This window comes from Phragmites australis, chromosome 5, assembly GCF_958298935.1.
Source record: "Phragmites australis chromosome 5, lpPhrAust1.1, whole genome shotgun sequence".
Classification (NCBI taxonomy): Eukaryota; Viridiplantae; Streptophyta; class Magnoliopsida; order Poales; family Poaceae; genus Phragmites; species Phragmites australis.
The window spans coordinates 2,811,020-3,096,134 of NC_084925.1; the positions used below are offsets into that span (position 1 = coordinate 2,811,020).

At 42.9% G+C, this 285,115-nt stretch overlaps 24 protein-coding genes, 1 long non-coding RNA gene and 1 pseudogene across 33 annotated transcripts; 18 read left to right on the forward strand and 8 right to left on the reverse strand.

The window, feature by feature from the left end:
* The first annotated feature begins 13,068 nt into the window (after window positions 1-13,068).
* LOC133917317 (myosin-3-like) lies at window positions 13,069-14,148 on the forward strand. Its single transcript, XM_062361222.1, has 3 exons — window positions 13,069-13,284; window positions 13,420-13,620; window positions 13,753-14,148. Exons 1-3 carry the CDS (start codon window positions 13,069-13,071, stop codon window positions 14,146-14,148), a joined length of 813 nt encoding a protein of 270 aa, XP_062217206.1.
* A 6,135-nt stretch (window positions 14,149-20,283) lies between these two features.
* On the forward strand, window positions 20,284-23,664 carry LOC133918402 (F-box/LRR-repeat protein At3g26922-like). 3 transcript variants are annotated; one of them, XR_009909754.1, is made up of 4 exons: window positions 20,284-21,458; window positions 21,536-21,697; window positions 21,796-22,634; window positions 23,318-23,664. XR_009909754.1 is itself a non-coding variant. In XM_062362269.1 (3 exons), exons 1-3 carry the CDS (start codon window positions 20,529-20,531, stop codon window positions 22,162-22,164), a joined length of 1,461 nt encoding a protein of 486 aa, XP_062218253.1. In that variant the 5' UTR covers window positions 20,284-20,528; the 3' UTR covers window positions 22,165-23,664. The 3 variants fall into 3 exon arrangements, 1 of the variants encoding a protein (XP_062218253.1); XR_009909753.1 differs by having other exon boundaries at window positions 21,796-22,630; XM_062362269.1 differs by having other exon boundaries at window positions 21,796-23,664.
* Window positions 23,665-35,112: 11,448 nt separating this feature from the next.
* On the forward strand, window positions 35,113-38,278 carry LOC133918403 (sugar transport protein MST6-like). Its single transcript, XM_062362270.1, has 4 exons — window positions 35,113-35,648; window positions 35,772-36,094; window positions 36,187-36,819; window positions 36,946-38,278. The coding sequence occupies exons 1-4, from the start codon at window positions 35,513-35,515 to the stop codon at window positions 37,414-37,416; spliced, it is 1,563 nt and encodes a 520-aa protein (XP_062218254.1). The 5' UTR covers window positions 35,113-35,512; the 3' UTR covers window positions 37,417-38,278.
* A 14,734-nt stretch (window positions 38,279-53,012) lies between these two features.
* LOC133917366 (uncharacterized) lies at window positions 53,013-54,008 on the forward strand. Its single transcript, XM_062361269.1, has one exon. It carries the CDS (start codon window positions 53,260-53,262, stop codon window positions 53,530-53,532), a length of 273 nt encoding a protein of 90 aa, XP_062217253.1. The 5' UTR covers window positions 53,013-53,259; the 3' UTR covers window positions 53,533-54,008.
* Window positions 54,009-56,406: 2,398 nt separating this feature from the next.
* On the reverse strand, window positions 56,407-59,356 carry LOC133918404 (CBL-interacting protein kinase 26-like). The gene is made up of 2 exons (XM_062362271.1): window positions 59,194-59,356; window positions 56,407-58,530 (listed from the first exon to the last, which is right to left on the reverse strand). The coding sequence occupies exon 2, from the start codon at window positions 58,223-58,225 to the stop codon at window positions 56,777-56,779; it is 1,449 nt and encodes a 482-aa protein (XP_062218255.1). The 5' UTR covers window positions 58,226-58,530; window positions 59,194-59,356; the 3' UTR covers window positions 56,407-56,776.
* Window positions 59,357-59,868: 512 nt separating this feature from the next.
* Window positions 59,869-65,006, forward strand: LOC133918406 (formin-like protein 10). 2 transcript variants are annotated; one of them, XM_062362273.1, is made up of 8 exons: window positions 59,869-60,155; window positions 60,267-60,419; window positions 60,566-60,908; window positions 61,307-61,994; window positions 62,074-62,536; window positions 62,615-62,814; window positions 63,695-63,930; window positions 64,040-65,006. In XM_062362273.1, exons 3-8 carry the CDS (start codon window positions 60,759-60,761, stop codon window positions 64,853-64,855), a joined length of 2,553 nt encoding a protein of 850 aa, XP_062218257.1. In that variant the 5' UTR covers window positions 59,869-60,155; window positions 60,267-60,419; window positions 60,566-60,758; the 3' UTR covers window positions 64,856-65,006. The 2 variants fall into 2 exon arrangements, with proteins under 2 accessions (XP_062218257.1, XP_062218256.1); XM_062362272.1 differs by lacking the exon at window positions 59,869-60,155 and having other exon boundaries at window positions 60,197-60,908.
* Window positions 65,007-66,455: 1,449 nt separating this feature from the next.
* LOC133918407 (zinc finger CCCH domain-containing protein 13-like) lies at window positions 66,456-72,731 on the forward strand. Of its 2 annotated transcripts, XM_062362274.1 has the most exons (11): window positions 66,456-66,763; window positions 68,313-68,450; window positions 68,676-68,709; window positions 69,438-69,573; window positions 69,659-69,715; window positions 70,490-70,587; window positions 70,697-70,768; window positions 70,896-71,083; window positions 71,588-71,778; window positions 72,134-72,331; window positions 72,509-72,731. In XM_062362274.1, exons 1-11 carry the CDS (start codon window positions 66,607-66,609, stop codon window positions 72,542-72,544), a joined length of 1,305 nt encoding a protein of 434 aa, XP_062218258.1. In that variant the 5' UTR covers window positions 66,456-66,606; the 3' UTR covers window positions 72,545-72,731. The 2 variants fall into 2 exon arrangements, with proteins under 2 accessions (XP_062218258.1, XP_062218259.1); XM_062362275.1 differs by lacking the exon at window positions 72,134-72,331.
* On the forward strand, window positions 66,770-67,965 carry LOC133918408 (uncharacterized). The gene is made up of 2 exons (XR_009909755.1): window positions 66,770-67,398; window positions 67,486-67,965. It is a non-coding gene; the product is annotated as an uncharacterized LOC133918408 (long non-coding RNA).
* Window positions 72,732-76,221: 3,490 nt separating the features above from the next.
* LOC133917318 (peroxidase 30-like) lies at window positions 76,222-78,253 on the reverse strand (annotated as a pseudogene).
* Window positions 78,254-79,630: 1,377 nt separating this feature from the next.
* On the reverse strand, window positions 79,631-82,131 carry LOC133918409 (polyubiquitin). Its single transcript, XM_062362277.1, has 2 exons — window positions 81,977-82,131; window positions 79,631-81,208 (listed from the first exon to the last, which is right to left on the reverse strand). Exon 2 carries the CDS (start codon window positions 81,206-81,208, stop codon window positions 79,835-79,837), a length of 1,374 nt encoding a protein of 457 aa, XP_062218261.1. The 5' UTR covers window positions 81,977-82,131; the 3' UTR covers window positions 79,631-79,834.
* A 12,315-nt stretch (window positions 82,132-94,446) lies between these two features.
* Window positions 94,447-96,220, forward strand: LOC133917367 (CRIB domain-containing protein RIC10-like). The gene is made up of 4 exons (XM_062361270.1): window positions 94,447-94,504; window positions 94,746-94,840; window positions 94,964-95,051; window positions 95,881-96,220. The coding sequence occupies exons 1-4, from the start codon at window positions 94,447-94,449 to the stop codon at window positions 96,111-96,113; spliced, it is 474 nt and encodes a 157-aa protein (XP_062217254.1). The 3' UTR covers window positions 96,114-96,220.
* Window positions 96,221-97,674: 1,454 nt separating this feature from the next.
* Window positions 97,675-99,037, forward strand: LOC133917368 (early nodulin-like protein 18). Its single transcript, XM_062361271.1, has 2 exons — window positions 97,675-98,031; window positions 98,235-99,037. The coding sequence occupies exons 1-2, from the start codon at window positions 97,857-97,859 to the stop codon at window positions 98,870-98,872; spliced, it is 813 nt and encodes a 270-aa protein (XP_062217255.1). The 5' UTR covers window positions 97,675-97,856; the 3' UTR covers window positions 98,873-99,037.
* Window positions 99,038-99,923: 886 nt separating this feature from the next.
* LOC133918410 (uncharacterized) lies at window positions 99,924-100,926 on the forward strand. Its single transcript, XM_062362278.1, has one exon. It carries the CDS (start codon window positions 100,244-100,246, stop codon window positions 100,760-100,762), a length of 519 nt encoding a protein of 172 aa, XP_062218262.1. The 5' UTR covers window positions 99,924-100,243; the 3' UTR covers window positions 100,763-100,926.
* A 6,275-nt stretch (window positions 100,927-107,201) lies between these two features.
* On the reverse strand, window positions 107,202-134,574 carry LOC133918411 (BEACH domain-containing protein B). Its single transcript, XM_062362279.1, has 41 exons — window positions 134,414-134,574; window positions 134,137-134,372; window positions 133,435-133,498; window positions 132,759-132,963; window positions 131,846-132,019; window positions 131,356-131,670; window positions 130,032-130,254; window positions 129,013-129,066; window positions 126,072-126,515; window positions 125,284-125,599; window positions 124,721-125,173; window positions 124,475-124,633; window positions 124,198-124,347; window positions 123,391-123,546; window positions 123,227-123,268; window positions 122,774-123,118; window positions 122,482-122,655; window positions 121,736-121,896; window positions 118,456-118,765; window positions 117,959-118,364; window positions 117,553-117,880; window positions 117,183-117,371; window positions 116,517-116,781; window positions 116,187-116,390; window positions 115,896-116,117; window positions 115,638-115,814; window positions 115,443-115,555; window positions 114,116-114,574; window positions 113,815-114,031; window positions 113,292-113,513; window positions 112,742-113,203; window positions 112,354-112,656; window positions 111,818-112,270; window positions 111,688-111,734; window positions 111,493-111,586; window positions 111,099-111,305; window positions 110,178-110,303; window positions 109,704-110,075; window positions 109,385-109,616; window positions 108,218-108,967; window positions 107,202-107,626 (listed from the first exon to the last, which is right to left on the reverse strand). Exons 2-40 carry the CDS (start codon window positions 134,295-134,297, stop codon window positions 108,270-108,272), a joined length of 9,702 nt encoding a protein of 3,233 aa, XP_062218263.1. The 5' UTR covers window positions 134,298-134,372; window positions 134,414-134,574; the 3' UTR covers window positions 107,202-107,626; window positions 108,218-108,269.
* An 8,802-nt stretch (window positions 134,575-143,376) lies between these two features.
* On the reverse strand, window positions 143,377-145,992 carry LOC133917320 (uncharacterized). Its single transcript, XM_062361223.1, has 3 exons — window positions 145,834-145,992; window positions 145,281-145,767; window positions 143,377-143,588 (listed from the first exon to the last, which is right to left on the reverse strand). Exons 1-3 carry the CDS (start codon window positions 145,990-145,992, stop codon window positions 143,377-143,379), a joined length of 858 nt encoding a protein of 285 aa, XP_062217207.1.
* Window positions 145,993-148,372: 2,380 nt separating this feature from the next.
* On the forward strand, window positions 148,373-150,051 carry LOC133918412 (protein WHAT'S THIS FACTOR 1, chloroplastic). The gene has a single exon (XM_062362280.1). The coding sequence runs from the start codon at window positions 148,412-148,414 to the stop codon at window positions 149,663-149,665; it is 1,254 nt and encodes a 417-aa protein (XP_062218264.1). The 5' UTR covers window positions 148,373-148,411; the 3' UTR covers window positions 149,666-150,051.
* Window positions 150,052-150,403: 352 nt separating this feature from the next.
* On the reverse strand, window positions 150,404-154,023 carry LOC133918413 (probable beta-1,3-galactosyltransferase 2). Its single transcript, XM_062362281.1, has 11 exons — window positions 153,595-154,023; window positions 152,913-153,009; window positions 152,718-152,779; window positions 152,405-152,616; window positions 152,243-152,306; window positions 152,054-152,126; window positions 151,810-151,930; window positions 151,473-151,560; window positions 151,255-151,380; window positions 151,059-151,168; window positions 150,404-150,891 (listed from the first exon to the last, which is right to left on the reverse strand). The coding sequence occupies exons 1-11, from the start codon at window positions 153,696-153,698 to the stop codon at window positions 150,743-150,745; spliced, it is 1,206 nt and encodes a 401-aa protein (XP_062218265.1). The 5' UTR covers window positions 153,699-154,023; the 3' UTR covers window positions 150,404-150,742.
* A 10,538-nt stretch (window positions 154,024-164,561) lies between these two features.
* LOC133917321 (agamous-like MADS-box protein AGL61) lies at window positions 164,562-165,419 on the forward strand. Its single transcript, XM_062361224.1, has one exon. It carries the CDS (start codon window positions 164,562-164,564, stop codon window positions 165,417-165,419), a length of 858 nt encoding a protein of 285 aa, XP_062217208.1.
* Window positions 165,420-167,524: 2,105 nt separating this feature from the next.
* Window positions 167,525-168,200, forward strand: LOC133917322 (putative pentatricopeptide repeat-containing protein At5g59200, chloroplastic). Its single transcript, XM_062361225.1, has 2 exons — window positions 167,525-167,874; window positions 167,966-168,200. The coding sequence occupies exons 1-2, from the start codon at window positions 167,525-167,527 to the stop codon at window positions 168,198-168,200; spliced, it is 585 nt and encodes a 194-aa protein (XP_062217209.1).
* A 1,770-nt stretch (window positions 168,201-169,970) lies between these two features.
* On the forward strand, window positions 169,971-174,280 carry LOC133918414 (OVARIAN TUMOR DOMAIN-containing deubiquitinating enzyme 2). 2 transcript variants are annotated; one of them, XM_062362282.1, is made up of 9 exons: window positions 169,971-170,298; window positions 171,286-171,360; window positions 171,449-171,494; window positions 172,223-172,331; window positions 172,886-172,977; window positions 173,049-173,111; window positions 173,198-173,316; window positions 173,801-173,876; window positions 173,963-174,280. In XM_062362282.1, coding segments are annotated over exons 1-9 (639 nt in total). In that variant the 5' UTR covers window positions 169,971-170,296; the 3' UTR covers window positions 174,020-174,280. The 2 variants fall into 2 exon arrangements, with proteins under 2 accessions (XP_062218266.1, XP_062218267.1); XM_062362283.1 differs by lacking the exon at window positions 169,971-170,298 and adding an exon at window positions 170,481-170,662.
* A 17,701-nt stretch (window positions 174,281-191,981) lies between these two features.
* On the forward strand, window positions 191,982-197,824 carry LOC133918415 (auxin response factor 6-like). 3 transcript variants are annotated; one of them, XM_062362285.1, is made up of 14 exons: window positions 191,982-192,848; window positions 193,438-193,548; window positions 193,739-193,837; window positions 193,932-193,988; window positions 194,081-194,236; window positions 194,343-194,427; window positions 194,594-194,684; window positions 194,808-194,972; window positions 195,045-195,167; window positions 195,359-195,434; window positions 195,595-195,742; window positions 195,851-197,004; window positions 197,102-197,292; window positions 197,385-197,824. In XM_062362285.1, exons 2-14 carry the CDS (start codon window positions 193,477-193,479, stop codon window positions 197,578-197,580), a joined length of 2,613 nt encoding a protein of 870 aa, XP_062218269.1. In that variant the 5' UTR covers window positions 191,982-192,848; window positions 193,438-193,476; the 3' UTR covers window positions 197,581-197,824. The 3 variants fall into 3 exon arrangements, with proteins under 3 accessions (XP_062218269.1, XP_062218268.1, XP_062218270.1); XM_062362284.1 differs by having other exon boundaries at window positions 191,983-192,848; window positions 193,438-193,556; XM_062362286.1 differs by lacking the exons at window positions 191,982-192,848; window positions 193,438-193,548 and having other exon boundaries at window positions 193,909-193,988.
* A 6,194-nt stretch (window positions 197,825-204,018) lies between these two features.
* LOC133918416 (photosystem I reaction center subunit III, chloroplastic-like) lies at window positions 204,019-205,116 on the reverse strand. Its single transcript, XM_062362287.1, has 2 exons — window positions 204,301-205,116; window positions 204,019-204,185 (listed from the first exon to the last, which is right to left on the reverse strand). Exon 1 carries the CDS (start codon window positions 205,013-205,015, stop codon window positions 204,326-204,328), a length of 690 nt encoding a protein of 229 aa, XP_062218271.1. The 5' UTR covers window positions 205,016-205,116; the 3' UTR covers window positions 204,019-204,185; window positions 204,301-204,325.
* Window positions 205,117-217,828: 12,712 nt separating this feature from the next.
* Window positions 217,829-222,528, forward strand: LOC133918417 (cold-responsive protein kinase 1-like). Of its 2 annotated transcripts, none has more exons than XM_062362288.1 (7): window positions 217,829-218,155; window positions 219,635-219,819; window positions 219,925-220,040; window positions 220,126-220,336; window positions 220,883-221,120; window positions 221,372-221,522; window positions 221,909-222,528. In XM_062362288.1, exons 2-7 carry the CDS (start codon window positions 219,750-219,752, stop codon window positions 222,314-222,316), a joined length of 1,194 nt encoding a protein of 397 aa, XP_062218272.1. In that variant the 5' UTR covers window positions 217,829-218,155; window positions 219,635-219,749; the 3' UTR covers window positions 222,317-222,528. The 2 variants fall into 2 exon arrangements, with proteins under 2 accessions (XP_062218272.1, XP_062218273.1); XM_062362289.1 differs by having other exon boundaries at window positions 221,945-222,528.
* A 21,283-nt stretch (window positions 222,529-243,811) lies between these two features.
* Window positions 243,812-245,511, forward strand: LOC133918418 (uncharacterized). Its single transcript, XM_062362290.1, has one exon. It carries the CDS (start codon window positions 243,918-243,920, stop codon window positions 245,175-245,177), a length of 1,260 nt encoding a protein of 419 aa, XP_062218274.1. The 5' UTR covers window positions 243,812-243,917; the 3' UTR covers window positions 245,178-245,511.
* A 1,486-nt stretch (window positions 245,512-246,997) lies between these two features.
* LOC133917323 (uncharacterized) lies at window positions 246,998-251,552 on the reverse strand. The gene is made up of 5 exons (XM_062361227.1): window positions 251,290-251,552; window positions 251,163-251,222; window positions 250,977-251,096; window positions 250,687-250,911; window positions 246,998-247,212 (listed from the first exon to the last, which is right to left on the reverse strand). Exons 1-5 carry the CDS (start codon window positions 251,540-251,542, stop codon window positions 246,998-247,000), a joined length of 873 nt encoding a protein of 290 aa, XP_062217211.1. The 5' UTR covers window positions 251,543-251,552.
* A 27,020-nt stretch (window positions 251,553-278,572) lies between these two features.
* On the forward strand, window positions 278,573-280,133 carry LOC133917324 (uncharacterized). The gene is made up of 3 exons (XM_062361228.1): window positions 278,573-278,593; window positions 279,165-279,466; window positions 279,705-280,133. The coding sequence occupies exons 1-3, from the start codon at window positions 278,573-278,575 to the stop codon at window positions 279,847-279,849; spliced, it is 468 nt and encodes a 155-aa protein (XP_062217212.1). The 3' UTR covers window positions 279,850-280,133.
* The last annotated feature ends 4,982 nt before the right edge of the window (window positions 280,134-285,115 follow it).

Below are 285,115 nucleotides of genomic sequence, written 5' to 3' on the forward strand. Positions count from 1 at the left end.
ATTTACAAGCGAGTTATGTCTTCAGATCTTCGAAGTAGTGAAACCTTCCAAACTAATGGAGGAGAAGATCTAACACCTAGCGAAGTGAAGTTACTGGACCTGTGATACTTCAAGAGTTTGAGAGTCGAATTTGGTGACCGCAGAGTATACTTGTAAATTCACCGCGTTTCAGTCATTTCCTATAGAAACTTTTGTTTTAAAAATCTTGACAAAATGTCAACAGAGCAGCTTTGGTTGTTTGGAACCCAAGAATTTCATACAAGTTTTGCAATACTGATGATTTTAATTTTTGGTTTAAAAATAGTTTCTGGTTTTTGGTTTCTGACTTCTGACTTTTTGCTATTGATTTTTATAATAAATATTTAGCTTCTCAATACATAAAAAATTAGAAAAACTTTTCTCAGCTTGCTTCTTCGTTTTTAATTCATTTTCTCGTGAAACAACTTTTCAGCTTTTCAAAAATTAACTCAAAAGTCAGTCGTTTGGTTGTGTTTCTGCCTTCTAACAAGCAAAAACCCAATCAAACACAACTTTAATATTATGAGTTGTCGTTTTTCTCGTATGGTTAAGACATGTTTTCATTCAACAAATACATACAACCTATTGAAAGTAAATATTCATCTTCCTCTTCAAATAACCTATTTCCCGTAAGAAAACTCATCCCACAGTAAGCCACGTCACCACCAGTGTCGTGAGCCGTTGGATGGAAGGGCGCAGTGTTGTCTCCCGAAGCCTGGAGAAGATGCGCAACACTGCAGCCGATTCGCTCAAATCGCGGGTCCTCCTGCCAAAATTAGTTGATATTTTGATTATTTTCTAAACAATATAGAGTTTACTTGCTTGCCGCAATTTTACAGTTAAGACATAAGTTTGGCCATATGATTTTAGTCTATAGCTCATTGCTTTTTATATCAGTATATAAGAATGTTGTTGCCTCTTTAAAGATAGTGAAGTTCGACCAATTTCCACAATGATTTGTGAGATCGAGATCACTGTAATAGTTTGGAAAATGTAGGTTGAAGCTGAGGTAGAACAGGAGAAGGTTGTTGATACCACTGACCGGCAGGTGAGTAGTTGTAAATGACTAATCATTTTCCAAAGAGAAGCTAAAACTGCTTTTATACAATTGTGATTGGGGCAATTTCTATTTTGGATAAAATGAGTATAAACATTACTGTAACATTATCAATTCTCACTTATTGACATTTTTCTTTTCAGTTCCTTGCTTCTTATCATGTTACATTGATATATGAATTTATCTATGATTTATCTTGGTCATAGGGTTTCATGATCATTGATATGTCACCTGATTGCACTAGCAACAATGCAATCAAAATCAGCGCGTTTAGCTTCAGAGAACAGAGGTATTCAAAGTTTACAGTTACGGTAAAACTTTTCATATATCTCACTCTAGTGCTCAAGTCAAATAACACTTTGCTAAATTTGAAACAAGAAAGGATTGGTGGACTGCGTTATCAACTATTAGCCTGATGCGATGCTCTCTAAATTAATAGCTAATGTTCTAACTCTGTGTAACACTACCTTGCCTGAGAGTGCCTGCCATTTTATATGCTATAATTCAGCGTTTGACTTTGTGACTTTATTACCCATCCTTGTAGGCACTAATGTTTTTTGCTTAGTAGATACTAGATTTTATCCAATCGAATGCTGTTATTATATGTAGTTTCCTCAGTAATGATTAGAAATTATTAATTAATTTTGTGACCTAATTACGCTTTAGTATGATGCAAAGTTCTAAAGTTTAAGAAGAAGATATACTACTAAGGCCATCTCCAGCAGAATCGGTATTTTTTTATCCGTTGCTACAGTACTTTTGCGGTCTACTGTACCTACTATAGAGTCGGTACCGGCACTACAGTACTGCAGAGAGGGAAAACAAGCAGCAAATCTGCGGACCTACTGTAGCAGCTGTAGCAGTATTTGTAGCAACAGTGCTAAAAAGAGACTGCCAGTGGGCACGGAGGGTGAAAACAATATCTGTACTGTAGCAACACTGTAGTAGTACTGTCTACGGAGGCTGACAGCGGGCCGGGAGAGTGAGAAAAAGAAGAGCAGAAAGTAAAAAATAGGGTAGCTGCTGGAGATGAAAAAATAAGGGATGCTATAATAGTGATAGGGGATACGATAATAATATTTCTGAGAATAAAAATTTAAGATAACTACTGGAGATGACCTAAACACCGATTTACCATTCTGTTGCTATGAGTAGAATCAATTTTAGTGCCACTGGCCTCGCTGTGAAGCTGAGTTGCTATGTCAAGAGCAAAGAGAGGAGACCTGCCCATTCAATGCTCGTTGATGGGACTTTGTCCAGATTCAGTAGAATTTTGGCTTTAACTTTTTCTACATGCTTCAGCAGACAAAGAATAACTTCATTTGTGCCTTTTCAATGAAAATCATCTCAGGGCATATGTAGAACCAGTGAAATGGGAAAAATCTTTGGGAACTAAACCCCAAGTTTTAACAGCTAGAAGCAAGGATTCAGAAATGACTTTAAGTCGATTACTACACTTATGCTCCCATCGTTTGTAAATAACTCCTTGTTTATTTAATAACAATCAATCTTTCCACGGCTAACTCCCCCACAGCTGGTCAAAAAAATATAATGAATTTGCAATTGATTCTTGAATCTGGCATAGCACAGTAAAGCTATGTTTGGTTGCAGAGCGAGGTGGAATGGAATGATTCTATTCATGTATTTAGGATGAGATATGATGGTTCGGAATCAAATGCTTGTTTGGTAGGTGGGATGAAACAAGTATATTTTAGTACTCGGGTTCACCGTCAGCGTCATAATCGAAATGGGATGGCTGCGTTTGGCTTTTTTTTTTTAAACGACTCCATCCCGAATCTTTGAAGAATATTCTTCGATTCAGAACCATCACATCCTACTGAATTCCAACAAAACAGCTCAAAACAGAATAAATCCGCTCTGTCCCACCTTATCCCACAAACCAAACACTACCTAAAAAACTTGCTACATCCTAAGTCATGGATGTTACCATTTGCTCCTCCCTACTACATTGCATAATAAGGCCCCTTGAGCAAGGGTGGGTATGATCTAGGGTTAGGATAATATTGAAGAATAAATGAAGCTTCGCTTGGTAAGGATCGCTGCTTGAATCTTCAAATGAGAATCCGGACCCACCCAAGTCAGCAACAACGCCAAACAACAACTCAAAAGGAAGCATTATATAGATGGAGCATCCATACTAGACCTAGACACTGAAATACGAACTCTATTACTGCCACTAAAAAATTGTAAAGAGTATCCTACATATAACAACAACTAAAATGTGACTAGCTATGATAATGATACAACTCAAAGAAATTAACTTTCTTTAATAAAATGAAAGAACAATTGCAGGTCATTGTATAAACAACCCAGTTGGTAAGCAGGATACAATGCTTATAAAGGAATATCTACACAAAAATTCCAGAGCAAATGATATTGTTAGACTATACGTATGCATGCATGCCATGCATACGTATAGACAGTGCTTGCCGTTGGTTGCCTCCCTGGATTGCCAGCTTTCCTATTCTCCTGCGCCATGCACATGCATACAAATAAGGATCCGGCTTGCCTTCCTGGGCTGCCTCCCTTCCTAATCTACCGGTCTCCGGGTCAAGAGATAAGGACGGGATGGCTTATATATGTAACCTTTCATTAACAGATCAATACATCCTGTATTCTTCCAAAATATACAACGCTTTCATGGTATCACGAGTCGCTGATCCTGCAGCCGCTCGATCCTGCTTCCGCTAACCTTGTTCTGCTGCCTCCGTCGGCTCTCCAAGCCCGCCGCCGTAGCATCTTTCTTCCTCGACTCCTTCCCATGGCTCGTCTCCTGACTGAGGCAGAGAAGGACGCCGAGATCGAACGCCTTCTCAAGGCCACCGCCGATCAAGAGGCGGAGCTCCAGCGTCTTCGCCGGGTCGACATCACCCATCAGCAAGCTCCGATCACGCCTGTCGCGCACGCCGTGGCCGATGCTCAGGTCGTGGCTCTCTCTGAAGCCACCACCATCGCCTCTCTCCACGCACAGGCGGTCACCGTCCTCAGCATCAAGTCCCTCGTCCCCGTCGTCCTCGACTTGCACTCGCCTCACTACTCCAAGTGGCGCGGGCTCTTTCTCCTCGCCGTGGGCAAGTATGCCCTCAGCGACCACGTCCTTTCTGATGCTGCTGCCCCTGACAACGCCGCCTGGGCACGGATGGAGTGCACCGTCCTTGGCTGGCTCTATGGCACCATCACCTCTGAGCTCCTCGACATCGTCATGACTCCCACTGCCACGGCTCGGATCATTTGGGTTGCCCTCGAGCAGCAGTTTCTCGGGAACCGAGAGACCCGCGCCTTGCATCTTGATGCAGAATTCCGCAATTTCGCTCAAGGCGATCTCTCCGTCTCCAACTACTATCGCAAGATGAAAGGGATGGCCGATGCTCTCGGTGACCTAGGCGAGGCCATCCAAGATCGCACCCTCGTCCTCGCCGTTTTGCGCGGATTAAACGAGAAATTCTCGTATATGACCGCGCTACTCAAGCGACAATGTCCGTTTCCCTCCTTCCTCGAGGTTCGCTCGGATCTTCTTCTTGAGGAGCTTACCATGGCGTCGAAGCCCGGCTCCACGTCTACCGTCCTTATCGCCTCCTCCGGCAATAGGGGATCAACTACGGGCGCCGGCTCTTCCATCGGTGGTCAGCACGGTGGAGCACCCCAGTCTAGCAGCAGTCGTGCATCCTCCAACTCCTCTGCCACCCGCAACAACCACAAGAACAACAACCGGGGCGGCCGCAACAACAGCAGCTCCTCCGGCAACTCCTTCGGCGGCAACAATGGCACCTCCTCTGGCCAGATGGGCTGGCCCTCCTTCTTCAACCCCTGGACGGGCACTGTCCAGGTCTGGCCGCATGCACGGCCACCGGCGTCCATCCTCGGCCCTCGGTCGAACGCTCCACAGCAGCAGACCCAGCGCGCTCAGGCGTTCACGGTGACCCATCCGTCTGGTTATCCGGCCACCGCGGTCGGTGCGCCAACACCCACGCCCACAATGGTGCCTCTGGGCCTCTGGGGCCCCATGTCTCTTCCCGGCTCCTGGGATCAGCAGGCCCTCACCAACGCCTTCACCACCATGACTCTCATGCCACCGCCGTCATCCACCGAATTCTATATGGATTCAGGTGCAACCTCGCATATGACGTCAGACGCTGGTACTCTCTCCACTTCCTTCCCTGTCTCTCCTTCTAGTCCACCCACCATCATTGTCGGCAATGGGTCATCCTTGCCGGTCTCTGCCACTGGTTCAGTTTCATTTCCTTCTTCCTTAGGTCCACTTGTTCTTAACAATGTCCTAGTCACTCCTCAAATAATCAAAAATTTAATCTCTGTTCGTCAGTTTACAATTGACAATAATTGTTCTGTCGAGTCTGATCCTTATGGTTTTTCTGTAAAGGACCTTCGAACCAAGAGTGTGATCGCCAGGTGCAATAGTTCTGGAGAGCTCTACCCTTTTCACCCTACCAGCGCCTCCTCCACGCCACATGCCCTTGCCACTGACACCTCCTCCACTCTGTGGCATCGTCGTCTCGGCCATCTTGGTCATGAAGCTATGCATAAGCTAGTATCTTCCAATGCTATTTCATGTAATAAAAGTGTGCCTGAACCTTTATGTCATGCTTGTCAATTAGGTCGCCATGTGCGTCTCCCTTTTAGCACTTCTAGCTCCCATGCTTCCCATAATTTTGATTTAATACATTGTGACCTTTGGACATCTCCGGTTGTCAATGTTTCAGGTTACAAATATTACCTCGCAATTCTCGACGACTGCTCCCATTTTTTATGGACTTTTCCTCTTCGCTTAAAGTCCGACACCTTTTCCACCATCTCTAACTTTTTCTCCTTTGTTCGCACTCAGTTTGGCATCACTGTCAAAAGCGTTCAGTGCGACAACGGACATGAGTTTGATAACTCCTCAGCACACACTTTCTTCCTTACTCATGGCGTTGCACTCCGCATGTCGTTTCCACACACCTCTCAACAAAATGGCAAGGCCGAACGTATCCTCCGCACCACTAATAACATTGTGCGCTCTCTCATGTTTCAGGCTAGCCTTCCTTCCTCCTATTGGGTTGAAGCCTTGCACGCTGCAACCTACCTTCTGAACCGCCATCCAACCAAAACTCTAAACTTCTCCACCCCGTACTTTGCTCTTCACGGAGTTCAACCATCATATTCTCATCTTCGTGTTTTTGGATGCAAATGCTACCACAATCTCTCCGCCACCGCTCAACACAAGCTGTCACCTCGCTCTACCCTCCGTGTTTTCCTTGGCTATTCCTCCGAACACAAAGGCTACCGGTGTCTTGATTTAGCTTCCAACCGAATCATCACTTCCCGGCATGTCACCTTCGACGAAACATCCTTTCCCTTCGCCGAAGCATCCAATGCCACTCTCACTAACGATGATTTTAATTTTTTGACCGAGCTCGGTACATTCCCGCTGCCCATTGGTCCTGCAGGTACATCGTCGGTGGGGTCTCCATCACCTGCCGACCCTCTGCCGCCTGCGTCATGTCCCGGTCCGCCCGACTTCTCGCCACATGCGTACGGGCCTGCGTCGCTCCAGCCGAGTGTGCATGCACCCGGGTCCTTGTCGCCCCAGCCGAACGTGCGTGCGCCTGGGCCTTCCTCGGCTGTTCCGAGCGCGCCCTCGGCGGCCTCCACACCAACGGCTTCTTCCCATGGCTCTTCTCCACGCGCCACGCTTGTGGGTCCGAGTTCCACTGCCCCTGCTGGCACCCTGCCGCAGGTTGCTGCCAGTGGAGCATGACCCCTTCCGTCAACTACCGTTCCCATTACCCCTGTTGCCAATAATCACCGCATGGTGACTCGAGGCAAGACCGGCTTTCGCGTCCCGGTTGCCAGGCTCAACCTTCATGCGTCCGCAGTCTCTCCCATGCCACGGACATACCGGGATGCTCTTGCTGATCAGAACTGGCGTGTTGCGATGACTGAGGAATATGATGCTCTGCAGGCTAATGCTACATGGGATTTGGTTCCTCGCCCGTCAGGAGTCAACATTGTGACAGGAAAATGGGTTTTTCGCCACAAGTATCTTCCTGATGGCTCTCTCGATCGATACAAGGCTCGCTGGGTTCTCCGCGGATTCACGCAACGTCCCAGTATTGATTTTGATGAGACATTCAGTCCAGTGGTCAAGCCTGCTACTATTTGCACAGTTCTCACTCTAGCTCTGTCACGTGATTGGCCTATTCATCAGCTGGACGTGAAGAATGCCTTCCTTCATGGTACTCTCACTGAGATTGTGTACTGTGTTCAGCCGTCTGGATTTGTTGACCCTGCCTGCCCAGATCATGTTTGTCGCCTGAACAAGTCTCTCTACGGTCTGAAACAGGCTCTGCGTGCATGGTACAGTCGCTTTGCTACCCATCTCTTGTCACTTGGATTTGTGGAAGCTAAGTCCGACACGTCACTCTTCATATTTCATCGCGATGCCGACACAGTATATTTGCTTCTCTATGTGGATGACATCATTCTGACAGCTTCATCTGATTCTCTCCTTCGGAAGACAATCAATGCTCTTCAGAATGCTTTCTCCATGAAGGACCTCGGCCCTCTTCACCACTTCCTTGGAGTCTCTGTTCGTCGTCAGGATGGCTCTCTCCACCTCTCCCAGCGCCAGTACATCATGGATATTTTGGAGCGTGCTGGTATGACCGAATGTAAGCCCTGCAGCACTCCTGTTGATACTCACTCCAAGCTCTCCGCAGAAGGTGCGCCAGTCGCTGATCCGACACACTACCGCAGTATTGCTGGGGCCTTACAGTACCTGACTTTCACTCGTCCGGATATTGCCTACGCCGTCCAGCAAGTCTGCCTCTTCATGCATGATCCCCGCGAGCCGCACCTTGCCCTCATCAAACGGATCCTACGCTACCTTTAGGGCACTTTGGATCATGGCCTTTTTCTTCATCGCACCAATCCCGGCGACCTTGTTGTATACTCCGACGCTGATTGGGCCGGTTGTCCCGATACACGTAAGTCCACCTCGGGCTACGGTGTTTTCCTTGGTGACAATCTTGTCTCTTGGTCTTCAAAGCGTCAACACACGGTCTCCCGATCAAGCGCTGAGGCAGAGTATCGTGTTGTTGCTAACGGCGTCGCAGAGGCTTGTTGGCTACGCCAATTGTTGCTCGAGCTCCATAGTCCCCTTCGGCGCGCCACTGTGGTCTACTGCGACAACATCAGCGCTGTGTACCTCTCCATCAACCGGTACAACATCAACATACCAAGCACGTGGAGATCGACTTGCACTTTGTTCGTGAGCGCGTTGCGCTTGGCGAAGTGCGCGTTCTACACGTCCCGACGACCTCTCAGTACGCCGACATCTTCACCAAGGGTCTGCCTACGTCCGTCGTTACGGAATTTCGGTCCAGTCTCAACGTTCGTCCTTCTACCGTTGCTACTGCGGGGGAGTGTTAGACTATACGTATGCATGCATGCCATGCATACGTATAGACAGTGCTTGCCGTTGCTTGCCTCCCTGGATTGCCGGCTTTCCTATTCTCCTGCGCCATGCACACGCATACAGATAAGGATCCGGCTTGCCTTCCTGGGCTGCCTCCCTTCCTAATCTACCGGTCTCCGGGTCAAGAGATAAGGACGGGATGGCTTATATATGTAACCTTTCATTAACAGATCAATACATCATGTATTCTTCCAAAATATACAACGCTTTCAGATATATTTCATCCGAAATTGTACTCAATATAACCTACAGTATATTGCATCCGAAATTCGATATGATGGAAGCGAAGATCGAAACATGAGAATAGTACAAACTCAGCCACAATGTATACACCAACAACTCAAATCTATACACAACACAAGGCAACGAGCCACCAAAATAAAATCAGATAAGCAAGGATAAATCACCATAAGATCCGGCCACGATCTAGCAAGCCAAGTAAAGGAATCGATTAGCTCAAGTATGTGATGCATCACTCACATTGTGTACAATAGTGCGGCAATTTCATCATGGAAATAGATCTCCACATGGAAGAAGGACGAAAGAGGACTAGGCTTACCTTTCCGGCGCGGAGATCCCACGGAGATGCAAATGAGATGAATCCAAAGCTTAAGCCCTCCCGAAACCCTTCCAAATTACTCCTCGTGCAAGCTTCGCTATAGTACCGGTTCTCCACCTAGATAGCAGCAATGGCTTATGAATCGTAGAACAACCCTAACCCTAGCCGCCACTACCGCTCTCGTTTTACTTCCATCGAAACCTCATCTACACATACCATCTAGATCGCCAAACTTCAAGTGCCCTTCAGCCCAGGTTATCTCCCCACGCGAGCAAGATACCTTTATACAGACCAAATTTAAAAAATATCTGCTCCTATATATAGTTGTCACCGGATAGCATTGTCAGAAGTATTTCCTCTATTTTTATTATGTCAGATATAACAATAGACCATAAGTAAATATATCAATAGATATAACTTAGAAAGAGGCACTGTAAAACCAACTGGTCATCTACTAAATTTAATCATGCACGTGTGCCAACGACGCGCTTCTTTTCTAGTTTTATTTAAAACCATAAAATTCAAACCATTTTCCTACACACAAATATGATTGATTTCTATGGGAATGCATGCGCATATTGTTTTTTTTTCTCTTTGAAGACTATCTAAAAGAAGTGAACCGTTTGTTTCTTTATGAAGAAATTATTGTGTTTATCGAAATAAAAACGGAGGAGACGCTGATGGCAGCCCACAGCTTCAGAATGATGCACTAGTGAGCCTACTGCATGCAGTGGCCTGAACCTGATGCAACTACCGCACCGGTGTTGTCCCTTACCACACAGCCCCAACCTCCCTTTTTATTTTTCTGGTCGAAAGCTGCATCAACATTCAGCTTGTAAAAATCATCCGTTGGTGCACTCACTCTGTCTCAGGTCCCTGCTTCAGGAACTCCCGTAGATAAATGACATATTTGTATTGCAATTATATTTACCATGGTCAAGCTTAGGCTATCTCCAACGAAGTCTCCAAATTTGCAAATTCCAGTGCTACAGTACTTTACGGTCTACTATAGCACTGAAAATTCATATCCAACAAAATCTCTATCCAGTGATACAATACTGCTACAGTGTTAGTGATAGGGGATGCTGTAATAGTTACAGGGGATGCTGTAATAGTATTTTGACGATGAAAATTTGAGATAGTTGTTGGAGATGATTTTAGTGAGTTTGTAGTGAAAAGTGTGACTAACAAATTCTTAGTTACATGTGTGACGAAGTTAGTTAAAAAAAACTAAATGTATAACGTATAGTCAGGAGATTAACAAAGTATGGCTCATCACAATCGTGATAGTCAATTAAATATCGTGATAGTCAATTAAATAGTTATCTAAAAATATATAGTGTGATTAAGTTTAAGTGTAACAAAATTAGGCTCCAATCAAACATACCCAAAAGTCAACAGAGATGCACACTTCTTTAGATATAACAAAATTAGGCTCCAACTAAACATACCCAAAAGTCAACAGAGATGCACACTTCTTTAGGTGTAACAAAATTAGGCTCCAACCAAACATACCCAAATTCAACAGAGATGCACACTTCTGCTGCGTTGATCTTTCTCTCCCCAAAATTACACTTGCTATTACAAGCCAAACGCCACCGGAACATTTTGACCTTATAGGTTTTCCCAGAAGAACCTGATAGGTCCTGTAGCCTTTTCCAAATTAAAGTGACCATTTTGGCTCAAACCCATTTGGATTTAGATTGGTACTTGGTACTCATTTCTTTACCCCATAGGACAAATTTTCAAGGCGTTACAACTCACAACTTGCATCAAACAATGGCTTCCAAGTCCAGCGTGTTTTAAAAATTCGGCTTATGGCAAGACCCACCGGCAATGCTCAAACCTCTACTTACAAACACTGGTTTCCAATAATTTTTTTGTAATGACTTGCTTGATTCACTCAGCTTATAAACCTACTTACTTTTGAATGTGATAGCTTCAGTTGCACCATTGATAGGGAAACGGTGTTCAGGTCCTATTGCAAGGAAAGATATTCAATGTTTCTAAAAGAATGTACCATAGCATATATAAAACTTTTTTAGGGGTTCATACACACTGTAGTTCAAATCCTGGAGTGCTTTCAGCTGTAAAATCTGTAAGCTTATGGTAAGAACACACTCTAGGGTGTGTAAATGCAAGGATTTAAATTTTATTGAAATTTTGTGACTTCCGGTTTTTCCACCGGCGAATGAAAATATTTATATTGTTCAACAAATTTTGGTCAAGTTTCACTCTTTTTAATTTTATTATGCTTATGTTAATTTAAAATTACTTTGAATGTCAGAAGATGTTTGTATCGCAGTGGAAACATCCTCGAATTTTTTTATTTTTCAATCCGTTAAATCTAATAGTTTAATACTAGTCTCTCCTCAGAATCTAACCCTTTTGGTCACGCGCGTGAAAAGGAGTGGTTAGATATTGAATTTTTAGTTGGTTGAGAGATTAATATTAAAATATTAATACTTAATGGGGTTAAAAAGTAAGAAAAAACCAACGTCCTGTGCTTCACACAGAAGGTCCAGTGGCCGATTCTCGGTCCTCGGCCCATGTCCCCCCCCCCCCCCCCCAAATTGTTTGCCAATGACAAGTGGGACCCACCCAAATGAAGTGGGAACAAAATAGAACTTTGTGTGTTGCGTTTCGAATTGGATACATATTCTCACGCTATTAAATCTATACTTTAAAAATTTATTCTCTATAATATTATTACAGTATTTTCTAATACTATTACGATACTTACTAATTTTTTCATCTCTAACTGCTATTATATTTACTATTTATATTATTTTTTATCTCTTCATAGTCACGTCCCTCCTTCATAAACAGTATTTTCGCATCCCTCAGGTCATCTTCAGCAGCTACCTCAAATTTTCATCATCAAAAATACTATTACAGCATCTCCTATTACTATTACAGTATCCCTTATTTTTTCATCTTCAACAGCTATCCTATTTACTACCTCTACTGCTCTTTTCCTCCCTTCGAATCTATTATCAGTTTTGTAAACAGTGTTACTACAGTATTTTCCTCCCGCTGGATCCACTGGTAGCTCTATATACAGTATTTTCCTCCCGCTGGATCCACTGGTAGCTCTATAAATAGTACCGCTACAGCATTGCGTACTACTACAGTACCCCAGCAACCAATTCCCATGCTACTGTATTTGCAGGGTACTGTAGCACTGAATACCTCCGCTGCTCGAGTTGGCCTCACGCGCCGCAAATTTGCCGTTCACACTTGGTACAGTAAATCTCTATATTACTGCAGCAATTGAACCGGGATTTGTGGCTGCTCAGAGTCGACATCGGCTACTGTAGCACCGAAGACGAGTTCCGCTGAAGATTGTCTAAACTGGACCGAATCTGATTCCGATCAGAACAACGGAAACAGACTTTCAAAATTCAAAAGTTCAATTCACAAAACGAGACTGAAGATAACTTTTTTCTGGGAGAAAGTGAAAAGAACTACCGGGGTGAATCTACGTTAGGATTATATGATACATACGACACCGATTAAAATTTTATTTCTTATAATTCATCATATGTATCAGTTCAATAATAACTTATAATCTAATAAATAGAATATTTAGACTCTTAGCCTAACAAATACGACATAAGTTATTTTATTCAGAGTCCGCGTAAGGTTAATTCATACCCATCAGGGAAGATCCTATATTCCGGCTCCCTCTCCTCAATGTCCATCATCTCTCTCCTTATTCGCTTCGGTTCCTTCAATCCCTTCACAAAAACACGTACATGCATGCACATGCTCATCGGTCAATAAAGGCTTCCCGTTCCGATGCCCGCAACAACTCGTTGCAAATTTCGCTTTCTTGATCCGGAGCTCATCACATCGCGCCCCATGAATTCTTGAATCGATCTGCGAAACACGTGCGGAGCCCTATCGCCGGCGTTGGCATCAGCTAGAACGCCAGCCATGGCGATGTCGTCGGCGCTGTCGACGTCTGCCCTGAGCTCCCTGGAGGCGATGCTCCACTCGCTAATGCGAGGATCAGGAGGAGGAGGAGGCGACGACGACACTCTCGCCTCCCCGCCGCTGTCGCCGCTGCCCGCGCGGCCGACCCCGCGAGGCCGGCATCCTTTGCGGCGAAGGGTCACGGCCGCATGGCCGTGGACGCCGCCACCGCCGCCTGTTAAGGTTCCAATGCATCCTTCAATCAACTTCTGCTCCCATCAACATTAGCATCGGCCATCGATTCTTTCGAGGAATTGAGGGGAGAGGACTGTGACATGTGACACGCAATAATTTTCTCGTGATCGACGGCAGGAAGACGCGAGGACGGATGTTTCGCTCTTGGTGGAGCTGGAGAGGAAGGCGGTGGAGGCGGAGGCGCAGCTGCGGCAGAAGGAGGAGGAGAACGCCGTGCTGAAGCGGCGGATCGAGGGCTACCACATCAGGTGGCTGGAGTATGAGATCAAGATCAAGTCCTTGGAGGAAGCCTTCCATGAACAAATGGCTGCTTTGCAGGTCCGCTAGAGTCTTGCACACTGCAATTTTTTTTTTTTTTTTTTTTTTTGTGTGTGTGTGTTATGTCAATACCAAGACAACCAAGTCTGAGGTCTGACAGGAATACACGATGATTAACTATCTTTCTTGCAGATGGCCCAAGATGCTGCCGCAAGGGCTGGTGAGATGGCGTATGATCGCCATGAATCCTCCGAGTCCCACATGAAGATGTCCGAGGAACCGTCGGTGAGGCTGCGGCACGATCGGGACCGTGTGGTTGTAGGCGCCAGGCGATGCAGCACGGTGAGCCGCCTCGGCGTGGAGTTCCGGCGCCAGAGCCGGGCGCTGGAGCACGACGCGGCAGCGCTCGCCGTTGTCGAGCCGCCGAGGCCGTGGCAGCCGGGCGCCCCGAGCGCCAACGCCGTGGACGACCTTAGGAAGCTCAAGGCACAGTTCCGCGCGTGGAAGAAGGATTACAAGGCCCGGCTGCGCAGGACCAAGGCTGAGCTCGACAGGGACAGACGCCGTAGAGGCAGCTGCTGGATTTGAACATGTTATTGCAGCGGCTTTGTTACTGCTTGCATATGCGCAATGCTTGTCCAGAATTCAGTGATGTGGATATCACTTTCAGTGCTCGCATGATCAAATTTCACAGAAACAAAACTCTTGTAGGAACAGAAAATTCTTCCCACATTCTAAATTGGACCTTTCATGTCGTATAAGAATACATATCATGCAGATGTTAAGATACATTTACTTTTACAGTTCAGTTGTTCAATCATAGGAAGCAGCAGCTACATATATAGTGTAGGATCATGCATGCATGATTAGATTAAAAGTAGGCCACGAAAGAGAAAGGAGATGAAGAAGAAAGGTTCACTCGATGTTTAGCAGTTCCCCCTTATCCAATTCCTACATCGATAAGATCGGGCACCCTGTATCACCACACCTGCTCAGGTGCCCGAGGTATTTTCTAGTAGTACAAGTAAAAATGAGATGTTGGTGAATTGGAAATCAGATGATTTACAAGGATTTTTTCAATGTAAAATAAAAAAAAAAAAGTAGAGAGAAAGAGAAGGAGGAAAGGAAAGGGGAATGGATCCAATGAAAAGAGATTAGAGCTCTTAGCAAAAAGGATGTCGCTAGTAAACTTTTCTGGTGTCTTTGTTGGTAAAGGACAATCAAAGTATAACCATTGGACTGAAGATTCCACAGCCGGCTTGTTTCGCAACAACTAAGTACCCATTTCCCTTCCTTCCGAAGTCCAAAAGGCGGAGCACCATCTCATTTCTCGATTTCCCATGCCGCTTGCTCATTCTATCTTGCATATTACCATCCTCACACATCATCTTGTCTTGGGCTATTATTTACCATTTGATACTTTCACACACCTATATTGCTCCTAGATCTATTTTAGAGACCAGGAACTCAACCGTAATCAGTGCATCTTATCTTTTAGTTGCCGATCTGACAAAGATGTCCTCGTGGCCGCTAGGCATGAATCATCATGCCGATTATATGGTAAGTCATCCAGTTGCCTTTTTTTCATATACACGTGCAACTCTTGTTACTAGAAAGGAAAAAAAAAAAGATAATCGGTCTTGGTGGGGATCAAATTGTTACGATTGCTTCCAGTTTCGCGCTTATTGTTTTCTATTTTCTTTTCTATATACTTGATCCTAGTCTTCTGATCCACTCTTTTAGTTAGGCGAAGATAGGGCTGTAAAAAAGAAACTCGAGCGTGTTTGGAGATGACCTAAGATCTTACTTTCCTCTAGACCAATGTTGTAGGCATTGCGATCACAGCCCCCGCTCCGCCGATCAAGCTCAATTCACCAATTATCATTTTGCCCCAGCAGGCCACAAAAAATACCGGATTGGACTGAGCCACTATTTACATTTGGAGGTGATTGTGGCAAAATGGGCCTCATCTCAATTTGACCGAAACAATAAAACATGGATCGAATTAAAACGGAAGATCCCCTCCAAAACAAGCAGGAAAATTAAAGAAGGAAATGATGCATTTCTTGCTTTGGCAAAATTAGCCAGAATTGAAAAGGGTATGAAAGGCGAGCAGAATAAAAGGGGAGAGGAAAAAATATGGAAGGGACAAGAGACTCTTGTCAAGTCTGTTCTCTCCTCGCAAACAACTTACCATCTTACGGTTCTTCCTCTAGAAAAAATAGCTTCAAAAGAAAATAGATCGAATACAATAGAGTTTTTTATGGAAGGGTGATGTCACACCCATGTTTTCCCATAAAAGAAAAAAAAATCAAAATCTTGAAATCTCTATCTCTCTCTCCTTGTGACCCGCACCGCTCTCTGCTCTGCTACGCGCCGTGCCACCCATCCTGTCGTCACGTGTCGCATCCATCCTCGCGCCCCGCACTGCCTCGAGCCCCGTGCCTCGCCTCGCCTCGTGCCCTGTGCTGCCACCTTCGCCTTCAGAGCGTCGCCACCACCGGTGAGCACCATGCTTCTCTTCCTTCCTTCCCAAAAGCCAACCCGAGATCCCCTTCAAACCCTAACACTATCACATACATTTGTCACTCCGCCAGAGCCTCCTTTGTCACCGGTCGCCGCCTCTTCACCGTTGATGGCCCTCGCCCTTGCCCTCGCTGGCCAGATCCGCCCCATCCCGGTCCGGATTCGGCTGCCACAGCCCTCCCTTGTCGCTCGTAGGAGGCAGTCGCCGCTCTCCATCACCGATGCACTGTCGTTCGTCGCCCCCATCGCCTTTCTACCTCTGCCTCTCTCTCTTGCTCTCTCTACTCGATCCACCTAAGCTGGCCGCCTATCCCTCTCCCTTATCCTCTCTCTCCCCCTCGCTGATAGGTGGGCCCACCCTTTAGCCAAGCCGAGCTGCCCCAGCTGAGCCCAACCCAGCCCAGAGCCGAGCAGCCCAAGCCGAACCGCCCAAAGCCGTTTCACCAGAGCTAAGCTAAGGAATATTATGAGGATATTCCTTTCCCCTTTTCTGATTTTGTCCCATGAAAAAACTTCTAAACCCGCTTCCCCTTTGTCTTAGCTCCGTTTTCGATAATTCTTCCACCGATATTCATCTAAATTCGAGATCTATCTAATCATGTCAATTTTATAATTTTAATTAGTTTTTAATATAATAATTTGATTAATTTCTTGTGTGTGCACTTTTGTCGTTTGTTGCGTTTGTTAGAGGAAGGCGTGTTTGAGGAAGACCCAGAGGATCCGGAGTTTGAAGAAGGAGCGGACGAGGACTTCAACGAAGGCAAGTACTACACCGTTGATCATATTGCTCCTATGTTTTTAAACACAACTCGTAGAGCTATCGTTTCAAATTATAGGGATATGTATGCTTAAGTTAATAACTGTAATTTTAAAAATATGCTAATGTAGTTATGACATAGTTTCTTTATGCCATGCTTTGATATTGTCATCTTTATTCCGTTGAAATCCTAGAAGGTCCCCAACATCAACTATAATGATTGTTTAGGTGAATGCTTGTTTACTAGCATGCTTAGTATTGATTTGCTCAAATGAAAGAACCATGATAATTACATATATTAATCATGTCTTTTCAAACAATGTGAAGTGTTGTGTGCTTGTTGTGTGTAAGATATGTTCAATGAAACTTAGAGCAAGGTTCGCCTTTGTGGTGTTATTGCTGGGAGACACTTGGCTCGGCCGTATAAGGCCCGGTTCACTGTGACATCTTACCTAGCATTCAATCGTATAATCACATGACCTGAATGGGCAGGACTTGACCCAACCTCTTCAACTTAGTCCGGTACTCACTCGGAGGCTGGTAGTGGCAGCAGGGACCAGGAGAAGACTTGGACAGCACATAATCCAAGGTTCAGTTGCTAATGTTGTTAAGGCTATATCAGAGCTTTGTGATCGCTAAGTAGTCCTTCCCATGAATATTCTAAGGTCCCTAGTATCTTAGTGCCCTGTGAGTGGATATTGTAGCTATATTGTGAGGACATTGCGTCTCATTATGACAGTTCCACAATTTGCTAAGGTTAGAGTCTATGCATATCCTGTGGTTAAAGTGTACAACCTCTGCAGAGTGTTAAACCTATCCGGATAGTCGTGTCTTTGGTTAAGGACATGCTATGGTTCAATCATAATGATTAGCTTTTCGGCATATATATCTCCTTGGTGTGTGAGTAGGCAGTGTGCCCATGTTTTTAAAAAATGTTAACTATATGCCTGGAGTATCCCGAACTATGTGTCCATCGACAAAAGAAGTATGGAAATTGGCAGGATAGAAGTATCTCCACAGGACTAATAACCCCATAAGCCCAACTTACAAGTTCACTCAGAAATGCTTTAAGATAGTCTTTACAATTTGAACCATGCATCGAAAACTAGCTTTCTGCAAAACTTAAAGACTATACAGCTTTATCCTTAATCTACATTTATGCATCTAATGTCTCCTCTTGAGGTAGGACTTGCTGAGTAACTTACGTACTTATTCTCGCTATATGTGGATTCAAATGATCCATATGCCTATTTCGTCGAATGTGAAGATGAAAAATAGGAAGGTTTGGTTTCGTCTACACTCAAATTGCTTGCAGGGCTTAGGGCGCTTTTGTATTATATCTGTTGTGCTATGAGGTTTTATTTAATTATGCATATGGCCATTTATTGTAATGAACCATGTATTGTACCCTAACATCATACTTTAATCGATGTATGGTTGTGATTTCTATTTTTTAGGAAATATGTGCGTACCAACTACTAATCTAGAAACTGGTATGAGTTGCACAAGGCGACCTGAAGGAGGAGTCCAATAGGTGAGGAGCCTGACAAGGTCTGTGGCGGCCATTGCCTAGTGAATTGATCTACTGTAACCAAACCAAAAGAGAATGGATGTTTAGGTATTGTTGATCTTCAGAGGTTTGCACGGACGCTATGCCTTCGCTGGCTTTGATATCAATGGCAAGACGACGATCGACCTTGGAAAGGGCTTCCTTTGCCATGTGATCAAACAGACCATGATCTCTTTCATGCATCCACAAATAGTACATGTGAGGAATGGAGAGAAAGCATACTTCTAGAACTCCAGTTGGTTGAATGGGAAGGCACCAAAAAATATAGCCCCTTTAATCCTTGCCAAATCAAGGAGGAAGAAATTCTATGTTAAACAAGGCCTTCATAATCATTAGTGGCTATCCTATTTGGACGACATCAGCACACGAGAAGAGCTTTTGCAGTTAACATACCTTTGAGAAAATATTCTACAAGTTAATCTTGCACGGGAAGAGACTTACAAAATCACTTGGAAATGGACGGCAAATGGTCACTACACGGCACACAGTGCATACAAGACTCAATTTCATGGAACAATGACTAAAATCAACATGAAAGCTATATGGAAAGCCAAAGTGCAACCAAAATGTAAAAACTTGTGTGATCGCATACAATCTGGCCAAAAGGGGATTTTTTTGATAATGGAAATAACATTCCGGTCTTTTGCACCGTAGGATGCATACAACCGTAATCCTTATTACACAAACCAAAAAAAAATGAAGCTTAGTACATGTATCAGTACTAAATTTCAAAAGAAACAATGGAGTATCTTAGACCAAGCCACTGCTAAAAACCGTCAAGAATTCTGGAGTGCACCTCTTGTACCATTTGGGCACAAGTCGAAGAATGCTAGCCAAGTGAAGCCGATGCTGGGAGGGGGCATGATATGGGCATTATATATGCACCCAAGAATCCTCACACGATCGGCCCAGGCGAATTGGTGCCGCCAATTATCAGCCGATCATCTATGTCTGTAGGCACTAAAGAACTCCATCCGACAACGTTGAATTGTCTGCCGCCATGTCCCCACCATCACAAATGCTGACATTCCGATATTTGCTTGCTGCTAATATACAACTCACATGCATCATCATCTAGTAAAGTTGTACTGGTATGCAACATCATCTTATGACGATGCCTCCAAGTAGAATAATGCTTGCAGGCGTTGATGTCATCAGAATAAGAAAGGAGCGTAGCCAAAAGAGGATGGTCACAAAATCTCACTTGCCATCTCTATGACCAAGAAAATAAAATCCCGATACAGATTGTGTATTTTCAAAAGAGGTATGATCACATACTAAGCTTGCTCTAGCTCAGCAACTTACCACAGATAGATTGGCTTTACACTCTCTTAGGTTGGTGGCGTGGTGCCGCAAAACAAATTGAAACACGGTAAAGAAGTTATTTCGACAGTCTCGTGATCGCTTTTTGTGAAACATTTGGAAAGAGAGAAACATGAGAATCTTCCAAAACCAAAGCAATTGGGCTATGGCTGTGGGTCTTAAGATCAGAGAGGAATTCAGCCAATATCTATTAGCCGCAGGTCTGAACTAAGCGGTTGCTGGTTTCCTTTCCTTCCTTGTTGCTTTCTCTTCCTTTTTTCGTTATTTCAACCGGTCTTTGTTGTTAGTACAGGTCTGCTTAGCGGTGAGTGCCGTTTATATTCCTCTTTAGCTTCTATTTTATTCTTAGTCTAATAAAATGGAAGGGACGATGAGAGGAGCCGTGTGAACGGCAGCCGGCGAGGTGGAAAAAACGGAAACAGGACGAGGGGCTGTGCGAAAAAAGCGCAGCCGGCGACCCGGGGAAAAGCCGGAACGGTAAAGCAACGCAACGCAACGCAACGCAACGGCGCGATCCGACGCGAGAGGAGGAGGCGCGTGAGCCGGGTGACCAGCGCACCAACAAGTAGCCCAGCCAGAACACAACGCGGCAGAGAGAGAGAGAGGGGGAGAGAGAGGGAAGCGAGCACAAGAGGACGCCGCAGCGGCGAGGCGGGCGAGACAGCTCCACACGTCTCTACCCCTTCCCCTTCCCCTTCCCCTTCATCCCTGTTCACAACCCAGTAGCGCCCAGGCCAACCCCCGTCGAATCCAGTAGCGAGCGAGGCGGGTAGGAGGAGGCCGCGGAGCTGAATGGCGGGAGGGGCCGAGAAGCGGCAGAGGGCGGGAGGGGACAACGAGGACCGCATCTCGGAGCTGCCGGATGCGCTGCGGCTGCAGATTCTGAGCCTGCTGCCGCTCAAGTCGGCCATCCGCACCGGCGCGCTCTCCTCGCGGTGGCGCAACCTCTGGACGCAGCGCTGGCCAGTACCCTCCTCGCTCTGCCTGTGCCTCCCGCCCGGCGCGTCGGCTGCAGCGCGGGGGGAACATCTCGCGGCCATCGATCGGCGCGGGAGGCGGCGGATGGACAGCTTCTCGCTCGCCTTCCACGGGGGGCAGCTCGCGCAGCCGGACCTCAGGCGCTTCATCGACTACGCGGCGGCGTGCGAGGTGGAGGACCTGCACCTCCGGCTCGACCGCGGCGGGGGACGGGGCTCGCGCGGGGGGACCCGCCGCCCGGGCATGCTCACCGTGCACTTCCCGGTGGGGAGCCCGCTGCTTGCGCGGCTGTCGGTGCGGGGGCTCAACCTTACGGCGATTGCCAACGCGATGGTCGCGACGCTCGAGGTGATCCATCTCCACTCGGTGCCCCTGACCGACGCCGCGCTGCGCCGGATGGTCGCTGCCTGCCCCCGCCTCCGGGAGCTCGAACTCCGTTACTGCCGCCGTCTCCGTCGTATCGACTTCACCGTGGGGGCGGCCAACCTCAGGAGTTTCACCATCGTGGACTGCTCCCGCACCACCGAGCTGCGTGTCCCGGTGGCGCCCCGCCTCCGGTCATTCCGATTCAGCGGCGCCTTCCTCTCAAGCAACATCCTCTCTGATGGCGCTATGGAGTCCCTTGAGCATCTCTACCTCTGCTCGGGTGGGCCAGAAACTGGCTTGCCGCCCACCAACTTGCCATCTGCGGTTCCCCGCCTCTCGAACCTCACCGTCCTCACCCTCTGCAGCATTGCCCTCCAGGTCTGTCCCGGCATCTATGTCATTTTCTCGCGGTCCATTCTATTGCTTATGCACTTATACTTGTTTGCCTTGTGTAGTACGTGTCTGCTTTTGCAGCCAAAAACGTCATGGAGTGCGAGCTGCGCAGCTTGAGAGAGCTCCATTTCCTCATGTTCGGCATGGCCAACTCCAACCTTGCAGACATCTATAGCTTCCTCAAGACTTGTTGTTGTCCTCAGCTGGAGAAGCTCTTTGTGCAGGTTGCTCTTTGCTTATTTCACGCAAAACTGCATTCTATTTCTAGTTGATTTATATATATGTGTATGCGTTTCTCAACATGTTGCACTCAACATGACAGCTCCCGACAAACACCAATGATTCTTTCACAGAGAATTTCTTGGAGGTAGCAGAGGAAGAGCCGCCAAAAGGCGGATTAGAAAACATTTTGTTAGTCAAGATGACAAACTTCAATGGGCACCGTAATGAGATGCATCTAGTGGAGTTTCTGCTTAGGAAGGCTAGTTGTCTGAAGAAACTACTTCTGATTGCTCCTAAGGAGGATCATCCTCAAGGACTCCGCAAGATTCAGTCAGATGTGCTGCCCAATTTTCTAAAAACACAAATATTGCATCTGGAAAGAGCTTCAGACAATGCCCAGATAATTTTCAGTGAGCCTGATGGTCCTCGGATCGAACCATTGCATTCGGAGGTCTTTGTCAGGTTTTAGCTCGAAATGAGCAAAACATTGTGGTAGTCCAATTGCTGCTCCTAAATTTTTAGATTTCTAGCTGTTAGGTAACAGACATGGGAAAAAATATTCTGCAAGACATACAGAGTTTGATATATGATATTTGCAATTCATGTTAATCAAATATTTTTGTCTAGTCCGTTTCGCAATCATTGCCTAGGTATGCGGACCGGACAAACATTGCGAAACAAGGGAGTATCTTGTTTATAGATGCAACAGTTCCCATGGAGTCTTTTAAGAAAAGGAATGGATTCTATGGAACCATGTTTTGCGTATACATTTTGTCTTGAATCTTGATTGATGCTAATCAAGGGTGAACATTTTTCAGTATAGCAGCTTGACAGCTGACACAATTGAGTAGCCTTTGGAAGTAGTGCTGCAATGTTGTTGGTTGTTTTAGCTTCATGCCAAAAGTACAGGCTTGCTTGCCGATGTCAAGTATGCAGTATGTATGCTCTTCTTGGGCTTTAAGATCTTATGTTTCGTACTGAAGTTTATGAATCTATACTTTATGTGGAGATTGCATCCTGTTGTTACCAGATGTGTCTGGAATGAATGGTTAATTCTGTTTTTTTTTCATTTCTTTTTTAAACGTCTTTGAGATGAATGAAATATTTATTGTTCTACATGTTTTCATCTATGGTTTCAAATTGAAGTATAATGCTGTCTGATCTTCTAGTCTTATCTTCCAGTTTAGTCTGCTACAACTACTATAACAGATATATTTCATTATCGACTCAGTGTGGAAGCAGAATTGCAGATTGAGGAAGGGAGCTTTGCTCAGTACTAGCAAGTAGCAATTATGATTTTTCAGGCAACTTAATATTTGAGATGGCGAACTGGCAAAATTCTGCTATAATTCAATTAATAGGAAACCTATCTAGCTAAAGTGTTGAGAAGACATATTGGCAGTATAGTGTTAGTATATTAGTTTATCCTTAAAGATGGTTATGCATGTTGCTGAATTTATACTTGCTATTTTTAGTGGCATCAAGGTCTGGTTGTTTTTGTTTGATGTTAGAGTCATTCAAAGTATTAGTGATAGTCCTCGAAAAAAGAAGTATTAGTGATGGAACTAAATGAGATGAAGTGATGCCGTGTTCTTAGCTACCTTCGTTTCTTGGATTTGCAGTGATGGAGGCATGGTGGGCGTGCCAACTTCATGTTGATGATTACCTGAATTAGTCTGATAATGCCCCACAAGAAGGTGGTGTTAGTTCCTGGGGGTAGCTTGGGTGACCTGGGGTGGAACTTCTTTGTGGAAATTCTGAGGTGCTCCTTGTATGAAGTGAAAGTATCACCTTTAGTGCTTTGCACTTGTGCCTTATCCTTCAAGCCATGTGAAACTGTAGAGTCACGCAACATAGTGAAATGATATGGATAATGTTGGTAAAGGTGTACATTATCTTTCAACCTTATGCACTTGTATGTTTGAACCTTTGGTATTTATGCATAGCCTCCATACGCCTCTTGAATTTCGCCAATTTAGTAGAAAGCTTGGGCTTCTTAGTGATGTCCAACTACACAGAGTCAAGCTTGATGTGAAGTTGTGGAAATCGACTTTGCATTTATGAATCTGAGTGTTTCAAGATTGATGCAATAAACAAGATCATCCAGTTTTTAGATGTCGTAGCAGGAGGAGATGGGAAGTCATTTGACTCACATTTGGCATTTGAATCGTTGAAGAACTTCTCCATGAACATTTGTACATTTGCAAAAAGTTTTCTGTCAATCCCTTTCCATTTGCTGGCACATTCAAACTTGATGAAATATCTGTGCATTGATAATGAGATTCAGTGGTGGAGCTTGAAGATAATTTTAGGGACACCGAGCTTGGATATATATTTTGATACTTTCATCAGCAAGGAAGTTGTGATAATAAGCATTTGTTTATGCAATTTATAGATCTGGGGGTGGGGGTTATGACCTCCTTTATACTCAAGCAAGCTCCACCACGGATAATCTTGATATTCTATGGCGCCAATTATCTGTTGGTTCATTCTTATACATGTCACACTGTATATTAATATATAATTTTTTTGGGCTTTTGTTGCAAACAACCTGATGAGCACTTAACTCTTCAATATGCATGCAAATATGCAATGTGTCAGTGTTGTCTTTTGACGCAATGTATCTATCTGAACTGCTCCAGATGTGGAAGTGAAGTCAGCATACTCTTTTGGACTTGTTTTGATATCCCATTGCATACAAAAATAGACTTGAAGTCTATCTTTGGAGCAATTTATGTGTTCAATTAACCGGTAAGCATTTTTTTTTACTTAGTCTTCCAAATACTGTGACACTGGCACCCCACTGATCTATTGTGATTTCTTCATTAATGCCAGACTTTCCATTAATATTTGTTATTTTGTAGTCTGCGCTCCTTCCAGAACAACTTTATTGAACAAAAAAGTACTTTACCTGTCCATATCCTCAACTTAAATTGCCAATTTGGAAAGTACAGGAATAAGAGGATGCTTACAAGATCTTAAAGAGTGTGATATGCTGCTTGGCCAGCTTGGGAAAAGATCGTTATGCTAGAGAGGAAAAGAGGGGATATCCAACTTTGTGTAGCTTAGTGGTGGGGCTACTGGGATTGACCTTGCAGTGGAGGTGCATGATTTTATTATTGAAGGGTGGTTGAGCTATATCCCACACTCCAAACTTTGAAAAGATCTGTGTTATTCAATCTGGAGGATATGTTGAATATGTTCGGTATGGAGACAACCCTTGTTTGCAATCCATAGTTCTTTTGCATAATGTATGATCAACTTTTCTTATGACTTGACAGATAATTTTCTATTGAAGGGACGTGTACATTAACCATAGGGTAATGTCATCTTGGTTGAGAACGTGCGTATAGTATGGTGGTAAGATCTTTAAGTGTGAGGTTACTAATTAGGGTTTGGATCTCGATTCTAGTAAAAAAACTCTTGCTGTGGGTTCTCTGTGGTTGTGACGTGGTCGTTCAGCGATAACATGTGGTTTGTAGCCGGCTTTCAAGACATTTTCTCTACTTTAATGTAATACCTTCAAAATGTTTTTCCCACTAGGTTGAGTTTTTTTTTTACAACGTCTTGGTGCATAACTGAAATCTCCCATTGGTAATTAGAATAACAGAAAAGGGGAAAATGGATTTGAGGATTTATCCATTTATGCATGCATCGGTCCTTCTAGTAGGAAGCTTCTAATACTATTCTGGTCTGGGATAACTTTCTTTTCGTGAACAATTTTTTTTGTTCAGAAATTATTTCCATAATTTCTATAATATATCCCTATGTGTTAGTTTTGGGCTTTGAGCTTTATGTGGTTCTTTATAAGAGATGAATAGCTCTGAATTTCAGAAGATCTGCAACCTAATTTTGTTGGAGCATCTTTTCATAATTAAAAATCATTAGGTTCAGTTTGGCAATCAACATATGCTCATCAGACCAAAGCTTTGAACTTGACATAGACATGGTGATTTAGCTGTTATATATTATAAAGAGTTGAAAACTTGAGATATGTTCAGTTGCCACATTTGTAACGTTCAGCACCTGCAGTATCTGGTATTCTGGTGTAGCATCTTTCTGCAAATTACATCTTGTCGTTACGGTCATTTCTTCAAGCAGCTGAATGTGTTTATAGTCGTGTACTCGCATCTAAATGCTTGTTAAATGAATAATTCATTTCTGTTAAAGCGAGATTCTGATTCCGTAATAACCACGAAGAACTAATCATACATCAGCTGATGAAATGTTTGTAATGACATGGCTGTTTTTTGGTTGGAAATAATTACACTTTCAGATTTAATAATTTAATTTTTGATGTAACATGAACATGAATAAATACAGATAATCAATTATCGACTAGCTCGGATGAGTCCTGATAAGATTCAAGTAGAATCGACTAGAATTCAATCAACCCTAATGAACCTCAACTAGATACTCGAGAAGGATCTTGACTATCTCATTCGAGAAATGTATCGATTAAAATCTCGAGTAGTATATCGACTAGTTCACTCGATTAAACACCCGAGTAGGATTATAATGTACGTACCCGATGGTGACATGAGATGTAGAAGCTCCTGTGATATCAATGCAATAGGTGATGATGAAGATGAAGTAGTTGACGTTGATCTCGATGTAGCAGACAGTGACGACGGTGGCAACGTAGACAAAGTAGCACTTCCCAAAAACCTTATTCGCCCTCTCCCGATATAGGATCCTATCAATGTAAAGAACATAGGGGTCCCTTATCAGGATGGCCCGCAACGACCGGTTTTGCCATTATCTACTTTCGTTCTTTGGCCCAGGCCCACCGCGTGACCAGTCGACGCCAGCATGACCACGACACTGGCCTTCATGGGATTTCCCGCGACTAGCAACGAACCAACCCTTGCTGTTCGTGAGGCAGGTACTTGTTTAAGCTAGTCAAATCTCATTTAATTTCGTTACTCACGTTGTTTTCCTTCCCCAGGCAGTTCACCCTGGCTGAGGCGGCATGGCCGCCACAGGGCTACCGTGTCCCGTCCCGCAACATTAATTGTTGCGGGATGGGCTCGCAGACGCAACAGGGGCATGGTAGGCGCGCGTGGGAAACCTGCGATGGGACTGTGCAGACTGAATGACCCAGGGGCGACAAGCGAAGATGTGTCCGATGGATGGGACGGGCATTGTGCTCCAGGGCAGGCACAGCACGTACATATCCTGTAATGATAACCTACATTGGCCGTCTTGGTAGGGATGGGTCTATTTGATGGGCTCATGTGTAAAACTCCTTTCTTCCTGGGCTATAAGGGGAAGGGAGTCCGACTTGGGAAAGGGAGGCCAAAAGACACAAAGATGAAATCATACTTAATGAGAAGAATATACATGATGCAGGGCTATTACCCCAAGGGGGGTCTAAACCTGGATAAACTCTGGTGTTCTTAGATTAGCGCAGGCATATCCCCCAGAACACATATCACGCACCCGTCGTCTGATACACCCTGAAATCACTGTAAGGGATCCACCCCCGATAGATCCGAAGAGCGACGGGTTCCAGAGACCCGCTCTCCCATTTGTCGGTGCACGTTGGCGCAATAGGATGGAGTAGTCTACGTGCGACGGTGCAACAAAGAGAAATTGGCAAAACCCAAATTGCGAATATGCAACTTGCGTCTCACCTTTGTGTGACAGTTGACAAATATATATATATAGAGGGAGAGTCATGCGGTTGAGACGCACCACGATCGGAGTCGGTTACGTCACCACAATTGGAGTCTTGACTGACATGATTTTTATATATTTATCAGTTTGCCCACGCAGCAAAAAGGATCCTGGACCTTCGTAAGCAACTGGACCTGATTTCGGTGGACCATTCACGCAGGTGTTGTGTGTCCGTGCCCTCCGCCCCCGCCCTGGCCACGGCTCGGCCCCGTGAGGCGAGCGAGCGTGCGTATGTTCTTCTAGTCCTCTCATTCACACATGCTAAATGAGTGGAGGAGATAAACCCTTTTAAGTTGGTCTCCATCCACATCCGCATTACCTAAGTCTCATAGATTGTGACCAATAGTCAGGCTCATATAGGTGTGTTCTTTTAAGAATGTTATCTAGGTTAGCATCTTCGCTAATTAAAACTAACAAAACACACTAAGGCAATAGCCAACCTGCCTTACTGATTTTGAGAGTCTTGCATCTTTATTCGAGTGTGTTGTGTTGTATTCTCCTTTAGTTAATCAATAGTTTGTTTTCCTAGGTCCTAATTTACGGGATCTCCGATCATATAGGTTAGGTTACCACTACTGTATAACTCACATGGGTCTCATACCCATCTCCTTAGATGCATTATCTATCATATTTCATGATAGTCCCTTTGTAAATTGATCTGTCAAGTTTTTAACTATTTGGATATAATCCAGCGCTATCACTTTGGAGTTTCTTAATTTCCTGACAGATTTCAATCTTCTCTTTACATATCTTTAGGATTTCATGTTGTCCTTAGAACTGTTCGCTTTGACAATAACTGTTTGATTATCACAGTTCATAAGGATAGCCGATATCGATTTTTCAACTACTGTCAAATCCATCAAGAGCTCACGCAGCCATTCTGCCTCAACAGTGGTTGTATCTAACGCTGTGAGTTATGCTTCCATGGTTGACTTCGTCAATATGGTCTATTTGCAAAACCTCTATGAGACAGCACCACCACCAAGAGTGAATACATATCCACTTGTGGCCTTGATATCATCAATATCGGATATCCAATTTTAATCACTATAATCCTCCAGTACTGATAGGCACCCAATATAGTGAAAATTCATAGTACCTAGCTGAAATATTGCCTAGAGGGGGGGGGGTGAATAGGCGAAATCTTAATATTCTGCAAACTTCAAAACAGCGGATTAAAAAGTTCGGACCTTCCGCACTTTTGTCCGGAACCTCCGGACATACTCCGGACCTTTGAGAGACTTTGAACTGAAGCTAAATCTGAGATGATGAGTGACAAGTGTATGGGTTACCAAGCATCAGTAGATGTATAACAACTTATAAGACCAAATACCTGCAGCTCAAACTTTGCAACAAGAGAGATTGGGTATAAACCCTAGAGTTCTATTAAAAAAAGATTATAAACAAATGCTAGAAATTGAACAAAGCTAACACAAGAATTTGTTTACCGAAGTTCGGCCACTACACAAATGAGTGCCTACGTCTCCGTTGAGGTGCTCACAAAGAGCCAGGTCTTTTCCAACCATATCCGCACCAAAGAGACTACAAAGATCGAGCTTCGAGTTTCTTACTCAACTTGTCGGGGTGATACAAACTTCCCGAGGCTCACCACAAACTTAGGAGCTCAACGGGCAACGCCTTGCCGTCTAGGTGAACAAACCACCAAGAGTAAAGAACTTGAAATCATCGGCTTTGGCAAAGAAACAAGTGCTCAAAGATGACTTTGTACTTCACTAGCACTCTTGCTTAAAATCACTCAACCCTAGCAAAGATCTCAACAAGAATCACAAAAGGGGAGTGGAAATGAGCTTTTAATGTGCTAGAAGCCTTTTGTCTCAAAGCTGATCAGAATTAAAAAGTCAGGGTGCTGTTGCATTGAAGGGTGTGAGGTATTTATACTCCATACTCAAAAACTAGCCGTTATGTTCTGAAAAAGTGCAGACCCTCCGCACAAGTCCGAAACCTCCGCACTTGTGCGGACCCTCCGCAGAAAAGTGCGGATACTTCGCAGTTACCCGAGAACTTACTAAAGTGTGGATCCTCCGGACAAAAGTGCGGACCTTCCGCACAAATGCGGACCTTTCGCATTTTTCTGAAACAAAAGTTTTAGGGCTAACTTGCTATGACTCTCATGGGTTTGTTTGGACTTTTGAGCACTGTTTCTGTACAACCAAGTAGATTTCATGTCCCCCTTTATAGTACGGCATCTTAAACTCAAATATAAAGCATAAAAGAACTTAAAAAACATAGGAGCCAAGTCACCTGTCCATGACTCATAAAACTCATTAGTTCTTTAATTATTTTATCATTATCACCAAAATTCACTTGGGGGCCTATATGCACTTTCACTAGCAAATAGCGCATGACTCGATCAAGCGCATGCCAATGATCATCACCCAGGTTAGAAGTAAATCGACTCAATTTGCTCACAGCAAATGAGATGTCAGTCCTTGTAACACTAACTAGGTACATGAGTGATTTGGATTATCTAGAAGTATCTCAGTTGATCTCTAGCAAAAAAATTTATTCTTTTAAAATATTAAGCTAGGATCATAAGGTGTTGGAGCAATTTTGCTGTCCATGTAGCCAAAGCGGCTCAAGATTTTTCCACATAATGGGATTGCGGAAATGTAATTCTATTCTCACCTTTGATCAATTTAATGTTTAAGATCATATTAGCCTCTCCTAGATCTTTCATATCAAAATTTCTAGACAAATATGATTTGATCTCATTAATCACATCAAGATTTGCCCTAGAAATTAAGATATCATCAACATACAGGCACGTAATAACTCCCTTACCCCCACCATGACAATAATATACACATCTATTAGCTTCATTATCAACAAAGCCCACAGATATTAACGTTCTATCGAACTTCTCATGCCATTACTTAGGAGTTTGTTTAAAGGCATACAAAGATTTCAACAACTTACATACCTTATCCTCTTGACCTTCTACTACAAACCCATCAGGCTGATCTATATAGATTTTCTATCCAACTCTCTATTAAGGAAAGCTGTCTTAACGTCCATATGATGAACGAGAAGACCATGTGAGGTAGCCAAGAAGAGTAGTACTCTTATCGTGGTCAGTCTAGCGACAGGTGAATAAGTATCAAAGAAATCTTTGCCTTCTTTTTTTGGTATAAACCTTGGCCACAAGCCGAGCCTTATACTTTTCGATAGTACCATCGGGCATAAGTTTCTATTTGAACACCCACTTACAACCTATAGATTTACAACCATGAGGTCGATCTGTGACTTCCCAAGTCCTGTTGGTAAGAATGAAAATCATCATCTTGCTACGAACAGTCTCCTTCCAATAGTCTGTATCTGAAGATGCATAAGCTTCTGAAATCAACTTGAGAATGTCATCCACAAGATACACAGTGAAATCATCATCAAAGAATTTTATTGTCCTTTTTCTCTTACTCCTTCTCGGAGCTTCACTGTCATCCTCCTCAGGAACTAGTTTGAGTGGTTGTTCAGAATACTCGAGTGATGTAATAAGTTCAGAAATTATCTCAGAGGTTTGACTAGAAGTGTTATGCATATCATTCATATGAAATATGCTCTAAAAAGTGGCATCTCTAGACTCTCTAATTGTATCGACTAGCATGTCAGATACGTCAAATTTAACTACTAAAAATCTATATGCAATGCTCCGATGAGCATATCCCAGAAAGACACAATCAATTATCTTAGGTCCCAACTTGCACTTTTTAGTTATTAGTACAATTATTTTCGCCAAGCATCCCAAAATGCTCAAATAAGAAAGTGATGGTTTTCTCACTTCTCATTCTTCATATAAGGTTTTCTCCTTATTCTTAGTACAAACTCTATTTAGAACATGACACGAAGTCAACAAAGCCTCCCCCACCCACTGTGTCTAACATGGCATTAACCAAGTTAGTCAGGGTGCGATTCTTCCACTCGGCTACCCCATTTGATTGGGATAAATAGGGAGGTGTTCTCTCATGAATAATTCTATGTTGCTTACAGAATAAGTTAAAATCACTCGAGAAGTACTCTCCACCATGGTCCAATCTAAGTCTTTTGATTTTTCTTTCCAATTAATTTCCAACTTCTGTCTTATAGATTTTAAAGTAGTCTAGAGCCTCATCTTTCAATCTCAATAAATATACATAACAACATCTAGACGTATCATCAATTAAAGTTATAAAATATCTTTTTTCACCCTTCATCAACACACCATTCATCTCGCACAGATCTGAATGTATGAGTTCTAACAGTGTCAAATTTCTCTCCTCGGCTGCCTTGTGAGGTTTACGAGGTTACTTAGATTGCACACAACTTTGGCATTTAGAACCTTTGACAATAGAAAAAAATCGGAATTAAATTCAAGCTGAAAAGCCGAGTCATACAACTAAGGTTTATGTGACATAATTGTGAGTGTCAAACACTAGCCTCATCTCCATTAATATTGCCACAAATATGGTTCACAGATTTATTACAGAAATTAAAAACAGAAATGTAGAACAAGCCTCCGCACTCATAGTCTTTAACAATAAAAATTCCATATTTAGACATAACTAATTTATTAAACTCAAATACCAACTTAGACCCATCTCTACAGAGAAGGAAACCACTAACTAAATTCTTATTTATTGAAGGAACATGATGCACGTTCTTCAATTGCACCATCTTTTTCAAAGTAAACTTCAGATCTATCGTACCAACGTCATGAACAAAAGCATGACACCTATTTCCCATTAAGACAGAAGAATCCCAAGCGGGCTTATAAGAAGAGACCATTGAAGTGTCAGCACACACATGTACATTAACCCTGGTATCAATCTACCAACTGGTAGACTGATTCACTTAAATAACAATAGATATATTATCATACCCACTAGTTCCATCTCCCGTATTGTCAATGGTTACGTTGACAGACTTGGTGTTCTTCACTTGATTAACCTTTCTTCCTTTGTAGTCTCAGTAATCTTCGGCCCAATAGCCAACCTCGCCGCACACGAAGCAAGATCTATCATCTTTGTTCATCATCTTCTTCTTGAAGTTGGTGGTTTGTTGGCCTTTTATTTTTCCTTTTGTACTTGCCATTAAAGGACTGTTACACCATATTTGTGCTATACTGTTTGTACTATGCACATTCTTAGCTTGATCTTTCTCCTCAACATCAAGACACATGATAAAACTCTCAACATAAATCTCTTATCTCTTGTGTTTTAGAGCAGTGGCAAAATTGCTCCATGAGGGAGGCAATTTAGCAACGATGCCTCTAGCCACAAACTTGTTGGGTAAGGTACACTTTAGGAGCTCGAGTTCTTTTACAATGCATTGAATCTCATGAGACTGCTCGACTACCTATCGATTATCGACCATCTTGTAATCATGATATTGCTCCATAATATACAGTTCACTGTCTACATCCGACGCACCAAATTTTGCATTCAGTGCGTCCCACAACTCATTTACGTCTTTTATATGCATGTATACATCGCAAGAACGATCAGCAAGAGCATTAAGAATACATCATACGAAGAGTGTATTGGCTTCCTCGAACTTCTTTTCCTCATCAGAGAAAATAGTTCCTTCAGGCGTGCTAGACGCAACCTAGTAGCATTTCATAGCTGTAAGCCATAGAGTGGCTTTGACCTGCCATCTCTTAAAATGCACAGCGGTAAACTTGTCCGGCCTCAGTGCATCGGTAAAATCAGGCATTGTTAATCAAAGTGTCTACAATAAGGTTTTTGGATTGTTAGAAATAATAGCACCTTTAGATTTGATTCAATTCAATTCTTGATATAATATGAACATGATTAGATGTAGATAATCAATTATCGACAAGCTCGGACGAGTCCTGACAAGATTCGAGTAGAATCGACTAGAATTCGATCAACCTCAATCAATCTCGACTAGATACTTGAGAAGGATCTTGTCTAGCTCACTTAAGAAATGTATCGACTAAAACACTCGAGTAGTATGTCGACTAGTTTACTCGATTAAACACTCGAGTAGGATTGCAGTGTACGTACCCAATGGTAACGTGAGATGCAGAAGTCCTATGATGCCGATGAGTAGGCGATGATGAAGATGAAGTAGTTGAAGTTGATCTTGATGTAGCAGACGACGACGATGGTGACAATGTAGACGAAGTAGGACATGATGATGTAGATGAAGCAGATCATGAGTAGTTGCGATGAGCGCTTCCCAAAAACCTTATTCGCATTCTTCCGGTGCAGGATCCTGAGAGCGACGGGTTTCAGAGACCTGCTCTCTTGTTTATCGGTGCACATCGATGTAGCAGGATGGAGTAGTCTACATGCGACGACGCAACAGAGAGAAATTAGCAAAAACCCTAATTGCAAATATGCAATTCGCGTCTCACTTTTGTGTGTCGGTTGACAGATATATATATAAAAGGAGAGTTACACGGTTAAGACATACCATGATCAGAGTCAGTTACGCCGCCACGATTGGAGTCTTGACTGACACGATATCTATATATTTATCTGTTTACCTACACAGCAAAAAGGAATAAAAACCGCAAAAGAAAGCCGAACTTACGCAAGCAACTGACCCGATTTCAGCGAACCATTCATGCAAGTGTCATGTGCCCATGGCCTCCGCCCTTGCTCTAGCCACGGCCTGGCCCAGTGAGGCAAGCGAGCGCACATGTGTTATTTTAGTTTTATGATGGAGGAGAAAAACATTTTTAAATTAGTCTCCATCGTATTCATAGAAAGATGAGATAAAAACACAACTCCCTTATATAGTTAGACATTTAAAATTTATTTAAAATCATATAAATATAATAGGCTAAATCCTTATATTCTAACCGTTTTGGCTGCTGGTGTTAGAATTTCCCTTATTTTGGACTTCATGCAACAACTGGGAGAGATTGTGGGCATGTCAGTATGGTGTAGCTGTCTTGCGGCAACAGCTCATGTGGCTTCTGCATCTAATCTTTCGCAGTGCGTCTTTTATTACTCTTTATCCCTAATAAAATTATGAATAACTAATTATGTGTTATGTATATGTATGTACGAATGCTCTCTTAACATCTCTTAAATATTCGTGTCCTTTCCCGTACCTGCGTCTCCTTTGTCCTTCCATTCACTCCATTGTAACAGCATCTGTGCAGCTACTCAGTTTTAGTACGTGGGTAACGTGCTGGTGGGATCTATATTTAGAGTTAAGACTGTATTTATTTACGTCTGGTTTTAAAGTCTGTTTGTTTGGTTTTCTGTTTCTGTTTATCTGAAAAGCTATGTTATTTTAAAAGTTATTTTTAGATTTTAGCTGTTGAATTTTACAATAATTTTTTAACTTCTTAGCACTGTTACTTCTAAAAAAGTTACTCTTAGCTTCTAGTTTATTTTCTCAGAAATAGACTTTTGACTTTTTTATAAATTATTTTTCAACAAATTCGTTTGTTTAGACTTCTAGCTTCTAGCCTTCTGACAGAAGTAGAAGTCAAAAAAACAGTCTAAAACAAACAGATTCGTAGTCCGTGACCTATCTGCTACAGTCCGGTGGGCAACAGTATCAATTTATTATAAATAGTGATTTAGCAACTAGTCCAACCCATCAACAAAGTTACTATCAAAGTGCGAAAAATTACAATAAAGGGAACCATAGGAGGCGGCAAAGACACAGATCACGCGGATTTGCAAAACCGATCCATTCATTTGGCGTCGCATTGTATATATTTCGCAGGCTGCTAAGCTGTGAGATGAAGAACCTTATCGTAGCAAGCTCTGCTATCCATTCCTGGGTGCATGCAGCATGCTAAAATTGGCAAAGCAATCCCCAAGATTAGAAGTCTCAGGTCGTGGTTGACCTTGAAACCATGGAGACATTCCCGGGTCGGGCACTCGCACCGGAGAGGGGACACGACGGCTTGCATGCGCCCGGCGATTTAGGACGGGACGGCAGCTTGCTAGATGCGCACCACCATTGCCGCCACACCACTCGCCGATGCCTTCCCTCGTTTAAGTGCTCTCCACTCCCGCCTTGACGCATTCTTCCTCCGCCGCGCAAGGACGAACAGGAGGGGCTCACACCACTGCTCCCTCCTCCCTTCTCGTCGAGACCGTCGTTGATCGCCGCTCTGTGACTGACTGGTTCCCTCGCCGCCGGGGCCGGGCACAATGCCGGGAGCCGTGATCGTGCACCACCACACGAGGTACAAGACGTACCCCGGCGAGGTCACCGGTTTCGTCGTCTTCGCCTGCCTCATCGCCTCCGTCGGCGGATGCATCTTCGGCTACGACATCGGCCTCACCGGTGAGGATCGTAGATGCATTGCCTCTTCCCTTGACGACAACTTTCCAGGCAGCAGCGGCTAGCTCTGACGAGAGATTTCTCTTTGCTTGTGTTGTTGTGGTTGCCGCCGCGGCGATCGCGAAGCCGGCTTGACGTCAACGGACACCTTCTTGATCAAGTTCTTCCCGTCCATCTACCAGCAGATGAAGGATCAGGTGGTCGTCAACCAGTACTGCAAGTTCGACAGCCAGCTCCTGACTCTGTTCTGCTCCTCCCTCTTCCTCTCCGCGATGGTCGCCGCCTTCTTCGCTGGACCCATGGCCCGGGCCTTCGGCCGGAAGTGGACCATGTTCGTCGCCGCATCCGCGTACGTGATCGGCGCTTGCCTCGGCGGCGCGGCCGAAAACTTTGCAATGCTGCTCGCTGGCCGGATCCTTGTCGGCGCCGGCGTCGGCCTCTGCATTCACGTGAGCATGCAACATGACTCAAAGATCGTAGCAAGTTCGAGGACAGTCTTTGATCAGAAATCCTGACCTGTTCCTGATCTTTGCTTGTGCAGACTTCTCCGCTCTACATCTCCGAGATGGCGCCGGCGCAGCAGCGCGGGATGCTCAACATCCTGTTCCAGCTCATGATCACAGTGGGGATCCTGTCGGCTAGCCTGACCAACTACTGGACGTCCAAGATCGCGGGCGGGTGGGGGTGGCGCATCGGCCTGGCGTTCGGCGCCGTCCCGGCCGCCGTCATCGCGCTGGGGGCGCTGGCCATCCCGGACACCCCCATCTCCCTCATCGTGCGCGGCGACGCCGAGATGGCGCGCAAGACGCTGGCCCAGATCAGGGGCGTCAGCGACGTCCGCGAGGAGTTCGATGACCTGTCCGCGGCGAGCGAGGACAGCAAGGCCGTGGCGCACCCGTGGCGGGAGCTCTTCTTCGGCGGCAAGTACAAGCCCCAGCTGACGTTCTCCCTCTTCATCCCCTTCTTCCAGCAGCTCACCGGCATCAACGTCATCATGTTCTACGCGCCGGTGCTCTTCAAGACCGTCGGCTTCAAGCAGGACGCCTCCCTCGTGTCCTCCGTCATCACCGGCCTCGTCAACGTCTTCTCCACCTTCGTCGCCATCATGACCGCCGACAAGGTTGGCCGCCGCGCCCTCTTCCTCCAGGGCGGCACGCAGATGATCATCTCTCAGGTACTTACCCGCATACCAACAGCATCACAACTCACGATGTTTTCTTTTCTTCACGAGCATGGATGCATGCATGCATTTTGATGCCGTCGCCATGAATGATGAATCCATGGTGCAACGCAAATGCAGATACTGGTGGGGACGTTCATCGGGCTGCAGTTCGGGCTAAGCGGGACGGGCGCGATCTCGGAGCAGTACGCCATGTGCATTGTGCTGTTCGTGTGCGTGTACGTGGCCGGGTTCGCGTGGTCGTGGGGGCCGATGGGGTGGCTGATCCCAAGCGAGATCTACCCGCTGGCTGTGCGGTCGGTGGCGCAGAGCGTGACGGTGGCCGTCAACATGTTCTTCACGGCCTTCATCGGGCAGATCTTCCTGACGCTGCTCTGCCATTTCCGGTTCGGCCTCTTCTACTTCTTCGGCGGTTGGGTGCTGCTCATGACGCTCTTCATCGCCATGCTGCTGCCGGAGACCAAGAACGTGCCCGTCGAGGAAGTCACGCACGTCTGGAGGAAGCACTGGTTCTGGCGGAAGTTCGTCATCGACACCGCCGACGAGCGCGGCGCCGAGATGAGGAAGAGGATAGCGCTAGAGATGAGCTGATCGATCGGTCATGTGCTTCGTTTTTGGTAGGCAGGTGAAGGAAGATAGCACAACCGCCGATTATACCTGATTACATTTTTAGAGTGCAGAACATATGAATGTCTTCCTGTTGTAGATTTGATCGTGCTAGCATACCGTCTTGTAATTGTTCCCTTTTCTTTTGTAATTGAATGTTTTCTTTGTTTCATGCCAAGTTGTCATCACGTTTCTTTTGTAATTGAAGCTTACTAATTTCTCCTCCCATAATCTCATTTTGCAGTGTACTAGTGACCGCTGTTCTCTTTTAAGTATCCTCTTCTGTTCCGCACTTCCGCTGTACCAGCGTGTATATTGTAGGAGACTGATTAAAAGTTTATTTGACAAAGCTCTAGCAGAATTTCTGCAGCTAGAGCTAGAAGATGGATAGATTGAGGATTTTTTAGTCATCTTATTCTTATTTTAGATTAAAAATAGTTATTTAAATTATTTTATTTAATTCTACAAACTTCACATATGTATGGATGTTAGAGCTGTAGCTTACCACTCTGGCAGACATGATCTAATTCCCGAGGCATGTATTTTGTTGGACCTCAGTAAAAGTATCCAGATGAGACTGCTGCTCTAGCAGCCTGAGCCTAGATATTTACACTCTCCTCCTTTTGGAGATAGGAATTCCCTTGAGCGAAAGCAGACTTGCCCGTACAAGTTAAAAGTGTGTCTGTCGCTTTTCTCTTTTTCCCGAATCTTTCAAAACCCTTTTCCTCTGGCTCATTTCCCATTTTCAAGATAAATTATTCCGCAAAATCGCAAATAACAAAGAATTAGCGCTGAGTCGTCTAAAAAAAAAGAGGTAGTACCGCACGAAGTCTCAACAAAACTGTCAGTGAAAAGGGAGCCTTTCCCAACCCAACATCGAACTAGCAACTCGCACAGAAAACCAAAAAATAAAAATAAAAATGAGAATATGAAAGGTGGAGACGTCCCATGGGAGCTCCATTGAGATGAATGGATTCTGGAACGCGGATGGGCTGGGTGAGTTCTTACAAAACCGTAGGAAAATTATTAAGCTTCACACGCACAAGTATGCGTTCTTACAGGGATAATCTGCTGCTCCAAACCACACCTAGAAACCCCACCCCAGAACTTGCAATTTACAGAAAGCTTAGCTTACAGTTTGCATCCAAACTGATCGACGCGACGAGCATTCTAGCAAACAGCAAAGCGGCGCAAGGGAAAAAAACGAGCAACAACTATGGTACAGTAGAGTACAATCCGGCCGGCCGGCCGGAACGCCACGAAGACGACTTGCTGGATATCACCTGGGCCCCCAGAGCAGGAGGTGCATCACCTTGGCCACCTTGCCGGCCTCGTCGCCGCGCCCGCGCCGCCCCGGCTGCCGCAGCTCCCTCCCCGCCACGCCGCCGCCAGCCGCCAGCTGCTGCTGCTGCTGCTGCGCGGCGTCGCGCGCCAGCGCGCGGAGGGCGGCGAACTCCCACTTGTTGCTCATGGCTGCCTCCTGCCGCTAACTGCAGACGGACACCAAACTGGTTTATATAGAAGAAGGGACCGAAGCACCAATGGTCTACTCACTACATTTCGAAATGATTGTTAATGATCTCAAAGTACCTGTCTCAAATTATTTATCAATTTATGATAATAAAAATATTTTATAATCTATTTTTCTATTATATTTTTAGTGTATGTATATATTTATTCTAATGCTGCTGAGTTATTAATTCGCATCTTTTATGGTTATCTCACTATATTTTTTTTCTTCGATTTCAGTGTTTTCTTACGTAATATTGGACATAGATAAATATTGGGAGTACTATATAAGACGGTTGGTTTCTTTGCGTTAAAATTCATATTAAAAAAATAAATGAAAAAGATTATAAATAAATAAAAAATTAACAAATAGATAACTATTAAATAGAAAAGATAGACTACAAAAATATACATGTGTCCTGGAGTTGTCGTGGTCTATTTACTAGCCAGATGTGCCAACTCAAGCACAACTGCTACTAGCAGGCAGGCGATAAATATCGTGTGGCATGATTGAGGAGCGAGCATCGATCGAGTGGTCGGAAGCATCTGGCTGGCTGACGTGATCGTGCCCGATCTTTTATTTCTCTCGCGTCCCCTCCTCGGCGTCACGGCGCGGACTCCGCCTGGAAGGCTCGTGCGTGCGTCGAGACTCCGTGTCGTGAACTCGGAGTTCAGGCCGTCGAGGTCACCAATCGGTGAGTGGGGCGTCGTCGTCACCTCGCCGGCGCCGCGGGTCACCGGTCGCTGATCCATTGGGGTTGTCGTCGCGGTCCGAGACAGAGAGGGTCGGCCATTCATGTGGGTGGGGCGCGGGAAAACGAGGGTTCTCGACTGGTCCGGAAGGAAAGAGCGGTGGCTGGGTGCCGGTGCTTCAGGGCAGGCAAATGCTACCCTTTCATGTACTGTGAATATATTATCTATCTTGTCCATTTATTCATGAGCAATCTTATTCATTTATTTCTTTTATTTAATATTTATTTATCTATTAATTTTCTATCTTATGTTTTTTTCAGCTACCTTAGTACGAATCTTAATTCAAACGAACGGTTTGATTTCCTCATCTATCATATATTTTTTATCTATATTTAATATAAATTTTAACGTAAATAAATAGATTTAATAAACTATACGTACGCAACGACTAATGGAAATTTCCAACAGAGTAGGTACAAATGATGCGAGTGAAGTCCTTCCCGTCGCGGTAGAACCGGACAGGAAATACGTGGAGCGTAGAATTTTCACCCGAGATTCAGGAGGATATGACGAACAGTGATGCAAAGGTGAGTGACCAGTGCTTTCATCATGCTCACTCCTCCATGGATGATGGAAGGGTCAGGAACTGAAAGGAGGTACAGGGCTAGCTAGATTCATTGTTCGTGTATGTAGGATCGAGGTTAGTGATTAAAAGAGTGAATATGCGTTTATAATTTTTTTAAAATAGATAGTCTATTTCTTTTATCTAATATTTAAAAAATATAAAAAATATAAAATTTAGAGAGACAAAGAGAGAAAGTTTTAAGCCAACACGACTTTATTTAAGATTATTCTATTTGTTTTTTGCGCACATGACAGTCACTAAAAGAAATAACTCTTCAAATTGATGGTGTAGAGGAAAGAGGATTCAAGAACTTCTCAAATACATGAGAATATAAACATTGTAGCTTAAAGGTTAAAAAATTATAGTTCAAAGACAAAAACAAAATTAACAAGAAAATCGAAAACTTACACAAAAGACAAGAAAACAAAAAAAAAGACGAGAAAGAGATAAATAAAAGCTTATACAAGAAAATAATCTTCATTAAGTATAAAGGTTAGTCCTATTTTTTTCATATTAAAAAATTATTTTTCTTACAAAAACTCTAACCTATTATAAAGACTAAGCATATCATCTTCTCTCCTCTAAAACATATCACAATGCTCTCAAATAACTCGCTTCAGACTCTTCTATAGCTTACCTCTTTATTTATAACCTTTGATAGTTTTCTTTATCTTTAATTTTTCTTATTTCCAAAATACATTTCTTCGGTAGCGCACCCCTACCTACTATAAAATTATTTTGATCTAGATTTCGTTTCTTTATGGAACGGTCATGACTTATTCACCCGAGATTCAGGAGGATATAACGAACAATGATGCAAAGGTGAGTGACCAGTGCTTCCATCGTGCTCACTCCTCCATGGATGATGGAAGGGTCAGGAACTGAAAGGAAGTACAGGGCTAGATAGATATTCATTGTTCGTGTCTGTAGGATCGAGGTTAGTGATTAAAAGAGTGAATATGCGTTTTATATTTTTTTAAAAAAATAGATAGTCTATTTTTTTTCATCTAATATTTAAAAAATATAAAAAAAATATAAACTTTAGAAAGATAAAAGAGAGAAAGTTTCAAGCCAACATGATTTTACGGATAGAATATAAGCTATAGACTTTATTTAAGATCATTCTATTTGTTTTTGCGCACATGATAGTCACTAAAAGAAATAACTCTTTAAATTGATGGTGTAGAGGCAAGATGATTCAAGATCTTCTCAAATACATGAGAATACGAACATTGTATCTCAAAGGTTGTAAAATTGTAGCTCAAAGACAAAAACAAAATTAACAAAAAAATTGAAAACTTACACAAAAGAAAAAAAACAAAAGAAAGAGAATAGAAAGAGATAAACACAAGCTCATACAACAAAACAATCTTCATTAAGTACAGAGATCAGTCCTATTTTTTCATATTAAAAAGTTATTTTTCTCACAAAAGCTCTAGCCTATTATAAAGACTAAGCATATCATCTTCTCTCATCTAAAACCTATCACAATGCTCTCAAATGACTCGCTTCAGGTTTTTCTACAGTTCTACCCATCTATTTATAGCCTTTGGTAACTTCCTTTACTCTTAAATTTCCTTGTTCCCAAAATACATTTCTCTGGTAGTGCACTCCTACCTACCATCACAGCATTTGTCACGACTTCTTCACAACTTAACTTTGCCTCAACGCAAGCTTCACGATGATACCACATGATCCTGTAGTCCTCCCACGATTTTGTGGTCAAACAACGAAACCCTATCATGATTCTCAAAATGTGACTAGCTCTCACTTTGCCTCAAGTAAACGCTCCGATATCGTCGCGTGTATTTACTCTTGCGATCTTGATCGCTGATAAGTCTTTACCGCTCCCGATCGCTCAATCCGCCTTGTCACTTGCACTAGTATCTCCTTCGCTTGACTTTGTCACATGCTATCTTCATCCTTCGTTTTTTTCATGCTTTGTTTGAACTCCACGTATACCGTTAGGATCACACTTGACTCTATCTGACCTCCTTGATCGTCTGGCACCAGAAACCCGCTTGGCCCTAATCATCATGTCGTCGATCGTCAAATTGCATCCATCACCTACACAACATAAGTCAAATAACACATATCTCCAAATTCATAGGATATCTCTAGTCAGTCCATAACACAAATCCTCAGTTCAGAACTCATTCTGCAGAAAATGTGAGCATCGGATGTTCCAACGTGTTCACTCACTGAACACCAGAACAACCGGTAAGTGTGTTTTCATTCAGCGCACTGAAAAATGCTCTCTGCAAAAATTGGTCCGATATAAAGCTTTGTTGCTCACTTTTCTATCACTGGGACATCTGACGCCTTCATCTTCGTCAGACTCTCCTTCTGCAACCTATCTGCAAAAAATAGTCCGATGTATTATCCAATGTTTATAAACTCTCACACCAGACTATCCGGTAACTTCTTCAGATTTGATGACAAACTCGAATTTCAAATTTTGCCGTGCACTGGAAAATACTTCGACGCTACCGGCATTGCATCACCGAATCATTCGATGAGATCTTCCACTTTTCACTAATTTTTTTTTCTCTCTGTAGGAAATAGTCTGATGCTCTCTAAGCTCATTACCGAATAATTTGGTGCCTTAATCTTCATTTTTACTTGAGCAAAAAATTGTTTCGACGTTAGTTTCAGCACCACACCAGATCATTAGGAAAAGCTAACTTCCCGGACATCGGATATTCTGGTGAGTTTATTTTTCCTAAATCTAAAAAAAAACTCCAACTCTAACTTAAGTTAGCTATAAATAAAATCACACACAACCAAATTCATAACAGCTAAATTCAACTTAAATCTAACATTATTAATACTCATCGCAATCAAACCAACTTACTCTCAACTTGATTTCTCAGCGTCCGTTCCAGATTTTTCTTACGGGTGACGATGCATGCAATCTGGACTGTCCAGCGACGGGGTTGGGATCCTTGCTGTAGCACCAGCAAGTCAATTCCCATAATTGCAGATCCAAATGGAGGACTTTTTTTTAGGAAGTCCAAATAGAAGACTTGGCAAGCAGGTGAGCTACAAAATATGGTTAACTCCTGCAAGGTTGCGCCACAACTTCTTAGTCACATTGCTCATGTTCGATGCAGGGTATATTTAGTTTGCTTATAAATTTGTCACGTCTAAAATTAGTTATGTATAAATTTTTAAGTAATTATTTAATTAACTGTTATAACTATGATAAATCAAATTTTATTAGTTATTTGACTCACACGTTATACATTTGGTTTTTTATTAATCTTATTACACTTATAGCTAAAAAAATATTAGCTACACTTTTTTATAATAAACTATAATAAACTAGTTTTAAAGCGTAACAAACTTAGATGTAAATCAAATAAACCTAAACACACCTTTATTCTAAGACGTCATAGTTATTGAGACAAGACTCAACAACGAACCGACGAGGCTCTCGGTGTCATGGTTCACTCGTTGCATAAGTGGTTGGACTAAGAACTGCTCAGTTCGATAAGTAATTCTCTAGTCATAAATATTTATTAATTTAACTAAGATCTGATTAAAATTTTAAAACCTTCAAATACTTATCAATTTAACTAAGATCTAATTAAAATTTTAAAACTTTTATCGTCAATAGTTTCTAAAATATTTAATTTGAAAATATAAAAATCACATGTGTAAATTTGTTTTGAAAAATACTTTCATAATATTATATTCTTATTAGATATTATAATTATATTCTAATTAAAAATAATAGTTAAAGTTACATTCGAAGATAATAAAAAATCAAAAACGATAAATATTTATAATTAAACAGAGTACTTGGATAATTATTTTTTTAAGGGGATCAATACAAGTTGGACGAAGACAAACCAACTGACAATGGCCAAGGCGTTGATTTCCTTCCTCTAGCCGTGAAAAATGCCCGGTTTTACATGAAAACTGGTGGTTCGAATTGCTTTTAACAGGTTTAATGCATAGGATGGTCTTTTAATCGAACTAAACTGGACTAGGTGTCAAGTTTTGGTTCCCCGGTTGAACGCTAAGTCCGATCCGATCTCAATAACTATGTTACTACGGGTGCCCAGGAGTTGCCCCATCACAAAAGAAATATATGAGCAAACGATGAGGTGAGGGTGCACAGATCCTCAGGAATGGACTCGGACCCTCAGGAATAGATTAATGCAGAGGAATACTATATGCACAGTAAAACAAGGATGATGCTATATTACTTTTCATTATTTAATTCATGTACTGTAGAAACAGCTCTCTGGTTACTGTCCACCGATCTAGGAATGTAGCAGATTACTGTAGCACTAACTACCAACAGTGTTGGATCCGGGGCCACCAAGTAGAGAGGCTCTTTCTTATCTTACTCCTCGTCCGCTTCTCTTTTTATTCCTCTTCCATATCCAAAAATTAGGATGATATTATTATTTAGTGCCTGAAAAAAGTTTTGTTTCAGTCGATGGACGACAACCATGAAATCTTTTTCAGTCGATGGACGACAACCATGAAATCTTGATTGGATGACCTTCCTCCCTTCTTCTCCCTTCAACTGATTCTTCTCATCCACCCCCTGCCTGCATGCGTCTCCAGTGGTTCGCGTGCTCTCCCTACCTCACACCCTCCACCCATCTTTGGCTGCGCCAACGCTCCTACCGACACGCTAACTCGGCGTCGTTGCCTCCCCCACCTGGCACTGGCCCACCAAACATCCTCTGCCGCCCGCGATTGAAGGCGCCCTCGCCACCACCGTCGAACTGGCCTTCCTTCTCAGAACCTCTTCTAAGTTCAGCAATAAGGAAGCCTCCAAATCAACCCTCTCCTCTTAGGGATGGCAATGGGTCTGATAAGGACCGGGTGGTGCAAAACCACGTCCGACCCAAAACCTGAACCTCGAATCCACCCTATCGGAGGATAAACTCCACAAACGGGGATCCGGAGGGACCCCCTTTGAGATTCGGCCGGGGGGATAATTCTGAATCTACCTCGTATGCGAAATAAATGTGGGTAAATGAGATGCAGGTGGAAGTAAATGATCGGATGCAGGAGGAAGTAAATACTCATGGGATTTTTAGACAGGTTCGGGCCGCACTAAGCATAATACCCTACTCCTATGTGTATGCTATAAATGCTTAGGGAATATCTCTCTAAGGATCTCTTGTGTTACAAGGGATTTTGTCTAGTCTAGAGCTTCGTGCTCCTTGTTCTTCGGTCGTCGTCGTCCAGAGTTTATCCGATGTCTTCCGATCTAAGTTTTTCCTCTAGAGCCCCTTTTCTTCTCCGGGGAGCCCGTCCCTCTTTTATACCCGTCGGGGCGGGTAGTGTACCCAGAAAGGATGATGCGAGTTCCAAGGCGTCATAAATGTAAAGCAACCATCATGTGCTACAGCTTGATGTTACGAGGAGGGTTGAAAACGCACCCCCGTCCGGTCTTGTCGTCATCATTCCATTTTTCAGCGGGTGCAGCGGGGAGGGCCCGCCGGGCAGCCACCGAGCAGCCTCGCGTGCCCGCCCGGTCAGAGCGAGCCTGACACAGCAGGGGGGCAGACGTTACGCCTCGAGCCCTGCAACGTTATCCCGAGGCGCGCCGGATAACGCGCGATGGGACCCACGTATTAAATATCCCCACGCATCCCTGCCAGACCATGGCAGGGACTGACAGCAGTCGTGGGGGGAGTGGATGGAAGTGACAGGCCACGCGTCCTCTTAAATGCAGCATCGGGCCTCTCACCAATTGACACCTCACCGCTGAGCTCCTGTGGGGTCTACCGGCAAGGGGCTTCTCAAGCCCTCAGGGAACTGTGAGTGCTCGGGGACTACTGTTCACAGCCCCGAGCACTCTCAACCGGATATGCCCTTTCTCGGTCTTCGGGGGGCGCCACATGGCACTCTACTGTCTTGGTCTCGGGACTTGGGGACCCCTGGTTCCCATGTCACCGACACACCCGCACCTGAAATGCTAATTGGGTTAAAACGTGCTCCCGCACCTGAACTTGGTGGGGACCCAAAACCCAACGGAGACCTATCGGATCTAATTAATAGAGGCGCGGGCACAGAGGGGTGGAGGCCAGGTGCAGGCGCTGAGGGGAGGCACCGAGGGGGAGACCTGCTGGATCCATGTTGACCTTTGCTGAGCCGCCTTTGAGGAGGCTGTCAGTGGGAGGAGATCGTGTGAGGAATTGTCCAGATAATATTCTAATTAATCATTAAGTCAATCATTTATGTAATCATAACTACACGATTAACCAGAATATCATCCCGGTAGTCCTGACATATATTTTGTGTCCAAGATCAGAACTCACGTTTTTACAACAAGCATATCATCACAAGATATAATAAAAAGCGAGTAATTAAATTAAGTTACAAGTTTTTAAGTAGATTACTTTACAGTCAAAGCATAAACTGAATATTGTTAGAGTAACTACGTAGCGGAAACCGTTTCATAATGATAAAAGATGGGTAGCGCTATTGCTATAAGGCGACACCCCAAAATAATAACACTTGAGTAGAATGACACTACTCTTGCCCGTCATCAACATCGGTGGGTATAAAGTAGCTAAAAACTAAATCTTTCTCACCTAAAAAGCAAATGAAGTATGTGAGTACGAATGTACTTGCAAGACTTAATCTATAATAGTCACTTATAAATAGTCTGACTCCAAAGAGAATGTAATTTAGATAATTAGTAAGGACTCGGTCATAAGGTTAAGTGAATTTCATATGCAAGATAAATTTTGACTCAAGTGTAAGCATCTACACCTAATCATAGACAACATTCTATCATGAGATCATTACCATACCATGATTATAACTTGAACAATATCAAAACTTCAACAACATCACCATATATTTCCCAACATACCATCACAAATACAACCGAAATTCTATGATTGATGCAAATGGATAAAAGCGTGCTCATAACTGAGAGCGCGATAATTCAAATTGGTTTACACCCTGTATGGGGTACTCCATTACCCACATAACATAAGGACTATTATAACACCCTGATTTTTAATTTCTCAATTTCTTAAAATTTTTCTAGAATTAACACGGGTTTAAACAAATAGAATAGGATAAAACCTATCTTCTAAAAACCAAATCCAAATTTGACTTAAGTTATATTTTGTTTAAATGCATTCATGCTGGAGATAGGCATGTAGGGTTTTTGTTTGGTTTGGTTTTTTTAATGTTGCTTTAGAAATATAATAAAAGTTAGAAAAGGGAGTAGAATTAGGAACAAAAAATAAAGAAAACTCCTAATCCAAGCCCAACCATTTCTCCCTCTCTTTTTCTTCCCTAGCCCGACCCGCACTTCTCTCCTTTGACCTCAGCCCGAGCCAGCTTGCCGCTGTTGCCTCCCTCCCGCTCAGCCTAGCCAGCCCAAGCATGCCCGCTCAGCCCAGCTGGCTGAGCCGTAGCCCGTGCCCCGAACACTTGCCGCTTCTCTCCGCCGAAGACGCTCACGCCCAACCAGCCTTCGCCGAGCTGCTGACATGTGGACCCCACATGTCAAGCTCGTTTCCTACCGCCAGTTGGATTTTGACTTCACCTGAGCCACGCCGACCATCAAATCCCGCTCGGATTCGCGCTCAAATCGAAGGAGAGAATCTTCTAGAAGCTTGTCTCATGATTCCCTCTATCTCTTGCCGCCTTATCCCTAAGAGTATCACGTTTAAACAATGAAAATCGAGCTAAGATTGTGCCCGTCACCACCAAACCCTAATGGAACTCGGCCCAGCCTACCCCAGCCTCCCTGCCGACAAGTTCCCGAAGCCGTAGCGCCCTCTCTGCAAAGCTCCACCCCCCCCAAGTCACCGCCGCCCATCGTCGAGTTTCTCTGGTCCTCCGTCGCCCCTTCCGACGCCGTAGCCATGTTGCCCGAGCCTCGTGCCCCTGTTCCACCGCTCGCCGGAGCCCCACACCAGTCGGATGCCAATTCCGGCAGAAGTCTGGCTGCCCACCGTCCAACCTATCGCCGCCCTCTAGTCCATGGTGAGCCCCATGAGCCGAATCCACCTCTCCCCTGTCAACTCACCTATGCACCCGATCCATGAGCCGAGACCGTTAGATCTAGATCTAATGGCCCAGATCAATCCGCAAATTATTCAATTGTTTCTCTTCTAAAAATAATCTTTAATCTTTATTGCACAATAAACCCTCTACAGACGCAATAATTCAAGGATTTCGGCAATAAAAATAATCCGTTAAACTCTAAAATTGGTGTAATTTTACAGAAAAGCCCTCGTTTAGTAAAACCATCATAATTTTTTCGTCGTATCTCTGTTTTAAGTGATTCTTGCACCGTTAGATTCATTTCTTCGAGCTCTATCTTTCTAGATAAGTTTTGTCCTATTGTCCTTTTATTTTGTGCTCTGTTCTTAGTGTGTTATTTTTGTGTGCTTTACCGGTAAACATGTGATTAGACGTCAATGCCTCAGATCAATATGAGAGACATCAAGATCAGGAGCTAGAGTACACTGAGTAGCAGCAAGGAGAAGGCAAGTGTTCTTGATCATTCTGAACCTATGTTTTTAAATATTTTGAACCTATGTCAACTTGATGGGTAGTCACGTATGTTAGAGTTTACCTAATTCTTTCTTTATATTCCTTGAAGCCTAAGTGGTAGTTGTTATGAGTATTTTAGTTGGAATTGCTTAGCCATGTTGGAAAGTGTCATATAATTGATTAATGGACATATACAACTAGAGTGATAAACATGACATAGCAACATGGAACTTAGGACTTGGGCAAAGAGATGGTTTTGATAATGTTGGTACTTGTGGATATGTTCTAAGCATAATGGCAGTTTCTGGATGTCCTTAACAATTTCTACGGTTCTAGATGTCCGTTAACATTTGTATAGGTTCTGAATATCTTTTAACATTTGATGGTTATTACCCGGTTGTATAGTCTTTACCTAAGTATGAGCAAATGAAACATGTGTAACCTGATTAAGGATCAGTTCATGGAGTGACAACCTAAGAAATACCGTACCAAACACGGGGCCGATATGAGTAAGACTTAACATATCGATTAGACATCTGGTTGGCATTCGTTGGAGTACCATGACCTAATTGATGGACCATACTTCGTAGTGATTCTTTTGATGACACACCACTGGCGTGCGTTAAGTGTCTTGCAAACACGGCAACAAGGATATTATGACTCATGGTTAAAAGTTGTACAACCTCTGCGGAGTGTAAAACTGTTATAACAGTCGTGTCTGCAGTTATGAAGACTTGGATCCCCACATGATTAGTTGGTTATGGGTATGGTTTTAGTGATGGTTAGCTGGTTATGGTTTGCAAGGTGATTATTCTCGGATAGTAATGGTTTGTGTCATACGGGTATAATCACTTAATAACTGTTTAATGCTTTTCAATTACATTACTGTTTTCTTTACTCGTATTTATGCAAATATACCATGTGTCAGTCTATTCTTAATGTAAGACTACATATCATTATTTTCCCGCACTTGCTGGGTCCTCCATGTACTTACTCTTGCTATCTCCCGTAATTCATATGCTGCTCAGTGGAGGACTTTCAAGAGTTTCAAGATGACGACTTTGTGTTCTAGGAGCGCGTTCCCCAGTCGGTGCCTATGGAGTTGTTGTGGTCACTGATACTTTCGTTCCACTGCCATCCTTTAGTTGCTATAGTTTGGTTATTAGAGTTGTTTAGGTGAAGTCTTTGGGTAAGAGTTAAATGTTTGTAAGTTAAAGTATTGCTTTTGTTATTTCACATATGATATCCTTATGTGTGTTAAACTTCCTAAGCACATATAAACCGCACTTAGTTTTGTCCGTTAAAACCGGGTATCACAACCATACGGCTTGTGTGACCATATAAGTCCACACAAGAGTACTCATATCAACCTTTTTCAAATAAACCCCAATCGTTTGAACATGCGCCTCGGCATACTGGAGTCATCTAGAACTACCCTCAGAGCAAACTAGATACCCCTTCCAAGCCTATGATGCTGACAACACCCGAGACTAGCATGTCAAAAAATCACATCTACATAAGGTATTTGGCTTATCCGTCTCATATACGGATACGTGGTAAATACGAACAAGTTATAAAGCCAACTGCAACAATGAATGATGTTTAATCGATTCAAGTAGGCCTATAGCATCCGAGACTCCCTTCTCGAGCCATCCTTATTGTCCGCCTGAATCTCAGCTCATCTTCACTAACTTACACTATCCTCCATCACCATTATCTTTGTGATATAAAGTAATCACTAAGCTTGCGAACGATGGCTGAACCACCGCTCGACTTCTACTAAGGACCTATGCCATGTTAAACATAACATATTCTTTTTAAGTTAGACCATTATGTGACATGAACAACCCAGATTACAAAGGATCAAGCGATAAACAATGTCAAGGAAGGGTAATTGATCTAACCAAAACCCGACATAAGACTCATTGACATGCAAACATGCATAAAGCATAACTTATCAATTGACATAATATATGATCCAAAATAATTGGTGCAATATGCTTAGATGCTTGCCTTGTGGTTTAACTTGATCACAATTCACAGCAATGAAATCTGGATCACCCCCGATCACGCCCGTGTAACCCTCTGGTCCTTCGTTCACTAAAGAAGAACACATGCAATGATGAGTATGAAAGAGATGCAATGAGATGTGCTACATGATGCATAACAATAGTGGATGCATCATAACATCAAGCTAAGAGTACAAGACATACAAAGGAACAAAGAAGGTTTGCAAACTAAACTACATTGGAAGTTGACAGACATCCGAATAGTTTGGGTCAGGCTGGAGTCTCCGGCTCAGACCCTCTGGGTTGGGCCGGACCCTCCGGGTCGACCTCCGGTTTGGATTCTCGGTTAACCCCTAACTCAAAACAATCTGGATACTCTGGGTTTGGACAGATTGTTCAGGTTTTACTCCGAGCGAAGGTGCTCGGTTAAAATTAAAATGAATTACCCGAAGTGTCTGGGTGGACCCTGACACTTCGGATTCTAACATACTTGAAACTCGCAACGATTTTCCTTGGTCGATCCATCATGCATGTAAAAGCCTATCCCATCCAAACACATATGAGCATTGGTACAAGGGTTCTAAAGTTAAATTGCTCACTAAACAACTCGATTTTTGGGTAAACTCGACTGGGCTCACCCGAAACCTCTGGGTTTAATCTGGATACTCTGGGTTCCTCCAGAGAGCACTTTGTAAAGCGCAGTTTTGGGTTAATTTGATTAGCATGTTAAAAACTAACACACCTAAGCATGCACTAGCACTAATACCTTAGTATTAGACCTACTACACTCACTCTAGCAACACGATTCACTAACTCCACCTCAATTCACTCCGAAAAGCTCAAAACCTCAAGAACACGACATTGCTTCGCCATCCATCATTCGTAGCTCACGAATCCATCTAAGGCCGAGCCAAAATGTGCATTTCCACTAAGGAAACCCTAGGGACTTGCCCAAGATCCTCTACCAAGATGGTGGCCTTCGGTTGGGGAAGATTCAAAGGAAAATCTTGGAGAAGAAATGAATGAGCTGTTGCAAAAAATCAGAAAAGAGAGGTGACAAAAATGGTGGCCAATCCTTCAAATCTCCATACATGTAGCCAAAACTTGGATGGATTGTAAGCCAAGGATGTGGGGAATGTATTACCATAGCATGCATACCTTGAATCCTTGATCTTGGGTGGGATTTTAGGGAAGGAATAGAGAGAGTGTTTGAGAGGAGAGAAGAGAGTAGCAGCTCCTGTTGTTGTCTTGGGTGTAGGGGAGGGAGAGGAGAGTGAGTGAGGGAGAGTGGGAGGTGAGGCTACCGGTGGGCGGGAAAAGGAAGGGGTGGACCAGTCCAAGATGGGGTCCACTTTTAAGAGAGATGAGCTAAAAATTGCTGCTAAATTTTTATAAGAACTTGTGCAGTGATTCACTTCTAAACGAGACTTAAACTAACGACAATTCTAACGTCGATTATTTTCAAAACATTAGCAAACATTAAAACCACCATAGGAAAATAACAAACACTAAACAAAGCTCATGATTAACATGATGTTCATGATATATGATCATGCTTAATGACATGCTTACGAGTTTTGGGACGTGACAGGTCGTGCGACCGCGGAGATCGACACCGTCGACAACAGATCTAGGTGTTGCGGTCGATAAAGAAGCTGTGTGAACGCAGAGAAGGGTGCAACTGGGCAAGGAGGTTGGGGAGGGGCGACAGGTCAACAGCCGAGCGGGGAGGTCATGGATTGGAGGCGGGGTCGACGGGGAGGCTGTGGCAACAGGGCCAAGCGATGATCGGGCGACACGGAGGCCGAGCAAGGCAACGACGGGAAGGCCGAGTGGAGTGACTGGGCAATGTGGCGGTGGAGAGGTGGGCGTGAGAGCGCTGGGGACAAGGAGACCAGACTAATAGGCGCGTTGGGGTGAGTGATGGTGTTAGTTGAGCTAGATCAGCTGAGGAGTGAATTAGACTGGGATTTCAAGGGACCCGTGAGAATCTACTGGTGAAATCGAAAACCCAAACCCAACCTAGCTAATTTCGGGTACTCTAACCCAACCCATCTCATTTCGAGTACCCAACCTAGCAAACTCGTGGATAAAAATTTAAACCAAAAACTTACAAATCAAATGTAAAACCTGCAAGTATCCGGGCTCAAAGATTCAATAGTCATACATATCTCCCCTAACCCCACCGGTGTTGATCGATGGGGAAAAAACTGGGAAGTATACAATTTTGAAGATCCCCGCGCTGCGACGCCTTGGCGACAAGCGTGCACCATGCCACCGCCCGAGTTCCTTGGAAACAGAGATCTCGTTGGGTCCAAAACCGGCGACGCGCTCCCTGTTTTCCCTTTCACCCACCTCCACTTCTCCGCCGGTTTCGCGCCAGATCGCGTATAAAACGGCCTCCGTGCAGGCTCCCCGCTTGTCAACCCGCAGAGGCCACGGAAGAAACAAGAACCAGTTCAGCCCAGCAGCAGTACAAGCGCGTCGCGAGCGATCGAGATGGCGGCTGAGGCGGCGAGCAGGAAGGCGCCGTCGCTGGTGGTGGCGGCGAGCATGGGCGCGGTGGAGGCGCTCAAGGACCAGGCGGGCCTGTGCCGCTGGGACTACGCGCTGCGCTCGCTCTACCACCGCGCCGCCGCGCCCAGGATCCAGGCCCTGTCTGCCAAGCTCTCCGACTCCATGGCGGCGGCGCCCGCGGGCGAGCTGCCCCGGACGAAGCAGGACGCGAGGATGCGGAAGGCCTACCACCTCGTGTGCTGGGGCCCCAACTGATCGATCTCGACTCCCACCAGCGCTTCTTGTTTCTCTGTAGCCTAGCTTTCTTCCTCCATGCCTCCATCCATCCTTGTACATCTTTTTTCGCAATAAAAAAAGATGAGAGAACAATGCAATGTCCAATTTGAGTTACGGAGCTGAAGGACCCCCAAAAAATTAGAAACTTCTTACTTGATAGTGTTCTTGTAATCTTGTGCATTCTGCTCTCCGATCGCGGATCAAGTCCAATCTGAACTCTGACTTGAGCTGTGTAATTCAGTAATTGATCCCGGTCTGACAAGGATGCCAATAAGATGAGACTCAGATTTGCATTGCTTTGCATTTTTTTAAGGAAAAAATCCATATTTCGTCCATCAACTCTTCCCTAGTTTAATTTTCATCCTCAACTCTTATTTGGATCAATTTACGTCATCTGTTAAGTTTTCGAGGGACAGGGACTCTTGTTCGGATCCATTTATATCATCTGTCCAGTTTTCTATCCCTGGAGACGCTACCATGGATGTCGCTAGCTTGTAAGGCGGATCGGGATCGGATGGAACTGCATCCATCCTTTCCTTGAGGCCGTGGCGACCTCGATTAGGCCGACTCCAACAGAGCCGGAACCGGCTTGCTGTGTCACTGTTCCGCCTAGTGTGTCTATCGTTGCTGTCGCATCTATGCTCCAACCTATTGTGGCAGAGAAACGGATGTCGGCAGCCGCATATTTGCGGGAGAAAAGGTGTTCCGTATTAATATACCGAGTGTATAATTGTAAGATCTGAAGGAAGAATAAGAGTAATAGAATTAAAAAATAGAGTAGCTGTTGGAGATGAAAAAAATAAGAGATACTATAATAGTATTAGGTGATGCTGTAATAGTATTATAGAGGATAATAATAGTATTAAATGATACTGTAATAGTATTATAAAGGATTGATTTTTAAAATATGTGTTAGAAATAACCTTAGCAACAGCAAACATGCACTACTCCTACCATATGAATGATGGATGCCTGCAGCAGCATGCATGGCGCGCGCGCAACCTGGGCAGAGGAAGCAAAGGCGTGATTGAGTGCAGCGCTGGTGAGCCAAGGCCGACGCCGGTTCGTCGCCGGCGGCCGGCTCATCAACGCTGCACTCAATGAGGCATTTGCCCCTCTCTTCTCTTGGACCTGCTGGTACCTTCAGCTCCACGGCTCAGGGAGTCGGATTACGCTTCCGATCGCGTGCGAGTGTGAGTAATATAACGCAGCTGATCTGTACTACCAGACGTTGTACTGCGCAAGTTTGGCACGCAGCCGGTGCCGGTGTACTAGCCTCAAGGATGTTTATTGTTGTACTGCCCCCAAGCGCTGGTGACTGAGTGACGTCTAATCAGAATGATCTCAGATATATATCATTGTTACCTAGATCTCAACTCGAACAACTTGAATTCGAATCAGATTCTAATATTCGTATCGGATGTAAGTTGTATTATGTGTTTCTAAATTATTTTTGTTGAATTAGACATCAAAATTTACATGTGTCCATAATCATGTAACACTGGTATACATGCTCGCAATTTTTTGCTGCTTCCGGAAATGGCCGGTGAGTCCATGTGGTCTCTCGTTGCTGTATTTGCGGCTTCCTGTCCAAGATGGTATCTGTAAAAGATTGTCTGTCTCGCCGATTCATTGTTTACGGCAACGGCGAAAAGTACAGGACGTCGTGACGCCTGTACAGAGCAGCGTCATTGCCAATTGCCGTAGCGAGTAGGCAGTACAAACCGTACTGCATCACGCATCTCGGCGTCAGATAGTACCAGCAAGCATCTGCTCATGATTTTCAGATTGCATGTATATAGCTATTTTTTTCTGATAATTATAAATATTAAATAATGATAAGATTTAAAGTAGACAATTATCAATTAACATTCTTAGCAAACCAAATTTGTTCAGTGATACGGTAGACTAACGACTTTTTTTTGAGGAATAACTGAATGTACTTGATTGAGCCTCGACAGGCAAAGCACGGTTTCGTTTTCGCCATTCGTCGAGAAAAATTAAGAAAAAAAGAAAAGAAGTTCAGCTGGAGGAGTTGCCTAGTCAAGAGCAAGGTCGCAAGCCACAGATAACAACAGCTTCGGCCCGCCGGGCCACGCTAGAAACGGAGCTCGTGAGGCCCAACCCAACCTTCTGGGGCAGCTGGACAGCTGTAGGGGCTGTTTGTTTGCTACTTTTGTTTTTGATTTTTTTTAAAAACTATGTTTTTTTATCTCTGAAAAACTGTTTTTAAATTTTAACTATTGATTTTACAATAAATTTTTAACTTCTCAGCATATAATTTCTAAAAAACTACTCTCAACTAGCTTCTAGCTTATTTTCCTCAGAAACAGACTTCTAGCTTCTACCAAAATCGGAAAAAACCACTTTTCAATAATCCCGTTTGATTAGGCTTATATCACCAGAGAAAGCAAAAACAGAAACAGCAAATAAACAGGACCTAAATCTGATGAGCTCTCATGGCAAATGGACACGTAAATTTAATACTAGTACAAAAAACAAACTTGCTGGAGCCGGGTGTGTTCTGCTAGCCCCACGAATTTCAGACCTGCGAATCTTCAGCATGTTCCAGTACACAATACAGGATACTGATAAATATTCGAAATATAGAACTGGAAATATGAACAGGCAAACTACAAATCCGAGAAGTATTTTCTTGATTCCCACATCCAGTCAGTTATGGTTAATATCTCGAATCCGTGCAAACGTTTTCTCGCATCACATGTGAAGAGGTCAAGGTGCTAAAAGGTTAAACATGTTACCTTCATCAGCTTTCCTGTCTTCTGTATCAATGATCCGTGGGCAGATATGATAATGGCTGCATGGCAGGATCTCCATTATGATCGATCAATGTATTTCTTTGACAGGGATTAAATCAATATTTTACTTACACTGAGTACAGATTTCTGTAGTACACACATGTTTCCAAAATTGAAAGAAAGTATATTAACTCTACATTATTTTAGCAAACATTGAATATACAGCATCAAAAGAAATACTAAGATGTCGAGGAACTAAAGAAGGAAAAATGCCTAACGGTAGGAAGCGGAGGTACTAGACCAGGGTAACCTGAACATGCAATCACATGTATGTCAACAAGTCATGACTCTGGCTGTTGGAACAAGTCCTGCAGCTGATGCAGCAGTAAACAACTAATGGCAGTTTCAACTGGTTGTGCAGTTCATGTAGCAGCAACAGTGGTTCAGAAGTATTTTCGCCGTTGTCATGGCAGCAATGGTTGCAGCTTGTCCTGCGGATTTTGTGTTGTCAAAGAGGTCTGCAATCTGGCCTCTGGCTGCTGTGATGGCAAAGGTGACTGCTGCTGCTCTCCTTGCATAAATTGCTCAGGCTGCTGGTGCCGATTGCTTTGCCATGCCCAAACCATATCCTTAAGTGCAGGCCTAATTTCATCTTTCACTAGCTTTTGATACTCTATAGTGTCCCCATTGGTCTTTTTCAACTCAACTAAAAGGAAACAAGGAGCGAGCTCGAAAATCTCAGCATCCAGCTCAAGAAATCCTTTTATTCCTTCATTTGATGCAGCCAGTTTCAAAACCCCATTTTCTTTCTTCTTAATTTTGAGCCTCAAGCGGTTGGCCAGTTCATTTAGCTTAGCAAATACAGTTCCTGCTGGCTGCCTAGTGGTGAATCTCTCTTCCCTCCGGCCATGTTTTTCTTCAAACAAATTGGATAGGTCAAATCTCGTTGACAGGGAAATGATGTCAAATGCATTCAAGTTTTGGAGGCTCGATGACCCTTGATTTTCCTCCAAATTACTGCATTCTGTCGAGTCAGAGGTTGCGGCTTCACCTTTACACCCCTTGTCTCTTGTTTCGTGCTTGATTTTCAGTGCATTTACCTCAATGGATTTTCTGTACCAAATGCACCTTTTTATCCTTGCGATAGAAATTCTAGTACTTGGATCTGGATCAAGCATCCTAAAAAGTAGGTCCTTCAACTCAACAGAAAAAGAACGAGGGAATCTATATTCAGCTTTGGAAATCTTCCTATACATCTCTATAAGATTTGTGTCATGGAAAGGAAGGTAACCAGCCACAAGAACAAAAAGAATTACTCCGCAAGACCATATGTCAGCCTTCGCACCGTCATAGCCTCTCATACTGAGCACTTCGGGAGCAACATAAGCTGGAGTTCCACAGGTGGTATGGAGGAGGCCATCTTGTCTCTTAGACTCAGCTAGGGCACTTAAACCAAAATCCGAGACTTTTAGGTTCTCATTCTCATCTACAAGTAGGTTTTCTGGCTTCAAGTCCCGATGGTAAACACCTTGGCTGTGGCAGTAGTCCACGGCACTGATCAATTGGTGGAAATACCTCCTTGCAACATCCTCACTGAACTTTGCCTTGGATATTTTGTTGAAAAGTTCACCGCCTTTCACATACTCCAAAACAAAGTAAATCTTGCTCTTGCTAGCCATTACTTCGAAAAGTTGCAGAACATTTGGATGTCTTACCAATCTCATTATTGAAATCTCCCTTTTTATCTGCACCATTAGTCCAACCCTCACGACCTTGTCCTTATCAATTATCTTTATTGCAACAGCCTGTCCACTTGTCAGATTCCGAGCATAATATACCTTAGCAAAGTTCCCTTGTCCTAACTGCCTCCCGATTTCATATCGTCCCATCAAAATAGTCCTCCTCTCATCCATTATATCAATCTATATAGAGATAGACAAATGGGGCATACAAAGTCCACTATCCCCTACTACTCAAGTCTATTTACAGAGGGTAAATGGGAACAAACTATCATCACCAAGGTTGTGGCCAACAAAGATAGAAAATGTCTTGACCTTCTGCGCCCCAAAGCACGGGGGGAAATTGTACCACTATGCAACCTCCACTGAACTCAACGTGATATCTAAGGATATACCAACTAAGCTCTCTGGTGCCAGGTTACACAATTCTGCTGCTTTTCCAACACAATTCTTTTTGCCTGCTGTAATTTGTCGGAAAACTGCATGGAGAAACAACAAATATAATTAGGTAAACATGTGATGCAAATGGAATAAGCATGTTGTAACTCTAATGGAGATCAGCAGTCACTATAAATGTCGAAGCGGATTCAGGAGTCTACAAGAGTACTATGTTAGTTCTCTCAGGAACCAGCTCCCTATTTCATTGTGATTTTTGAACGCCCATCTACTCATCTAGCACTATTTGGAAGACACCACTACCACTATCCTATCAGCTTAGGCATAGTCTAAAATGACAAAATTTACGAAATTAAGCAGCGCTACCCAAACTAGCGCCTAGCAGTGAGAAAATCTTAAACCCAAAGAAGGCGTATCACTCAACACTAGAGAAATTGAGGTTGCCACAACAAAAATTTCTAACAAAAGCCACCAGAATTGAGTCATCTAAATCCGAAATCAGAGCAACATCATCATAGAGCAGGACTAACACAAAAGGTTCTCTCTATCTAGCACCACATCAGCAAGCATTTCAAACCCTAGCTCATCCCAATAGGCCAATACAGAGCTACAATTCTATGAAGTCATAAACTAATCAGCAACTGGCGCAAGAAACGTCCTTAATAAGCGCCTAGCTTTTACAACCAAGAACTTCCAAGAAGCAGATCTCTCCATGTACGCAACAAGAGTAAAGCCATGGTCGTCACCTGCTCAAGAACCCGCGGACAAGAGAGACACGCATCCCAGATATCGCCAACCCCAGCCCGATCCCCTGCGCAAGGAGCGCCTCCTTCGGCCCTTGGAAAGCTGCTTCTTTTCTTTTGTTCGCCTTCTGTGGGCCCCACTTGCCGCTGGCCCAATCAGAAGCAATGCTTTTACGGTCCAATGGGACACGCAAAGAGCAAAGTATCTGCGCAGTTTTACTGTAGCATAGGTACTGTAGCACTTATCACTGTCCATCCGCTCACGATCTGACAGACAAGAGCTAACTAAAGTCGTGTTACTGTAGCATCTTTGGATACGAATCCGTCCAATGGGTCACGCCCCACGCTCACGTTGTTCTTCTCTTTCTTTTAATTCATGATATTATAAATATTACGATGACATTACACTTTTAGTATTTAAAAATATGATATTATAATTTTTAAAAAATTAGTTTAATATTATTACGAATCTTTTAAAATTAGATCTGCAATTACAAATCTTTTAAAATTAGATATATGTCACTATAAAAGTGTCTGGGGACTAAGATAATAGTATTAATTTAATTTTAAAATTTTTGTAATATTATTTTTAAATATTTAGTTATATATTTTAAAATCGTCATATTTATAATTATATAAATATATAAAAAAAACCTTTCTTTTTACTCTTCTCGCCGCACCGCAGCGGAGAAGGCGAAGGGATGCGGGAGCGCGGCAAGGTCGCCGGCGGCAAGGATGGCAGGTTCTGGGGACCGCCCGGCGCCGCTGTCGGGCAGCGTTACCGAGACGGCGTGAAGGCTCAAATTGAAGGCGCGCGCACGGGGCATGTCGCTCTTGCCCCGCCGAGGCGCCGACCGCGTGGAGACGTCAGACGTGTGAGTGGCCGGCCGGCCGGCGGGCGGCCCACGCCACTCGACTCGCCTTCCCACGCTTTCCCTTCCCGCGCGCGTCTTCGCCAGAGACAGGTACGAGAGACGCGTTCTTGGCTTTCCCATTTCCAAGCTACAGTTTTCTATGCTCCTCCAGTGGCCATGGCTTCAACCGAATTAGACTAACCAACACGGCATTTTTTACAGTGCCTGGCAAGATCAAGAAACAAAGCAAGAACTCGAATCAGGACAGAGGGAAGGAATTCGAATGTAAATCTGAACCGTCCACTGATCCATTCCACGCTCCCAAACAGACTGACCGCCAAGAGACCTTAGAATAAAGAATTCAGGCAGATGCAGGTGCGCGTGCTCAAGTCAACATCTCCTCCTAAGAATCTACGATGGGCCGACTCCTTGTGCCATCCGGCCTAACTAGTGTCATTCTCAAGTAAAAGCATCTGTGGCTTCGATTTCTCCTCACTATTCTTTCTTCTTAAACAATGCAGTAGGATTTTACTCTTCTAGATAGTTCATAGGAGCAAACCTCACAAACCCCAGGCCGTTCCTTAGAACAAATCTAGCTAGTTTGGCAGGCAAAGGAATCTTCTTCGGTTACACTCCATGAAGCCAAGAAAAAAGTGACTTTTTTTCTGTGGAGGAAAGTAAGAGGAAGAATTATCCAATAGGCAGCAACAAGTGATGAAGAGCTTAGGATTCGTGTTGGTACTGGTGGTGGCTGCAGCATTGATCAAGCCGTCAGGAGGAGTAGGGGAGGAGGACTGGGAGCGTTTCTTGATGCAGTGGAGGCAGCATCCTTCTTCTCCATGGCCTCTTCTGAATGGGGATCTGGTAAGACACCAGACACTTGTTCTTTGCAGCATTAGATAGTAGTAATCGATTGATTACATGTATGCTTTCTGCTCACTTGAGATCTGCCATGAAATTGCAATACGAGTTCCTTTTGTGTTCTCAAAAATTGGTTCTTTGAAATTAGAAGCTCACCATCTACTTTTTTAAAGAAAAGAAAAAGGCTTCTGGGATCTGGAGTTCACTAAGTACTTCAGTTACCAAATTAATGCCAGGGACGGAGCTTTTCAAATAACATGTCAGTGTGTTTTTTCCCTATATTCTGTGTACTTTTGGTTAGAGCTTTTGCTATTAAACTTAAATCTTTTATAAGATTGAAGAAAATGGAGGCATTAGCAAAGGTATACTCACTATTTAGGTTGGTTCGTGGATGGGTGCAGGTGGACAAAATATGGTCAATTTGCTTACGAGACAGGGTTGGTGCAGAGGAAATATTGGGCAATGTACTGTCATTTGCTTCAGTTGAACTATCGAGTCGTTCCTCGGAGAATGCTTTGAAGACAATGTTGTTTCTGGAGCTCCTAGCTCTTCTCCCCCCTGAAAAATCTTCTATTACCTGTGATTGTATCCGTGCAAACTACTTCAGTTTGGGTATTCCACAAAAATTCAGTGTTGCACTGGGCACCTATCTTGAGAGCCACCATTCATTGGTTCGTTCAAAATTCTATCCGAGACGGCATTTGGCTGATCAATCGACTGGTGATGCTCCTTCCATGGCTCCAGTTTTTGTGCCAGCGATGCCCTCTGGTGATGAAGCCCAGTTTCCCCAATCTGTGACAGAAACGTCAATTACACCTTCCAATTCTCTGAGCATTGAACCTCCCAGTCAACTTTATCACGGTAAACCTGCACAGAAGCATTGGGGAGTGTCTCCTTCAGTTTCACCTTCAGAGAAGCACAAGGACTACATAAAATTAGTCTTGATTGCTGTTCTCCTGACGGCGGCAGTCTCATTCATTGTTGCATTTCTAATTTTTTACTGCTGTGGATGCAACAAAAGCAAGGTCTCTGTCGGTGAACAACGAGATGACCATCCTCTTCTTCATTTGCAATTGGCTAATGTGCCTGGTGAGGCAGCATCCCTTTTTTCTACCTATGATGGATTGTTCTTAGGATAGTACAATAACATATAACATTCTGTTTGCAGGTTTGTCACCCGATGCTCGCGTTCCTGCCAGTCCACTTCACAAGGATGATCAAAGGGGTGGGCCTTCCAAAGCTGGAGTCAGCATGAGTCAGTGCTTTTCATGCTGTTTTAAAAGATCTACTGATGCCACACCACCTTCACAAGTGACTCGAGGAACACCAGAGAGCAATGCCACAAGTGATGCTCCTAAACTAATGCTGCCTCCGCCACCTCCACCTTTGCCACCTAAGGCTCCTCCACCCCCACCTGGACCACCCAAAGGTTCCAAAGCAAGACTTGCTCAGCTGTCACCTGTTGAGTCAAGTCGTTCTGAAGGATCATCTGCAGGCGAGCAGGCCAGTGAATCATCTGAAACTGAAGTTAATCCTCCTAGAGGCAAGCTTCGACCTTTCTATTGGGACAAAGTTCTTGCTAATCCTAATCAGTCAATGGCATGGCATGACATCAAATTTGGTTCTTTTCAGTAAGTCTTATTATTAGCAATAAATTCTTAATACATCCTGTCTACATTATGCTTGTGTTTGACAATGACATTTTGCAGTGTGAATGAGGATATGATAGAGGAATTGTTTGGTTATAGCGCTGGCAACAGAAATAACCTCAAGGACAAGGAACTACCCTCTGAAGATCCTTCATCTCAGCACATTTCTCTTCTCAATGTTAAGAAATCATGCAACCTGGCAATTGTTTTTAAGGCAATGAATGTCATGGTACAAGAGATTCATGATGCCCTCATTGAAGGTATCTGTTAATGCACAAGAAGCTATTGTCAATTTTTCCGTGTACCTTTCTTATTTGTATTGAAAAAACTATGCCCTTCAGTACATCTCTAAACACAAGCCATTTGCACAGACTTAGATGCCATGACACTTGTAAGTTAAGGGCTTTTAGGCAACTTTACTGATGACTTGTAGGGTGGTCGCTACCTTTTTAAAGTTTATCCAGAAAAAGCTATTATTGATTTGCCCATGTAGCTTGCTTAAATGTATTGAAAAAAAAGCCCTTCGGTATATCTATATAGAAGCCATTTGCATAGACTTTGATGACATTACACTTGTAAGTGGAACTTTGTTTTAGGAAACTTTGCTGATGATCACTTATAGGGCGGTCACTACCTTTTTTAAGTTACATAAAATCATTCATGTACAACAAAATAAACTTTGCCCGACTACATATTAGGCAGTTTTTTTAATCTATACCGTGTTGGCCATCTTTTAATATCTTGTGCGTGGCCAATTTCAAGTACGGAGGACTCAAGGTCAAAATTTGCTTCAGGTTATAACGGACTAATCATTGCATGTGTCAGGTGTTCTGTTGTTACATATGCTTGTTTACTGACTCCAACATGAATCCGAAAGACTGAAGCGTATCCAGTTAGCCTGGATAGTCCGCTGTAGAGACCTCATATTAATGGTTTTTCTGACATTGTATTTTGTTTCTATTTGTGAGACTGTCTAGTTGTGCTGCTGCTTCTTAGTGTGTCGAGTCACCAGCTTCATAGCTGGATTTTGAGGGTCCTTATATGTATACTTTTCATTTTACCTTAATAGACTTGTGGTCCAGTGCTCCTGCAGCGCCGTCAAATTTTTTGACATTGTATTCACCTCATTCTGTTCACAAGGGAATGAACTTCCTAGGGTGCTTCTTGAGACAATCTTGAGAATGAAGCCAACTGATGAGGAGGAGCAGAAGCTCAGGCTTTATGACGGGGACTTCTCCAAACTCGGCCTCGCAGAACAAGTGATGAAGGCACTACTTGACATACCTTTTGCTTTCAAGAGGATCAGCACTTTGCTTTTCATATCCTCCTTGCAAGAAGATGCCTCAAGTCTCAGGGATTCATTCCTCCAATTGGAGGTAAGCTACCTTAAAACAGTTGACTTCTGTGTTGAATCTGCAGAAAGGAAAAAAATATAACCTTTCACTACAAGTACTTATATAGTTATACATATCTGTTTGTTGTCAGGCTGCTTGTGGGGAACTAAAGCACCGCCTTTTCCTGAAGTTACTAGAAGCTGTTCTCAAAACCGGGAACCGTTTGAATGATGGGACCTTCCGCGGTGGTGCTAATGCATTCAAACTTGACACCCTTCTTAAGTTATCGGATGTCAAGGGTGCCGATGGAAAGACCACATTGCTGCACTTTGTTGTTCAAGAGATTATTCATTCTGAAGGTGTCCGCGAAGCAAGGGTGGCCATGGAAAGTGGGAGAAGTCCACCTCCTAGTACTTCCGATGGCAATTCCAATGAATCTCCTCAAGAGAGTGGTGATCACTACTCCCATCGCGGCCTTAAGATTGTTTCAGGACTTAGTAATGAGTTGGACAATGTCAAGAGAGTAGCTGCACTTGATGCTGAAGCTTTGTCTGCCAGTGTGGTGAACCTCAGACATGAGCTGATGAAAGCTAAAGAGGTCCTGAATGAAATTGCAACGCTAGAAGAGACAAGTGGATTTCGCCACTCATTGGAATGTTTTGTAGAACATGCGGAGAAAGAGACAAATTTTCTACTGAAAGAAGAGAAGAGATTGAGATCATTAGTAAATAAAACAATTCGATATTTCCATGGAAATGATGCTAAAGATGATGGTTTTCAGTTGTTTGTGATTGTAAGAGATTTCTTGGTGATGCTGGATAAGGCATGCAAGGAGGTTGGGGCATTACAAAAGAAGGTGACGAATAAATCTCAAGGCAATGGCAATTGCAACCCAACATCCCAGTCACACCCCCAGGAGCAACAGTTCCCTGCTGTTTTAGAGGACCATTTAGATGGTTCAGACTAATGATTGACAAATGACAATAATATACTGTACTCTTAAACGTATTATTCCAGATGTTTTTATTTTTTCTGGAAATACTGTAGAAAACCCCATGCACAGCAAATATATTAGCATAGATACAGATATCACATACATATCTAGATTGATTTGTGTGGCTCCATAATGTGGTTACATCATACCTCTGCATTGGTATCTGTTTAGTTTCATGCGCCTTATCTAGCTTGAAATCCAGTTCTGCGTAATAATTAAATCCCTATTCACATGACAATATTTACTTATGTAGTGATGTAAAAGTTTATGTTATTATGAAAAAAATATGCATTCTAAAAACCTCAACTAAATACAAATCATTTTCTCACGTTTCATCACAGAAAATGTCCCAAAATATTATAAACTCTTCCACAATGTAATAAGAAAAACAACCTAACATAAAACATGTCACGTACACATGGGGCTCCTATTCACTACTAGGGTGATGGATAGCGACCGACCGCCTATCTTTTCTTCTTCATTCCTCTTGAACTACATCAGCCACACCCGAGTAGTCAATGCTCGTTGTGTTGATGCTTCTCTTACACATCATTAACTTTGACGAAGTTGTGCCCTTATAGGATCGATGCTTTTAGGCCGTTATAATTGCACAATTTGTTGAAGAATTTGCTTGTGTTGCATACACGCATTAGATGTGGGAAAACCAAATCATTTTCCCCGTGTGATACATAATTATCATGATAGTTGCCATTTTGGACACATAAAGAACCAACACTTGAGAATCGACTCTCATTTTGGATGGTTGAGGTGGTTTTATCACTTACCTACTAGAGGTCAAATCACATATTTGTTCCTTATGTATCTTACCAAGATGAATTTTTTTTAGTGGTAGATGATGTACCTGTTGACAACGAGGCATCTGCAGTGACTTCATCAATCTTCAAACTTTGCATCTTCGATCTTCAGCAGACGTTGTATGAGTGCGTGTGTATACAAGTTGTACTGCTGTTTCTAAAAAACAACACTCTACACTAAAATCTACAATGCCCTTGCACTCTCTCCTATCTGGTTACCTACATCTACTGTTACAGCTTGACTCGACGAGTGCAAATATATGGCTTCATCCTAGCTTGACTTATGCAAACAGGCGGGCTCACTTGGCAGTGTCATAAAATCATCTTCATACGAGTAACCAATCACAATCTTAATTCTTGCATCCGCTTATACGGTCTTAAATTCAACCAAACAAACAGAAAATCACCTTAATATATCCAAACAAATACAACTAACTAAACACTTTTCTTTTCAACAAATATAACTTCACTTAGCTTATTTCCCTCAACCTGCTCATATGATGAAATTCTAAGAAATCTCATATGAAGAAACAAACACACCCTAAATAAAGGGCGATACATCTCAAAAAGGCAAAAAGAGAAAGAAATAGGAAAAAGAAGGAGGGGAAATACATCTTCGAAAAGAAAGAGGCGACATTTTCCATCGAACAGAATCCCAGCCGTTCGCTACCGATCGGACGACTGCGCACGGAGCAGAGCGCCAGCCAGGGGCTAGGGCTCGTTATGTGCCGCCGCCTCCCGTTGCCGACCAGCCCAGACCCAACACATTCCCTTCCCCCCGGCCTCTTGCTAGGGCTTTTGCCTCCTCCCCTCGAAGCCCTACCCAGCCAGGCGCGATCGATCGATCGATCGCGAATTCCCCAACCGCGGGCTCGGGGATCGACCGACCGACCGGCGGCGGCCGCCGCGATGCTGGGCCCTCCGCGCCGCGGACCGGCGTACAAGACGAAGCTGTGCGCGCTGTTTCAGCGCGGCGACTGCTCCCGCGACACCTGCAGCTTTGCGCACGGCCACGCCGAGCTCCGCCGGTTCCCCGCCTCCCGCACCTCCTTCCCGCCCCGTGCCGGTATAGATAACGTTTTCCCTCAAGCCCCCATTCTATTTTCGTACGGTTTTGCAGTTGCCTGTTCCTGAGATCCCCTCCGAGGTTTAGGGTTTGTGGTAATGTGGAGGGGTGTATGTATGATAATTCTGCAAATTCTCTCTCCCTTATTGTTTTGTTGGTAGGTTTAGATGTATGGGTAGCTAGATGCATATGGCGTGCTGTGGATTGGATCACAATCTCGTGAGTATAGCGTTTGTTGGAGACAGATAAGTGCTTAAATGATTAGGTTTTACGAATTCTGAACCCTACGGGGAACTGTTGGTCATGAAAACCAGGTGATTTATGTCTTACCGGATTCTGAGAGGTTGCTTCTCAGAGGTTGTTTCTGAAGAACATGCCATGGTGGGTGGTATGAGATGTTGGTGTGCCATGCATAAAAAGAGAAGTCACAAAGTCGCTGTTATGTTATGGTTTCAAGAGGATATCTGTTATTTCAGGAGGAGGAATTAGGAGAATGTGGCCATGATAGTGACTAACTAAAGAATGGATATATATGAACCAGATCATTTATGGATGACCATCTTTGGAGTTCTTTTCCATTTACTTCTGGACATTGTGGTTCAAAGGGAACTTTGTTCTTGCTTCATTATTCATTGGTATCATGCTCTCTATGTTTTGTTATTGTCTCTTTGTGCTTGTGTGATTTATTTTATTTTGATACCAGTGCTTGAATTCAGCCTCAGTTGTTGCAGACTTGCAGATAGAAAATAATTCTAACAAGTGGAAGCTTGTTGCAGAATTAGGCGGCATTCTTATTGGTTGTCTTTTGATTTAACTACCATTCAAATTAGCAGACTCCTGAGCATATTTATTAGGCTCAACTGCTACCAGAGGATAAGACAACCATTTTATAGATTCTTCAGTTGGATTTCGGCGATTTCTTGTGACTGTAATGCCTGCCCTATATCAAGAAGGTGGACTCATCAGTATCTTGGATGGCAACTCCACTGAATGATGCCCATAATACGTTCGATGTGCTATGATCATGTGATTAGCAGCTTTTACAATTAACTGAGCCACATATCCTTAAATATTGTGCATCAGCTAGTTCCATTGGGAAGTATTCTTATCACTGGTAATTGCAAGCTATTGTATTTCTTGTAAGTTGCCGCAGAAGATATCTGGACAAATGATAGTAGATTTATATGGTGATATTGGGATTATGGAAGACCTCTCCCTTTCATTATTGCTATATGAGGTTGTTCATGGTGCTCCCATCAATTTGATTTCCGACAATCACCATTATGAGTCTGGTATTATCCTAAAGGGTGCATCAGTGGTTTCTTATCATATCTTTGTATCTACTCATGCATTAATTTTCGGCCCTACTTTCTTGTGGCTAATGGTATTCCTGGAGTCACTTCTACTTATTGCTAATTGAATTATCTTGTAGCTCAAAGGTTGTGGTAAGCTTAACAGGCTTATGGGTGTGCTATCTCCATGTTGATACATTTTCATTCAGTGTCACATATTCTTCATTGTATAAAACTTGCTCTATCCTGACTTCTAGGGAGAAGAGATTATAGAGGTGGCGACTTCAGAGACAGGTTTGATAGGAGGCGCTCGCCTCGTAGGAGGCTTTCCCCTGAGAGAGATTCCAGGGGTCATCGTTCCCTTCAGGACCGAAGACCAACTTCTCAAGAAAGGGGTAAGCGAATTTTATCCTCCTTGCTCCCTCGCACCCACTCTCTCTCTCTCTCTCTCTCTCTCTCTCTCTCTCTCTCTCTCTCGTGTGGACATGCATGTGTGTTCTTACGCCACGAGTTGGTGGGAGCTTATTCTAAATCTGTAAGCTGCCACTTTTACATTTTAATTGAACCTGCTCCAAGTCCATTGTGTATAGTCTCTTAAAACTTTGAAATTGTACTTGCAGAATCTAGCTATTCACGGTCTCCCAGCAGGAAGAGGTATGCAATACATTTAGATATATTATTAAGTCATTTGATTCTAAATATAATTTGAAAACATCTGTGTGTCTACCGCTTCTCATACTTTCAATTTATATTTCTTATCTATTGATTCATTGCTATCTGCCTTGTTTATGTGATGTAAGTTCTTCATTATTGTTAACCACTATTTGATATATTGGAGCTGATCTGTACATTTTATTTATCTAAGTTCTCTAGTTATATCAGGCTCATTGTTTAAACTGCTGTGAATAACTATCAAAGGTTTGTTCTATTATAGAACATTATATGTTAAGGCATCCTCCCTTGAATCATAATTTTTTGTATTTTCTTGCAGATTCACTGTTGTGGCATTTGTTGCCCATATTATATGTATTCATTGTATTGACATACGCATGTAACATGTTTCCCTAAAGAATACGCAAGCACTTTTTATGCTTTACTTCATATCCACAGTTACTAAAAAACATCACAGTTGTGTTATCTGTTAGTGATTGTCTAATGTGTCTAATTCTTAATGCACTTCTTAAAAAAACCAAACCTGCTTGTTACAAATATAATCACCTCTTCTGATAAAATGCCCTGAACAGAATATGTTGCCTCTTAACTCTTATTTCATTGGGCTTGTGGGTTCCCTACCTGTATTAAATGTGTGAAGACTGAAGAGTCATATTGATACTGCAATTTATCTTTCCACATTCTAATCTCTCTCCCTCTCTCTATCTCAGTGAAAGGAGGCATGAGAAGAAGCCTGATGATGGAGAAACCAACTCATCTAGGAGTTTGAGTGTCTCCGACAATAATGATGATAGAAAAAAGGAGAAATTCTCAAGTGGCGATGATAAGGAGGATCATGAAAAACAGGTCTGATACATAATCCAATTCATAGTTGACAGTCACCTTTGGCACGCCCTGTCATTATATTATTAATATTAAGATTATGTTGCAGCTGAAACAAATAAGACAGGATATGGAGCTTTTGCGTGATGATAAATCTCACTTGGAGGTCAGTTTTTACGGTCTCTGCTTTTACTATAGTATATTACATGCTAGTAAACCATGTCATCTTTTGATTAATGTTTATATGGGCAAATTGATAAATTCTTATGCCTGGATTTCATGCATTGGATGTCGATATGTACATTTGGTTGGATTTCACTGTTTAGTTATTATACTTTATGCACTACTGCACCAGCTAATAAATTTGGTCTATAAAGGACTTAATTGGTAATGCCTGGCTATTTTCTATTCTAAGATTGACCATTCCGTTCATGTATGAGACATTCACCGTTCATCTTTTAATCATGTTTTAATGTCTTTATGGAACACATACATTTTTTTGTGTTTTCCTTTCAGTGGTTCTTGCATTAACTGTTCTGTTGCCACCTGTATCTTGCTTATTGAAGAGTATTTGGTGTCCATGATGGTTTAAACTTATTGAAGACTATTCGGTGTCCATGATTGTTTAAACATTTTGTTGGAGCATTAATTTGTTAATAGTTGCTACGTGCATTAATCACAACCTTACTTCACAATGCCCATTGCCTACTACTGGGTTCTAGCATTAGCGGAAGTATTTCTTAGTGTCTTCACAATGCCCATTGCTTTATGTGGATACCTTTTTTTAGTTCCTTCATCCTTGGTCTATTGTATGAGTTATCGTCAGCAATGTCTTTTTTTTTAACACTGACAATCTGCATGATTCAACGCTTGTCTTTTAAAATAGCTTGATCTTGTGTAAATCCGAACTTAATACTCTTATTAACTATTCCTTTTGTAGATCATTTTGGATGAGAAGAATGCTGAAGTGCGCAAGATTTCTAGCAGAGTAAATGATCTTGATCTGCAACTGAGGAGGGAGAAAGAGGAATGCCACAGGTACTTCTACAATTTGGCACATGACAATGGCACACCCCTTTTTGTTATACCAATAGCTCGATCGTGTTATTAAGTATTTTATTGTCACATTATTTTCTTTCCAATGTAGGATGACCTCAAAAATGAAGAAGTTCATTAAAGCTCATGGTCGCTTTTTAAAAGCACAGGAAGAATTGAAAAGGTACATTGTGCTTTCATCACTTTTGAACTAACAATGAGAAACATTTTTGCCTCGACTTACTGCACCAATTCACGTCTATTTTTACATGATTATAATTTATGATTATTGACTAATTGGAGTTATGCAGGTCACAAGCTCGTTTTGAGAGACTCGGTGATTTGCTTGCTTCAGATATTCTGAAGCGTGGTGCTAATGAAGAAGGCTCCAGTATAAATGTTGATGAAGATCCAAATGGTCCTTATGAAAGGAGCCCAAATGCTGCTGCAGCTAAGAAGAGATCAATCCCGTACTCAACAAGTGAAGAAGCAAAAGCGGGTGGGTAACTTAGTCTCCTCGAGACTTTTTTCTCTATATATGCCTCTGAAGAGTGTACAATGATGGCTGTTGTCTTAAGGTCGCTATTAGTACGATGTGAATCTTGTTAAGTACTGTCTGTTTCTCCTGTTGGTGTTGAAATATTTACTTATAGTCTAAACAAAGATATTACTACCAAACAAAGATATTAAAGTTTAAACTTTGACCGCTAATGTGTACAGAACTATTTAGATTGGTCATATGAAAAATTGAAAATAGTACCATTAGATTTATTATGAGGCACTTTCAAAATATGATATATGTATGCTTTTCCAAAGATATTACTACCAAATTTAATGGTCAAAGTTGTTTATTGGGGACCTTGTCTTGTCCAAAAGATCATACATTCTTGAACAGTGGCATATATATTTTTTCATTTACACTCACATAATATTTCTTGCTTTTATGTGTTTGAAGATACATTGTGTCAATTATGTACTCATGTCTAATCTTGTCCTTTTTCAGTGAAGAAAAGAAGAGAGCGAGACTCTGACACAACTAGGCCAGAGAAATATAGGCCAGAAGGTACTGTTGCAGAATTTGATAAACCAAGCAAGGGAACTGAGCCAACAAAATCTTTATATTTGAAGAAGAAATTGTGGGAAGACGAAAAGGATAAGCTAGGAAATGTTGTTTCCTCGGCTAACACAGACAAGGTGCAATTTTTCACATGTATTAACTCAATTTTCTGATAAATTATGCATATCATATTCTCATAGCTGCTATAACAACTTCAATGTTCTATTTGGACATTATCTTATTAACATACACTCTTGATTCCATTCTATGCCTGTAACTCAAGAATTAGTGAAGTTTAAGGCTGACACCTCATTGCCCTGCTGTTTACTCTTGATTACCCGTAAAAACAACTTAAAAAGTGAGCGCTATATAAAATGGTGGTACAGGCATCCCTTGTTATTGGGTCTGTTCACCATGGGCCTAGTTGTCATGTTTGGAACTCTACATAGTATGAGTTCACGCTTATATTGAGTAGATATTTTTAACTTACAGGTCAAAGATTCTCCAGTCAAACATGTTTTGCCCTCCACTGGTATGGCTGCTCATGCTGTGGATGATCCCATTGAAGCTGTTGAACTCGATGATAGACATGAACCAATAGATGCATCACTAGAAAATGATGCTGACGATGAAACTAGGTCGCCTGTTATGCCCCTGCATCCACCACCAGTCGTTAATGCTTACGAGCAGGTGACTACATTTGCATCCTCCATCCTTTGCAAAAAGATTAAAAAAAATTTGCATCCTCCAGGAAATGGCAAACCTTGCACATACGAAAGCACATAATTGCACTTCAAACCAGTTCCTGATTTCTTTCTGTAGATCTGCCAAACAATATACTCACAGTTTGTTTTGTTTATTTCCCAGTACGAGGGAGATGATGAGGAAGTTGACGTGGAATAAGTGGAATGCCGTAGATAGAGGCCTCCGGTGATATTGCCTGTGTACAAAAGTGTGCTGTCTATTTGATACTGGGAATTTACCTCATGAGAAACCATCTTTGTTGTGGCATCCTTGGTGACGCAAAGTTGTCAGCTTTGTGGACCTACTTATTTCGTCAATGTGACATCCTAAATACCCTGTGATCTGTGGACCTACTTATTTCGTCAGCGCCTAGTGCTTGTGAAATGCGATGCTGCTGCGATGCTTAGTTGCTCCTGCTGTTTGCTGACACCTTAAAGGTTCTGAACACTAATTTTTCGTGGGAGTGTTATTTGAATGGTGGTCGTTGATCTCCGGTTGGTTTGGCAGCCTGCGTCTACAGCTCACAGTGGGCATGAAGCAAAGTTCATCTTCCACTTCTAGAGTGTCACTATTACAGAAATGGGCATAACTAACGTGATCGTTTTTAAAACGTGTCTGCAATAATGTTATTGCATAGGGCTCTGGGAGACTGTCTGAAAACAACAGCAAAAATTTGGTGGGATAGAAATACTGTATGTAATTATGACGCATATGGTTTTTTAGAAGAACCGTTTAGAATGTCTGGAACTACAAAAAACCGTCTAAAATTTGCTCTACATTTTAGATGGTTTTTTAGAAAACTGTATTGGATTTCAAAAACCGTCTGCAATTCTCTAAGTATTTCAGACGGATTTTAGAAGAACTGTATGGGTTATAGTTATTGTAGATGTTTTTTTTAAAAAAAATCCTTTGCAATACAATTAATTAAGCATTTTTCTTTTTTATAATTTTTAATTAATTTGAGTTTGCTAATGAGATTTGGTGATGGGATATATCATGTCCATCCTTATCACTAGTAATTTTTTCAAAAAACATTCAAAACTCCTATGCCTTGTGAAAAATGAAATTTCAAAACTCCTATGCCTTATCCGACCAATACAATCATTCCTTGTTGTGGATTTGCAAACCGCCGCTAGTGTTACTGGTGTATCCTTTATTCATCTCTTACCTGATCTCAAGAATGATTGGATCCAGCTCATGGGTGAGCATTATCTTAAAATAATTAGGTGATTTTCTTAACCTTTCTAACCAACCTTAAGCTGTCAAAGAGATAGGAAGGGAGAAGAAGGCCTTCTCCCTCACATTCTGAATAGAGAACGAAATAGAGAGGGAGCTAAACGTCCATGTCCGAGCTCTGTTCGTTGTGTGTACTGTTCTCTGCACTCAGGGGTGGGCCCATTAAGGGTATGGTTATCGAAAAAATTAGCTATATATAAGTTGTGCACCTAAGTTGAAAATCCTGAGCCCGCAACTGCCTCACCGACCGGATATTCATCAGCTGGATCTGTCAACCGGAGCTGCCGCCGCGCATGCTGGAGCAGCGAAGCCAACCTCCATCATTTGTTGTGATCCTCCATCGTTTTTTGCTTGTATGTGTGTCCTGTACCGTGCTCGTTTTTTGCATGGTGACTTGCTTGTTTTGATCTGCTTAGAGAATAAAATATGTGATCTAGCTTGTTTGTGCTTGTTTTTCCTTTGTTCAGTTTTGTGATTGTGCGATGTGCGTCGCACCAGATCATTGTGATTCTGCTCATTTTTTCTCAGAAACTGGATTGCAGACGTTTTTTTTTTGTCTGTCGTCTGTGAATTTTGATATCACAGACAGGTTTCCTCGTTATTGCAGACGGTGGTTGCAGCAAACCGTCTGTTTTACTGAAGTTATTGCAGACGGCTGCTAGGTATAACCGTCTGTTTTACTGAACTTTTTGCCGACCTTTCGTGCAGACGTCTGCGATGATCAATTTTAGCCGTCTGAATGTATTGACCTGTTCTCCAGCAGTGGTGTTGGCATTGGCGGCGCATCAGAGTCAGGGCTGAAAGTTGGGACGCCAAAGGTGTCGCGTGGTGTACAGCAGGCGGCAAATTCTCCTCTACATTTTCTTCCTGTACACATGCACTCTGCTGCCTACGGTTAGGACCTAAATTGTGGCACACACATGCAATCCATCCACCCATTCACCCCCTGCAGCGATGGAACAGAAGCACAGGCTCTTGCTCGCCTCTCTTTGCCTGCTTCTGTGCACGACCGTTGCAATCAGGCCACAAGGGGAAGCAGAAGCTCTCCCACAATAGAAATCCACTCTGCTCTACTCCACCCTACTGTCTCCATGGTCGCTTGCCAATCCCACCTGCTCTTGCTTCGGCCGGCGTCAGATGTGATGCAAGCTAACGCCCCTGCAACGCCGGTCTAAAAGGCACTCTCCACCGCGTTCTGCCACCTCTCCGAGCTCAGCCTCCGTGACAACAACCGAGGCGGCAAAACATATCCCTGAGCAAACCTCGGCGGCACCATGTCCCTGCTGCTCACGCTGATCACTATACTCGACTTGAGCAGCAACCATTTTTACAGTGCCATGCCATACCAACTCATGTACGTTTTGAGATTCGTGGTTCAATTGCTTGTTTCTCATTCTGTAGTAGCTTTGGAACGAATGGATTCGGGGATGAATCTAATATCCAAAGCGTACAAAATAAGAAAAATGAGGCGTTGACCACGTGACCCTCTGGGAGTATGTAAGTTTGACTTTTAAATCCGTTGGTTGGATAGACCATCGAAGACCATGGATGCATATATATCATCAAGACGATTCCATTTTAGCATTAAACGTTATGTTTGGACATATGGTGAATCTGTAGCGAATCCAATAAATTTAGACTATTGGATGGAAAAGAAAAAACAAACAAATCAGCGCTCAGCCACCGCCCATCACCTTGCTAGCTGCTGCCACCGCCTGACCAAGCGCGTCACCGGCTGGTGAGGATAGAGGAGCAGGGAGCCAAGCCAAGAGATAAGAAAGAAAGAAGAAAGAGGAAAAAGGAAGAAGGAAAGAAGAAGAAAGAGAAGAATAAGAAGGAAAGGAGAAGAAAGAGGAAAGAGAAGAAGAAGAGGAAAAGGAAAGAGGGATAAGAGGGAAAGAAAAGAAGGAAGAAGAGGAAAAGGAAAGAAGGAAGAAGAGGAAAAGAAAGGAAGAAGGAGGAGGAGTAGAAGAAAGGAAAAATGGGAATTTCGTGGAATTTGCCGAAATTTTCTTGTTCGGCGGGTTTGCAGTAGGTTTGTAGCGCTTTGGGCTTGTGATGGTCCCTAGGTATTACATATGGTCACAAGGTTGATGTATCTAGACTTGTCCTCCATTAAATTCTCCGGTCCGGTACCATGTTCTCTCTCAAGGTTCCAAAAGCTTGAGACGCTACATCTCGGGACAAACAATCTCACTGGGGGAATTCCGGAGGAGCTTGGTATGACAAATGGATTGAAAACTCTCGAACTACACAACAATTCCCTTGGTGGGAAGATACCAACATCACTTGGGCAACTTGAGATGCTATGGTGGCTCGACATAAGCGACGCAAGTTTGGTTTCTACTCTTCCACCTGAGCTAGGGAACCTTACAATTCTCGTGTTCATGGACTTGTCACAAAATCAACTATTTGGAATTCTGCCACCATGTTTTGCCAGGATACAAGAAATATTCTACTTCAACGTAAGTGGAAACAATCACAACGGCATCATACTGCCAGATATGTTTACAAACTGGACCAAGCTCAGTTGGTTCGATTTGTCCAATAACTTGTTCAGCGGAAGCATCGCAATGCATCGCCAACTGGGATGGGCTCTGGCAACAACTTTACTGGATCAATCCCAATGGAGATGGGAAGAATGACATGATTGAGGTTATTGGACTTGTCAGATAATCACCTTACTGGAGCAATGCTGCCAGAGATCGGCAATCTGTCTTCTTTGGAATACCTTGACATTAGCAACAATCATCTTGACGGAGGGATTCTTAAAACCATCTCCTTGTTGCACAATTGTTTGCCATCCTAATCCGGAAGTTGCACTGAATGCCAAAGTACGGAGAGGACGGCAAGCGGGCATGCACAAGTGACTCGGAGCTCAAAGTAAATTTGGATTATTTCGCTGGAGGAATCCAGCGAGATCCGGTTTAAGGCGGGCAGAGAAAGCAACAATTATTCGTGCTCCTTTTGCATGCACTGTTGTTGCCGACTCAACACACAAGGAATGGGCAATCAGAGCCAGGCTTTCTCCTTACTCCTCTCAGTGTCCGGCCTACATCTTCTTATGCCTCTCTGAATTGAAATCACACCGATTTTCGTTTTTTCCCCTTCTTATTTCCTATCGAACTTTGGTGAAATTCATGTGCTCTAAACAAAGACCAATCACTGTAATCTGCGTTCGTTTGTACGGACAAGCAACAATTAACATGAACTACATGTGAATTATGATGCACGGTTACGTGTAACAAACATGCGTGCATTACTGTAATGTAAGGCTTTGTTGCGTGCATACCTGACAACCAGACGAGACCACGCACGCCGAGGCCTTTGCTGGCGAACAAGTCGGCGAGCGCCGGGAAGCTCATCGTCGTCCTCGGGATCTCGTCGAGCTCCTCCTCCATGCTCGACACCGTGCGGTCCCTCCTTCCCTGGCAGGGCACCATGTGCACAGACCACGCTTAACTGTCAGCTCAAGCTTCGGCTAGGAAGCAAGAGCTGTGAGCTTACGTACAATGGCCGCGACTGCGTCCCGGGCTGCGAGCGCGAGGACGTCGGCGCAGGAGACGACGCCGGGACACGCCTCCTCGACGAGGCCCTTGACGCGGTCGATGAAGTCGAAGCCGCGCAGCGTCAGGTTCGGCGGCGCGTCCTTCTCGGCCACGTTGCCGGCCTCCCGTCGAGTTGAGCAGGACGGACGCGTCGCAACCCTGAACACACGAACGGTACCGCATGGTCACCGTGAACAACGTGGCCGAGTCGAGCAGGACGTGCACGCACGCACGTACCCTGACGAAGTAGTCGTGGAAGTGCAACCGGAGAAGCGCGGCGGCGACGGTGGGCACGCGGCGGACGTGCTGCCGGACGTAGTCGCCGACGATCCGCTCCGCCCCGGGGCAGCTCTCGGCGTATCCCGAGCTGCCCGCGCGCGGCGGTCGCGCTGCTGGCGAGGACGACCATTGCCACTCCAAGAACCACCGGCGTTGGCAGGGCCATGGCCATGACGATGCTCTTGCTGCTTTGCCGGCTAGCTGACACAAGTGCAGCCACTCGGCTTACTGATCTCTGTTGCTTTGTACTAGTGTAGACCAGCAGATGTGTGTGACACAAGGGTACAAGTATAGCACAATGCTGTGAACTGGGCTGGTTTATAAATATATGGAAATTTTTCTTGGTTTTCTGTAGGTCCAAAGCCTACTCAACACTGACATAATTAGCACTCAACCGGCCGAGTGTAGTGTACACTGTTACATATTATCAGAAGCAGAGCCAATTCTGAATTATTATTGTTTTTTTACAAGATTAACCACTTGTACTGCTAGTACTAGTTGGTGTTGTACACGGTAATAATATTTGATAGGATTTCGATTTCCAGAAGCAGTAGAGACCGGTCGAAGAGAATCATGCTATGGTAGACCTCCCAAGCTGCATCCTTGTCAAGTTTCGTAGCGCTTTTCAGGCGTTCTTTCCAAAAGGAAATTTTATAAGATCTTTCACCGAAAGATCTTTACAAGATTCTGATCCATGTTGTTCTCTTTTAATTCAACGACTGTTATGTACAACTAAGAGAAAAAAAATAGTATACATAAGAAGAGATTTTTCTATAAAATCAAATTTTATAGAATTTACTTTCATCTCAGCTTGCGTGTCCGTCGGGATGTGATTATGAAGCAAGGAAAGAGAGATCTATGTGCTGGCTCCACATGCAGCCACACACGCAACGTGCAAGAGGCCAGTGTGCGATTTGATTTCCTTCCCTTTTCGCTCTCTGCTTTACAATTCTCATCGTGATCGAGGATGGATCGTGTTTATTTCTCTGATGCAAAAGTGGTTTCAGCATTTGTGAGGTTGGGTGGGGCGGATGGAAGAAAGAGCAAGAAAAGAACAGATCCTTTCCTACCATTGCCTCAAAGCTCTTCAGCTCTCTTTTAGCTAGCCAACTTTCAGTGGTTCATTACTTCATTTAGATCACCTTATTTCTTGCTACATTGTTTCTTGGCAGCATCACCGACGACGGTCGATGGTGTAGCTTGTTTTTTTTTTTAGCACAATCAAAAGTCTGGTTAATATTTTACTAAAATCGTTTGGTGACAAAATGAGTAAAATCAGTTTGCGTTAAGCGACACAATTTGCCGCCAAAGCATTGACACAAGTTTTCCGGCGGTGCCCACCATTCTTGTGGCATAAGATTGATTAGCAGCTTTGCAGAACAGAAGGAGAAGAGTGAGCTGATCAGAAGCAAATATTTCCTTTCATGTGCCCTCTTTTATGTTTCGTTTCAGTTTTGGAGTACATCGTAGTATTTCTTACCAAGGGATTGGAGAACAATACGTATTCGCATGAACTAGCAAACAATTCATGTCAATTTGTAACTGTTGCATGCATCATCAATCTATCCCTCCCATAATGTTTGCATTTTTCTTATGAGCCATTTGGTGGGATCAAAAACGAATTGCGCATCAGCCACAATTTTGTACACACGAAACACGACGCCATCGTTGTGAAATCACTGCAGAAAAAACTGTCTCCAATGCAGCAGCCTCAATCTTTTCAATGGCAAATCATCAATCTAATCTCTATTCAGGCAATTGATGAATCATGATCTCCCAGAATTACCCACAGCTGCCTCTAGACAAAAGAACATAGGAATACATACAAAGGGATATAGCAGGCACCATAGGAAAACAACAAGAAGCCTTCACGATCTACTTGCTGATCTTCTCTTGATTCCACCAGAAAAACTGGTGGCAACTAAAACTTGTGAATTTAATAATCGATCGTCAAACCATAGACAACATACTCAAGCACACAATCCAGAAGCTGCAACCCAGAGAGTATAGAATGGATAGTTCAGAAAATACCACAACTCACCATAAGGAACTAGGAATCAACAGTCAGAAACTGGAGTGAGCCAGAACCTGAAGGCAAAGCAATTCCATCTCAGGCAACACGGTATGCTAGAACGACTTATTAAAAAACCAGAAGGAATGCAAATAACCAAACAGACACAGGTTTTATGTTCAAACGACACTTATTCATGCTTAGGCCATACTGCTGCACCTCAGCAACTGTTTCGGGTAAAACACATAGGGACTCAAACGGTCCATTAAACCAAACACAGGTACGACACAAACTACACAGAAACTTCCTTCATAGATGACACCAGAGGCACCAGACGACCCAGGTACAGCAGCAGCTCCGACAATCATCGACGATTTACTGACCACCACGAAGGCGAAGTACCAGGTGGAGGGTGGACTCCTTCTGGATGTTGTAGTCAGCAAGGGTGCGGCCATCCTCCAGCTGCTTGCCAGCAAAGATCAGACGCTGCTGGTCTGGGGGAATTCCCTCCTTGTCCTGGATCTTGGCCTTGACATTATCAATGGTGTCAGAGCTCTCAACCTCCAGGGTGATGGTCTTGCCAGTTAAAGTCTTCACAAAGATCTGCATCCCACCCCTCAGGCGCAGCACCAAGTGGAGGGTGGATTCCTTCTGGATGTTGTAGTCAGCAAGGGTGCGGCCATCCTCCAGCTGCTTGCCAGCAAAGATGAGACGCTGCTGGTCCGGAGGGATGCCCTCCTTGTCCTGGATCTTAGCTTTCACATTGTCAATGGTGTCAGAGCTCTCAACCTCCAGGGTGATGGTCTTGCCAGTCAAAGTCTTCACGAAGATCTGCATCCCACCCCTCAGTCGAAGCACCAGGTGGAGGGTGCTCTCCTTCTGGATGTTGTAGTCTGCAAGGGTGCGTCCATCCTCAAGCTGCTTGCCGGCGAAGATGAGGCGCTGCTGGTCTGGGGGGATGCCCTCCTTGTCCTGGATCTTGGCCTTGACATTGTCAATGGTGTCAGAGCTCTCAACCTCCAGGGTGATGGTCTTGCCAGTGAGGGTCTTCACAAAGATCTGCATCCCACCCCTCAGGCGGAGCACCAGGTGGAGGGTGCTCTCCTTCTGGATGTTGTAGTCAGCAAGGGTGCGACCATCCTCAAGCTGCTTGCCCGCGAAGATGAGACGCTGCTGGTCTGGGGGGATGCCCTCCTTGTCCTGGATCTTGGCCTTCACATTGTCAATGGTGTCAGAGCTCTCAACCTCCAGGGTGATGGTCTTGCCAGTGAGGGTCTTCACGAAGATCTGCATCCCACCCCTCAGGCGGAGCACCAGGTGGAGGGTGCTCTCCTTCTGGATGTTGTAGTCAGCAAGGGTGCGACCATCCTCAAGCTGCTTGCCGGCGAAGATGAGACGCTGCTGGTCTGGGGGGATGCCCTCCTTGTCCTGGATCTTGGCCTTGACATTGTCTATGGTGTCAGAAGACTCGACCTCAAGGGTGATGGTCTTGCCGGTCAAGGTCTTGACAAAGATCTGCATGCCTCCCCTGAGGCGAAGGACAAGATGGAGGGTGGACTCCTTCTGGATGTTGTAGTCAGCAAGGGTGCGCCCGTCCTCGAGCTGCTTGCCGGCGAAGATGAGCCGCTGCTGGTCCGGGGGAATGCCCTCCTTGTCCTGGATCTTGGCCTTGACGTTGTCAATGGTGTCTGAGGACTCAACCTCGAGGGTGATGGTCTTGCCGGTGAGGGTCTTAACGAAGATCTGCATCTGCAAGAAAGAATCACCAAACAACCAGGTTAAGTCTCTAGCAGTGGACCAAAGAGAGAAAAGGAAGAGCCTCAAGCAAACAGGAACAGCATTAATCTCTAACAAACCGATACTAACAATACATGAATTTTGACCAGGTAGGTACTAAGCCCCCCTTTGGGATAGCTTATGGCCACCTTCATCTACAATCTTACATGTGACATACATGCAGATCCGAAGTTATAAGCCCAGTCTCTAGTATTCAAGACAATTACGAGATGTTTTCATAATCTTATTCTACTCTGATAAATCAATCAGACCACGACCAAACCAGACGCGCATGCTAACAAATTCGATCGGACAAATCAGGCGCACCTATCTTGCCATCGAACCAGACCATACATGCAGCTACGGATACGAGATACAAAGACGAACAAGTGCAAGCTTATCTACATCGTATCTGCGTCAGGAATAAGGAAAAATACGAGCAGATCTAACCCTAGACAACGAGCAACGCAAACCATGCGAACGATTCCATCTACAAAACCGCCTAAACATTCCACGATTCCCAGATTAACAACCTAAAACCCCCCACAAATCGCGGGAGCATCACCAGTTACCCGGCAGAACCGACCGGATCTACACAAAAATTTGACCCCCCCCCCCCCAGGCTCCCAGCCATCTACGAACAACCAACAGATCTAGCCAGACTGCTCAAACGCCTAGGTCCTAACCATCCAAAGCCGATCTAGAGGAGGAGGAGGAGGAGGAGGAGGAGAAGCTCCATACCTTGACGCGGAGGAGGGATCGACGATGCTCGCGAGAAGGATCTGGGTCGGGTTGCGTTCACGGTTCTCGGAACGGGAGATGATATGGGGTGAGAGGCGAGGAGGAGGAGGGGGCTATTTATGGAGGCGAGGAGGGGCGAGCGGGGAAGGAATCGCGTGCCGTGACGGTTCCGTCTCGAGGTGTCCCGTCTCGTCTCCACCACGCAATTTCGCGGAAGCCGCCACGAGAAGAGTCCAACACGAACCGGGCCACAGGCAGCAGCGAACATCGAGCGGAGTTTTTTTTAAATAATATTAACTTAACGAAAATTTGTAAAAATATTATGTATTTTAAAAAAATTATAAAAATAATATATGTCGGCAAATCAATTGATCTGGGCAGCCGTAGGTAGAGATCCTGTCGGGCACAAAGAACATGTAGGCAATATGCATCTGTCGACAATTAATTTTCTGATAAGGTACTATTTTTATAATTTTTAAATATATATTTTTTGTAATTTTCTATTAAATTAATATTATTTTAGAAAAACTCTCAGCGAGCGGTGCGGAAACTTCGAGAAGGGGCCAGAAAGATGCGGTCAATGTTAGGCCGTTTCCTTTGCGCTGGTGGTTCACTGGTTGGTGGCCGTTAAGCTCGTCGACGCCGTTAGGCAGCCCGCTCCTCCTCGACGTTGCTTTCCCACGGAGTCGCTGACGTTTCCAATATAGCGGCTGACGGGTGGGGCCCGCCATTTGAAGGCTTGGAGCGGCTATTTATTCGTTTGACCACCGTTTTTTTTTTGTTTTTGAGACCATTCGTTTAACGACGTTAGCCTTGAAGAATTAGCATACGATGATGATTATAACTATGTTGCAATTGGCATTCAAAATGCGATGATTAGGATGAATGGGATTCCACTTGACCAAGTCTAAGTAAGATAATGCAAGTCGGTATTTATCAACTCTTATGCGCAATGAGAGTGCTCTCCACTTGCTCTTAGCCGGCATGCTTAAGCCAGAAGTTCGAACTTTTAGGTACAAAATGGTGCGTATAGGTGCCAACGGGCTGTTTTCACTTTTCGATATGGCCCTTAGATCTAAATCCACGGTTGATTTTGTCACCTATGTGGCCTCCTTCTCAATTTAAACCCTTCCCTCATCTCCTCATTCTCTCTCACCCGTCGTTACTACATCCTCCTCACCCACATGTCACCGCTATTCCGGTACCAGTCTCCTCTATCCATTCGCACTCACTCATTAGCCGCCCTTCTTTTTCTCATATAAAGTGAGCCTTCACAACCTAGTCATTTGTCTTTCCTCATCTTCATTGGCTAGTTACCATTGCTCAGCTATTCTAAAGTTTGTCATAGAAGAAATTCGTTTTTGCTATAAAGAAGTCATCAATACTATATCCTAACGGTGGCGGAATCGGCATCCTCTTAGGCCTTTGCTACTGTAGCAGTGGACCCTGTGAATGTATATGTATATATACGTATAGGTATATATGTATATGTATATACATACGTATACATATATATATAATTTTCTTTTTCGAGAAATTCTAGAAAAATGTCGAAATGAATATTAGTTACATTAATAAATCGGCTGAAAGAATCTAAAATGCAAAGAAAAATATCTAAAACTCAAAAAAATATGAAACAAATTTTTTAGGTTGGTATTACTTTCATCTACATGTTAAAACTATATGTATGCATAAAAGTACTATTGTTTTCTCTATAATTAATTTAATGTGTTTAACATTAATAATTTTATAAATAAATAATGAAATGTACAAAATTTGTGAACTTAATTTTTTAGTCTTCTTTTGTCGTGCTCTACACAGCAAAATAAAAACGGGCGCAGCATAGACGCGTCAATCAGACTAGTTATCTACTGGGTATAGATCCAAAGGTTAGCCATTGGGATCTATTTTTTATTTTATTCATTTGATACTTATCAAAATCCTATGTTTTGTTGATTCTTAGAGTCTGTTTGGCAGAGCTTCCAGAGTAACTCCAAAAGTAGAATTAGAGGAGCTCTATTAAACAACAGTTTTTAGTTTTAAACTCTCTAAGTGAAATCTGTAGGAGTGATTTACTAAAATGAACTAGATGTTAGGAGTTGAAAAAATAGCTTCTCCTTATTCAATTCCCACATAGAATTACTTTATCCATAGAGTTTACTCTAGAGAATCACTTTCAGCCACAAAATCAATTTTCTCAGAGAATCACTCCCTCTAAAAAATTTAGATCAGAGGAGCTCTACCAGTACCTTATTTAGAGGCGCTCTTCCTTCTTGCCCCTCATGCGTTCCATATAGCCTTGCCATCTTGATTGAATGGTAAAGCTCCGGCCTTTTTTAGGAAAAAAATTTGTGCACGTTTGTGTAGTTAAACTCAAAACAACTACCTACTTGTGATTATTCCTTTTGGACTGCCTGTGTAATGTGGCTAACGTTGAGTCTTCCAAACTACTAATTTAATCCCTTATTGTAATATTTAAAGGCTAGTGATATTTAAAGCTCAAAGATAGAAGAGAAAAAGGAAGGAGTGAGATTCATCATACACTTCGGATTTGGTCTTTGGAAAGGTTAATTGGTCCTTGAAGAACAATTGTGGTGTAATACGTGTACATATTCTGACGTACCACGTGATGAAACATGGTTGCTTCCACCTAATGAATATCTAATACAACAACCGCAACCTGCCTCCGATGAACTGCAGTGAGAAATAATTGGGCGTGTTTGGTACCCAGGCCGGTTATTGTTCTGCCTCGCTTGGCAAGGATACGCGTTTGGTAGGGTAGCCAAAAACTTGCTTTCCCCGGCAACCTTTTGCTCCACTCGGCAAGGATTTCCTTGAACGTGCGGGAAAGCCAAATCGGCTCTCTTGCACGGGCAAGGTTCACTTGCTCTCACGATTCCCCTCCAAGGCGATCTCCCTCACCGAATTGATGCCCCACCAGAGCGAGCTTCCCTGCTAAATTGAATCCCTATTCGCCTGACCAATCGACTCCTGGCACAAATTGAGTTACTCCTCGTCAAAATCAAGTTCATGCTACCACGAATCCATTGTTTTGGCTGGGAGGGCATTGTTAATCCGGCTAGGTGCCATTGCGAGTCATCAAAATCGAGCTCATGCTGCCATGAATTGAGCTTCTCATTGTGGGTCTCGCGTTGCTACTTGGATTGAACTCTTGCTGCCAAAGTTTGCTGCTCGAGAGAAGAAGAGGAAAGTTGAGGCAAAGAAACCAAACATACAAACATAATCTTGCTTTGCTTTGCCTAGAAGAGAAAATTGACAAATTAGCATCGTAAAAGGTGGGCTTTGACTATTTGCCATCCAAAATTTTGGCTTCGACAAATTGCCACTAAAAACCATGTCATCATTAATTCTTTTCCACTTTACCCAAATTATTGGTTTTCATTTTCATTTAATCATTCAGCCATGTCAAATGACTATTGTGCCCCTTATCCAATTTCTCTCCATCACGTCTCTGGTCATCTCCCAGACCAGATCAACGAGTTCGAGCTCATGGACAGGGGCGTGAGGGAGAACAGGAGCGCGAGGGAGGACGGGGAGCCGGAGTGAGGGGGAGCGACGAGCAAGCCCTAGAGCTTTGAGACTTGGTGAGTCCTCGGTGTGGTTTCGAGGTGCCTCACCAGGTGTGGCGGCGGGTGCGGCGAGACAGAGTACATGCTTGAAAGTCCTCCCCGTCGCGTCGTCTCGCTGGAGTACATGCTCGAGAGTCCTCTCCGTCACATCGCATTGCTGGAGTACACCCCCAGCTCACTGCTGGTGTCCGATGCGAAGTCGCGCACGTCCTGCCACACCGCCGGCACCACCCATACCAGAGTATCGACGACACCACCCATACCAGAGTATCGACGACACCACGTGCTCTACAACCAGCCGTTATCGATGCCACCATGCCTTCTCCCTGCATGGATACTAGACATCTGTAGTTTGTAACAGAGGACATCTTGCTTCTGGCAGATCAATTGGCTACCTTTCTATGTATGACATAGTTAATTGAGTAATTTTTACCTAATCTTTAGCAAATTTTGCACTGTGATGCAAACATGAACTGCTACCCCAGGAGTTTCTTTTTGTATTCAAGCAAGCATTGCAATTTGCTGATGTTATCGGCAAGATATCGAGTCAAATTAACATATCAAAAATTCAGTAAAGAAGAACATAGTCACAAATGAAGCAGTGGACAAGAGAACATGATCACATCAAATTTTCAGAAAAAAGATTGATAATTCATACATATGTATTCGTCATTTGCTGCATCACAGTGTACAATGTTCCCTTTTCCTGAAGAATTCAATTTGTTGCAACAATTTTGGTTTGAAAAAACAAAAAATGTGCATGTGGAGGTTATCATACATAAGCACATGAACAAAAGATGGGAATGTGGAGGTTATCATACATAATTCAGTTTGCAGCATCAATATCCTATGCTTGGGAATGAGTTTTCTCATTATTTTACAAGTTCATGTTGAACACATGAATACTCATACACATGTTCGAACTTATATTGTCAATATCTTTGTAAAAGATGGCATAGAAAGAATTTGTATGTTGCAATTGAGTTTCATACGATATGACACTTTATGATCCACAAATCAAACCTTCTTGATCATGATCATAGTCCAAACTTGCAAATAATAAGCATATCTTCAGCCATCACACTAGGAAATCGAACACATTGTTCAAAGTCACATAATTAGTTTTCACATCTCAGACAATACAAATGGACCAAAATAACTGAGTTTTCACATTTCAAACAACACAAAATAACCGAGTTTTCACATCTCAAACATCACAAATGGATTGAGTTCACAACTCATAAGTAGTTTCCAAAACACACATATTCAAGTCTTCTTGTTCTTCTTGGGAGTAAGCTCTTTGACAGCCCTCTTGGCTGGAGAAGATGAAGGTGCTTAGTCTTAAATGGAGATGTTGAAGTGTTTGCCAATGTGGAGCACGATGGCCCACCTCCAACTAACATTGCAAGTTATTTGCACATAACAAGAGAAATTAGATACAAAATAGAAAACTCCAAAACTTGACCAATATTGCAATGAATGCTAGTGGCTACCTTATTGTAACAACTCATGTCATGCAATTGGGCAGGTGTGGTTGTTGTGACCTTTTTTGGAGTTGAAGTGCTTACTTCTCCATACTTACACTTGTTGTGCTTTGGCTTCCTTTTCCTGCAGGATGTAAACAAATATTACAATAGCAATATATGATTATAGTTGGTGGATGAGTAAAGAAATAGTAAGCTTGCCTTTTCTTAGTCCCATTAAGTGGGAATTTAGGTTGATGATGCCCCAAATATCCACACCTGCTGCATTTGTGCTAGTTTCTAATTTGTGTTTTCTTCTTCTCCTTGCCCTTACCTTCCTTTTCAAGGCAGCATTTGATCTTAAGTTTTCTTTGCCTTGTAGCTGATATTTTTGCAAGTGATGCACCCAACACATAACCTAGGTCCACTTTAGGCCACTGTGACTTGTCAATCATTGGTTCTATGACCCCTCATATGCTAACCTAAACCTTTCTAGGGAGTAATACTCATGAACATAGGGATCCAACTTGATATTTTTTTTGTGTACTAAGAAAGACCAAAGCATGCTCACATGGCTTCCTTGTGTGTTGTCATTCCATACAAAAAGACTCATGTGTTCTAGTCTTCACCACATGTCTTACATGGTTATTATTGCTATCCTAAACTTCAGCACTCCAATCCATAGCCTTTAACACCCTCAAATGGTTTAATCCTCTAGTTTTTGCATTCAAATGTTGTATGATAGTAGGTAAAATAATTCTTTCAAGTTTTTGTCCAATTCTTCTCCTCTTCTCAAAGAGCAACATTATCATCTCTTTGACCTTGTTTGCTAGATCAACAATAGGCAAGTCCTTGATGTCCTTAATCCAATTGTTGAAGTACTCAGCCAAGTTATTATTAATGTAATCACACTTTATTAAAGGATTGAAGAGACACCTCATCCATGATAGAGCATGGTGCTTGTTAAGGTATTCTTCCACATTAGGACAAGCAGTAAGAACCTTCATCATGTGCTCTTGGAATACCTCAGGCTTGTAAGCTCTTATTGCTGGATACATATATGCAACGCCATCACATTGGTATCTCTTAATGAAATTCTACATAAGATGTCAAAAGCATTCTCTCTGTTCAACCCGAGGGAATACATTCTTAACAACATTCTCTAGCCCTTGCAGGCATCTGTACAAATAGCTAGAATAGGAGGATCTTCAATAACCTTCTTCAGTTGATTCATGAACCATGTCCAGTTATCCTCTCTCTCTGAATCAATGAAGCCAAATGCAAGTGGAAACATCCAATTGTGCCCATCCAGAGCGGTGGCTGCAGCTAATTGCCCGTTCCACTTTCCATTCAATGCAGTGGAATCTATGTATGTTAATGTATGGTCGACACCCATTCAAAAATCCAACAATACATAGCTTGAAAGAACAAAACAATCTATAAAAGCACACTCTGTCATCCACAACCTTGGTGTCTACCTCTACAACACTTTCGAGTGACCTTAACTCTACCTCAGCCTTGAAATTATGAAGTTGTTGGAAACTTTCTTCCCAACTTCCATACAACTCATTGGTAGCCCTTTCATTCTCCTTCCAAATAGTGTCATACCCAATAGTGACATTATGGTCATCCTACAACTGTGTATGAAGCTCCTTGGCACCAATGTTAGACTTTTTCCTAAGAATGGAGAGAGCTTTGTTTGCCACCCAAGACTGAGAAGCCATACTAGTCCTACTGCTAGATTTACAAGTGTGCTCATCAACTATTTTGGTAACCTACAATTTAAATAAAATATATGAATTAAAATTAAACATAAATTGAAATATACACATTAATTACAATATACATAAAAAAGTTAGTACCCTTGTGGTTCTGTTATATGGCATTATGCGACCCACAATTCTTCAAGGACAACCATCAACTCTGCAGAATCCTCTAAGAACGTGTTTGCTTCAGCTGTAGATTGTGAAAAGTAGCTTGTAGCTTGTAGATTTTTAAAAGCTAGATTGTAAAAAGCTGAAGCTGTTTGGCATCCTGGATTGTGGGAGGGTTGGGTTGCAGCTTTTGTTGTGTAAAGTCTGTAATACCCTGGCTATTGTGAATGCATATTTAGTTCTATTTATCATTTTGTATAATTGTTTTTTATATTTTCTCGAAATTGTAGATATTTCTGAAATGAAAATTTACAAATTGAAGCCGAACAGGTTGTCAATGTCATATTGACTTGGCATTACCACAAACACCTTGAGGGCGAACATTGAACTCATATTGGCTTGGCAGCAGCTCAGTCCATGCGTAGCACTAGCAGGTCCAACGCGACATGCAGAGTCAAACAATGGGACATGCAGTCTCTGGAGGACACCAGAGTGGGCTCGTCAATGTGCATTGTGGTAGTCGGTGCGCACGAAGGGAGAAATCACAAAAGCTCGAGCAATGGGGAAGCTAGCCGACGAGACTCACCTCAATGTGGGAGAGCCCATTGCACCGTCAGTGGAGTTAGAAGGGAGCCAGGTGACACCCGTGGGTGAGGTCGATGGAGCACGACGTTGGAGCGGAGGAAGAAAATGACGTAGATCGAGCTCGGCTGCCGGAGTTGAGGAAGATAACCTTTGCCAAGCTCGATTCCCACGAAATAGCTGGGATCCGGTCATAGAAGCGTCGTGAGATCTCCCTCTCATCTCCTCGCAGCCTGGGCTAGCCGGATCTGGCTTGGCTTGTTCGATATTAGGCCGACGGTGTGCTGCTGTGTGGCTTGGTGTGCTGTGGCATGGATTTCAGGCCAGCGGAAAGCCAACAGCTCCATAGACATGGTGATGAGTAGGAGCAGCTCAACGCTGCTGCAGCTCTTTAGGGGGAAAATGGCAGAGATGTGATGCTGCTTGCAGTCGAGAGAGAGGAAATGAGGGGTAGATGGAGAGGAGCTGAGCCGCCGCCGCCCTCTTGCCATGACGTTCACTCCCTTCCTCCTCGGGCAAAGGGGAGGGATAGCGGTTGTGGAGGCACGTCGGCACGAATGCATCTCCGGCGGGGAGAGAGAGACGAGTCGGGGAAAGAGAGACGAGGAAAAAATGGGTTGCTGTTGAGATTGTAATGACACTAGTGGGTAAATATATCAAAAATCTATGCCCACGTTAGTTTGTTAAGATTTCACAATCTGTGAAAGTTGCTCTTCACTGGATTGCTAAATTGTTATAATCTAGGGGCTAGATTGTTGTAATCTGGGATTGCAATCTAGCTATTTGTTTTAACTTCATATTGTGCAATCACAATTTCACAATTGCAAGTTGCAACAAATAAACCCTAAATCTGGTCTTGTTAGATTTTTCAGTTCCCATATCAAACTCGTTATTGATTGCGTATTGTCTCGGGGCCATTATGAAATCATTCATTGTGGGATATCTAGCATCAAGATAGAACTGAAGGCTATTCCTATCATACACAATATATTGCTCCTCTGGTATGGAATTGTTACCCCTTCGATCCCAACATACCTACAACAGTGGTTGTTGTTTCAGCCCCATTTGTATCAGCATCATTACGAGCCTCCCTTTGCCTCTCCCTTTGCTCGCCCTCCTCCCTCAAACCTAGCAGGAAATACATGGCATCGTCACTCATTGGAACTACCCTGCCTTCCTCATCATGGATTGGCTCAATCTCCAGATTGGATCAATCAACCATAGCTTGTGGTGGGCAAACTTCAACTTCTATTGCATTACTAGCCGGCTGCACTGAACTGCTAGCAACACCTGTCACACTAGATTGGCTAACACAAATGTCTACAATTTCAACCAAAAAAATACCCATTTAATAGCCCAACGATCCTAGAAACACTGCTCCAGATTGAAGCTGTGGTAAACCCTCTCTTTCTCCTTAGTGTTCATGTCAGTACACTAAATATATGGTTGTTGCATACGACCCCAGACAGTCCTCAACCGCAAGTCAGCAACAAGCATGTCAAATGTGTACCTAGACAAGCCAACATCCCATTCCAGATCTCGATGCCCCATTTCTAGAACACCATCATCAAGTTTTGCAGTATATGGAGGATTACGATAGCTACTTTAAAACCACGTTCAAGTTCATTCCTACTCGACAAACAAAATGACCAAGGAGAAAAAATTTGTTAGGGTTTAGGCACAATGCGTTTCTACGCAGGTCGTGGTCAAATGGAACTAGCAAATACAACTAATCGAAATTCTATACCCCTTGAGTACGTTGCCAGCATGAAGGGATGGAGTCAAATAACCCATAGAACAAATTTGTAAAAATTGGCCTATGAATCCTCGCCATGCTTCTTGCAGGGTGCAGCGGATCAAGCATGTTTTAACTTTGTATTGTATTAAAATGTAAGATGTTTGGTTGCAGTTTAGCTGACTGTACTAAGAAGTTCGATGTATATTAAATGTACAATGTTTACACTGTTAATGTATTCCATTTCTGTAATTGTTCTGATCAATTGATGAAGAATATGGGTACAGTTCAAACAATCGTTGAACTCAATAAGAAAATCATGCACGCAGTTTGAACACGTTGAAGTTTTCCAATCAACAAATAGGCACAAAATCAAATTGATGTATAACCATGCAGATTAACTCTGCTTGATACATGCGCCATTGCAATGATGTGTCCGAAATCATAGATTGAACTATCAAATTGGCATCCCTCTAAGCTATTCCATGCCTTTCTGTGAAGCATGTACTTTACCCTGTCAACAATTTTATCTTGTGAAAATTTTGCCTTCCATCATAAAATTATTGATTCCACGTATGTTACATGTGCAAGCTTACTAGTCTTTAGAGAAACTGACATGACATGTCAGACTCAAGAACTTATTTGCATTGAGTTGTCTTCTTCATGATGGAAATTTTTAGTGCATTTATCGCTTTTTCTAGAGGAATTTAAGTACATTTGCTGATGGATTTTATATCTACTTTTCTGTTCAATAAGGTTGATGGATTTTAATCTAATTGAGCAACTTGTACAATATGTGGGCCTAGATATGATGGTGGTGACCTGTGGAGACAGCCTGCTCATTACACCAAAAAGGAGTCCATTGTATAGTAGCCCACAAGAGTAAGTTGGACTCCCATTCAAATTCCAAAGAAGAGGGCCCACCTTCTTTCTCTCTCCCCTCAAATCTCAATTTTGATGCAAATCAGCCTCAGATGATGATGGTGTGCAGTCATGTCTTCCATAGAAAATGTGCACAAAAATCTCACACATAAAGATCTATGCCATTGTGTATGCTTCTTGCGAGATATGCAACAGCTAGGTTCCAGTTGAAAAACTATCACATGATGATCATGCCACGACTCACGATTTGCAATGGTATCAGTGGGTAGGTGCGAGGCATGATCTGATCTTGTCTCATGGTTGCCCATCATTTGCCAAATCTGAGCCAACCAAAGCCAATGCTTCTCCTCTCCTCTCCTCCATATGAGATGCACCCTACACATCATCCAGATCCAGTCGGCAACAGCTTATCCTACATGCCTCCAAACACTCCTAAAATATATTAGGAGAGGGAAAGCCTTAGATAGCTGTGCTCATTTCTCTGTCATTAGTTTGCACCAGCGAGTTCATATTTATAAAATACACGTTGCTTCATAAGTTCATATGCATCATAATACAGGCTTTTATATCCCAAAGTTCAGGAAAAAAGGCTTTTCTATGTTGTGATAATCTAAGAGTATATGGGCATTGCATCACTAAGCAACTCGGAAAATGCTGACAAGTGACAAGGCACATGACAGATGATGGACACCTGTTATTTCTGCATGATAAAAATGGCCTCCTGATTTTTTTTAAAGAAAAGTATGTACGAAGATGGACACCAGATTAATTCTGATTTGCAGAAGGATAGTGATGCCTACGAAGATGCCATGATGTTTAATTGGTCTGAAGTTGATGTTATAATCTGCTACAACTTCAGCCGTTTAAATGGGAATTTCATATAAAAAAGGTAAAGCAAATGGACTCAAGGGATTGGTTGCTGATGTTGCACCTTTGCTGCTTGGAAAATTTCATGGCATAGATACTAAAGAGGATAAACGGAAGTGCTCAAAATATACAGTTAAATTGATTCTATGGAATGGTACAGAAGACCATTCACCAAAGAAGTAGGTCAGACGTGTGCTTTCCAAGAGAGTCATAACTGTAGAGGTCTGCTAGATGTCTAGATGTGCCACTCTCCCAGATCTGCATGTGTTTCATCCAGGGATTAAAATTTATCCGAATTTTTGCGAATTTCGGAGGGGAACGAAATATCTAATTCTGGAATTTTCTTTCACTGACATATGGGACTCACATAGCAGAGGATGAAAAATGAAAGAAATTTCGTGAATTTCAGTCTTTTCACAGGTGAACGAAAAAAATTGTAAAATGAAATGGAAATCCCTGGTTTCATCTACTTTCCTGAACCAAATGTGATGCTTGGTCTCTGCTCCTGTAAGCCAGCACATCTATCTGATCAGGTCCCTGTGTTCTTGGCTGTGTCTTGTGTGCTTTGCTGCCGACCCCAATGCTAACTAATACCACCAATAATGGTATGTAATGTTCGTTGAAAATGTAAGGACCATGAGGGTTGAGCTGCCGTTGGACCTGGAAACTTCAATACCTTACATAATTGAGCAGTCGATGTTTGTTTTGTATGGCGAGCCAATTGAAAGCAGAAAGAACTAAACTGTTTTGCAGTTAAATTTGTATGGAACAATCCAGCTTTCTTCAGAACAAGTTATGCCCCGGTCTCTCAAGAAATTTATTCAGGAAAATAAAAGCTCAACTACGCATTGAGAATATGATATTGTCAACATGAGTTCCCATTTAAAATCAAAGAAATGATCACCACAGAAACGAAATCCATGTACAGCTAGCTAGAACAGCACGGCAAGCCTGAATTAAACAAGGATAGAATAATAAGAATGGGAAGAGTTGTGGCCAGCTAACTTGTCACCATATTTAAGCAGTTGCTATGCCACCTTGTTAGAAGATTTAGCTCCCTCTGTATCCTATCCCTCTAAATCAAACTGTTTGTGCTCATCTGCCTCTGCCTTGCTTCATCTTCAGAGTGAACTTGGTCTAACGATTCAGAAACAAAAGCTGCTTGTCAAAGTTTTGCAGCTAAGTCACAATCTGATGGTAAGCTGCCGACCGTGCTTTGTTTTCGCTGTCTGTCATTCGTTCAACTGTAAGAACACGAAGGAGAGCTGTCTTAATCATTCACGCAATTGTACTGATGTTGTTCCTGTTTTTATTCTTTGTTCTTTTGACATTATTTTCTGTGGCACCAAAGCAACAAATTTCTCTTTGCACTCCTAAAACAGCTAGTAGTACTTACATATCTTTTATCATCAAACGTCAATGCATTCGATCTTATTCTACATTGTCATTCTTGTAGAGCTCCTGAAGGGCTTCATCGATGGCGATAAAGATGAAGGGGATCTTCAAAGGACTGAAGATAATCTCTCAAATGTTCTGTAATGATCCCATCCTTATCTATTTTTCTTCTATTTCTATTTTTTTTCATTGCTTGACTTGAGCTTTGGTGGAAATTAGTAGTTTTTATATTCAGATTTTTTGTCTGAGGGAATTATACCCAGATTATAACATTTTCTGAAAAGGAAAACTAGTAAGATTCTTGAAAATAGGGTAAAGGTAGATAAGCCAAAACTATTGAAGGAAATATCTACTTACACATGGACTTCTGTTCTTTTGCAGTGCATAAGGAGCATGAGATGGAAATTGGGTACCCTACAGATGTAAAGCATGTGGCTCACATAGGTTTGGGAACCAGCGACACATCTCCAAGCTGGGTAAGCATACCATAATAATCTGTCAACCTTCTCCAAGATCAACAACACTTATGCTTTATGTCATGTATTCCTGCTGTTCTTCTAGTTTTGTAACTGATTGGTAATGTACATTGCGAATTTTAGATGAACGAGTTCATGTCAACAGAAGATTTATCAGCAGGCTCTCTGAGCACAGCTGATCAGTCAAGGCAGACTTCTTGGGCCTCTGCTGGTAATTGTTTTTCTCACACCTCTCTCACTCCTAACCCTTCAGCATTCAGCCAAGACAACAGACAGTTTTTTGCAGAAACATAAAGTTCCCTTTGTTATGTTAAATATGACATTCCTGCCATGCCTTAAATAAATCTGTGCCCAACAATCACGTACAGAAGTTGGTGTCTGAATCTTCTTGACCTATTTTATAATGGTAGTGGTGGCACAGCACTACACCAAGGTCCTCTTGGTTGCTTGCATGTATGCAAGTTGCAATGAACATAGTTCTAGAAGAATCTCACACATCCATACATCCATAGCTGATTCTAAAATGTTTTTTTTTTTAACTGAAGGTACTAATCTATTATCACATATATTAAAGGGCTAAGAATTGGAGGCCAACAAGAGGGTCAAGTTACTGTAGTTAATGTTTTATGTGGGTCCCACGTATGTGTATGTATATATACTGATATACATATATATGTGTGTATATGTATACATATATGTATACTATAATTTCCATTTTCAGGAAATTCTAAAAAAATGTCAAAATGAATATTAGTTATATTAATAAATTGGATAAAATAATCTAAAATACAAAGAAAAATATATTAGGTTAGTATTACTATCGTTTACATATTAAAATTATGTGCATGTATGAAAGTACTACTGTTTTCCTTATAATTAAATGAATGTGTTACATATTGATAAATTCATAAATAAATATTAAGATATTCAAAATTAGTAAATCCAATTTTTCAGTCTTCTTTTATCATGCTATGTGCAACAACAAAAAAATGAGCGTGAAGTAGCACACTAATCCGCCTAGTAATGTTTTATCGGTGCAGACTTTGAACAGCCAAGAAGCATGCTGCCCATTGAGATTTTCACAGACAACAGGTCTGGCCAAGAGCCTCCCTCCGGCCCTGATGTCCTAAGGGGCCCGAGGAAGGCGAAGATGAAGAAGAACAAAGCATCCCCTATTTCGTCTGCAAGATCATCGTCTTCAAGGTCAAGAGCCTCATTCGCAACCACATACGACGCATTCAGCGAGCCGCAAAGAGGGTTCAGGGTCGCCTGAAGGGCAGACAGAAATCATGCGTGAATGTGATCACCATGCCTGTACATGTTTCGGTTTAGGAAGACAGCTTGGTTTGGAATTGTTTAATTCTTTATTTTCTTCCTTTTTAACAGTGGAGACATAGTTGGAAAATGCAAAGGAAAATGGAGTAAACTGATGTTCGAACAAGCGCGTATCTCCAATCTTATATTTCCGAGTCCTATGGTACAGATTCTATGGATGGAATGTGAGACTTCAGAAATATGACTTCTGACTTCAGATTATGACTCTGCAAAGCTTCGCATTTCTAAAGCACATTTACAGCCAAGCATAAGTTTGTTTTCGATCTTCACATTATTTTGCAAGACATATATACAACTTTCAGGGACTGGTCGGCATGCTTAAGTATTACTCCAATTGATAATGACAATCATGACACGTGTGGACTAAAGACAAACGTGCTATCAACAAACATGATGCAATGTTTCCTTATGCCTGAAGCACTTTGTTCAAGGATTTATAATGTCTAATGGGCTACATCAGCTGATCTGCAGAACATTTCGTTCCCTTGCACATGGGCAAAGAATGACCTCAGTATCAAGGTCAAGAACCCTATACCATGCAAAAAAAAAGGGGTCAAGAACCCTATGCCATACAGCCTACACTGAACTTGCAGAAGAGCCTTGCAAGGGAAACAAAAAGGGGCAACATTCTGAAACATCTTTTTATCTCCAATTAAATCAGGTTATCGCGTTGATCAACTTAATCGGACGGTTAGCGCAACGCTAAGCACCTCTATCCAAGCCGTAGATCCGGGCTGGCCAATTATCATATTGTCATAGCGCACCATGTGAGCTAATTAGGGCATGTTTGCATAGCTATGGCTCTAATAATTCTTAAAACCGAGTATTCTTAGCTTTAGAAATTCATGAAGTTAGAACTATGGGTACACTGATGGTATTTGTGTGAGCCATCTTAGACTGTCTTTGGTTGGTTTCTGTTGGCTTCTGCCTGTCAGAAGCTAAAAGTCTAACCAAACGGCTGGCTGTTGAACTGACTTTTGAAAAGCTAAAAAGCTGGTTTATAAAGGAATGAACTAAGAGCTGAGAAACAATTTGAGAAAAAAATTTCTAACTTTTTGTGCGCTGAGAAGCTAAAAATTTATTATGAAAGTCAATAGCAAAAAATCATCAGTCAGAAGTCAAAAGTTAAAGCACATTTTAAATTTATTACAGAAGTCAAAAGCTAGAAGCCAGCTTTTCAACCTAAAAGCTAAAAACATCAGTCTAACCAAACAGACTCTTATTTCTATTTCAAACAAAAAATAGTAACTTAAACTACTTTAATATAGTCTATAATCTCAAAATCCGATGTAGAGCTGGAAGTTGGAGCTCTATCAAATGAGGGCTTATTAGCAACATTTTTTCTTTGACAGGAACTATTAACGACATTGATCTTCGGAAAAATGGCATTGTGTCTGGAGCAGACACCGGCGCACAAGCTATGAATATTCCAGCGGCAAATGGCAAGGCTTCAGCCAAGACAGACAGAGCCAGGGTAAGATGGAAAGGTGAGGTGCCTGCAGCCTGCCATATGCTTTGCAAACACAGATAGCTTAAGGTGGCCATGAAAAGCAAAGTAGCCACAGCTTGTAAAGTGACAGCCATTGACACCTACAAATAGGAGACTCTTCTAGCTACCTCCATCGATCGTAGAAGCTCAATCAACCTCTCTTATCTGGTCAGTAGGTTTTGCTTTGCAGGGATGGCAAAGTGTAATGCTAGTTATGGTCTTGGGCTTGCTTGCTTTGCCGTTGCGGTGGCAATGGCCGGTGCAACTCGGTTCCAGGTCGGCGGCGGCTGGAGCCCGCCTGCCGCCGGCGCGGAGTCCTTGAACACTTGGGCGGAGAGGACCAGGTTTCAGATAGGAGACTCGCTAGGTACCTAATGAAGCTTAATTTCTGCCATTCATGCATGAAGCGCTCTTAATCATTTTTCGATAAAGAAAAAAAGTTACATTAAGATGATACAATAGTACGAGAACACTCAATCACGATCATGTCATGGTGTGATTAAAAATATAGCGGTGCTTGCATGATTGACAATGTGTGGCGACTTAATTTGCTTTGTGACTGCCTGTCAGAGTTCGTGTACCCCAAGGACAAGGACTCGGTGCTGCTGGTGGAGCCGGCGGACTACAACGCCTGCAACACGTCGTCGTACGTCAAGAAGTTCGACGACGGCGACACCGTCTTCACGCTCGACCGCTCCGGCGCCCTCTTCTTCATCAGTGGCATCGAGGCCCACTGCCGGGCCAACGAGAAGCTCATCGTCATGGTCCTCGCAGCCGGACGGAACGGCACCGGCGGCGCGCCGGCGCCTTCCACCTCATCGTCCCCGCCGCCGTCGTCTCCTCCTCCTGCCAGCTCCAGCCCGCCGCCGCCGTCTCCTCCCGCGCCCACACATAATGCTCCGACCACCGCGTCACCGCCGCCTCCCGGCTCCGCTCCCCGTCCAGCCTCTGCTCCTACCACAACGCCGAGCACACCGCCCCCTGCTGCTCCGGCGTCGACCCCGCCAGCTGCCCCGGCCGGTGCCCCGCCGCCGTCCGCAGCGAGCTCGCCGACTCAGAGCGCACAAGGGACGCCGACGAACTCGACGGGCACATCGCGGCCTCCCGCTGGCTCCGACCATCGGAACGGTGCCGCCCTCACGGTGGCCGCAGGCCTCGCCAGCTCGTTGGGGGCCTGCGTCCTTGGCTATGCCATGCTTTCTCTCTGAAGCGAACCCAGCTACTGATTGTTCCAACGAACGGAAGGCTCACGATTTGCACATGTTCTTGCAATCTTGCATTCGTTTTCCATTGGATGAATAAGAACTAAGAAGTGAAACGTGTATGCTGCCCAGAAGATAATATGTGTGAATGGTTGTGCGTCTCTTTTCCAATTGGTTTGATCGAAAATGTTGCCATAGCTGACGAGCGAGCGAACTTGCGGTGGTCAGGGATTTCAATTTCGTTTAATAAAGTTTTTCATTCTCCGTCGAAAAGATCAAAATTTATAAAAAAAATCACTGAAATTTCTATCATTTTTCGTCCTCTACTACATGAATCCCATCCGTAAAAGAAAATTTTAAAATTAAATATTTTATTTCCCTCAGAAAATTTTAAAATTCATAGAATTTTACCAAAATTTTAATCCCTCGTAACCCAAACCCAAAAGATGAAATGAAGAAACTGCTACTAACATCGTGACAGGGACAACCGCCGTGCTAATAACATCACTGCAGAATCCTACGAAGTTCTATGAATCCACTCTAATTTATTTTAATAAGGTATTATGATTAGTTGATTAAATTAAATTAGAGTGGATCCAGGTATCGCTCATCTCTAACTCGGGAACCTAAGTACGTGAGAGATTTCATTTCACTCAAAAAAATAAAATATTAAAAAAATATTGAGGAAATAGCTGCGTGCATAATCTCTCTTTCGATAGTCACCTTCGTCCTATTGTCCAGAAAAAAAAGTTTAGTTCAATGTGTGCGTCGATTATTCCTGTGCCCTACAGTGCACGGCATTGCAGCAGCACATCTCTCAGACGCTTCTGCATACGGATAACGCCGGCACGGCGGGCAAATGAATGGAAAACGACGCACCCATGGGCTGTAGGGATTTCCCGGCGCGAAACCACGGTGGGGAGCCGCACGTGGACGGCCGGACCGCCCCGCACCACGGCGCGCCTGCCACGTCGCGCCCCGGGCGGCGTCCGTCGCCGTCGCCGCGCGAGGCGCGACCCTCTCATTAAACCAAGAATGGCGCCATTAACCGGCCGGCAGCAGCGACGGACGCCGACGTGCTCGCGCCGCGCCGCGCGCCGCATTAACTCCGCCCTTGAGCGCTCGCTCGTCTCGGCTCGCGCCGGCAGTCGCGTGACACATGCAGACATGCTTGCTTGCTCCCGAACGGCAAGCTAGCGCCGCCAGATATGACCTGGCCATGTCGTCCATGCACGCCTGCCTGCCTGGTTTCCACCGGAGATTAGCAGCGGCGGCTGGCGTGCAAGCTAACCGGGTTCGTACAGTTGTGCGATGCGCCTTCGAGAGGCGACGGTGCTGTCCACGTACGTCTAGGTCCAGCTACTGTACGTATGGCCCATGGCGTTGCAGCTGGTTCAATTCAGTATAAATATATGCTTCGGCAAGGCTACACACTTCGTTCCACTCTTGCGATTGGCAGTCACAGCAGTACTTGCAATTAACAAGCTGGTGCTGCGTAGACCAGACCAGAGGTTGTGTGTCGTCATGGCGAAGGCGCAGGCGGCGGCGAGGTTCATGACTGAGGTGGCGCCGCCACAGGTGGTGTCCATCATGCGGCGGAGGAAGGTGTCTAGGAGCCTCGAAACCATCGCCGAGGAAGACAGGGAGCAGCTGGCGTACGGACCGGACCACGGCCTCCACTACCACCAGGCCGCCGCGGCGAATTCGAGCGGTTTCGCGGCGGCGTGGCCGAAGAGGGCGCCGCCGCAGGCGCGCGCGCGCACGGGCAAGTTCACGAGGGAGCTCAGCAAGTACTTCTCGGACGCCCACGGCCAGGACGGCAGCTGGGAGGAGAGTGGTCACAAAGGCCACCGGCGAGTGGTGTATGCACAGCAATTGCGCAAAAACGGTGCATGAAGAGCCCCGGCTAACTATGCAATCGAGTTAGTGTTATGCATGATCGATTAAGTTGGATCCATGAAAAAAAGAATAAGATATAGTGAGCATGTTGGGGGGAGTACTCCATATTTAGTTGTATTTTCCATAGTGTTATTTGGATATGGATATAGGTGTCAGAATTTGATTCGAATTTTGATGTCCAATTTGTTAAAAATATATTTGGACGCGTGAAATACAACTCGAAATTTGATATGGATGTTAAAATCCGACTCAAATTCGAGATGTTTGATTCGATTAAAAAAATAGATACAACTGTCCAGGTAACACTACTTTCCATGGGTGTATTCATGCATGCTAATTTAGTTAACTGTCTTGTGCTGAAAATCCTTCTAGGTCTATATATATATATATATATATCTATATCTATATATATATATATATATCTATATTATGTACTTAGGCAAAACGTAATTCACCTCTGCGCATACCTCCAATTATGATATTAAAAACAATATAGTTAGGGGAGTACTCCATATTAGTTGCATTTTCCATAGTGTTATTGGGACACGGATATATTTGTCAGAATCTGATTCAAATTTTAATGTCCAATTCGTCAAAGAAAATTTGGACGTATAAAATACAATTCAGAATCTGACATGAGTATTAAAATCTGACTAAAATTCGATGTGTCTGATTCAAAAAAAAAATAGACACAGTTATCCATGTAACACTACTTTCCATGGGTGTACTCATGTATGCTAATTTAGTTAACTTTCTTGTGCTAAAAATCTTTCTAGGTATATATATATATATATACATACACGGCGAGTCTATTCTGCGTCTAGACGCAAGTGAACTGCATTGTGCCACCCTCAATTGTTGCAGATACCTTCGCACCACCCCAGTTATGACTAAGAAATTAGTCAGTTACGACGGCACATATAAGTAAGTTACGATGATAAAAAGTGTATAATTACAATAAGCATTGTAGTTTACTGTTGTACCACCCCCAGTTACGACTAAGAAAATAGGCAGTTACGACAGCTGTCAGTGGATGAACACCGCAAGCGGGGATCCTGAGGGACCCCCTTTGAGATTCGGCCGGGGGCTGATTCTGGATCTACCTCGTATGTGATGTTAATGCGAATGTAAGGGACCTAGGCGGGACGGATGATCGTCGGCTAGTAGGAGTAAATACATAAGAGATTTAGACAGGTTCGGGCCACACAGAGCGTAATACCCTACTCCTATGTGTTTGATGTGCTATTAATGCTCTTGGAATGTCTTTCTTTGGATCTCTGTGTTACAAGATTTTTTGTCTAAGTCTTGAGCTTCGTCTGAACTTGGCCTCAGCTTCGTCCGAACTTCTAACTTCCTTTAGCGTGTCCCTCTACGAAGTGCTCCCCTCCCCCCTCTCTTTTATCCTATCGGGGGGAGGCTCGGCGTACCCAGATCGAGGGCATAAGTTCCCGTAAACCATAAATGGAAAATAACCATTATGGGTCTACAATTCGATGTTACAGGGGTTGAAAATGCGCCCTTTGGTCGGTCCCGTTGGTCATTATGCCCCAACTTTAGCAGGTGCAGGGGGGCCCACCAGCCAGCCACTGAATATCCCCGCATGCCCGTCCGGTTAGAGTGGGTCTGACACGACAGGGCGTCAGGTGATACGCCTCGAGCCCATCGACGATATCTTCAAGCCGTCTTCCTTTATAGGCCCTGCGGGGTGATGTGCGATGTGACTCGTTGCATTAATTGTGCCCACGCCTCCCTACCAAGTGGTGGCAGGGGCTGACGTACTCAGTACAACAGGCGTGGGGGGAGTGGTTGGATGTGGCCGGCCACACTCCCCCTTAAATGCAGCATCGGGCTTCTCAGGTTCTCGGGGAACTATGGGTACTCGGGGACCAACTATTCTTGGCCCCGAGCACCCCCTCTCGGACTTGGCTCTTCTTGGATCCTCGGGGAACTTTGGTTATTATGCTTATTTTTCGTTGATGTTGTTTGTTTTTCCTTGACGTCCCGAGAGGCACTGGCCGGGCTGAGCCCGACAGTCTACCCCCGAGAATGAGGTTGCTCTGGCCACTCATGTTCGAGCAGTGGGACCACCCGAGCATTCAGCCCCGAGCCCTCGTGCGGGATCCGGTGCCGAGGGCGTGCAGCCCCCGAGCGCTTGCAAGTACGCGACTGTTGAGTCAAAAAGACACAGACAGACACAAACTGCTCGAGAAACAAGTCTACCTGGCACAGTACACACCACGACCAGTGAACTCATTTCGCCCTGCGACCTCTCAAACAAATAGATCGGAGACGCGCGCAGGCGGAAATGCAACCAAGAGTCCCCACGGTTCGGTGGTGTCTGGGGTAGAACTGACCAGACCGAGCACCGATAGCCCTCCCCTGGGGTCCAGGCGGTCCCGACCACTCATGTTTGAGCGAAAGGATTACCCGAGAACCCCAGAGGCTCGATAGTGCTCGGGGTACTACCAAGCCGGCCGGGCACCACTGCCACCATAAAGGACCTAGGTCAGCCATCGCCGCCTGTGCGGTACACCGACTACTGTTTGTCTTTGTCGTTCTGAAAAAGCGAACATGAGGGCGGGGTTTTGCGCATGAGGAGACTGCCTTGTTGAACAGATTAGCATACGAGGGTCCCGAGGATAACTCGGGAACAATAGTTTACTGCGTATGTATGAAAGGAAATTCATATGACTTTGGTGACTCATCGAGTCGGCGTCAGCCTTCCGGCTGATGAGGCCAGGAAAGGGTAGGTGCCCTGAGCTCGGGGCGCCCAGGAACATGGATTCCCTTGTGCAGAGCGCTTAAGCCCCCAGGACATCCTTTTAGTACCTGAGCACCGCAAACCTGGTAACGGAACTAGGGGCTAGGCGGTCCCGACCACTCATGTCCAAGCGGTAGGATTACCCGAGGACCCCAGAGGCTCGGCAGCGCCCTGGGCATTGAGGCCCTTGTGGTCGGGCTACTTGGTTCTCGAGCATTTATCTGTAAGATTGAAAATAGGCAAAGATTCTTTGCTTGGTGCGCTCTGTCAGTGCGGTACTCATTATAGTCTGCTCTCGTTTTTGACCCGAGACCTCTCGAATGCCCGGACCGACGAAGTGTACAGACAGAGATATGACAAAGAGGTCCCATGATTCGGTGGTGCCCGGGGTAGGACTGACCAGGCCGAGCACTGACAACCCGCCCTTGGGGTCTAAGCGGTCCCGACCACTCATGTTCGAGCGGTAGGATTACTCGAGAATCTCAGAGGCTCGGTAATGCTCGGGATACTGACATGCAGCCAGGCACCACAGCCTACCATAACAGACTCAGGTCAGCAGTCGCTGCCTGTGGCGCATACCAACCGGGATCCGTTTTTATCAGCGAGAAAATGAGAGAGAGCATGTTTTCCTCGCACAAATTGAGCATCTCACCAAGCAGATTAACATATGGATTCCAGAGAAAAACTCGAAATAAGAGTAATATGGACGTATATTAATGATTCGTACAGAAGTGACGAAAATAAGTAGCAAGTGCTAACTTACGTGGTTGCGGCCCTATTGGGCCCAGCACCATTGTCCCCGATATAGGGAGGCGCCATATGAGCCGACTGTTGACGCCGCTGAGGACCAGTCAGAACTGGGGCCCATTCTTGGGCCCCGTTTTCCATTTCCTCGTTGGAGCCCGAAGCAGGGCGTTGAAGATGATGTCCACCCGCTATTTTTTCTCGAAAAAGCGAGGTGGATTCAGGGATGCAACCCTCCTACCTGGCGCGCCAGCTGTCGGTGGATGAACACCGCAAGCGAGGATCCTGAGGGACCCCCTTTGAGATTTGGCGGGGGGGGGGGGCTGATTCTGGATCTACCTCATACGTGGGGTTAATGCGGATGTAAGGAACCTAGGCGGGACGGATGATCGTCGGCTAGTAGGAGTAAATGCATAAGGAATTTAGATAGGTTCGGGCTGCACGAAGCGGAATACCCTACTCCTGTGTGTTTGATATGCTATTAATGCTCTTGGAATGTCTTTCTCTAGATCTCTGTGTTACAAGGGCTCTTCTCGAGTCCTCGGGGAACTCTGGGTACTCGGGGGCCAACTGTTCTTAGCCCTGAGCACCCCCTCCCAGGTCTGGCTTTTCTCGGGCCCTCGGGGTGATGGTCTCCGAGGGATGGTGCCATGTGGCACTGTGCTGTCCTGGCCTCGAGACTCGGGAACCCCCGATTCCCATATCACCGACAACAGCACAGATAGTTGAGTTACGATCACATGATAAAAAAGTCAGTTACGATAGCAACTATATTCCTTTTTGGATCGTAACTGGGGTGTGCGTAGAGGTGACCCAGTTTCGATCACAGTTACGACTAAGAAAATAGTCAGTTACGACAGCACAGATAGTTGAGTTACTATCACATGACAAAAAAGTCAGTTATGATAGCAACTATACTGCTTTTTGGATCGTAACTGGGTGTGTGTGCAGAGGTGACTCAGTTACGATCACATGACAAAAAATGCATAATTACGACTAGATAAGGTAACCAGTTACGATCATATATATTTGCAGTAACTGACATATCTTATGAGTCGCAACTATACTGTTTTTTAGATCGTAACTGTGGGCTGGCGCAACAATGAACTGCAGTGCGTCTAGGAACATAATAGATATATATAGTGTGTGTGTATATATTATGTGTCTAGGCAAAACTTAGTTCACCTCTGCGCATACCTCCAATTACGATGTTAAAAATAGTATAGTTACGATCTACAAGATATGTCATTTACTATAAATATATATGGTCGTAACTCGGATAACTTCTCTAGTCGTAATTATGTACTTTTTGTCATATGATCTTAACTTGTTCACCTCTGCGCACACCTCAGTTACGATTCCAAAAACAGTATTGTTGCGAACCACAAGATATATTAGTTACTATAAATATATATGTCCGTAAATCGGATACCTTCTCTGGTCGTAATTATATATATATTGTCATGTAATCATAACTCAATTATCTACGATGTCGTAATTGACTGTGTTCTTAGTCATAACTGACAGTTTTTTGAGTTATAACTGAGGTGTCGTAACAGTGAACTATAATTCATCTAGACATAGAATAGACTCACTGTATATATATACACACACTACACCTAGGGTGTATAATACCCAGCCGGCCCAACCCACCTCCCACACGGCCCCCTACAGCCCACCCTCCCAACACACGGCCCACAACCCGCACACCCACCGTGTGCGCCACGTGGCGCAACGCCAACCGTGCTACTCGCCTCGCTTCGGTCCTACACCCTGCGCCCGCACGTGGGGGCAGTGTGTTTTCTGTGTGCGCTTTTGGATTCGTTCTTAGGCACGCACACGCCATGACATGTCAGTTGTCACCTTCGGCCGCCTGGCTAATCCTGGCAATTTAATCGATTAACATAGACTTGTGCTGGATGATTAAGCTGCAACTCATGGGCCACAGGCACGAGGAAATCATGGTGCATGGAGTTCAGGAATTCCCGAGTCGATCATGGAGCTCCTGCTCGATGAGTTGGCTGCCGAAATCACGCTTGTCTCTAGCCGATTTGCTCCCATTCTACATGTGCGCGCGGCCTTCCTCGGTTTCATCCGTGCTAAAAGTTCTCAGTTGCGTTTTCTGAATCGGGGAGATTACTTCAAAAGTGCGTCTCGCACATGACCAATTTGGTAGCGTCCGCCTTCCAGAAATGTCGCACGTTATCTACGAAGCATTGGCACGTAGGATCGGAGTACTATCATTAGCTCAGTTATCTCGTGCCTCTCCGTATCGTTAGGCGGCCTGCCGTGTCACGCAAATCCACACGTCATGTTCTGATGATCACATGTTCTTTGATGTATCAAACCCATATAGAGTATTTTCATAAAAATCTAGCTTATGCAACATGATGGTGATAAAGCGGATGATGTGGGCCCATAAATCCCCTTCCTCGTAATTTTGGATCTGTAACCTACACTTCTACAGTATCTAATCATAATCTAACAATAATGCCATATAAATCCCAAATCAATCCTGCACCTCCAATATCACCTAGAACGGAGAATGCCAAAATCCACCAAACACGCTGCCTTACAATACTACAATAGTAGAGTATATACCGCCTCAGATTGCAAATGATGCGATCCACTCATCGGATTTGGAAACCTGATTTTATCCTCATTATTTCCATATCCTTGTACATCACAGCTAGTCTCGTCTCACGCTATAGGGATGTACGACTAAACTAGTTTTTGGCAAAACAACAGCAATCAGAACTATGTTACAATGATAAATTCACTTGCAGAGCCTGCAAACTGTAGCACTCAGGTTCCCTCAAACCTGAGCAGTATGGCAATGTTATCTGAAGCCTGAGCAGCAATCAGAACCTCGTGATAGTTGTTTTTCCATGTCAGATGTTAAGCAGGTGATCCACCGCACAAGATTTCTGATTCTCCTGATCTCAAGAGTATCTTTGCCAACGCTGCGAGTCGTTTATCACGAACTTGCATGTACAATGTGCAGTTTATTAATTACAGGTCATTGACCACCTATTACCTACAAATTCTCTCTGGAAAGAATGTTGCTCACTCTAACTAGCAAGCGTACTCCACAAAAGGTTATGTTACACTCAAATGCACCCGGTAGGAAACCAGCACCCTACAAAACTATATCATTTGAAGGTTCCCGTCCCTTGTTTTGAAAATGAAATGTAAATCTATTGTAGTTTTCATCATATCATTTTGCAGTCAGAAGAATTATCTGCCTTTTGATCGTGATTGGTTCATGCCTTCTGCAGAATCCTAACTCAATCTGATGCCGTATATACATTTGTAAATGAGTAAAACTGTTCTCTTTTACATTTATTGCTGTTAGCCTGCAGAGTTTAAAAAGGAACCATAAATATTCCTAGCAAAAAACATGGAACAAATACAGTTGCAATTGACGGAAAAAGATGCGTACAACAAGAAAGATCCTGGATAGTAACATAGATGCATTATCTAATAGGACAAAATAAAGCAAGCATCACCGAAACCAAGCATATCTGGCAGTTATGTATTTCGCGAGTCACTGGATTGAAGCTCAGAATAGTGCAATTCAATGCATATTTGTTACCATGCAACTGGAACCCAGAAAGAAGGAAAAATAATGCACCACCTACTGTCGAATATACTTCTCTCCAATTTGAACTACAACAAGTACTCATAAGTACAAAGAACTAAACATTGCCCAAGCCCAAGTATAGTAAGAACTCAAGTTAATGTTTAGAGCAGTAAAAACAATTTCGTCCCTTCAAAGGCTGAAAAAATATTAGAATCCTCAAGAGAACACTAAAAACTAACGATGCAGTTTGAAGATCATTCTGCAAGTTTGGAGAGATACCAAACAAAATGGTACAAGCCATCGACACAGATTGAAGAGGCATAAAAAGATAGTGGTAAGGTACACAGATAAAAAAATTACTCACCTCTTGTTTGAACTTGCAGCAAGGAGCTCCGGTAATGTTTTCATCTACTCCACTAACCGCCGACAGAAGATTTTGTCTTGTTCCGTTGCATGCTGCCTTTGCGAAGCAAAGGATTTTCTATTGAAAATACAATCAAGCTACCATCCTTGGTTCCCGCCAAGAGGCACTCCTCAGGAGTCACAACTAAAGAAGTTATTGTCTTCCCAGCTCCCTCATACCTCCAAACAACATCAAGAGAATGCATAGAGCGCAGAACAATTTGACCATGATCACCAGCACATACCATAAACTCTCCACAGCAACTTAGCTCCATGCAATTGAGACGACTATTGGATTCCGAAGAAGCAATATGCTTTCCATTTATGGAATATATGTGCAAGGAAAGGTCACTATCAGAGTATAACACTAACCTACCATGCTGTGATGCTACCAGTTTTGACAAGCCAGCACCTGACGGAAGTCGAATGGATCGAACATATGTCCCCTCACGCAATGTATGAAACATACAAGTTCCGTCCTTCGATCCACTGATAACAATGTCCAATTCCGTGCTCACAAATAAGCATGTGATAATATCATCATGACCACATAAGATATGAGAAGGGCTTTCAATGATAACGTGATCCTTAGTTGACAGGTCATAATTTGCATTCCTTGATCTTTTGTCATTTGATCTTCCTCGAAATGCATGCCAGATCATAACAGTTGTGTCATAACTTCCAGTGGCAATTACACTTCCATCAGATGAAACTGCACAAAAGTACGTTGCCAGATGTTAATATAAAATGGAAAGAAAGATTACACATATAAGGTTTCCTGGGCACAACTTTTCCATATGTTAAAGCCTACAGAGCACAGCAGATAGCAAATTTGAAAAGGAGCATAAACACCAAGGAACATGTAGTCGACTGAGATACTACATTAATAGTAACACATGCTGCTGCCAGATCCAAGTATTATTTAGTTCACAAGTTTAGAAGTTATGTTCAACATACTTGGTTTTCTATCAGTGCAAAAAAGTGAGAACTTAAATATTGGCCCCATATTTGGATTGTGTACCCATAATATTGCCTGTTAGTATTGTTTACTTCCAGGACTAAATAATACTATGTTACTACAACTGCTATAAGCTGGAGCTTAAAGGGATTCAATGGAATTTTGAACTACCTGCCACACAACTGACAACATCTTTATGCTGTCGGATGCTCTGCACAATTTTCCCATCACTAAGAGAAACGATCTGGAAACTATTCTCCCAATTACCGCATAAAATTAAGTAATTGTCACCATGAATTTGAACAGCTGCTAGGCATTGTCTTCCAAACTCAACATTTTCAACCAAAGCAGTGCCAATTTTCCGAGGCGAAATAACATCAGAACCAATTCCAAAGAAAGGTTCCTGCAAGAAAAGAACACAAACAGTGAATGAAAATACATGAAACGAACTAATGAAATCATCTATAGATGATTGTCATCAGGAAGATACCAGTGATCCAGAAAATGTGAAATTTCCACCAGACTGTAACTGTGTTGTTAGCCAAAGCTTTACTGACAGTATGAGCCCTTCGTTCATCAAGACAATGTTTGAGTCCAACAAGCCAATGAATAATACAGATGAAGGAGGTGTTATTGTACTAGGGACAATTGAAGTCACTGTTATCGATTGTGGAGCAAAATATAGTGGATGCGCAATTGGTATAGGAGGCCCTCTCCTTGGGTGTTTCTTCCGAAAAATTTGAATCGGTGTCTGTCCAAAATTTGCAATTTGGTCCTCGATAGCAGACTTCTGCAACATATCATCCATGTTTTCCAAATCAACTGCACCCTCATATGTCAAATAGTAAAATATGTTTGCCGCCTGCTCCAAACAATTGATGCGAGATTAGCAAGCTTACAATGTGGGATTTTGACAAAAATCGGTGCTGAGTTTTTCAGAAAAAAAGAACTATATACATTGTACCTCAACTGCAGGCTTGCCACGTTGCTTATAACCAAATATGAGGTCAATCCAGTGATGGAGATTAGAGCTTACATATTCACTTTCAAGGGCTTCTCGATTGATATGAATGAATTCTTCAGGGGAGCCCTAAATGCATCACACATAAAACCAATAAGACATACTTCCTTTGGCTACAAATTCTCATGGCCATGGGAAGTGCATGGGCAAACAAATAGTATCTTCTTGAATATTTAGACTGGTTACACAAGTCACAAATGGATTCCTTGTAAAATAATTTCTTAAGACTTCTATGACTTTTTTTACAATTATATTGGGATAAAAGACTAGCGCCCAAAGTTGCTTTTGAATACTGTAAAAAGTAAAAGATCGCACCATATTTAAGTTGGATGTACCCATTGCAAACACGACAATTTCCTACTAGCAAACTAACATGTAAGGCATGTGACTATGTACAATGTAATTATGAATAATTATTAAAATCTTTCGCATAAAATGTATCATGATGCATAATGTTATTAGATGCAGAACGAATCTTCTACTTTCATATCCCAGTTGACTATATCATGCAAATTCACCACACACCAAAAAAAGTTCTTTTTCATTTTATTTTGTGAAACGAAGCTTACAACTGAATGTGATGGGGCAACTATATTAAGACATCACTACAGGACTATCAGGTACAAAAACTATTTTATAACATGATTGTGTGTTGGCAGAATATGAATAAAGCTACAACAGTGTTCAATGCTGGATTGCTTCATGAAAGAGCGCCAACTGAATACCATGAGTATTATTGAGCAAAATATAAATACTAACACATCATTTTTAGTTGGATCTTGTGGGTTTCATCTCTATCCTACCCCAAATTGCTTTAGACAAAGGCTGTTGTTGTATAAATACTAACACAAAATTATGTACTACCTTTGCCCATGGAGGGAGACCAACATCACCTAAAGGTTCACCATCCTGCTTTACACCAAGGTGATATGAATTTGAATTTTCAAGGAACTCCGGCATGTAAAAGAATTCAGGTATAAGCTCTTTGACATCACTAGTATTTGATAGGCAGTTCATGTATGTGCTTTCAATGCTCTGAAAGAGACGATCTGCATGGTCAAACTTACCACCCTATACGGAACATGTAAAACAATGTATTAGTTAGCGTTTTTTTGAATAATTTCAAAAAAAAATCCTTCTGTTTCAGTAATAAAAAAATAATTTTCAAGCTAGTAAAGATTTAAGAACAAAGCAAAGCAGAGACTGAACCAACACATAGCTCTGAGGAAGGGCAGGGAGACAAAAATAATGAAAGAACCTGAAGATTCCGGTGCAGAGCAGTAAAAGGCTCAAGCCTTAGAAGGTAATAAAGAACAATTCCCATGCTAGAGTAGTGCGATCCATAATAAAAACTGCAAAAGGGAAATACAGAAAAGGTCATTTAAAGAGTCTCTAGAGCAAGATGGTGCACAAGGAAAAAGTTTGAAGGAATACAGTGCATATAAGAACAAACCTCGGTATATCAGGATCAACAAAATTAAGATATCTATCTTCAAAAACCTGCATATTGCATATTGCTCATTCAAAATTAACAGAAGGTGATATAACAGGATGAGACAGTACTCCATGTGTCCTGATCATACCTTTAAGCGTTTTGCATCCAAGGCACCAACTGGTTTTGACAGGTCCCTGAAAGTAGATGATTTGTTGAAATCAAGCTTTCCCGACGCGTAGTCTGCCAATATCCAAGGAAATATATGATATTGAGTTAAATCGTTGTAAGATCGCCCAGCAAGAGTGTTGAGAATCATAAGATACTCAAAGTTGCTTATTTCCCTTCTTCTCCAACTTTCTCTAGCACTTTCAGCCATTTCAAGGGCAACCTTTCTGTCAACAAAGGAAATCAAACTGTTCTTGTCTTTGCTAGTTCCTTTGGGGAACAAAGCATCATTCCTCAGGGAAACTAAGAGAGACCCAACACTTTTGGCATCGTTTTGGGAGGAAAAATTAAGAAATACTGGTGCATTTGCATCGTCAAAGAATATCTCTGTAGCAGTATATTGTAGTAGGTAACGTGTCCAATGAACTGCTTTTATCTGCCAACAAGGAAAAGTGAGTCAAATCACACACAGCCAAACACACACTAACTATATGAGAGAGAGAGAAAGAGGAGGCACACCGTGGTTATTTTCCACCTTCTATGGTGTTTGATTTTGTTTGATTGATTTTTTATCAGAGTGTCACCAGATTCAGCAGCATTGCCTCGCCCTCCATCAAGATTGCCCTTCAGTTTTTCCAAACCTCCCAGGTCATTCTTGGAATCTGAATCTATTTTATCTTGAAATCTGTTGAAAACAGATGATCCTCCAGTGCCTTCAACCAAAAATTCAAAAGAAAAATGTAGGGCATTTCTTGTGATAGTCAATTGCCCAGCTAGTTTTCTTTTGGGGGTTACAAGAACACAGTGAACTGATGATAGCACCTGGGAAATGAGAAGGCAATAAAGGAACTGACGGAGGATACAACAATAAAAATCAATACAGAAATTTTGCATGTACCCTACTTACCTCAATATAATCGTTGTCCCCAGTGGTAGACGATGGTTCTTTCCTATTTGGAACAGTAGTAGGAAAATCTGAGGAAACTGCAGTGTCACTTATGCCCTGGTTCTCTGACGGGTTATTCTGGGAAGGCTCACTCGTATAGTTGTTATCTTCACATGATTCAGAACTTATATCCCCTGTAATTCCACGGACTCCTTTCAGAAGCGAGTGCTTCATTTTCTCTGGTATCTTGGCACTAACAGAAGGGTCAACAGATGGGGCTGTGTTCTCATTACTAGATTTGGTGGATGATGGCTGACAAAGGCGTTCGTCAAACTTATAGTTACGTTTGAGCTTCAGTCGGCGCCGCCATTTATCCTCTGTCTTGTCAAGCTTCCAGTATGTCACAATATTATTTGGAAAAGGAGTAGCAGACCATGGTCCCCTCTCGTCACTCAAAGCACGGAAAATATGTATCCATTTGTCCTGACATGCAACATAACTCAGTTCATATGGAATCTTAAATTACTAAACAATTGTATGTTTGGTAGAAATGATTCTGGTCACAACTTACTGCAACGATTTGCTGATCCTCATCAAATGCCAGCTGGAATGCTGCTTTTCTACTGTCGTCCGCAGAAATAGCAGCAGTCTTGGCAAACTGTATGTCATCCTCAAAGCTTTGCAGTTGTTCGATATCTTCAATCAAGCGCTCATCAAGCTTAGAATGAAGTTCCTGGAGCTGCCTCATGCGATCAGCCTTTGCATCCTTCATGTACTTTACCTCATCAGTAACCTGGCACACAAAAAACTGATTATGTCAGCAACAGCTCTTGTTTCAGCATTGTATACAAAATGAACAAAAGAACAGCCTTCAGGCCTCAATAACAAATTCTCCCTCCAGCTAAAATAATGAAAAGAATATGAAATAACACAGTTAAGAACATGTGCAATGCAACAATGTAGGGTGCTATATTTGTACAATGTAAGGTGCAATGTAAGAACATGTGCAATGCAACAATGTTAGATGCTTGAGAAATTTCTGAGAAGCACAAAAGAGCTTATACATAAAACTAAACATGAAGAAAGGGACAAACCGCAGCGAGAACCCGGTCCTTTTGTACAAGATTAAGAATGAACCCAGCCTCCTTATTGCTATTTGCTTCAGTAGAACTAGAATCATCTCTGCCCAGCATACTAGTTGCGAGCATAGACTTTCCATATATGACAGTTTCAAGAATCAAGTGTGACATAACATGGAAACGTGCACCATCATCAAGTTCCCCATACTGGGATCTTACTCTTAGTAAAGACCTGCAGCAAAAAGGAAATTACTAAACTGTCATATTAACGATCATGGGGGGAATGCTTATATATAATTAAGAGCATTAGTCCTACCAAATTAAAAAATGCAGTCTGTTTTTGCACTGGTCGTCTTCAGAGATAAGACTAGGGAGCAATGATATAAATTGCTGAACACATTTGGATGCATTTTCTAAGCCAGCTTTGCAGAGATACATAATCATAAGGTGGAAGATAATTCTTGGAAATCTCTCCCCTCTAAGCATCATAGCTTTGTCAGCAATTTTGTTGGTCTTTCCACTTAATGCGCTACCGATGCCTCCAGTTACAACTACAGCAGCCATTTCTGCAGCCGGGATATTGAGGGATTCTACCAATCCACGTGCCCTTTGCCCAATAGATGGACCAGCAGCATTTGAACCCTTTGGTGTTAATCTGTTCTGTCCTTTGCCATTCAAATTGCACAGAAGAGTCCATATCTTGTCAAAAAAGCTCCACCAATCATCGTTCAACTTTTCTCCATTAGTGAATAAGGTATTATTACTCCAAGGAAGACTGCAAAATTGCAAATTGACACATTTACTGATGGTAAATACAAAATCCCATAAGTGCTGCTCTTACATGACCCAGAAACCAAAGCAGTAAAAAGAACGTAAAACATGAGTTACAGGCCAGCAGGGTAATACTGAACTGCTTAAACTAGTGACACATCCGACTTCAAAAAAAACAAAAACAAATAAGTGACCTTCAGGAAGTCCAAGCAGTTTGGTGTCAGACCATCAATACTGAATTGTTCTACTGTCCGGTACGAAGACAATGTATTAGGTATTATTTCAGCAATTACTAGTCCTAACTACACCAATTTAAATTGCCCATGTTATGGTGGCTCTGTAACAAATCTTTATGGCAATAATTGAACCCACCCCAACAAAGAAAGTTTTTTTTTTCTTTACTCAATGCCACTGAATAACTCCCGAATCTGAAGCATCCACTGAATAACTTGCCCTACCTTATATTCAATTGCTTTGCCAAACCACTCCATGCCATCGCATTCACATTGCCATCAGTTTAAACGTCAAGTAAGGCATGAAAAGACCATAATGTGTTTATGCCACCGTTATATTTTTTATATAAGAAATTCAAAGGCCTTTATCTATTGGTTGCCTTCCAACCCAACCTTCTCCCTTTTACACTAAAAACACATCGGGGCCCTACCACAAACTGTTTCAATTTTTTATTCCCGGAAGTATGAAGAGCAGCAAAGTGGCCTTGCCAACCCTTTCTTGACACCTAAATGACTGATGGCATGAAAGGGATCGATTTTGCGAAGTGATGGCATATTAAGGGATTACCTGCTAGAAATATTTTCCATAGGATTATACTGGATGGTATTTTGTGTGTGCCTACAGAACTGATATATTACCTTGCAAGTTGGACATTGCTCCCATTATTAATAATATCTGCAACTGCAGAGTTAATGTCCTCTTTTAGGGAGTCATCAGATGACAATTGTGCAGACATGTCAGGCGACGGAAACTGCGAGAAAAGAGCAGGATGAGTGAATGAGGACTGTGCCCAAAATAATCTTTTCAGTTCAGTAAGTATTGGTCAGACATACCAAGAGCTTTATTCCAATTTGGTCAACAAACAGTTCATGACTAAGCTTCAAAAAATACAATATGTTATCACGGCATGGCTGAGAACTGAAAATGTTTTCTTCAGAAGACATCTCGAGCAGGCTTCCAACAAGATCTTCAAAAATGTCTCGTAGCAGACAGGAATTTGGTAACTGTCCCTGCAGATTAAGCAATCTGAAGAGTTACTTGAAGGAAAAAGGTCACTAAATTGCTGACATAAACAGAGTTAGAATTCCAACCTGCTCAATTTTCAGTAGAAGGAAATTTGTTGTATCTTCCAGCTGATGCCAGCCACCTTTCACAGAGAATAAGCAGTAGGAGAGGACCAACGAATACATGTTCCTCACAAGAATTAGCTCATTGATCTCCAAATCATTACCCTTGGCTATACAAATTGATTTGTAGTTCCTCAGTACATCAAGCTTCATAGACGTATCAAGCCAAGAGCTCCAACCATATTCCTGACCCAAAAAAATGATCAACACAAAACTGATTTATGTTGACCTAAGAAAATAGTAATTAGGAAGTACCATAAGGGATTCAACATTTGAAGGGTTTGAATCCAGCAAATCAAGAAGATCACTTAAAATCTTTGTACGTGCTGAAGCATCTTGACAAGATTGCATGTATTTAAAAATGCAAACCAAAATCTGAGGAACAAAAAGTTGAGCCAAGCTCGCTGAAGTGTTACTCCTAGCTTTTAAAGCATCAGACTGGGAACGTTTCTGTAAGACCTGAACAGAAAAAAATAATGTGAGCATAGAATAATTTGTTAATTGAATTACACTTAACACTGGGACGTCAGAGATAAAATGATAAATATCATAGCATTACACTTAGCATGAAGTTTGGCAAATTACCTGTTTAGGACTGGCTCCACCAAGAAGAACATCAAACAGAGTAGCACACAAATTATCTGAAAGTGGAAATTTGAAAAGTCTTTCAGATATTGAATAGAAAAACAGTTGGGGTGCCGCTGTTATTCCTGTCCTTATATCTTCAGCAATGGATCTAGGTCGTCCTACAGGAAGGCCAAAAAATTTTGGTCCTTTTTTCTCAGATGGAACTCCGACCAAAAGCTTTCCAAGAAACTGAAGCCCCAATAGGCGGATTGGCTCAAATTCCCTGACAAACAAGTGATGTTAAATATAAAGAAAGAGAAAAGACACACAGAAATCCTACATTTGTATTCTATGCCCATGAATGATACTATAAGAAGGAATACAGGAAATAAAGGCAAAATAATTTCCAGTGAGCGTAGACCATATTTTAAAAAATAAATAGTTAAGGAAAGTTGGAGACAGAAACCAATTTCAAATAACAAAATTTTAAGTGCACAAGAAATGCATTTTCATCAGCCCTAGCAAGTAATGATGAGAGCACAAGCTCCCTGCAGAAGTGATAACTGATCTAGAATTCTAGATTGACTTCAGATTATATAGACTACAAGTTGGGAAAGCACGCTTAACATGAGAAACTGTTGCTAATTTTTATCTTATAACCTTAAATAACTAAAAGTGCATTACCTCTTAAGAATATTGATGAAAATGTAACAGCCACCAAGCGAATTTACTTGCTCCAAGAAAGATGACAGAAGTGAGTTATGAGAAAGAGCGCGGATAATCATGTGAAGTATATCTTCAATACATGCAACATCTTGACTTCTTTCGAGAAAGGAAACGAGAGCTTTGATATCATGTTGAGAAACCTTTAGCCTGCAACAGATGCTTATTGTATTACAAATTAACCCCCTGATAATATGCATAAAAAACAGCATATGCATTCCAAGGAAAATCATTTTCAGAATTGTATAGAGGGCAACACTGAAAATGGAAACAGAACAGAAATTAGAAAACACAGAAGAGCATCTGTGATGAAAAGTTGAAAGTACTTTACTTTAAGCTCATTTCTGACAGACTCAAGACGAGAAGTCGGATCTTGCGAATTTCTTCCAAGCTTGGTCTCTCTCCAATCACTTTTTTGGTAACCAGATGCAGCAAAGGCTTAGAAGACTTAGGATCTACCTTTTCTGAATAAAACTGGCGTACAATGTCAATGATCCTTGGGAGCCCACACAATATTGGTAAAAATTTCCCATCAGCTTCAAAATATTGTATCAGAAACAAATAAAGTTCCCTTTGTACTTCATAGGATGCATATGCCCAGATATGCGGGTTCAAGTAAAATTGTGAAAGAGCATCTTTCAATAGGATTTCTGACATGCCTGAAAAAGCAGATAAGCACTGATACACCCCTTCCAAACAAAAAGGAAATGTGTGTGTGCGAGGGAGAGAGAGTTCACCAGAGTTCTTCAAAACATTAAACATGTACTTCAATGCTGAAAGAGTCTTGAAATTTAACAGCTGTGGTGAAACAGATTGAAACAAGAAGCCTAAAATAGAGAATCCAGAAAGAAGATGCATCTGTTGCTGATTTGCTACATTTCCATCTAGAACAGATGCAACAAGCTCAATAACTTGACCAGCCAATTCATCATTGGTGGCAAACTCTCCATCATGAATTACAGCATCATCAAAGTGGATCAAAAGAGGGAAAAATACAGAGACACCACCAACACAATAAATAATTTCCTGCAGCAAGCGCCGGGAGCATAACTTTGTCCCACGCATGGTGGTTGCCTCAAACTTACTCTTGTCAAGACTATCCAGTACAGATGACACATTAAACAAAGTTCTATTGTTACTAGCCTGGAGACAAGAAAAGGATAAAATGTTCAATAATCAAATTCCAGCATTTAGTTGAAAAGGTATAACATCATGCTTAGAGGCCAACTCAAACCTGTGCGTTCAAGCCAAAAATCATCTTCGATGAAATTCCATCCCTTGCATCCAGAATTCCCTTGTACAGTGAGTCATCATTCATAAGCAAGTTTTGATCACCAAGGAAAGAGTACATGTAACTTGGTCCTAGGTTGTATATGGCTCTTATTTGTTCAGAAGAGAGAGCATCAGAAAACGCATAAACTGGGCCCATTTGACCAGTAAAGGCACAAGTGCTCTCAAAACCAAGAGAAGAAGGTTCTTCACCAATGGGCATCAATTCTGTGCCAACACTGCAGCGAGTCATTACTTCATTTACTTTTGCATACCTGAAAGTAGAAAAAAAGATAAGATATAGCTAATAGATTAGGAAATCATAAATATACCAAATTCCTTTAAGCCATTAGCCAAATGAGTTCATAAGATACACGACAACTAATTTCTACAATTAGCATATTAGGTCACGTACTTCTCAGTTTTTTCTTTGAGTGCTTGAACAAATTAAAATAACACCATTCTACCTTTACAAAGGTATGACAATGCCAGAACTAACAGTGATTACAACCTTGGAGACTGTTAATGGCAACATTCTATCTCAAATATGGTGTTTGAGAATATTAATGTTACACTTCGATTTGTTACTGTTTAACCTTCCTCCGACGGTTGTTTAACCCTGCTATGTACTAAGGTACAACGATAAAGCATGACAATCTAGAGCATCTTTCTGCCCCCTTCAGTAAAGAAGAAATTGATAAAGTTATACACCAAATGCTAGTGACAAATCTCCAGGTCCTGATGGGTTTAATGGACTATTTCTCAAGAGCTGTTGGCACATAATCAAGAATGACTTCTATGAGTTGTGTAAGGACTTCTTCAATGGAACCATCAATTTACAAGCCATCAACAACTCTTTCATCACTCTTATACCCAAGAACAATAACCCAACTGGGGTTAATGACTACAGGCCTATCTCCCTGTTGAATTGTGTCTTGAAGCCGCTGACAAGATTAATGGCAAACAGACTGCAAGTAGTAATCATTCCAATTATTCATCAACATCAATATGGCTTCATTAAGAGTGGATCCATACAAGGTTGCTTAGCCTGGGCTTTTGAATATATACATCAGTGCCAACAATCCAAAAGAGAGATCATAATTCTGAACCTTGACTTCGAAAAAGCTTTTGACACAGTTGAACATAATACAATTCTCCAAATGCTTCATCATCTTGGTTTTGTTAGCACTTGGGTTGACTGGACTAGAAGAATACTTAACTCAGGCTCTTCAGCTATTTTACTAAACAGTGCTCCTGGGAAGTTCTTTCAGTGTAAAAGAGGTATTAGACAAGGGGATCCCCTCTCCTGTTTGTGCTAGCTGCAGATTTGCTTCAGAGTATCATCAACAAGGCACATAGCTTAGGAATTTTCAACCCGCCAATCCCCTCAGTTGAAACAGAAGGCTTCCTTATAATTCAGTATGCTGATGACACAATCATATTCCTAAGGCATCACAAAATGAATTGTTTTGTTTGAAAGGAATTCTGGAAAGTTTTTTACAATCAACAGGACTTAAAGTCAAGTATAGTAAATCATGTCTCATTCCTTCAAACCTCTCAGGAAAAAGCTGAGAACATAGCTTGTGTTTTTGGATGCAAAATTGGTAGTTTGCCCTTTACCTACCTAGGTCTGCCTCTTGGAACCACAAAGCCCAGGGTGGAGGACTACGCTCCTCTCATGAACCAGACTGAAAGAAGACTAAACTCAATCTCCTCCCTGCTCACGCATGCTGGCAGACTGCAGTTAACAAATTCAGTAATATCCTCACTCCCCACATACACTATGTGTACTCTTCTAATCCCAAGAGCGGTAATTGAATATATAGATAGAGCAAGAAGGCACTGTTTATGGAGAGGGTCAGAGATCAACCCTAAAGGCAAAGCTTTGGTAGCTTGGAAAAAAGTCTGCAAACCTAAATCAAAAGGTGGCTTGGGAGTGATCAACCTCCGAAATCAAAATTCAGCACTCCTCAAGCATTTGGATAAATTCTACAATCAAAGAGACCTACCATGGGTCAAACTGATGTGGAAAACTTATTATGACAATGGACAGATCCCACATGCTACTACAGAAAAGGGTTCCTTTTGGTGGGAGGACATTCTGAGATTGAGTGATCTCTTTAGAGGAATAGCAACCTGTAAAGTGGGTAATGGTTCTACAGTTCTATTCTGGTCAGATATTTGGAACAATCACTTACAGCATGAGAAGTTCCCCAGTTTATACTCTTGCAAAAAAACAAGAACATTTTAGTAGCTGAGTTCCTTTTAAACAATTCCATTGAGAGTCAATTTCACATTCCCTTGTCAGCTCAGGCCCATGAGGAACTCATCAAGTTACAAGAGCTCATTCAAGACATCCAAATTCAGGAACATAGCAAGGACACTTGGCAGTACATTTGGGGTTCAAGTGTTTATTAGTCAAAAAAGTGTTATAATCTGCCTTACAAGCATATCTCAACTCCTCAACCATTAAAATGGATATGGGATTCTAGATGTTGCAATAAACTCAGGGTCTTTTCTTGGCTCCTTCTCATGGACAGGCTCAGCACAAGGAAGAAGGAACCTTCTTAGAAGAAAGAATTTCAAAGTGGACAATGATGACTACAATTGTGTACTCTGCAGCTTAAGGACTGAAGAAACCGCATTTCATCTCTTCTTTAGTTGCCCTTTCAGCAAGAGATGCTGGAACTCCCTAGGAATTAACTGGGACTACGGCATACCCTTCTTCAATCTTATGATCTCTGCCAGGAATGAATTTGCTTGGTCTTTTTTTATGGAAGTTTTCACTATTGGAGCCTGGCAGATATGGATGCTGAGAAATGGTTACATCTTTGAACATAGAATGCCGAGCTTTGAGCTTTGGCAGAAAAGCTTTGTGGATGAGACATTGCTTCAAGCTCACAGGATCAAAGAAAAGAGAGCTGAAATCAACCATTGGGTTTCTACCCTTAACTAGGCTTTTCTCGCAGTCTCTGTTTGTCTGACCTTTTGGGCTTGAGGCTCTTGTTCAGTTTCTCGTTTTTTGCTTTGTTGTGTCTTTGTTCCCTGTACAGTTTTCTTGGCTTATTTTAATATAATTTTGCAGTAGGGGACTCCCCTACTGTTTCCCTTTTCAAAAAAGGTACAACGGTAACTATTGTGAACAAGAAAATACTGAAGAATATCGGTAATTTTCGAATATTATTATTGAAATATAATGGACTCAAAACACAAATGATGACCAAACAAGTGAAGGTTTGACTTGCCTGCATTTTTCAGTTGATACTAAATCGCCATCTACATAGCATCTCAGCTGACTCCCTCCAGAGAAAGTTCTCCCAATTGTATGAGTAACACAAATAAATTTCCACTGCTTTGTGGGGAGGCTTAGAGGCAACAAAACACAATGATGCTTTTGACTGACAGACTGCAGAATGTGGGGAGGTAAAATTTGACATATTAATACCAAAATCAAGCTTCTATTTAGTTGACAATCGAATTCATGCAGAGAGTTCATGCAATATAGACATAGATGTGTAGCTATGGCAAATAAAAGGTTCTTATGAGGAAACTGCCAGGAAATCCTAAACTGTCTTGGACTCTTGGTAACATTGCTAAATAATTGGAACAATCAATAGACAGCATAGCACCTAACAGAGCACAGATCATAATTATATTTGTGTTAGGAATGGATTACTCTCAGGTGAAACTAGCATTACATTTTCATATATTAGTCAGTCGAATGGAGGATATTTCTTCAAATTGGTTGCTACGCTCAAGGACTTGCAAAAAAATGTAAGCAAGCCACTGTGTTGAATTTCATGATTCTGCTGCCAGCTTGGCTATCAAATTAATCATCTGGTTCTTTGCATTAAAAACTGTTCATCACTTTACTCACCAAAAAAAAAAAAATAACTTGGCTGAGAAAACGTAGTTGACGAAAAAAGAACACTAGCAAAATGTAATAAATGATTTCCAAAAACTCAAAAATGAAAGCAAGCGGCACAATTACCTCATAGATTAGAGTATTTTTCCCAAGCATTGCTAAACATCCTTTTCCATTTTCGGTGAAGAAGGAGAAAAGGCCCATCATACCATTCTCAGGGAAATCTTCCACCCTTAGCCAGCAGCAAAAAGATAAACCTTTGTTGTAAGGCCATTGAACAGGTGATTTTATTTCAATACCCTGTTGAGGGGAGGAAAGTAGGATACCGGTTACCAGAGGATCATAAAAAAGAATGCAAAATAAGACACAGAAACCTATAATGAAAAGCATACGGTACTTTAAAATTAACATAACTCACAGAATCATGACCGCTAAACTCAAAGAAAGCTTCAGGACCCTTTTCCTTGAGCATGTGACTAACACTTGTCAGAAGCAATGAACTGTGCTTCTGCTTGGCAACAATCTCCTCACCACGCAGGAGAGCGAAAATTTTTCGAATATCCTTCCCACAAATACTGTGTCCACCAATGATCTGAATTAACTCCGCAATTTTGATAACAATATCATCCCCTTCCTCTACTGAAAACCAATCAAGAAGGAAACTAAGCAATCCTGCTCTGAAACAAGATGTTCGATTTGTAATGGACCCCTTGAGCAACTGTTGTAAGACCATAAGCCCATAATGTTGGAGCGAAGTGCTGCTCTGCCAATTAGAAATCACCGATTTTACATACACATATAAAAGGTATCAACAGAACACAGATGTCATGCCACAAATATGTCCATGCAAATCAGAGAGAGAGAGGCGAACCTTTTGCAGAACATTTAACAGTAGTATAATCACATCTTCATTCTGAGGAGAAAGAGAGCAAATATCAGATAACAGAATGAAATAACGACGAGGGTACAATTGAGTGAAGCGACCAATTACATATATATGGATGTCATTGCTCCTAAAAATCATAAAATACTCACCTTTATTGTTGTTTTTTCATTTATATCAAATGTCCCATCAACAAGCATGCCAAGTAGGGCATCCAGGAGTTTACGACTTGGGATCCATTTGCAGAAGTCCAATAGCAAGCTTTGCAATGTTTGATAACCCGCACCGACCAGCATTCTGAAGGCAACCTAGATTAGATAAACCAGGATGTTAAAATCACATCAAGCAAACAACGGCACGAATCAGAGTTGGAGAGACCAATATTCAGCCTATGCCTAACTGCCCCGTTTGCAAGATATCCAGCTGAGAGGCTGCCAGGTTGGAGATTATGCCAAGTTATGTTCTAAATGGTGTTTTTCATCTAAGTAAAGTTCTGTTCATGAATGATAGAAAAAATATGGGAGATTTATTATCTTACTCGTACCCTGGCTTCACCAGAAATCAAAAGCTGGTTCCACAGCGAAGTACGGAAGTAGCTCCGTGTTGTGAACATTAATTTGCAACGGGATAACTACCGTACAGAGGAAGGCTAGACGAGACGGCAAGGCTTGAAGGAGATTAGGGTTTTAGACGAGAGGGATAGACAGACAATATAAGAGAACTATAGATTGAGACTCAATTTTTTTCTTGTTTAGTTCATAAAGGATACGAGGCAAGGCTATCCCTTTTATAGGGGCAACCTGTTGACCACTAAGGTAAAATCAATAATATTAGAAACCTATCGCTAGTAAGGTGGCTATCCAGGAATAACCAAAACTAGTAGTAGCAGCCCTCTAACTAATGGGCCCAATGCAGTTTTATGTAACACATGCGTGAACTATAGCCAAATATTTTGTTACCTTGGACTCATCATTTTCAGCAAGTAAAGCGGTCAGTGTCTGAAGGACATTAAGGACCAATTGCTCCCCAACTGCTTCATCAAAAGTTCCATTCAACAAAGAGACTATATGCAGGAAGCACTCCCCGTTTCGAAACAGATTTTGATAATACTACCAAAACATAATAGTGAAAAAAATAAATTTGTCAGCGATGATGTGGATTAATGATGAGAAGAGAAATACAAAAATATGCAAGTACTGGGAGCAAACCCATCTTTTCAAGACAGAAAAAACATACCGCACGATCTATCATTATGATCTCTCTCATGTTAACTAATAGATCAATCGACAATTCTGCAAAGCCCTTTTCCTTTTCTTTTGCACGAGTGAAGGTCTCTAAATATTTGGAGCATAGTTGCAACTTTGCTGCATGATCTTGTGCTGATGATGGAGGCAACTGATTGTAAGAAAGAACAGGAGACGGTCTAAGTTCCAGACGTTAGTATCAAGAGCAATGCAAGGAAAGAGGGTGAATATGACTTACCCTAAATAAGGCAAGTACTTGCTCCACTACATGTTTCCTGAGGTTTTCTTCTTGGAACAAGTCAAATAAACACTCGATACAATTGGCATTATGTAATACTGCAATCCTTCCAAGGTCAGATATTGTGACATATTCCTTGAAAAGGTTGAAAGCCAATTCCACGCATGTAAGGCTATTCTTTATTCTCTCATCCGAAGAAATCATCTGGAATTTTTTTGATTGAGAACCATCTTCATTTAAGTCGTCTCGGGGATGGGACAGTTTCCTTAGTTCTTGCGCTTGAATGCATGCAACCTTCAGGACTTTAGTAAGCACGTCAATAGACTTGAAAGAAGCTAGAGTTTGTTCAGTTGCGAGTTGTAGGATAACATGAAAACTCTTAATAATAGCACCGGCCAATCCAGGATCATAAGTGCAATGTTCAAGCGCACCTACCAATGCTGAGCATTCTGGCTACAAACAAAACAAGACTCTTTTAAAGAGAAGGTGCAAACAAAAAATGGCCTAATTTAAAATATGAAAATGAGCAACATCTTAGCTAAGGCAGAAGGAATTTTGGATACCAGGTTATTTGAGTTTTCATTAAGTGTTGCAGCAAACTCCAAAAAGGATATAGCTTCGGCTTGAAGAATGTTGGCATCAGCTTGATTCAAGCTTTTGGAACCAGTTGATTCAGAAGCATCAATACATTGATCATTCCATGTCTCATGAATAATCTGATGAATGTAGTCCGCAGATGACCCAAAGTAGAAAATTTTCTCTGAAAATATCAGATCCCAGAGACCCTCCTCTCGAAAAGATTTAAGTAGGGCTGGTGCTGAAATGAGAACCTTCCTAAATGTGCAGAGCATGTGGTGCTGCAGGGTGTTTGCTAAAATCCTGGAGCATTAGTCAACACACAAAAAATAATTCATCAGCAAAAGAAAATTAGTAACAAAACAACCCTGTTAAAATAAATAGATGTTCAACCACTTGAAAAGGCCTAAAAGTATATTTCACACACAAATAGCTGTTGTCCCAAGAAAGAATATGAAGCCAGAACAATGAACAGTTTGAAAAATCGAAAAGGATTAGAAAGCAGATAATAGCAGACCAGCAACTATTTGGAAGATTGCTCGCATATTGGAAATTGTCTACCAGAATATCGAAATTGACACTGCTTTAAGTTTTCTTACTATGATGTTTTTTAATAACTTGATTTTGTCCAATACACATTAGCTTGGAAAATATCTTATATGAAGACAAATACACAACATTTTGATAGATTGGAGATATTGAAAGCAAAAGAACAATAATTAACTCATCTAGTCAACAAAATGACATATCAAACCAAAAGAGAAAAGGAATTTACCTTATATGGTTAGGCAATTCAGTTTCACTGGCACAAGCTTTGATGCATGGGAAAACTGTCGAAAAAACTTTTATAATCCACCTCGCACATTGCTCCCAGTATGCCAATGAGATGGATAGTGAAATTTGGCTAACATCAGTTGCAGCAGGGCAGTGCTTGATCTCCTTTGGAGGAAGAAGAAAAGAGCAAAGTGCTATGCTTAAGTTTACAGAATACTCATTCCATTCTGTTGTGTCAAGAATATCGACAGGATTGGAGAAAGATTCTAATGTAGGTGAAGTCCCAGCACTTTCTTTATCAAGTTTCAGGTTGGCCGTTTGTGGATCAAGAAACTTTTGCTGATGAAACTCCTGAAGCATAAATGCAGGCCAACAAATGTTGTTCGCAAATTTATGTATTCGCCCATTTTCACACAAGAATTGCAAATTGTTGACATTACCAAAACTGAATTAACAGTCAAGGAGACAAGAAAGACTATTCATGCAACAGTATATAGCACCAAATTTCCAACATACTAAGTTATGGTCAAAACAGTGACATGAGAAGTAAAATTACACTACCGGTATGTGCTCGTCGGACAGGAGGGTACCACCAAACGATTAATCGTTATGTGGCCCACTAAGCGAATTTAACGGGTGATTACACGTTCATATAGCCATTTATACTTAAAACTGATTCAAAATCATTTATTCATCATTATTATATCAAATTATCACTGTATAAATCATCATCAATCACAACTTGCATTATGTAGTTTACACTTAATCTATATGAAACATCTAGTGCATATCATTCGACAATATTATAAACAATTAAAATGTAAATAATAGATAAAAGTAGTTTAAAATAATCAGAAAGCAGCTGACTAATCGTAAACAACAGACGATTAATCGTTTGTGTAGTGTAACAGTTCAAGATGCAACATGCTCTCCAGTCTCCACATACCTTATATGTGACGGTTTAACTACCGCCAACAATCCCCTTTACCGCTAACATTAATTGGTCTCCTAATCGGCCAATGGGACTATTTTTCGCAACACTCTTTTGTTAAAGGGAAAAGTCCATTTTACTCCCCCCAACAATGACATTTGCCCAACTGAGCCCCCCCCCCCTACCGCCAACACTAATTCGTCTACTAATCGGCCAATGGGACTATTTTTCACAACACTCTTTTTTTAAAGGAAAAAGTCCATTTTACTCCCCCCAACAATGACATTTGCCCAACTGAGCCCCCCCCCCCTACCGCCAACACTAATTGGTCTCCTAATCGGCCAATGGGACTATTTTTCACAACACTCTTTTGTTAAAGGGAAAATTCCATTTTACTCCCCCTAACAATGGCATTTGTCCAACTGACCCCCCCCCCTCCCCCCCGCGGCAACACCACACCCCGGGACAATAACTTGACTCAATTTACTACCTCCAACTATTTGGTACTAGACATTTTACCCCCTGACCCAGTTTTGAAGGCTGTTGTGTTGACGTGTAAGTGGCTTTGACCAATTCAACACAGTCTTTTACCACATCAGCGCCATGTCACACAATCCACGTGGAAGCTTACATTACGTTTCTTCCTCCAAAAACCTCACTCTTGTCTACTCCTTTCTTCACTCCCAAGCCTGATCCATCCCGTCGGCGGTCTTTTCACAGCAAGCCACACTACCGTTGTCGCATTTGTGACCTGTTGGTGCTCTCGACACGCGTGCGCCAAGTTCGCCGCCTAGTCCACCTTGTAGCATCGTCCGTGCGGTACAGGGTATCGCGGCCTCTGTTAGGTCGTCACGGGGAACGCCGACGCCATGCACAAATCAGGACAACGAGACTCCAAGCCGAGTTGTCATCACATGGGAAGATAAGGACTTGTACGGGCTGCCGTCACCGCTAGTCAGCAGTTGCCACGCAGCGCCACCAAATCAAGGTCAACGATGACCAGATCGAGGTCCTTGACTTGCAGTTGGGTATGGTGGCGGCCAAATTGAGCTCATCATGTGCTATGATTCGGGAATAGGAGCGGGCTAGCCTCCGGGAGCACCATGACAAACGTGCACATGGCCCTCTTCCACCCTGTCCCCATCTCTCTTTGCCTCCTCTCTTCTGATGGTGGACATGGGGTTGGGGTGAAGGCGGCTAATGAATCAATCTTCTCGTCCTTGACCACAGCGTCACCGCCGACGAGGTGGTGCCGGCGGTGTGCCCCGTCCGCTTAAAATATGACGAGTTATACTTCTTGCTTGATTGCACGAGCTGACCGCCGGAGACTGCGGCATCATCCTTCGGTGATCCCTTGCCAACCACCACCTCTTCCTCCTCCTCCTTGAGCCGTTTCACTTTTAATTGCAACAGCCAGGACTAAACGCAGACAACATGATCCTGCGGCACTCCATGGCAGAGAAAGTCGAACAAGACAACCCAGAATCCCAAACGGAGAACCACAGGTCAGTGAGACTCCAATGGAAGTCGACGATGGTTAGATGCTCGTTAAGCTCAACGGCAGCGGTTGCATATGCAAATCAAAGAGTCCATCAAGCTCTAAAAACCGTCATAGGTTTGGAGTCCACGAGCATTTCGTCTGCAGCTGCGTAGCTCCTCAGCCATCTTACCATTCTATTGACTAGCCTAGCAACATGCAAAGAAAATGTGGTGTTCGAAATTGGTGTATGTTTGATGGGGAAGAAGAGAGCAAAGCACAGAGTACATAACGTGGGACTGGATGAAGAAGATGAACCTACAAATGGAGGAAAAGAGAGGGGGGCACGGACAACATTAAGGGCAGCTTGCCATGGCTCTTTTTCCCTGGACTTTTTCCTTTGTTAAATAGGATGTTAGCATTTTCAGTATATGATTCTATCATACCTCTAAAAAAGATAGAATCTTGTAAAGTGACAAGGTATTATAACCAAATGCACTCATTTCTGTACTTAAAAATGATGGAACAGGATACACTGCCTCCCTAAGAATTTCCAAAGATAGTATCTGGAGCTGGAGAATACCACTCCTGCAAAAGCATGCTATATCAGATCAAAGAACAAAACAGAATGGCAAACACACAAAGAAGATCAGATAAATGCAGCTAGTTATCTCTTGTAGATTGTTCTTACAGTGCATCATCAAATTATAATGGCAAAAGCACTCCTATTGAACACTTGATAGCAGCCGCCAGACATTATTACTGCTAACGAGTTATTTCCGTTCAGCAAAAAAAGGAAATGGAGGGGTTTTACTGTAAATTAGTCCCTCTGTCCCTCCAATAAAAACAAGTAACTTTATGGAACATATGTGGTTAATTTCTTAAACTTTTGGTGCTATTATCTTTGGATATTTAGATTGGATATATGAAAAAGATATCTGCAGATTTTCTCGAAAAGGACTTCCATAACAACATACTAAATTTTACACATAGTAAAATAGAAATTAGTGGTCAAAGTTGCACTTTGGCAACCGTGTCAACATACAAAATGTCACTTATTTGTGACTGTAGTAGTAATAGAATTGCATCAGTAGCTGTTCTAAAGGAGAAGCTATGGGATATTCAACTATGTACAAATCATACAGAGATTAATCTTGATGCCTGGCAGAACAGCTAAAATGAATGGAAATGAAAGAGTGACCCCATATAACCATAACAATGCGATGGCACTGAATAAAAGGACAGAACTAAAATACCCCCCTAAGGCCCTGTTTGGAAAGGGGGATTGGGATCCAAATCCTTAGGATTTAGGACAAATTGAACTAAATCCTAAAAATTCCTAGAGCAACCCCCATCTTCCAAAAGGCTCTAAAAGGGCAAATCCTCCCTATGTTTGAGGAATGACATTACAGTCCTTAAGAAAAGACATTCGTGCAGGAAAAGTATTAAATTTAGTTTGTTCCTTCTCATTAATCATAACTACTGCTCCTCTTTTCCCAACTTCAGGACCTCCTACATAAAAAGTCTGCTTTTGCCACTGATGAAACACGCACCTTTCATCACTGGGAACAAAAGAATGCTTAGAGACTGAAAATTTGCTTGATGGTAGTCCCAGTCCATCTAATAGAACCTCCAATCCCCCTATGCTTCTGAAATGATTTTGTGCACGAGTATTTTCAGATATAGTTGATCTCAGAGCATACAAAGTTATAAAGTGGAGCGACAGGTCAGTCCACTGCTCTTTCAAATTCAGTCTTCGAATGACCCTTAAGAGCTCTGCAACAACAAAAAATCCAGATCTGTAAGACAATAACGATGCAAAAATGTTGGTTAAATGATATAACAAGAGAACAATTCAGTGGAACATTTTTTTTGGATGCACTACCACCTGAAGCATATAGAAAAACTATGCTATACCTTGGTATGGAAAAACTATTATATGACCACATTTACCACAACTTTAAAAATTTATGTACTAATGCATTTACATGTAGTAATAGACTTTACATATTTATTAGAGATCTTACAAATATATTGTGCTTCGTATTAAAACAATATTGCATTTTATTATATGCCAACCTCTTCGACACAACTTGGATATCTATTTACTGCATAATATAGTCCATACAGCATATTTCTTTATGAAAAAAGGACTTGGTGCTGCTGGTGATGGTACATCTTCGACTCCCACCTCCCCAAAAAAACATCCAATGAAAACGGAGAGAGGGAGGGCTCCCAACAAACAAATTCACTCCTAATAAGTTTTAATCATAAGCCAACTGTTATGAGCTTGGCATTTGTTAAAGGAACACGAAGGATGGATTAGGGAATGCGGTTCATGTTTGGAGCGGATGGGGAAACAAAGAGGAGGTAGCTCACCCTCCGGCACAAGGCAGAAAATAAATATAATTTAGCAAAGGTTCAAGTTTTGCAGATTAGTCGTCTATAGCATTGTTGTAGTTTGTTTTTCAACATTAAGGGTTGCACATCCACTTCCTTTTACCAAAACAAAATTAATTGCATCAGCAAAGTTTACAGCCATATTAGGACCTTTTGGTCCCAGGTTATATTCAAGAGTGCCAAGACCATGCACTCGTGTCGTGCTTTGTATCTCATTCTTAGTTTCAGAGTGGAACCTACACGCCATGGTCATCTTTTCTTCCGTACTTCCTTTCCTAAAATATGTTTCTACAAAATATGGAATGCACTTGAAACTAGCAGCAAACACTTTTGAGTAAACTGAACTTGGACCATACTATAAGAGTTACTTGACAATCTAGTTTGCATTCCAAACAAAGATCAACTGTCACAAGCAAATGTCAAAGTAAAAAATGGGAACAACACTACCGTAAACAAACATTGAAAAGGTAACTTTACCTACTAACCAATTGACACCACCAGCTTCCATAACTGAAACAATGGCCTTTTTCTGCCAATTTCTATCAGAAACAGTGTTTTTTGTAGTACTTGGAGTGACTGTGGCCAAATAATTGCTTGATAGGGTTGGCCCGGGGGTATTGAGAAACTGTGGGATCCTTGTTGCAGTTGGCTCCAAATCCATGAAGTTTGAAATTATTGTAACAATGTACACAAGTATCTTTTGCATAATGCTCATGTTCTCTACAGTTCTATTTGACAGTTGTTCATCTGCGGCAAGCAAGCTGGTCAAGGTCTTCAGCTTTACAACTGCGGCTGAATATATGAGAGAAAAGTTCAGTTAAGACAAGATATATAACAGAAGTAAACATATCACATCTATCATAATCTTTGCTACAACAGTGAAACTGATATCAAAGAAAGAAGGAAAAAGGAATTGAAATAAATCTAGAATTATTAATATGCATACCCAAGTAGAGAAAGTATGTACCTTTCAAAAGAGCAGTGACCTTCTGCACACCTCCATAATAACTAAATACTCTACAGTTATGCACTGAGCGAGTAACAATTGTCAAGACCTCCAGAACTGTTAATCCTTCAATGCTTAATCCCAGGTCAGACGATAGCTCTGAAATGTTGGCAGAGGATTCTGGACAGCTGTTGCCTAGTAATGCAGGAAAAGACAAGTAAGATCCTAATTTATCATTGCAGTTTCAAACCTAAGAAACCACTGAAAAATAGAATTGTCACCGAATTTCAATTGCACATGGTTAAATCTGATATCAAAGAACGCAATTGCCCCATTAGTATAAAAAATTATATCAGCAGGATGCACTTCCTCATCAAAAATAGCAAAAAATATTAAACAAGTCCCAAGTTGGAATAAGTTGCTTAACTCAAATCTGCCTAGCACCACATGACATGTTAGTGTCTTTAGACGCTTAGACTACATCTGTAAACAGACGAACAAAAACAAAGGTTCCAAAAAAATATTGGGTTTTCCTGTTTTCAGCGAAAACCAGCCGGCATTTAGCTGATTTCTGGAACCTTTCTTATAAGTTCTGCCAGCTCGAGAGCATCTAGTAAACATCAAAAACATGCAAGCACCTAATTTTCAACTGTACAAGTTTTAACTTGTACATAATAGTGATGTGATCACTGGATACAACTGCCGCCAAGTCAATGATATCTAAAGTCGGGCAAAAATATTGTGCTCCTTTCTTAGAATAGTAATCATCTCAAATCATTCAATCACAACAATATACAAAGATATCCTGACGGACATATGACTGGCAGCTTGAAAAGGTACAGATGTAGTGGTAGGTGCAAACCTCAAAAGTTGTATGATATGATATAAGAAATGCAGAAATGAGAACTATTGTTTGTTCAGTAGATCCACTTACTTTCAGTGATAGATGAAGTTATTTGAGAGATCTCCTGAACGAGAATAAGGATGACCTCAGAAGGATGCCCAGTAGAGCATCCTATAACTGTATCCTCCAATAATGATTCTTGATCAACTGATTGCTCAATATGGCTTGGCTCCCAATATTTGAATGCTTTTACAAAATGCAGGACAAATATTTGCAGGGATTTCTTCTTTTCAGCCTATGAAAAGTTGCAAAGAAATGAGCAAGCATGATTCAATTTTGAAAACGAAGCGCTTCCCATAAAAATGCTACAGAATTTTAATAATGATATGTACCTATGCTTAATTTAAAAAGCATAAAAGGCTTGTAGTTCCATCCTTAAACTAAGATATATGGTCTAAAAAGACAAGTTTATTGATTCTTTCATGATCTTGGACTTCTCCTCTCTTTATACAGGATTCCAAGTGAGGAAATTAGTCGAATTACTCACTCGACAGAGTCATCTTATGGGAAATTGTCAACAGATAGAATGAAGTATTAGCGATTGACCTATCGTGTTACACCAAAATAAGGAGATGTCTGCTGAAATTTTTAATGGTAAGATACAAGTGATGCAATAGGTACTTGCTAATTAAAGGATTCTGTGAAACTATCTGATATAGTCCGAGCAAAAGTCTGTAAAGGCAAACCAGCATGCTCAGACAAGTACCTTGTCAATGGCATTCTCATACTTCTGCCAAAGCGCATTTAAGACTCCTTCCTCACCACTGTCACTGCAACCACATAACACAGGATTAGGAGCGAAGTAGCCATATCAGATTGTTGCTGTAACGATACTATGAGCACTGATGGTCGAGTTCATTAAGATGTAACCAAGCAACAATGGTGAATAAACCGCACTAGAATTTAGCTACATTCTAAAAACTCAGTAACATTCAAGCTCATAATAATGTACAACTGTACATAGGCATAGCCCACCAGAGTAATCCACTCAACTACATAATTGCCGGGTTCAGTGTGCATTCAGTAAAATACAACAAAAGGACACTGTAATTACTCATCAATGTAGTTATCGGGCATACTGAAAAGTCTGAAATGGAAAAGGATGAGGCAACTAAGCAACACACAAGCATCATACTGCTACTGTTCAATCAATTAAACATCCAACATGTGAAGTAACTTTCACGTAACTATCCATCGGCACCAGTTAATATATCGATACTTCACCAAGCAACAGCACAAAAAGTGTAATGCACTGAAGCAACTAGGAAATGCAACACGAGCTCCAACTCACTAGGGCGCGCAACGCAAGCTAACCAGCCAATAATAACACCACAGTCCACACGAGAAACAGAGCACATTCCCCGCGGCAAACGAGCTGCTCGCGGTTGGCACGGGTTGAGTTGAGTACCTGAAGCGGACCCTGGGGGACGGTGCGGCGGCGGCCCTGTCCGCAGAGGCAGAGGGTGGCCCGCGGTCGCCGCCCCCGCCTCCGCCTCCCCCGCCGCCGCCCCCCGGCGCAGCGGGTGCCGATTTGCGAAGGAGATCGGCGACGCCCTTGACGATGTTCATCGCCCCCGATCCGGCGCTAGCAGCAGCAGGAGCAGCGCATCACCGCCGCGGAGACGACGACGGCGCGAGGCGAGGCGAGGCTATAGGATTCGATTCGAATCCAATCCAGACCAACCCGATCCCCAGGTAGTGACAGAAGTGGAGAGGGCGAGATCGCGTGAGGGGAATCGGAATTGCTCTGGCGTGCGCCGATTCGAGTTTCTTTTTAGTTTTTTTTCGAGGAGTGCGATGGAAGAGGGATCTGGATTCTGGAATGGAGGAGGCAGTGGTGGGCAGTGGTGAAGTGGAGAGAAGGTTAGGGGGGTAAATGAAATTTACAAATATTCGTCGGGCTTTTGTGAACTGGTGAGCCGGTGGACTTTTCTTTTTGGTCCTTTACTATTTATGTGCTTTTAGCGCTTGCAACCCTGTAAAAATCTGTATTTTGGCTCGTGGGAATGAAAGCAGGGTTGACCGGAGGTCGCCAACGCCACTGTTCACTGCAACCCTGTGAAGTTTTGTGTACTAAAGCATGGGTTGAGTTGAGGTAGAGCAGGTAGATGGGAGGTTTAGAGGCAGTGTTTACAGAGAAAAATATGGATTTTTTATTGCATTAGTATAGATGTTTAGACAGAGGGTAAGTATGTTTATTTAAGTATTATTATTTATATTAGTGTTAATAAGATAGTTAAATATATATTAAGTATATGTAGTTTTTATTTGTATTAAAAATTATAATTTTTATATAGATGTTTAATATTCTTTTTTTTTTAACATCTAGCCATAAGTATCTAATATTGTTCGTGCCTAGGAGGTTGAACTAAGTCAATAAGAGAACATTTTGTGCTTTTATAACCCTCGTCATGTGTGAATGTAAAGTTAATAGGAGGTTGTCGATGTTGTGGCAAATGACATAACTATTCACTTTTGGCCGGGTGTTGCATACGGCATGTAAATGGCTCGTGAAGTTATTCAAGGGACCTTTGTTTTTGCTACCTTGTGAAACTTTCTAATTTGTCACATGGGAATGTAGAGTTGACTGAAATTTACTAGTGTCATGGTCGAGGGCATAAACTTAACATATAGTGGTCTATTGTGTTAAGTTGTGCCAACATGTGAGTACCTTCCACTGCTGCATAAAACTATCACTATTAGTTCGTAGCATGCATCACTGTTAATTTTTAAACCGATAGTCCACAATTGATAGTGACAATCCTATTAGTTGTGGAACCAACAGTGATGCAACTATTATTATTGTTTATAACATGAACTGATAGTGATCGCCTATCACTATCGGTTAAAAATATGAATTGTCATTGATAAACCTCTTATCACTATCGGTTCATATTACCAAACAACAGTGTAACTATAGACCCTTATTTATAATATGCACGCAAATGCCTATTCATATAAAAAAAACACAAATAATTCGCATACAACAATCACAGATATTCACATACATACCATTATTCAAATATATCGCATATGATTGACATACCTAGAGCAAATTACAAGGCAAATCTACCTACAAATAATGATAGAGCAAATTTCTAACCTTATAGCATCTTAGACATATAGATTCCTCTAAAATTTGAACCCACAAAGCACTAAATCATCTTTGATGGCCGCCGGCAACTGTCGACGATTGATAAAGTTGATTATGCAAGTACTTGCATAAAATAAAGACGTCAACTATGTGTATCGGATAAGTTTCGGGTCTGTTTATTTCAGCTGGAGATTGTGAAAAACAGCTTACAGATTGTGAATTGCAAGAAGCTGGATTGTAAAAACTGAATTGTAAAAAACTGGATTGCAAATTATAAAAGCTGATGCAAAGCGGATTGCTGGATTGTTATAATCTGAGGGCTAGGCTGTAACAATTTAGCTTTCATAATTCAGCTGCTTGTTTTAGCTTACAAATTATAATCACAATCTAACTATTTGTTTTAGCTTGCAGATTATGACCACAATCCAGCTTTTATAATTCGAAACAAACATGACCTTAGATAGGTACGGGTCTCCCTCAAAATAATAGCTCTACGTCATATTTTAACTTGATTAATCTCAATAGAATATCATTACAATATGGATGTGTCTAGATCTAATCATAAGGATCTTTGCAAGTTCTCTCGTGTTCTAAGTCCTAAAACCCTTATCGGGTGAATCTTGTCATAATATGACTTGGTTGTTCCTGCTTCTATCTGACTAGGCTATCTCTACATGGTGTATGGCTCCTTTTATGGAATTTGATTGTCTGGCCTGGAATCAAATCTAGCGTGAGATTGCTTCTCTCTCTTTTCACATACCCTCCCCTCCTTATATAGTCGGGGTAGGAGAGTTGTACCATACTCAAAGTTCCAGAGTGTAATCTTTCTGGATTATATGACTTTTAAATATCTAGAAGACTCATTCCTAATATAGGGATAGTTTTCGTATAGAACACAACGAACTGTCTGAAATATCAATATATACCTTATTTACTCCATAGCAGTTATGAAACCTACTGTATCAGGTAAAAGACACGTACATGGTGGATACTTGTTCTAAGTATATATCGTATTTTTTATTAAATATATCTATAATTTTTTATTTATTCAACACCAACTAGCCCCCAACTCTACTCAGAGAGGGTGACTGGATTATATGTAGTGGAGAATTTTGACCGTACTAGATCTCATCTAGTCGGGAATAGTCCTTAATAAGAAATGTTCTTTCTACTTGAGATTTATCTCTAACTACATAGAACATTTCCTAGTTGAGGAGTTCCTCCAATCGAATACAATTATACTCGTAGAGGCTTGCCTAGTCGTGAATTACTTTCGACTCCAAAAGTCTAAGAGTCACCTTCTCTTTTTCTGGATCCTTGGGGAATATTACATTAAAAATGTGCGACTTCTCAGGGGAGTTGAAACCATTATGACGCCTGAAAAGGTAATTCGAAGTTCAAAACACCACGAACATTGTTAACTTGGAGCAGTAATGTCGGCGTTTGTCACTGAATAGTTGACAAATCTCCTTTCCTTATAAATAGGAACGAATCCATACATTATCTCCATCCTACTTACATTATCAAACCATTTTCCTTCAAACAATGAACTTCTCCCCTTCAACCTCAGCCCCTAACTCCTCAATGGTGACCCACAACAGCTTGTGGGCGACCTTGGAGATGTCGAGCGCCCGAATCTAGAAGCTGGAGAAGGAAGAAATGATTCCTCCGAGGAGTCTGATCCCCCAGAGGGAGAGGATATTTCAATTATGAACATCAGCAAAATTGTGGTGTTCGAGACCTTCTTCCATTGTGGTTAAGGAAATCCTCGTTTTCTATGACATCGAGCTCATCAACCTCAACCCTAACTCTATCATAATGCTAAGCGTCTTTGTGCACCTCTGTGATGCTTACGTAGGGGTGAGGCCAATCGTCCCTCTCTTTCGTTATTTCTACCAGTTGAAACATCTTTCAGCTATTGGAGTAGCGTGCTCCATTGATTTTCACTTGAACTAAGGCCTCGCCGGTGAATACATTGGCATCACAATGAAGATGTCGTGGCTTGGGTGGCATAGACAATGGTTTTAATGTGACCACCTCGCCCAAGTGTTGTCGAGTACAAAGGCATCCGAGCAACCCCGAGTCCTTGCTGGCAAGATACTTTGAGGTGAGCCAACAACTTTAGGCGTTCATCGATTGCCTGAAGGCCCGCTGCTTGACAGACTGGGATGTGGCACCCGGACTTCACCCAATGCCACATCAGTCGACTGGAGGCGTCTGTAATTTCGGTATGAAAGTACTTGAGACATCTAGACCCGCTTAGGGATAGCTCCAATGGCAATCTCGTTGCGCTTTTGTTATTTCTGATTTTACATTCACAAGATCTAAGCGTAATCATTTGTTTGGAGTGTTGACGTTGGTGAATGTGAAGAAGGGGATTAAACTCCTCCTTGACAATGCCCTGACAGGCTATCAAGAGGATGTCCCAAGAGCCTTATGTGATTTTCCGCCCAAAGTAAGGGCGATAAAATTTCATGTAACATTTCATTCAAATTCTTGCAACGCCTCTATTACCCTTCTGAGTCGTGACTCATTGTTAGTCTTTACAAATTCTTCCCTAGGTTGACTCAGGTTCGGGAGCTGGTCGGACAAGGGAACTAGTGACCAATGGAGAAAAGAGTACAGCCCTGGCCCGGGCTAAGAAAACGACACAAGTCATATCAGACAACTCAGATACTAATCCTAAGGATGTTACCATCCGCATCATATCTGATCCACCCCTACTCTAAGTAGGGGAACCCTACTGGAGTTAATCTTCAACCTTGAGTCTCATGCATTCGAAACACATACTCATCTTATAAAAAGGATTCAACAACTCAAGTGGTCCAAAATATTGATGCAACTAAAAAGGACTCAAGCATGCCTTAGACATAAGTATTAGAGGGAGGGGAGCATCTCTAGCACCGACACTTTTGGTAGTGGAGTCACCAGAGTGAAGGCTAGAGATAGGGGCACCATATTAGCGATCCCTGCTTCCGAGTCCGGCGATTGAACCGGCTCAGGAACTCCTTCCTTGAGGATGAGGGTGACACCCTCCCTCAGGTTCAAGATCAAGCCCTCGAGGTAAAATACATACTTCATTTTTTAGCTCATAACTTTTCTTCTTTCTCGTTGTCTTATTAGTATTTTTTATCATCCATGTGGCTCCGAGCTTGGGGGAAGTTGGCCACAATGCCCTAGAGGCATCAAAGACTATCACCGCACCTACAAGGTTGACTACCGTGACCTCGACTGCCGCTATACCTAAGCCCAAGGAAATCCTCTTAGGAGCGACAGAAGAAGTTGTGGTAGTTGCCTCCGAGAAGGGCGAGGCGGAGGCTTATTTCGTTGACCAATTACTAAGATAATAGAAGATCCCTCGAATCCCGACAGGTTAGTAACACAAGTGTAAGACAATTGAGACAACCATTAGCAATGAATGCAACCATTCACAAATTGTGTACTTATAACTTAAACAGAGCTTATCAATATATAAACAAACACATGTACTTCACATGGAATATTGAACTAGAGATTAATTGGTGGTAAAAGCAGGTGCACCTTTGGATTTATTTAATCAAGTAAAAATTAACAAACTCTTTCAATAATATTGGAAAGGACAACATATCGATAGGTCTATCCACGAAAGACATGAACACAAACAATTAGACAACAAATGAAAAGGACAGAAAAAGATAATACTAGCACAATGTCATGCTTGGCCATCGGGTGATAACCACGTACGGGTGCACATGCAGCCGGCTGGTGATGGACGACATAATAGATGGGAAGCTACCACATCATTCATGTGCGGGTATGCCTGGCCGTCGGGGGATTTTGCGAATACCTTGACGAGGAGGGTGCAAAACTCGACATACTGGGCTTCGCTAACGGGGTTCTTAAGTCCGTTTTCGGCGCACTTTTTGGAGCACTTGTCGCTTATCTCGTCCGCACTCGTCGTTGGGACATGCATGGCCGGTGGTCACCTCAAGGGAGATGAGGAACAGAGCAAGCCACCACAATTGTCTTGTTCTGGGCCATTATATATTAATGTCATCCATTGCTATTGAGCTTTGTGAGGAATGATTGATAAGACTAGCCCCAAGGGATTCCCTTCAGGGGTGATATTCCCGTCGTGAAGGGATTTTCGTTCCCTTCAGCGCTCCAATAGTTTCCCTTCACGGTTCCCTTCACGACTGAATTTTCAGTGTCATTCCCTTCAGGACGGGATTCTCTCTCCTTTCCCTTCACGATTCTCCTCGAAGGGAAGCTGTTGGAGATGAGAGAAAATAAAGGGAATAGGAACGGGGAAGAGAATCGAAAAGGGAACAAAATGAAGGGAATATGGTTGAAGATGGTCTAATGATTTTGCTTAACGTTTTGTGCGTTATGTATATAGTAGAATAAAGGTAGTGGTGGATCTAGAGCCAAAAATTAAAATAGGCTCCTCTTCTTCCTCCTCTCCTCCTTTTTCTCTTCTTATTGCTCCTCCTACTTCTCTTCTTCTTACTGTTTCATACCCAAAAATTGAAAAGGGCTTGGGAGCTTCCAAGTGCGGCCGGGTAGGGGGCTGACCCCCTCAGTTGGATCCGCCGCCAAACTTCTGTGGATTTGGTTTGGCTTGATCCAAGATTAGTTGATTTCGCCCGTCATGGATTACTGCAAGATTTGTAATGTCTTCCACCATCGCTCTACACTCCTCAGAACTCTTTCAGAGATCCGGGGTTCTCCTCTTCTCTATTTAGGATGAGGTTCCTGTATGTGGCGAAGCAGCCAAGCAGACGTGTCAGATCCGTGGTGTTTCCTCTTCTCTTTCTACGCGCTTGGACAAGAGCAGATTAGTCAGATCATGGCTTAATCCTGGCTCCAGATAATTGAACAGTGTTCAATTCAAACACTTGCTGATTAGTGCATGGCAGGCTCAATGGCTCGCACAAAGGATCAGAATTTTTGGTGTAAAGCTGTTTGACAAGGAAGAATTGTCAACGCTGTGTTTGAAACTCCACTGGAAACTGAATTTGCCAGATTTATATGTCCTGTTCTTGGAATATTCAAAAGCATGCTGGGCACTTTCAGTAATTTCGTACCAAAAAGTTGATATTTCTGTCATGCCAAATAATGTTCATTGCTTGTGAGGCAAATTTTAGGATGTGTGGAGCATCAGATACTAGTGTAGTAGTGTTCTCATAACAACAAACCCTTCTATGGTAATCCCTTCTGTGGCCTTGTATTTGTGCAGGTTTTCAGTGTTGGTCCCTAGTTGATTTTCCAAGATCCAATATGTGGAAGGATGAACACACGCATTTCGATCAGTTAAAATAATCAATGGTGGCTGGCTGGCTGACCAAAAAATGATTATAGTATATTGTCAAAGCTATTGTCCTAGTATCATGATTTTTTTACTAACACATTGTTATAAATTTAGCTATCAAAGTTGTACCTTGTAGATTGACGAAAGTCTAGAACTTTGCTTATCCGAGAACAGAGGGAATAATAGTTAGCTACTGAATCTGTAGTGCTATTGTATTGATTTGTATACAGCGTTCTGCATACTGTTTTGTTCATTTTCACTGTGTTTTCCCATCATTCAAGTGCAATAGTAGTATTGTACATCTTTGGTAATAAATAGTACATCTTTGGCAATGAATAGAACATCAGCTAATTGTTTCTATACTCCACAGAAGTGAACATGATTGCCATCGCTGGATATGAACTTAGCAAAGTTTGTTGCATCATTCTTCTGCATCATGCTTGCACTGCATTCTATAGTCTTCAATCTCTAGTATTGCAGATTTTAATTCTGAATATGTGGAATATTTTTGTCAAAATCTGAAAAGAAGTACCTTTTTTGGGTGCAAATGATGTATCCATGATTCAAATGGCTGATGTTGGCATTGACATCAGCGGGCAAGAGGGAAGGCAAGCTGCTATGGCGTCAGATTTTGCCATGGGGCAATTCAGATTTTTGGAACTGCCAGAGGATGGGCTACATGATTCTATATAGCTTATACAGAAATGCTATTTTTATCTTTGTGCTTTCCTGGTAACTTGTTTCAATGTGTATTAAGGAACAAATATAACTTTGTTAACCATTGCAGGTATGTACTTTACACTGGTTTCACCCTGACAATAGCAATAACCGAGTGGAACAGTGTGTTATACTCAGTGATATACATTGTTGTCCCTACTATTATTGTTGTCACTCTTGTCAACATCCCTTACCGTGGTCAGAATGATTCCACATTTTGCCGCAAAGGCCTTTAGGCAGTACGTGACCCCCAGTGACATTCAGATTGTGAGAGAAATGGAGAAGCCGCAAGATTTCCATGATGCAACTCATCCAGAAGTTCATATGAGTACATTGGCTAGAGCTTAGCGGTAGGGGTTGCACAATGATCTTTTTGTTCACTGGAATATGATATATTTATACTTTATTTTTGTTCCTTGTATACATTATGTCCATGGCCAAGCTCTCCGCCCGCAACACGCAGTAAGAGCCCGTCTCGGCGGCAATACCTGGCCATGGCCAAGCTCTCCGCCCGCAACACGCAGGAGCATCATGACCACACCGATGCATGAAAGCGAGCTTGGATGCCATTTAACTTGTTCTTTCTTGGATGCCGTATGATTCCTGCCATATAAATAGTAGAGGAATCCATCCATCGAGCTAAGGTCGCAAGGACAGTCAATCAATTATTGAATGTACTAAGGCCATTCTCAATACCTCATTTTTAGAACGGGTGATTTTTTCCTTGCTAATCCGTTGGACTAAAAATGGACTGCCTAGATTTAACGTTACAATATTGTTATATAATTCTTTACTCAGCAAAGTTAAAGTAGCCAATTTTCTAAGTGATGTCTAAGAGAAGGGATATTTCAATAGATTCTTGTTTGAAATCGACAGTATTAATCTAATTATTATAGTCAACTTATGAGATATGAGCTATCCAGAATATATTACAGTCGGTTCTTGGTTTGACAACTAATTTTAGTTGGTATGAGCTACAAAGTCAATTGTAGTAGTTTTATTACAGTTGATTTTAAAAATCCAAAATCACTACATTAACATGTAGTGTAAGTTCGACATCTAATTTCAGTTGGCATGAGCTACGAAACTAATTCTAGTAGCTTTATTATAGTTGATTAAAAATCCAAAACACTACAGTAGCTTTAGTCCGTTCTCTGAAACATTATTTATGTAGTAGTGCAAGTAGACAAAGGGGACGGTATTTTGAATGTGGTGTCCTCAAAACTACTACAGTAACATGTAGGTACACCGTTAGCTTGCTGTCGTCTCGTGTATGATGTGGTCGTGCTCGCTATTTCTTGTGTGAGTTTGTGACTTCGTATTTCCTGCCTTGCTCCTTCACCAGTTAAATATTTTCTGAGAGCTTCGATGAATGAATAGAAACACTAATCTTTGTATTGACAAAAAAAATTGCATTATTGCAAACTTTACACCTCTTACAATCGGAGATTCTCCCGTTGCAAAAGGGTAAAGATTATGGGCAACGTTCCTCGGCTTCCCCTGTTCTTGAGCTACCGGTTCCATCTCCGCTCGATCACGAGGAGACGTCATGGATTCCAGTTATATCCATCAGAGATCGGCAAGGACGACATGAGCTGCTGCACCTCGAGGTTGAAGTCATCGCTATCGATGGCCGGGAACATGGTCTCAGCGATGACGTCGTTGCCGAGCCGTTCTCCTGGGAAGACGACGAGCAGGTTGGGCATCTCCTCGTCATCGGCCACGCTTGCCAGCCTCCCTGTCGCGGGCTTCGCATCATCTGCATCTCACGTCATACGTATCATTCGCAAGAGAAGCGGTGTGACATTTTTGGATCCGGAAAGGGAGGTCGTCAAGAGCTCACCAAAGAAGCGGCCGCGTTTCCCGCTGTCGGAGGGTGAACTCCTGTCGCAGGGATCCCGAGAGACCCCTTTTTAGAGATTCGGTCAAGGGGATGATCCTGAATAAGTTCGTCGGAGAAATAAATGGAATCGGAAATAAATGCAACGGCCGGTGGTGGGGGAGGATCGTCCTAGTGCAAAGGGAAATAAATGCACCAGAGTTTAGACATGTTCGGGCCGCACAGGGGCGTAATACCCTACTCCTGTATGGATGCAATAACTTTCCCTGAGGGGGATCCCTCAAGGAATATGTCTGGTTACAAGAGTGTATTGTCTAGCTAAGAGCTTGAGGCTCCTTGTTCTTTGGTCGGAGCTCTGCTCAGGCTTGCTTGTGATGACTTCGTCTGTTAGCTTGGTTGACTCTCTTCTTCTATTTTTTTCTCTCCTTTTCCTCCTCCGGTGTGTCCATCCTTTTATGCACTCTCCGGCCACGACATACCCCGAACGGGAAAGAAGGGGCACAAGTTCCCAGACGCCACGACTGAGAAAGGCATCATCATTTCCTCTGGGCGAAGTGACAGGGGCGGTGGAAAAACGCGGCGCGCGTCCGGTCACTCGTCACTGTGGACGCCCTGGCGCCGGGCGCCGTTGAGAGGGCCCACCGAGCAGCCACAGAGACACCCGGTGCGCCCACCCTGTCTTGTTCCTCTGCCACGGCAGGGTGGTAGGCGGAACGCCTTGATCCTGGCAACGTTATCCCGAGATACACCGGATGATACGGGACGGGACCCATGCAATTAATGGCCCCACGCCTCTCTGCCAAAGCATGGCAGGGACTGACACTGCGGCGGGAGCAGTTGGGGATACCAGGATGTCAGGCCGAGCACGCCCATTAAATGCGGCCTCGGACCTCTGACTGGTTGACACCTCGTCGGCGGGCCCCTCGGGGGCCCTTCTGGGTCGTCGGGACACCGAGTGCTCGGGGGTACTGTTCACCTCCCCGAGCACTCTCTCCCGGGCACTTTCGCACGAACCTTCGGGGAACCGAGTGCTCGGGGGCTACCACGTGCAGCCCCGAGCACTCTCTCCTGAGCGCTTTTGCACTGACCTTTCAGGGAACCAAGTGCTCGGGGACTGCCACGTGCAAACCCGGGCACTCTCTCCCGAGCGCTTTCGCTCGAACCTTCGGGGAACCAAGTGCTCGGGGGCTGCCACGTGCAACCCCGGGCACTCTCTCCCGAGCACTTTTGTACTGACCCTCGGGGAACCGAGCGCTCAGGGGCTGCCGCATGCAGCCCCCCGAGTGCTCTCTCCCGGGACTTAGCTCTTCTGATCATCGGGGGACTAGGGTGCTTGGGGGCGACCGGGAACCTCCCCGAGCACTTTCTTCCCGGTACTTGGACTCTGCGGGTCATCGGGGAACTGGGGTGCTCGGGGACCAGAGGCTGTGGCCCCGAGCACCTTGTCCCGGAACTTAGATTTTCCTCATCCCGCAGAAGGGACCTCGTGGGATGGTGACACGTGGCGGACGGCTGGCCTGGCCTCGGGACTCAGGGATCCCTGGTTCCTGATACACCGACACCCGCCAAGGCCCAGCTCCTCTCCTTGGATGCAATGCGAGGTGATGTTGCCTTCGGACTGGCTGCCGCCGCCGTGGCCGCCGGACGGCCACGCTGAGTCATCCTCGTGGCAGACCAGCTCGGGCATGGATCCAACACCGAGCATCCCGACACCCGCCAGCTGTTGGTCCTGCTCGCGGAAGAACGTCTCGAAGAGCGCGGCGGTGTCGACCGCGGCTGATTGGATCGAAGGGAGCCCGTGCGCCATGGGCGGTAACAGAGGCAGGCACCTGGCGAGGTCGACTAAGACAACGTCATGGTAGTACGACGGTAGCGCCGTGAAGTCGATCTGCAGGTCGTCGATGAAGGGGAACGGGTGCAGCTCTTGCGCGGCGTCGCTGAAGGGGTTGAGCGGCGCCGGCGAGTCCGAGACAGCTAGCAGCGGCAGCAAGGGGAATGGGTTACCGGCCGCGTCGAAGAGTAGCGGTGCTTGGGGATTAGCGCTGCCGTCGGCGTCGTCCACAATGGTGTTGGGGCCGGCGGCGCAGACGAAGGTGACCTCTTACTCGACCTCCAGCGGGTACAGTGGGAGGCTGGCACGCTGTCGCCGCTTCTCCCGCCGCACCTTGTTCCAACTCCCCTCTCCATGCCGCCGCACATACCTGAGCAGCTTCTCGTCCTCCTTTGGTGTCCACATGCCCTTCTTTAGACTGACATCGCCGCCATCATCCTCCCCTGACCTTTTCCTCACCACGGATCTCTTACCGGCTCGATCAGCCTCCATAACAACAAGTCGCTGTGGTCACGATGTGCCATCACGCGCGGTGGCCCTCTCCTCTCCTCTCTCTCTCTCTCTCTCTCTCTCTCTCTCTCTCTCTCTCTCTCTCTCTCTCTCTCCTCCTCTTCTTCGTCGAGTATGCACAGAGAGAAGAAGGGGAGAGAGGCAGACACTCCAGGCGCCTACCTCTCGTTCATTGCCCCATTCACAAGAAGGGCCAGTGAGAAGCGAAACAAGGAACCATAAAAAACTGCAATGTAGCCGCAGCTTGCATCCACCATAGATAATCGGGGAGAAACTTCTGGCTGCGACATTGCTTCTTCTCGAATGAAGAACAAGGGAAGGGGTTTCTACGGCGAATAGAAGGAGAAAGAAAGAGAGTAAGATGGATCGAGGGCTGGCGGTGGTGCGCCAGCTGAATCGGTCCCAACCGTTGATTTCACCATGCAGCCGTGCGTGCATGCATGCATGCAAGGGCGTGGCGTCTAGGCATCTCGCTTGGTCAAATCTGGTTGTGGATTTGGAAACGACCCGACCCGAGCCACGAACGAGCTCGGCCAGGCTAGGAGCTTAAATATTGGCTCGGCTTGGTGCTAAGGTTGCCAGCCTGTATTTCTTAGCTGTTAACTTCTTTTTTTAATGAAATCGGCATAGGATTGTATGTTGTATTAAATAGTAAAAAGCTTGGCGAGCAATACACAAAGAGTTTTAACATTCCAGTAGCAAAACAAGGTTTTGTGGTTCCGGAGATTCCCCAATCCGAAAATGAAAGCATACTCTCGTGTTACAAGGTGCCCTAGATGGCGCGCGCCCATAAAAGCTCAAAGTGTGGCTTCATCCTTGATAGATTGGATGATTTGGCATGTGGCTTGCTTTCAATGGTTGAAGCTACGTCGATTCCGTTCATTCCATATCTCTCATGAAACGAATATGATAAGTGTTCTGATTCCCTTTCGCGAAGCGTGGCAGACATTAGCCATTGTCGACCACCATTCGTGCACCAAAGCCGAAGGTGGCCATTGAATTGGGTTAATAGCAAGTTGAGCAAGCCATATCATGATTTGGTCCCAAACATGATGGGTGTATCGGTAGTCTACCAGAAGATGATAATAGGTCTTCGAGATTTGCTGATAGAGGTCGTAAATGGTGGTGGAAAGCCATCACCTCTTAGGTAGTCAATTGTAGTCCATAGCCTATTTTGATTGGCTAGCCAAGCAAAAAACTTGCACTTTGGTGTCGCCCAATCTTTACAGAAGATGGCAGTGAAGTTGGTGTTGGTGGAGCCCCATAATTACATCTTGTATGACGAAGATGTGGAGTACTCCCTAATACCGCGCATCTTCCAAATGATGTCATCACGAGTGTGGGGTCACAGGGACACATCTTGCGTGGCCTGCCAAGAACAACCTGATGGATATGTTGATGAGATGTCATATGTTGGTAGTCAATATCATCGATCCAGAAGTTATTTTCCAAGGCTTCGCACAGGTTCCTACGTTTAGCACTGCACACATTAAAGATGAGGGGGGCGAATTCCATAGGCCCGTGACCGTTAGCCCAGGCAGAATACCAGAAGGAGATGGAGCTGTTAACTTCTCTTCTGCTGGTAAATACAATGGTGCAATCCTTTATGGTAGTTGCCGCATGGTCAAAAACCCAAATGGAAACAATTGAGGCCTAGATGCATAATATAAATTAAATCGATGACATAAGAATCTTGGAGAAGTAGTCACTAGTGTCTCATAACCTGTATGCTAAATGATTGCACAACTCGCAGGAGGCAAAGATGTGGCGGAACTATGGGATCTGAGGGCAGAGAGCCAGAGAGGCAATGGCCGGTGGGACCTGAGGGCGGAGAGGAGGTGACAGGTGAGGAGTGAGGACAAACCCTAAACTCTGGGCCACTGAGGAAGTCTGTGAGGAAAGGCGGTGTGCTGGACTAAGTCGTTGGACAAGGCTGATCGTAACAAGAGGCCCCTGACTTACCCTTGTTGTAAGGCCATCGATGAGGAGATCACTACCTTTCAGTGTAATCATATTTTATATCTCGTTTCTCACCTAAATTGCAAGGGGCAAGGCTGGTGGCGTCAGGAATCAGGTCAGGGAAGGGCACAGGCTGCTGGGCGGCAGGACTGAATCAGGGGAGGGCGCTGTCCGCCACATGTAGGGACGCTGGTCGTTGGGCTCACGCTATTGTTCGGAGTTTTACGGTGCTACAGCCTCATGGACTCGGCTTTGCCACCTTGGGGGAGGGGGTGGGCCTGAATGGGTGCAATCCTTTGGTGACTTAGGTGAGGCCCATGCTAGAGCGGCCCGTGGGCCCACCCGCCTACACGGCGAAGACTGTTACAGAAATCCGGAAGACGTATTTCCTGCTTCCGTAATAAGCACCCACGCTCTTCCACCCTGCCCGTCCGCAATCGCAATGCTTCGGCCGGCCGCCGCAGCCGCGGCCTGCGGCGCCCGCCGCCTCCTCCCGCTCTTCCCCGTCCGCTGCATCTCCTCCCTAAAGGTCCCGTGGCGCCGCGACCCCGCCCTCGACGCTGCCATCGTCCGCGACCGCCACTTCCGCCACGCGTACCGCCTGGTCCGCGAGGTGCTCCTCTCCCCTGGCCAGCGCCTCCTCTTCCGCTACCTCACCAAGCGCCGGGAGCGCATCCGCCTCCCGGTCCTCGTCCCCACCTTCCTCCGCCGCTACCCCACCCTCCTTTCCGTTTCCCCTCCCCCCTCGCCCATCGCCTCCCCCTCCCCGCAACTCCTCGCCTTCCTCGCCTTCGCCTCTCGCCTCCACGAACTCAACGCTCCGTTCCTCGCCTCCAGGCTCGCCAAGCTCCTCATGATCTCCTCCTCCCGCTCTCTGCCCGTCACCAAGATCGCCTCCGCCAAGCGCGACTTCGGCCTCCCCGACGACTTCCTGGTCTCGTTGGTCCCGAGGTACCCCCACCTTTTCCGCCTCGTTGGTGACCCCGGGCCCGACGCGTCCGGGAATGCGTTCCTCGAGCTGGTATCTTGGGACGACCAGCTGGCGAAGTCAGTGATCGAATTGAGGGCCGACAAGGAGGCCGATGCCGTTGGCATCCGGCCAAGGCCGAACTTTGCTGTCAAATTGCCCAAGGGGTTCTACCTCAAGAAGGAGATGAGGGAGTGGGTGAGGGATTGGCTTGAGTTGCCGTATGTGTCACCTTATGCAGCCGCGTCAGGGCTGCACCCATCATCACCGGAGGCAGAGAAGCGGTTAATTGGTGTTTTACATGAGGTGTTGTCCCTGACGGTAGAGCGAAGGATGGCAATTCCGATTATTGGGAAATTTTGCGAGGAGTATAGGCTGTCAAACGGATTTGCTAATGCTTTCACGAGGCACCCAGGGATCTTCTATGTTTCGCTTAAGGGTGGGATCAAGACTGCGGTATTGAGGGAAGCCTATGATGAGAATGGGGAGCTTGTAGATAGAGACCCAATGATGGAGTTGAAGGAGAGATTTGTGGCAATGATGGATGAGGGGCATAAGGAATATTTGGAGGACTTGAGGAGGAATAGGGAGGCGCTGCAGAAAGCGAGGGAGAATGCAGCTCGCAAGGATGGAAAAGTAGCCGTGGAGATTGAGGATCAGCTTGAGGAGGAAGGACGCAGTGAGGCTTCAGAAGGAGATGATGATACAGATGATGTTTATGCGCAGTAGGAGGCAATGGAAGGCGGTGTTGTGAGTGGTTCTCCCAATTCCATTTGTTCCTCCTTAGCATTGCTTGGAGAACAATGACCAAGGAAATTGATTGATTTCCCCAAGTTCTTTCTTTCATCTGTTGGCTGTTAATAAAAAAGGATATTGGAATTATGCCCAACCACCAACCAGTTTGATTTCGAAATGAGGCTGAAATGAAGGCTTTCTGAAGATCTGCCTGTTTGACAGTGTTAATGACTGGTGAGATCCTTTGTTGACTTATCACTTGAAACATGTTCTTTTAAGTAATCTTCATGAAAGCCTTTGTTGGTTGTTAGCTCAGCAGGGTTGGGACCTTTGCAATACATTCAGACCCAAGAATATATTTATAAGCCGATCACTGCAAATCCTTGTATGGAGTTGTCTGAAAAATGTTGCATCATCCATGGTCTTGTGCATTATACATCATTATAACACAGATACCTCATATATGACATGAAGTAGTCCGTTGATAAACTTAAGACACTTCTGTGCTCAATGAAATCCATAATAACGCATTCAAATGCCAAGTTTCCCTTGTGATAACCTATCCCAATTTTCTGTCGTGCCCCATTTCTTTCCAAATGATTATCAGATGATTCAGTGGCAGCGTGTACCTCACAATCTGTAAAAGATACAGTGGCAGCTGCAGACTGACTTTACAATACTTCTTTTCTGGTATAGAGTGGATAGCAGAATTTGACAAGAAACACTTGAGAATTATTGCAATGAGGCACCAGGGAGGCAGGAAAGTTTTTATTTTTTGGTCTCACATATTGGCAGCCATACATACAGTACAGGAGATCGATACAAAATGACCACCTTAAACATTTATCACTCGAAAGAATGCATCACCCCTTATACCCTTCTTCATCTTCACCGCCACCGGCAGACAGACACTACCTAAAATTGTGGTCCGCTTCGTCGGTGTTAGCTAGTCACAAAACCACAGCTACCTACAAATGAATTACCTACAAACCGTGGGGCAATGTACAAACAACAGCAATAGTTGATGATCTAGTATATAGGCCAGCAGCTTCTGCTGATGTTTCCGTTGTTCTAGAAAGTGGCGTTCCACAACGCCTTCTCGCCTTCAGCGCACTTATTGTGCACTTCCCAGATCCTCCCTTCAGAGTTGCATATGCCGCTGCATCTCCAGTCGAATGATGCGGCGCAAATGTTCCCCGCCTGAGCTTTCCATTCACAATCTGTGATTTAAGGCAAGAAGGAATGTGAGTCCATGAAAAACGTTATGTGCTCTTCTTGCCTATGTAGCAGTACCAAACGTAATTATTTAGCAGTTCAAATGATCGAGCCTGATGAGTGATAATTAAGCAAGCTGAAGTTAGTAAGACATGACGTAACAGAAGCTTACCAGGCGGAGTACCACAACAAAGTCTTCTATCATCAATATGCTCAACATCTAACCCAATAAACCACGAACCTAATGAAACATCCTCATTTATATACTTGTGCAAGATGTGCCTGGTATAGGTGGATTAGTAGCAACTAAGTCAGTGAATGGTTCCAAATTGGACTGTGAGAAAAGTGAAAAACACATGTTATCTCACTTGTTTATAGATATGTAGGTTGCTAGATCTTTTGAAATAGCATATAATTGGCCAGTAGCATGTCGGAAATACTTGTTTCCCGCTTCCCCAAATTTCCAGTGCTCGGGCTCATAATATCTCACACCCCTGGAGGAAAGCAGAAATAGAACTTAATAAATTTGAAAACACTAACTTACTACCCTCGAGAGAAAGGGGTTTTATCCACACAATATACTTACTTTTCAGATAGGACAGGTCCAGATTTCATGCATCCAATATATACTCTAGGCTTCAATGCATGTTTGGACAAAATCTGACCAAGTGTTGCTGCAAATTCAAAACTTCAATGTTACAAAGAATACACTGCCAAGACCTTTTCACATGAAATGATGCAAAGACATTTTGCCAGAACTTGTCATCTGTGAAACATGTTCCCACCTTGGTTAGTATTTCTATGTATAAAGAAAGGACATTGCTGCTGATCATTGAGGAGCAAATGAGAGCTTTGAACATATGATCACTTGGCTTCTATGTTTGACAAAAAAAAGGGCATAAAGTTCTCACAAGGAGATTTACCTATGTTCACATGCACGTCATCATCAACCTTAACATAAAAATCTGCATCCCATAATGAAACAGCTGTAGCAAAGTAGGCCTTGGTTTTGCCTGATAATGCAAGGTATCCTTCGACATGATCCTGAATAAAATTGTAACTACAGTGAATAGGGAGGGCCAAACAGCATTTCCAGCAAAACTGTGAACAACAACCATGTTATAGCTCCCATGTGAAATTAATGCGCAATTAAAACAAATGACTTACTATCCTCATGAAATCCTGATGTTTTCTGTCCTCTGCTTCAATTGATCTATCAACAATTCCACCTGATATAGCACTGCAAAGCGTGAATAGTTTATGCCAAGTTATTACCGTGGTTGAAGAAATAAATAAATCAAGAAATTCTTGCAAACGTCGTATTACAGATACCCATAAGATCTATCTCCATCATACCTATGGCCAATGACGAAACGAATTATGATCCCCTTCTGTTCTTCAAGCTTTTTCCTCTTTTCACCTATTTTTCAGTACTTTATTATTAGTTATTCAGAGCATGATAATATAAGGAATAATCCACAAGAAATGAGGGGTTCAGTAGATTTTAATGCCAGAAACCTCGAGGCATCCAGGTGTAACGTATGGAATCTCTTCTCTTGCGACTACTAAATGCGGTATTGATCCCTATCACCATATGGTACTTTCGCCTCCCAATCGATTCAGAAACTTTGAACTCTTCGGCAACAGGCGAACCATTGAGCAAGGATTCTTGCAGAGACCGTGCAGCTGAGAGCTCTGTCTCTAAGCTTGCTATCGCCTTATCTAGTGATCTACATCCAAGCATTTGTAAATGCCAATCAGAATTCAAATAGTAAACGATTTCGATAATGGAACAAATAATACAGTCAAGAATGACAAGATCAGTACGTACTGTACATCCTGATGAGCATCTTGAACACGTAAAATATCTTTGTAATCTTGTTGTTCTTGAACCTGGTAGGACATGATAATCAAATAGGATATCAACAATTACCGAAAATGTATCTGGCATTGTAATAGACGAAGAGTATTGAGTTCTACAACTGTGGAATACTTGGAGAAATTAGTTGGATAAAAACTCTGGTACCTTCTTAGAACCACACTCTGCGGCTACTGGCATGCTGCCTTCCTCTACATTTGCATTTGGTCTAGCAATCTCACTTGCCTCAGGCAGTGTCCACATTCTGTAACAAACGATCAGGATAACGTGAGAATCATTTTGTTCATTAGTCGGGCAGCATTAAAATGAAACAAAAATATTTAGCTGAATTGCGAAATCGAAGCCAGATATTCATATTACATATTATGTGGCTAATATAGTTCTGCAAACAGAAGCCACTAGAGGGTACAAATATTCAGTGTCCAACGAGTATACAGCAATTAGCAACAACTCGTCTCAACAGCTATGTCTGGATCAAACGCCGGAGTACAGGATGATTCACACTGGACCCCAATTGACAAGGAAATATGGCCCCCATTGGCAATCGGCTAAAATTTCAATTCTCAAAATCCCAGCTCGCTGGCTCAAAAATATGCACCCAAATCCAAGAAACTCCCAGAGCAAGAACACAAGTTCATGGAGACAGAGGCACAACAATCCAGCTCCCCATGCACCACGCCCAGACGCAGAGGCGCATCAAGCACCACGGATCTCGAACCAGTCCCAGCTCAGACCAGCAACACTAAGCCGCGAATCTCGAATTGAAGAGCAGTCCGAGGAGGAGGCGGAGGCGGAGGCGGAGGCAGGGCTGGAGCAGCTCGCTAGTTACCTGCTGGTGAAGAGCAGTCCGAGGCAGAAGCTCCCCACGCACAGGAGGACGGCCCACCTCCTGGAGACCCCTCCATCCCCACTCCCCCCTCTTCTCCAGCCCATGGCTGCCGCTATGCGCTATCCCTCCTCCTCCTCCTCTCAGCTCCTCGCCTCCCAGATCGAGGCCATGGATGGAGGAAGAAGGAAGGAAGCAGCGCTTGACGTTTCAGTCTCGCAGCTGGGACTCACTCACCTCACCTCAGCTTGCCTTCCTCCCCCCGCCACGGCTTTCCATGCGGGTGGGGGTCGGTAGATGCGATGCGAGCAGAGCAACCGACGGTCCGTCCAGCCCACCGGCACATGCCAGCATTAAACTAAACCCCGAGGTCAGCAGTAGCTGCGATGCGAAGCAATGGACGCCGCACGATGAGCCGCGGCGAGGCGGGTAAAAGAAACAAGCAAACTGACGCGTCGGCGGATCAGAGACGGCTCATCTCTTTCCCTCGCCCTGCACGGTTCACATGGGCGGCCCTGCGCACGCACGCGGTTCCACTCCCACCTCGCGTCGGAGGTGAAGGCCCAACCGCCGTGCGATGCGTTGCTGGTGTGGCGTCGCTTTCGCTGGATTTTTTTATATTTTCTAAATTAAAAAATTGGAAATATATGTGTGGTTTTAAAAAATTGAGAGGTTTAGCGTGCCAGCATGGATAGTTATCTGTCGCTGTAAAATGGGTGACAGGACATGTCACAAAATTAAAAGATGACATGTTCATGTAGGGTAGGACTCCGATGTTGGTACCTTTTGTACTTCTATATCAGTTTCTGTATCAAGTAGTCGATACGTAGAGTAAAATAGTTATAGTATCATAATAAAATTTTATATACTAAGGTTCAGAATATAAAATGTTATAATTTATAGTCAAAGTTGTTGTTTCAAATTACGTTTTAGCAAATTTTCGAATGAATTGATTCTGAATGTACAAGAATATATAAAAACATAACTGACAATTTTTTTCATATAGGTAAACATGAGCATTTCATAAGCATATATGAAAACACATAAGCTACTCATGAATACAAATGAATCAAGGCTGTCAGAGAGGCAATATAACTCATGAACATATATTGAAACAAAGTAATGGCTCTCAGAGCGAGTTACCGACTTAACGGCCATCAACACATACTAAGATGTTACCGATTAGTGTATCAAATCTCCTCTAAAGCTAGGCCAAGCTACACAAGTCTATGATCAAGAGAACTCCTCTGGAAAGCACAGTACCGGTCGGCAATCAGAGAATGACAGCCGAACACAGAACACACCAGGGCGCCCAAACCATCAAGATCAGACAATATCAAATACAGCCAACTACAACTGGTCAGAACAGAATGCCACAAAGTGACACCAGATCAAGGGTAACATACAAAGGGCGCCCAAGCCAACCGAACCAGACAGCACCAAAGCTTTCCAGAGTTCTCTTTTCAACACAGAACCACTGAGCAGAGGGTGGCAAAGCCACACCACAGTGGACACACAGAATAATAACAGGATTTTAGCTAGATCAATAACCGGCAACTACGACCCAGCAAAAGAGCTCAAATGATACACTAATCGCACTTAGCTCGCATTCATCACAGAGCAGAATATTGCCAATTCTAGCATGCATATACAGAGTATATAAATATGAATCAAATTGCACGCTAGAATGTAAAGATGGGATTGGAACGAGCTTACTGTCCAGGAGGATGAAGATGGCAAGGCACGCGAATGCACTGACCCAGAAAACTGAGATTCCCCCTCTATGCCGAGGTCAACTGGGAATTGCTTTCGGAGATACAATGCCACAAAGCCGGCTGCGAGGCACACCACAACCAACTCGCAAGAAGCAGAGAAACCACAACAGCAGAAGTCCAATCACCGGGCCAAGGTGGATCCGCCGAACACTGCAAGCAATGGCGTGCTCGAAGGCACAGCCCAGAAAATACCAATCCACCACACCACTGATCTCCTCGCGCACACACGCAGCCAGTCACCGAATCAGCCGAGCACCAAACATGCAGAAGGTGTGGCTCCAAAATTCCCGCACGAGGCCGGCGACTCAGAGCCGACGAGAACTCACCCAGCGGAGAGCTCAACCGTGTCGGTCTACGCCCCACCGGAGAAAGCCGGCACAGCCTCGCGCAAGAAGAAACGGAGAGAGAGCTGTAGATCAGAGCAAGAGGGAAAGGCTCACAGAAGGAAAGACTTCGGTGAAGAACAGGTGAGAGCACCTGCCTTTTTAGAGAGAGGAAGAAGCACGGCCGCCACCCCACCACGCCTCAACGGCGCGCCGAAATTGCTGGGCGACCAACGGAGAAGCCGAGAAGGGCGGAGCCCCCCACCAGCACGCCTCTGTGGTGGCCGCTCCCCAGCACACGCGCAGCCAGGCACCCTATTAGGGCAGGCAGCTGGCCGGGTGGGCTGCTCGGCTTTTGGGCCTTGAAGCGGCCCATTCGGACAGGCCAATTCCTCTCTCTTTTTTTCTTTTTCTTTTTCAAGGAATGTTACTCAATTCAAATTTGACTCCAACTCAAATTCGAATTTTAAAGGAAAAACCTCTTCAAATTCCAACAAAAGTCATACTGTATACCTCTCAGGTGTAACGGTTAGTTTTTAGGGATTGAGTATTTATATCTACTTACTTCTACTTTGGTTGCTGCGGGTGTCTCCACGAAATACCTCAAAGCCAAAACCATTTGTCCTCTCTCCACTCCATTCTAGTGTGATATTTAGGAAGAAAAGTGAGTTGAGTTAAAATTGAAAGATTGAGTGTAAGTAAGCTAAATTTCATATTGAGTACTCGAGTTCATCGATAAGAATTTATCATCGCGTTTGTTACTCTTAGAGCTTAGAGCTCCTAGTCAGCTAGGCGTCACAGGTGAGCACCCAAGGTTATGGTGTGCCAGGAGAAAGTTTGTGAAGGCTTCGATTTCACCTCCGTAAGGGAAGAAATCAAGATTGGAAGCCAAGCTCAAGAGTGATCGAGCTTGGAGAGAAAAAGTGTTAAGAGAGATCCGGCTCAAGGTGACCGAGCCCCTTAACGGAGACGTAGGAACATCTAGTGGAGGTGTCCAAACTTCGGAAAACAAATTGTGTGTCTCATCTCTTGTTTCTTGTTCTTGAGTTCTTGCTCTCTATTTATGCATATTGCTCGATCTACTTTCTTGTGAAGTTTTAGCTGTAGGTACTTGGTGAAATAGGTTGGAATACATCCACTGGTGCTAGTTAATTAATGAATTTCATCCACGTTGTATTGTATAGGCATCTCTTGAGTTTTTCCTGAAATCTCTGGAGTATCCGCACTTTTGCGGAGACTCTAGAAAAATATACGAATTGTCCGTATATTGCTAATCCACTGCATTTAGTTTGTAAAATTTTTCAGGATATGGCTATTCACCCCCTCTAGGTGACATTGTTATCCTTTCACATACTAGTACATCAGAGGCGACTATGACACCCGAGAGAGTTCTACAGGGAACCTCACTATCGTTTCCTTGGCTCTTGTTGTCAACCGCGTGACATCTTAAGTATCCTTACTGTCTAGATCTTTCTGACGAGGTCATTGACTCGTGGGTCAAATTCCTAATGGCGGTTTGCTTCTATTCCTTGGCTTGACACGAGGAAGCCCAGCAACTTCCTTAATGATACCCTGAACGTGCATTTCTCTGGGTTCAGTATCATATGATACTTTCGAAGGTTATCGAACGTTTCCTGGATGTCTGTGACCAGGTCGTCCTTGGTCTTACTCTTCATGACCACATCATCAACACATGCATCGATGTTTTTGCCGAATTGTGGTCGAAGAATAAGCTGAATACATCGCTGGTAAATGATATTGACGCTCTTCAAACCAAAAGGTATTTTTATATAACAAAAGACCCCAAAAGGCATTATAAAAGCAGTCTTCTTTTTATCTTTTCTACACATGCTAATTGGATGGTACCTTGAGCGGGCTTCTAAGAAGCTTAACAGATTGCTACTGGTGGTTAAGTCAACAAGCTAGTCGATCCGAGGGAGAGGGAAGAAATCTTTTAGGCATGCCTTGTTGAGATCGGTGAAGTCAACTCACATCCTCCACTTACCATTGGTTTTACGGACCATGACTGAATTATACAGCCACCCTGGGTACCGCACTTCCTGGATGAAGCCTGCTTCCAGGAGCTTATCGATCTCCTCACGAAGTCCTTCCTTTCGGTTGACCGCGAACCGTCACACCTTCTGCTCTACCGGTCGCACTGATAATTTGTGCTCGATCACGTCCCTAGTGACTCTGGGCATATTAGATGAACTCTAAGAAAAGACATTGACGTTCACCCGGAGAAAAGTGATGAGCGCGAGTTACTATTTGGGATCCAGGTCGGCCCCTATCGGGACCATCCTCGATGGGTCGGAGTCATTCAGTCAAACCTTCTTGAGCTGATCGTCTGGATTGACGACGATATAGACCTTCACCGGGCGACCACTGGGCCCGGTGTTCTCGGACTGTGACCCAGGAGTCAGCTCGACCATATCGAGACTCCTCTTATCATAGTGGAGGGCCATCTTTGCGTTGCCAAAAATGATGATGGACCCCACAGCCTGCCGGGCCAGGGATCTTGATTGCTTGGTAAGTGTAGTGGGCGATGGCCATGTATTGGGTCATCGCCAGTTGCCCCAGGGTTGCGTTATAAGCGGTCTTGAAGTTCGTCAAATCGAACATGACTCTTTCGGTCATAAAGTTACTTGGCGAGCCGAAGGTGACAGACAATTCGATTTGCCCCAATGGCTTAGCTGAGGAGTTGGAGGTAATTTTGAAGAACGGAGGAGATGGTTCCAACGCGTTCCTAGGAATCCGCAGGGCGTCCAGCGCGTCAGTGAAGAGGAGGTTGATGAAAATCCCTTCATTGACCAGTACAAGACCTAATTGGATGTTTTGTACCATAGGTTCGACTAGCGACCAGGGCGTCTGACACACGCAGGGTGGTCTGCCTTACTGAAAGTAAGGGCTACCTCCGACCACTTAAGACGTGTGCTCAATCTCGGGCTCAATATGATCGCCCACACCTCACAGATCACTGATTTGTATTCCCTATTTGAGGAATACGTTGCGGCACCCCCAAAAATATGGTGGACCATGTGATCAGCCAGCTGGAAACCCAGCGCCTACTAGTCAGGATTGGCTTCATCCTCACCATTGTCGTCGCACCTAGGTCTATGCTCCCCAACCTCCTTGTCGATGATGCCACGTATGAACTCGCATTTGGTTAGGTCGTGGGCATCTGTGCAGTGGATCGGGCAGTAGCCTCGGCCTTTTTTTCTGTCCTTTTTCTTGAAGTGTCGGCGCGGTTGGCTGGTCTGCTCGACCGCCATGACATCAGGCAGTGCTGCCTTGAATTTTGTCTTTTTCTCCTTTCGGTCGACTCCTTTGAAAGAGACGGGCTGGTTGGAGATCGACTGCGGCTTTAGGCTGCTCTAGCGCTCTCATGCCTCAGTGGTCTACACACACTTATCCGTGAGATCGAAGAGCTCAGTGCTACTCTGGTCTTCCTTGGTGGCTAGCTTTTCGATCATCTTTTGGTTTCTAACCCCCCTCTGGAATGCTATGACCACGGATACACCCATGGTCCTTCGAATGGTATTATGTTGTTCGGTGAAACGTCGGATAAAGTCTCACAATGACTTGCCCTGTCATTGCTTGACCTGGTATAAGTCGTCCTCGACCTCTAGTTGGATATAGGTCCCCTAAAAATTGGCAACAAACTAGTCACATAAGTCCTCCTAGGAGTGAACTGACCCGCGGGGGAGGTTCATAAGCCAGGGCCGTGCTAAACTGGCCAAGATAGTCCGAAAATAGTTGGCCATGACTTTCCCGTGGTCTCCCCCGGCCTGCACTATGATGATGTAAATCTAAAGGAACTCCTCGAGATTGGTCGAGCAGTCGTGTTTTTGGCTAGGACCGACCAAAACTTGTCTAGACAGCACATATCTCACAACTGTGCGGACAAGGTGTTGCACCCCATCCCGTAATGGGGAGTCGCTCATTGATGGGTGGCAATGCATGCTCGAGGAGAGACGACAGTCTCGCGGCCCTAGCGATTGGGTGGAGGAGTCCAACGTCTCCCTTCAATCGGGAGGTGAGTTATAGGGCTGCTTGCCTTTTTTCTGCACCCGCCGAGCACGATCTTCTTGCTCCCGACCGGCCCTCTGGCCCTAGATCATGATGTGGAGGTCGCGTTGGCAAAGAGAGTTGCTTAGTTCAGTGGGTTGGCTGTCCCAACGCGGCTGGGGTCTCCAAGTACTTCCTGTCACAGAGGGAGTACAAGATCTTTCCTGCCGCGTGGCCTGCTGCGACTCTTGGCGATCTTAACCTTCATCGGTCCTTGCGATGGACATGCTATTTGCCGCCACGGTTTGGCATCGGGCAATCTCTACTAAGCGGGCGAGGTCGCATAGCCATGGTGCTATTGGCGAACCCTTCGACACGGACACTGATAGGTGGCTGAGAAGCATTCGAGCTACTGAGTGTGGAGCGGCGACATATTGCGAAGAGGGGAGTCCCCAGCACTCGCGTGGTGTGACAACTTAGACGACAATGCCACCAAGGACCGCGCCCCATGCAGGGGTTGTATTGGAGCACCTCCCTATTCGGTGCTAGGCCGATTTCCTTCTAGGCGCAAGGCCTGGGGCTCACCAACGGTGCTCGGGACACGAGGGCCTCCGCTGCCCCCTGTTGCAAGGTCTATCATGCAAACTTTAAATTGAGTTTTGGAGCATTTGAACTCCGATTCGGTGTCCAAAAGTTAGAGTACATCGGGCTCATCTGGGTCGTATCCCATGATGAATACCTTGCGACGACCGGGGTTCTTGGAACTGGACTCATCGATTGTTGTGGATCTGGCCATGGGTAGTCCAATCGAGTTATCAATGCTTACCGAAACGTGAAAACACACCCCTTACCTGGTGCGTCAATTGTCGATGGTTAATCCCTAATAATGTATCCGGCGTATGTCGGACGATGGGTGTGTGATCAACGATTTCGATGACGGTTGGTGTGTCGAAGGAACTCAAAAACAGCAAGGTTTATCTAGGTTCAGACCATTCTTGGATAATAGCCCTACGTCATGTGTATTTTTTTATGAGTTGAATGAATTTATCCAAAGTGTCCCCTTTTACAAGTTCGGTCCTCCCCTTTATATAGCAGGAGTCAAGGTGTATTGTGTACATACAAGCAGATCGTGCCAAATACGGTGGCTGCCCTAAGTCTGACGAAAACAACTACTCCTAGGTCATCATTTCAGAGGGTGGGCACGTCCGGCCCGCCCTTGTCGTCATGCATGCCTTTTCCTATCTGCCAAACACCGCCACGCTTGCTATAAGCCCATCACGCTCGCCTGCCAGGCCGTCCCGTAGCATACATCGTTTCTGCACCGACCCACGACTTCGCCAGCCAAAAAAGTGTCTGAGAAAGGAAAACACATGAGTCGATGATATTAAATGTGATTAAACTGGTTAGGTGAGTACCTACACCGCAACCTATCAGAGCTGGTTGCGAGGTTTTCATCTGCGACCAGGGGACTGGTTACGCGAGCCCGCCTGGTCATGTGAGGGGCATGGTTTTGAAAATATCAACTGTCAGCTATCATCTGCCAGTGTAAACCCTCCTGACAGGAGACCCCTCATTCTTTACATCTACACATACATCATTAGATAACTAACTTGCATTGAAAAACTAAATTTCATTAACTGTACTATAGATCAAAGACCATGGCAGGCAGCACCAACCCTAATGCTAGTAAAACTAGCCTGAACAGAAATAAAGCAGATCAGTATTAGAATGTGATGACATCAATCCGACAACTTATGAATGGACAATAATAATAGATCATTTTGCAGAATTATAACCCCAATAATTGGTGTATCAAGAATCTTATCAGGGCCATATTTGTCTAGCAAATCCTTTGATACCTGCAAAAGGCACCAATAAAGAGAAGCTCAACATGAACATCATTCATATATTGATTTTCAGTTGCCACAAGAGATAAAAGGAAACATAAATATTTAGAAATATTACTAACCCTGTATGCACCTTGTTACTCCCCAACCTACCCTAGAAGTAACAATTATTAGAAAAAAAAAATGAAGGGGAGAAAAACAGATAGGTTGGGCTACCGGTGGTACCTCTTCTCCCATCAAGAAAAAGAAGGATATGCAGACTTTTCTTCATCTAAGGCGGAATTCAACACTTCCCGTACAGTAATAAAAAAAGCAAAAGAATAGTTGAGTGGAAGGGGCTGTGGTCAGTTTAACCTGATTTTACAGATACGAAATCAAGCGAGCAGCAAATGGGTTTAAAGAAGAAGGAATAACTGAACGGATTGCATCCTAGTGAGTATATATACCTGTGCCAATTTAATAACCAGTACGTTGGCGTCTCAGAAGAAAGTAGTTTTGGAGGTTTTCCACCACATTATTGGTGCAGAATTGTATTCAGCGTTTAGTTCCAAAGAACTTTCTGAAAGCTTTGGCACAGTTTGACAAGAATATCTCCTACCAGAATGCAACATTTATACAATTATTTGTGACTTATCCAAGCTGTATGCCCTCATTTTCCTTTGTCTTTTCATTTTTTTTTTGTCAGGGAGAGTTTCCTGATAAAGCTTGGTATTTCAATCAAGCACTGAGAAGATGGATTTGAATTTTCTTTGCATGAACAAATGGTAAGGCTACTCTTAAGCAGAACTGGATGCACAGCTTGTTGTAGCCTGTTTTCAAAGTTCAGATGTCTTGTGTGCTTGATCTGATCTGAAACCGACCGAATCAGATTTGAAACGCATGTGACATCGAGCGTGATCGGATCGGCATTGCCGGACACGGAGGCGTTCTTGGACGCGCTCGCGGCATCGGCGGGTCTCGTCTCCTCGCGCTGGGATGAGCTCGGGAACCTGCATCTAGATTTGCGTTTAGTCCAGTACGTTCTATGCAGATGATTTGCAGTTTGCTGTTCAATAGTTTGGATTTGAGGAGGACTAATTACTTCGGATTTCTCTTGTTCTGATTCGACTCTGTACTGTAGACTTGAGTGATCGTCGCCTCGCTTGCAAGTTACAATGCAAATGCAGACGCCTTCATTTTCATTACCCTTTGGTTTTGCATTTTTGTCCGGAGGCTTTTCTAGGAGGCATTTTTGTCATAGGATTGCTATTTGATTAAGCTACTGCTCCTACACAACTGTGGTTCTATGTCATTATCAACCACATAAACAAAAAGATTATTTGCACCATAATCTTTTTTTAAAGTCTGACCATATCTGTACGGTTTTCATTAGAGACATCGGGGCTGAATACGGAATGAGATGTCAAACCTCTACCAGGTTTGACTTCACCATAGAACATTTGCTCACTCTCTATAGGGGACCACATAAATAAAAAAATCCCGTGCATACCCACGTGCTCAAACGTAGGCTGGCTTAGACCCTCACGTCGTGCTCGTATCGTCCTTGCCAACCGAGCTATTGCTCGGATGCTTTGCACCACAATCTCAACTTATCTGCACATCACATTGGATGGTGTCACAGGAAGCATTGATCCGATGGCCGTGTCGTAGCAAGATCGAGACTAGTGATGTCCAAATGGGCGACCCGGTCTGGCACGGCACGGGCCCAGTTGGACACGGCTCGTTTTAGGCACGGACCGTTACAGCCTGTTAGCTAAACGGGTCGTACCGTGCTGGCCCGCGGCACGATAGGCCTATTAATGTTTTTTTCCCTGTCAACCCGTTAACACGTGAAAATCGGAAAAAAAACATAAAAAAACTGCTGAATTTTAGGATCAAACTCACGATCTCATATATGAAAAATAATAACTCTACCACCCTGTTAAGCATCTCTTTATGTATTAGGGATAAAAAATTATATAAAATCTTAGAAAAATAGAAAAACTTAAATGGACCGTACCGTGCCGGCTCGACGTGCTGCGGCTCCGGCCCAGACATGACCCGTCTAACCGTGCCGTGTCGTGCCTAGACCAAACTATTTTTCCCGTACCGCGGGCTAACCCGTTAGATCCGGCCCAATTAGTCATCTTTGATCGAGACCCTCCTGACCGTTGGAACCAAATTTGATTTTGTGTCTTAAATATGGAAAGTGGCCGTGACGATTTGGTCATCACCATTCATCCAATCAACCTTCCTCTCCTAAACTGTTCCCTCTGGTATCTCTGCCGCCAGACTTTTGTGAATTTCATGCACCTTGCCCACGACCGACTCAATATGAAGCAGCTGCAACTCAAGATCTGAAAACTTCACGGAAGATTCTTTTTCCCTCATTTCACATTTCTATTATATTTATTTGTTCAGACAATGACGTAATTTCGTGCAAGTGTTGGCCGGGTCTGTACGGGGAACATAAGATAGAATTTTAGTGTAAGGCTAGGTTTATTTTTTATTTTGATTATGGATTCTACTCCAAAAATGAAATAAATGTACTAGTGGAATAACTGATTCTTATAGTGTAATAAACCAAGTTATATTTCAAAATCACATAATTCACAATCTAATAGAAAATGACTTCTCTATAAAATTCAGATCCAAACAATCCACTTAAGGTTGAACAAAAACCCATCATCCAAACACCCGAGGGTGAAAGAAAACAAAAAAAATCCCAATAAAATTAAAGAGGGACTTGCAATTTGTTATATATATGACGCAAGTTTAGTTAATTCCTGATTGGAGAACACATCATAAATAAATAAAAATAGAGAAAGGGAATAATGGGACTACCTCGTCGTACTCTCAAAATTTGTAACGATCAATCAATAAAAAATCAAAAGATCCTACCTTTTTCGTCTCGTTTCGAAAAAAAAGATCCCACCTTTCCTTGCATGCGTCTTCTCTGCTTTCTCCATATATATCCACCCTCCTGCGTATAGCACGTAGAGGCCTCATGCACGTAGGTGGAGGCGGCGGCCGCTGCCATGACGAAGGCGGCGGATAGGGACGGCGAGGCCGGCGGGGACAGGGAGAGGAAGAAGACGCTGGGGCGGCAGAAGATCGAGATCAAGCCCATCAAGTGCACCGAGGCGCGGCACGTGTGCTTCTCCAAGCGCCGCAGCGGCCTCTTTAAGAAGGCCACCGAGCTCTCCGTGCTCTGCGGCGCGCACGTCGCCGTCGTCGTGTTCTCCCCCGCCGGGAAGCCCTTCTCGTATGGCCACCCCTCCGTGGACACCGTCGTCGAACGCTTCCTCGACCCCGCCTCCTCCTCCACCACCGCCGCCGCCGACGCGACGCACCCACCAATCCTGTACGATTTCGATAGCGAGAGGGACCGCCTGGCCCAGGCCGTCGAGGCGGAGGCGCGCAGGAGGGAGGCCCTCGACGCGGCGGCGCGCGCAGCCGGCGTGTGGACCAACGAAGACGTGCAGCGCGCGGGGATGGCGGACCTCGTCGCCATGTTGGGCGCGCTCGAGCGGGTCCAGGCCGAGGCAGCGGAGCGCGCCCAGGAGATCATCGCCGAGGAGGCGATGATGCATCACTCGACGACGGCCAACGACGTCTTCCACTACCTCGGCGCCGGCACGTTCACGGCTGACGGCGGGGTCAGCAACCATCAGGCGGTCATGGGCACGCAGACGATGGTGGTGGGCAGCAACGTTGGCCATGCGCCGCCTTTCGCTCCGATGCTGCTGCCTTCTCATCCGCCGCCTTTCAACCATGGCTTCGACCACAACCTTATAGCGGGCTATGGCTACGACCTTGGAGATGGCAGCGGCCATGGCGCCGCATATGAAATGGAAGGGCTTTACGGGACAACGACATGCAACTTCTTTCAGTAGCAACAATGGGCTGGTTTACATCAGGATTTTAATCAAATTGTCTAATCCTTAATGGAGTGTTTGGATAGGAACGAGGTGATCTTCCGATCCGCTAGCCTCTCATTCCCCCGGTTTCTGTTGAACTGCCGTGAAGACGCAGCACTTTGGCGCTCCCGGTTACCACGAGACGACCGGCATGTTATGAACGCATGGTGCACTGCTTTTTTCCTTTCAATGTAACTCCACAGTGATCTCTCGACGAACTCCTCCTAGGTAATCCCTCGGCCGTTTTTGGGCCATCATTCTCATAATGGAATCCAGTATCTCCCCCCTCTAAAAAAGTGTTTGGATAGTTTAATGGAGTGTTACCAACATGGATGTCAGAATTTAACTTAGATTTAAATGTTCGAATCGGTAAAGAAAATTTACACACATGAAATACAAGTTAGAATTTGACACGACTCGGATTTGAAGTATTCTATTTGGAAGAAAAAAGACACGAGTAACACTAGCTTAATGGTGAAAAATTGCATTGTAATTTAGGTCTACTGTGAATGAAGCGGGGGTGCATATAATTTTGTATATACAATAAAGAAGCATATCTCGATTCAAACAATAATGAGCAGAAGAGTATATCTGTATATGTGCTTAGATTGAGGGTTTATGACTTGTCTTTATTAATGCCTATTTTTCATGTATATCATATAGTCTTTTGAATTTTATATAATATATGATTTTTTTGGGAGGAGGAACGCTATATGATATGCACGATGTGCCCTACTTCGAAGACCACTGTAACGGAAATATTCGCCAGTCATGTTAAAATTCTTCTAGCTTATGTCCTGAAACTTTGTGATAAATGGATGTGTATATTTTTACACGCTTTTTAAATTTCAGATGCCCTGAAAACTACGAATGTTACTCAGGCGACAAAGAACAGTACGTTGGAGGGGTCAGGAGGGGAGGATTTCTCGAGAGATATTCTCCATGGGTGCTGGCGGGGATTAGGGGAGGAGGTTTAGAGGGAGGTATATAGGCGCGGGGCAGCGTGGTGGCAGAGGACCGCCATATGGGCTGGTGCTAGGACGAGGGAACTTTAAAATAAAGCAGTTAACGTGACGATAAGTAGTGGGCACGAATCTGGCAGTAAGAGAGCCGCTGAATATGGTAGGAGGCAAGCGGGGCAAGGGAGTGTTGCTCTATTTTCATGTGGAGAAGAAGAGAGTTGGAGAAAGAAGACGAGATGAGACCCATACGATCGTAAATGAACAACTGACCTTCGCCGATCGAAAAATCACCGATTTCAGGCCTATGACATATATCATCTGTCGTATTTTTATGCCATTATTAAAAAATAAATTTTACGATAAAATTATTTGTTTGCACGGGACTACTGTATTTATCAGTGCAATAAAATTTGTCATTTGAAACATATGCTCGAGAAACATACCTTTAGATTTAAGAAAGGTAATTTTACGTAAAACGTGAATATAAAAATTATGTTATCTATCTATCTTATGTAATATCTATCTATCCCTTAATTCTCTCGGATACCTCTTATTTTTGTTGACTAACCATCAAGCACGAATCAGAGCAAATGAACGGTTAGCCCATGCGTCCGCACCCCCGAGTAGACCATGCCATCGCAATTTGCATGGCGCCGCCGCCTCCCCTCCTCTACCAGCGTGGGCGACGGCCAACGCCCTCTTCCGCCGCCACCGCCGCCTCCTGCCACTCCTCCTCCTCGCCGCCTCCCTCCGCACCCTCTTCCCCGTCCTATCCCACTGCTTCGTCTCCGGCCTCGGCCGCAACCCCTTCGTCGCATCCCGCCTCCTCCTCGCCTCATCCAGCCTCTCCCTCCCATTCTCCCTCCTCCTCCTCTCCCACCTCCCCGCCTCCTCCCTGTCGCCGTTTTCTTTCAACTCGCTCATCCGTGCCTCCCCGCCCCGCCTCGCTCTCCGCCTGTTCGACCAAATGCGGCGCCGAGGCGTTCCCCTCGGACCGCTACACCCTCCCGTTCTTGATCCACGCCTGTTCCGGAAGTGATCGTCTGCTGTGCCAGTCCCTGCACGGGCAAAGCCTTCCGTCTTGGCTACGGCTCCCACCTCGTCACGCAGACAGCGCTGATGAATATGTGCTTTGCGTGCGGGTCGGTGGTTGCCGCTCGCAGGGTGTTCGACGAGAGGCAGGCCAGGGATGTGGTTGCATGGACGGGCATGGTGTCCGGTTACGTGGACTCCCGGATGTACTTGAAAGCTATTGAGGTCTTTCAGGAGATGAGAGTTGCTGATGATCTCGTTTGGCCTAATGTAGCAAGTGTGGTGTCGGTTGCTTCTGCCTGTGCCGGGCTGGGCTCCCTGGAGTATGCTGAGGGGCTGCATGCATATGTGGAGAAGGTGGGCATGGAAGAGGAGTTGATTGTCAGGAATACATTCATGGACGGCGATGATTTCAGGGCTGGCTTCACATGGTCAAGGCAAAGAAGCGGCTGCTTTGTTCCTTAGCATGCGGGAGGAAGGAGTACTGCCAGATTCGACTACCTTCATTGTGGTTCTGTCTGCTTGTAGCCATGCTGGATTGGTGGATGAGGGGATAAATATCTTCAGTTCCATGGAGAGCAAGTACAGTGTCTCTCCGGACATCAAGCACTATGGCTGCATGGTGGACCTTTTCATCAGGGCAGGGCTTATTTCTCGTGCTTACGAATTCATTAGCACTATGCCTTTTGAGCCAAACTTGGCAATTCTTGGGGCCCTGCTGAGTGCATGCAGTATCAATAATGAATTAGAGATTGGGAACTAGTGCTCAACAAGATCGAGTCTGTTTGCTCCAAAGGAGGTGCTGATGTGCTTCTGTCCAACATCTATGCTAACTAAAACCTGTGGCATGAAGTGGATATTATCAGAAGGAAGATAAGAAGTGAGACAATTGCCAGAAAGCCACCTGGTCATAGTTTCATTGCAGCAGAAGCTCTTTTCACAAGTTCGTGAGTAGGAATTGAGCAGATTTGCTCTTAATGGAGCTGCTCTTGTTATTGGACAGGTTAGGAAACTTGTAAAGAAAACTATTATTTCGTTTAAAAAGAATATCTAACCTACTATTGGATTTCTGTTCTCACATGCTACTTGTTTCAAGTTGTCAAGATGCTCATGGTCGAACTGTTAGAAAATGAATGTGGAACACAATTAATGACATTACCCTTATACAAGATAAGAAGATATATGCTGAATATATTGATTAATTAAGCCAGATGTTGATCCATATAAGGCATGCATGGGTAGACAAGAAAAACATCATCCAGATATTGATTAACTAATCCAGATATGTATCTGTACTCCGTATTTGTAACAAGCTGATATTCTGGTGTTACAGAAAAAACAACCTAGACATTCTCGTGCTAGCAACTCAGTGAGGAGCTCCAAAGCTTGATTGATAGGCATATTATTGTCAGTTGTCAGCATCAATTAGGGCTAGTGGAATCCGATGAACTTAGGATGCTGGTAAAATATCGTATGTTCATGTCATCATGTGTCATATGAGTATCACATGTTTTCAGTCTTATTTTATTCACTCTTCTGCTTGTATTATCTAGCCTCAGAGTATTTTAGGTTTTCTGGTTTGGATTTGAATAAGAATTTCTTTAAGTTATTATGTCGAATCAGGAAAGAATTTCCCAAGCTTCGTTGTAGTGAGCTAATTTATTTTATATTAATTCCAAATGCAGCTCTGGGAAATCCAGTTCCATGTCTAGGCTTATCGCTTTCAGGCTCCATTGTCAGCACTCTTACCCTTGCTTCATAGCAGAATTTTTTGAAGACCTGGTGAGAAAATATCATAACTTGATTTTTTTATGACGCAGTATATTCCTGGCTTTCTGTATTGAAAATACATATCACAGTATCGCACACTTTTTGACATCGCTGAAAGCTTGAAATTACAGTGGCTTTGACTTTTGAGTAGAAGAAATAGTGAGCATATGATGCTCGAAGATCATGAGAATATCAACTGACCTTTTTGTTTGCTTTATCAGACACGAGATGGGCTCTTTGGGAAACAGCTTTCCAAAATAGCTTTCCTTTGCGTCCGTGGCTACATTATAAATTCAATCTAAGATATGCACTGTGCCCTTCCTTGCCAATGAAGCAGGACAGTATGCACATCAACATCCCCTTCTCTTTTCAGAACTTGAAGTAATGTCATCATCCTATTCACTGCCCGTGCAAAACACCTGCAAGTTAGGCCTAAATATATTGCCATCTGTTGTCATGTTTGGAGGAGCTTGCGTAGGACTGCAGGAGGCCTAGAGGAGGAGGCTGGGGCCGGAGACAAGGTACAACCGAACAACCAGAGTCCAGAGGTGAGGTTGCCTGGTCGAGAAGCTGCTGCCGTCTGCTCTGGTGGTGGTGGGCACGCAACGCAACGTAAAAGGTGCTTCCTTTGCTTGCCTGTGTCTGTCTGGGATCGGATTCTTCCGCTCGAGGAAACGGACTTAACATAGGGACTTGCTTTTTTTTTTGTCCCCCTTCAGCCTTATCCGAATATTTGCAGTGGAGCATATAAGTTTCCCGGCCACTCGCAACCAGTTGCACTCGCTGGTCACTGCTTCGGCCTTCGAGGGAGAGAGGTTTTGGAATTTCCAAGATCTGTTTTTACTTTGAACTAACTCGTTGTAGTGACTTGAATCACTATCCTCTACATCCAAATATGCCCTTCCTAGCTTCTAAAATCCTAGAGCTCAATTTCAAGAAAAGAGAACTCCAAATTTAGCAAGAATTCATAGCGTACCTCATTTACTTTTCCAACTCGGGATCTAACAAAAACCCCATTCAAGCAGCTGAGCAGAGAAGAGAGGACGGAGGGAGATCTGGCCACTTTGCCTGCCTGCCTCTGCTCTTTGCATGTGAGGTTTAGACTTAATTTATAGTGTGACATGTTGCAATTTATTTTCTTTTTGATTTTATTACATATGATTTTTTTGTTTTTATCATAAGTTTTATAATAATTTTGTCACATGTTACGGTCTAAGTTAGATTTAAATCAAATACACGAGACTGGTAGGGTTATTTCCCCATACCGCCCGTCCTGCTTTCCCCTTTCAGATCTGGCCCCGCGATTCTTTCCCATTTCTCCCGTTCATACACGCCACCCCCTTTCCTTCTCCCTCCTCAACCATTCGGACAGAGCGCCCCGAGCCCAGACGGCGCCGCGCGTCGATCTCCACCCCTGCGACGAATCCTGCGCGACGCGGGTTCTCTTGCTTCCCGGTGCGTACATGTGCTGCTCTATCGCCTCTTGCTTCCAGGTGCGTGTGATTGGTTAATCCCGTCGCGGCTTGCCGGCGGTTCGCGGTAGGTTCTTGTTGGCCGCCGTGTAGCTTACGAGCTCGCGAACCGTCGGTGCTTTGGCTTGGGATCGGTAGGCGGCTTGGTACGATATGCTCGTTCTTCGCTGGTGGCCGGCGGGTTGCCTGCCTGGTTCGATTTGCAGCTAGCGTGCGATCTCGCCTGGTTCTCGCTAGCCTTGGAGGTGGAGCATGTGCCTTCCTGTCCATTTCTTGGTAATTCCGGTAGCTGCGCATGGCTTTACCCTTCTACACACTCCTTGTATATATGCCGTGTGCGCCATTCTGGAATCTGCGCGTTCCTTTTTTCTGCCTTGCGTTCTTGGCTATTTTCTTGGGTTGAACATGGAGATAGATAAGATAGACACAGGAATTCTTGCCCAACATCTTGGTCTGGAACGTTGGCGTCCAGCTCGTATTGTAGTGAATGGACTCTAGTAGCTCGCAATCCCCTTCCTGGCTTGAGCGCAGTTGTTCAAATGCATCACAACTAGTTGCAACTAAATTCTCTTGACAAGTGGAGCTTGTTTCTGGATGATTCTGTAGGCGAATTGAAATGGAAGGCGTTGTTGTGAGGAGGGTGATTCCTTCAGACAACAGTTGCCTCTTCAATGCTGTGGGGTAAGTTTGTCATAGTACTGTACTATTGATGATTTCACAAATGAGGCGGTTTCTGATTATACTTTGCAACACCTCTGTTTTGATACAGCTACGTGATGGAACACAACCGAAATAAGGCTTCTGAGCTCAGACAGGTAACTTCTTCGGCTGGCTATTTAGCAGTTTGGTGCCTGCACATTTCCTTACCCCTAACTTTTCCTGCTTCTTAGGTTTTGCAATTATTAAAATGATAACGCCTGTGTTCTCGGGAAAAAAAATGATAACGCCTCATGGTATTACGCAAACTTGGATCAGAGCTTGCATAGTTGCATTGTGCTGATTAGGAAATTTCTCATTTCTGAAAAAGGGTAGACAAATCTATCCATGATTTATTCCTGTTATTATTTCGACTGTCTACTAAAATGAGTTGTACGTCCATTTACAACTGCATTAATTGGGATAAATGAGCTGCTGTATGTTAATTGAAATCCATATAAATAAGCTTCTTTGAGGATTTATCTCATGTCATGTGCTGATTATGTAATGCGATGAGATTAGTTAGATCTGAGAGCATATCAGACGGTTGACTGTTACTTCATTATTTGGTCAACTGTACCAATTCTATGATCTTATAAAAGTTTATACAAGATATGATGGTTCACCCACTGTGTTATTGACTTCAAACAAGAATCACAGCCATAGATAGCCTTAGTATAGCTATGATAAATGGACTGTTGATTTGTACCCCACGGTGTTCCTTTTACTCTTTTAGCAAGAAAGGGCTACATACACAGTGCACATACGCACATGTTTTTACCATTTTGCTTACTCTCTGAACTTTTGCATTGTTGACACTGCTACTTTTCCCACTCTTTGCTTGAAGGTGATAGCAGCAGCAGTTGCTAGTGATCCTCAAAAGTTTAATGAAGCATTTCTTGGCAAACCAAATGAAGCGTATTGTGCTTGGATTTTGGATCCTGAAAAGTGGGGAGGTGAGTTTCAGCACTATTATTTTTTGTAAATCATCACTAAAAGTTTAAAACTGAAAATACTCTCAGTTTGAAGTATTTCCATGCTATGCTATATGTGGACTGGACTTCTTTTTAGTTGGATATTGTGAGTTTCATCTCTAGCCTACCCCAACTTGCTTGGGACAAAGGCTTTGTTGTTGTTGTATATCGTGTTCCAATGTCTGCATTATTAAACGAGCCTCCCCCCACCCCCCCAAAGAAAGGTCATAATTAGATATATTTGTTTTTCTACACTTACACCTGGTACCATGGAAAAAGGGGACTCAAGAGCTCATTATTCCTCATTACACATCTCCACCTATTACTAACCTGTTGCAGAGGCTCTGTAATGGTGCACAACAACCATTTGCATCATGATATACCACTCTGAGTTGTCAGCAGATGTGTCTCTGTTCAGCAGCTGTTATTATGTAATGATAATAAATGTTAAACGTGGTGTTTGGTTAAATTCCACTTTGCCTATTGCTTATATGGCTACTGAGTAATTTCACCTTTCCTTCTCTTTCTTTGTAAAGGAGCCATTGAGCTCGCCATTCTATCAGAATATTACGGGCGTGAAATTGCTGCATATGACATTCAGAGCATCCGCTGTGATCTGTATGGTCAGGTTAGTGATCTTTTTCACCTCATTATAGCCGAATTGTAAGGTAGTTCTTACCATTACATCCCTTGATACAGGAGAAGAATTATAGTGAAAGGGCCATGCTCATTTATGATGGGCTGCATTATGATGCTCTGGCTGTAAGTTTTCTTGATAGTATTGTGCTAATTAACAAGACAATGAGATATTTGCTAATTTTATCTGCTTTTGGTCAACTAAAATTCAGATGTCTCCATTTGAAGGAGCACCAGAAGATTTTGATCTGACAATCTTCCCTGTTGATCATAACCGTTCCATTGGTCCAGCAGAAGGCCTTGCCCTCAACTTAGTGAGGGAGGCACGGAGGTATGCAACCATTGCCACTTGAGCTTTCTGTTTATTAATCAACTACATGGTTCTAGCAGTCAATGATGCCTCAAACAGATTGCCTGTTAACTTATTTTGTGATAATGCATTGCATACTAGCATGCAACCTTATGTTCTGATCTCCAAAACTTTAGTGCGTGGATAGTTTTCGTAATCTAATTGAACATTATTGCCACTACAAATTTTGGAGGAAGTTTTAATATCATGTAACCATGTATATCAGAAATAAAACAATATGTAGTTTTTGTGACGTCATTCGATGCAAAATAGCTGCAGTTCCTGCTGAAACTTTATTTTTTGGGTATGATCATGACTTGAGTAGTCTGATTACATTGTTCCTTAAAGCTCACAAGAATGTCAGGATGTTATGCAAGAGCACAAAATTGTCCATTTATTTTCTGTCATCCATTAAAAATTGGGGAAAATGAAATGTTGACTGTTTTGTTTGACACGCAATATGTAGGAAGAGGAGCTATACTGACACGGCAAACTTCACTCTGCGTTGCGGGGTGTGCCAGATAGGAGTCATCGGTCAAAATGTGAGACTCTTCAAACACCAAAAACTTCAACCAAATCTGCGAAAACCATTGTACTGAAAATTCCAGTTTGTTTGGGCGCAATGCAGGAAGCTGTCGAACATGCGCAAGCCACTGGTCATGTCAACTTCCAAGAATACAAATGACTAGTTCTGTCGTGAACTTCTCATCATTTGTTCCAATCATTTGTTCCAATTGATATTCTTCTTGTGTTGGATATGGTTGATACATTGTATGGCAATGTATTTGTTACATTGTATGGCAATGTATTTGTTACAGGGCAAACATAATAATGTTCATCTTCGTTTTGGATAATGCAGTATGATGTTGATACTGCCAGCCAATTAAGGTCCAAGTGTCAATCCCGTTCTGATATCAATGGCATGCATGTGGTAGCCTTCTTATCAGCCTATTTGGAAAAAAAAATTCACATAAGGAGTCTCAGTTTTAATGACTTAAAATGCCCTACAGATTATTATTTTATAGGACATTATACGAATAGGATTTTTTTATAACAGAAAAAAATTAGAGAAGGGGGGTTTGCACACCTGTGGTTAGGTTGGTTGGCCCATGAGCCGAAACCAGATTCGGATATATGGCCCAGTTGCATCCCTGAATTGTTTGCTCTTTTGGGAAGATCCTTTTTAGTTTCTTGTGGGCTCGTTCGGTGGGCAGCTGGTATGAATCAAAAGTCAAAACCCAACTAGAGTCTGACTTCCATAAAAAAAACTAGAGTCTGACAGTTCGTCTAAAAATAGAGAAAAAGCAAGGGGATTGTCTATATAATAGTCAGCTATTTTTCTTTTGGATTGCAGTCAAAAAATTTCAGCCAATAGCAAAGTGACACATAATCCAACACATTTTATTGGAACCACAAAAATCAACTGATTTATTTTTGCGTTTAAGTCACTTTTTGGACCCCAAACAACAAGTCAAAAATTGACTGCAATATATTTGAATTGCAGTCAATTTTATTAGACAACTGAATATATTTGGTATTGCATTCAAAAATCATACATTCATTCTGGCCACAAAACAAAAAGTGAAAACAAACAAAGAATCTATTCCAAAATTAACTATAGTTTTAGTATAAATAAATATAATTTACGAAACTGAGATTACTTAAAAATTTTATACTACCAAAACCTCTTCACCTCCTTAATGACTCTTTAACTTACCAAACTCAATGGCGGGTGCGCGTTCGGATTCATAACCAACTAGACATGAAACTTGAGCAACAATTCAGTAATTTGCCTTGCCGAATGTGTACTTTTTTTAACGGCGCTTCCCAAACTGCACGAACTTCTTGGAGACCAGGGGGTGCGGGACAGGGGCTCGAGTCCCCACCAGTTCAACTCCTCCCTAGGAGTCTTACCACCGGGCTCCATACCCATCCGCACCTCATCAATTCCCTTCAAAAAGAGGCCTCCCCTTATCCTAAACTACTTATACTAAATAATGTTTTGACCTAGAAAGAAGAAGGTTAACTTATCTCTTAATAATTGTGGATCATCCCCAACCTAACCCAACATATAATAATAAGTTTTTTCAAAGCCTATTTGTTGACGATTTATGAACCACCGATTTAACTAATTTGTTGAAGAAATGAGAGATACTTAATTGGTGCCTAATGAACAATGATCATAACGGGTTTGAATTTCTTATTCACTGGGTGAATAGGAACTACAACAAACAAACAAGAAATTAAAAATAGAAAAAAAAAACTATCTGAAATATAAAAAAAATCAAATACAATAAAAATACTAAACAGAGATTGAGACGGAAACAGAATTAAGGTTTCATTTTGCTTGCAAAATTATTGAAGTGTCAATTTCAAGGCTAACAAACAAATAGTACCAAAAACAGAAGCCCCAACAAACAGCGTGAAATCACTACCCCATCTCTCCCGTTCATAGCGCGTGAAATCACCACCCCAGCGTGACGATTTTTTTGAATTTTTTTAATTCAAATTTGAAAACTGATAGAATTCAGAATTCGATGGGGACTGAATTAACTGGTTTTTGCGATATTCAACCGGTTTTCGATGAATTTTTGAAACTCTATTATCGCACTCTCATATCCACAAACAGAAGCAGCGACTCGGCTCGTCTCTCACAACAGGACCGTAAATAAAAACATGAAAACCCACACATAGAACAGAAAGAAAAGAAAGAATCAGAGCACAATGCATAGCAAGAAAAGAAAGAATCAGAGCACAATGCATAGCAAACGCGCACAGGAGACGTCTGCGGCACGAATCGTCAAACGACATCGGACAGACGGAAAATCGACTGCAAACACAAAAATAAATAGCTAACAACTGTTTAGCATTCACGAAAAGCAAGAGCCTGACTGTTTGTGGAGCACACTGTTTAATTGAAACTTGAATCTTGATGTATTTTTCTCATGTACAAACGTTAGATCCAATCAGGCAAGAATCTATGAGTTGCCACCGGTCAATCTTTCGTAATCTAGAATGCACGAGAGACCCGCATACACATGCCAACTAAACTGTTGTCAAGAATCACGCATTCACGCTTTTTTTTAGTGCATTCTTGCTTTTTATCAGAGCAAATAGGGCTGGTCAAAACGAGACCATCATGCAGGCCACATGATCTGGACCCATAAAATTAGTCATTAGCTGATAAAATAAGACAAGGTGACAAGTGCATTAGCATGTTGAACTACCTATATATATTATTGTTTGCCCATGCTAGCATTTTAACAAAAAAAAGACATGGAAGAATTTTACTTGCACTTTTGTGCCCACTCTTGCACACGGTTTCAGGCTTGCCCATGACCCACCGTATTACTGTTGCTATTGCTTAGAGGTATGAGAGAGAGAGAGAGAGAGAGAGAGAGAGAGAGAGAGAGAGAGAGAGATTCACAATTGACTATGGGCCTTCTTTTCTCTCTTTTTCACTCATGTAGACACATGGTGATCATCCAATAGATCTCCTTTAGTCGCTGTCACCGTAGCGTCCCAACCCAATTCGCAATTTCCTCGTGACACATCAATACGACCGGATGATCCATTTCGGCTTCCCTTTCTTATCCCACTTTCAAGCACTAAATTATTACACTCCCTTTAACGTCGTATATATCATACATTGCAACATCAATAGTGAGTCAATCGATCAACTCGCTATAAAATAAAGTGCTCTTACCGTCAGACTGAAAGCAACTGCAGATATGCTGAACCTGAACGATAGTGCGTGATTCGTCCAGATGAATACTCACACTAATCAAGCCACTAGGGATAACTTCCGGATAAGAATGACCGTGTATAAAAGATCGATTATGCATTCACTACACAGAAACAGCAATATCACACACACTTAAAAACTATCGCTGATAAATTACGCATAAACGGTTGATAGAAAAATATATCTGTGATACTCCTAACTATGTAGAAGAGCGAGAACACACATAAAATTTTATTAAAATGATGTTTGTATGTTAACGGCTTCCGGACACAGACGTCTAGACACATGCTATTTTTTAGTAAAAATCGTCTATGTTGATCATCTAGATAAATTGGTTTTATAAATATCAGTCTGTAGTATATATTTGAAAATTTATAAAATATTAATATAAAATCAGATAAAGAAATTTTTTATATGAAAATTGTAATTTTTAACGAGATCTATAACTTTGTAGTTACAACCTTTCATTTGAAGTTATCTAGATACCAAATAATTATCTAAAATTTTGGATAATAAAGGTCAAAATGATAAAATATCCTATTATTATTAGTAATGATGTACATGTGAGATGGTAAAGAAGCTACGCCCGAGGCATGAGCTCATGGGTTCGACGCCTATAAACCACATGTGCGCATATTTCGCACGAAAAATCACATAGGTAGCTCGGGTGCAAAAAAAAAATCCTACGTTGAAATATTATTTTAAAAAAAATTAATATCACAGACGGTTTTTATTGAAAACCGTGTGTGCTATGTTATATTACAGATAGATAGTTACTCATCTGTAACTTCTATGACAAGCTCGTTACTATTATAGATACTTTCTCACATATAGCTTGGTAGCATGTCTGTGATATGCTTTAAAAACTGTCTGTTATAGTGTGTTTTGTAGCAGATAAATATATCACTGCATGTACCTGCGTGTTCTCAAAATGCAGTTTTTTTTTCTGAGAATCAGTACTCTGATTAATTCTGCCTTCTAGTTGTCGAGTGGCTTTTGATTCACTGAAAAATCAGTTGTGTTTTTGCCTCATGCTATTGTGGCATCTAGAAACGGCTGAACAAAGTGAAAGAGAAGTCAAGCATGCATGCAAGCAGCATATATACTTGCATAAAGCATCACTACATGGCATGACAAATATTCGCAGTCGTATCCTTGTCTTTAACGACATCGTGCAAATGCATGCAATTAAAAGCTAGCTAGCCCCAGGGGGGGCACTGATTCCCTCCTGATCATCGTCATTTCCCTCCTAATATTCTTATCTGTAGATGATATTATATCTGAATTATACCTCGTTCTAGCTATGCACACGTCTTTGGTGTCAACCTCTGGTCATTAAGGATGAGGCCAAATGGTATATCATATCTATGTGTTATCCTTATCAGATATGCATGCACTTGCTGCTGGTTAACAACTTGGTCCTTGTGGTTATCCGCTAATTAATCAATTCCCTCTCATATTAATAGAGGTGTGATTGATTGTCTGCATGGACTAAAGGTGGTAACGGGTCGGGTCGGAACCAAGTGGAGTGAGAACACATCCGACCCGAAACCTGAGATAGCAAACCCGACCTGGTCCCGAAATCCTTACCGCTTGCAAAACTAACCCTGGCCCCAACAGGGACCCAAGACCCAATGGGGGAACCGAGACCCAGGGATCAGATCTATTTTCCACAGTGGCAATTGTCTTCCCTGCGATGGCAGTGCAACTCCTGTGCCGGCGGCAACCCGGGTACTCCCACGCAATGTTGCACCCTCCCGCGTCGGTGCCGCCCACACGCGCTACTGAGAGCCCCCGCCGGCAGCCTCCCCCGCCGTGTTGTCCCTCGCCGCACCGCTCACACGCGCTGCTGAGCGCCCACGTCGTTCCCTCCTGCATCGGTGTTGTCCACACGTGCTACCGAGCACCTGCACCTTCCCCTACCGTGCCGTCCACACGTGATGCCAAGCGTTCGCGCCGGCTCACCGCTGAGCACACATGCTATCAAACCCGTCCAAATTACACTCGGCTTTATCGATAAATTAGTTGATTAAAATGAGAGTAATTCCGGTAGTCTCGATATATGCATATCGTTTACAACATGATTTCATCACAATATATGAATAGAGTGCAAAGACTTTACTTATATTACATACCTTGTTCATAATTCCAGTTTCTACTTGTATTAGAGTTTTCATACGCAACGGAAGTATTAACAACAAAATATGAGTGGCGTCATTGCCCAAAAGGCTCCACCGAGATTAGTTCAAGCAGATCTTCTCTACTCCTGATCATCCCCGGCCTCAGCAGGATAGAAATATCCATACACTAGTTTGTCGTTACCTGCATCAATTTAAGGGCACCACCCTGAATACGAAGGTACTCGCAATACTTACAAAATATGGGTGTATATATTCCTAACTTCAAGGATAATACATTTGGTTGAATAGCAAGGAAATGCTACAAAGTTAAATTAATTTAGCGAAAAACACTTTAACCAATATGATGACCTGCACAACTAATATTGATTGACGATAATCAAAATCTCCAAGATTGTAAACTTGCTCAACTCAATTAAGCATTAGCACATGCTTCTCCTAGAAACCCACATACTTTTTATTTCCCAAATTGAATGAAACTCTATGACTGATGTGGATGAAACTTAAGCATGGTCATGACCGAGAGCGCGGTAATTCAAATTGTTCTTACACCCGCAGGGGTACATCTTTACCCACACGACTCGAGTCCATCCTTTTGGCCCCTGAGACAATCTTTCTCATACTCGGAACTACCCGCTTGCCCATGCCTTTATGGCATCAGGGTTATCACGAGTGTGTCCCGGATACCTCCAGCCTCCCGATACTTAATTTGCTTCTCCTCGTTCTTTTTCTCTTACGCATCATAGGGTTGCAAGGAAAGCGTCATCACAACATATGATAATCGGTTCATTCGTACATTTATTGAATATGTGAAATTACGAAAAGTGCTTAAGACAACGACACCAACATACAATACTTAATCGATGCAAACGGTCTATGACACCCATGTCTCCTCTTCCAAACTATCCCTAACCTCGTCCACATCACGTCTTAATTTTACCAACTCATCAACTCAACTTGTCATTCCTTTGAATCTGTGAATGAAAGCCCTATAGCTTGCAATCGACGGTGACATCTACCGCTCGACTTCTACTGATGACCTATGAAAAGGCTAAACAATTACCACATCACTTTTAAGTTGGACCATGACACAAATATATCTTGGTTACAAGGATGAAGGTCATCAATGTATCAAGGTAAAGACACATGCATCAAATAGGTTCTACCCGATTTCAGACATCAACTCGCTAACGCATGCATATACAACACATAGCAATAGGTAGCAAGTTAACCAACAACTTGCTAAAATATAGGAGAGATATGATAGATTCTTGCCTGGTGCTTCTCATTCTTCACTAACGAAATCCTCTAGTTTGTCTTCGGGTTCAAGCACACAACTATCTCAAACATCGTCTTCTAATTAAAAGAATGATGCATCGCAATGAGTATGGATGACATATAATAAAAGATGCTCTACAGTGCAAGACGACAGTGGAGATACAATGCATTATTTCATGAGTCTAGCTTCAACAATTTTCTTAATTTTGATTATTATTAATCATTTAATATTTTACCTGGATCAATTAAGCTTATCTCAAAGCTTAAACCTAATTAGAAAATTAATTATATTTGGTATAAGGGTGAGTATTTTTATTAAACAAACATGATATAACAAGATTAACAAAATTGGTCTCACCAATTTTAGAATTACCATTAATTACTTATAAATTATTAAAACTTAAATACATTTCATTAATTATATGGATTTCCTTAAACAATCTATGTTTGCTAGCATTTTTAACATGCAGAGCATGATTATGCAAAGCTATAAAATTGGTCTCACCAATTTTGGAGCTCTATTTAATTTCTTATGCTTACAAACTTTTAGTTGATTTAATAGTTGTACACTAATTCTATTTTGTATTTTTCGAAGTACCTGAGAATTAGAAAGGCCCTAAACCTTTTTGCACCGGGCCTCAGCTAGGCACAGAGATGACCAGTGGGGCCAAATGGTTGACCCATGTCAAAATCGACCCGAGTCCGAGGCTTGCACAATGCTGGCCATAGGGTGGCCGGCAAGACGGGTGCGGTACGGTGCATCGGCGGTGAGGGAGTGGTGAAGCTCTATTGAGGAGGATAGCAGAGCATTAACAGACACACATGGGCTCGTTCGAGGCACACGTGGCCGATGGTGATGACCGAAGGATGGTCAACGATGGCGTATGACTGTAACCATACGAATATACATATAAATAATTAAATATATTTCTTCGACTATCCCGTACGGGCAACCAATCAGCCCATAGAAATCAGCATCCGAACTGAGGTCAAAGCTAGGCCTTTGTTGGCAGTTATATAGCACGTAGCATTAGGATGTGTGCTGTCACTCTAGAGTCTAGACTACATGCTATGCTAGGTGTGAGCAATCGATTGATGATTTGCCTTGTGCGTGATATGTAATGATATCTTTGTTTTTAAATAGATATAATTTTAAATATGTGTAGCTAATTTTTTTAAAAAAAATAAAATTTAACTACTAATATATATAAAACTATTAGGTTTAGCATATAAAAATGATAATAGTGAATTTATTATAAAAGATAATGTAATTATCTAATTTTTATCAACTTTTATCAAAAAGTAATTATCAAAATAATAGTTAAACGTGTTTATTAGAGATCGTGTTGATGTTGTAAATAATAAGTAAAAAAAATAAAAATTGTATAAAGAATGTGATGGTGATGAACACTAATTAACTGCATGTAATAATCAAGCATGAATAATAAATAGATCCAGTACTCCCTAAGCTACTCTGTAAAATTTGGTGAGCTGTACTACTAGTCTCTGACCCTTGCATAGGACTAGATAGCTAGGCATGATAACTAGGGGTCCATTGACATCATGCGAAGTACGTACTAGCTAGGGTTGGTTAGGTCCAAGCTAGGGGACCCTCTCTATTAACTTGAGTAACCTAACCTAGTTCTGCTAAGGAAATTGGTACATGTTGTGTTATCCTATAATGTATATCTAGGAGTACTATATATATAGAGAGAGGGGGGCATGCGACTCTTGTGCATAGTTTTCAATCATGAATCCAGCAAAGAGAGACCTTAGCTATTTTCTGATCAGATCTAAATGAACTTTCAGAAGTGAACCTTCACTCTACTGTTGAGCAGAGATGAGTTGTAACTTGATATATACTCTTGCAGTCTATATGTATTATCACCACTAGAGTAGTTCCTTACTGCAGTAAGGGCCCACATGACATAAACTTGCAGTAAGTACCAGAATATATACACATATCAATGCAAGGATTAACACAATCTCTTCCTGAACTTGGTGATATAATAGAAAATGCATGAAACTAAAGATTATATATATTGGTCATGGCCCCTGCTTAATGAACCGACTAACAGTAGAGTAGCCATCTATTTCTGTCCATGGCCTCATATTTTATATATCATACTGCTACTTAACCAATCTTTCTTTGTTGATTGACAGTGGGAAAGTTGAGGCCTTTGCCCTAACTTGAGGAAGAATAAGGCCATCTTGGGAAGCATCATTGGATGCCTTTCTTGACCACTTTTGACACCACATATGCTATAGCTGCTCTCCTTCCTTCTCTCAACGAAATTGTCTTGTCATGCTCATGCTTTTGCCACCACATGCACTCCTTACCCTCGTCAGTCTAGCTCTAGCTCACTCCAAGATTAGGTTGCCCCACAGTGGGCTCCACCGCTCATGCTAGGTTGCCCCACTACTCATGCTAGTGGTCCCACCGATTTTATTGAGTCGATTAGACCAACTTTAATAGGTACTTTAAAAATTTATTTTTTATAATACTATTACAGTGTCATCTAATAATATTACAACATCTCTTATTTTTTTAATATTTAATGACTATTTTATTTCTTACCTTCTATTAATCTTCTCTTTTCTTCACGCCTACATGTTAATCTCTATAAATAGTAATAAAGGATAAGAGAGTATCTTAAATTTAAGAACCTCTATCCTCTTCTCATTCCTATAGCAGTTAAATACGAGTAAAGAGTTTAATTTGCCGGCCACTCGGATCGGTAAAAGGAGCTGTAGGATGGTGACGCAATACTTTGAGGGTCCTCCTCTAGAGTCGGCCTAGGACGGTGTGGGTGCATGCATGCGAAGGGTACCATCTCTCTTCGTCGAGACTATTCAATTGTTGTCATGCAGATCAATTGCTACTTACTACGTACAACGTGTCGGACTATACCATCGATCCTTTCATGAATTCAACAGGATAAAATTATGCATGTAATTACGTATTGAATTAAGAAACTGAAAAAACTTCTTGTAACTATAAAACAATTTAATCCATAAAAAATGATTTTTCAGTTGTGAAACCATTTTTCAGTCATGAAGTGTGCTTGTTTGATTTAGTGACCAGCATGCTAAATAGCTTATTTAGCACGCTTGGTGTTAAATAAGAGTTATATAAATATAAATATATATATATATATATATATATATTACTTTTTAAATTAAGATCCATGCATGAATGATTGATCCACACATGCAGACCATGCATCCAGTGAAAAACAACGGTTTCTGTCTGAATCCTGATGCCGCTGATCAGCAAGAACATTTTGCAGATTCTCCTGTGTCCATGCCAAAGCACCACAGATTTGGTCAGGCTTTAATTACCTGTTGACCTGAATGCACTGTACATGTCTGATGGATCATGATGCATAGCACGGTACGGTGCAAACTACTCTACACAAGATGGATATGAGTATTATACATTAATTGCAGGTACACATTTTCAGATTATTCCAAGGAGCTTTAAAGGACACAGACAAAATGTCAGGACCCAGTGATATTGCAGTTGCGACAGTGAAATGCTCGGGCGCTCATTTGGATCACGAGAATCCATGCATAGAGCAGTAGACATATAAATGTTTTACACGAGCTACTTAGACAGTAAAGCTGGCCAACTCAGCGGTCCCTAATTGGCCGGCACATAATCCAGTAGTTTAGGCACGACCCAAATATTGCACAACCCGAGAGCTAGATGTGTCATATCTATGCCTAGGTCAACCCGATACGACCCAGTTAGTTAGTTGGATCTGACGAGCTGTGTTCTAACCGAGCTAGCTTGTTAGATTCAGTTGGCTAGGTATGTTAGATAGGTGTTTTTTTTTTATCCAGCAATAAACTTCTTTAGAGTCTCTTTTGGTAGGGCATTATGAACAAATCCCTCATATCTAGTTCTAATTTGAGCTAGTAAGTCATATTAAAAAATCGTCAGGCATTCCTCCTTGTCTCAACAGGGTTGAAGGCGCGTGTTTCTCTTCTTTGGGAACAAATGATGGTGCGTGTCAATCCTTGATATGAATATACACTAAAAATTAATTACAATCCTGCTAAATCTATTCGTGCCCTTATATCATACTAGGGATTTAAATCTTCATACCAATCACGAATGTGTTACACATACATTGAATTAATAATATTTTGATAGAGGCTAAAATTTTTTCACAGTGAAATAATAATTAAAAAACAAAAAGCTACGGATGTATCCTAAAACTTCTCAACTTAAGATAGCGAGAACATACACATATCTTTACACATGGAAAGGAAATGACACATAAAAGTGAAGTAAAGGACATGAGATTGAGCTAATCTCTAACTCGTAGCATGGCAAAGCGGGCTCGGAGTTGGATGTGACCACACGAGGCATGCAAGGCGATTGGTTGTTGCTTGCGGGGAGGGGATCAATAAATTCGACTACGTTCTATAATTAGTGGGGTTTAAGTATGAAATTGAGTTGTGTGATTAAGACTTATTGACAGTATGTATCAAAAACTCATGAATAACTCATGCATTCTATATCTAATTATTATAGAAGATATAGATTGATTCTAGTTATTTGATATAAATAAAAATAATAATGGTGTATTAACATTTTTAGTGCTTATAGTGCCTATTAATTGCAAGTTTCTAAATTGATTGGAGATTTTCAAATAGAAGATGAGGGATCAACTTTGATTGTGGACCGTTTGATCATGTAAGATGTATGATTGATATCGTTTGAATCTGTCATAACTCGTCTATTTTATAGTAGTATATAGAAACACTAAAAAACCAGTTAATTATACCTAAATGTTACTCCTTCTGTCTCAAAATAGATGACGTTTTAGTCTCTTATACAATGTTCAAAATAGATAACGTTCTACAATTTGGAGGTAAATTTAGCCTAAGTTTTTCAAACTTACCCTTCCATTAAGTAACTTCCTTCCAATATAAATCTTATTTCATATACAATAAATGATAAAATGATTATTTTATCTTTCAGTTTAATAATTATATTTAATTTCAAAATATCATCTATTTTAAGACCGGAGGAACTATATTCTAATATCTCGCCCCTCTCATTTATCCCAATTAATATCGCTCAAAGTACCGTGGAAGTGCCAATGGACTGTTTGATGGTCTATGTGCACAGTGCCACTTCTGGGCTATTGGTTGCTGCCAATATAATTAATATCCCTGGATTGAAGTGGTGACAATTGTACAGCTAGCCTCAGTACGGGCACCCAGTCACACCTAGCACGATTACATTGTTCATCGACAGAACAAAGGGAAAGGAGAGGAGACCACACGCAGCACTCTTGCGGTCATGTGAGTTAACGCAGAGGGTGGTACAATTGGATCGACGAGCCATGGCATTTGCATCGTCGTCCTTGCAGAAACTTGCAACGGCTAGTAGCCTTGTGGAGCTAGAGCTACATGTGATATTTTTAATAACTAACTAACTAGTTCCATCTAATTAACTAACTAGTTATTTTTAATAGCCTTTTGGAGCTACATGTGATATTTTTAATAACTAACTAACTAGTTCCATCTAATTAACTAACTAGTTATTGTTAATAGAAAATAACTAATTAGTTAATTAAGTTAAATTAAAATAGATTCATGAAGATATCTATGAATCGTTTGATGTCTATCCCTAAGTAGTTTAGATCGTGCAGTTAGCTGACGTCGGCTTCGCTCTTAAGGATAAGATTCAATCAGACTCTGGGATCTAGAGCGCTTCTGTCTCCTCTAGATCACAAAATGAATTGTGTGAGATAGAAATCCGATTTGGGACTTACAGTTTCTTTAGAGCAATCTTCTTTTTTCCGAGAACGTGCTATAGGCGTATTTTCAATAAGGAGTTAGAGTTTTACGTACGACCTGAATTTGGCTTGCCCCTAGCTCGTGAGCAGACAGACACATACTCATACTCTAGGCATGGTTGTTAATTACTACATAAAACTAGGAAACGACCTAGCTACTACATATAACAAGGCGTACGAGTTGGAGTTGAGGCTCGGCCAAACATACTTACTAGTTACATGAAGGAAAATAATCTAATATCAATATGTTGTTACATTCATGTGTAATGATATATAGATCTAACTTATCTGGGCGGTTAACATACTTTTCTGGTTGTCCTACTAATAAAGTCTACAAGAACTCAAGAAGCCGTGAATAATGAGAAAAGAAAAAAAAGGGTATAATAATCACAGTGTATATATATGTTTTGCATGAAAAAGGCAAATACACTAACAAAACAAAGAGTGCAAGTTAGTTTGCATTAAAATGTCAATGAGAAATCACAATGTATATGTGTTGCATGAAAAAGGTGGATTCCCCAACAAAACAAAGAGTACAGGTTAGTTTGCATCAAAATAGCAATTATCAAACTCTTATCTGATTACAATTGCAGCTTGAAATTGTGTATTTTGGTTCTAGGGATAGCTAGAGAACACAATTCATATTCAACAAGTACTTTTGAAGTTTTACCAGACCAAGAGATAAGATGTACTATTATGCAACCTCAGCTCGATGGATGGATTCTTCCTCTACTACTATTTATATGGCAGAAATCATGCGGCATCCAGACCGGACCCAAGTAAGAACAAGCTAAATGGCATCCAATAAGCTCACTTTCATCGCTATGGTCATGATGCTCCTGCTTGTTGCAAGCGGAGAGCTTGGCCATGGCCAGGCATTGCCACCTAGACACGCTCTTACTACTCCCGGCCCCTGGGGGCTCAAGCCCCACCCGCAACATGAAGCTGCAAAAACTGTTATTGTTCAAGATAGTAGTATCACTAACAGTTTGGGAACCGATAATTATCAACTATATATCATTGCCGATTGTTTAGTGCCCGTTCAAAAATTGGCAATGATATCAATTATAAATTGATATTAATCATATTTTCTGTAGTAGTGAAAGGAGAATGTAACTACACTTGACTTTTGGATTTGGATATAGTTTCACACAAATAATCTAGCCCTTTATTCTCCGAAGTGGTCACACACACAAGGATAGATAAATGAGACTTAAGAGGGAGGGACCATTTTTTAGATGCCACGTACAATATGAGCAATATGCATGGTCCTAGCCCCACGGTGTGAGCAGATAGGCGCAATTCATGAGCAAATTTTACTGTGATGATCTACGTCCCAACTCCCAAGCAATCCTTTTCCTATCCCTTCCCTGAGTAGAAAATGCTTGCTTGCAATCTTGTAGTGTTGCAATATTTCTGGTTGCTACCTCTCTTCTGCGTTCCACCATTCTCAGATCTGCATTCCAACAGCTGCCCAGATGTTGATTCATCAGTTCTCTGATTTTGGCAAGTCATTCTGTGCTTAGTTGGGTAGCACAGTTGTTCAGGTACTTGAAGAATAAAATGCATAGAAGTTATCAGATTTACTAGAAATTAAGTATTCTACAAATAATTTTCCCTTCGACAGAATATATATACCTTTACTCACAAAATACATGCACTTCATGAAGTGAAATAGAAAAAAAGAGAAATTTTACGGCGATCCAAAATTAATATGAGCCATATATTTTTAGAGTCCAACGGTCTAGATTAGTCAAGATACTACTCATTTCTCACCGGTTATTTTGGGGAGAAAAATACGTGGCATGAAAGTAATTAACTGTATTATATATCTCTAAATAGAGTAATATTTTATTATCATTTTAACATTTTAATCTGCATTCGGCATGGGAGTTTATTTGCTACCAATCAGTTAGGGTTAGCGATACGACGTTTGCGACGTCAATCTTTCTATTAGCAAAAGTATAGTAGGTGATTTTAACAAAATTATCATAATGATTAAAATATCTAATTACGTGGATCGTCGGACTAGATTTATACTTCATCCTACCGAGTGTATGAAAAAAAAGCCTAAAAAACCCTGAATCCCAAGCTTATACTACAAGAACAGGAGTAACTTGTCACAATCACCACATGCTTCTTGAGCCTGCCCAGTGTAGCCACTGTTTGGTCCTGCTCCCGCACCTTGGTCTACATGCAATAATTGTGCCTGCAGTATGAGACCCAAAAAATAAAAAAATGAAACAAAAACCTGACGTAATTAGCTGATTGTAACACACTCCTATATATATAGCTCTGTCACCATCTCAGGATTAAGATGGGCACTGATGACCACCAAGACCAGACCAATTCCTCCCCTTAATGTCTGAATCAATTTTCCTGAACATTCTAACGATCAACTAATCCATGAATACTGCATTGAAAATTGTGGCGACAGAATGTCCTTGCGAACAAATGCGTGCGTAGCTGCATGTTTTTTTCCAGCTGCCCGGCTCATTGGCCGATCGAATCGCATCGCATTGTGTGTGATGGCAGGCGTATATCTCGTGTAGTCGGTTATCGTATTCGTAGGAGGTCGATCCCATGGTCAAAATTCTAAAAAACTCTTGATTGATAAACTAACACGGCTTCAACAGCTCCTCCGTTGTCTATTTTTGATGGAACGTATGGAAAGAGCGTTTTCTAAATGGAAGCCCTTGACGCTCTACAGGTCGTGCTGAAGGCAAAGTAAGACACTGATCAGAGACGGTTAGTTGTGAATATTACTCTAGCTGACTTTTTACCTGTTTGAGGATGTTGAGCGTTTTTCTCTCTTTCTAAGGATACTAGATGTTTTTTTTTTGTTGGAATGTTGTTGAGTTGTGAGCGGATGCTCTTTTCGTGTATCTTATTGTTGTAAGTTCTATGTTTCTCTTTCATGAGAGGGACAAAAAACTAGATAAATTATCTGTTTTTATTTTTTCTTCTAATATATCTCGGTAACTCTTTTGCCATACTTTTGAATAATAAACTAATATGACATGTAATTAGCGGGACTCGAATCATATGCATTATCTACTAATACATGCGGTATGATTCGAGTCCCACTAATCATAAGCATTATATACCTTATTGTTGTAAGTTCTATGTTTCTCTCTCATGAGAGGGACATAAAACTGGATAAACTGTTTGTTTTTATTTTCTCTTCTAACATATCTCGGTAACTTTTTTGCCATACCTTTGAATATTAAACTAATATGATATGTAATTAGCGGGACTCGAATCATAGGCATTATCTATTTAGATACATGCGACATACCAGTTGGACTATCCACTAGATCCACGATATAATTGCATCATATACGCCATAAAAAATGATAGTATGTCGTAAGAACAAATAAGCATATGCGAAATAAGTTCAACTCACTGCTATGTACGTACATGGCGCCCTTTCCTGCAATTTGTCGTCAACAATACTGTCATAGATTTGTCAGAGTATTCTGTAAGTATTTTCGACGTACTCCATTCGTACTTATAGCAGTCCATGGGTACATGGTGCCTTCGGCTAACAAGGAGTGGACCTGAAAGGCCTTTCCATGTCTATAGTGCTTGTTGTGTTGCAGCTTGCAAGCAGGGTAGGGGGACGCGTCGGTCAGGTCGCTGTCCGAGCAGAATCCAATCATCCAAAGCTCCTGCCGCTGCTCGATCGTGTACTTTCCGGCCGGCAAGATGCTTCTTGACATCGGCATCGCCATGTGAGGTGCAAAAAATTGGATCGAATGGTGCTCAAAGGGCAAGCGCTTTATCGGCTTTCTCACAATTAACGTCTGGCCTTGCTTCTGCTTCTGTCTCATTGATCGATGGGGCTCATGCACGGACTGAGTAGTGAGCAATCATCCGAATTAGAAGAATCGAACTTGCTGTTTCGAAATTTACATCGAAATTTCATGCGTTCTAAACAGGCTCAACGGTATATTGATTCCGATTCCAAATCTCTGTGGAATTCCTACGCTTCTCGGTTGAAACATTTGATAGCAATTTGTAGTGGCGGACGTAGAGGTAGAGTGTAAAGGCTCTCCTCATCTTTCTTCTCCTTCTCCTTCTCTATCTCTTTTTCTTCCTTCTTCCTACTTCTCCACCTCTTCCTTTCAATGGTGTTCCGGCCAGTAGAGAGAGCTTAGGCCCCATCAGCTCCCCCTGGATCCGACTTGAATCAATGTCGGCAACGAGGTGAGCTTCGATGCGCCGGCCTTATCATGGGACGGTCAGCTCGATCTGCCTTAGCGTGAACGTGCAGGTACAGTGACGCTGGATTCGTGGTCCTTCCTCGTTGCTGAGGAGCAGTGGTATGAATAGTTCCACGGGTCGTCTCTTTCGCATCTATGCCAAAACGCGGCACTTAATCTGCATGAAGAAGCCTTTTGATTCGCATACGAGCGTATAGGTGATCAATGGCCAATTTCTTCGATTCTCTCTCCATGACAGAGGCGGATCTTAAGAGGCTCCGGTCTCTCTACCGACTGAAACTCCATCAAAGATAAATAAAGTAGGAGAAAAAAATGAGAGTGAAGAAGAGAAAGAAGAGAGTAGAGATCGGGATACTCTACAGTTATAACTTAGTAATTGTATAGGGCTACAGTAAAATTCATTAGATCTCTTATCAATCGTCCGATAAAAACCAACAGATCCGATCAGATACTACAGTAACCTACGAACAATAGAAATCATCGCTACAGTAAACCGAAATACTGTTGCTACATTGGTTTGACTACATTTCCAAATGCAAAATCACTGCTCACCTACTTTCATTTTACTGTTTCGGATGCTAGAGGATCGGAGTCCAGCCTCTACCTATCAAGTCTGCGTCTGCCAGACATTAATTTGTTATACGGTGTTACCGTATCTATACGCATGCTACGGACTAAAGAGTTAGTAGTACCCATATGTATGTATAGTACGGGGTGTGCGATGGGCACGTGGACTTCTTTTTCCCATCTTCACTGCTCTGCTGCAATTGAAGGAGTTCAATTAAGTCAAGTCAGATCAGTTTCCACGAGCCTAATTGCACATTAAATTACACTAATTACTACCACATGTAACACATGCTGATTTGTTCCGTCAACACCAGTATCAATTTGCACTAACCAGCTGGAAGGGAGCGAGCTAATCAGGGTGGATAACACACAGGTCAAAAAGGCAGGATCTTGGAGGATCCATGTGACGCAGCCCCACTCGATTACCATTGCTGAAACTCGCTTCGGCGCCTTTTCTTCCCAACACGTTTCGATTCCAAGCCATTGGTTAGCAGCCGAGCAGGAACCAATGTCAAACCAGGCCATATGGCCATATACTTCCTTCGTTTTTTTAATACTTATCACTTTTAATTATTTTATTTGTTTTTAAATACTTGTTATTATACGTTTTTAACGGAGTTTTCAATTTTATCCTTATAAAATATCTCTTACCTACCTATTTACGGTAGATTTTTATCTACCTATTTACGGTAGATTCTAGAATATTTAGACTAGTTTTTAAGAGCATTTTTATTATTTTTCATTTAAAATTGATACTGTCCTTGATATAACTTAATATATGTATTCGGCCAAAAGTGATAAATATTAAAAAACGAAAAAAGTACATACAGCCAGTAAAAAAGAGAGGTGCAAAAACTTACCAGAAGCATGTAGTTGCAGCAGCAGAGAAAAAGTTAGTTTGAAGTGCACACAATAGAGAAGAGGAGAGAGAGAAGAGAGAGAGGGTAGCGAAAAGCAGGAGCACCACTCGTGGGGTTAAAACTTAAAACCCCGAGGAGCACATAGGAGCAGCAGCACGAGGAAGAATAAGAAGGAGAAGCAAAGCGAGCAAGAACCGAGAAGCAGAGCGAGCTTCTCCCTGCTACCGCTAGTAGGAGCACGGTTGCAAGCACAAGCAGGAAGCTAACCGTAAGCGAGAAGCAGTTGCAGCAGTGGCGTCCTCTGCTCCTAGTTGCCCCCTCCGGCGGCGGCGGCGGCAGCGGTCGGATCTGACGTGCGGCGGCGGCAGGGTCCCCTGGAGCTCAAGGCCATCCTTCTGAAGCTCGCGGCGGCGAGATCTGAGTTCAGTCGCACGGGAGGAGGTTTCGCTGTGCAGGCGTGCCTCTTGGTGCTCCCGGAGCCTCAAAGGCGGCGCCATTGCGCATTGCCGTCTCTTCCCCGCAAGCTCTAAAGCTTCCCAAGAGTTCAAACTGGGGTTCTTGGATTGAGAGGCTCGCACCGTGATGTAAATTTGAGCTCTCGGATCGAAAAGGTTTCGCCTTTGCGCCGGCCGGCAGCGCGGAGTGAGAGGTTTGGCCAGTTCGGCGGAGGAGAAAGCGATGGTGCTGGGCTGCTCGCACATGATTGGAGGGTCTCGTGATTTGGTGTAGAAGGAAGGGACCTAACTTCGGTTCTCTCTCCCCTTCGCTCTCCATTTCGTGCGCTCCTGTATCGCGTTTAGATCGGTCGGCGAGTGGTGGGGGAAGAATGAAGCTCTCGCCGTCGGCCGGCGGCGGCCTTCCGGAACAGCCAGCGTCGCCGGAAGGTATAGCATCTTTTCTTGGCATTCATTTCACGGTTCGTACCGAATTGTGTGCTGTGTGCTTAGCTCAGTAGTACTGTCCTCTGCCATGGGTAGTTTTAAGTTCGTAGCACAAGTTAGTTTACTTCTGTCCCTTGCTTTAAAATTCTTAATAATTATGTGATCCAAATCAGTCCAATGTGGCAAGCTATCAATTCAGTCTTCTCTTGGGTGATTGACACTGTTCAAAACAGAAGAGCTGCTATTCAGCTAGTGTAAGAAATTAATAAAAACACAAGATGCAATTATTTTGATTCTTGTCGAGTCCCCCATTTAATTCAATGTAAGCAAATTAGTATGTAATATTTCTAGATGCAGACATTCTTCAGGAAAAAAGTTTTTTTTCTTCTTCTAGAAACTTGTTTTGTTAAAAGTTCTATCCCTTTTGATATCCAAACATTACCATGTTGCTCATATTACCTTCTTAAAATCATTTTATGAACTTGGATATGTTTAAAAAATGCGCAAGAGCTACTATTGCTGCTGAACTTTATGAGATGATTTATAGACTTTATTCTGTTATGTCTTCTGCTCAAATGCTTTTGGCTTTCAGAAGCAGAAGAGCACAAGTGCCTAAATTCTGAGCTGTGGCATGCTTGTGCCGGCCCCCTTGTTTCGTTGCCTGCGGTTGGTAGTCGAGTGGTGTATTTTCCTCAAGGCCACGGTGAGCAGGTTACTCTTCTTCCTTGGACTTAATGCTGTTAACATCATGAGTTTTGCGTGGTCCTGAATTTCCATATTTCACAGCATTTGTGTCAGATATTAAATGGTTCTGCCAGAACTAAAGTTCTTTCTTTCTTTTTTTTTTCTTTCCTTTTTTGAAATGTCAATGAACTTACAAATATGTACTGTAGGTAGCGGCATCAACAAATAGAGAAATGGAGTCTCAGATCCCCAACTATCCTAGCCTGCCTCCGCAGCTTATATGCCAACTCCATAATGTGACCATGCATGTAAGTATAGAGTTATATAGCACATCCTTACCGAAACAAGAAATTATTGTTGCTACCTTTGTGTTTTACAGCTCTGCTGCATTTCTTCCTTCAGGCTGATGCAGAGACAGATGAAGTCTATGCACAGATGACACTGCAGCCACTGAGCCCAGTAATACAGGATTCCCTATCTATTCCCATCCATTGGTATACTTCTGCTTTCTTTAATCTAAGAAGCTATTTTTTGTTTGGTTCTCTTTGCAGCAAGAGCTCAAGGACCCATTTCTACCTGCCGAATTAGGGACTGCCAGCAAGCAACCAATGAATTATTTTTGCAAAACATTAACCGCAAGTGACACAAGTACACATGGTGGATTCTCAGTTCCCCGCCGAGCAGCAGAGAAGGTGTTTCCTCCACTGGTATGTGTTCTTGACAGTTGCATCGTTTGGATGAATATTTTTCCTTCTTCAGATCAAGTGAACTAAACCATTAGTGGTTCTGAATGTTCCTTTGATAATTCTGTAGGATTTCAATCTGCAGCCTCCAGTACAGGAGTTGATTGCAAAAGATCTTCATGGCATTGAGTGGAAATTTCGTCATATCTTTCGCGGTTAGTTTCCAGTTACCTTTGTTTGTTCATAATGTTGTGTTTTTTTTCATAGTTGCATACAGATTCGTATCGTACATTTCATTTAAGAGTCACACTTGTTTCATTGGCATTCTATATTCAAGTCATCGAGTGTGAGGGTAACTTAGAAAGTAAATTATTGGTGTAGGTCAACCAAAGCGGCATCTTCTGACAACAGGTTGGAGTGTCTTTGTTAGTGCAAAGAGACTGGTTGCTGGAGATTCTGTCCTTTTTATCTGGTATGACATTCTTTCAGCTTTTCAAAACAATCTCTAATTGCTCACTTCCTTAAGCCTAGTATCCTGCACAGAGTTTTTCTGCTGATTGTACTGACGTATTCATGTATGTCTTTGGCTGATCAGGAATGACAACAATCAGCTGCTTCTGGGAATTCGTCGGGCAAACAGGCCACAAACCGTCATGCCATCTTCAGTACTGTCTAGTGATAGCATGCATATTGGTCTGCTTGCTGCAGCAGCTCATGCTGCATCAACAAATAGTCGGTTTACTATTTTCTACAATCCAAGGTAAGAACAGTTTGTCACATATATCTGATCATTTACCTCTCAAATACTCATTTTTTCTCATGCATTTTGCAGAGCAAGCCCTACAGAATTTGTCATACCATTTTCTAAGTACGTCAAAGCTGTGTACCATACCCGTATATCTGTGGGCATGCGTTTCCGGATGCTTTTTGAGACAGAGGAATCTAGTGTTAGGCGGTATGTCAAACCCGTGTTTATTTCACATTATTGTTACGTGGGCATTGTATAGTCTTTTCTCCTTGTCTTGATTTCACTTGCCTCTAGTGTAGATAAGTCATTGGATGCCTTCTCTATCAGATTCTTTGTGCTGGTGCATTGTCTATATATGTCCATCTAGTTTTAGTCTAAATTGCTCAAGGTTCTTGCAGATACATGGGGACAATTACAGGAATAAGTGATCTCAATCCTGTTCGCTGGCCCAACTCGCACTGGCGCTCTGTAAAGGTAGGTCTTGAAACAAAAACGTCTCTCTTTTTCAATAGGCCCTTCTACACGAGCTTCATACTTATTTACCTGCATCCTACTCAAGTTTCCAGTTAGATGGTGTGTTTTACTTTTATACACCTAGTTTAAGCATTCAATCAAAATTCCTTGAACCATGTAGGTTGGATGGGATGAGTCAACTACCGGAGAGAAGCAGCCAAGGGTGTCTCTTTGGGAGATTGAGCCACTGACAACTTTCCCGATGTATCCATCTCCTTTTGCTCTTGGATTAAAGCGTCCATGGCCTACAGGCCTGCCTTCTTTATATGGTACAAGTGATAGTTGCACACTTAGCAACTCCAATATATAGCATTGAACAGTGGATTGTGTTCTTAATGCTTACGCTCTAATGTCATTATTTCTAACTATTTTTGTAGGTGGAAAGGAGGATGGTTTGACTTCTTCTCTTATGTTGCTTCGAGACGGTGCAAACCCAGGTTTCCGGTCATTGAATTTTGGTGGGCTTGGTACGAGCCCTTGGATGCAGCCTAGGCTGAATAATTCCCTGCTTGGTCTGCAATCTGACATGTACCAGACCATAGCTGCAGCAGCAGCTTTACAGAACACCGCGAAGCAAGTCTCACCTGCAGTAATGCAGTTCCAGCAGCCTCGATCTGTTCTTCTATCTAGTCAGATTCTGCAGCAAGTACAGCCTCAGTTTCAGCAAATTTACCACCAAAATATCAATGATAACGCAATTCAAGGTTATACTCAGCCTGAGTACCTCCAACAACAGCTTCAACGCTGCCAATCATTTAATGAGCAGAAGCCTCTGCTGCATTCACAGCAACAGCAGCAAGAATTGCAGCAGCAGCAGCAGCAACAATGTGTGCAAACACCACAGAATCAACAAATGCAACAACAGAAGCACTTTCCCAACTTTCAGTCCTTGCCAAATGCATTGTCGACTTTTTCTCAGCTTTCCTCAGCCACTCACTCTCCACCTTCCACATTGCCGACAGTTTCAGCATTCTCACATCAACAGAACTTTCCAGACACAAACATCAGTTCTCTCTCACCATCCAATGTCTCTTCCATGCATGGCATGTTGAGACCATTACCTTCAGAAGCAGCTTCGAGCCTCCCAGGTGTGTCAAAAACCACCCCTGTACCGGTATCTGACCCATGGTCATCTAAGCGAGTCGCAGTGGAGTCTGTTATCCCTTCTCAGATACAACAGCTGGATATGGCGCCTTGTAATATACCACAAAGCTCAGAGTTAGCACCATTACCTGGACGAGAGTGCTTAGTGGATCAAGATGGGAGCTCTGATCCTCAAAATAACATCATGTTTGGTGTTAACATAGACTCACAGTCACTTATGATGCAAGGTGGCATTCCAAGCCTTCAGAACGATAATGGTTCAAGCACGATTCCATATTCTACCGCCAATTTCCTGAGCCCCTCTCACAATAATTTCCCCTTGAATCAAGCACTAAATGATTCAGGCTGCTTATTAGATGAATCGGGATATGTTCCATGTGCAGCGAATTCTGAGCAAGTAAATCAACCGCCTGCAACCTTTGTGAAGGTTTGTGATGTGTCCACATCATGGACCATTAATTAACAAAATTGCTTCCTTTTGAATTCCTTGAAGCACTTTGTGTTGACTAATTCGTGTCCTATAGGTCTACAAATCTGGAACCTATGGAAGGTTGCTTGATATCACTAGATTTAGCAGCTATGATGAACTTCGTAGTGAGGTGGGGCGTCTTTTTGGCCTTGAGGGCCAGTTGGAAGACCCTCTGAGATCAGGCTGGCAGCTTGTATTTGTTGACCGAGAGGGCGATGTCCTTCTTGTTGGTGATGACCCGTGGCAGTAAGTTCTAACAGACCTAATAAGTTCCTGATCACCTTTTATGTTTTATTGTTTGTTTTCCGTCTTACATTTAGCGGGCTTGTGATGTGCAGGGAATTTGTGAACAGTGTATCCTACATAAAGTTACTTTCGCCGGAGGAAGTTCAGCAGATGGGCAAGCAAGGCATTCAGCTCTTGAGCTCGGCTCCTCCAAGAAGGCTCAGCAATGGCTGTGACAGTTATGTGAGCAGGCAGGAATCAAGAAGCCTAAGCACTGGAATGGCGCCAGTGGGTTCAGTTGAGTTCTGAAGATAGGGAGCTCATGGCCCTCAGCTTTAGGATGCCTGTTCTGTATGTTTCCACAGCTCTTCCTACTTCTGTGACTTTGAACCAAGCACATAGATCTAATGTAACTTTATGTTATGCACCGTCGGATAATTCTGTCATATGATATAGACTTTTAGCAGAAACTACTACATATTGTGTACATGCCAGCACTTCCTTCCGTGGAATACTAATCCCGCTAATTTAGTGCATCTAATTGTTATATTCTTGCTGTTGTGTAGTGTCACACATGCTAGTTTTGGTCATATCTTGTATATTAATGATGTTTTGGTTCGGCAATATGCTATTGATGAGGGTAAGTACTTTGCGCAACTGTAAACTTTCTCCACGGAAATTAGGGGGGCATTTCATAGAATTCCATGTAAACTACTCAACTTAAAAGAGGTACTTCCAAATTAGTAATGAGGGATGTTATTACTTTTCCCAGGTTAATATTGCGGTTGCTGTCATGATGATTACCATTGCTATTTTCAGTAAAAAGCAGATTGGTATGATCCTGGAAAGCTCATAGATAGATAGATCCAAGAGGGAATTCACCTGAACCTTTATGCTTGTATAATTTGGCACCACTTCTTGCAGACAATGACTTGCAGAGACATGGACCGGCCCTCTTATGTGCCTCCCGGGTCCCCATCTGACTGAAAACCCTGAGTGCCAACCCATTGAAAAACAAATGGTGAAAAAATATTGCCTCCCTCTTTGTGAGGTCAGTGGTTATCTGCAGCTGAATGCGATGCCTCTCTCACCATCACAAACCCTTTCTTCAGGTCCCGATGCCATATCCCTGTTCCGATCCACCTCGGCCGCCGCACTTTCTGGCGCTGCCGACGTGTTGCAATTGGTTTGGTTGGGGATTGTGACAAATTTAAGTGGGAAAAATGCAAAACCCCTCAAAAATCATTTGGATTTTGACTTTCTCCCCAAAAATTGTTTTTTTAAAAAACCCCCTAAAATTCAAAAAAATAAAAAATCACAAAAAATTCTAAAAAAAACTAGAGACAATTCTAAGATTTTCTGTGAAATTTGTTTTCAAAAATAATATCCTTTGCATTATATTTCATGGAGAGAAAGTTTGGAAAAAAAAAGAAAAATGTGCAGCTTATTTATTAACTCATGTTATTTTAACTTTGTCCTGTCTACCATTATTTTTCCTAAACAAATAATTATTTAAGTAAACTAATAAAAATAGTTTTACTAATTTTGGAGGTGTTATGAATTAGTTATGAATTAATCTATCTGCAACACATTTACTCAATCCTGCATGTTACAATAACTATTTCAAAATTTCATGTATTTTTAGAAGATAGAAGATCATGTAAGAAGACTAAAAAAATTTGTTTTATGATTTTTGGATTAGTAAATAATTAACTATGCATTTAACTCGAATTAATAAATGAGTTGCACGTTTTTCTTTTTTTTTAAACTTACTCTCCATGAAATATGATGCAAATGATATTATTTTTGAAAATAAATTTCATAAAAGGTCTTAGAATTGTCTCTAGTTTTTTTTGATTTTTTTGTAATTTTGTTTTTTTTTTTGATTTTTTGGGGTGTTTTTGCAACAAAATCAAACATTTAGAGGATTTTTTTGCAACAAGATAATTTTTAGGGGAAAGTTAAAATTCAAGTGACTTTTGGGTTTTTTTTTGCATTTTTCCCAATTTAAGTAGAAGCACGTAGAGTGCTATGACAGTGTGACACAGTGAGAAAAGATAAACATCGAGTAATGAAACTCACCAAATTGATTGTCTAGAGGTAAGAGAATTCAAGACCCTATTATATAAGCGTATGTATGTAAATTTTATACCTCTAGCAACTAGAAGAATAACCTCATAAAGTGCTAAAATTTCAGCCTAAAAATCAAAACCAAAATCAAAATTGAAAACCGAAAAACTTGTAAACTTGCAAGGAAACCAATAAAAAGAAACTAGAAGAAGGAGAATTCAAGCATATACAAAAACATAAACTTCATTACTCAAAGTAGTCAATCCTATTTTAGACGGATTACAAAAATTTATCTCTCAAAACTCTCATATATTACATAGGCTAAACACTTATCTTTCTCTTATCTAAAATTCTAACTCTAAGCTATCAAATAGGTGACATAATATGGTTCAAGTGACTGTTTCAAACTCTTCCATAATCCTACCCTCTATTTATATGCTTAAGAACCTTGACCTCTATGTTTTCTATTTTTTTTCTCCAAAATACCCATATTTTATAGTACACTTCTACTTACTACCGAGGGTATTTTGTTTTATTTTCTTCTCTATTCATCGGACGGTCACGGCGTCTCATGACTTAGCTTCACAATGGTGCCACGTACTCCTCTAGCCCTCACATGGTTTTGAGACCAAACCGCGAAACTGTCTGCACGTTTCTCAAAGCGTGACTTACCGCCTTGCTTACACCTTAAGCAAGTGTTTCAATGTCAATGCGTGTACTCCGTCATACGATCCTGACCGCTGGCAAGTCTCTCCCACTCCCGATTGCTCGGGCCGCCTTGTCACTTGCACCAACATTTCGTTCGCTTGACTTTGTCAACACGCCGTCTCCATCCGTCTTTCATGCTTTGCTTGACCTCTACGTGTTCAGGTAAAATTACTCTTGACTCCGCCTGGCCTCTTTGATCATCCGGCACCAAGCACTCTGCTTGGTCTAGATCATCCCGCCGTCGACTGATAAGTTGCATTAATCACCTGCACACCATGAGACAAGCAAACACATATCTCCAACTCCAATTCTAGTTAGTTCATAATCAATATGCTCAAATAAAATTTCAAATCAATTCAAATTACATCAAAGCTCATACAAAACCGAAGATCATCAAACCAAATAAATACCATTGTCAATCACTCATCACAAGTAGTTTTTCGAAAAAAAACCCTGGTTACATTACCCCAAAATGTTCCATCTTCCTAAAAAAGTAAACCAAGATATATTTAAACTTGATTTCTCAGTCTCACCTTTGATGAGTGCATTGACAACTCTCAAAATATAAAGATTTTAGTTTGAAGAAATTAAGATAAACTCATCCAAGTAACAAAAACTCGAGAAAGAGTAAAATATGTCACTTGGCATAAAAAAATATTGTAAAAACCCTAAGAGAGGCAAAGACGAGCCAAAAACCTCAAAAGAGCAAGAAAAATTCAAAAACCCAATAACACATGCTCCTCCTTGATGATTGCACATATTCCATTTTTTTCTTTCATTTCTAGATAAATGCAATCTTCTCTTCCTTTGTTGAATATTTATGCATAATATCTTTTAGCATAGTTTCTCCCCCTTTGATAATTCAAACATCAAAGATACAAGACTATGCAAAAGATGTGTAAATAAAATACAAGCCTGCAAAATTTCACATATAGATCACAAAGCACTTGCAAGGAATAGAGATGTCAAAGCACTAGGATGAGTAAACAATATAACTCAAAGGCGCACAAAGTCTCGAAGTGAGTTTATGTCATAAGCACTGTGAGTGAAGCAAGTTTTGATCATGTTTTTCAATTATCCAAAAGATATCACTACAAAAGTATCCATAGTTTCATGATCAATGCAAAGATTAGAGAAACTAGTGCTATGTCAAGTTCAAACTAGACAATCAAGTTCAACCCGACGGGCTATGCAAATACGCACATATCAATTCAAACCGTAGTTTGATAATATGAAAAATAACATTCTTAGCACATTAAAAACTACAAGTTAACTTTCTCATTTGAGCATTTAACTATCCTCAAATGAGTTTAAGCAACTATAAGTTCACTTCTTTGGCAAACTACATGAAACCTTAAGTCACCGTATTGAATTCTATTTTAACTTAAAACTTGGTCATTCATTTTATTAACTCACATATGATTTAAGATATGCAATTTTTTACAAAGCCAAAACAAGTTGTACCTTCGCGACACAAAAGAGCATGCACTCTCCTAAAGATTAATCATGAGTTAAATATTTACATAGATAAAGATAAAAAAAAACCCTAATTCGTTGAACTGAACAAAACGGCTATGTCTAGAGTGATCCAGACAAGGGCACAAATGTTGGTGAGGTTGATGGTAGAGGTAATGAGGGGAGTAGGTTTAGCCATCGCCGGAAGAAACGGGTTGGAGAGGTGCACGGAGGAGCTGAGGAAGATGAGCACGACTCCACGAAGAAAGCAGTGGAAGAAAACGGAGAGAGGATCATGGGGATACTGATACTATAGAAGAGTTTGGAGATGAATCACATCGATCTATATTGATCATCTCATCAGGTACTTATACATGTATAGATACACCACCGTGAGCAACCGAAAGACCTGAATCCTAGCTAACGTGGCGTAGGACTAGGTAAAGCCTAACTAAACTATACAACAGCTAAATGACCGGATCAGCTTGCTAACAATAACCACTATGGCCCGTAAAACATTTTTTTCCCTTATGCAATAAATTCCAACATGTTTTTTTAAGGGAAAACAGTAGGAATAGATTCCAACATGTTGGCGCTTTTTTTTTCTCCCTCTTCTATATTTTTGGGAATGAACAATTTAATTTAAAGCTGATGGTTCAATTTTATGTTCATAGTCATCCAAAATGCTTTGCAAAAATGAAAGAAAAACAGAATGCACAAGGCAAATGCAAGTGAATATGATTCCCCTAAGCGCACCCCAATTATACAGCCATCGAATTCAACACGGACCATTTCAACCAATCTACAGCGAGGAAACAAACCAGTATACAGCCATCGAATTCAACACGGACCATTTCAACTAATCTACAGCGAGGAAACAAAACAGCATCTGCAAGACCCAAAATTTCCTTGAAGAAAGGACATTGTTTTCCTACGCTATCCGGTTACAAATACTTGATATTTTAGAAAAGATCTAGTCAAAATTTTGAAACATTGACTATCAATAACTTTTAAAATAAGTTTAGAAATATAAAAATCACATATATAGATTTGTCTTTAAGAATATTTTTATAATCTCGTAATTTCTTTAAAGAAAGGACATTGTTTTCCTACATAGAGGCTTATATGCTTTTACTGTCCTAACACACCATTAAAGTGTGTCTAGGACAATATCAAAGTGTGAGCCGTCCGATCTCACCACGGAGGAATACAGCCCTTGGATCTCTCTCATATGATATTTGCATCTAAGTCATTCTAGAAACGTCGAATCGCAAACATCGCAATCGAGTCCCCTAAAAAAAAAACCCTAGACTTGCGACGCCCAACCACTCAAGATCCGCCTTCCCATGCCTCATCACGCCCTCCGCTTCCCCGTTCGGCACCCCCACCGCGCGCACCCTCTTCTCCTGCCCACGACGCCATTGCCACCGCGGTGCCGCCCCTCTCCGACGTGCTGCTGCCACCGCTTTTTTGTTTTCCCATGCGCGACAAATGCCTCTGCCTCCACCTCCTTGCGTGTCTCTCACTACCTCCTCTACCTTCATGCCGTTGCCCTGCAGTCGCTCTTCCTCCTCTGGCGCACCTTCCCAGCATGTGTCGCCATCCTTCCTTCATGAAAGGAGAAACAGGCGGGGGCGTGGCTGTGCCTGAACCGTGGGATGGGCATAGGGAGCCACGCGACACGTGGATGAGCTTGTTTCCATCTATCTCTCTCAATTCTGACCTCGCTCATCCTACCTGACATGTAGTACCCTGACGTCTCCTCTGTGGTGCATGATGCCCCCTCCTCCCACGCTGTTGCCACCCTCCCGCTTACCGGAGACAACCCCACCGCCCCCCTCCAGCTTCCCAACGCGTGTCGCTCACCTCTGTTATGAAAGGAGTAACAGGCGGGGGAGAGACCGTAACTAGCCGTGGGACGAGCATTGGAAGAGCATGACGTGTGGAGGAGCCCCACCACGTGTCGGTTGGCAGGTTAATCTATACTGAAGAGCTTCTCACTGCTCTAGGCTCACCGTAAGGCCTATTGGACTGACCACTGTTATACAGAGGATATATGGGCTATAGTATTGTGGAAATATTCCCCCGTGGCACACCCTGAATATGGGTCCAGAATTGCAGAGGAGCAAGATCCGAAGCGGTGGCTATAGCTCACCGAAAAGCTCAATTGTAGTTATAGTACATACCGAACAATATACCTTCTTACAAGATATTAGGGCTATACCTTCCCAATAAGCTGTTGCGCTATAACATCGTAGAATCGAGCAGGTTTCCACTTGTACTACCAGCAAGTTTCCACTGTTCCGGACATGTAAAATTTGCTGAGGCTACATCGGGCTGAGTGGCAGACCTTAGCTTTATTGAACCAAAACGTGTCTGTGCTGATAAACTGATGAACCAACAACTCCATCGATCTTTCTCTTCAGTTGAGTCTCTTTGTTTGATGCCAAAACACGAAATTGCGAGCATGTGTATCTCTTCAATGACGAAAGCATGCAATTGAAACGAATGCGCCATGAAATCGTTCTCAAGAATTTTCAACTCGGTGAATACACACAGGAGAGAGGCACAGTTACACAGGGCTGCAGTTTCTTAAATACAACAGAGCTTCCATTCCTCCATAATCCTATCGATCAGCTCCTACACCAAAAGCCATCTTCCCGGACTGCCCAAGTGTCCAGCTGCAAAACAACAAACAAGAACACAAGTGGCAAATCAATCTTCCATTAATAGTCAACTAATTGAGCCTTGAGACAACAAACAATGATGCTCTGTGCATGAGCCATGGATGCTTACGTAGCCACCAGCCATGCATGGGCATTTAGTAGTAGCCGATGTCGGCGTCGTCGACGACGAGGTCTCCGTTGACGAGCTCGCGGTAGGCTGCCACGGGCCAGATGAAGCCCCTGGGGAGGAGACGCGTGGCGAGCTCGACGTCGATGATGATCTCCCTCATGGCGGGCTTCTTCTCGCCGCGGATGGCGATGAGGTAGCTCCTGCCGACCCACCCGATCCAGCCGGCGATGTAGAGGAAGAGCAGGCCGGGGGTGATGAACTCGCCCCAGTGCCGCTGGTCGCCGCTTACAATGAGGTGCGGCAGGCCGTCGGCGCCGCAGAGCAGGCCGAACTTGCCGTAGTTCTCGAACCGGCGCTTGGTCTTCTCGATGGTAGCGTTGATGGCGAGCGCTGGGGCGGAGTCGGGCGCGTACTTCTTGAGCGACGCGTTGAGCTTCTTGAGCGAGTTCTTCTCGCGCTTGGCGAACGCATTGGACTCCTTGCACGGGGTCAGGCCCGCGATGTCGGCGGCCGCGGGAGGAGGGGAGGTGGCCGCGGAGGAAAGAAGCACCGACGACAGCGCGAGCGCGGCCGAGAAGGTCTTGACGGACGCGGCGAGCGAGACACTGTTGCCGCCTTCGTTGCCAGAGGCGGAGCAGGACACGGAGAGGCGCGCGCGCGGGAGGCGCGGCTTGGCGGCGAAGGCGGCCGTGGAGACGGCGGCGAGGGCGGCCATCTCTGCTGCTGCGTCCGGCGCGCGCGCGCGCGAGGCGTGGAAGTAAAGAGAAAGAAACGAGGTCGAGATCAGGGGGGCAGGTGTGCGCGATCAGAAGGAGACGCGCGGGGAGACGGAAGGGGATAAGGGGCGTGAGGTGAGCCGGCGCCGCGGATAAGGTGGGCGTGAGGTGGGCGCCGGGGATTGGAGCGGAGGAATCCGGCGTGGGCGCGTGGGCGCGGGCGGGAAGATTTTGTGGGGGTGCTACGGGCTTGTGGCTGGGGCGAGGCTGCTGCTGCTGCGGGCCGGGTTGATTTTGGGGTTGGGCTGTGTGCTTGTCAAGAACGGACTTGATTCTCTCAACGCCGGCCGGCAGTGGCACCGTGCCAGGGCCAGAGAAGACTTCGCGGCTTGCCTCGAATAGTTGCTGCACAGCGGCAGGCACGGCCCTCCGCCCCCGCAGCTGATCTAAGATCATTTCCAATCATATTCTTTTCATTTCGTTCTTTTTCTAATTTTCTTTTTCGTTTCTATTCACTTTATTTTTTTCTCATCTCCAACAGCTTCCTTTCGAGGGGAATCGCGAAGGGAGAGGAGAGAGAATCACATCCTGAAGAGAATGACCCTAATAATTCCGTCGTGACGGAAACTGTGAAGGGAAACCGTTGGAACGCTGAAAGGAACAAAAATTCCTTCACGACGGGAATATCACCCCTGAAGGAAAGCTGTTGGGGCTAGTCTAAGGGTGGCAACAGATCTGATGAAAACTAGATAGAGCAAGAACGTATCTGACTCGAAATCTGAAATAGCAAACCTGACTTGGCCCCAAACTACTTAACATGTACAAAATCAATCTTGGCCCCGGCCCTAACAGGACCAAATAGGGAACCCGGGAGGAGCAACCTAGATCTAGATCTTTCCTCGGAGCCGGCTCGTCTTCCCCACGCGACGACACAACTCCTGGCCCATCGCCCTCCCTCATCGCGCCTCCTGCATTGGCGCCCTCCCTCGCCACGTCCTCCCGTGTCGTCGGCACGTCGCCCTCCCTCGTCACACCTCATGCACCGGCACCTTCCCTTGCTGCGCCTCCCACACCCCGTTGTGGTGGCCACCATGAGTGACAGTCATCGGATTTGGGTCAGCAGAATGGATCGGTGGCGGTGGCAGAGTTGGAGGAGGGGGAGGAGAGGAAGAGATGAAGGAGACGAGTTGGACGGCGGCGCATGGGGGACGCAGACCGACGGTCTAAAGTCTAGGCTTGTGGGATACTAGGGTGGATGGGTCAGTAGGTGTGGCACTGTGGCGGTCAGTGAGAGGCCTGTGGGTCGTGGGGTGGCATCGGGTTTCAGAAAGCACCCACAGGTGCAAAATAAGATCCAGACTCAAACTCAACTCTAGTCAGGTCCCAACCCAATGGCCCCATAGGACAGTTTTTACACCCGAATAACCCTAGTTGGGTCTGAAACCCGCGGGACTCAACCCGACCTCGTTCACTGTCACCCCTATATTGATCACACATTCACACCCGTGACCTAGATTTTTTTTACCTTGCATATCCACTCGAGAAATCCCATCTACATTGGAGAAACAAAAAAATGTAACTTAGAGCAAGGTTCGCAAATTCATTTGACAAGCAAAAATCAGAGGCCAGCGAATTCCCGATTTTCATGAATATCAGAAAATGCAGTCAAAATTTGTTGAGAGTTCGGCCAAATTTAACTGGTCAAATTGGTTTGACCGAGGCTAAATCCGGTCAAATCGACCATTTGGTAAACGACAGTAACTAATCTTGCATGGTGTGGTTTTTCTGGAAGTAGTTTTGAGTTCCAGAAAGTCAGCATCATAGTTCCGAAGTAATTTTGTGTTTCCCCCCCTTGAAATTGATGTTCAAATTTTGGCGGAAGAAGTTTTCTTCCATGCGATAAACGTGCAAAATCATTTTGATTATACATGAGGTGTGAAATATGTCACTCATGCTGATACTTTTGGTCAGCACATGATTAAAATTGTGTTTGGGGAAGGTTAAAAACGGGTAACAATAACTGGTATAACTGGGCAGTATTTTCAAACATAAAGTGAAGTCAATTTCAATGGTAATTTCTTTGGAGTGGGATTTAAGCATGGTGTTGTGAGCCCTATTCTTAAATTCTTGTTCTACATTTAGTTTGTGTTCTATTATTTTCTAAAGAAAATATTTGCCCAGTCTCTTTTTAATTTTGCATAACCCTGATGGTTGCATAGTAGCTTCTGCCTCTACACACGAAAACCCTGCTACTCTGAAATGTGTTTGTAACATTGGAATTACCCGTACATATAATTACTATATAAAGAGATCTTGAGCAGAGCTCATGTTTTTGTCGGGCAGATTATTATTCTAGCAAGAGTTCACATATTCTTTTGTTACTGAAGAGAGTCTACATATTGTTGATCTATAGTATGTAATTGGGTTTTCCAGCATTACATCACTGATTATACCTCTCCGTACCTTTGGTGGCTGCTTCACGCTGTCCTATGAAATGTTGTAAATCAAAGACAAGTTTGATTGTTGGGAGTAAATGTGAATCATATAGCCTCTTAGTCAATTGGGCCTTTTGCATTTTACTCTTTCTTTTCTTAAATTCCGTACCAGCACCATCAGTGTGATCTGCTGCATAATTAGGTAGTGGCATGGTGTCCTTTTTTTATTTGTTCATCCCACTGGTAGCACCAGATCGTTTGTTTTCCATAGCAATTTTTAGTATTACATTTCTAATCATAATTATTATCAGTTTGAATTTTTAGTCTGTTTGAAGATTGGCGTATATGAATTCTTGCTTGGCCTGTAACTCCTTTTCAACATCCTTAACAGGTGAGGTTGCAGCTAGAGTCTCCTCTTGCAGAGAAGCCATGGCTTGCGTAGGAGAAGCCAACCTGACAAGAGAGAACCAGAGCCTGATGTAGCTGGTGGAGTACCACCTGTTGACCTCTCAACAGGTCTGGACGAGTCTTACGCGGACATGGTGCAGGGATGCGACACAATTCCTTATCGCCGCTGGGCAAGATCAGTGCGCGATGACAAGGAAGGCGAGTACGATACTGGAGTACCTATCAGCCCGACTGACAAGTTGGAGGTGTTGAACTCTTCTGATGAGTACATGAATGGGAGGGATATTTCTGTTGTTGTATGTGCTCCTAAATGACCATTTTCGATGGCCAGTTTTGTTAGTTTTAGACTGATTATTAGTAATATATACCACTTCTGTTTACACTTAATATGCTCAACTTCTGTTTTTAAGACGGAGATGTTAGAAACTGCAACACAATACATCCGGTGCTGGCAACCAAAACCAAACCGTCCAATCCAGAATATAACTAAGTTCCATATTCTCTGTATTATTATTACGAGAACCTATAAGTAAATATATAGCATTGATCATTACTTAGCATATACAAGTTATTCATGTCACCTGTTGGTTCATCTACGTAGCTTGTTGCCTTGTTGGTAAGTACCATGACAAATCGAACGAGAAGCAATGCAAGCGTTTATCCAGCATAAGCATCGATCAGCCGTGGATCTGATGAGCCGAAGGGAAGTTACCTGCACCACCATGGCCTGTGAACCCTTGTCCTTCCTCGCCAAACCTGCCACCGTTGTTCCTTATGTCCATTTGACGAATCTCTGTATCGGATACAATGATTCAATAGCAGGCACGGACTTGTTTATATTGTAGTTATAACAGCTCTAGATTGCGATTAACATGATGCCCCTATCACTGATTTTTTTTTTTTTTTTGCCCGTAGCAACACACGGGCATTTAACTAGTCATTTCAAATGTCTGTGATTTATTTCATATTCTTTTCGTTCCTGTTTGATTGGGAAACAAAGGAAAATAATAGTTCAACCGTCCACCCCGAGTCTAGATTTCTTTTTCTTTTTTGTTCTCCATCCACGAGTTTTTGTTGAGCTTGAAATTTTATGTAATGTTTCTCCATCTTGTTCTCTGTCAACGTGATTTATTTTAGAGTTTTTAGTCGTGATTTGATTCAGAAACAAATTGAAATATGAGGTCCAGGTGTGGCTGGTGTTTGAAATACTGTCCACCCCGAATCCAGATTTCTCTTTTTTTCGTTCTCTCCCGATAATTTGTGTTTGACTCCGAAACTTTTTGGATCATCCATATCTACAAAATATTTCAGGTTTTTCGTCACGATTTAATTACGAAATGAAGCTAAATATCAAGTCGGGGGTGGTCACCATTTGAAACCCCCACCACCCAACCCTTCTTCTGTGAGAGACCTACGCGGACAGGAATATAATCGCTTCAACGTCAGAGGCAAACAGTAAAATGAGTCTTATCGGAATACTGTGCACAACTACTGGTCACCAAAATAATGCACAGATTTACTGTTCAGTCATCTACTGTAGCTCCAAATCTGTTCTATTGTTTCTCAAACACACGACTAAGATGGAACAAAGTCAGAGGGACTGTAGCTATCTGACTTTGCTCCATAGACATTAGAGGATCCCATTCCACGCGGACGCCCTTCCTCCTCTCTCTGGGGCCCCACGGTGGTTTCCCTGACATCACGGCACAGCACGCACGCGAGCAGATTGGTTGGGCATTAGCGCTGTCCATGGATCACGTACGGCGGAGCAGCTCGTCGCCGGCCGGCTGTTCCATCTCCTGCTCGCAGCAGCGGCGGCGTAAGACTAAGAATTGCCACTGGTTTTCGACGGGCCTGGGATTTCCAAATTGCAATGCTAGCCGGGGACGATTTCGTGGACCGGTCCTGGTAACATCAACATGAATGCTACCCCATCTGTGCCCCCAGAAAACTGCACCGTGAAAGCTGTGTCTGCTGCCTTTGCGGAGCTTTTAGATTGTTGTCAGGTAAATGCTGTTCAAGATGAGTTGGATTTGGAGTTTGCAGAGCACATATGGCATTCGAAACAACAAATGGCCCCTATGCCATGCATCTACCACGGGTGGTCCGGGAGCTACAAAGGCCAAGAATGTCTCGATGATTGATTGCAGAGGAGCAATGCAAGGAGGAGCTCGGGAAAGCCGACCGATGGGTGGCCAAATCTGTGGACTTGAGGGACAGATGGTCCTTGGCCAAACTCTCTTCCATGTTCAGAGCCACTTGTGGCTTGTGGGTGCCTAGTACTGCATTGTTTACTGTTAATAGCGACCAATTTCAGAGCTGAGACACAGGTAGATTTTCGTATTAGGAATTGAATTGGAATATTGGATATGTATGTATTGTCCATATATATTTACTCGGGACTCGATAGCGCATAGCTGCTGCGGGTCCAAAGGAAGGAGCATGCGATCTGTGTATCATATGTTTGTGACATACTGCCCGTACATCGCCACGGTGCCCATCTGAATCTGAAACTTGCTGCGTTATTGTACCTGTACGCACAACCAAATGAGATTCTCAACTGTCCTAACTGTGCTCCAAGTAGCGAATGTCTCGTCTGATCACATGACACGGCGAAACAACACCAATTTATACGGCCGGAAAGCAACAAATGAAATACTAGTCATTAGTCAGGGATGATCTTCACATGGTCGGCATTTAGGGCTTCGTCTGTACTGAAATAAGCATTTGAAAATGAGGTGTTTTGGTCAAAGAGAATCAAATAACCCAAGTTTTTTTTTGCCGGAAAATTAAAGAAACTGATGCAGATCTCAGGGTGACATGTTCACACAGCTCGGCCATACGCTTCATCCATGGCTCGCCCTTCTGCTCCACTGCACTCCTGAACACCTTCCATGTCAAGGACGGCGTCCAGACGACGCCGGGGGCCAACGCCAAGCCGAGGCAAACGTGGAGTTCGACGCCAGCAAGAGGCCCGTGCCGGTGCCCAGATTCAACCCCTGGCACAATTAGTTACCGGGTCCGTCTGATCTGAATGAAGGCGATGACCGGAGTCTGGGAGCTGCTTCTTCTTCCATCTCTTGTCCAGTGGACACTCGGTCTAACCTGTTTGTTTGTTGTGCGGTACAAGTGGATCGGGATCCCCTGACGTTAGTGACGTCGTTATCCCTTGACGTCAGTGATGTCGTTACTAACGTATGAGTTTGGTCCCATATGTCAGTGATAGGGATGTGAAGTGAGGAGATTCCAATAAGATAGAAGTTGGTAGATGATGCTTGCATCGACGGAACATCTGGAGGACGAAAGAAGATGGTGAACTAGCAATGGAACAGCTAATTTGAATATTAGTAGTGTAATTGGCTCAATGACGAATCGAGAAACCGTGGCTCAATGACGAATCACGTGTGCCATGGTTCTAAACGTATAACAGTATTTTTGTAGTATATTTACCAGTTCACCTCCCATTACTTTAGATCAAATCTTCCTTTCCATCTTACACAACAAGATGTACTGTCCCAAAATACACAAATACAAGCTACCCATTACTTGAATTTATACAGCCATATATCTCTTAGCAGTTCTGCTGTATTGGTGAATAGTCTTTTCCCATACTCTGTTTCGTGCAATTATATGATCTGCTTTAGGTTTCTCTGCATTGCACACAACAGTATAAATGGTGCCCAAATGCAAGCAACCCAATTTCTTATATAGTGAGTATATCTTTAATTTGATTTACCTTGGTGATCACCTATGAGCCAAACTGATGTTTTATTTCTCTGTGCTACCTGTTCATGTGCATCTCATGCTTGAGGTTTACTTGCTTTTACATTAAAGTAATCACTACAAATACAATGGGAGATTTTTACTGCAATGGTTGATAATTTTCATATTGTTTTTCTAACACTTTCAAGTATCTTGCAGGTTGGCTAAAAAGAGTATCATAATTGGGCACCCTGGAAGCCACAAGCTGGCGGCTCATATTATCATGTTTGCATGCATGGATCCATTTGATTACAGAACCAGAGACATGGAACTGCTGGATATGTTCTTAACATCAACTTTGTTTTTAATTCCCATGCTCAACACTAAGCATTCGACTTTGAAGTCGGGAAAGTCAGATAAATTTAGCCTCGGTTGAGATCTCTTTATAGCCTGAAGTTGGCTTACTTAATTACTTTGAGATGCCCCTTAGTTAGTTCTCCTTTTGATTATGCCATGAAAAGATTAATAGAATTAATCTTATGATGGTATGACGGAACAAAGTAGTTATTTTCTTTCGACATTTATTTGCTTCTTTAAATTCTGATTTGCTTAAATTAAAAATCAATGTTGATCAGCAACTTTGGTCCCACTAACATAGATGATGGAACCTTTTCTTTTCTTTTGACGAAGCTATATCAAATTTCATGTCGCTATATTTCGTATCTTGTTTGTATATAACGATGTAATATATTAAACATACACTTTAATGTCTACTACTACTGGCACTATGCAATCTCGACATTTTGCAAGTCAATAAACAGCTCATGACTGTGTCTGGTCTAAATTTCGACATAAGTGATCCAAATAAGCATTGTCAAGAGTTTGTTCTTGGCTTTTATTTATAGTTACAGCATAGCATATTTTAATAGAAAATTGACGATATTGGACACTAAATGGCATCTTGTTTTTTTTAAGACAAAACTATCATGGGTATATAAACAATTTGCCCAACATTTTTGCTAGTTATAATAATTGCTTCAATCACTAGGTCAGCAAGATTTTTAGCCGTGTTCCATTGCACAACCCTTTTGTTTGGCTAAGGTTACGTAACAACATGATAGGAACACCTTTTTTAATACAAGACGATGTTGAGGGAAATTGTTAAACTTAAGTGAGTTAAAAAAACTCGATAGGATATAGCATATTTGCATCCCCAACTGTATATGTTGATTTAGAAATTGTCGCAGCTTAGGTATTCTTTTTCCTCACCTAGAACAAGGTGCAAAATATATGAATTTACTTCATCAGCAGTCTCATTTGTGGGTGTTAATATAGCTCGTTTATATAAATATGATGCATCAAAAAATTTAGCCTAAAAAAATCTGGATAAACAGAAGCAACAATACAAGCAATTTTATCACCATCTGTATGAAGCAAAAAATCATAAGATATCTCTATCCATGTTGGTTCAGTCTCATTATCATGTTTTTCGGTAGGCAACTTTGGTTCACAAATATCAAGCTGCTAAATTCAGCAATTTTAGATTGCACAATAGGATCAAAATCAGATGAGAAGAGTCTCATATTGGTTGTTAATTTTAAGACGTTCACCTGATGCCACAATAGAGAATTAGTAATTGAAACATTCATTACCTCAGACCTAGTACCATCTTCTATAACAGGAAGAATTTGTCTTAGATCATCACCAAGCACAATTACTTTGCCACCAAACACAAGATCTTTTGCCTCGGGATCCTACCCTCCAATGATATCGTGTAGAGTTCTATCTAGTGTTTCAATATATTTCATGTGGGTTGTAATAGCCTCATCCCAAATAACCAACGATGTCTTAACAATCAGCTCAGCTAGCATGGTGCCCCTCTTAATATCACAAATAGTACTATCATCAATATTAATGGGTATCTTAAACCGAGAATGAGCAGTTCTTCCACCGAGCAAAAGCAAAGCTGCTACACCAGAAGACGCCACAGTGAGGACAATTTTTCCTTTCGCTCTTAAAAATGACACTATTGCATTCAAAGAAAAGTTTTCCTAGTACCACCAAATCCCGAAACAAAGAAAAACCCAGGAGTTTCATCTGAGGCACAACTAACTATTTGTCGAAAAGCTTCCATCTATTCTGTGTTCAAACGACTACACAAGAATGCAGATTTCGTCTCTAATTCAGGTAGGTTGTAATACATCTCATCGTCTATAAGTCTATTTTTGAAAAACGGTGAAGCTTTTTCGTTCTTGCTAGGCAAATTATAGTATTTTATATTGGTCCCATGTTTATTAAGTAAAATAGAGATCTCATCAAGTACCATGTCCTTTAGGTCAGGCAAAGGAAGGACAAAATTTGGTTTTCGCAAAGTTTGTTTCGGTCGGTGCTGAATTTCATCTCCCAAATGAAACTAAACTTTCTCAAAAAGCAGAAATTCATCCTTGACATCACAAAACAACAACATAGTAACAAAAAGTTTTCTACGCTGAGGTGATGAAGCCCACATAACGGCTTCGTTAAAAACATTGAGCCACACAGTATCATCTCCTAAAAGACCTCGGACTGCACATGTTTCTTTGAACATACTATAGACTATTTCCTCATAAGTTCTAACGTCTTCGTAGCTCTTTGCACATTTCACAATCATTAATAACATTCTTAAAAAGTATCATTCTCCCACGCTATGGTGCATAAAATATAGGTGGCCTATCTTAAAACCATGGTGCCTTTCGTTCCATACTCTATCTGTTTCATCCCATGTAAACAAGGTAGGGTACTCACAATAAGTTAAGTTATTTCCTTGTGGGTATTTTTGGTTAGCTAAAAACCACTCGGTTAGCATAATTCGTTTCACGCGCTCGTTCACTATGACTGCAGACAAATTATATGTATCTCTGTAAGTAACCCAATTCTCGTTTAGGTAAGTGAACAGGCAATCGTTCTACATGCGGAACATGGACATGTATATCATAGTCAAATACTCCCTAACACGCGTCTTGCTCACAAATGTATCGACAATCTAGATATTCTTTTACCTCATTAATAGTCCTAGTTGTAGCATACATCATGTATCTTCACCCTTCCGTATTCGCTCAAGGTCGATTTTTGCACAGTCAGGACCCTTTGTCACATATTTGAAAAAATATTTTAAAACATGCGTCCTATTACATTATTCAACATTAATGTGAGCCTGGAATTTTTTAAGAAGAGTCATGTTATAAGGTACTACCCATCGGTTATCTAAATCGATGTTTCCTTTCTTAACATATTTTCCACTTTGATGACGTTTATACACAATGAAGCCTTGGTCATCGATTCTAGTTTCATCAGAGAATGGTTTCAGATAGCCTTTAGAGCAAACATCATTTTTCATGCAAGAATAATTTGGGTTATCTGCGCCACAAGGGCAATATATCATATGCTCTGCAACAAGAGCATAGCCAAGAGGGTCAACCTCTGGATCTAGGATCTCAGCACTGATGAAGGAATCTATGAGCTCAGTCGTAGGAGTAGATACTACGAGACGGAGCCATAGGAGCATATGCGGATGAGGCAAGCCACGCTTTTGGAACTCAACAGTGTGAAGCACTGGTAAACGGAAACAGGTTAAAAAAAAGGTAAGACAAAGAAAACAAGAGGAACCTAGTTAAGAATGATAGAAGGAAGGGAAACAGACAGGTGAGGACAAAGGGTAGAAACACAGCGAACGAAAAGACCACACACCTACATTAATAGGCCCAAAGGGCGTACCACCCTTGATATTTCCTAGCATCTCCTCTAATTTCATGTGATGCACCCTAACAATAATATCGGCCCTATCGGTGTGGTTTTGACCACGTTCGAATCTAAGAGATTCAGTAATTTCAGACCACTTTGGATTACACGTGAAAGTTAAAAATATATCTGTAAGACCATAGACTCTAGTTATCGCAACCACATCATGAAAATTCTGAATTGTGTACCGTCTACCCCCCAGTATGGCTTGCAGGAAGGTATGTACACTTACCTACAATATCACCATCTATACAACCACTTGCCACAACATCGGCTATTCCTTGGAATTTTTCGACTTTAAGCTTAGCCTGATTGTCAATAATCCACTGCAACCTATTATCATCAATGCAAGCTCGGGCATCAACCTTAGCCTGTGAAGATAATCTACCATAACACATATAGGGACTTGGCTGGTTTCTTCTATAGTAAAAGCAGTAACGATAGTAATCTTGCATTGTTATTTTATTCCGAGCATTTGGCCTTGTCAGATCAGCGGCATCATAAAGGACACCTACTTGGAAACCACATTCACCGTAGGGGAACAAAAGTGGACATTGTAAGGCCATAAGAGCAAGATGAAGTGTTGATATCTGGCGAAGGTTACCATCAAAACAATGGACCACTATATCACACTTAAAAGTATCAAGTGAGAAATCGCCAACCACTAATAGAGCGAGCTCATCACACGTCGGGAGGTTATATTGGACGGGGTCATCATCACGAGCACCAATAATTTTGATGCCCAAATTTTCACCAACATACTCTTTTAACCGATCCCTTACCATTCTAAATTTTTTGACTAAAGGATTATACTCATCCAACATCTATAACAAACCTTTGATAATCTCTTTATCTAATTCACCTTCTAGCCTTTAAGATGGATCTAAAACATGGATTCTATTCACCACCTCATTTTTAGTATAGTAAATATAAAGCTCAACAAATCGTGGGGCCTCACCATCTGCCGGAAGTAAAGATCCAATACGATGATGAATTTGTCCATTAATACGGAACACATATGGACCTCGACCTTTGTTTATAGCATTATCTATTCTAGCACCCATGGAGGTAAAAGCAAATGAACAATTGTATTGACGAATCTATCTTAAGAATTTTTTACATCGAGAATGATCATCGAATTTTAAGAGGTCTCGAAGAAAGGGCGATAGTTCTTTAAATGGTGGAATCCGAACTTACCCACTCTTAAAACATAGGTTATAAATCGGGCCTTGTCCCCTAGCAGTAGAGGATCCCTGGACAGTTTCTGGATACCAGAAGAATGCATGGCAATGTTGACACTGAAAATCAGGAGAGCCAAAATACAATCTCTCACGACAAGACTCTGTGCAACGGAAATGGCAAGGAATCAAACAGAGTAAGACACAGTCACACATGACGAGACAAAAAAAGTCTGAGGTCAATCCTATATATGTACCTATACCTTTTAAGTAATCTATATATTCCTGTGTGAACCACGCATATAGATTAGTCACAACACAACCCTCGGTCAAATCTATGAGGAAAACAAGGGAATCCATCACATTAAGCCCCCCTACCAGGTAATCGCACCAACCATAATGACAGAAAATCTACAACAGGACTACCTGGTAATTTCAATCGACGGTGATCATCCAACCTTCGACGCTTATGACGATTTTCCGTTGTCACATCAGAAGTGAAAGACGAGTAGACAATGTCTCCTATTCGTACCCCGCCCCAGCCCAATGAAAAGACACATAAATAGAAGTTCATGCAGAAAAAAAAGGAGACACAAAACATAGGTAGCAAAATATGAGGCATGACACATACTTGACCTCCTACGTAAAACTCGAGCATCGTGGGAACCACTATCAACTTAAAAACACAAAAAAACACCAAACAAACAATGATAAAACAGGTGGACAAGCAAACAACATATTCACAGCACGCAAAGTAACTTAAGAATGAGCAACCTGTAACAATAATTAGAAATTTGTTACATAATATCACAAATTTAATATATTTTATAAATATATTCTAATAAAAAATAGTGATTAAAACTATATATTAAAAACTATATCTTACCTAAAACGACACGCATAATATATATTTATAACACAGGGAGTAGATAAATTAGCAAGAAATCATCGAAGCCCAAACGCTGCCTCTATCAATTGGATTGACTCGATTTAATCACGGTCCAAACCACCACTATCCCAAATTTTTTAAAACCCTAAACGAGAGTAGATTCACGTGTCACCGACAGACCTCACCCGTGAGCTACCTCAGATAAACCGGTTCCCCCTGGACCACCCCATGTGACTAGTCTGTGTAGTCTCGGTCGCTTGCGATTGCGTTTGACGCCGCGTCGAACCCGACCCACCCAACCACGCGTCCGGTTCGAGTCCGCCCCACACGGCTGCGCCGCGCCCGGACCGGCCGACACGCCCACGTGGTCAACGGTTTGAACCCCCCCCCCCCCCGGCTTCGTCGTCTTCCATTTCGGAGGTCAAATACTTGCAGCCAGTTCCCCCACCAAGAGGCCACAGCCCAAGCCGCCATTCTCACCCTCGCGAAAGCTCGCCGCTGCTGCGTCCCGACGCCCCGTGGCGGCACGACACTTGAGGCTCGAGGGGGGAGGCTTCGTCGAGCCTTCGGGAGCGGCTGGGGAGCCAGGGAGGGGAGTTGGAGCCGGCTCTTGGTGCGGTTTCTACTGCGGGTGCGCGGCGATAAGGCGCGTTGTGTTCTTGCTCGCGTTGCTGGGGCTGTCTCTGTCGCGTCGCGTCGCGTCGGCTGGATTGGATTGGGGCCGGCCTCCCGGTGGCGGCGGCGGTTCAGGTGAGCTTGCTTGTTTTTTTTTTTCTGAATATATTCAGAGGAATGGCAGGCAGGCGGGGTCCATGGGCTCGCAGCTGCATGTTCCTCAAGAACTTGCACGAGGCAAAGGGGGGGGGGGGGGGGCGGAGCCCAGGTTGGCCGACACCTGGCTCCGCCCCTGATTAGGGGTGTTGTATCCTTGTAGGTACTTCCTATGTTGATTGATCGAGGGTTTCTGAATTGTTTGTGAGATGAAGGTTTGCGCTGAAGGACTAGCGTTCTTGATTGCGCTCTTACGGCGGTTTTCTTATGGTAGTTTTTACAAATTGGTAATATGTGTTGAAAAATGTGGAAAGGTGTTAACTATGCTGACGGTGATTGTTGGACTTTTAGGAGATTAAGTGTAATCATGCACTAAAACTATTGGTTGCAGTATAGTTTAGGTCTAATCATGGACTAAATTTAGTGCTGCTGGAGTTAGTTAGATCATTAATATCAGTTTTCGTTGACAAAGCACATCAAAGTTTATCCCTTTCTTAGTTGGGTGTGTTGGGAAGGCAATTATTGATGTGGTGATGCATGTCCAATAATGGCGTCCCTCTGGATAAATTAGTTGATTTGTATTCGGTTCTCAGCCTAAGTTGGTTGATTTCACCTGCCCACATGTACAAATTAATTGTGGTTCAACGATTAAAACTCCATGCTTGCGGTGAGCTCGAACATACATAAGCTTGAAGTGCATCAGCATTGCTGGCCCTGTTGAACTTTGAACTCTAAGCAAACAAAAGCCTAGTGTACCTTCTGATTCGAATGTCAATCAATGAACCCAGAGAACTGCACCATCTTGTAGAAGTATGATCAGCCTGGCATCATGATAGGCCTAAGCCCTAAGGCCCCGTTTTGAACATGGGGATTTTCCTAGTTTTTGGGAATCAAACTATTTCATATGAGATCCATGTGAAATTCCTGTGTGCTGAACAGGGCCTAAGACTCCCAACAAGTTGAAACTTGTGGCGTTGCGTACACTGGCAATGTGAGAATATTCCCTATGTGATATTTTATAGGGTTAGATTTGCTTTGAAGAGAGAGTTGAAAATATTGTGCTGCATTCCAAATCCAGCCCAACAGGGCCATCATTTTTAGGGCTGCTCCCTGCCGCATCATAAGATGTCGACCTAGTTAAAAGCCTTGTAAGATCACAGGAAGTTCTTGTTGACACTATCAACATCACTTGTGAAAGCCCTGAGCTTGTGGGAGTTTTGCAAGCAGCCTGTGTGCTTGCTTTTTCTTTTGCAGTTTGTTATAGAATTTGTCACAATATCGGCCAGCAATGCTACTTTTGTGTTTCAAGCATTCTCGATACTCATATAGGTTGCAACATTCAATGGAGAATCTTGACCAAAATTGTTAACCATAAATAGTACGTTTGAAAATCAAAATGATATGTATCCAATATAGCTTTCTTTGCAGGTAACCATAACTGGCATTCTCTCTTTTCAGGACATGATAGCAGTCAATGGAGATCGATAAAATGCTCGTGTTGATATCATAAGTGCGAGCTGAATTGTTGAGCTGATAGCACTGAGGCGGATATAATAGTTTGAGAATCTCAGTAATGAGTTGCTTTTCTATCTTTTGCAAGAAAAGAAGGGCAACACGGCAAGAAAGTTCTCATCGTAATGAAGGTAAAGATCTCATACATGGGGCATATATCACTGTTTACATAACATGTTACACCGTTTTCTACCTTGATATGTTCCTTATTGTGACATTTAACCCTATTTGTGTAGACCTCCCTGGTTGTACGAATATAAAAAGATACACTTATAATGAGATAGTAAGGTCAACAGAAAATTTTAACCCATCGAACAAGATTGGTCAGGGTGGTTTTGGTTCTGTGTACAAGGTAATATTCATAACCTTCAACAAAGATGACTCTGAAATTGTGATTAATGTAGACGTGTTTGACATTGGACAACTTAATGGTGTAGGGACGGCTCAAGGATGGAACAATTGTTGCTGTCAAGGTCCTCTCGTCAGAGTCAAGGCAAGGAGTAAAGGAGTTTCTGAACGAACTCATGGCAATTTCCGACATTTCACATGATAATCTTGTGAAACTTTATGGGTACTGTGTGGAAGGAGACCAAAGAATCCTTGTTTACAATTATCTTGAAAATAATAGCCTTTCACAAACACTTCTAGGTATGTCGTGGTTACTTGAATGCTTTCTACCCATTTTCATGGGGTCCGCGGGAACCCACAGAGAAATTAATTGTGTTGTTTTTTTTTTGTATATATCATATAGTTTAGTATAATATTGGTAACTATTCTTATATATTTGAACTAAATCATACATATACATTATAATTTATATTTTCTAGTATATACTACTTCCGTTCTCAAATAGATATCGTCCTAGAATGCGTGCAGTCAAACTTTAGAAACTTTGACCACTAATATATACAAAACTATTAGGATTTAGCATATGAAAATGATAGTAATGAATTTTTCATGAAAAATACTTTAATATCATCTAATTTTTATCAACTTTTATTAAGAGGTAGTTGTCAAAAGTAATAGATAAATGTTTTTTGTTGGAGATCGTGTTGATATCCTAAACGACAAGTAAAAGAGAGCGGATATAGTATCATAAAAAAGGCATACCAAATGAGTACAGCTAAAATTAATAAGTTAACTATGACAACTACAGATATATGTTCTAACGTTCCTTAACTTTTCATTTTTCAGGTTCTGGTCACAGCAATATCCAGTTCAATTGGACAACTCGAGTAAAAATTTGCCTTGGCATTGCACGGGGACTAGCATACCTCCATCATGGTGTCAGTCCCCACATTGTTCACCGAGACATTAAAGCAAGCAATATACTTCTTGATACGGATCTTACCCCAAAAATCTCTGATTTCGGTTTAGCAAAGCTTCTACCACCAAACGCAACACATGTTAGCACAAGAGTTGCAGGAACACTGTAAGTGAAATGTGCTATATGAAACGAGTTGCCAGCTCCACTTTATATTTTTTCTGTTTCTTTTTTTTTCTTGAGTGCCTGCAGAAGCTAGTTTTTGTGCCATTCTTTCAACTTAGTTGGGTACATGGGTGTTCATGTTAAATTATAGCCTGAAAGTTCAGGGAAACAATGACAATTCTAATTATTCAGAAATGATATTAACAGCCTATGAATACCTTTTTAACTTTCCTTACTCGAGTTTTAATTGACAGAGGTTACTTGGCTCCTGAGTATGCCATTCGAGGACAAGTGACACGCAAATCAGATGTTTATAGTTTTGGCGTTCTGCTTCTAGAAATAGTTAGCGGGAGATCCAACACCAATACAAGATTATCGTATGAAGATCAAATACTTCTTGAAAAGGTTAGAGGAAATTCAAGATTACATTTGACATATCTTTCCGTTATTCCTTGCATAGTGGAAGTTGTTGCTTTTGCCATCATTAATTAATTACTTAATTTTTTAAGCTGAAGTTCTCTGCAAATGAGTATGATATGTGATGCATGATTTCGATGTGCATAAGAGTAGCCATTGTTTCCTGTAAGAGAACTCATATAGATATATGTAGTACATGCATTTCAGCATCTCAGGTTTAGTAGAGCATAAAAAAATGGTTACCATTGTCACACTCTTAATCTGCTGCTATACACCACACAGAAAGTTATTTGCTACCTTTTCCTGAAACTCATCGCATGAGTGTCAGGGGAGCAAATTTTCTAAACAATTGCTTTTGTTCTTTATTCCTACAGTTCCCAGAGATCACAAATGGGGTTCTCCTCTTGCAGACATGGATGTATTATGAGCAGGGAGGTTTGGAGAAAAGTATAGACAGCTCTTTGGGTGATGACTTGGATGTTGCAGAAGCCTGCAGATTCCTGAAAGTTGGCCTTTTGTGTACACAAGATGTCACAAGGCATCGACCCGACATGTCCAAGGTCGTCGGCATGCTTACAGGCGAAATGGATGTCAACTCGGAGAATATCAGTAAGCCCGCTATAATTAACGACTTCTGGGATCTTAAGGTCAGGAGCATGAAGAAAGGAAACAACATAGCTTCATCGTCCACGTTCCTATCCTCCATGGCACAGTCTTCTTTGCTCTCGCAAGAGACAACGCAAGCCTCCATGACATTCACTGCAATATCAGATCGTGAGTGACCTGAATTGGTTGCAAATATGAAATCATGTAGAGGAAGTAGCTTAGGCGAATACCTTTTCCAGAAATGTACCTGCTGGTTTGATTTTCATGTATAGATTTAATTACTTCATTTGTAGTCTGAACATCATTGTTGAGCCAAAGGAGTACATATGAGGAAATAACTTATGTATGTATAATATTGGATTGATGACATATTTTCATTGTACATTTACATCCTGCTTCTTAGAGGTGAAAATGGGATGGGTATTTTCTATCTGCCCGCCCGTCCGCTCGAAGACTTGCAAAACAAATGTGTGATGTAACAATAGTTATCTGATACTATTCGATAATATCTATGTCCGACTCCGAATCGACTGGTATCCGTTCAAAGTATCCGAATGTTAGGTACTATAAGAAAAATTATTATGATTTTACTTAAAAAGATGATAATATCAAGTTAGATTGTCACACATCCGTAGACAAATAATACTAAATATTCTTGTTTCACATTTCACCGATCGCTCCCTGTGTGTTCACTTTGATTGCACCCCTATAATATTTGATGTGTTTTGTGGGGATGCAAATGAAGTGAAATTCTTTTATTTATTTGACTAACTGAAAGCTCGTGGCACTATCCGCTCTGACTCTGACTCCACGAAAAAATATAGAATATGATATAGGATGAAGAAATAATTATCTAATGCTATCCATATCTAACTGACTCTAAGAAAAAAATATAGGATAGAATAGAGAATTATCCAATCTGATTATACCCCTACTGATGCTTGGGTTTGGTTGCAAATTATAAATCTGGTGACTGTTTGAGGTCATTGTCAGTATAAGCATGTACATAGCCTGGATGTAAGAATCCAGAATTCTAGATTTCAAGGCATATTGTTGGGGTGCTGCCTTGTAAATTGTACTAATAATGTGATCCAAAGCATATATTGTGATCAATTTCTGGCTCCTGCTTCCAGGACACTGTTACAGTTACTTTCAGCTTCAGTGAGCTTTGGATAACTGAGACACTGATGTGTCGTCTCACAGGCGTCCAACATCGTCGCAGGTGTTCAATTAACCAAGCAGCTGCCATGATGTTTCCATCCATCATCAGAATAATGCATGCAGGCTCTTTTCTTTGTGCAATGGGGGACCCAGGTGCACCCCAGCTCCTCCCAGTCGCTGAGGACTCTAACATGGCCACCGCAAATCATGGCAGGGTCCTGCTACCCTCAGCCCTCGCCCCTCACCGGTACTATACCTTCTTTTCTCCATTGCGGATGTGGTCGCAGTGGCAGCTCTGTCCCTGCTTTTTTTTCGAATAGGACTAGGAATTATATTAAACATGGAAAAATACATCCTCATATTACATAGAGGTTCTGAAGAGATAAAGAAATTACAAAGATAATATAATCAGGTCATTTTCTTCGCCTCTTGTAACCTTCGTCATCTATCATCTCTCCTGCAGTAGTTGATCGAAGTATAATGTCAAAATATTATACCAACTCTAACGAGAAACTCTAATCCTTGATAGCCGCAATAGCCAATGTCTCAATGTCAAGATGCATCTAAGACTTTGAATGAGCATCTGCAATGTCTTCTTCGAAAGAGATAAAATATCAAATCTAGCGCTACCTTCTACGGATTCACTAGATCCAGTAGCCAAAAACAAAATCTGTGGCTGATGGCAAAGAAGACATCGACCCGAAACAGCAACCAACACAAGGGGATGATGAAGTTCTCTAACCCTACCGCAAAGAAATGGAGAAAAGTTAACCTCCCAAATGATTCGCGAGAGTTGCCACCATCGATGACACTGTTATTGCTAGAGGAGAGGTGGAGGAATCCAATCTTACATGATCGTCACACCATCACAGCCACCATGAGAAATTATAGCAGTGTTTATATTAGTGAAAAATAAATCCTACTAGTAGATCTACAAGGAGGACATGACCACTCCTCACCGCCAGCAAGGTTGCCGTTGGTAGAGGACGAGAGGGGGCAAAGGCGGTGAGGCGGCTAACCAATTAATTTGAGGACCTAGGGTATACGAATTTGTTGTGTCTATGTCATTCAAAATCTTTTGCAAAAACACGTGGTCACTCAACTTTTGAGAAATTCCTTCTCACACTATGCACTGTGCTAGCTAGACGCAGCTCTTGCCGCATTGAGCATATGATAAGCCCATTGGAGAGATACATTCTTGAAAATGAAAGGATGAAGTGCGGGGCACTGGAAAACAATCAAAGAAGGAAATGAGTGCAAATGCGGACGCCTTTCACCAGATTTCTTGTTCAAAAAATCTAGCAGGAACTGAATTAACCTTGCTTGTGCGTTTGCCATTTGCAGCACAAATCTGAAATGCATGACAGTTTCATTTAAGAAACAAAAGGGAAAAGCAGCTTAATTATGAATATTGTGTTCTGTACCTCAGAACTCAAGAAGTAAACTGAGCATATGGAAACAAAGTACAAAACAAATCAAACATGACCGGATTCCTCAATGTATTCATTAATTTGAGATGAATGCATGTAAAAGATCAATATCATTGGGTCAATGTGATTTTGGTGATTAATGTCATCATAGTTAGTGGGATGAACATTGTTTGCTAGTACTATCCAAGGTTTAGTCTCATTGATGCTATGTGATGGGCTTAGGGTTCCAAACACCTCAAAGAGATAATCATCAGTGTCAAAGAAAGAGCTTCGTGAAGATATATGAACATATTGTTTAGACAAGTGATTATGGTGTTGAGAGCATCACTTGTATAGATAGATTTATTTTCTTTGGTTGTACTATGAAGAAGGATTTATATTTAGTAGCTTGGTCTAGTGTCTTTATATTAATTACCTAATAAGTGATGCATCCTAGGTTTGACTAGCTTTAATAGACCAGAATAAAGATATAAGACATCAAGAAAGACAAGTCACGTGGATCGAGACTTAAGAAAGTTTGAATTTGACAAATCCCCTTAAAAACCTAGTCATCGCATGATGCGATTAGCTGTACATTATGGTGACTATGGGTAGATGGTGCAGAAAGTTTTTCAGACTTCAAAGATGAAGTCAACGCATGATGCGGTAGCACCATATGATATGGCGGCCCATGGGACGGTGCACCGTATGTATGTTGCAAAAATGTTGCAGGACGAGGAGATCCAAGGTTAAGTCAATAGTGCAACATACTTCACGATGCAGTGGGTTCTAATAAGGCTCCAATAATCAAATTTAAGACAGTTGGAATGGGGATCACTTCATGATGTGGTGAGGTCATCGCATGTTATTGTAACTAGACATTTTATAGATTTTTTTTCCAACGGTTAGTTTGTGGGGTTGGCTCTATATATACCCTATTCATCGGCCATTTGAGGTTGCTAACTCCCACCACAAGGTATACACATATTGGAGAGGGATTAAGTCACCTTAGAGTTGAAATTGAAGATTAATATAATTAGCACAAGATTAAGTACTTTATTGCTAATTTAGGCTTAGTGTGCATATAGCTAGATGATTAGCCTAGAGTTGGATCAAGTGAGTGATCCACACTTGTTACTCATGGTGTTTGCCTATACCTAGATGGCTTAATGGTGATGAGTCTTACGAGACCCTCCAACCGAGTTTGCAGAGTGACCGCAAGCGTTGTGAGAGGGGGAAGTGGTATGTGCCGGAGCGGTAAAGTATTACCTTAGTGAAAACGACGATAAGCATCCGGATGTGCCTAGTGGGAGACCTGCCATTGTGTAGGGAGCTCTCTTATTTACATTGTGCACTTTATATTACACTGTTTTATTTTCCGTATTTACATTTCCTAGAATTGCATGTGTAGTTGCTACGATCGAACCTAAGGTGCAAAATTCTATCGCGAAAGAGTATAGCCACAATAGATAAAAGAACTTCTTTAGGTTTATCTTGTTCAATTATGCCGAATAGTTTTTAAAAATCATAATTCACTTCCCCCCCCCCCCCCACCCCCCTCCCCACCCACACACACCCCACCTCTTAGACCGTCACCTGTTCTTACCAGGAATTCAGGAAACATGGTTGTAATCAAGCATTTAGGAAGGAGATACATCTATCAAATCAAGCGGGTCGAGGGAGACCAATACTCTCAGATAAGAATCAGTCATGTGCTGAAAACCACATACTAAAATCAGAAGCTATTAACCTCACTGATTTTTCGGAGCAAGCCTAACTTGACAGGAGAACACGAAACTCATATCAGCCCTTTTCCGCACCTGTGCAAGAAAGAACAAACCAAATACGAAATAGTAACCTGAAATATGTATACACATGAAAATATAGACTAGACCAAATGACAAGAATTAATCGAACAAACACATACTTGCATGCTTGGCCCCTTGCACGCCACCCACAGTAGGCAACCACACCTTGGATTGGGCTACATGTGTGGCATACAGGGAGCCAGGCACACACAATAATCCTATTTGATCAAACCAATTATCTCTCATCATTCACACATAACAATGTAACTGTGCAAGTAAGACCAATAGAACAAAAAAGGACATATGTATATATGTTTCTCTTTCCATCTGGATCAGTAATGCTAGAAACAAAACTAGAGCTTGATGGGGCAAGCCGTAGCAGGAAGAAAGACAAGAGGGTTACTAGAGGGAGATAGCTAGGGTTAGAGAGAAGAGAAGAACAGTGCGAAGGTGTCAAGGATGGAGTAGGAGAAAGAGCAGAAGGTGGATTTATAAAGGAGAGGGCCGGGGCAAGCGCGCAGAAGGTGGATTTATAAAGGACATGGAGCACAAGACATTAGAGTACTTCCCAAGGGGATTAAAGGATGATGCAACTTTTGATGCCATGCATGCCATGCTACACCCAGGTGACTAGTCCTGCTGCACACTACTCGTCTTTGCATTTGCATGCCTTTGCAAGTTTTATATTGCCCCTAAAGTGCTGGCCTAATGGCTAGCCTAAAGCCGTCTCCCGGCAGCACCACCCAGAGCAGCCAATGGCATGCAAAAGCCTGCAGTCTCAATTCAAGCTTCCCTAGTTGGAGTACTTGCTATGGCACACGCACATCCCTCTCTCTCATCGTGTAGGATTTGGTAAGGAGAATACTATAGGGTACTGTGACTCTGCGAACTTCGGCTATGGAGATGGAGAGCAAGCTAAGCTATTGGGTTTGGTTGAAGCTGGTACTCTCACGGGTTCAGTGGTTGGAGATCAAAGAACTCATCTAGTCCAGCCCGGTTCGAGGATCACATGCTCTTGACAAAGAACTTGGGACGTCTTCCCCGTAGTCTCGTTCATATTTTTAAGCTGGAGACGTCTTTCTCCCAGGCAAAGTAATTTTTCCCATTAATGGATGTCTTTCTACGCTATGTGCTGTTGAACTGTTCTGAGATCCGTGCAGAGCAGGAGAGGGACAAAAAAAAATCTGCTCTGAGATTCGTGTAAAACAGGAGGGAGATAAAGATTCTTTGACAGGTTTCTGATCTGCGCCGCAATGTATGTATAGAGCAGAAGTCTTCCATTCCTACCACACGACAACAGTTCCTATTTCTATGTCGGCCAAGAAAAGCATACTCTTTCTTTTCCCAGAAGATAAGGACAATGTCGTCGTCTTTGTTGCCGTGATCATTCCACACCTTTTCCAATTCTTAGTACCCATCCACCATTCGATCAAAGGTGTGCGTGCACAACGATTCCTACTCCAATTGTGTAGTCTAAGTGACTACCGCCATGGCCATGCTTGAGCTTTTGTTGCTTTCTGTGAAGCTAGACCAGCGGCGACGGACAAGAATGAAATGCATGCATGCACTGTTTGGTTTGTTCTCCTCAGGCTCTAGAGCCTAGACTGCCGCAAAAAAAAAAAACTTTTTCTTAGAAAGAATATGTATTCGATCGAGCCAAGATCGATGTGGTAGAGTCTAGAGTCTAGGGTTGGGACTGTCATTGTTTGTCGAAGCAAACAATGAGCGCTGTCACCAAATAGTCCAAGTAAAGAGAACCACCTCTTTGTAGTGGGAAAAACGTGAGGTCATAACTTTACTTGTCAGTATTTAAATCTTTATATACATAATTTACACATTTGAGTATTTTCAACGATATTATATATAGACGTGCAATAGAAGGCGTGGTCGTATGTGTGGGAGTGTGATATGCATCACCTTGTAATAAAAAATAGTCCAAGTAAAAATTGAGAATAGACGGAGACTGAGAGGTGTATATTATTCAAACGGTAGTCTTTGTATTTATCACTCGATCGAGAGGTTGTATGTTTTGCTACCTATTAGGTGCTTTTGATTTTTGTTAGGTCCACAAGGAACACAGACACAGAAACATGGAGCGGCACCCCTAATCAAAAGTATTAGTATGGCGTGAAACCTGAAAGATGAAGAAAGCAGGCATCAGCATTTCGATCGGTAGAAATTAAGAATCCATCTGGGTGCGTGGTGTCTATATGCAACGTACTAAAGCTGTTAAAGAAAAGAATGAACAAGGGGCCGGTCGGCTTTTGCAAAAGAGGAATTCACATGGAGAGAGAGAGAGAGAGAGAGAGAGAGAGAGAGAGAGAGAGAGAGAGAGAGAGAGAGAGAGAGAGAGAGAGAGAGAGAGAGAGAGAGAGAGAGAGAGAGATGGAAGGATTTGGCGAAATTCCGAAGTGCATGATTCGTAGAAAGGTCCGGTCGTGTTACGTGCGATTCAGAGCAAAGGATCGAGCTGGTTCCTATGTACATGTACCGGTCGACCGAGCCCGGCGTTCACGTCGATCAGCGACATGGCGGACTCTGGTTGGCTGGCGGGTGGGGGTGGTAGGTTGAGTTTGGTATATTTTCAAACTTTATTAAATGCATTTTTTCTCTTAAATTAAGAGTCCATTTTGAAAACCGTTTGAACCGTGGTGTTTCTCTCAATTAATACAACAAAACTATATCTGGTAGGAATCATTACTGTTTTGAAAAAAAAAAATAATTTAAATGTACTACTTCAACGATTCAAAAATATTTTTAAAAAAATTAACAATTTGAATTTACTATTTCAACCATTCAAATACACATTTCAACAACGCACGCATACAAATTGTTGAACATGTTTCGCAAGATGTTGAAACAAATCACACAAAATGTTGAAATAGGTTCTTAGAAACTATTGACCAAGCCTTTTTAAAATGTTGAAATTGGTCTTCATAATTGTTGAATGAGGTTTCTCAAGTTGTTGAATTAATTCTTTCGAATTGTTGAGTGTCTATGAAAACAAAAGAAAAATATGAACATAAATCACAAGTATAAAAGTATTCCTGGTGTTGAAGTACAGATGAATTGGCCACTTTTCTCCATCAGCTTAAGTTTTTAGGTGAACTGGTCAGTGCACGCAGCTTAATATGTTTCTAAGACCAGAAGTCTCGAGTTTGAATCTTTGAATCTTGGTGGACGCAATTAAAAAAAATTATAGTCAACAACTATTTTCACGTCTAAGGCTCGAGGGAGACTCCACGTGAGGAATGTTGAAGTATAAGTGAATTAACATTTTTTTCCCCATCAATTTAGACTTTTGAGTGAATTGGTTGGTGTATGCTGATCAAAATAGTACCAGGGCCAGATGCCTGAGTTGCGCAATTAAACAAAAAATTGTAGCTAACTCCTATTTTTATGTCGCTCATCTTTTCCTATTAACTTAGATTTTTAGGTAAATTGATTGATGCATGCAGCTCAGTACCTATAATAGGAAAAGAAAGGAAAAGGAAAGGAAAACCCTATCTCTATCGGCTTCATGGGCTGACCGATGTGGATAGGAAGCCTCTCTGCCGAATGGGCCGATGTGGATTCATTAGGACTTGAGACGGCCCGGATCCGGCGAGCGCAGAGCCCGTCGTTGCGTTGCGTAGAAGGGACGCGGCCGAGCAGCTGGCATGGGCGAACGGCAGCCTGAACCAGGAAGCCTGGACGAGCACGAGGTAGAAAGGGCCGGCTACTACGCGTCTACGCGTGTCACACACACCAGCTGCTGGAGTGACTCGCGATGCGAACTCGCGACTCGCATCGCATCGCATCGCATCGTGCGGTGCTTTGTCCAGCTGAAACGCGACATGGCAAGGCACAAACGCGCCTAGCTTTACTAGATACCAACCGGACGAGCGACCAAACCAGCCCTGCCGACCTGCCGGCCCCAAGTAAAGTAATGACGCCGCCTGGTGGCTAGTATATATAGCCGCCTATAGGCCCTGCAGCTATAGGATCAAGCAGCATGTCCACAATGGTATTGGTGCTGCAACCCTTGTGCTAGCTAGTAGAGCAGCTAGGAACATCTCCATGTCGGATTTGGAGTACCTATCCGATCGAGCTTTATTAGTTCGCCCATGCTCACCACGACGGCACTACCGTTCTTTATGGAGCTAGCTGCCATGCCTTGAGAAACCAAAGAAGCCAGCCACTGTGCATGGCTGCGAGCTCGATCAATGGCGGTGTGGCACACGAACAGTCCAACAGTGTGCTACGTACTACTGCTTACACTGCGCAGGTGGGGGCTTAGTCCGAAATAGATTACCGACCTCGCCGAACAGGACCTCGGTCTTAGAGGGGAGAAATTTAATTTAAAACTTTGGAAAAAGTTCACCTTTTAACTAACCTGAACTTTCGTCTTTCGCCACGGGCCGTTTTCAACATTGAAGGATCATTCTTTGCATGACTTTTGTTTAGTATTAGCTGCCTGACCGATTAAAACGAATTCTTATATTCTTGCTAAATTCTTAGATTCAAGTAGAAATTTGCTTCTCATCCGCACCGAAACTACGACCTCTTGCGCTGGATTATAGTCCTTAGAGGTTGTTTTTTAAGTGAACACAAGTAAGCAGGAGCGTTCACTTGACCGAGACTAAAGACCAGACACGACATGAACGCAAGCGGAGGATGGTTGGCCGTTTGACATGCCTCACGTCCGAGAGTCGATCGAATGAAGACATGTGATTTATACTGGTTAAAGGTCGTTAAGCATCCTACATCTAGCCGGCGAAACCCCTAAGTTTACGATGTAAGAGTGCACTATAGGTGACGATAAATAAATAATTAATAATTATATATATTTAGTAGAAAAATATGGTATACCCTAATAACAAGTATCTACTGTACACATGCTATCAACCTAATATGGTAGATTTTACTACTGTCATAGGATGAATAAAGTATGTGTCAATATTTCATATGGATCGTTGTATTTTACACGGAAACTAATCCCAGATTAGTAAGGAAATACAATCTAAAAAAGTTATACTCGAAGTTTTCGAGTATAGTCTAGACTTTTTTGCCCTAAGTATATAAGGAGGGAGAAGATACATAAAGGACAGTTCACACAAGATAGGAACCTAGCTCAGATAATCGAATTCTAAGTAAGAAGCAGAACTATCACATCCTAAATTCATAATTGCATGATTAAATATTATTAGCGTCATGATTATTTTAGGCAATTTATTTTGGAATAGTAGTGTAATTCGTTTAAAGTCAATGGGCGAGAGAAAGAATTTTGGAAGAGAAAGGAATGCAATTCACAGTTAAAATAGATCCTTTTCTCTAACATATGGGTCCACCTGGCTAGCCCCACCACCTCTCCCTTCACTTAGGCAACCCGACCTGCTCCCCCTCTCTCTCCCTCACTGCACTCCCATGCTCCCTCTCTCCTCAACCGGCCAAGAAAGGAGCTCCCTCCCTTTTTCCGAGTTTTGCGAGTGTTGCGCGGGTAGCATAAGGTAAACACCTGAGCAGAAAGTCAAGCATCTAAACATGTTGTACCTTATACTTTGGATTATATGATGGCTAAATTGATAAATTATGCTCTAAGTATGTTATGCATGTTTAGTTAGTCGATGTCGAAAACTCGGGTAACACCTATTTGTTGCATTTCTCTCTATCTTGTATTGATGACCTCAATCCTTGTAGCCGGGGTATAATTATGATGTTGTCTAACTTAAAATATTATTTATGATGCTTAGCAAGTGTTCAGGTCCTCGATAGAAGTCGAGCGTGAAATATTTCATCATTCACGAGTATAGGCTTTAATTACTTGTACAATGATTATAATGATGGGTTGATGGTATCGGTTGGATGAGTGGAGTGGATGATGCAAGATGTAGTCAGTGTTAGGGGTGTTTATTCTGCTCGGATGTAGAGTTCTCCTAGGTAGGTCGGGAGAGGGACCCAGACGTCGTAGACCGCTTGCATCGTTTAAGCACCAATCGTTGTTGCAGTTGGTTTTAACACTTTCCGTGCTTACTCCATGTCGTATATGGGAATGATAAACCGATTACCTTTGTAGCTATGGATTTTTTGTGTGCGGATCGATGGTGTCGGGTAGGAGACCGGTTGGAGTATCTAGTTCGCTCCGGGAGTAGTTCTGGATGACTCCCGCATCTATCAACGCATGATCAAACGGTCGAGGCTTATTAGAAAAGGTTGATATGAGTATCCCCTTGTGTGGACCTGTGTGGTCATGCAAGCTGTATGATCCTCAAGTCGTATAGGTAAAAGGAATACCCCTGTAGGGTGTAAAACATTTTGAAATGCTGCGTTCTCGGTCACAAGCATGCTTTTGTCCATTTACAGTAATCGTAGAGTTACAAATGTGGTTTGGTATGTTGAGATATTGAGATGGTTTATTATAGATGTTACTACTATGGTTCCTTTTACATTATGTTCAGTTGATATTTGTGGGCTAGTTTGTTACTTTGGTCAAGTATAGATGCTCACGCATGTTTATGTCAAATTTGCTTTCGCATATAAATTTACTTAACCATGTGACCGTATTCTTGTTAACATCCTAATGCATAATCCTTAGAGTCAGACTATTTATAAGTGTCTATTATGGATTAAGTCTTGCGAGTACCTTCGTACTCAGCTGCTCTACAGGTTTTGCAGGTGATGAGGAGTTAGTTTTTGACTACTTCACGCCCGCCGATGCGAGTAGCGGGAATGAGTAGTGCATCCTACTCTTGGAGGTCGCGTGTTCGGGGTAAAGCCTAAGAGCATATGACTCCACTCATCTTTTGTTATCTTTAGCTTTTGTTTTCGCTGCGTAGTTTCTTTTGTTGGTTAGGAGTTGAGCAGATTTCAGTCTCCTCCTAGCTCTCTTTTATTGTAAACTATATTAACTTGGTGCATGCTTGAAAACTTATAATATAATGTTAATTACTCGCTCTTTTTTAAACTTTATTGTGATGTTCCATATTAGAAAGACACGTGTTTCGATCTTGGGCACAAAACATGTGCCAAGACTACTAGAGCAGTATTCTGATTAATTCTTGAAATCATGATTAAGAAAATGATCAACTTAATAATTAATTAGAATACTGTTTGGATGGTTCCCCACACAGACAAGCAATATAGAATAAGTATAATTGGATAGGAGCAGAGATAACCCATTGAGATCAACAATAGAGTCATACCACGATGATATTCATCCAACAAGGGCTTCATGATTTAGAACATGAGAGTATTCATCGAGTTCCTTAATAATAGATGTAGACATACCCCTATTGTAATTGACTTTTTCTAAGATTAGTCAAGGCGAAATATAATGTAGGATTATTATCTTAAAGGATACCTAAACCTGTATAAATCTTATGTCCTCTTATTCGATACGCACAGTTAATAACCAGGTGTCCCTAATTGATACAAATATTTGCATAATCAACTTTATCAATCTCAACAATTGGTGCCGTCCGTGGGAATATGACAATAAATGTCTTCATCAACTAAGCGTATCAAGTCTCTGACAACGAGCTACTCCGATGTCAAGTTCTATGACAACTTCGGACCCTACATCTACGCGAAGCCTGACAAGTTGGTGGAGGTTCTTCAATCTTCGATGGTGATTTTTGATTGACAATCCTTAGGGTTTGCTGGTCAAAATGATTATGTGCATAATCAAATGGCTTCTGAGTTGGAAGACATGACCACAACTGTGCCCTCAAATTCTAGTAGCTCTCACTATCGAGTAGTCACCGATATAGAGAAGGAGATTTCGAAGGATGAACCTCACTTCTTAATATGTTATGTATCTACAGACAGAGATGACACAAAGGATTAAGATGTCAATACGATCTTTGTTGATCCTCCAGAGGATCGGGCAAATGCTAGCCCTGAGCATAAAAGCCCTATCACAAAAGAGACGATGATGCTCCACGAAGGGTTTTGAGTCAATCAAAACTCTCCTCTTTGGCTCATGATTGCAACGGAGATCAACTCTCTCATGAATCAACAAAAGTCATCTCGTCGTTTAATATTATGTTCATTATGACGACAAGGCAACGATGAACATTTTGCCTCTGCTACACCTCAATACATACAAAGCATGAGGACTCTACTCTCCAATCCACTTCAGGGATGATTAGATATTCCAGAAGGGGTGTGGTGGTTGGAAAACATTATTAGGATTGTTACCAATGCACAACAACGGCCAGAAGCCTCAACATCGGCAAGATCTACTACTCGAACAAGTAGCACATGTTAGAACACTTTCAATTCAGTTGATTGTGTCGACAACGGCCTGATGGTAAACAATGTAAAAAGACGCTCTAACAGTCCTAACAAAGCAGCTGGTAAAGAACTCAAGATACGTCTTCTAAAAGAATCAGGCTAAGTTCTAGAAATCATGCTAATTCAATTTATGAGGGTCTGGATTATGAGTCCAATTATCGAAGAAATATTGCAGTACTAATCGGGTGTCGACCTTTTATGCCTGGCCAACAAGCAGTACGCTGGACGGGTACATTTCGACGTGCAACGTTAGAAAATACGCTGAGCGACACCAGTCGTTTTTTTGGCGCATGAAGATTAGGAATTGTAGTGAACAAATGTACATCATCAAGCAGGGGGATGTTGCGCTTATGAAACATTTTTACAGCGACACGTAGTGGTAGTAGCTTTGCAGTGATGAAAGGGCGCAACAACAACTCGACAAATGAACGGGCACTGTTTCACCCACTGCTCGTAAGTGTTGTCACATGCATGGATGGGTGCAGTGGTAATTACTACTAGTAGTAGTCTACACACCTAGTAGATTTTAGCCCACTGTTGAATCCAAATTGAAAAGGAAAATTAATGATCGAGCATCCTAGCATGCCTGTTGCAAATCAGATTGAATCCAGCTCAGTAAGATCCATGGAGCACCTGTCGGTGCAGTTATAAAATGGACGAGCCTGTTCTGCATCAGCAGTCAAAATTAAGCTCGATCTGCATTTGAAAACATATCTTGGAACTGACATGCCTACCACGTACTGGTAACACCGCAGTCCTGCAGTCCTGCTTTGCTTTGCGTCCAGGGGTGGATTTTTGAACTCCATTAAAGATTAGGAAAGAAGGAGGAGAAAGGAGGAGAAAAAAAAGAAAGAGGATGTAATTTTTGAACTCCATTAAAGATTAGGGAAGAAAGGAGGAGAAAGGAGGAGAAAAAAAGAAAGAGGATGTAAAGATGGAGTAGGAAGGAGAGAGAACCCTACCCACAGGTTTGCATCGTTGAGTGAAACAGAGGCTAGCCGGCAGACGGAGAACGGGATAAAACTTGCGAAAATGCGGCTGGGTGGAAAGCCTGGCTGCACCTTTTCAGAGCGAGGCCGTCAGACGCAGAGGCAGCAGGTCCACCGGCCGGGGTGCAGGCACCGATCGCACAACCTCACATGGATGTGAGCACAAAAATATTCGCCGTCCCGTCGGCATAGATGCACCCGGCAGTTGGATAGATGCTACCCTAGGGTAAGCTAGCTAGGGGCGTAGGCTGCGAAAAGGCTAGTGCTGCGTACTTTGTTGCGGCGTAACGACCGGGATCGATCTTGTCGAATTGAGTGCAGTAAGGATACATGGCTGCACGCAGCTGATTACAGTAGCCGTCCATCGGCTCATGGCCTCGAATACCTCTGAGTAGTAGCAAACGAAGGGGAGACAGCACATGCGGCAAAGAGAACGGAAAAGATGGGAGCTGTTACCGTGGAGGAGTACAGAGAATGAAGAAAGGAAAGGAAAGGTGGATGTGGACAAAGCGGGAGCGGCGGGGGCACAAGCACAAGGCGTCGTGACGCGGCTGCGGTACGTACGAGAGCGCCATTGCGACCTGCTGCCGGGTGCGGCCACGGCGGACCGGCCACGGCGGGAACGGACGCGGCGCATGGCCCCTTGTCCCGGCGCACGCGGGCCGGGCAACGAACCCGATGGCGCGTGGCGTCGTGCGCCGACGGGACCGAGTGCGGGCCGGGCTGCGTGCAACCCTGCGGCATGCAGCCTGCGAGCTGCCAGCGGCAGGTGATGGGGGCGAGTGATGGCGCGGCGTGCGACCACACCATCCTTGGGCTCCAGTGCTTGAGCTTGACTGACCCTAGCAGCAGCAGCAGCAGCAGCAGCAGCCACCCTGATCGACCGGGCCCAACCTCACTGCCCCGCCTCTGATCGACCGGCCCCCACCTCAGACGCGACGGGCGCATCATGGCACTGCTATGGCGCCACTCCTGCCCCGGTCGCTCGTGGTCAGTAGCGGATCATGCTAGAAAGCACGGGCTCTTCTTCCTCGACCTCGTCCTTTTCTTTCCATCTTTTGCTTCTGTACCTAAAAATTGAAGAGGAAGCTTGAGAGCTCTTAAGTACTCTTAGGTAAGGTACTTAACCCTCCATGTCCCTTGATCCTCCTTAGGAGCGAATCAGGGCTATGAAATATGAGACTTTCTCTTTTTTTTTCCTTCTCTTTTTCTTCCCTTCTTTATTTTTTTTTCTCTTCTTCCTCTTTTTCTTCCCTTATTTTTTTTTCTCTTCTTCATCTTCTATACTAAAATATTGAAAGGGGTCAGTGGGGCTCTGGGTAAGCCCCCTCTCCACTCCCTTGGATCCGCCGCCGCTTGTCGTCTCTCACAAACGGAAAAGACAGCGTCTCCTGTGGCTTGCACTCACTGCTCTACTCTCTACTGTGTCGTCGTAAGTATCACACATTAGCATCGGCTGAAAAATCATTAGAAAATGTAGTCGCATCACAGCAGCACTGTTTTTTTACTGCTGGTAATCATGCTAGTCGGTAATCGCCCTTCACCAAGCTGAGGTTTACTGCTCCTACTACCCACACTTACCACATGACGCATAAGTAATTAGATACGGATTACTGTACTAAACAGAGATTGCGACGACTTATCGTATCAAGATTATTTCCTATATATTATTGAATGTTAATGAAATTCTTCACTTACTATTGAAAATCACGATCCCTTCTATACCAATAATTGAGTTTTTTCATCCTCTAAGTGTCATTGACGTTATAACAGATGTAAGAGTATTTTTCATCCTATCTGTGCTACCACCGTCATCTACATTATAACAACGATGTCACATAGAGATAGATATAAATTAAATAATGGCATGAAAGGGGTCATAATCTTTTGATTAACAAATTTAAAATTTTATTAACATTAAGTAGCACGGAGAGAATTATCCTGTATTTACCCGATTAGCTAAATGACAAGCACGAAGAGATGAGGATGTAAATGCACGCCCGTATATAATAACAGGAACGGGAATGCATGTCTCATCACATCCGAGACATGCTTGTACCCGTCCGTCCTTATCGTACGACCCAGATTCACTTTCGCTTCGCTGGATAACTGGATAAAGTTCCTGACGACAGGCAACCTTCTTTTACCCAGAACACCCCCGCTGGGCCCCGCGGATATAACAGTTTTGACTGCTACAATCGCTGCGGGAAACAGACACGCGAGAGGGTGCCATGGTCTTTTCCTGCTGTGCAAATGATTGAACCCTAAGACGCGGCCGCACGATGCCAGTAGGGACGACGGACGGATGATAGTAGTTGCGTGGCCGTCCGCGCCGTCCGATCGTGTGGGCCCCATCGCGAAGCTCTTGGCGGCAAAGTTTCCCTCGCTCTTGGTTTGGCATCTTTTGCACATACACCCTTCCTGAAATAGAGTTCGAGTATTTGTTTGTTGGTTGCTTAACTAGAGGTACCACAAACCACAAGGAATTTATAGTTGCTGTTAGACTGCACTTGTGCTTATGTTGCAACATGGATCGAGTTCAAGTTTCCTAGCAAGTCCTACAATTACGTCTATTTTTATAAGACGATTGTGGCATCTTTGACGTGTCGTGAACAGGAGCGGACACCAACCTGCACTCCGACTAGGGGTCGCCAGAGTTTTACCAAACTAAAAAACCACAACGAATTGAACCGGTTTTGTTGAAAAAAGCGGTTAGTTCGATGATCGATGTGGTTAGAGAAACAAGCATAGTTTGGTGCTTGGTGTTGAGGTCGGTTTCCTCATCGCAAAAACTGAATTAGCAAAAGAACTGAACAAGTCGGTAATGAAGAGGCATGCACAATCCATCCTCATAAAATGTCACTATCTCTGAGTTTCTCTTGAGCCCATCGATTTAGTCTAGTCCAAATAAAGCAGTGAGTGCCCCAAAGCCCGAGCCCGAGCCCGAGCAATGAGCGATAGTACTCAATTATCCACTCCATTACCCTAAAATCTCCCAGCCTCACCAACCTCTCTCTTTGCACTAGAGATAGGCAAGGCAAACAACAAGCTGCAAGCCAATGCCCATGGTCGAGAAGTGAGGGCATCACGCCACTGAGGAGTTCCACAACGACTTTTGTACCTCCCAAGTTGTGATTTGTGTGGCGACTACACTTTTGGGGGATCTGAGCACCGCTACCACAGCCGAGGATAGCAAGATGCGAGTGTGGTGATTGGCAAGGGATTGACGGGGAGCTGAGCTGCTGACAAGGATGACAACTACACATGAATGCACTAGAAGAGTGAGGGCGTCACGCCACTGAGGAGTTCCACAACGACTTTTGCACCTCCCAAGTTGTGATTTGTGTGGCGACTACACTTTTGGGGGATCTGAGCGCCGCTACCACAGCCGAGGATAGCAAGATGCGAGTGTGGTGATTGGCAAGGGATCGGCGGGGAGCTGAGCTGCTGACAAGGATGACAACTACGCATGAATGCACTAGAAGGAATCAACAATCGGTGTTATGGTAAAAACCAAAAACTACACCGAAATAACCAAAACCGATTTGTGGTGATTGACAAATGAATTCGCCCAACCACACAATTTGGTCTTTGTCTACTTGACCACGGGAAGTAGACGTTGTTGCAGCTGCAAATCCAAATGAATACACAAGAACAACAGCTACAAATAGCAAATCTCTTAATCTCCAAGGGGTGGCTAATGCACACTCAAACCTTGGAGACAAGAAATGGGGGCTGCTGGTTCAAATTCATGGTAAACCCTAGAAGGGAGGTTACAAATGGGTACATATAGTGAGGAAAACTCCTACCCTTAGTCTACATGGGCTGGACTTGGCCTAACAAAAAACAATAGCTCATGTGCAGTTTGCTTCACAATAGGCTAAAAGACTCTAATTGTTTTCAAACTTAACATGCAAACCAACCAAAATGGTGTGGTCCAAAAGAAATCATGCAGGACCAACTCGCCTTGCCTTGTTGAGTTCTAGAGTAGTCTTGCCTTATTGGGTTCCCTAGTGTCAAAGGTGAAGCCTGACATGTCGAGGAACAATTAGAGTCTTTTGGACCTGACTGGTCAAGGAGGTGGTCGGACTGGTCGAGGAGGTGGTCGTGTCCATGGTAGCGATGTCCTTATCAAATGCATAACCAAGCAATTCTGGATAGTAGCATCACCACACATGTCCGGTTAGGGAAGATGCTTTGCTTATTGCCGGTGGTGCAACCATAAATCACAGCTCTCCATTGACTCCTGCAGGTCATGTTTTGCTTGACGCTCCGCCACTGATTATCAACAAGGGTGTTGCAGTAAATTAGCAAGTGATGTGCAATTCAGTAAAGAAGAAGGCTGCTTCTGGTGAAAAAGAGGGTATCAGTGTAGTTTTGCATGTAGCACATGAGTGGCGTATGCAAAGCCAACTTTTCGTAACGTACCTATAAATTTCTCTCCCGCCACCAGGGGCATAAGGGTAAAACCCGCATTCTCACTTCGGCACAACAGTGCCTCGTGACCCTGGCCTATCGGTGTTAACTCTGGCTGCGATGTGGTGCCCCGTCGAGTGGGGTCTGACAGCTGGCTGTCACGTGCCACACAGCACCGAGGCACCACCAGCCATTGGATTCGACACAATCCCAATGCACTGCTCAAAGTGCCAAAGCCAGGGGATTCTTTTCTGGGGAGCTGGTGGTGGGGTGTCATGTGAATTGTGGGGCCAAGGGGTGGCCCCACTCGCTTGCCCTCAGGTCTCGGTGTGGTCAACATGGGGCGTCACACAGCTCCACCCCACAACTGTTTTTTTGGATCAATGAAATTATTTGAATAATTTGATTGTATGCCATTGGTAAACACATTAATTCACGATTTGTCATTGATAAAGTTCATTTTCATTATGTACCACTGGAATTAAAACTTATACTGAATGCCATTACCGTGATTTAATATGTCAGACATTCTACAAAACGACCATATTGCCCTCGGACCAAATCAGAAGGATTTTTTAAATAATATTATTGTATACGGATATTTAAAAATAATAGGCAGTTTGACAAAATTTTAAAAATAATATTGTACCATGAAAATGTATTTTTGTGTCACTGTAGCATGGGAATATAATACCGTGGTGCTGTAGCGTGAAAATTACGAACTGGAAATAATGTCACGGTCTCACGTATGCAATACTTTTTTTGACTTATCCTTTCAGCTGATTATCATTTTTTGTTGCGCTCAACTTCAAAAATAAAATAGGCCCAGTATTGACCTTAATAGGTTGGGAAAATACAACTTGGTGCCGTGAAAATAATACCCAATCACGTTACGGTACACGTTGGTTATCATTTTCTATAGGTTAGTTGAAAGCCATTTTTCATGCTACAGTACCATAAAAATTTCAGGATCTATAAGCTTAAAAATAGGGGTACAATAGCTTTTTATATGGCCAAATGGAGTAAAAATAGATGTTATACAATGGCGATGGTATGAAGTGTATAATCTGGCTTTTCAATGATATACATTGAAACTTTGTCCATAAGAAATAATAAAACTAGGACAATCTTAATGACATACAGTCAATTGCCCCAAATTCTTTAGCCAAAGGTAAGATAAGATAGCCGTTACTGCAGTAGAAAACCACTTCGATGATACATTAATAAATAAAGCAAGTGAATTTGCAACCACTTCAAGACCTAAGGATAAGCAAAAGAGAAAAAAAAAGTAGAGAACATATTATCTTTCCAATAGCCTTTTCACTCGGAGGATACCCCCGCTAGTGACAGGAGCAGTCCATAGGCATGTTTGTTAAAGCATTCAAATCAGTTCATCGAGTGAAATCAATAGAAATTCAGTCAAATGACAATTTATAGTTTTTGATTTCTAAAGTGATTTTGTAGGAGTAATTTTTTGAAATAAACTAGATGCTATGAGCTGAAAAAACTAGGTTCCCCTGATTTATTTCTCTTACAAAGTCACTTTCCTTTCCTAGTAGAGTTTGTGTTAGAAAATTATTTTTAAAGACAAAAGCACTTTTCCAAAAAATCACTTTCTATAAAAAAAAAAATTAGATCAGTAGGATTCTACCAAATAGAGCGCATGTTGACCTAAGTATGAAACGGCTCTCAACATCGGGGCCAGCGCTAGAGGGCACTGTCACGTCGTCACTCAAGAGCGGATCCACTGGATCGGAGCGGGCTCAAACCCTCTACCTCCCGAGCACACTTAACAGCTACTTAAGCTTCCTTTAATTTTTTTGAATGAACAGGAAAAAGAAGAGAGGAAGAGGACGAGAGGGAAAAGAACTGTAGTCGCTGTACTTGGCCAAACGAGGCATTCATTCAAGGATCACAACTCTAAGCGCCATGTCGGCACTGTTTTGGGTCGGCAGTGGCACTCATCATGGCGAGAAAACTGCGCCGGGGGCCAACCAACCGTCTGGTGACTGACGAGACTTGAAGCTGGACACCTGCCTGCCGACGTCGCATCGCAGGCTTGCATTGCAGCGCTGGGTGGACGAAAATTCTCGGACCCGGAAACCCTGCCTTAATTGCGATTAATGCATAGAATCATTGTGTGAATAGTGTAATAAGTCAATAGCTACAGTGATCTGAGCTCTCTGTTTTTATCCATGGTGCACGTTCACTTAATGCACAGGGCTGTAGACTCTCTGTATTGGCTTCTCCAGTACAGAAGATCTCGATCCAAAATTCTTCTCCAATACAGAGGATCTCAGTCAAATTCTCTCAGGTCATGCTTAGCATTAGCAACACGTGAAGGAGATTGCAGCGAAATGTTTCTACCATTTGCAGCTTGCAATTTAAATTTGATTCGTGAAAGATTCGTCCGAAATCGTGTCGTGCATGTACCCCGGAGCTACGTACGTATGCAGTGCCAGTTTGTTGTTTAGCCCTCAATCAAATGAGCTCTTAGACTAAGGTTAACCGTTTCTTTTAACGACTCAGACTTATGTCGTGAAAGAATTTTCGTTACCTTCAGCACTCCAATAGTTTTTCCTCACGGTTCCTGTCGCGAAGGAATTTCTAAGCTCATTCCCTCCAGGACGAGATTATCTCTCCTTTCACTTCACGATTCTCTTTGAAAGGAAACTGTTGGAGATGAGAGAAAATAAAGGGAATGAGAACGAGGAAGTGAACAAAATAAAGGAAATATGGTTGAAGATGGTCTTACTCCCTTTCAGTTATAAATACATATTATTTTAAATAAAATAATGTCTTTAATATATTGTTTTGACTATTATTTTATTAAAATTTATTTATAAAATTTATTAAATTTGTGTTATTGTTAAAGTATTTTTAAAAATAAATCTATACATATGATTTCAAGATTTTCAAATTAAATATTTAAAAAGTTATTATTAGTTAAAATTTTAAAAGTTTAATCAAACTTTTCTTCAATCGTCGTGTTATGACCGGATGGATTAGATACATAAAATAGCAATGGTCTTGTTCGTCGCGGCATGAGGAAAGTTGCAACGTTATACTGCCACGCTGCAGTGTCAGCGTGAATTGGCATCTGTTAAGCACATCACTTGCCTGCCAGTGTTTAACAGCCAAGACAAGAGCCACGCCACATATCTATCTTGGAAACAGAAAGACAGGTAGAGATGTAGAGAGAGAAAGGTGTAGCATTGTTTCTCTAATTCTGAAGAGAAATTTTCAGATATATATGTGCAATATAATTTATCATGATTATTCATTTATATTGAGATTTATATTATAAAATATGTGAAAAAATATGAGATAAATAAATAAATTAATAAATATATAAGTATTAAGTGGAAGAAAATGATCCAACTACATGTGTGCATAAGTAGATATAGAGTGGCATGTCTCCTCTAGTACCATTAACCACTACATACCTACTGTCAAAAATATTAACCCCGGATTAACCCCCCATTTCAACCGGAGGTAGCCACGTGGCTACTTGCCACTGGTTGTATGAGTGGACCGGGCCCGCTTGTCAGAAAAATTACCGTGTCTGCTTATATAAACGCGCTTCCCTTTACCGGGCTGCTCCTGTCGCAGTGTCCCCTCACGTTTATCGCCTCGCGCCCCCAGCCAAGTACAGTACTCAAGTGTACCGCACCGCTAGCGCTGTCTGCTTCCGTCCTTGGATGCGCCTCGCCGCCGGCCATGGCCTCCGCCGTCGCTAGCAACTTGCCCGCGGGCGGCACCGCCGCCGGAGCTATGTCGTTCGGCTGGCTCGGCCCGCGCCTCTCGTTCGGCGGCCGCGACGCTGTCGCCACGGTGGAGGTGGAGGAGCCCGCGCCGTCGTCGGCGGAGCCGGCGATCTCGAAGGACTTCGTCGACTTCGAATTCAGCCTTGGAGGGTCGGCGACCATGCTCCCCGCCGACGAGCTTTTCGCCGATGGGAAGCTGCTCCCGCTCCGGCCCCATGCCGCGGCGAAGGCGACGGAGGCGGAGCGCGAGCGGCGGGACACCGCGCTGGTGCCTGAGATCCCGCCTATGCCGGAGCGGGTGAAGGCACTGCACCCTGCGGCGGCCGAGGAGGCTCTCGACCCGTACGTGTTCTCCCCCAAGGCGCCGACGTGCTCGAGCACCTGGCGGGAGCTGCTCCGGCTCAGGAAGGTCCAGACGCCGCAGAAACCGTCCCGGTCGCTGTCTGCGTCTCCATCTCCGTCGCCGGCGGCTACGGCCGCGACTCCGTCGAGAGCGTCCAACTCTTCGGCGGCCAGGTCGCTGAAGCTCCTCCTCCTCCAACGGAACGGCGGCCGCGCATCCAACGCCGCTGCGTCGGACCTCTCCGTGGCGCCGCTCCTCCGCGACAGCTCCGACTCGGAGGCGTCCCTCTCCCTCGCCTCCTCCCGCTTCTCCCTGTCGTCGTCGTCCTCGTCCTCCGGCCACGAGCACGACGACTTCCCGCGACACTCCCTCGACTCCGTCGACCCCACCCCACGGCCCCGCATCCGCCTCGTCCGTTCACAACCCCAGGCGCCCCAGCCGCACCCGCCCGTCGCCGCCTCCGCTCCCGCGCGAGCCGGCCACAGCCCCGCCCACCGCCGCCCCCCCTCGACGCCACCACCGCCGCCGAGCGTGGTCTCCGCGGACTCCCCGCGCATGAACGCCTCTGGCAAGATCGTTTTCCAGGGCCTGGAGCGCAGCTCCAGTTCTCCAGCCGGCAGCGTTCACTCGTCCATGAGGTCGCGCTCCCGCGTCATGGACCGGTCCTACTCCGCCGGTGTCCGCGCCACGCCGGTCGTGCTCAACGTCCCAGTCTGCTCGCGGCCTGTGTTCGGATTCTTCAAGGACAAGAAGGAAGCCGCGGCGAAGGAGGCAGCTGCGGCGCGCCCGCGGTCGGCGCTCGGCCGGAGAACTACCCCGGCAGCCGGTGGAGTTAGCTGCAGAGATCTTGCCAATGGTAATGGTAACTGACATCGTTTTGACTAAGCTAGTAATATTAGTGGTAAAATTAACTAGTATTTCAGTCTCGAAAAGAAAACAGAACAAAAAAGAATTTGCGAAGTGAAGAGTGATTAGTTTGGGATCTTTAGAAGAGAAACAATTGGGAGGATAGTTTGGTGAGCTGATTTTGCCTCGAGAGGCTATAGTTATCTGAGCAATTGATCAACACCCGTCCATCTTGCTCGTGTAAATTTTGTCCCATGTTTTTGCTACCCTTCCAAATTTGATCGTCAATGTTTCTTAGCTAGCACGTTTGATCTCCTGTTCCCAACTCCGAAGTGAAAAATGGAAAAACTTTTGTGCATGTCTTGGTTTGTCTCGCAGTGCCAGATTCACTGCACAAATTACCTGTTCTGGGTGTAAGTAAAAAGCTGTGGGTGTTAATCGTGGTGTCATGTGCTACTGTTAAAGGCACACATTAACCGTGCACATCGGCAGTAACTTTTGTTCGATTTGAGTTTTACTTTCTACCTCATCTGCATTGGCCACTGCTGTGCTGCTGCGGTTACTTGATGGAGATGCCGTTTCGAACAAAGGTGCCTGCGCGAGCTCCATGTGTGTGGTGTGCCCTTGATCGGGCACTGTGCACCATGTGCTGTTATCTATTACCGCATTCGCGTAGAGAACCAGGGGAAAAGGCAGTAAACAAACAGGTCTCTTCGGGCGAAGAACACCGGAGGATAGAGGAGAGGGTTGATTTGGGGTTTCTTTGTCGCCATACTTGTCCTCGGAGGGAGCACGGCTGTGCGGAGGTGGAGCGGCAAGACGTTGGGGGCACGTTGGGGGCACTATCTGCCGTGGAGGATGATTGATGGGCTAGTGCGGCCACCGAGGATACTTGGTGGGTTAGTGCTAAGGCGGGGAGATAAGGACGTAGCATATCCGACGGTAAGAGTATTGTCAAAGATTGGTGAAAGGATAGCGATGCTTATGAGCGTGAAATAATAAAAAAGGCAGATAATAAATATCATGGCCTCTGAAAGGCTCACCGGGCGGCGATTCATACGTCATGTTGTGTTCGGACGAGGATTTTCTGATGTTGCGCTCTGTCGCTGACGCGTGAGGCCGGATTCACGTTAGCGATGAAGTTATCGTGACATCCACGTTAAGAGATCCGGATCCGTTTTTTCTATGCGGTCACTGCTGAGTCCGATGCCTCCTGATTTGGAAAACTTTGTTTTTAAAAAAAAAAAAGTTATTTAGTTAATGTACTATACTACGGCTCCGTTTGGTAGAGCTCTGGGAGCTGATTTCGCTCTGAAATTACTTCTAGCGCTGCCAAACGGGTTGGTCGGGGAGTGATTCTGCGTAGAAATCACTTCCCGTTTTGTATAGCGAGGTGGGAGCTGAAAAAACTAGCTTCCACCTGATTCCCGACCGATTCTCCTCGATTTTAACATAATATCCTCTCAGGAATCACTTCTACCACTAGCATACCAAACGATTTTACAAACAGAATCACTTTCACCACAGAATCACTCCTACCCTACTTCCACCACAGAATTACTCTCATTATAAAATCAGAACTCTATAAAATCAGAGCTCTATCAAACGACCCCGTAACATCCTGCCCTTTCTTTATCACTAAATCGTTTTCTTATCCGTGGTCGCATCAATTTAACTCGTCCCTTTGCTCGTGAGCCTGCTTCTCTGAATTTCTCTTTTGCTCGAACATTTCTTTTTGCAGCATCTTTTGACTCGTGCCAGCCTTTCCTGAGTGCTCTTTCTGCGTGCTGCACAGAGCAGCTGCGAGGTGTTTTTGCTTGTTTGGCTCGATCGAAGCTGAGCTCCTATTCACTGTAGATGTCTTCGCAGCGATGAATAGGCGCACCGTTTACCTTTGGCAGTGATACAGTTACCACGTAGCCCCGGTTACCAATACGCAGCAATGCATCATATAGCGGTGGCAGGAGCAGGATACCTGTGCGTCGTGCAGTAAAGTTTTGACCGCAGTCGTTGAGGCAACTTTTGACCACGGTCCACTCGGAGAGGTCGGAGCCATCATCTGACGACGAGATAACCATAGAAGAGCTGAGAAACACCTTCTCGGTAAAAAAAAAAAACTGCCGTCTGGAAGGTTAGTGAACTGGAGTCTGGAGAGTGGTGTAATGGTGATGCTGAGGGTGGAAGAAGAAGAAGAAAAACGCCACGGCGAAGAAAAGAATCCGTGCTGAATCCTGGAGTCCTACTGCGGCGCAGGCACCTGCAGTACGCGGCCATGCCTCTGTCTGCAGGGTGGCTCCTCCACTTTACCTGCTGTCTCTGCGGCCGTCTGGTGGATGCTGAGGGAGTAGTTGATCGGTGCGCGCGCCGGGCAGGGAGCGCAGGCGAGCCGTGGTGTGATGTGATGGGCTGGGCAGCCACGATCCGACGGCTGGGACGCACCTCTGGCTCTGCCGCTAGCCCCGGCCGCGAATTCCTGCCCCTCGCTCGGGAGACAGCGCTGCCTCTCCTTTGCCATAGAATACTCCCCTCCCCCCGGCCACCCCCAAGCTCTCCTGTTCAAACTTTAAACTTGGCGCCAAGCCACCGATTACCTACCCCATATCTGCTAATTGAGACCTGTGCTGATTTGGCGCGGTTTTTCATGCTGCTATCCGTGGAGAGATTTTTGGCGGTCGATCGCACCTTGCCCGTGAACTTGCGTGTTGGTGATGATGATTCGATGGTCAACTTGGCAAAAGATGAGACGCGAGTGGTTTACAGAGCCAGTGGCGGATCAGGGCTACTAGAGAGAAGGCTTTTTCTCCTTTTCTTTCTCCTTCTCTTCTTCCTCCTCTTTTTCTATGCCAAAAAATTAAGGAGGAGAAAGGCTTCGAGGTGTGTCTGCTGGTAATTAGTTGGATGGATTACCTCAAATGCCAAAACTGCGGCAGCCGAGGTTCGTGTAGCAGCCGACACATCGCAAAATCCCCGCCCGTTCGGATTTCTATATTGTTCATGTAGCTGTCTATATTGCAAAATCATTCTACACTTGCATCATCCAGATTTGAGTACTCTTTAGCTAGAATTTAAATGTACAATTTGCTTACATGCATAATACCACCTAGTTTCCTGTAGGCTGATAGAGCTTTTAGGACTTTAAAAAAACACACCAGGTACACATTTATTTATTTTTTGACGGATTCAGGGCCGGTTAGGCCTTGTTTACTTCGAAGCCCAAGTCCCGATGGAGATCCCATCAAAATTGTCAGGGCCCATGTCTATGGATGAGGTTGCACTTTGGACTGTTGCACGTCTCCCTAGCACGGCCCAAGTAAGCCACACGGGAGAGCAGTACTAGCAAAGGACATGGAACAACAGAAACGCCCAACGGCTCCTCCTGTTCTTCCTCCTCCCTGCGGCTTCTCTACCTCCTTCCTTCTGTCCTTGTCTTCCTTCTCTGCCTTCCCTCCAGTATGCCAGTATTGGCTGACCTTCTCTCTTCCAGAACTTTCTAAGTCCTCCTTCTCCATCTATACAATGATGGATCCACATTACGACTACATGGTGCACAAGACATCAGTTAATTTTTTGTTTTCTTGTGATCTGTTATATGTAGTAACACATGTGACATCCGTGGGACTAATAATTAAAGTATTAGGCATTTTGTTATGGCATAGTAATATGTTTGGGATACCCAATTATTTTTATTCTGATCTGTCGTTGCATTTATACTCTCATTTATATCTTAATTGGACTTTTAATTGAATCGATTACGTAAGGAAAGGGGATGGTAACACAAATCCCCACCTGTGCAGATTGGGCAGGGATCCTAAGCAGGCCCTTATTCTGCGAGTTTTTTTATTTTTATATTTTTTTGAGTTTAAATTTAAATAAATAGATTCCCAGCGAAAAGATTTACAAAAGTAGACGCCCACCGCCCTCTCAGAGGGCTGCAGCCCTCTCAGAGGGCAGGTACGGGTGCTAACCGCCCCCTGAGAGGGCGGTAGGCCTAACCGCCCCCTCAGCCCCTCTTGCCGCCCTCTGAGGGGGCGGTTAGGGGATTTTTTCATGTAAAATTAATTTTTTTCCATTTTATCCTATAAAAATATATTATTTTTTAATTGACGGAAAAAAAAGGGGTGTAAGAAAATTAAGAAATTAAATTTGGAGTAGGTTATGTAATAACGGGAGGAAAAAATCAGTAATTAGTAGTTGCAGCATTTTACGTGGGTATGGGGTGCGAACGAGGACAAACATAGTATTGAACACATGGTGAAAACATTACAATACACTGTAACCGCGACGACACGATGAGGAAACAAAGGTGGCATGTACGGTTCGCACTAAGACCTTATTAGTGCGCCGATCCTAATCATAACATGCCTTAGGGTTACATTAGGTACTCTCTACTGTGTGCATCTAGGATACTTTCCCTTTCGAAGGGCATCAGGACCTGCCGCCTTAGCACGGCGGGCTCTCTTCTGCTTCCTTTCCCTCTCAGCCTCTCGAGCCTGAGCCACGGTACGGTTGTGCGCCGCCTTCCTCATGCGCTCTTCTTCCTCCCGTTTGAGACGAAGTTCCTCTTGCTGTTGCTCGTACTCCCGACGTGCGTACGCTTCCCTTCTCCACCTCATGTTCATGTCGACCCACAGCTTCTGTGAGTCATTTTGCTCATTGTCGAGCCACTGAATAAAATCACAGAGCGGTGGAGGGGACTGAACAAATGGAACAAGATGAGCGGTTAGTAAAAGAGGGTGCGTAATCGGAAGAGATGAGGCAGACATCTGTTACCGTACCGGTCGATAACCAGTTGTTGCATTGCGAGGCTTGTCATACTCGTAGTTGGCACACATGAAGAAGCGTAGTCCATAGGTGTATGAGATGTCCTGCGACTCGCGGAGCTTACAAAGGTCACCACAGAAGCACATTGGTGGTTCGAGACCTTCAGGTACGGTAGTCCCCCAATGTTTCTTTGGTGGGCTCGATGGAGCTGAGGAAGATATTGCACTTGAGAGATATGAGAAATGAGCGATGCTTCTCCGTAAGGAGGTTTGGCTACTTATAGTTGGGGGAGGCATGAGCATTGGATTCGCTCTTAAAGAAAGGAATTAGGGTATGGGCGTAGCTGGCGGGAGGAGCATCGGATTCCATCTTGAAGAATAGGACAGTTTTGTCGTTGCCCATGGTCAGAGATTCCACGTTTATTGGTACCCGTTTGTCATTTACTGATTTGAAAAAGCTGGGTAGTGTTGTCACATTGTGTTGTCAAGTCATGGTTAAAGTTTAGTGGTGTGGTCACTTGTTCATTGAACATGTCTGAATATGAAATGCATTTACGAAATGCTAAGTCGACCATACAAAGTGAACGTGTCTTAATACATATGAGCACATCACGAAGCGAATACGCATATGTTAGTTACAAAAAATGTAAAATGCTACTCATGCCTCCCTCGTTGCCGTCGTCCGTGCGCCCCATCGTGGTCCCGATGCCGCTGGTTAACCCTCACGTGACCCCTGGAGTAGGTGAGGGGGTCAGGTGGGCCGACATGTCTGCTAGGCCTAGTAGGGACCACCGGTGTCGAGGGCTCGTCATGCGTGGGCTGGGTCCGAAGCGGTGCACTGGAAACCTGGGACCGCTGAAGGACGTCGTAGTCAGGTGTGCCCTCGAAGAAGTCACGGACGATGTCGTATGCGGTGTCGAGGCCAGCCTCATCCTCCTGACTAGGGTAGGAGGACTGTGAAGGCTCGACAGGCGTCCATGTGTACTGGCTGGAGGGGCCTGTGAACAAATAATCACGTTAGATATGAACAATATTGTATTGAAAGTAGTAGTAAAAAATGTACCTGCGTGGTACGACGGTGCAGCAGAAGAAGGCCACGCTGACGTGCCGTAGTACGTTGCGGGGGGGGGGGGGGTAGGGTGTGGGGCCGCCGAAGACGGACCGGCCTCGTCACCGAAGTAACCTGAGCACAGTTCTAACTTATTTTGCTGAAAGTACTAGAAATTAGGAAGAAGGGTTCCCGGAGTACCTGACTGTGGACGTACAGGGCTCAATCTGCGAGGCTGCGTCGAGACTTGTGCAGACGGACCTAATGAATGTTTAATAACAATAAGTAAAGGATATTGATCAATAATTTTCAAAAGTATAATTCGTACCATGTTGCTCGGACCCTCCAAGACGTGATAGGAGGGGTCGTGTGGGTGCCGACACTGAAGAACGTCGGTGCACGTCTGACGGCCGAGACGACTCGGCGTGTGCACCACTCGTCCTGGGAGGTGGCCCTGCTGCATCTGTGGTAGATCGGCAGGAGGTGAGTTTCAGGGCGCGCGTCGTCTTATCGAAAACCCGTCTAATGAAGCTCGCAACATCCGACGCACTTAGGTGATGCCCTTGCCAGACGCGGTCCATGGCAGCAGCTGCATCCCTATTTACATCATAAATGATATCTGTCTGCGGATATCTAGGCATATGATGGGTCGGCAATATCTAAATGCTTTGATAGTTGCACCGAATGCAAAGAAAGCATGCTGCAACACTCTTTTTCTGTTGTACTCCACATCAGTAGAGGGGTAATGCTTGATATCATAGTAGCTGCCTGGATTTCTTGCACAAATTGTGGCTAATTGACGAGGTAGATTGTGATACGAATCTTCATATGTACCGAACCTAATCTCAATAGCCTTTTATTTCGCCCTCCATGCCTTCGCATAATTTATTGTGTACTGGAACCTTTGCTCAATAGCACGGATTATTGATCGTGGCTCATACCTTAGGTTGTCCACAATCTCTCCGTACATAACATTTGCAATGAAAGCAGAAGACAGGTTTCGATGGGCGAACTTTATTTCCTCAATATGACAATTATGTTCCTTAACTATTGAGCATTGCCAGTAGTCTGCCCATTTCCCTCTAAATGCGTGCACCCACCAAGGGCACTCAGGAACCAAGCACTTCACATCCTACTCTCTTTTACTTGATTTAACAACCTTGAATTGCCTACGAAGAGACAACGACCAGAATTTCACAGCATCAATAACTGCCTCTTTTGTAGGGTACATAGCACCCTGTGACACCTCATTCTCATGGTATGGCCACGGTGTCTGGTCAGCCTCGCTAACCACCAACTTCAAAAATTCTTGATCCCGCCACTCCGCAGGAATTGCAGCATTACCATCCTCATCAGAAGAATCCCCATCGGCAAGGCCTTCCTCCAACTCTTCATCCTCCAAATCCATATCTTCAATGATGCTAGGGATGTGCTCCCCTTCATCAGCTACACCCATCGGCTCCAGGTCTGGAACATCACCAACCTCCTCCCCGGACCCTACATTAGCCGCCTCTGACTCATCTTCCACTGCCTCACTTGGTCCTGCTATTGCTTCTTCAGAGTTCACCTCATTTTGATCTTTCAGGTACGCCGCAGCTAATAAAACAAGCGGCATGCCACGTTCACAGCATATATCTACATACTGCCTCCAAGTTGATGTGGCTTCGATGGGAACAAGCTCACCAAAGTATCCATGACTACCACGGCTCAGAACACCTTTCAACTTCAGCTCATATTGCTGCGGATCCAATTGGAAAAACCGCATGAGCCATTTGCACACCCCCACAATAGTCCTCTCATTAGCCTTACTAAGCCCCTTCATAACATGGCGAAATCCAGAGAGATCTACACCGTTGGGACCGTACATAATTTCACCCTCACCATAATATATCTGAAAAATTAATTTATCTCCCATTCCTGGAAACACCCGCAAACATAACACATGTTAAGACAACAAACTATATTTCTGATTATCGGATAAAATAGTTTTTAAATGCTACCCTAGGTTCGCAAATTATCATCTACTGTTGACTCATACGTCTGCATGTACAAGTAATATACTATAAACTATATACTACAAACAACATACTGAAAATAATATACTACAAATAATATACTACAGGTAACAAATTGAAAATAATGTACTAATTTTCTAACTAAATTTTACAATTTTCTAAACCCTAGATCTAACTATCTAAAATCTATGTCATATACTACTACTCCACTAATTAACAACAATAAAAAGGATAAAAAGATTGACCTGAAATTTTTTTCCAAATCCGCAGCCCAAATGCAGCAGGGCTTCGCCGATCTCTCTTCCTCCCCTCTCCTCTCCTCTCTTCTCCTCTTTCTTCTCCTCTCTTCTCCTCTCTCTTCTCAATTTTTCTTTTTTTTCTGAATTTTCTGGTTTTTTCTCCAATTTTTGGGGTTTATATAGACTCAGGGCGCAGGGGGCCGCCGTGGGGCGGCGGGCGGGAGGCGCCCTTACCGCCCTCTCAGGGGGGCGGTAAGGACCTCTACCTGCCCCCTGAGGGGGCGGTTAGCTGTGGGGCCCGGGCGGGAAGGCCTACCGCCCTCTCAGGGGCGGTTAGCACCCGTACCCGCCCTCTGAGAGGGCGGTGGACGTCTACTTTTGCAAATCTTTTCGTCGGGAATCTATTTATTTAAATTTAAACTCGAAAAAATATAAAAATAAAAAAAAACTCCTGCTGGATTATGTGGGCCTCCCAGGCCGGGCCAGGCTTATTGGCTGCTTGATCAATTTCGATTTTGTTTTCAATATTTACAAAATTACATCACCGTTTCAACCAATTGCAAGAATAAGCTACCGTCGCCCATTTATCGGACGAGATCAAGGTTTCGCTCGATAAATAAGCGGGAACTTATAGGCCCTGTTGATTAGATTATTAACAAATATGAAAAATACGGTAGGCCATGCTCTCGCCCGTCCGTGCATGATAGCTTGTCTTGCGTTTGTGTGTATTTTTATTTAACTCTCAATTTTATCTCAAAGTATATGAGTAGTCTAAATTTTTTAAATATTTCTATTAGCAAACTAGAGCTCACTAGCAACCTATTTTAATTGATTTGATCTAAAAAGCCAAAGCCAATATTTAATTAAAATTCTCCAAAGAAACCTATTTTCATAACTTCTAGTAATTTTTAATGCCTAGAATAAATTACTAAAAATCAGGAATTTTTTTAACTAATATTCTTCTAATGTGATGTGCAAATTTATAAAAATATTTTCAACCCTAAGTTATTTGGTGAAAGAGTGAGGTCCTTTGTAATGCTTCATTTATATGTATTTTTATCATTTCATGTGATATTCTCTTTTTAATTCAAATTGAATTCAAACATGCACAAATTCATCCAAATACCAAAAAATGAAGAGGTAAGTTCACTAAAAGATTGTCATAAAAAATTACACCAAATAACCTAGGCCAAGTTTACTAAAAGACCATCGGTGTAATGTGGTATAAACTGATAGACAATTGAGATAGATACCTAACATATACACACACAAGTTTACAAAGTATAATCATAAAAGATAACTGGTATGACCTCATAAATCACAAGTTTACAATGTAAGATAGGAGTAACTTATACGTATAATTTACATAAATAAATGAAAAGGACAAAGCTAAACAAAATAACAATAAAACAACTGAAAGGATTTGAATTGAATATCTAACTTGTAGTTGGACTAAAATAATTGGGACAGATATATAACACATGATAAACTACAAATATAATTACATAAATAATAGGTAAGATCCTTCCTGTTATACAGAGCAGTCTCACTAACTACAAAAGCTATGTTCGAATCATAGGCAAAATTTTACCAACAGCTTAAAGCTTGTGCAAGCCATTATTATGCCAATTGAGGCACATGCCCTCATTCTTTTTTTTTTCACCGGACGAGATCAAAGTAGTGATGATCTTTTTTATGATGATCAAATAACCTAGGGTAAATTCACTAAAAGAATATCACATGAAATGATAAAAATACATATAAATGGAGCATTACAAATGAACTCATTTTTTCACTAAATAATCTAGGGTTGAAAATATTTTTATAAATTAGTACATCACATGAAAAGAATACTAGTGAATTTTTCTATTTTTAGAATTTATTTGAGGCGTTAAAAATTGCTCAAAGTTATAAAAGTAGGTTTTTTTTGAGAATTTTAATTAAATATTGGCTTAAGCTTTTTTATCAAACCAATTCAAATGGGTTGCTATTGAGCTCTAATTTACTTATAAAAATGTTTCAAATTTTCGGACCACTCATATACTCTCAGATAAAATCGAAAGTTAAATGAAAAAAGAAATACACACATACAAACGCAAGACAAGCTAGCAGTCACGGATATGTCGCTCGCCCGTTGGGCGAGAGTAAGATCTGGCCCGTTAGACGAGCGAGATGTGGTTTGACTATATTTTTCATATTTCTTAATCTTTTGATCATTGGGTTCAAAAATGTCTCACCTATTCATCGAGCGAGATATTGATCTCGCCTGATGAACGGACGATGGTAATCTATTCTTGCAATTTGGTGAAACGATAGTGTAATTTTGTAAATATTAAAAAAAAAAACAATCAATCAATTTCGACGAGGGAGACCAACACCTAAAGTCTTCTCTTTCACTACGTGAAAAAAAAATCATAAGTGACGGGTGATAACTGTCATGGGTGATGGGACTCGCATCTATTACCCTAAATGCATCACTGATGACTAGTCACAACTTGACTCGTCACTAATGAAGATCATAAGTAATGGATCATAATTGTTACCCGTCACATATAAAAAGTTAAAAAATATTTTTTTCACCCGAGCCATCCCAACGCAGGGGCCATCACCACGTGTCATATGCTATTTTTTACACTATTTTTAAACTCCGCGTTCCGTAGGAATAAAACTTGCGACCTCTGCTTGCGTGTGTTGTCCTCTTACCTCCTCACCTAGCGTGCGTTCTGAAGTAACCAAATATTTTATCCTTTTAACATTTTTTTTGCCAAAGGTCATAAGTGACGGGTCACTATCTTAAGTCACGGTTATGACCCGTCATTTATGACTATTTTTTTTGTCAAATTGTAATTTGATAGGTGATCTGGAGTGGCATTCAGTAAAATAGGCATACTTTTGCATATAGACTCAAATTTTGATTTTTTTTTACTTTACGGATATCTACAGAAAAAGTTACATCCGTTTTCCGCTTACTTCATCAGGTTCGGTAAATTTTTCGAGGCTAAAAATAGCTTGAAAGATTGAGTTCTCACGCTATAAAGTTTATGTATAATTTTTGGAACTCGCGTTTGTGTTTATAGCCATCACCCCTTACATAAAACATGAATAGGAATGTAAAATGATTCATATTCTAGTGCTGTTGAGGTGAGAAAAAGTAAGAGAAAAATAAAAATATTGTAGCATCATGCTATGTACATATTTACTATATAAGAAAAAAAATAGTAAGTTGTGATAGTAAATTGATTAACTAATACATCTAATAATCCACATAAAAAATTAAGTAAGTTGTGCTAGCAAAAAAAAAAAATTCCTTCACTGCTCTGTTTCATCAAAATGATCATTAGTGACGTGTCATAATTTAACTCGTCACTAATGACTCTCTAGGATGATTCGTCATATATGAATTGGTTATTAGTGATGTGTCATAATTTAACTCGTCACTTATGACTGGCTTAGGATAACCCATCATTTATGACTAGTATTAAGTGACGGGTCACAACTACGATCCGTCACTATTATCATAAGTGACATATCATATTAAGACCCGTCATTAATTTCTTACCTTCTTTATCTGTTTTTTATGTAGTGTTTGTTACGTTTGACCGGAAGAAAACCTTCTCCTTATTATTAGAAATTGCATTATTTTTAGAACCAAGCCTTGTCTTGGTTAGAAGACATAACTGCTAACAAACGATGCATATGTGGTGGGTGATTTTATTAATCTTTAAGCTTTGTATCTTTAGTCTTCAACAAAGAAATTGTAGTTATTTTTCAAAAGAAATTGCAGTTTTTCGTTTGTGTGCCGTGCTGTGTTTGGAAGAAGACGACGAAACAGCTTGCTTGATTGGCCACTGCATTCCAGTTGGGCCCTTCTCCTATAGTCCTATTGGCTGAGAGTCACATCTTTCTCTAAGCCAGTCAAGAGTCATTGTCAAGACAGCTATATTGAAACAAGGAAGCCAGCAACCTCATTGATTAATACAGTGGACAGACAGCAGGTCGCATCAGCCAGTATGTAGCCCAGGCATTCGATACCAATTGTGGATCTGGGTTTACCTGCAGCAAGCAGCTGTTGGCGCTAGTTCTCTACAGGAGTTCCGGTCAACCGGCCGTCGAGCGCAGTGCAATGATGCAGCTTGCCTCGGATGGCCTGCCGGCGCCGCCGCGGCACCTGCTTGCTGCGCTGCTCGCCTTTGATGAGCATGCTCGGCTGGCGGCTGGCTTGCTCGTGGCTTCGTGGGCCGTGCACCCGACCGCCCGTGCCATGTCACGCGGCGAAGCTTTGCTCTGCGTGGACGGGTAAAGTGCTCTCTCTCTCTCTCTCATGCTTTTGTTTACAAGATCTAGCTAGCTCTCTCTCTCTCATGCTTTTGTTTACAAGATCTAGCTAGCTCTCTCTCTCATGCTTTTGTTTACAAGATCTTGCTAGCACTCTCTCTCATGCTTTTGTTTACAAGATCTAGCTAGCACTCTCTCTCTCTGGAGCTCTGGTTCCACTTTGGACCGGAGAAGACAAGTTTTCAGTGTATAGAACTTTTCGTGGTTTACCTCGCTCTCATGACCTACCTTGTTTTGACTTTTCACATCATTGTGTGCATTTTTTCTTTCTCAAGTTCCAATTTCAATTCGATTCTGAAAAGTGGCACGCATATAAGCAGTTGCCCTAACGGAGTCTTTCTATTAGCCAATTTCTTCAGCCTTCGCTTGTGTTAAGTTCGGCGCCTGCTTGCAAGAGGTATTGCTCAGCTCACGACATTTTTCGGAATTTAATGCAAACTTGAAGTAAATTCTAACGATTTAGATCTCAATCCATACCTTTCGGAACAGTTTTTTTTTTTTTTTTTACATGTTTTCCAAACAGGCTTTGGTACAAACCTACCAGCCGCGATCGACAGTCTAGAGCCAGGCTGCCTTTTCTTTTCTTTTCTAGAGAGATAAAAGGCCTGTTTGACTGATGCCCATAGGCCTGTACTTCAAAGGCCCATCATATGAAACCTCCGGCCCAATTGTTAGCCCATTTTGCAAGGACTTTGGTCGCCCACGAAAATAAACGCGCGAACGGGCGTTGCTGAACACGAAAATTCCACGATCTCCCGCGCTTACCATTAATCCTTCATTTACCTTAAGATTCGTGTTAAATAAGATAAATACAAAAATCAAGAGATATATGATAAAATTAATGGATAGATAAATATTAGAAGCGAGAGATAGATGATGAGAACAGATTGTACGTGCGTAAAGTGATACTGAGTATCATTTCTTGCGTTGCTACCCATCGCACCGAACGAATCGGACAGTAAAATCGACGCAACCTTCTTCTCCCATCTGACTTGTTCCGACTCAGTGTTGCTGCTCCTTTCACCTCCGCCGCCTCCCCCCGCCTCCGTTTCCTTTTTCCACCCCCAATCCCCAGCTCAATTGAAGTCGCAGACGTTGCCATGGAGAACGACGCTGCTCCTGCCGCCGGTGAGCCACGCCAGCTCCCTCGACTCCGTGGACGCCACCTCAGCGTCGCCGTCTTCGTCTCAGCCTGTGGCGGCGCGGGGATCCTCTCCACCACCATCCCCGGCCCCGCCGCGAACCCCGTCCACGCCATGATCTACTTCCTCTTCCTCATGGCCGGCATCCTGCTCATGCTCCTCGGCGTCGCCGCCCCGGATCTGCCCGCGGCGGCTCGCCTTGAGGGTTGGCTCAGGGCCATGTTCTAGAAGGAAGGAAGCGCGATCAATCGATCAGCCAATCTATCTTATTATGCTTAATTATTAATTTGCCCTAGTCTGCAAGTTTGCTCGCGGGTTTTGCTTAATTCTCGTGTGTCGTTGCTATGAACTGTAATTTAATACTCCTACATGCTATATATGCTACGACTTAATTACCTATATAATCATCACTTAGTAATTTCTGTGGATTTTGGCTGTTTGATGATCATCAGTTCAGTTTGTACTCTATTACTATACTTGCACTATAAGCTGTACGGGTATAGTGTTTTCTTGCCTAACAACCTGAATTCCATGCCCTTGGGTTCTGTTATTTGTTCTAAACTAGTTGGTGGTGTTTCTTGGTAGCACAGATCCAAAAAATAATATGGTGTTTCTTGGTAGCACAGATCCAAATATATGTCGCACCGGCATGCATATGATATGGCTCATTTGTTGTTCCGATCTCAGGGCAGGTGAGTGAAAAATGAGCCCCCCCCCCCCCCCTCCACTTCTGATTGCTTGTGTATATTTTTTTTAGAAACGAGATTCACTCGGTTTTTATTGAAAACCAATATAGAGTCAAACAACCACACAGAGCTCATTAAGAAAGACAACCAAACAAAAAGCTGGAGAGACCAGCAAAATAGGAAAGAGTCGCAACCATTAATCTAACAAGGACCGAAAACAACTCTCCCATGAGCAAGAAAAACTAAAAGTAAACTCAGAGAACTACAGACGATAGAACTAGTATGAGCTTGAAAGGCGAAGCTTAAATCTTCACCACATCAGATACCGGCAACTCATTCCCTTTGAAGGCTGAAGACCACTACAGAATCCTGGAAAGCGCTGTCTCCACCGTTTTCTTATCTTCCAGCTTAAGTAGAATCCTCCATTTCTACAAGTATGAAATCCCAGAGAAAATGATATCAATGGGGAGTGCAGGAAATTTCCTTTCTATCGCTATCCTATTGCGAGCACTCCAAATTGCCCATGCTAAACCTGCAAAAAGAAATACACCTAGTTTTACTGAACCTTTAAAATTCTGACCAAGTAAAAGAGACAAGAACTCTTTCATAGATTTGGGATGAGATCTCCAACCAAAACACTCCCTGAGACAACTCTAGGCAAACATAGCTAAGGGACATTTAAAAAGAATGTGATCAGTTGTCTTCAAATAACCACAGAGAACACAATTAACACTTCCTTTCCAACCTTTTTTTCAAGGTTACAGCAGATTGTAATCTATTATGATAAATCTGCCCTAGGAAGATCTTAATCTTCAAAGGTAATTTTCTCTTCCAAAACACATCAGCCCCCTTACTGATAGCACCCCCAAAGGTAATAAACCTGTATAAAGATCTAGTTGTGAATATTCTGGTCTTATCCAAGGCCTAGGGCACCTCATCATTTGTATCATTTAAGGTCACCTCATGAAGCCTCTCATACAAATTCTGTAAATCATCATGCTCCTTCTGGTTCAAAGTCCTTCTAAACAACACCCTCCAGTTGTTACCCAAACCACAATTATCAACTAAAATATCAGGATCATCACAAAGCTTATATAAGTTAGGATATTGGATATGAAAAGGAGTATCTCCTAACCAAATGTCTTTCCAAAAGACAACCTTATCCCCCCTATTGACCTTATAATAAGCACCCCACTTAAAGAGATGCTTCACTTTATGCAAACCCTGCAAAAATTGTGAAGCTCCTCTCCTCTTAGAGCAAAAGAACATATCCTCATGCATATACTTGGCTTTAAGAATTTGACACCAAGTTTCCTCACTATTCCTAATGATTTTCCATATCCATTTCACAACTAGGCAATCATTCATAATTTTAGTATTGGCAATGCCAGACCACCAAACTCCTTTGGTCTACAAACTGCCTCCCATTTCATCATGTGATATTTAGATTTATTCTCGGCACCTTGCCAGAAAAATTTGCTCTAATGGAGTCCATCTTGCCATGCACCCCTGCTGGCAAGAGATAAAAACCCAACTAAGGTTGGTATTAGTTAGGGTCAATCATCCCCCAGAGGGCATATTCTCCCTTTCCAAGGTACCAACCTTTTATGCATCTTTGAGCTCACTAAATCAAAAGCCCTCACACCGAGATGTTGATCTGAGATGGGGATACCCAGATAACAAAAAGGAAAAACACGCAACTTACAATTCAACATGTTAGCAATTTTTTCCTTGCCATCTTGATCATAGCCAAAAACATACACCTCACTTTTGTGAAAGTTGATCTTTAGCCCTGAAAGCCACTCAAAACAATAAAGGATTATCTTCAAATTCAATATTGACTTGTCACTGCCATCAACCATAATAACAGTATTATCAGCATATTGTATGTGAGAAACTCCTATTGGTATTAAGTGATCCACCACACCAGTGATCAGCTCTTTATCCACTACCTTATCAATCAGTTCTCCAAGAATATCAGCCACCAAATTGAATATGATGGGTGAAAGTGGATCCCCTTGTCTTAACCCTTGATAAGTCTTAAAATATGAACTCCTTTGACCATTAACATTTATACAAACCTGCCACCCTTGGACAGATTGCATAACCCATTTAATCCATAATGTAGGAAAGCCTTTTCTCTCCAACACTTTTTGAAGGAAATTCCAATATTTAACTTTATCATAAGCCTTCTTAAAATCGATTTTCAAAATGACACCTTGTTTTTTTGTTAAGCTTGAGCTCATACACCACTTAATGTAAAATTACAAAACCCTCTAAAATATTTTTCCCTTTGATGAAGGCAATTTGTTGCTGCTTAATCAGATGATTAGCCAAGGGGCTGATTCTATCAGACATCATCTTGGTAAACATCTTATAATCCATATTTAACAAACATATAGGCCTATATTGTTTGATGTTAATCGCTTCTTTAACCTTAGAAAGCAGAGTAATAACTCCATAATTCATCCTCTTGAGATCAAGACTCTCTGTTTGAAAATCTCTCACCATATCCATGATATCACCTTTAATCATATCAGAGAAATTTCTGAAGCATGTCACCCCAAAACCATTTGGACTAGGTGTAGTGTTTGACTTCATGTTAAACACTACACCCTTCATCTCATCCTCAGTGATTTCCCTAATCAAGGAATCTCTATCTTCACTTTCAATCTCCTGCTCCAATCCCCAAAATGTATCTCTGATATGGATGTGTCTCTCTGTACTAGAACCAAACAGGTATTTGTAAAAGTCCACAACATGTTTCTCCAAATCACCCTGCTCTGATATCAGACCACTTTCAGTTTCCAAAGAGACAATAAGGCATTTCGTTCTTCTACCATTAGCACAACGATGAAAACAACCAGTGTTGCTATTAAGGGTGGCAATTTCCCCCGTCGGGTCGGGTCCCCGTGGGTTTCAGACCCGACGGGGGCGGGTTCGGGTGTAAAAAAAACCCTACGAAGCTATCGGGTCGGGGCTTTAACTCGGGTCAGGTTCGGGTTCGGGTCTGTTTTTTCACCCGTGAGTGTCACCCGAAACCCGAAACCCCGCCCACCAAGCGCCCGCGCCCGCGCCCGCCCCGCCGCACCCTGCTCGCTCACCCCGCCGCGCCCACCCCACTCACCCGCCCCGCTCCGACCCGCCGCCATCACACTACCAGGTTTCGGGTTGCCCCGTCGAGTTTCGGGTCCCCGTCGGGGCCGGGGCCGGGGGTGGTTTGCGCCTGATATTGATTTCGGGTTCGGGTCGGGTTTGACGAGTCGGGTTTTGGGTTCGGATCCGTTCCAGCAAAACCCGGCGGGGGTAGACCCGTTGCCATCCTTAGTTGCTATCCCCATGAAGAATCCAGTCTTAATCCCCTCTCTGCTGCCAGTAAATCTCATCAATGAGATAAATGTTCCATCTCACCTTCCAACTTATATCTAAATTCCCATTCTTCAACACTAGAACACCCAAGCTTTGCCTTTTGATCCAAATCCTTCAAAAGGACACTGATTTCATTTCTCCTTTTTTTTTTGTTAACCCCAATCTGAGACAAATGCCAAGATTTAAGGAATTGTATAGTCTTAGACAAGCACCCATGCCACTTATCCAAGGAGTAAATCTGATTAGGCATTCTCTCCTTCCACTCACCCTATTTTTAAAAAACTTTATCTTTCAAACCTTCAATCAACAGCCACTATTTCTCAAAGAAAAAATATTTATGTCCAGGAATATGATTCACCCCCAAATCCAACATAATAGGAGTATAATCTGATCCAACCCTGGTCAGACTGGACACAATGCTGAGGGGAAAAGTAATTTCCCACTCACAAGAAACCAAAATTCTATCCAGGTTCACCATAACCAAATTTTCCTATTTATTAGTCCAAGTAAACCTCCTCAATGAGGTGGTTAAGATCAATAAAATCATTGAACAATTCCACTAGCCTAGGGTTAATATACCATGTATTAATATCGTCCTTGGATCTAATTAGATTAAAATCACCACCCATAGCTAGAGACAGTGACTCCTTGTCACAAATCTCTTCTCATTAATAAAGTCCTGTGATGACTCATGGTTTGTAGGACCATATACTGTTACCAGGCTCCATCTAATATTTGACATTCTATTTCTCAAGGTTACCTGAACGCAGAATTCTCCAATCCAGTGGTCTTTAACTTCAAGAATCTCCCCCTTGATACCCACCAAGATACTCTCCGAAAGACCCTTGGAAGGTAACCAACACCAGAAAAAATCTGCCCCCCTAACCAACTGAGATAGCTCCTTACTATCAAAATCAGATTTTATAGTTTCTTGTAACACAATTCCATCCAAATTTTCTTGCTTGATAATTTCTTTAACCTAACCCCTTCTTGCCTTTTTAGCCAACCCTCTAACATTCCAGAAAACGAATCTAATTTTGATAACCCTATAATACTAGACCCTTTCTTTTTGGTTCTATCTGGAACACTCCTTGTGTAACCAGTCTGATCACCCTTAGAAATAGCCCTTTTGTTGTTATCAATAACCTCCATGGTCATATCAGATCAAAGGTTTTCATCAACCCTCACCTCCTTGTCAGCTAAAGATTGAAGGTAAGCTTTATAAATAGCTTCAACAATAGCAGCTCTAGCAATTTCTTCAGCTTTAAAAGTAGAAATGGTATCCTTAATATCATCTACTTCTACATCTAGTTGATCAACAACTGATCTAATATGCTCATCAGAAGCATTATTGAGGATAATAAAAGGATTGCAAGAGGAAGTATTACTTTGAGCCTCCAGGTTTCTGATCTTCATCCTTGCCATAGCCTTCTCTTGAATTAGGGATGGACCACCCTTGGTCCTTATCATCCTTGAATTCACTAGTCTCATCAACGTCTGCATCCTCAAACTGAGCTTTCAAATCCAAACCCACCAAACAATCATCTGAATCATTCATGATCTTAGTACTATCCTGAGTAGAACATTTCTGTAAGCTGTGGGTTTTCACTCCAGATATAACAGTAGTGTGTCCATCTCCCAGATCACAACTTTCTCACCTTGAGTATTCATAGAAGACCATTTTGTAGCCTCCATAAGGTAAGATCCCTCAAAGCTGTGAACCAAAATCTGACCATCAGGCAACCCTACTTGAACATTCTTATCAGAACTAACCTCTCCTTTATCAAGAATAGCATCTGGCAGAACCACAACCTGCTGACTATTATGAAGATCACTTGTATTACTTTGTGGCACCATGTCTATATCCAGATTCACACCCTCCTGTTGCTACAAACTCCTAAACTCCAATTTCTCACTTGAGTCAGTCTTCAGAGGAAAGCCTACAACACCCTCAATAATTTGTTTCTTAAAATCTGAAAAGGCCATTATAGTTCCCTCCTTGGGATCATAAGCTGCAATAGGGACCACCTCCTCACATAAAACATTTTCAGCAGTAGACACCAGATCCTGACATTTCTTGACTTTAGAAGCATTTCCTCCCAGAAGTCACTTCTTGCCCAGATTTAGATCCACCCTTATATCCCCTATTTGGATTATTATCCTCATTGGATGAGAGATCACCCATATCATTGTCCTCTTCATCATCATCTTGGTCTTTGGGGTCAGGCTTGGAGGGCCCATCCTCCTGCCTTTTACCACCAAAGGTTTTAACCACAAATGTGATGTCCTTGCCCATTTTGTTGAAGAAAATCTCAATAGTGGACCTTATCTTCAAAGGGTCCCTACAGTTCACCTTAACTCTAACTGATCCTTCTTTCAAGAGACTTAACTCATCCACCACCACAGGCTCTGCCACAAGAGAGGTGATCTCCTTGATCAACTCCTCCTCTTTAGCAAAATCAGGGATGCCAAAAATTTTAATCCAAGCAGTTTGAAGAACATTAGTTACACTTGGATCAACATTCCTTTTGAAAATCTTGACCACTAGAGAATCCAAGGCCAACTCAACCATTGAGAGCCTAGAAAATGTTTCCAGAGATTCTTTTCTAGGGAAAACCACAAGGAATTCTTTCCTATCCATCATCCTAACATTCCATTTCCAATTAGGATCAATAAGGTTCTTAAGCTCAGCTTCTAATTTTTCCTCATGTGCCTCACCCTTGATAACGGAAATTACCCCAATAGTAAGAAAAGCCTCAGTTTGAGATTTAGAAATATTCAAACAATAAAATCCCTACCCAGGGATACTAAACCCATACATTTTCATTTTCTTCTCCCTAGCAGATAGAGCCCTACATTCAGCCGCCATATGTCCAAACTTCTTGCATTTATAGCAAATAGGTTCATTACTACACTCAATATGATGATGTCCCTCCTGCTGACAGCGGAAACACGTAATAATCTCATATTTTTGGGGCTTAAAAGCTTTACCTCTCAATGGACACGAAGCATATCGACAAAGTCCTGCCTTTGTGGATCCTCCACCCTATGGAACCGAGCTCCCCCATGAGCATCTTGAGGTGTATTCCTACCACCCCACCCACTCTGCTGATTCAAGAACTTGCCTTCTTGAGAAGAACTCTAGCGACCACCATGGTCCCTCAATTGCTGGCCTTCACGCGGATAAATCGGGGTTCCCCTTTGCTCTTGCAAGGGACCAGATCTCCTCTGCAGCTTCTGGCGTAGATCTTTTTCTCAATTGGAATCTCCGCCTAGAAGATCATCCTCCTCCATCCACAATTCATCCTCTTGTCGTCGCTTTGTCCAACCACGACCCTGGCCTTGCTCCGGTCGCTTAGCCATCTCCTCTCCACAGACCACTTGCACGAAAGAGCGGGAGAGCGGAGGAGGAGGGCCGATGCTTCACACCTTGCGCGTAGTCTCCCTGAATCGTCAGATCTCGCTCACTCTCGCCGTAAACCCTAGGCCTCTCAACTCACTCGATCTGGATATCCACACCCACGCCTCCGTCGGTGGTGGTCTTCTAGAATGTGTGTATATGCCTTTCCGAGAATGGGCCGATGGCCTGGAAGGAAAATAGCCCACCAGCGACCCATCCTGGCCCAACCTCGACGGCCTTGCTTGTGGATCAAAGCTAATACCCCTTCTCTTCCCCCTTCCCACACTGGAGACTGCTAGACACCATCTCGCGTAGCTATACCCCCATCAAAATGTGGTGCCGAGATTGGAATACGCCCAATTGCATTTTCCAGTTCAACCACAGCCTTATCCAATTCAACCTCCCCCACGTCCCTTGGTGGAAGCACAAACAACTGCTCATGGATTGCCCTTGCACAATCGCTCCTCTCCGTCTCAATCATCCAACGTGGTTTATCATATGGGAGGGGCGGATTTCGAAGCGCGTGAAGAATCTTGCGCTCCATGCACCTAAAATCCTCATCACGCTGGACCTCAAAACGCAGCCGTGAATTCCCAATTTCATCACCCAACACAATGCAATCACCCTTCCGCACCTGACGTGAAGAGCTTGAAGATGACTCTTCTCTGTGAACCGACAGATCCGTCCGCTGAAACCCTAGGTTGACATGTTTCGATTCCTCCAATGCACTGGGAATGAGCGTGAGTCACTGTGGACGAGACCCATCTCCAGCGTCGACACGCAACGGCAGGTGGTTGGACGTCGGCAGGTCGGAGTTAGAGACGCTGGCGGCGGTGGGTCCATCCATCTCCATCAGGAAGGAGACCTCCGATTGCTTGTGTATATAGTCGATCGTTTTACATAGTGCCCACATGCATTTTGCTCGTATAGCTTCCTAGCCTGGATTATTGCATGATGTGTGCTTACAATTAATCTAGTAAAAGTTTTCTATCATGCATTACCATGCATGATCATATATATAAGTATCTGCTAATAGATTAGGAAAGCTTGCATATGCTCATATGGAGCTGGTATGATTTTGTAAACTGCCTTTGCATGTTGCACTACATACATCACTTATTAGCTAGCTAGGTCTGAAGCAAAATGTGGAGTAGGCAGCAGTATTGGAGTACAGTAGTATTTTTCCTGCATGTTTGTATCAGACTGATGCTCTCAACAAGTCTAGCCACACTTCATTACTGATTAGACTGGTGCAGCTCTTGTTAAACTGCCATTTCTGCCTTGTCATTAAGTAATACCAAACTATCAATACATTTCCTGCATGCACATGAGTGATGAACTCTAATCCATTAATTAGTGCAAGTGTGAATACCGACATTATTCTTAACTTATCAAACTATCAATACATTCACATGATCTGTGTTGCATTAATTAGAATGAATGCATGGATAGTTGATCTCAAAAACAGGTGAGTAAAAAGTGCACGCCTCTTTAATTTTGATATCTTGCTTGTTCAGTTGTTTTAGCACATTTTGCATGGTTTTGCTTCCTAGCTAGTAGCTAGCATGGTTTATTGCATCATTTCATGTGAATATGCAAACAATCAGAGTCCCAAGCTTTCAGTTACTAGCAGTGCATGAATGCAAAATGTTTTTCTTTTCCCCAAACAATATGAATGCAAGAGATCATGTAATGCTGGCAACAGTACAAAATGCAGTAACGTTCGATCATGCAAAAATCATCACAAAATTCAGAAAAACAAACACCAGATTTCTTTAAGTACATGTGTGATGCTATATGGTAAATTAGGGAAGCTTGCATATATGCTCATTTGGTGCTGATCTATATACATTTGTAATCCAAAAATCATCAAATCAAATCAACACACTTATCAATCACTCATCAAATATAAACCAAGACACATTTTCACTTAGTTTCTGAAAGATACAAGATGTCATAGATATGATAATTTACCGAGAGAAAAGGAAAGATTTTCCTTGTTGATGAACTAATAAAGCTAGGGGACCCTCTCTATTAACTTGAGTAACCTAACCTAGTTCTGAATTGGCATGTACTTCTGCTCAAGGAAATTGGTACATGTAGTGTTCCTATAATGTATATCTAGAAGTATATCTAGAAGTATTACACACACTATATTACATATATGGTGTAGAATAATATTTCACACCTAAACCCCAAATAGTAAACCAACTAGCCAAAATGGTATGACCCAACCAAGCCCGACCCAACATAACCTTCCTCGCTGGTTACTGTAGCATCTGACACCACCCAACCTAGCACCACACTCGATGTTGCTCATGTCCAACACTGATACCTTTCCTAACAACCTCGCTACCTTTCCCGATGATGCCTTCCTCCGGGGACCCCGATCCCAACTCCAGCGATCTAGCTCTCCTTCCCGGTCGGGGCCTCATCCTGCGACCTCGATCCTATCTCCAGCGACCTCGTTCCCCTCCCTAGCGACCTCATCCCCCTCCCTGCTATTGAATCGGGGCAGCTGCGCACCCAGCGAGGATCCAGAGTCAGCAGGGGAATGGAACCCGACAGGAATTGGATCGAGGCCGCATTCGTAAGCTTCGTGCACCATAAATCATTGGAGTGACTGTTGCAAGCTCTGGTCAAGGTGGGAATCAGAGGTATCCCCACTCTGCCCTATAATTTCTGATTCGGGTTTGTCATATTTTTGTGGATTTGTGACTTTTTTTTTTCTGATTATGTCTGTAGAATTGATTTGCAATCAATTTGTTGATCAAGGGAGAATTAGAGACTTATGTGCTGCTCTTTTTTAATTCATGAAGATGAAATGCATGCTCACCTATTTGACAATGATTCAGATGTCACAAGTTCACTGCAATGTATAGAGATGTAGATTTTTAGAACACTCATTTTTTGTTCAAATTTGTTTCTTGAGGAATCATTCCTTTTCAGAATGTTCAGATGCATAATGGTTTCTATGATCATATAGGCTAATATAAATATATGATATTTGTTGCAGATCCAAAATAACCATGTTCCATCTTCAGTTTGCTTCTGCATTTAAATGACAGTACTTGTGATCATCATAGCCGTTGTTGTGTGTTTGTACTACTTGTAATCATATTTTCAATCCACCTCACAGTATGGATGAACCTGGGCAACCCGGCCATGCAGCAGGGGGACTTAGTGTTGTTTCAGCCTGGTTCCAAGAGAAAATGGTGAGAACAGCATGCAAGAAGCAACGCTTATGACACATTGATATGAAACAGGTCGGTACAAATTGAAGAGCACTCGTAGCACTGCATTGATATGCAGAATGCTTTAGCTAGATGTTGTTTCAATTGTTAACTATACCATTGTACTGGCTACTTGGGTAGCAACATGGAAACTCTTTTATTTTTTCCTCTAAGATAAATGAAGGGCAATGCTCTTGCCATTTGGGTCAATATTTTCAGTCCACCACATGTACATTGGTGTAATCAAAATGGGAAATAGCGCAGCAAGCACATGATAGTGTATAAAATGTATGAAAATGTGCAATTCCTCGTTAATACGACCGGAAGCTTACTCGTTTCAGTGATTGGTGTAATGAAATATGGACCATCTACCAAGTTACTGGACAAATCCATTAAACTACTGAATAATGTTTCTATTTTTGCTATACCATGGATTATAAGTTCTTCAGTAGTCCTTATTTTTTCTTCAATAGTTCTTTAGTAGCGCTCATTTTTCTTCAGTAGTTCCAAGATTTTTCTATGACTTAGATTCGATAGTTCTTCAGTAATCTTCAATTGTCCTTCGGCAGTCCTCCTTTTTCTTCAGTAGTTTACCTTTTTTTGATAGGTCAAAGTCATAGCAAACTCCACTAACTTCAGTAGTTTCCTTTACTTCAGTATGTTATCACCTTGCCAGTAGTTGGATCTAAGATCATGCCAGTAACGAAGTACTTTTACAATGTTTTGGAAGCTTATGAATTAAGCTTAGTGTGAAATTTTGCTATGACTTAGAACTATTGAATGATGGAAACCTGATTTAATGTTTTGGTGTACTCTCTCTTCATGCTTCAGTAGTCCTTGAAAATTACCAAAGATTTTTTTTCTATAACTTAGACGCCTGAAAATTGCACTAAGTATAAGAACCTTCTATAGCTTGGATTAGTAGCTCCTTTGTAGTTCTTTTTTCTTCAATATCTTTCTTCAGTAATTTCCTTTTCACTTCAGTATTTTTTTATTTTCTATAGTACCTTTCTATAACTTGGATCGGTAGTTATTTGGTAGTCCTTTTGTAGTTTCCCTTTTTCTTCAGTGTTGTTTCTTTTCTTCAAGTAGTTCCAAAAGCATCTACTGAAAGATTTTTCCTATTATTCGGTAGTACATCAAAGTCATTTAAAATTTGTATCAATAGTTTATCCTGGAATGGTTTGGTAGTTCATCCTTTTAGTAGTTCCAAGATGTAGCAAATTTTAACACTTAGTATAATTCGTAGCTTCCAACTCAAGTAACATTGTGTCAGTAATATCCCTTTTGGTGGTTCAGTAGCTTTGAGTCCTAGCAATTTGTATCATTAGTCACCCTTTTCATGCTTCAGTAGTTCATCCAAGTCTTAGCAATCCCGATATGCACAATTTGATTTCCTCCAACATTTGGACTTGACCTGCCAATGAAGAGACGATCCTTTGCCATCTGGTGAATTTTTTTTATACACTCAGTAGTTAGGCATCAATAGATAATTTAGTAGCTATGTCTTAAGCCATTCAGTAGAAATTAAGTACACCGTTAATAGCAATGAATTGTACATTAGTAGGCATTCAGTAGACAGGCACTAATAGACATTCAGTAGAAAATCAGGCACTAATAGGTATTCAGTAGATAGATAGTAGCTATGCAGCGTACATCAGTAGGAAATGCGAGCAGTAAAGACAAGTATTGGAATACTGAGATACTACTGACATTTTCAGAAGTACTGAGATACTACAACACCAAGACAATGCACTTACTTATTACTACTGAACAAGTAAAACAGATTTTTCAGGCACTAATTTTTCTACTGATCAGTATTTAGCTACTAATTACATCTGGACATGATGTGTATCTACTGACATTTTTCAAATCCACAGAGCATCTACTGACAACTAATCCTTATGTTCGAGTAGTTGCTACTTACAACTACTGACTTGGGCACTTCGGTGCTGCATGGACTGCACGAATTGAGGACTTGAGGTCAGTAGTCTTTGGTATGCAACGGCAGAGGATGGGGGTCACATTTGTGGCTCATCGACGACGGTATGGAATGGCGACGCACTTCAGTAGGCGACGACGACACGATTCACTGCTCCATCAACATCGCTTGGCCTCAACCCCCCTTCAGTAGGTTGCACACGTCTCGATCTGGCGATTAACTCGACACGACATGGCTTCAGCGCGGTGTAGCAGACATCGTAGCCAGTATCCCTGGCTTTCATCGTTGTTCTGCATCACCGCGCGGTCGACGGCTGCTCGTTGCTTCTTCACGTCTTCAGGTTCCTCCAGTAATTGGTGGCGTTGGTAATTGTTCCGACGAGATCGGTGGCACCGGACACCGCTGCGCAACAGAGGAATAAAGCCGAGGGTAGTTTGGGCCGGTGCGGCGGTGGGAGAGTCTCAGCAGTCACGCTCCAGAGAGATCTGCTGCATTGGACACCGCTATGCGACGAGGGGAATGAAGCCGACGAGGGGAATGAAGCCTGGGCAGTTCGAGGTCAGTGCGACAGTGGGGAGCCTGAAGCATCTATGCTTCTAATTTATGTTTTGGTAATCAATGATAATATGTAATTTGTGGACTAATATGTTTGAGTTAAGTTATGACAAGGTTAGTTCCAAAGATGTCACAAAGCCAAAAAAACCATGTGTGAAAGATATGCAAATGGCTAGCTCAAGGTAAAAGGTAAATGGCTAGCTTAAGGCAAAGGTATAAAATGTAAGGTATTTTTTTTACCGGTCAAAGGTGATTAGAGAAGAAAATTGGTCGAATTAATAGGATAAGTGTCGTACTATAAACAGTGTGTCTACTTGAGATATCAGAAATACCTAAATTGCTCAAACTTGTATTTCATATAGTATAAGAACATTTAGTTTGAGAAGAGCCAAAGAAAATAATGTCTTTCGAAGTTTTGAATTGTAGCGGTCAGGCCACCGAGCATGGCCGGTTTGATTGCTGTATAAACCTGGTCGATGTTGAGTAGTTTTCTAGCCCTGAACTGACTATGTGTATAGCCTGGTCTGACCGCCAAGGAATAGAGAGATTTGGACCCTCTGCTCGGGTGGCAATCTGACCGCAAGCTCAGCCAGTCTGACCACCAAGGCCAGCCGATCTGACTGTCGTGGCCAGCCGGACTAACCACCCAAGAACAGAGAGGTTTGGTACTCTGTTCCCGGCTCGCCATCTGACCGAGACACTAGGCGGTCTGGCCGCCAAACATGTGTTAGAGTAATCATCACGCTTTTTTAGCTGTTGAACGGCTAGCGGTCTGACCGCCAAAGCTGCAGAGCTGTCAGATCAATAACAGCAGCTATATTTCTAATGGTAGGCTATAAATAGAAGCTTTACTGGTTCAAGTGAAACTCTAGCACTTCACTACAATATATTTGAACACTTGCTCTTCTTCTCTCCATCTCTTGGCTTAGTAGTTGCATATTTGAGAGAGTAAGAGTATCTAGTGTATAACTTTGAAGAGTTTGAGTATTAGGGCACTAGTGATCCTTCAAGCAAGCATCATCGACTTGTTGCTCTTGGAGGTTGCCGCCTCCTAGACAGTTTGGAGATGGTTGCGCCGTTAAGCCCTTCAAAGAAGATTGTGAAGGAGGCACGGTGGTGTTTGAGAGGCTTTGAGCATGCCTTACTGGAACGGCAAAGTGTTACTTTAGTGGAATCGAGATATTGAGTAGATCGTTGCTCTATTTCGGCTTAAGATTATGATGCTCGGTGTGAGCGCTTTCTCGTGTGAGAATTGAATACTTGATAGAGAAGCAGTTAGAAGCTTTAACTCACCTCAATATATATTAGAGGTGATCAACAAATCACCGATACCACGGGATAAACTTCGAGTGATATCTCTTGATCTATTTACTTTATTGTTGAGCTAATTACTTTCATACAATTTATTTTTTTAGAATATAAATTGTTACATATCACCTTAGAATTGCAAACATTGATGTAGCTCTTAGTTGTTTTATATTGCTCTAGTGTTCTTTAGTTTATTTCCACAAAATTTTCTTAATCGCTAAATAATTAGTTTTAAAACCGTCAATCCCTTCTAATCGGTATCATAGATCCTACGTAGTCTTGGTAGTAGCCTCCAGCGAGTTCTGCCGCTCTGGTCGCCGCTCCATGGCGGGGTAAGGAAGCCAACTAGCTCGTGTTGGTACGGAGCACGAAAATAAACTAATTTATTAAGACGCGGGGGACAGGTAGATACGATCGTTAGGTGGTTTGGTCCAACGCTAGGGAACCAGGTTGTTTGGTCGGCTATCTGCTTGGCTAGTTGGTCTCATTGGTGTAGAATAGTATTATACACTTAGTATGTAGAATAGCGCAGGTCTGTATATATATATAATCGAAAAGTATACGGTGCTATCATATTTCTTTCCTTGACTTTTGAAACTGTCATGTCTATAGCGGCCCTACTTTCAGTTAACTGGCGTCGCGTACTTAGCTGGTGGCAACTTAGCATGTCATATTCAAGTGCGTCGCCGTCCGTCCGACGTGCCGCCCGGTCGCTGGCGACGCCGGCGGCTTACTTCGGCGCGTTGACGTCGTTGAAGCTTGGACCCCGATTTTCCTCCTGGTTGCTCTCGCGGCGTCGCTGTTCGTCACGCCGGAGTATTCCTTCGACTTTCGGCACAGTCTTGTCGCTGTTGCACGCTTCATTCTGACAATAGGAGCAGAAACCTTGTCGAAAAGTCGAAGGAATCTAATCCTCATCATTCCGAGAATAGGAGCAGGAACCTCGTCGAAAAGCTGAGAGTTTTTTTAATATCATTTTTACGGGAATTTCAAAATTATTACACAAAATCGCAAAAGTACAAAAATAATTCGTAGTCGCTGGACGGTGTGACGAATATAGGCTACAGTACCGTATTCGGCACACGATGTATTGAATATGGACTACAGTACCGTATTCAGCACACGGTGTGCTAAATATAGGCTACAATGTCATATTCGGTATACGGCACACGGTGTGTCGAATATGATTGGATCCGTAATTTTTCATATACGGTGTACCAAAATTCTATTTTCGATAAATGATGTGTCGAATACGAATATTAAAATTATAAATATGATAATATATTATCTATTTCGGTAAATATAATAGGTATAATTTTAGATATTTGCCTCTATCCCATGTAACACGGTCAGAAACAATCAGACGACACGGCATGGCGCCATGGTGTCGTGTAGCGTGGAGTGCAGCCGTGGGGCCTTCTAACGTGGCCCCATCGGTGCCGTACATTCGTTTCCTCGCGCAATTCATGCCAATGACCGGATGTCGTCGCTTTGCATGCACGGCATATTCGAGCGCCGTCGTTAGTTTCCAGGTAGCATTGCGTAAGCAACAGCGACAGCCCAATTGGTTTGCGCGATACAGATGCCACCTACTAAGATTAATTATATTTTGTTGGATAGTGACAGTTTCAAAATCTATATATATGATTTAAAGTTTATAGAATAAAATAAGATGGTTTAAATATTATTTTTATTTTTTTAAGGTCATCATTGATTTATTATATCAATTTAGATATAGCATTTTTTATAAAATATTTATAAACACTTAAAACTTTCGTATCATCATATTAGTCGTGAAATGTACTTCATTAGCATCGTATACTTTTAAGTATTTATAAATTTTTTATAGAAAAATACAAGATCAAAATTGATATAATAAATTAATGGTGGTAAGCAAATGAAAACGAAGATAGCATATATTTTGAGTGCAAAATAAAAACAAAATATCTCAACCAAACACTCTCAATCTCTCTCCACAACTACAAATCCAAAAATTTCTAAAGCTAAAAATAATCATATTAAAAAAAATTAAAGCTTAAACTCTGACAAACAAACTTTAATGTGCATGCCTAGCCGAGTAGTAGTCACACTCACACTGTCACACATGCTTCGCGGAAGCTTCGATCGACTCTAGCAAGCAACACATGCAGGTGAGCCGGTTCCATTACAGATTCACCACGAGAGCTGGCGAGCCCGGCCGCATCGTCGGCGAAGCAGTTAGGCATGGACCAGAAGCTGCTCCTCCTCGCGGCCGCCTCATGCGTCAACGTCACCGTGACCGGAGCGCCGGCGGGGGGGGGGGGGGGGGCGCCCGCCGTGGCCCGCCTTCTCCCTCTGGGCTGTCGCCTCCACAGCGCTCGCCGTGCTCCTCCCGCGCCGCCGGCCCGAGTGAAGAGCTCAACCGCCTCCGGCTGCCGATCACGCCGCCCCTTCTACGACCGTCAGTGCTTCCTTGGGCCTGCCTTCGCGCTTAATTTACTACCTTTTTCTTCCGCCACCGGCCGATGGGTTGTGACGGCCGTGACTCGTAACTGCCGTCGACGGCGCCGGCGCCGGCCGTGCTTGTGCACGCGCGGGATCCCATTGGAGGTTGGGCATGCCGCATGCCATGGCCCAAGTCAAGACAGCTCCAGTTATCTTCTCGCTCCAACTTAACCTTAGTTCCTAGCTTTATTATCTGTAGTTTATTTCAAATTATCAGGGCGATCACGTGGTACCTACAAATTAAACATCTACGTGTCTGGTTCTTGATTGCAAATGGCTTGATGATTCTGTTCGGTTGCAGGAGAGGATGGCGTGGCCATGGCGGCCGGCGGTTTGCCCGGCAGCTCACGTGTTACGAGATGGATCCATGAAGAGCTCGCCGGAGATTCACACTCGTTAGTTTCCACTCGATCGGATTCGGCTACCCCGGTCCATCCAGTCTTTTTTTTTATTTAAAAAAGGGCACGCATCCTCGACCTTTTTGAAGTCCTGCAGGAACCAGAGATCGATCCTGGCCGGTTGACTTCACCTTTGGAGCTTTCCCAACCGGTCCATCTAGTCTATGTGTAACGGGATCAAATATGATCAAATTGAGTAAAAATAGAAAAAATAGACAACATACGTCACCGTATTTACTAAAAGAGATAATATATCGATATATTTATAAATTTAGCACCCATATTCAGTACTTCAAATTCCGAAAAAAACATTAGAACGGTGGGTTAAAACCATATTCGGCACCTATATGGGTAACAGTATCGTATTCGGCACCTCAGACGCTAAATACGGTCCGGCCTGCTGCGCGGTCACGTCATGTCTCTGCTTTCAGCGCACAGTATTTTCGGCACATAAGGTGCCGAATACGGTGAACAATCTCGTATGTCTTTTTTCGGTGTTTGAGGTACCGAATTCGGGTTTTCAGATTTTAAGGTGCCGAACACATATGTTAGATTTGCAAATACGCTGATCTTTTATCTATTTTAGTCAATACGTCGACATATATTATTTATTTTTACATTTTTACCAATCAAACAGAGTGGGTACTTTGAGTAAGCCCGTCACAGATCGATAAAAGTCAGAGTTGGTGGAGGCAGCTACCTCCATCCAGGTCAGGAAAGAGCAGCAATCCAGGTCTCCAATGATCAATGATGTGTGAAAAAGGATTACTCAAAAAGCTTCTGTTTCTAAGAGAACTGGCCGGTACTAGTGTTTTACTCCATTATTGTATCGTTGTATTGATCAAGAAAAAATACAGTGTCATCTGTATATGCACGCCTTTACGTGTAATGGAATAAATATATGTATACAGTTGATTTACCATTATTTGTGTCTCCAGTTTTTTGTTTGATCTCGGCTGGCTTGATTAACTCTGCTGATATATATACTTACTGAGAAACAAAGATGATTCATTGAAAAGGAACAAAACAAAGCCAAACAGGAAAGGGATCGGAAAGGAACAAAAAGTTAGGTCGGTTTTGCTATACACATTTGTTGGTTGAATTTTTGCTGGTTATGGATTTATCTTCCTGACTATTTGATTAGATTTTACTCCAGTGATGATGTTGATCAAAGGGTACCCCCAAAAGAAATGCAAAATACATATAGTGCCGACGAAACAATAAATTATATGGCACACACCAGCGCGCATTACTGTAATCACACAGTGCATGATCACATCGCTCGGCACACGGCAAACATCCGAGGTACTGCAGCATTATTTTGTTGGAGTCAGACAAAGATAATTGTCTCAATATAATCGCCAGTCTACATTTGTCGTTACTTAATTGATAAGCTGGTTTGGTAGCACGTCCACATCGGTCCGAGATCGAGACAAAGATGTTACCATCTCTGTTTTTTTATTAGTCACCAGTTTTTACGGTAACAATTTTAATATTATGTCTTTTTAAATTTATAGATATTTAAAAATTTTACATCATTAGATTCGTCGTGAAATATACTTCATTAATATTGTATACTTTTAAATATTTGTGAATTTTTCTAAAAAAACGCAAAATTAAAATTGCTGCAATAAAAAAAGCTAGTTACAAGAAAATGAAAACGAAATTTATATAAATCTGACTGAATATCTCAGTGTTTGTGACTATATATATCTGAATATCCACATTGAAACCATAGCCTGTTGCTAATTTTGAGTTTATTTTGTGAACGAAGCTTCCAGCTTTGGACTTTTGGTGTTCGAGGAAGTTAACACTGCATGCCTATGTACTGTTGCAACTCAGCATGTTTTTATGTAACGTATGATCTATCTCGATGTTTATTTCTCACATCTGATATTTATATGCCTATTGTTTCTCTTATATACTATATAATTTTTTATCTATCTTTTAATATGAGTCTTAACATAAATATATACGGTCATGATAATTTTCGTGTACGGTGAATGGCCGCAGATTCATGCGTGTGCTTTTCTCTCTTTTTTTTTCTTTCTTGAAGGCAACACAATGTACCAATAGTATAGCCCACGGGCCACAACCCACTTTACATGCTTAGAGCCACAAGCCCATTTTAGCCCAGTTACATAGTATCCTATTTAGAAAAGAAAAAATTAATAAAACGAACCATGGACTGATGCAGAGGAACTAGGTAAAAGAGGCTCATTTATCTCTCAGTCCTATTTTTTTTCTCTTCTCCTTCTTTCTTTTTTTATTTCTCTTACATATTCATGATAACAATATTGTGGGCTTAGTTGGGGCAAAGCTTAAGCCGAAATAACACTGATATCACTTCATTATACATCTAATAAAATATATAAATTTATATAACCAATATGAGTAGATTACTAATACCAGTACATCACCCAAACTGCTCGCCCATAGGAATCATCAGGTCTTTTATTGTCTGCGAAGCAGTAGAGCCTACCCTTGAATCCGCCCCTGTTAGGGATGGCAACGAGATCAATTCCTGTCAGAGAATACTTTTTCATATCCGTCCCTATTTATCTATTGGGGAGAAGATTTCTTTCATCCCTATTCTCGTAGGGAATTTTGTGAGGATCGGATCCCCAATAAAAATATAAAATTAAATGATATTCGATTATTGTTATATATTAACAATGCGTATGTTGTATAAATAAGTAATTTATTAATATATACGAGAGTAATTAATACAAGATTGATTAAATAGCGTATGTTAGATAAAAAAAATTAGAGTTATTTATTATTTACTTTACGTAATGTAATATTTGTATATTTATATATTAAGAAAAACATGTATATATATGATATCAGGGATATAACGGGTACAAGAAACGTCTTCTCCTCTCCATCCCATATCAATTCGCGAAGGACGAAATCTCCCTATCCTCATTCTTAATAAAGAAATTCTCCTTAAAGAATAAAGGATCGGATCAGCATTGACGTCCTTAGCCCCTGCACGTCAAATTTGCTGCATGCCACGTGCTTTTGGCACGAAGCTTCCCTCAAAAGTTCTTTACCTTTTTTAACAAGGCAAAGCTATATATAACTGCGCCCCGAGCCGGTGAGCCCGCATCGCATCAATCAGCTAGCCAAGAACAAGAAACCTAGCCAGCCCAGGGCTCCAAGTCAACCCCGCGCGCGCCATGGACATGCCGAGACTTCTCCTCGTCGTCCTCCTCGCGGCCGCCTCGTGCGTCAACGTCTCCGCGACCCAAGCGCCGTGGCCCGTCGCGTTCTCCGCCGTCTTCCTCTGGGCTCTCGCCTCCACCGCGCTCGCTGTGCTCCTACCGCGCCGCCGCCCCGGGTGACCGGAGAGCACGCGCCTCCGGCTGTCGTCCACGTCCGCGCCATGCAATCACTGTCAGTGCTTCCTTTGACCCGCTCGCCTTAGTTTCTTTAGCTCCCGCAGGCCGCTGGCCACCCGTCCGGCAGCTGGGGTGTCGCGCATGGCCCGAGTGAAGGGAGCTCCTCCTCTCCTCGCTCCAAATTCACCTCAATTCCCTGCCTCCTCCTCGTTCCTTTTCAAAGAAAAAAAAATCCAGCTTTCTTTCCTTCCTTCGAGTTAGTAAAGGTTCTCGATCATTCTGTTCCGTTGCAGGAAAGCATGGCGTGGGCACGTCGGCAGCCGGCGGTTCGCCGGCAGTTCGCGCGTCACGGTGTCGATCCATGAAAAGCTCGCCGGAGATTCCACACTGATACCGGAGCGGTATCCAGTTAGATCCAGTCCATTCCTCAAAACATAGGTACGTACGTATGGCCCACCCGTCAGTGATAAACCCGAGTTGGTGGAGACAGCTACTTCTCCAGTTCTTTTCCGCAAAGAGAAAAAAGGACAGGTCAAGGAGTCCAGTGCTGCGTCAAGAACCAGTGGTGCACTCCACTGTCACTCATCTACTCTATATGATTGTATTGGTATTTTGAACCGAATGTTTGTATTGGTATATTGCTCAAGAAAAAGAACAGAGTCTGTAAAATTATTGGTCCTTTTCGTGTTATGGAATGGAATAATAATAAAGTTGTAATTGTACCCTTATTTGTGCCTCCAGTTGCTTGATCGATTATTGATTATATTAGCAAATGGGAATGGAAGCCCGGCCGGAAGACAGATAATTTGGTGGATCGATTGATGTCTTAATCTAGAAAGTAATTAAAGTTCATGTCCGCTTGAAATTGGTGTTGTTCTAAAATGCAAACACATGTGACTTTTATTAATCAGCGTGTCAACAAAAAGATGATTAAGACAAAATATTTGATTTTTTTCTTCCAAAAAAGCAGCTTCAAGTTGAGCTCAAAAAGGAGGGAAAGCCAAATGGAAAAGAGAAAGCAAAAAAAGGTTTCGCTATACTCTATATATACACATGTTACCTAACCTTTTGCTATTTTTTTGAAAGGGGAGATTTATTAACCTTCATCGTTACATCAAGCTGATACAATTACAAAAAAGTTTATCCTCGATCTCTGCATAATAAAGATGCACACAGCCACAATCCGAAAAAACTGCAACATGGTACATGAGACACAACCTTTTGCTAATTAATTATGAATCGATTTTTCCTGATAACTGAAATAGCTTCGAGATGTGCATCTGTATGAGTGGTTTCAATTCAATTGTTCAAAAACGTAACTTGTTTGCAAATTTGATCGCAAAAAAAACTTGTTTGTGAATTGTCCTGATTTGGACCATCATCTCAACTAATGCTTATACAATTAATGGGTCGTGTGTGTATGCCCTTAACCACGAAGCAGCAATTATTGTATGTCAACATATATAGAGGCTCTTTGGTAATGCTTCAACTCCTGATTTGCTCCACAGATCCACAGTATAGCAGATCTATCAGTAGACCTATAGCAAAAGTGAGTGATATCCCCTCGACTCGGTGGGCTAGTTAGTTTCCACGAGCGGATCTATATTTGGAGTAACAGAATCGTGAAGTCAACCCATTTGGCAAGGCTTCTCGCAGATTCATAGTGAATCCCGGATCTACAGCCCTGTCAAATGCCCCCATAATTGCAGTGGAAAATAAAGCATATAAGGTTCGACATATAAGCAACAACTACTGTGTGTATTAAAGCAGATAAGGTCGGTGAGCCTCGATGACTTGTGCGGCCCTTTGACATGTCCGTCGCAGTTTCTATTGGCTGCGCTCCCTCCTCCCTGCAGCTGTGTTCTTCACCATTCATGCCACTAATTATTCCACTTCCATGGTGTCACATCTATCCTTGCTGGAGCTGTTGATGAAGAGCTCGATCGGCACAACAATAATGTCATCAGGTGATGAAGACAGCCAGCTGCCTGCGTGTCTACTATATTCAATTATTCATCACGCAGAATAATATATAGTCGTTAAGGTGGGCAACCTGAAATAGTTTTGTCGGTGTCATTTCATACGTGATGTCTATATATTGTCGTCGAAATTTTTTCCTAGGAAAATTGTTCTCTTTCCGTTGGTCATTATTCCTGTCGAACACGTACGTAGTGTGAACGTGTCTGGAAAAGAAACGAAAATAAAGGAAGAGAAAAATTAAGGAAAGAAAAGGGAGGAGATACGCATGGCCCACGAATCTTGTGAAAGTTTGCAGAAGCGCATGAACTATCCATGGCCAACCTGAAATAGTTTTGCCGGCCGGTATCATTTCATACGTGATGTCTATATATTGTCGTTGAAATTTTTTCCTAGGAAAATTGTTCTCATTCCGTTAGTCATGATTCCTGTCGAACACGTACGTAGTGTGAACGTGTCTGGAAATTAAAGTAACGAAAATAAAGGAAGAGAAAAAGAAAAGAAAAGGGAGGAGACACGCATGGCCCATGGATCTTGTGAAAGTTAATTTGCAGAAGCGCATGAACTATCCATGCCCATAGTCTACAGCCAAGTCGTCGCTAACGCATGCAGGTTCAGGTTGATAGCCGAATCATTGGGAAAAGCACAAGCCGATCTGCGTTCGTGCTCGCGCAGCCGTCACGAGTGCCAAGTCCGCCGCCCAAGGTGGGGTTGGTCGGCACGAAATCGAGAATTTCTCTCACTGCTCACGAGTCCGGCGCCATGGGCGACGGCGACATGCACGGCTTGACGTGCATGCGCCGTGTAGGAAGGAAACGATAGGACGAAGCGGTCGTCCAAGACAGCCAAGCTAGCCACAGCAAATGGCTGTTATCAATGCGGTCAATTACATTCTACCCCCGAATGTTTTATCTACTCCGATCCGATTCAAAATGTATATAGATTTCTGCAAGTCAGAATTTTATAACTTTGATCATCAGTATATAAAGAATTTCTTAGATTAATTAAAGACGTAAGATAGATATTATTGATTCATCATGAAAATTAAAATACTTTAATTATCTTTATTTTATATGACATATATTTATAAAAATTACTAGTTAAAGTATTACCTTGCAGACGGTATCGATATCATAAATATCTTACATTTTTAATCGGATAGAGTACCGAGCGAGTTTAGCAAGCTAGGTATTCACCCACAAATTAACTGCGTCCAAGGCTATATGCAATTGCTTAGAGAGAGAAAAAAAAGGCTATATGCAATAGCTTTGCAAAAAAGAAAAAAAGGCTATATGCAACTGCTACATTGATTCCAAAAAGAAACATGGATGTTTTCTGCATCCTGCTTTGCAAACAAGTTCCGATGCTGTGCAAGGGTAGATTTTTTCTTTTTTGAAGCAAAATGGTAGCATATATTTGACCATGTAGTCCTCTGAGGCTGGCTATTTCTGTTTCTTTTTATAGGGTGTGATTGGTAGCCTAGTGACCATGAGCCTTGCTAGGGGTCAGATTGCATCTCAGCCTGAGCAAAGTTCGGTGGATGCACCTTCTGATGTTTGGTTGGTTGGTTTGTTGATGGCCAGGCTCTATGTGCTCCTGTTTGGTTGCCTGGAAATGTGGTTGGTGGGCATAGATACGGCCAGTCAGGTCTGTTTGGATGGCTCGTTATACAGTATCTTGAATCTATTCTTTAGTGTACTAAATGCTCTTTCAACTGTAATCCTAAGTAGGGATGAAAACGGAACGAGAAAATTCTGTCCCGTCCCGGTGCCGTATCCCGTTTTTTCCCGATCGTTTTCGTATTTTCGGGTCTTATTCGAAAACGGGATGAAAACGGTATAGCTCTTGCGAAAACGGTACCGGAAACGGTTTGAGGTATTTTCGTCCGTTTTGTTACTTTCCCGTTTTTATTCAGGATATTCCCGTTTTCGTCCCGTTTTTCCTTCACAGGATAAGGCCTGAATACATCAACCCTAGCCCACGAAGGCCCATCTACGGTCTGCCGGCCTGCTATCATTTTCCATCGACGTCATCCGGCCGGTCATCCCAGGCTCCTAGCCCCCCACGCCCAGCCGCTAGCCGCCAGTCCCCAACTCTCCCACGCAGCCACGCTACTGCGCCCTCCAGCGCCCGCCGCCCTCCAGGCCGCGCCCGCCAGCACCCGCCGCCCGCCAGGCCGCCACCGTCACCCGCCCGCCCTCCAGGCCGCCACCGTCAGCCGCCACTCCGCCCGACCGCGCTCGGCGGCGTCCACGCCAGGAGCTCGGCGACATCCGCCCGCCAGCCGCCAGCCCGCCCCACTAGCGCTGCGCCTTCGTGGCATCCGGCTCCGTGGCTTCCGCGCCAGCCGCCGGCCCGCCGCCCGCCAGGAGCTTGGCGGCGTCCGCCCGCCAGCCGCCGGCCCGCCCCGCCAGCGCTCCACCTCCGTGGCATCCGGCTCCGTGGCGTCCGGCTCCGTGGTGACCGCGCTCCAGAAGTCCAGAGCAACTGAGCAAGTGAGCTTTGTGCAATTGTGTTGTACTGCTGTGTGCTTTGTTCAGAGCAAGTGAGCTTTGTCCAGCCTCAAGAAGTCCAGAGCATGAGCAAGTGAGCTTTGTGCTGTACTAATGTGTGCTTTGTGTTGCTGTGTGCAGTGTGCTTTGTCCAGAGCAACTAGCAAGTGAGCTTTGTCCAGCCTCCAGAAGTCCAGAGCAAGTGACAAGTGAGCAACACTGCAACAGCAAGCAAAAGTGAAGTGAGCGGCAGCGCAATGCTACCAACTGGAGAAGCCCCTTCTAGCTCGAGGCCACCAGAGAAGTATCTTGGTTTAGGTCGCTGGCTCCTAGAGGCGCCGCCGCCGCCTACAATCGATGCTAAGACCGACAGCTCTACTGCAAGTAAATCTTTGATGACCATCAATCCTAGCAATATATCTCTTCATTGTGATGAAAATGAAATGTTGCGATATTGACTGTCATTGTGATGAAAATAAAATATTAGGAAGTGTTCTAGTCACTGTGATGAAAATAAAATGATGATTTTAGAAAGTGTTCATTCGAATTTCCCATGACAATGATATAATGTCATGTGTTCATTTATTTGTGTTTTTAGATTCCAAGAATTTTCCTTCCATTGTGGATGATCTCGAGGTTCTAGAGACCATTTCTAATAAACTGATGCATGAGGTACTTACCGTACTTATGCTATCCTCTCATGGTACAAGGCTGGAGGTGCATAGAATCTCTTGTTCGTTTTGATGCATGGATGTCCGAAGCTGATCACACACTCGCTCTCTAGCTATGCTCTTTTTTTATTGTTCTCTTAACTGTAAATATGCAATGCTATAACTCTATAATTTTAGGCCTTTAGCAATTAGTAAGTTATTTTTCTTCATGTACATCCTGTCTAACATGTCCTTTTTTCATGCATTGTAAAATTACAGGAGAAAGAAGAAGAAATAGCAAGTGATCCAGATGTGATGAATGATTATGAGCAGCTGTAGGCCGAGAGTGATTGAAGAATGTTTATGTTCGTGTTTTGTTGTTCTATTATTGTCATATGTTGACGTCATGGTGGACTAGTGGTTCGATGTTATTATGTTAAGACTTTGTGTGGTTGTATGGATATTTGTACTATCGTTCACTTATGTATCTGTTTGAGACTTATTGTTTGTGTGGTTAAATATATACATGTCGTCGTTATGTTGTATCACATGTTATCTCACTAAGCATGGATGATGCATTTATTG

Coding starts and splice junctions, on each gene's coding strand:
- LOC133918407 (XM_062362274.1), top strand. CDS start 66,607: ATGCTGGGCCCTCCGCGCCGCGGACCGGCGTACAAGACGAAGCTGTGC. Junction 66,764..68,312: donor CTCCTTCCCGCCCCGTGCCG/GTATAGATAACG, acceptor CCTGACTTCTAG/GGAGAAGAGATTATAGAGGT. Junction 71,084..71,587: donor AAGTGAAGAAGCAAAAGCGG/GTGGGTAACTTA, acceptor GTCCTTTTTCAG/TGAAGAAAAGAAGAGAGCGA.
- LOC133917324 (XM_062361228.1), top strand. CDS start 278,573: ATGGCAACGAGATCAATTCCT. Junction 278,594..279,164: donor TGGCAACGAGATCAATTCCT/GTCAGAGAATAC, acceptor CTGCGCCCCGAG/CCGGTGAGCCCGCATCGCAT. Junction 279,467..279,704: donor GTCCGCGCCATGCAATCACT/GTCAGTGCTTCC, acceptor GTTCCGTTGCAG/GAAAGCATGGCGTGGGCACG.
- LOC133917322 (XM_062361225.1), top strand. CDS start 167,525: ATGAATATGTGCTTTGCGTGCGGGTCGGTGGTTGCCGCTCGCAGGGTG. Junction 167,875..167,965: donor GCTGGCTTCACATGGTCAAG/GCAAAGAAGCGG, acceptor GTCTGCTTGTAG/CCATGCTGGATTGGTGGATG.
- LOC133917323 (XM_062361227.1), bottom strand. CDS start 251,542: ATGGACCGCGTCTGGCAAGGGCATCACCTAAGTGCGTCGGATGTTGCG. Junction 251,097..251,162: donor CCCTGTACGTCCACAGTCAG/GTACTCCGGGAA, acceptor AACTGTGCTCAG/GTTACTTCGGTGACGAGGCC. Junction 247,213..250,686: donor GGTGGTCCCTACTAGGCCTA/GCAGACATGTCG, acceptor TCTCGTCGTCAG/ATGATGGCTCCGACCTCTCC.
- LOC133918404 (XM_062362271.1), bottom strand. CDS start 58,225: ATGGATGAGAGGAGGACTATTTTGATGGGACGATATGAAATCGGGAGG.
- LOC133917367 (XM_062361270.1), top strand. CDS start 94,447: ATGGCGATAAAGATGAAGGGGATCTTCAAAGGACTGAAGATAATCTCT. Junction 94,505..94,745: donor GATAATCTCTCAAATGTTCT/GTAATGATCCCA, acceptor GTTCTTTTGCAG/TGCATAAGGAGCATGAGATG. Junction 94,841..94,963: donor GCGACACATCTCCAAGCTGG/GTAAGCATACCA, acceptor TGCGAATTTTAG/ATGAACGAGTTCATGTCAAC.
- LOC133917321 (XM_062361224.1), top strand. CDS start 164,562: ATGACGAAGGCGGCGGATAGGGACGGCGAGGCCGGCGGGGACAGGGAG.
- LOC133918409 (XM_062362277.1), bottom strand. CDS start 81,208: ATGCAGATCTTCGTTAAGACCCTCACCGGCAAGACCATCACCCTCGAG.
- LOC133918410 (XM_062362278.1), top strand. CDS start 100,244: ATGGCGTTGCAGCTGGTTCAATTCAGTATAAATATATGCTTCGGCAAG.
- LOC133918403 (XM_062362270.1), top strand. CDS start 35,513: ATGCCGGGAGCCGTGATCGTGCACCACCACACGAGGTACAAGACGTAC. Junction 35,649..35,771: donor CTACGACATCGGCCTCACCG/GTGAGGATCGTA, acceptor GCGATCGCGAAG/CCGGCTTGACGTCAACGGAC. Junction 36,095..36,186: donor GCGTCGGCCTCTGCATTCAC/GTGAGCATGCAA, acceptor TTGCTTGTGCAG/ACTTCTCCGCTCTACATCTC.
- LOC133918406 (XM_062362273.1), top strand. CDS start 60,759: ATGAAGAGCTTAGGATTCGTGTTGGTACTGGTGGTGGCTGCAGCATTG. Junction 60,909..61,306: donor CTCTTCTGAATGGGGATCTG/GTAAGACACCAG, acceptor GGATGGGTGCAG/GTGGACAAAATATGGTCAAT. Junction 62,537..62,614: donor ATCAAATTTGGTTCTTTTCA/GTAAGTCTTATT, acceptor GACATTTTGCAG/TGTGAATGAGGATATGATAG.
- LOC133918402 (XM_062362269.1), top strand. CDS start 20,529: ATGGCGGGAGGGGCCGAGAAGCGGCAGAGGGCGGGAGGGGACAACGAG. Junction 21,459..21,535: donor TCTGCAGCATTGCCCTCCAG/GTCTGTCCCGGC, acceptor TGCCTTGTGTAG/TACGTGTCTGCTTTTGCAGC. Junction 21,698..21,795: donor TGGAGAAGCTCTTTGTGCAG/GTTGCTCTTTGC, acceptor TCAACATGACAG/CTCCCGACAAACACCAATGA.
- LOC133918413 (XM_062362281.1), bottom strand. CDS start 153,698: ATGGGCTGGAGAAGAGGGGGGAGTGGGGATGGAGGGGTCTCCAGGAGG. Junction 152,617..152,717: donor GATGCTCATCAGGATGTACA/GTACGTACTGAT, acceptor GCTTGGATGTAG/ATCACTAGATAAGGCGATAG. Junction 152,307..152,404: donor TTACACCTGGATGCCTCGAG/GTTTCTGGCATT, acceptor ACTGAAAAATAG/GTGAAAAGAGGAAAAAGCTT.
- LOC133918418 (XM_062362290.1), top strand. CDS start 243,918: ATGGCCTCCGCCGTCGCTAGCAACTTGCCCGCGGGCGGCACCGCCGCC.
- LOC133917317 (XM_062361222.1), top strand. CDS start 13,069: ATGGCGATGTCGTCGGCGCTGTCGACGTCTGCCCTGAGCTCCCTGGAG. Junction 13,285..13,419: donor GGACGCCGCCACCGCCGCCT/GTTAAGGTTCCA, acceptor GATCGACGGCAG/GAAGACGCGAGGACGGATGT. Junction 13,621..13,752: donor AACAAATGGCTGCTTTGCAG/GTCCGCTAGAGT, acceptor TCTTTCTTGCAG/ATGGCCCAAGATGCTGCCGC.
- LOC133918416 (XM_062362287.1), bottom strand. CDS start 205,015: ATGGCCGCCCTCGCCGCCGTCTCCACGGCCGCCTTCGCCGCCAAGCCG.
- LOC133918417 (XM_062362288.1), top strand. CDS start 219,750: ATGAGTTGCTTTTCTATCTTTTGCAAGAAAAGAAGGGCAACACGGCAA. Junction 219,820..219,924: donor AAGTTCTCATCGTAATGAAG/GTAAAGATCTCA, acceptor CTATTTGTGTAG/ACCTCCCTGGTTGTACGAAT. Junction 220,337..220,882: donor CCTTTCACAAACACTTCTAG/GTATGTCGTGGT, acceptor TTCATTTTTCAG/GTTCTGGTCACAGCAATATC.
- LOC133918411 (XM_062362279.1), bottom strand. CDS start 134,297: ATGAACATCGTCAAGGGCGTCGCCGATCTCCTTCGCAAATCGGCACCC. Junction 118,365..118,455: donor TTTTTGGCTTGAACGCACAG/GTTTGAGTTGGC, acceptor TCTTGTCTCCAG/GCTAGTAACAATAGAACTTT. Junction 112,271..112,353: donor GAAGGTGGAAAATAACCACG/GTGTGCCTCCTC, acceptor CCTTGTTGGCAG/ATAAAAGCAGTTCATTGGAC.
- LOC133917368 (XM_062361271.1), top strand. CDS start 97,857: ATGGCAAAGTGTAATGCTAGTTATGGTCTTGGGCTTGCTTGCTTTGCC. Junction 98,032..98,234: donor TCAGATAGGAGACTCGCTAG/GTACCTAATGAA, acceptor ACTGCCTGTCAG/AGTTCGTGTACCCCAAGGAC.
- LOC133917366 (XM_062361269.1), top strand. CDS start 53,260: ATGGCGGCTGAGGCGGCGAGCAGGAAGGCGCCGTCGCTGGTGGTGGCG.
- LOC133918412 (XM_062362280.1), top strand. CDS start 148,412: ATGCTTCGGCCGGCCGCCGCAGCCGCGGCCTGCGGCGCCCGCCGCCTC.
- LOC133917320 (XM_062361223.1), bottom strand. CDS start 145,992: ATGGAGGCTGATCGAGCCGGTAAGAGATCCGTGGTGAGGAAAAGGTCA. Junction 145,768..145,833: donor GAGAGGGGAGTTGGAACAAG/GTGCGGCGGGAG, acceptor GTCGAGTAAGAG/GTCACCTTCGTCTGCGCCGC. Junction 143,589..145,280: donor CGGCGGCAGCCAGTCCGAAG/GCAACATCACCT, acceptor CGTGAGATGCAG/ATGATGCGAAGCCCGCGACA.
- LOC133918414 (XM_062362282.1), top strand. Junction 171,361..171,448: donor TGCCTCTTCAATGCTGTGGG/GTAAGTTTGTCA, acceptor GTTTTGATACAG/CTACGTGATGGAACACAACC. Junction 172,332..172,885: donor GGATCCTGAAAAGTGGGGAG/GTGAGTTTCAGC, acceptor TTCTTTGTAAAG/GAGCCATTGAGCTCGCCATT.
- LOC133918415 (XM_062362284.1), top strand. CDS start 192,791: ATGAAGCTCTCGCCGTCGGCCGGCGGCGGCCTTCCGGAACAGCCAGCG. Junction 193,989..194,080: donor CACTGCAGCCACTGAGCCCA/GTAATACAGGAT, acceptor TTCTCTTTGCAG/CAAGAGCTCAAGGACCCATT. Junction 195,168..195,358: donor GAGGAATCTAGTGTTAGGCG/GTATGTCAAACC, acceptor AGGTTCTTGCAG/ATACATGGGGACAATTACAG.